Consider the following 288,358-nt stretch of genomic DNA (forward strand, 5'->3'; position numbering starts at 1 on the left):
AGCACCAGACGCAGAGCACCGGATCCGGTACCCTAGCAAGGAGACGGACTGTTGGAAGAACAGCCATTTCTCAGCCTTGACGTACTGGTTATGCTCCAACAGTCGACCAAGCACCCTGCGCACCAGGGACACATGCTCGGCGCGTGTAGCGGAGTATATCAGGATGTCATCAATATACGCCACTACACCCTGCCCGTGCAGGTCCCTGAAAATCTTGTCTACAAAGGACTGGAAGACTGATGGAGCATTCATCAACCCGTACGGCATGACGTGGTACTCATAGTGCCCTGAGGTGGTACTGAACGCCGTCTTCCACTCGTCTCCCTCCTGGATATGCACCAGGCTGTAAGCACTCCTGAGATCCAATTTGGTGAAGAAGCTCGCCCCGTGCATTGACTCAATCGCACTGGCTATGAGAGGTAGCGGGTAACTGTACCTAACAGTGATCTGGTTGATACCTCGATAGTCAATACACAGGCGCAGAACTCCATACTTCTTCTTCACAAAATAGAAACTTGAGGAGGCAGGTGAAGTGGAGGGCCGAATGTATCCCTGCCCCAGGGATTTGGAGACATATGTTTCTATAGCCGCCTTCTCCTCCTGCACATGACTCCTGGGAAGTGCTGCATCTACCAGGAGAATTATCGCACAATCCCCCCGTCGATGGGGTGGTAATTGAGTCGCCCTCTTCTTACAGAAGGCGAGAGCCAAATCGGCATATTCAGAGGGGATGCGCACGGTGGAGACCTGGTCTGAACTTTCCACCGTAGTCGCACCAACGGAAACCCCTAAACACCTCCCCGAGCACTTTCGTGACCACCCCGTGATAACCCTCTGTTGCCACGGAATAGTGGGGTGATGACAGGCCAACCAGGGTAGGCCCAGCACCACAGGAAACGCAGGAGAATCAATAAGGAACAGACTGATTCTCTCCTTGTGACCCTCCTGCGTCACCATTCCCAGTGGAGCGGTGGCCTCCCTAATTAGCCCTGACCCTAATGGTCGACTATCTAGGGTGTGAACTGGGAAGGGCAAATCCACTGGAACAATAGGGATCCCTAAACTATGGGCAAATGATCTGTCAATAAAGTTCCCCGCTGCGCCTGAATCTACGAGCGCCTTATGCTGGGAATGCGGGGAAAACTCAGGAAAATTAATATACAAAAACATGTGTGCAACAGAGGGCTCTGGGTGAGCCTGGTGCTGACTCACCTGGGGTGACACGAGAGTGCCCTGCCTGCTGCCTCGACTCCCAAAGGAACCTCCCCAGCACCGACCGGCAGTGTGCCCTCTGCTGCCTCGACTCCCAAAGGAACCTCCCCAGCACCGACCGGCAGTGTGCCCTAGGCGGCCACAGATGGTGCATGGACCGGCTCCTCCTCCGGTCTCCCTAAGTGCAGCACCTTCCAGCTCCATGGGCGTAGGAGCGGTGGTGCTGGGGGATGGAATCGACAGACCCCAATCTGGACGTCCGCTGGTAGCCAGCAGGTTATCCAACCAGATGGACAGGTCCACCAGCTGGTCAAAGGTAAGAGTGGTGTCCCTGCAGGCCAACTCCCGACGGACTTCCTCGCGCAAACTACAACGGTAGTGATCGATCAGCGCCCTGTCGTTCCATCCCGCGCCAGCGGCCAGGGTCCGAAAGTCCAAAGCGAACTCCTGTGCGCTCCTCGTCCCCTGCCTAAGGTGGACGAGACGTGAAATCCTTGAATTGGTCCAACACCGCTTCTCCTTCCTCCCATACGGCGTTGGCACACTCCAGGGCTTTCCCTGAGAGACAGGAGACAAGGGCTGACACGCTCTCACAGCCCGAAGGAGCCGGGTGGACGGTTGCCAGGTAGAGCTCCAGCTGGAGTAGGAACCCCTGACATCCCGCAGCCATCCCATCATACTCCCTCGGAAGAGCGAGCCGAATCCCACTGGGACCGGGTGAAGGAGGGGTGAGTAGTGGTGCCCTTGGTGGTGCTGGTGGAGGCACTGGAGGAACTCCTCTTCTCTCCCAGCGATCCATAGTCTGCCGTACGCGATCCATGGTGGTGCCGAGATGTTGTAGCATGGCCACATGCTGCCTGACGCGATCCTCGACCCCAAATATGTGGGTGTCTGCTCCTGCTGACTCCATATGGTCGGGTGCGTGATTCTGTCAGAAGGTCAGTGTAACTGGTGCATGAAGTCAGGCGCAGGAGAGTAGAATGAGTAAGCAACATACTTTACTCAAAATAAAGGCACAAGGTAACAATACACTTTACCAGCAATAAACAGTAATCAATTACGCACGGGTGAAAACAGCACCTGTCGAAATCCAGCCATAACGTCCCGAATGAACAAGAAACAATCACGCACAAAAACATGGGGGAAACAGAGGGTTAAATACATGAACATGTAATTGGGGAATGAAACCGGGTGTGTAGAAAACAAAGACAAAACAAATGGAAAATTAAAGGTGGATCAGCGATGGCTAGAAGACAGGTGATGTCGACCGCCGAACGCCGCCCGAACAAGGAGAGGGACCGACTTCGGAAGAAGTCGTGACACAAGGACATCCCGGCCGACCAAACCCTTCCCTAAGCCGGACGATGTTGGGCCAACAGTGCGCCGCCTCATGGGTCTCCCGGTCGCGGCCGCCTGTGACACAGCCTTATGTATGTCTGCTTGAATTAATTTCCCAGTTCGGAGTGATTATTTTCCCACGCATTGTATTTTGTTGTTTATTAATTTAATATTAATTTTAAAAAGTTGAAACCTTGACCCTTATATTTGCTGGCATGTTGTAATTTAGAGACAGGTTATTTTTACCACATATCTGTTCTTTGCTATGCTGTAGTTTTACTTTGCTGTGTCCTCAGACTCTTCATTGTGTGTCTAGGGATCTGTTCTATATACGCTATGGGCTGCTGTGCTATACACTGCCTTCACTCTGTAGCACTCAACCACATTCCGGTTTCTGTCTCTATAACATATGGGCTGGTTTCCCGACAAAGGTTAAGCCTGCTCCTGGACTAAAAAGCCCTTTCAAAGAAGATGCTCCACTGAGCATGTGTTTAGTCCAGGACTGGGCTTAATCTGTGTCCAAGAAACCGACCCTATATCTTCAAATGAACTTCATCTTGAAAACTGTGAATCTGACAGCACCCTAATAGCTGATACTGTATATTACTGTATATTAACCATGGCCAGGTTTGGTGCAGCACGACAGTCATGATTATGGTCATCCATTGCGTTTTTAGTTTACCTCCTGTGGTAATTAATTGTGCCTGAGGGAAAGTGACTGAGAAGAAGGAACACAACTTCTAAATATGGATTTACGTCCTAGATACAGGAGAGACCTAGATTCAGGAATCAAGCTGAGATGTTGCCCCAAATACTGTTACACTCTGGACAAACACATAATATCTCATTAATAACACATGAATAACTTTTCCATTATTGATTATATACACAGAAATGTGACATTTTGAATTAAAGACCCTTTATTCAAATCAAATTGTATTTGTCACATGCTTCGTAAACAATAGGTGTAGACTAACAGTGAAATGCTTAATTACGGGCCCTTCCCAAAAATGCAGAGAGAAAAATTGAGAAATAATAGAAAAATACGAACACGAAGAATAAATACACAATGAGTAATGATAACTAGGTTTATACACGGGGTACAAGGTAATTGAGGTAATTTTGTACAGGACATATAGATAGGGATAAAGTGACTAGGCAACAGGATAGATAATAAACAGTAGCAGCAGCATATGTGATGAGTCAAAAGAGTTAGTACAAAAAGGATCAATGCAGATAGACCGGGTAACTATTTGGTTAACTATTTCACTAACTATTTAGCAGTCTTATGGCTTGGAGGTAGAAGCTGTTCAGAATCCTGTTGGTCCCAAACTTGGTGCATCTGTACTGCTAACCGTGCGGTAGCAGAGAGAACGGTCTATGACTTGGGTGGCTGGAGTCTATGACCATTTTTAGGCCTTCCTCTTACACCGCCTGCTATAAAGGTCCTGGATGGCAGTGAGCTCGGCCCCAATGATGTACTGGGCCGTATGCACCATGCTCTATGGCGACTTGCGGTCCACTGCCAAGCAGTTGCCATGCTAAGGGTGATGCAGCCAGTCAAGATGTTCTCGATGGTGCAGCTTTTCGTAAAACGGCCACTATCCACAGCAGTGCCATCCCCACCACGAATTCAACCCGTTCTAATGCTTTTTCAATTCCCCTCTTTTCATCCGCTCTTTCTCAGGGATCAATTCTATTGACCTCTTCTGTTACAATGTTATAAAGAATTCTGATGAGCCAAACTGTTTATTGAATTGGGAAGCATGTGTAGTAGCTAGCACCAGATACTACTTTATGTTGTTTATTGAATTGCCACTGAAGGTCTGCGATACTGGTATCATCCCAGCCCTACTATTGACCAGGGCCCATAGGGAAGTGCACTATTTTGGGAATACGAAGCAGACACACTTTCTGTTATCTGGCTCTTCTTTCTCTTGTACTGCATGTTGTGCACCAACCAGTGGGCTTTAACTAAAACTGCTCTGTCGTTTGTTACGTACTTTAATCTGACACTGACATCACTGAAGTTGTTTGTGGTGACGAGGGACAAGAGAGGTGTTGTACAAAACAACGTCATCAGCGATTGGATAATCTCTAACCAATCAGATTATCAAAACCAATGACAAATTTTTGCTGCTTTACCCACGTGTGTTCTGGCTCTGGCCCAACCCATCGGTTTTTGGACCAATCACACGGCCCCGAATCTGTTCGCATTCGGAGAAGAGTCGTGGGAAGTACTCAGATCCAGAGAAGAAATTAATGTATGTGGGTGTGGCATAGCGTTTGGCCAGAGCAAGGAGTGTTTGTAGCCAGGCAACCATAATCAGAGGCGTAAATTACTTAAGTAAAAATTGTATTTTGGGGGGTATCTGTACTTTACTATTTATATTTTTGGCAACTTTTACTTTTACTTCACTACATTCCAAAATAAAAGAATGTACTTTGTACTCCATACATTTTCCCTGTGTAATGCTCCGGGTGTCGTGGGTGCGGAGTCAAATGCAGGAGACAGAGAGTTCAATGCTGTGCGTCTTTTAATGGCACCAACGCACCACAGGGTGCTCACAAAAGTTACGTTCCCAAACACAGGGAATCAAAATGTACAATGGGAAAAACACGACCAGGCAAAAACACGTACCTCGACAACAGAGCCGAAGGTTACATAGAAATACCCAAATTATAGAAAAACAAACATAGACTGCCCACCCAACTCACGCCCTGACCATACTAAATAAATACAAAACAAAGGAAATAAAGGTCAGAACGTGACAGTACCCCCCCCCAAAGGTGCGGACTCCGGCTGCAAAACCTTGACCTATACGGGAGGGTCTGGGTGGGCGTCTGTCCGCGGTGGCGGCTCTGGCGCGGGACGCGGACCCCACTTAACCATTGTCTTAGTCCGCCTCATTGTCCGCCTCCGTGGCTTTCTAACCATGGCCACCCCTCTCAATGACCCCACTGGACAGAGGAGCAGCTCGGGACAGAGGGGCAGCTCGGGACAGAGGGGCAGAAACTCTGGACAGAGGGGCAGAAGCTCTGGCGCCTCTGGGCTGAGGGGCTCTGGCGCCTCTGGGCTGAGGGGCTCTGGCGCCTCAGACTCCGGCAGCAGCGCCGGACAGGCGGGAGACTCCGGCAGCAGCGCCGGACAGGCGGGAGACTCCGGCAGCGGCGCCGGACAGGCGGGAGACTCCGGCAGCAGCGCCGGGCAGGCGGGACCACCTGCAGGGAGGAGACAGAGAGACAGCCTGGTGCGTGGGGCTGCCACAGGAACCACCAGGCTGGGGAGACCTTCAGGAGGCTTGGTGTTAGGAGGCACCTGAAGGACCGGGCTGTGGGGGAGCACTGGAGCTCTGGTGCGCAACCTTGGCACCACTTCCCCAGGCTGGACAACTACTCTAGCCCGGACCCTCCAGAGTGCAGGCACAGGTTGAACCGGGCTGTGGGTAAGCACGGGAGATCTAGTGCTTACTACACGCACCTCTCCCTTAGGCTCCACTCCCACATTTGCCCGGCACGAGCGGAGCGCAGGCAGAGGACGCACTGCACCCTCCCAGCGTCCCGGAGACACAGCACGCAGAGCCGGCGCAGGATAACCTGGACCAAAACTGCGTACCGGCGACCAGACCCGCTGAGCAGGCACCATACGCCCTGGCTCAATACCCACACTCGCATGGCACTTTCAGGGCGCTGCCCTATAGCGCACCGGGCTATGGGCACGCACTGGCGACACCGTGCACTTAACCGCATAACACGGTGCCTGACCAGTAATGCGCTGCTTATCATAAGCACGAGGAGTGAGCTCAGGTCTGCTACCTGGCTTAGTACCACACCTCGTCTGCCCCCCCAAAAAAAAATTTGGGGGCTGCCTCTCGTACCTGTCGCACTGCCGTGCTGGCTTCGCCAACCTCATTCTCCTGTAACCTTCCTTGCACTGCTCCATCGAATCCCAGGCGGGCTCCGGCACTCTCCCTGGGTCGACCGCCCACCTGTCTATCTCCTCCCAAGTTGTGTAGTCCTGTGATACTGGCCGCTGTTGTTGCTGCTGCTGTCGTCGCTGCTGTTTACCACGCCGCTTGGTCCGAGTTGGGTGGGCAGTCTATGTTTGTTTTTCTATAATTTGGGTATTTCTATGTTTCAGCCTAGTATGGTTCTCAATCATCCTTGACACCCTGGCACCCAAAAGTACTTGTTACATTTTGACAGGAAAATGGTCCAATTCACACACTTATCAAAAGAACATCCCTGGTCATCCCTACTGCATCTGATCTGGCAGACTCACTCAATACAAATGCTTTGTTTGTAAATTATGTCTGAGTGTGCCTCTGGCTATCCGTCAATAAAAAATATAAATAAATTGTACTGTCTGGTTTGCTTAATAAAAAGAATGTGAAATGATTTAGACTTTTACTTTTGATACTTATATACATTTCAGCAATTCCATTTACTTTTGATACTTAAGTATTTTTAAAACCAAATACTTTAGACTTTTACTCAAGTAGTATTTTACTGGGTGACTTTAACTTTTTCTTTAGTCATTTTCTATTAAGGTATCTTTACTTTTACTCAAGTATGACAATTTAGTAATTTTTCTACCACTGACCATAATATATTGAGATTTCAGTGTTTTGATATTCATAGAAAACATAACAATAAACCCCTCAACTGGTCCATGTGTCACTGTCCATGGTGCTGATTTCTATACACTCAGACCTAAAACACTCTGTCGGTCCTCAGTAGGAGAGAAGGACAGGTTGAGGAGAGAGGGTAAGGATGAGGAGAAAGGGAGATGGTGAGGAGAGGGGGATAGGATGTGGAGAGAGATTAAAACCCCCTATTCAATATTTCTGATAGATATTACCAATTCCCATCGACATCACCAATGTCTTTTCTTCGTTTTCTAGTTGTTCCTTCCATGTCGGTAACTGTGAGAGTGACTGCTGGGTAGCAATGTTGGTAAATTGTGCCATCTAGTGTACATTTTCCATAGCCTGAGCACCAGGCTGTATGTGCTATCATGCCAACTCCTTGTCACTCACATGCCAAACATTGGCTTGAGCAATGGAGTTGTCATGAACATCTACAGAGGGACCAGGCTATCTTTTTCACACTCTGAACTCATAGGTAATAGCTATTAGCCACCTCCAGTAGCAATATTTGACCAATGAAATAATTATATAATGAATTCTCTCATGAGTAATTGTCTGTTTTAATGTTAAATAGTGTTTCATACTTATAAAAAAAACAATGCCGATAACAATGAAACAACAATATATATTTTTTCTTCCACTGCATGTCTCTGAACATCAGTAAAACGGTCCTCTGGACATGAGATGCAGACACAAAGGTGGTAGGAATTTGGCACTTTTATCATTTTTTTCTTCCCCTTTTTATTTTATTTTTAGAAACAACAAATCAATACAAAAAGTACCTGGGGAAACAAGGATATATAAAGAATATACCAAGGACAATTGGGCTAGGGGCAGGGCTGGACTAGGGGCGGGGCTAGGGGGTACAATATCACATTACACAAGGACCTTAAGGGACATACAGACATTTATAATTCTAACATCTTTTTTGTTGGCAGAGTATTTAATTGTCTTAAAATACAGTTACATTTATTTTTGTAAGGTAATAAAATGTGGTGTGTTGTTTGTAAATGTACATTTGTGAATATGAAATTTGGCCAAAAGAATGATGAAATGAACATCATAAAATTGTTTCAACTTATTTCTATTGTAGGTAAAGAATCCAAGCAGCACATCTCTCCATAATAATGTAAAATCTTCATAAATGTGTTCAATTATATATCTACTGATGTCTTGCCACAGATTCCTTACACGAATACAAAGCTAAAAAAAAAGATGCAACACTGTTTCTGGGTGGTCATTACAAAAAGTACAATTTGAATTTATGTTTTTCTTTTACTTCTTCGTATAGTGGTTGGTAGGATAATATTTATGAATAATTTTAAAAGAAACGTCCTTAATTTTGTTAATAAGTGGAAATGTAGGTATATCCAAACTTTTTCCCAACACATATTATCAATAAAACCATTCCAATAAGGCATGACATAAGGTATAGATCCAACATCCTGTTGAAACAAGGCTTGTAGAGCCCTACTGTTGTTGCTAAAAGAAAAACAAATCTTTCCTACTGATGAGTCATAGTCGGTATGTCCTGAGGGTCTGGTCTTGACACGTTCCTGAATAATGAAGAAACACCTGAGGGACTGGCATCTAAAACAATTTGCAAAATCTTTAGGTGTTACAGGGACCTTGTAAAGTGATATGAATTCCTTAAAATTAACTAAAAGACCCTCTGAATTTACAAGTTGGCTCACCAATAGGATATATTCTAAAATCAAGGCAGTATTTTTATACAATATGGCCCGACTTTTCCATATATAATATCTGTGTGGAGAAAATTATGCTTATAAACTAAGGACCATGACAAGAAAACCTGGCTGAATTTGTCACTTTACTTATGGTATAACTGGTCCGTGGTACGCCAATGGTATACATATGCGATTTTGTGATACTTTTAATGATGAGCCACAGAGTTTCTAAACCCAGAGTTGCAACATTGCAAGACTTCCGGGAACGCGAAACAGACCAAACAGACTTGGCCATTGTTTGGGGTTTGAGAGAAAAGAAACATTCTTCCGTAGTTGTTTTCTCGAAACCTAAAGGCTCAATCTAGATTCGAAACAATGTCAAGTAGTTGAACATGTTATTACTCCAACCTCATAAAGGTGACCAACCAATTTTCGTCAAAAACAACTTTATATCGAAGGTGTGCCTTTGATTTAACGGCCAGCACATGCGCAGTTCGGCGCGAGACGACCGTTAGACCCGATGACGTGTTTGTACGCATGAGCCTACTTATCCAACGTCGCCATGACAGCGCCTATAAGTGTGATCGTGGATTTCAGTTTTAGCCTATCTTCATACTGTACTGTCTGTGAATGAGCGCTTGGTTTGTGACTTTGTCTAGTAAGCTCGGTGGATAACACAATTGACGAATGTTACTCTCTTATTCAGTGATTCATAATTTGTTTTCCAACATAGGTTTCCAAAAATACAGATTTATTTAGATTTGTACTTTACTGGCTCCAATGTGTAGCTTACATCCGTGTTGCTGCCTCTACCGCGCAGACTCGTCACTGCGGTTCACTGCGTTTCCGTGTTAGCTGGGCTGGCTAGCTGATAGTGGCTGTCGTCAGGAGAGCCTACGATCGACTCCGACTGGATATTGTATCGATGGATAAAACAAACATTTTCGACAATGCATTAATGTTCATAAACTGTGTATTTGTGAATGATGCTATGGAAAGTGCGGTGACTACACCGTCCGTAACATGCGATATTATCAAAACAAGATATTAGCCAAGTGTGCGTTTTAAGAGCAGTTTACGTTATCTAGGTAACTGTTACCGCTATATAACATTTATGGTGGCTTCGTTGATCCATTTTTTGTGTTTTGTCCTCGTCTGTATTGGTGGAAAATGAAGAAGTTCAATATCAGAAAAGTGCTGGACGGCTTGACTGCTTCTTCCTCTGGCACTGCATCTCCACAACCAGGAACTAATCAAAACGATGTGATCCAAGAGACGCTACAATCGGAGCATTTCCAGCTCTGCAAGGTGGGCTACGATCAACTAAGCCGGCGACGATTGTTTTGCTGGGAATCATTGAAGATAACAGCGCGTGATTTCTAAAACGTCGACGTCGGCTAGTCAGTTTTCTGTGTGGCAATAGTAGTTTGTATTTTTGTTATTTGTGTCTATGCTGATATTGCATTGGTGTGGGTCTTGTAGCTAGGGGGGTAGTCATCTAGTTACCTACTAGTGTTGCTAGTTGTCAAACCTGCAGAGGAATGTATTGCTAATCAACTGACTGCCTCCCACGGTCCCCGTTTCTGATATTGCCATAGCTTCATAGCTGCCTAACTAGTTAGCTAAATGACGCCAGGCTAGTGACTATTAGTGTCCACAACAGCCAGCCATAAATTAAATCTGAATAATCCAGTTTCTCTGGATTATAAATAGATAGCTAGGTCATCCAGACAGGCTAGCTAGCTAACAAACTACAGCAGCTGTCCAGTGATCTGACAGTTAAAGAACATAGCTACCTTACTAGAAATCTTTGGCTTTTTTGGTTCTGAGAAAAAGCGACACACTCCGCTAGATATTGATTTAAACTGAGCATAAATCGTTGGTATTTAGGTGAAGATTAATGCCTCTCAATGTTGGATAGTTTCCTGGTTATATAAAACATGAGATGACATAACCGTACTTAACTGTCTGTAAAATAGTGCATCTGGATGTAATCTAGCAGCTAGCTAATGCAGATTGTGTTCTTCTCTCCTCCAGACTGTGCGCCATGGCTTTCCCTACCAGCCCTCCTCCATGGCCTTTGACCCTGTGCAAAAAATTCTGGCCATCGGGACTCAGAGCGGAGCTGTGAGACTGTATCCTTTTTTCTTTTAATAGGAAGGAAACTAAACTACCAATATTGACAGTCCCAGTGCAGTGCCCGAAACAATACAGATGATTGCTTTAGGACCAATTTCCCAGACAATGGCGTAAGTCTTGGTTTAGTCCTTGACTTAAAAGCATGCTCATTGGAGATTCTATGTTGGTAGAGTTGATATGACCTTATATTGGCTTCTATGAAGATCATCATATACAGTTAATGGAGGAAACTGTGGTTATAGAGGATCACACACTATTACTATCTGTATGTCTGAGCAGCAGAGTTGGGTTGTGTCCCAAATGGCACCCTATTCCCTATATAGTGCATTACTTTTGACCAGAGCCGTGGTGAAGCAAGTTTATGTTAGCAAATACAAATATATAGCTCAGTTGTATAGCTATATATTAGCAGGTTGTATAGCTCATTTGGTAGGGCATGGCGCTTACAACACAAAGATTGTGGGTTATTTTCCCGGGGTCATTATACTAAAAATGCAGGCATGACTCTGTCGCTTTGGATAAAAGCAAATTGCATATTATTCTATTATACACAACATTAAGACCACCTGCTCTTTCCATGACATAGCTTTCACCTGGATTCACTTGTTCAGTCTATGATCCCTTATTGATGTCACTTGTTAAATCCTCTTCAATCAGTGTGGATGAAGGGGAGGAGACAGGTGAAAGAAGGATTTTTAAGCCTTGAGACATGGATTGTGTATGTGTGCCATTCAGAGGGTGAAAGGGGCAAGACAAAAGATTAAAGTGCCTTTGAATGGGGTATGGTAGTAGGTGCCAGACGCACCGGTATGATTGTGTCAAGAACTGCAACGCTGCTGAGTGTTTAATGCTCAACAGTTTCCTGTGTGTATCAATAATGGTCCACCACCCAAAGCACATCCAGCCAACTTGACACAACTGTGGGAAGCATTGGAGTCAACATTGGCCAGGATCCCTGTGGAACACTTTCAACACCTTGTAGAGTCCATGCCCTGACAAATTGAGGCTATTCTGAGGGCACAAGGGGGTGCAACTCAACATTTAGGAAGGTTTTCCAAATGTTTTGTACACAGTGTGTATGTAAGCTACATTTGAATCCTGGTAAGTTGACCAGCGCTGACCTTGTGTTTAGCCAAGCTTTAAGCTGGTAGTTAGCATAGCTTGAGGGCGATAGCTATCTGCAGCTGGTTAGCATAGGCTGCAGCTTGGGGGATAGCTATCTATCTAATAGCTAGCTGATATTTCTCTGTCAAATCACAGTTATGCCAAGGTAGCAAGAACCAGTGTCTGGAATGCGTTTAATGAGACACTTGTTTGACAACATCTTCCTACTTGTTTGAGGTATCAAATAATATAGCTTGCTAGCTAGTGTAACCAACTCACCGTCACCAACAGCACCAGGCACAGTCTCACGTTTGACAGCTCACAGAATTTGTAGGTAGTGTTGGATGTAATCAATATCCTGGCCATCTGATTGTTGAGCAACTTTACGGAAGGCCATTTTCACGAGAGTAGCTATTTAAGTTCCCGATCCATTTGAGCATTGCACATCAAGCTACTGCCAAAGACACCGTGTTGTCTGGGGATCGTTTTGCATTGCACAGTGCGCCGGGTGGACTGGGTTTGCACATCTTTGACCGTTCCATTGGTCCTCCTAAGGAAATGTCTCCGCCTGCTTGGGGCACCGAGACATGCAAAGCGAACTCGCCCAGAAAACACAGCGCCACCACGTGTTGATAGGCAAAAGGGGGCATGAATTGTGGAGGTAATTGTAATCCAGCCCTAAGGGGCAGTTGACCTTTAAACTCGGCTTGGGTAAACTTATGACTTTGAAGGTCATGCAAACGCATGGCACCAGTTTATATCGTTTCCAGAACAGAGAGTATTGTTTTTGCAGCATGTCGTTCTCTGTAATTGAGGTTTTTTTCATTGTTCCTTCTTGGTCTGGTGATTATTGTAAAATATGTCTCCAATTAACTTACCTACTTAAATAATATGATAATAATAATATCAGTGATCTATAGGGATGGGTGATCTACCATACAGCAGTGATCTATAGGGATGGGTGATCTACCATACAGCAGTGATCTATAGGGATGGATGATCTACCATCAATCTAAACACAAACCCCATAATGACAAAGCAAAAACTATTTTTTAGAAATGCTTGCAAATTTATTGCAAAAAAACCCTGATATCACATTTACATAAATATTCAGACCCTTTACTCAGTACTTTGTTGAAGCACCTTTGGCAGCGATTACAGCCTTGTCTTCTTGGGTATGACAGTCCAAGCTTGGCACACCTGTATTTGGGGAGTTTCTCCCATTCTTCTCTGCAGATCATCTCAAGCCCTGTCAGGTTGGATGGAGAGTGTTGCTGCACAGCTATTTTCAGGTCTCTCCAGAGATGTTCGGTCGGGTTCAAGTCCGGGCTCTGGCTGGGCCACTCAGGGACGTTCAGAGACTTGTTCCGAAGCCACTCCTGCGTGGTCTTTGCTGTGTGCATAGGGTTGTTGCCCTGTTGGAAGCTGAACCTTCGCCCCAGTCTGACGTCCTGAGTGCTCTGGAGCAGGTTTTCATCAAGGATCTCTCTCTCTACTTTGCTCCTTTCATCTTTCCCTTGATTCTGACTAGTCTCTCAGTCCCTGCCGCTGAAAAACATCTCCACAGCATGATGCTGCCACCACCATGCTTCACTGTAGGGATGGTGCCAGGTTTCCAATAGACGTGACACTTGGCATTCAGTCCAAAGGGTTCAATCTTGGTTTCATCAGACCAGAGAACTCCAAGCTGGCTTTCATGTGCCTTTTACTGAGGAGTGGCATCCGTCTGGCCACTCTACTATAGAGGCCTGATTGGTGGAGTGCTACAAGGATGGTTGTCCTGAAAGTTTCTCCCATCGCCACAGAGGAACTCTGGAGCTTTGTCAGAGTGACGATTGGGTTCTTGGTCACCTCCCTGACCAAGGCCCTTCTCACCCGATTGCTCAGTTTGTCCAGGGGGCTAGCTTTAGGAAGAGTCTTGGTGGTTCCAAACTACTTCCATTTAAGAATGATTGAGGCCACTGTGTTCTTGGGGACTTTCAATGCTTCAGAAATGTTTAGGTAATCTTCCAAAAAATTGGTTTTGCTCTGTTATTATGGGTTAATGTGTGTAGATACAGTGCATTCAGAAAGCATTTTTCAATCTATACTTATGGATTCTGCGTTCTGATTCCCAAACTTGGAAGTGTTAATTATCAGGTATCCTATTGAAATATTGAGTGCTATAGTCTAAGGTCTACACCAGAAGTTAATGGTTATCTGTAGAGGAATGTATATGGTGGAGGTAATTAAGCTTGGAATGTACCGAGTGAAGGAAAGATGATCACATGTTGGCAGGCACTGATCAGGGTGGAGAGATGTGGTTTAGTGAGGAAGCTGTATGACCCAATGGGTGAATAAACTTGGTTTAAGCTTCACTAATCATATCCTAGTCCTTTAAGGACGTTATTGTTTGGTTATAAGCCAACTCCTAAAGACGTTGACCTGCCGAAGATCCTTGCAGGATATAAACACTTTGTTTATTAATAAAGGCACATGGTGGAGCTTATGAGTGTGTGGGCTCTTTCTTTTATACTTCCTAAAGAACACCCACACACACACACTAATAATGGGGCGGCAGGTAGCCTAGTGGTTAGAGGTTGCTGGATCGACTCCCCAAGCTGACAAGGTAAAAATCTGTTGTTCAAGGCACTATTCCCTGGTAGGCTGTCATTGTAAATAAGAATTTGTTCTTAACTGACTTGCCTAGTTAAATAAAATAATGTCAGCTGTTTTTTTCACCCGCCCGCAATTGCTAATAACCCACCTGCAACTGCCTGACTATATGTGACAAAGTAAAAATCTAAGGCCTGCACCTGCAAATGAAGATGTGCTGCACAAGTGGCAGCACTCTGTTTTTTCCCCCCCAATTTCGTGGTATCCGATTGGTAGTTAGTCTTATCGCTGCAACTCCCGTACGGACTCGAGAGAGGCGAAGGTTGAGTGCCACGCGTCCACTGAAACACAACCCTAAGCCACACTGCTTCTTGACACAATTCCCACTTAACCCGGAAGCCAGCTTCACCAATGTGTCGGAGTAAACACGTACACCTGGCGACAGTGTCAGCGTGCACTGCGCCCAGCCAGCCACAGGAGTCGCTAGTGAGCAATGCGACAAGGACATCCTTGCCAGCCAAACCCTCCCCTAACCCGGACGACACTGGGCCTATTGTGCGCCGGTCTCCCGGTCGCGGCCGGCTGCGACAGAGCCTTGACTCAAACCCAGAATCTCTAGTGGCACAGCTAACACTGCGATGCAGTGCCTTAGACCGCTGTGCCACTCGGCAGGCCCAGCAAGCCTATGATTCTTCTATAATTTCAGACATTTTGGTAGGCTGTTTGTAGTCAACTTGTCTATCATTAGAAACATGCAGCTTCTCTTCTGTCATTACTTGTTGCCTAGAAGACTAAATAAACCCTAGCACACCAGAATGTCATAAATCAATAGAATGAATGCTTCAATCAATTCAATGACATTGGTAAAAATAAAAACAGGGAATGATTTTCTGTGCAAAATTTCCAGATTACATCAGTTTGACTGGTTTTAAGGACATTTTAAAGCTGTTAAAACGACCCATGTTTCTGATAAGATTTTTGTTCGGCTTGGATGCGTATTTTATGTGGTTGAAATACTATCAGCTTTTATTAAGCTGATAAAGATGGCACCTTTTCAGACGGTCCCTACCCACGCATTCATTCTCTCAAGATGCTGAAATAAATAAATCATATTTCTCCACTCCTGTTCCAAAGTCAAAACGTACATTTGGTGTAATATTTTACGGCAAGAACTGCTTAATTATTATTAAATTATGTGAGCGGTTATAAACCTACAGTCAGTTTCCAGATTTCAGTTCGGCTACTATTCCATTTAACCCATCTAAGCAGTAGGCCTAGCCTATAGTTCCTTTGACGTGCCATGTTGAGGTCCCCGTCTTGTGACTGTTGAATTTGTATAGCACCTCACAATCATCACAGATAATATAGACCGCACTGCTGCCACCCTCTTTTACCACTTCACCAAATCTTTCCTAAACTTTAGTCTACTGTTCTGGCCCTCCCTTCTGTTTATTTTCAACTCGCAACTTTCTCTTATTGAATTCAACTCTGACATTGTCCTTTTTGTCTCAGTAGATTGACTTGAACTTTTTCTGCCCAAGTTCACAAAAGCATTCGGTAATTGGCAAGCATACAGTTAGGCCCTAAAGCTTAGGCTTATGCTACGCACTAATGACATGGATTGTGTATGTGTGCCATTCAGAGGGTGAATAGGCAAGACAAAAGATTTAAGTGCCTTTGAACGGGGTATAGTAGTAGGTGCCAGGCCGCTGGCACACGCTTTGTGTCGAGAACGGCAACGTTGTTGGATTTTTCCACACTCAAGTTACCCGTGTGTATCAGGAATGGTCCACCACCCAAATGACATCCAGCCAACTTGACACAACTGAGGGAAGCATTGGAGTGAACATGGGCCAGCATCTCTGTGGAACGCTTTAGACTCCTTGTAGAGTCCATGCCCTGACGTATTGAGGCTGTTCTGAGAGCAAAAGAGTGGGTGCATCTCATTATTAGGAAGGCGTTCCTAATGTTTGGTATACTCGGTGTATATGAATTGCACAAGAATAATGTATTGTTTTTTTTCTTTTCTTTATTTCATGACTCTAAACCCTTGCCACGCAGATAAACCGTGGGGACTGCGGGTTATGAGTCAACCCGTGCATCACTAACACACACCTCCATGTCCTAATAATGGCCGACCTAATGGGGATACTGCCGTTGAAGGCAATTGGTCCATTTTTCATGAGAGCGGCAGTATCGATCCCCCTCAATGGCCCCAGAGTTGTGAAATGCAGCCACAGCTCACCAGATATAAACTTGTCTACAAACTATAAATGTCTACTTTTACAAGATCTGTCTCCACTACTACAGTGTTTTTATCTCTATTTCATGGATTTTTCCACTAATCTAATCCATGTATTCCTATGGCTCTTGGCCATTATAGGAACACTTTAGTAGTGGTTGACTAATACAGTCGTTTGGAGGAAGCTCATTTAACCTATTGTCTAACAAAATCTATAATTTTGTAGTACATTCTTTAAAATCAGTCTAATCACTGGTTTCTATCTGTTAATTGCTGTTTCTTATTTTTAAATCCCTGATCCTCTCCAGTACTCAATGCTAATAAGTACTTGGTGTTCAGGCCTATAACTGAGGTGATGGATTGAGTGAATATTCATTAGATATTCTTGCACAAATATCAAAAGGCAGAAGAGCGAGTTCTCTCTTGTGTTTATATTGTAAGCGGTCTGTTTTATATTGAAGCACATTATTGTTTGTCAACAGAACACATATTTGAGACATGTTCATATGATTGGGACAGAGGGTTTTAGTTAATGGAAGCCTCTCAAATGCAAATTCGGTTGAGTGTGGTGTACCTCAGGGTAGCCGGGTAGGGCCATTGTTTTCTGTTTTTACAAATGACCTTATACAGGCTATTCACTGCAGTCAGTTTTAGAATGGGTAACTAGCAATAGGCTGGTGCTAAATATCTCTAAACTAAAAGCAATATTTTTGGGACTAATCACTCACTCAATACTATACCTTGTTTAGATTTATTATTAAATAATGTGGTTATTGAGCAAGTTGAGGAGACTGAATTGCTGGGTGTAACTCTAGATAGCAAGCTTTCATGGTTAGAACATATAGACTCAATGGTTGCTAAAATGGGAAGAGGTCTGGCCACGATATGGCGTTGTTATGCCTTCTTGACATATGTCGAGCAGACAGACCTACAGGCCCTAGTTTTGTCACACCTGGACTAATGCCCAGCTGTGTGGCAAAGAAGGACATAGGTACATTTCAGTTGGTTCAGAACCAAGCAGCACGTAGATGTACACAGAGGGAAAGTGTCAGTAACATGCATGTCAGTCTCCTGGCTCAAAGTTGAGGAGAAATTGACTGCATCACTGTTGGTGTTTGCGAGGTATTGATGTGTTGAAGGTACCAAACTGTCCAAGCAGTTGGCACACAGCTCGGACACTTATCGGTGCAACCAGAGGTCTCTTCACAGTCCGCAGAACAGAGGCTGGGAACTGCACACTATTAAATATCGCCATGACTACATGGAACTCTCTGCCACCCCAGGTAACTCAAGCTAGCAATAAAACCAGTTTTAAAAAAAACAGATAAAAGGACACCTTACTGACAAAGGGGACTGTGAAGAGACATAGACATATGTTTTGTAATTTGCACTGCGTATGTATTAGACCTAGATAGTGTAGGCTACGTGTGATGTTTTACATGTAAGTATTTCAGTCCTTGACTAATGTTTTGTAGTATGCAGTGTCATGTTTCATGTGGACCCCAAGAAGAGTAGCTGATGCTTATTGCAGCTTCTAATGGGGATCCTAATAAATACCAAATTATGACTAATCTGATATGAACCCTCTTGCTGTTATGAAATGTTGCTGGGCCAACTGCTGTGGTTTACCGATGAGGAAGTGTCTATCAGTCAGCATCCTTCTCTCTCTCTGTAGTGCTGTTTCACTGAGCAGACCTGGGTTCAAATACTGGTTGAAATCTTTCAAAAACTTTTAGCGTTTGCTCTAGCCTGCCTGGAGTGCCAGATGTGTGGGGTTTACAGTTTTGGGACTATTCTATTCGTCCAATTAAGCCAGGCAAACTCAATCATTGCATATTTGAAATTTTATCAAATAGTATTTGAACCCAGGTCTGTCTACTAAGAGTAGTTAAGTGCCGCTGATGCTATCATGGGGACCAGGGTGCTACGTGTGACTCAGCATCCTGTGCCATGTCATGCTACAAGAATGTGTTTTGGGTTTCATGAGAAGTGGAGCACATGAACTAATTGGATAAGTTGATTGCGTGGTGATGAATAGTACATATTCTTGTCAGCAGCACAAGCAGCAGCTATGTTAGCTGGAGTCTTCATAAACAGGGTGTACACTACATGATTTTGGCTGCAATTTAGCCGTCCCAGACAAGTTTTTGATATCGGAGACACAATTCCCACGTCGTTGACTACTCGGGGCGCGCTGCCGTCACCGACGCTCGTTTAATGTGAGCGGGTCAAAGGCAGAATCTGAGGGTTACCGATCTCGTCTTTGAGCAGGCCCAATCGTCCCGAAATCCGGCACTCAATCTGCAATGCTCTTGTAGTGTGAAACGCACAACGACAAGTTTTGAGAAGGGTGATCAGCAATAGCCAATTAGAGCTTTTTTCTTTTAGCCAGAATCACCCAGAATGTATTGACTCGATGAAATACTAGTATGCGTTTGTACTTGCCTTTAACCGAAGGCAACATGTCATCGTTACAGCTATGAAGTTCACAAGCAATGTTATTGTAGTTTGTTGGCTAGGTATTTCAACTCTGTATGGCAAGCGTGAATGTCTGACTGAACCTTTTATGAGGCTGCTTTGAGCCACAGCTCGTAGCCACGTAACAATCTAATCACATCATGGTTTTCGCAAGACAGAATGGCAATGAGGATCCTCATGACCAGGTGAAGAATCTTGTAGTGTGTGTGACCATATTCTGTGCCACATCGTTTAGTGTGCGCACCACTACATTGGCAACGCACACACAAAAAAATGTCAGGAAAGATGGTGGTTCTAATGTGAGAGGCTCAATGATGTTAGGATTTTGAAAGTTGTGTAGTGGCCATCCAGCTTTAGTGTTTAGCCTACTAGGGCCTAGACAATCAACATGAAGTGCTTTTGGACTTGGAAGAATTAACACCACTCACTTGACGACAAGTATTGTGTGTAGAGAATAGAGATGACATCCCTTTATAACTGCATAAAATAGCAATGAGAAATTTCCACAGTTTTGTTTGTGGTGGTGTAAAGGACTTAAGTAAAAATACGTTAAAGTACTACTTAAGTAGTTTTTATCTGTACTTTACTATTCATATTTTTTAAATTACTTTTACTTCACTACATTCCTAAATAAAATGATGTACTTTTACTCCATGCATTGTCCCTGACACCCGAAAGTAATTTTCAATGCTTAGCAGCAAGGAATGTGGTCCAATTCACTCACTTGTCAAGAAAACATCCCTGGTCATCTCTACTGCCTCTGATATGGACTACTCATTAAACAAATGCTTTGTTTGTAAATTATGTCTGTGTGTGGTAGTGTGCCCCTGACTATCTGTAAATAAATAAATAAAACAATTGAAGAAAATTGTGTCGTCTGATCTTCTTATTATAAGCAATTTGAAATTATTTATACTTTACATTTTTATAATTTTATTTTGACCCCGTTTTCTCCCCAATTTCGTGGTATCCAATTGGTAGTTAGTCTTGTCTCATCGTTGCAACTTCCGTATGAACTCAGGAGAGGCGAAGTTCGAGAGCCGTGCATCCACCGAAACACAACCCAACCAAGCTGCACTGCTTCTTGACACAATGCCCACTTAACCCGGAAGCCAGCCACACCAATGTGTCGGTGTCAGCACCGCTACACCTGGCTACCGTGTCAGCGTGCACTGCGCCCGGCCCGCCACAGGAGTCACTAGTGCGCTATGAGACATGGACATCCCTGCCGGCCAAACCCTCCCCTAACGCGGAAGATGCTGGGCCTATTGTGCGCTGTCCCATGGGTCTTCCGGTCGCGGCCGGCTGCGATACCTTTCTATGAAGGTATCTTTTTAAATTTTTACTCAACTATGACAATTGGGTACCTTATCCTCCACTGGTCATCAGGGCGGCAGATAGCTTACTGGTTAGAGCTCTAATCCTGAGTCGATTAGGTGAAATCTGTTAATCTTCTCTTGAGCAAGGCACTTAACCCTAATAGACCCCACTCTCCGAGGGTGTCTCAGGGGGAGTGGGATATGCAAAAAAAAAACAACACATTTCCATTTCACACCACACACTTGAACAGGGACTTGTGTGAAACAGGACAAATATAAGCACGGCCAATTTGATGAAGTGACGTTATGGCCCTCTGATTAAACGATATTGTGATGCCCACACACAGTTGAGCCAGGTTAATGGAAGTATGTTGGGCTGTAATGTAACCCCACCCTAGTTTGTTCAAGGCATTCAGTGGTTGTTTGATAACAGCTTTGTTAATCCTGTTCAGACATACAGATTTTATTTCGGTGTGCCTGTCAGATCCAAGCTAACTGCATACTGTAGCACTAGCATGCATAGAAGGCCTCATCTCTGAGCGTGCCTGCCATCTGCTGCTTTCCATTTGCTTATCATATTCACTGCCAGGTACAGTAAGGCTGAGGCTGGCAGTCAGGGTGCTTTTGTGTTCCTACTGGTCTGCCTGTTGGGCCAGCTGTCATCTTTTTGACTGGCTCTCTGTCTGATTTTAATGATTTTTTTCTTTTTAGGTTGCCTTACTCTTTGTCCAACATCTCTTTGGGTGCAGTGAAACTCCATCTTGAAATAAGGTTGAGTTGTTTACACATTCAGAATAGACTAATTCAGAACTATAAAATAATTTGGCTCATTAGCTTTGATAAGTTAACAACCTTATAGACTAATACAGGATCAAAAACAGTTGACAGAAGAGTAGTCAAAGTGTTGTCCCGGGTCTTGTTCTTCTGTGTTCGTTGTATAGACATGTTATCCTCTGGTGACTCCAGAGTATTTAGGTTTACTTCCTGAAACAACTGTGTACGCAGGTAATGTTACTTCCACTCATTTCCTCATTCCGCTGTCCACTTCACACCTGTCACACGGCACCTGCTCCTCCTTTCATTGGAACGGTATCATTATTCTGTTCTGTGAAATCTGCTTTCTATCCATCTTTCTTTCTAGTGAAAAGGGGGCCATTTTGGATTCAGCCAGAGAAAGAGCGGTGACTCCACAGTAGCTCTGCTGCCTGCCTGCAAAAAGAGACCTTGGTAGAGCAGCACCCACCACCTTTATTAAATGATCCCATCTACAGAATGTCAAGAGGACGGAGGCATTCCTGGCTTCCTGCCTGGCTTCCTGCCTGCCTGGCTTCCTGCCTGCCTGGCTTCCATGCTGACTGGTGCATGGTTATGAATAAATAACAGTCATTGTCCACTGGTTTTTATTTATAACTCCCCAACTCAAACGTGCCAATTGTGGTGAAGGTCGACTGGACCGTAACCGGTTAAAGCCGACTGGACCGTAACCGGTTAAAGCCGACTGGACCGTAACCGGTTAAAGCCGACTGGACCGCAACTGTGGTGAAGGCCGACTGGACCGCAACTGTGGTGAAGGCCGACTGGACCGTATGAATAGATTTAGTTGTTGTGTGGAGCAGAGTCGGTCAGTGTTTTGAAATCTGAGGGCGGGAGACAAGTGAATGCCTTGTTTTGAATGCCTTTCGAAATTCTGTAGATGGGATCATTTGATAAGGTGGTGGGTGTGGCTCTACCAATGTCTCTCTTAAAGCTCTTTACTCATGGGCTCAGGGAAAAGAGATCATACAGACTCATTGCTGAAGTTAAAAGCAACATGGACAGTAAGCATAGGAGGATCCCTGCCCCATGTGCCAAGTCAGATACAGTCCTACCATGCCTCATGTCAATCACTGTATATCTGCATTGATCTCATGGTTTACTTGGGCCTCTGCCAGAAAGGATTGTATATTTGGAATATCTACATTATTGCTGGCCTGGTGCAATGCTGTATGTGTCTTGCTGGTGACAAATCAAATGTGCCCTTGTGTGATTGATACAGTTTAGCCTATTCAAATCAGTCTGCTGATGATAAATGTACACACTGTCCATCTCTGTAGCATGGTCTCTTCCTTGACTGAACTGTTTAGTTTTGGCCGTGCGGGTGTGGAGTGTTACTGTCAGCATGACAGTGGTGCAGCTGTAATCCAGCTTCAGTTTCTAGTCAACGAGGTGAGTCCCACTGGTAAAGTTGTGTTTGTTCACCCTATATCCAACTCTATGGTCCCCCTCCCCAGTAGCACTCCCCTGTGTCTCAACAGTCTTTACTTGATTCCTTGTGTCCTCTCTTTGTTCTCGCCTCCTTCTCAAAACGCATTCAAGAAGAACGTCAGAGGGGAGGATTCTTCTGCGTTTTGAGAAGTAATCGAGGAGAAAGCCAGACATTATGGAGTCGGAAATACTATTGAGAAAGTCCTGGATTGTATCATTGCCTTTTCGCTTCATCCTTAGTTGTCCATCCCTCAGCGAGGTTCCTCTCCGTATAGGTCTGTCTTATCGTCTCACTAGCATGCACTACAGTCAGACATTATGTTAACCATCTGTTTGAAATGTGCTTTTAGTGAACACATTGATTAAACACTAATGTAGGCTTTGTGGAAGCAAGACTCTCTGTATGTGGTTCTTTATTTTATGGACCTGATTATCTCTTAATCCACCCCATCTCTGACCTGTCCTGTTACCATGTTTACTGCTGTTTCTTATAGTATTACTTGTGTCGAGGTCTTATAACCCTATTATAACCCCCGTCAACAGGGGGCGCTGGTGAGTGCCTTAGCTGATGACAGCGTTCACCTGTGGAACCTGCGGCAGAAGCAACCAGCTATCCTGCACACTCTCAAATTCAATCGGGAGAGGTACGTAGGGATAATGTAAACAGTGGTGTTGTATTGTGGTGTTGAGATTGTGCCTCGTGCTTATTTTTATTCTATTCTTTTCATTTTTGTGAGAAAATGGTTGAACTTTGGTCACCATTGGGGAATGGGCTACTTGAGAGAAAAAAAGTCAATAAAATAAATAAATAATCATCATATCTGCATCCAAAATGGCACCCTATTCCCAATGTAGTGCACCACTTTTGACTAGAGCCTTATGGTCCCTGGTCAAAAGTAATGCACTATATACACAATAGGGTGTCGTTTGAGAGGCAACTCTTGATTGATTGATCTCCCTTTTTGCCCCTACAGGATCACGTTTTGTCACCTGCCCTTCCAGAGTAAATGGCTGTACATCGGCACAGAGAAAGGAAACATCCACATCGTCAACGTTGAGTCCTTCACACTGTCAGGCTACGTCATTATGTGGAACAAAGCCATCGAACTGTGAGTCTGCCTGTCTGCCTTATATCTGCTTGGGTTTCTACAGTATGTGTACATACCAAATAATACCCCATTACCATTCCTACTGTAAGTCTCTGGATTAGAGCGTCTGCTAAATGACTCACTACTGTAAGTCTCTGACTCACTACTGTAAGTGACTCTGGATTAGAGCGTCTGCTAAATGACTCACTACTTACTATAAGTCTCTCGATAAGAGCGTCTGCTAAATGACTCACTACTTACTATAAGTCTCTCGATAAGAGCGTCTGCTAAATCACTCACTACTTACTATAAGTCTCTTGATAAGAGCGTCTCCTAAATAACTAAAATGTACAATGTCTTAGTTAGAAGTCTGTCAAAGATGGTGTTTATTATTCTGCTGTGCTATGCCCTTGTGCTATGCCCTTGTGCTATGCCCTTGTGCTATGCCCTTGTGCTATGCCCTTGTGCTATGCCCTTGTGCTATGCCCTTGTGCTATGCCCTTGTGCTATGCCCTTGTGCTATGCCCTTGGGAAGTTGGTATAGAAACCAGGAAGAAGAAGTTAAGGACATAAGAATATTGCATTGTTTGATTCACACAGACGGTAGAAGTTAAGAGTGAGGCTGTTTCCTCCATCTCCCCGTTCCCCCTCAGGTCCTCCAAGTCACACCCTGGGCCTGTGGTCCACATCAGTGATAACCCCATGGATGAGGGAAAGGTAGGAACTTTCCAAAGAGCCATCAATCAATCAATTATTCATTAATTCCAGAGCTTCAGAACATTGCTGATTATTTACAACCTGCTTCTAAAAATCCAATTCTCAAAAAGGAAAATAATCATGTTGCTTGTTATTGTGGCAGATTTTGATTGGATTTGAATGTGGGACCGTGGTGTTGTGGGATCTGAAATGCAAAAAAGCTGACTACCGCTACAATCATGATGAGGTAAGGCATCTTTCTGTGGCTGTTGGTTCCTGTGGGGACTGACTGGGGAGAGGGGGACTTGCATTTAGAAATGAAATACACGGTGAACAATTATGTTCATGATTTGACATACGACTCTATCAATCTTCACTGCAAAACATTGCAATTCAGCATATACATTGGAAATGTATCAATGCATTTGTAAGCAATGGATATTATTGTGGATTCAGACTGATTTATGTAACACTCTGTTGGAAAAATAATGTGTTAAGAGATCTCCTTGTCTGAAAGTCTTCAGATCCACATCACAACTTGCTGTTATGAGTTTCCTGATCCACTATGAAGCAGCCACTCAGTACACACTGTTTCTTCTTCTCTCTGTGTATCTTTATCCTCCAGGCTATCCACTCAGTACACACTGTGTTTCTTCTTCTCTCTGTGTATCTTTATCCTCCAGGCTATCCACTCAGTACATACTGTGTTTCTTCTTCTCTCTGCTCTGTGTGTCTTTATCCTCCAGGCTATCCACTCAGTACATACTGTGTTTCTTCTTCTCTCTGTGTATCTTTATCCTCCAGGCTATCCACTCAGTACACACTGTGTTTCTTCATCTCTCTGTGTATCTTTATCCTCCAGGCTATCCACTCAGTACATACTGTGTTTCTTCTTCTCTCTGCTCTGTGTGTCTTTATCCTCCAGGCTATCCACTCAGTACACACTGTGTTTCTTCTTCTCTCTGTGTATCTTTATCCTCCAGGCTATCCACTCAGTACACACTGTGTTTCTTCTTCTCTCTGTGTATCTTTATCCTCCAGGCTATCCACTCAGTACACACTGTGTTTCTTCTTCTCTCTGTGTATCTTTATCCTCCAGGCTATCCACTCAGTACATACTGTGTTTCTTCTTCTCTCTGTGTATCTTTATCCTCCAGGCTATCCACTCAGTACACACTGTGTTTCTTCTTCTCTTTGTGTGTCTTTACCCTCCAGGCTATCCACTCAGTACATACTGTGTTTCTTCTTCTCTCTGTGTATCTTTATCCTCCAGGCTATCCACTCAGTACATACTGTGTTTCTTCTTCTCTCTGTGTATCTTTATCCTCCAGGCTATCCACTCAGTACATACTGTGTTTCTTCTTCTCTTTGCTCTGTGTATCTTTATCCTCCAGGCTATCCACTCAGTACACACTGTGTTTCTTCTTCTCTTTGTGTATCTTTACCCTCCAGGCTATCCACTCAGTACATACTGTGTTTCTTCTTCTCTCTGTGTATCTTTATCCTCCAGGCTATCCACTCAGTACATACTGTGTTTCTTCTTCTCTCTGTGTATCTTTATCCTCCAGGCTATCCACTCAGTACACACTGTGTTTCTTCTTCTCTCTGTGTATCTTTATCCTCCAGGCTATCCACTCAGTACATACTGTGTTTCTTCTTCTCTCTGCTCTGTGTGTCTTTATCCTCCAGGCTATCCACTCAGTACATACTGTGTTTCTTCTTCTCTCTGTGTATCTTTATCCTCCAGGCTATCCACTTACACACTGTGTTTCTTTCTCTCTGTGTATCTTTATCCTCCAGGCTATCCACTCAGTACATACTGTGTTTCTTATCTCTCTGTGTATCTTTATCCTCCAGGCTATCCACTCAGTACACACTGTGTTTTTCTTCTTCTGCTCTGTGTATCTTTATCCTCCAGGCTATCCACTCAGTACATACTGTGTTTCTTCTTCTCTCTGTGTATCTTTATCCTCCAGGCTATCCACTCAGTTACTGTGTTTCTTCTTCTCTCTGTGTATCTTTATCCTCCAGGCTATCCACTCAGTACATACTGTGTTTCTTCTTCTCTCTGTGTATCTTTATCCTCCAGGCTATCCACTCAGTACACACTGTGTTTCTTCTTCTCTTTGTGTGTCTTTACCCTCCAGGCTATCCACTCAGTACATACTGTGTTTCTTCTTCTCTCTGTGTATCTTTATCCTCCAGGCTATCCACTCAGTACACACTGTGTTTCTTCTTCTCTCTGTGTATCTTTATCCTCCAGGCTATCCACTCAGTACATACTGTGTTTCTTCTTCTCTCTGTGTATCTTTATCCTCCAGGCTATCTACTCAGTACACACTGTGTTTCTTCTTCTCTCTGTGTATCTTTATCCTCCAGGCTATCCACTCAGTACATACTGTGTTTCTTCTTCTCTCTGTGTATCTTTATCCTCCAGGCTATCTACTCAGTACACACTGTGTTTCTTCTTCTCTCTGTGTATCTTTATCCTCCAGGCTATCCACTCAGTACATACTGTGTTTCTTCTTCTCTTTGCTCTGTGTATCTTTATCCTCCAGGCTATCCACTCAGTACACACTGTGTTTCTTCTTCTCTTGTGTATCTTTATCCTCCAGGCTATCCACTCAGTACATACTGTGTTTCTTCTTCTCTCTGTGTATCTTTATCCTCCAGGCTATCCACTCAGTACATACTGTGTTTCTTCTTCTCTCTGTGTATCTTTATCCTCCAGGCTATCCACTCAGTACATACTGTGTTTCTTCTTCTCTCTGTGTATCTTTATCCTCCAGGCTATCCACTCAGTACATACTGTGTTTCTTCTTCTCTCTGTGTATCTTTATCCTCCAGGCTATCCACTCAGTACACATTGTGTTTCTTCTTCTCTCTGTGTATCTTTATCCTCCAGGCTATCCACTCAGTACACACTGTGTTTCTTCTTCTCTCTGTGTATCTTTATCCTCCAGGCTATCCACTCAGTACACACTGTGTTTCTTCTTCTCTCTGTGTATCTTTATCCTCCAGGCTATCCACTCAGTACATACTGTGTTTCTTCTTCTCTCTGTGTATCTTTATCCTCCAGGCTATCCACTCAGTACACACTGTGTTTCTTCTTCTCTCTGTGTATCTTTATCCTCCAGGCTATCCACTCAGTACACACTGTGTTTCTTCTTCTCTCTGTGTATCTTTATCCTCCAGGCTATCCACTCAGTACATACTGTGTTTCTTCTTCTCTCTGTGTATCTTTATCCTCCAGGCTATCCACTCAGTACACACTGTGTTTCTTCTTCTCTCTGTGTATCTTTATCCTCCAGGCTATCTACTCAGTACACACTGTGTTTTTTCTTCTCTCTGTGTATCTGCTAAAGGACTACAGGTTGACACGCGAATGAAAATTCAAATTGGTCTTGCCCTGTCAGCATTTTTCCCGTACTGTCCTGATCCCGCAACAGTTCTATAACCCTGGAACTTTCCTGTCCTGTCCCGATAAAAATCACTCCCCTCCTGTGCTGATTTTTACGTGCAGAAATAACTTATTCCGTTAGCTACTCGTCTGTCTGTCCCCCGCTCTGCATGTGAGTAACCATAGCAACTGCTCTGTTTGGCTGCTGCTCACTAATCACCAGACAGTAGCCTGCCCTGAACACACAGCTGATAACAACAACATTACTAGATTTTGGCAATGAAGGCAGGCCTCTTTTACTTACTCAGAGGCAGATGAACTCATGATATGGACATGTGTAATTGTGTACAGTACCAGTCAAATGTTTGGACACACCTACTCATTCAAGGGTTTTTCTTAATTTTTTACTATTTTCTAGATTTCTATAATAATAGAAGACAAAACTATGAAATAACACATGGAATCATGTAGAAAACCAAAACAGTGTTAAACAAATCAAAATATATTTGAGATTCTTCGAAGTAGCCACCCTGACTTGATGACAGCTTTGCACATGCTTGGTATTTTCTCAACTAGCTTCACCTGGAATGGTTTTCCAACCGCCTTGAAGGAGTTCCCAGATATGCTGAGTACTTGTTGGCTGCTTTTTCTTCGTTCTGCGGTCCTTCACTTTTCCTTCACTCTGAGGTTGGGTGATTGTGGAGTCCAGGTCATCTGATGCAGCACTCTATCACTCTCCTTGGTCAGATAACCCTTACACAGCCTGGATGTGGGTCATTGTCTTGTTGAAAAACAAATGCTAGTCCCACTAAGCGCAAACCAGATGGGATGGCGGATCGCTGCAGAATGCTGTGGTAGCCATTCTGGTTAAGTGTGCAGTGCCACCAGCAAAGCACCATCACACCTCCTCCTCCATGCTTCACGGTGGGAACCACACATGTGGAGATCATTCCTTCACCTACTCTGCGTCTCACAGGATAGCCTAGTGGTTAGAGCATTGGACTAGTAACCGGAAGGTTGCAAGTTCAAACCCCCAAGCTGACAAGGTACAAATCTGTCGTTCTGCCCCTGAACAGGCAGTTAACCCACTGTTCCTAGGCTGTCATTGAAAATAAGAATTTGTTCTTAACTGACTTGCCTAGTTAAATAAAGGTCAAATAAATCAAATAAACAAAGACACATTGGTTGGATCCAAAAATCTCAAATTTGGACTCATCAGACTAAAGAACAGATTTCCACCAGTCTGATGTCCATTGCTCATGTTTCTTGGCTCAAGCAAGTCGCTTTTGATGGTTTTTGAGACTGCACAAGTTTTCCAGATTGACTGACCTTCATGTCTTAAAGTAATGATGGACTGTCGTTTCTCTTTGCTAATCTGCACTTGAAGAAACTTTCAAAGTTCTTAGAATTTTCCGGATTGACTGAACTTCATGTCTTATAGTAATGATGGACTGTCATTTCTCTTGAGCTGTTCTTGCCATAATATGGACCTGGTCTTTTACCAAATAGGTCTATCTTCCGTATACCAACCCTACCTTGTCACAACACAACTGATTGGCCCAAATGCATTAAGAAGGAAAGAAATTCCACAAATTAACTTTTTAACAAGGCACACCTGTTAATTGAAATGCATTCCAGGTGACTACCTCATGAAGCTGGTTGAGAGAATGCCAAGAGTGTGCAAAGCTGTCATCAAGGCAAAGGGTGGCTACTTTGAAGAATCTAAATTCTAAAATATATTTTGATTTAACACTTTTTTTGGTTACTACTTGATTCCAAATGTGTTACTACTATTATTCTACAATGTAGAAAATAGTAAAAAATAAAGAAAAACCCCTGTTTGTAGGTGTGTTCAAACTTTTAACTGGTACTGTCTCCGAGTGCATTTTGAAGGAACATCTAGGCCTAAACAGTAACGTTGTTTGTTGTAGAACAGCTAGCTATGCCGCTTCAGGGCGCGTGTCCCTCTATCCGGTTGTTATTTGATTAAACCGCTGCCGCGTACCCAGTTCCTTCATGCCAAAGACAACTCTAATACATTTTGTTACATTGCTCTTTCTTTTTATTGGCTTTAATGTTATTGATGGGTCCTTGGCTGTAACAAGACGTTGCAATTCTTCTCGAAGGAATCATCATTCACTGACGTACGTTGGCATCTGTAAAGTAGTGACTGGCTACAACTGGAGCGAGAGTGAGCCAACGGAAGGGGAGAAATTACCATACTTTTTCAAATAGATTTTAATGAACTATAATAGGCCTACACACAGTGTATTTTATTTTGATGAAATCCTACACACATTACACATTTCTACCCCCCCCAAAAAAATACTCAGTTCAGAATTATTTGTGTACTGCTGCCCATTCCTGTGGACTGTCGATCCTGTCCCGTTCTGTTCTGCACTTGACTCTAGAACTTCACTCCCATTCCTGCCAGAAGACCCGTGTCAACCCTTAGTATCCTCCCCTCCTCCAGGCCATCCACTCAGTAGCCTGGCACCATGAGGGAAAACAGTTCACCTGCAGCCACTCAGATGGAACTCTGACCACATGGAACGTACGTGTCCCCGCCAAGCCTACAATCACCATCACACCACACGGTAGGTTCTGATGCACACACAGACAACAATGGCCTCAGGAAGACAAAGATGGATGTAAACAGCACCTCATACGAAAGCATGCCCAAATTAGTGAGATTATAGGCTATGGTACAATATGTTAACGTGTGCTTTTAATCGCATGTGCTTAGTACAGTTGTATTTATCTGTGTACAGAAAATTGAGGGGTTTTTTCTCTGCAAAATTCCCTCCCAGGTAAGCAGCCCAAGGATGGAAAGAAGCCAGAACCATGTAAACCTATCCTCAAAGTGGAGTATAAAACGACTAGAGCTGGGTGAGTGATTGTTTGTCCTAGTAAACAATCATCCATAAATGCTTGACCATGTGATCTGTCTAGGTCATTTATTGAATGAATGTCTTTATTTCATATCCAGGGACGCCTTCGTGGTCATGTCTGGAGGCCTGTCATATGACACAGGGTGCAGGAGGTCCTGTCTGACGGTGATGCATGGGAAGAGTACTGCTGTCCTGGAGATGGACTATCCCATCGTAGACTTCCTCACGCTCTGCGAAACACCATATCCTAATGGTAAGTTACAGTATTATAGCACTGTTACGGAAGCACCATATCCTAATGGTAAGTTACAGTATTATAGCACTGTTACGGAAGCACCATATCCTAATGGTAAGTTACAGTATTATAGCACTGTTACGGAAACACCATATCCTAATGGTAAGTTACAGTATTATAGCACTGTTACGGAAGCACCATATCCTAATGGTAAGTTACAGTATTATAGCACTGTTACGGAAACACCATATCCTAATGGTAAGTTACAGTATTATAGCACTGTTACGGAAGCACCATATCCTAATGGTAAGTTACAGTATTATAGCACTGTTACGGAATATCCTAATGGTAAGTTACCATATCCTAATGGTAAGTTACAGTATTATAGCACTGTTACGGAAGCACCATATCCTAATGGTAAGTTACAGTATTATAGCACTGTTACGGAAACACCATATCCTAATGGTAAGTTACAGTATTATAGCACTGTTACGGAAGCACCATATCCTAATGGTAAGTTACAGTATTATAGCACTGCACCATTACGGAACGGAAGCACCATATCCTAATGGTAAGTTACAGTATTATAGCACTGTTACGGAAGCACCATACCATACTGTTACGGAAGCACCATATCCTAATGGTAAGTTACAGTATTATAGCACTGTTACGGAAGCACCATATCCTAATGGTGAGTTACAGTATTATAGCACTGTTACGGAAGCACCATATCCTAATGGTGAGTTACAGTATTATAGCACTGTTACGGAAGCACCATATCCTAATGGTAAGTTACAGTATTATAGCACTGTTACGGAAACACCATATCCTAATGGTAAGTTAAGTTTGAAATACAAATTGGATAGTGATACATTTTGGCAGCTTATGCTTCCATATCTAACACTGTCATAAGGATTTATTTTTATCAAGACAGTTGAATGTTGTTGTTTTTGCTGCTTCATCACAGATTTCCAGGAGCCTTATGCTGTAGTTGTCCTCTTGGAAAAGGATTTAGTTGTCATCGACCTTGAACAAATTGGGTGAGTCTTGTAATGACAATATGCTACATTATGCTTACTAATGCTGGCACAATACATGGAACAATGTCCTGCTGTTAGCTAACTTCAGTAGTAGGGTAGAGGGGTTGGAATAAAAGCAGAAGACAACTTTCTATTGGACATCCGCGTACGTTAGACAATAAAGTCGTCTTCTGAATCTGGGTCTTACAACCACAGCTTTTTCCCCTTTTTGATTGACAGGTACCCAATATTTGAGAACCCGTACCCTCTGTCGATCCACGAGTCTCCAGTGACGTGCGTGGAGTACTTTGCTGACTGCCCTCCTGAACTCATACCTGCACTTTACTCTGTGGGCTCCCGGCAAAAGAGACAGGGTTACAGTAAGAAGGTAATGTGTCCCACTTTAAAAAAAACAAAAAAAACTGTTCTAGAGTAAGTAGTTCTATATTTTGGTTGTATCTATATGGTCACACGGTTATTGTTGTGTAGTAAAGGCATTTTTTTGTATTTCCAGGAATGGCCTATAAGTGGTGGTAACTGGGGCCAAGGCACACTGAGCTACCCTGAGATCATCGTCACTGGGTGAGTACCTACCGAACACCTGAGGGCTGAAACAACAACCATAGAGATTGTATAATGCACTTCTATACGTAAAAGTCTTTCGAGGTGTGCACAACATTTACCTAACAAACTGTATTACAATTATGTACAGTGCCTTCGGAAAGTATTCAGACCCCTTGACTTTTTCCAAATTTTGCTACGTTACAGCCTCATTCTAAAATGGATTAAACAAAAAAGAAATCCTCAGCAATCTACACACAATACCCCATAATGACAAAGCGAAAACAGGTTTTTAGAGATTTTAGCAAATCTATTAAAAATAAAGAACAGATACCTTATTTCCATAAGTAGACCCTTTGCTATGAGACTTAAAATTAGGCTCAGGTGCATCTTGTTTCCATTGATCATCCTACAACTTGATTGGAGCCCACCTGTGTTACATTCAATTGATTAGATAGGATTTGGAAAGCATGCCCCTGTCTATATAAGGTTGTTGACAGTTGACCGTGCATGTCAGAACAAAAACCAAGCCATGAGGTCGACGGAATTGTCCGTAGAGCTCCAAGACGGGATTGTGTCAAGGCACAGATCTGGGGAAGGGTACAAAAACATTTCTGCAACATTGAAGGCCCCCAAGAACACTGTGGCCTCCATCATTCTTAAATGGAAGAAGTTTGGAACCACCAATTATCTTCCTAGAACTGACTACCCTGGCAAACTGAGCAATCTGGGGAGAAGAGCCTTGGTCAGGGAGGTGACCAAGAACCTGATGGTCATTCTGACAGAGCTCTAGAGTTCCTCTATCCAAAGGACAACCATCTCTGCAGCACGCCACCAATCAGGCCTTTATTGGGGGCGGGGCGGCAGGGTAGCCTAGTGGTTAGAGCGTTGGACTAGTAACCAGAAGGTTGCAAGTTCAAACCCCCGAGCTGACAAGGTACAAATCTGTCATTCTGCCCCTGAACAGGCAGTTAACCCACTGTTCCTAGGCTGTCATTGAAAATAAGAATTTGTTCTTCACTGACTTGCCTGGTTAAATAAAGGTAAAATAAATTTTAAAAATTGTAAAGTCGCCAGATGGAAGCCAATCCTCTGCAAAAGGCACATGACAGCCCGCTTGGAGTTTGCCAAAAGGCACCTATAGACTCTCAGACCATGAGAAAAAAGATTCTCTGGTCTGATGAAACCAAGGTTGAATTATTTAGACTGAATGCCAAGCGTCACATCTGGAGGAAACCTGGCACCGTCCTTACGGTGAAGCAGCAGGGACTGGGAGACTGGTCAGGATCGAGGCAAAGGTGAATGGAGCAAAGTACAGAGAGATCCTTGATGAAAACCTGATCCAGAGTACTCAGGACCTCAGACTGGGGCAAAGGTCCACAACAGGACAACAACCCTAAGCCCAAGCCAAGACAACACAGGAGTGGCTAAATGTCCTTGAGTGGCCCAGCCATAGCCCGGACTTGAACCCGATCGAACATCTCTGGAGAGACCTGAAAGTAGCTGTGCAGCAACGCTGCCAATGGTTCCCGAAGGCACTGTATTTACCATAGGAGTTTACCAACACAGCTGATCCCATTTTCCTTCTTTGCAATGAACAGACATGCTGACGGATCAATCAAGTTTTGGGATGCTTCTGCAAGTGAGTATGCTTTTTAATTGGATTCCTTCGATATATATATAATTGGATGAAATAAGAATACCACAACGGTTCATCCCTTTTGTGAAGAAATGTAATTCATTTGTATACAGTATGTAGAGCCAATGATACCTGTAGATCAATGCTCATAGTTCATTATAATATATGTTAACATGACATTTTATTCATTTAGCAGATGCTCTTATCCAGAGCGACTTACAGGAACAATTAGGGTTAAGTGCCTTGCTCAAGGACACATGGACATATTTTTCACATAGTTGGCTCTGGGATTTGAAACAGCAACCCTTTCAGTTACTTGCCCAACGCTTTTAACCACACTAGACTAACTGACCCCCATTGTCTCCGTTCCTCTGTCCTAGTAATGCTCCAAGTACTGTACAAGCTGAAGACTGCCAAGGTGTTTGAGAAGGCTCTAAAGGGCGGTAAGGAGGAGAAGCCGAGCACAGAGATAGTGGATGAGGATCCCTTTGCCATCCAGACTTTGTCGTGGTGCCCAGAGAGCAGAATGCTGTGTGTGGCCGGAGTCTCCGCCCACGTCATCATCTATAGGTTCAGCAAACAGGAAATGACCACAGAGGTGGTGCAGGTAACCATAGCAACCAGTTTCAATATTCTGTTTATGTAGTGTTTTGTATAATATCTGTACAGTATTCTAATGAAAACAGTTTCTCAATATTATATCAATGCAGTGTTTTGAGTTTTTTTTACTGCACACCAGGATGTTTCCCGATGTTGTATCCATGCAGTGTTTTGACTATACACTGAGTGTACAAAACATTAAGAACACCTGCTCTTTCCATGAGAGAGCTTTCACCTGGTCAGTCTATGATCCCTTATTGATGTCACTTGTTAAATCCACTTCAATCAGTGTAGATGAACGGGAGGAGACAGGTTAAAGGACAATATTTAAGCCTTGAGACAATTGAGCCATGGATTGTGTATGTGCCTTTCAGAGGGTGAAGATAGTGTGCCTTTCAGAAGGGTATGGTAGTAAGTGCCAGGCGCACCGGTTTGTGTCAAGAACTGCAACGCTGCTGGGTTTTTCACGCTCAACAGTTTCCTGTGTGTATCAAGAAGGGTCCACCACCCAAAGGACATCCAGCCAACTTGACACAACTGTGGGAAGCATTGGAGTCAACATGGGCCAACATCCCTGTGGAACACTTTCAACACCTTGTAGAGACCATGTCCCAATTAATCGAGGCTGTTTTGAGGGCAAAGGGGGGTGGGGGGTGCGCAACTCAATATTAGCAAGGTGTTCCTGATGTTTTGTACACTCAGTGTATTGTATACCAGCAATGTGAGGCTGTATACTGTATCAGCGACGTGAGGGTGTATACCAGCGATGTGAGGCTGTATACTGTACCAGCGATGTGAGGCTGTATACCAGCGACGTGATGTGAGGTGTATACTGTACCAGTGATGTGAGGCTGTATACTGTACCAGTGATGTGAGGCTGTATACTGTACCACTGTGAGGCCAGTGATGTGAGGCTGTATACTGTACCACGATGTGAGGCACGTGAGGGTGTATACCAGCGATGTGAGGCTGTATACTGTACCAGCGATGTGAGGCTGTATACCAGCGACGTGAGGGTGTATACCAGCGATGTGAGGCTGTATACTGTATCAGCGACGTGAGGCTGTATACCAGCGACGTGAGGTGTATACCAGCGATGTGAGGCTGTATACTGTACCAGCGACGTGAGGCTGTATACCAGCGACGTGAGGCTGTATACCAGCGACGTGTGAGGCTGTATACCACTGTACCAGCGATGTGAGGCTGTATACCAGCGATGTGAGGCTGTATACTGTACCAGCGTGAGGCTGTATACCAGCGACGTGGCTGTATACCAGCAATGTGAGGCTGTATACTGTACCAGCGTGAGGCTGTGAGTGGTGTATACCAGCAATGTGAGGCTGTATACTGTAACAGCGACGTGAGGGTGTATACTGTACCAGCAATGTGAGGCTGTATACTGTACCAGCGACGTGAGGGTGTATACTGTACCAGCAATGTGAGGCTGTATACTGTGCGTGAGGGTGTATACTGTACCAGCGGCGTGAGGGTGTATACTGTACCAGCGACGCGTGAGGGTGTATACTGTACCAGCGACGCGAGGGTGTATACTGTACCAGCCAGGGTGTATACTGTACCAGCGACGCGAGGGTGTATACTGTACCAGCGAGGGTGTATACTGTACCAGCGACGCGAGGGTGTATACTGTACCAGAGGTGTATACTGTACCAGCGACGCGAGGGTGTATACTGTACCAGCGAGGGTGTATACTGTACCAGAGGGTGTATACTGTACCAGCGACGCGAGGGTGTATACTGTACCAGCGACGCGAGGGTGTATACTGTACCAGCGACGCGAGGGTGTATACTGTACCAGCGACGCGAGGGTGTATACTGTACCAGCGACGCGAGGCTGTATACCAGTAATGTGTTTTTTACCTGACTAATCAGGAATTCCTTATTTTCTGGCATTGATAAATAATTTAAAAAATAAATTCCTAATTTATTTGATATGCCTTTTATTATCGTTTTCCAGATGTTTCCCAGCTATTAGTGTTTCTGTTTCTAGGTATTATTACTCTCTCTCCTCAGCTGTTGGAGGTGCGTATGCAGGGGGAGCTGAACGATGTGGATTCTCCAGACCCAGCAGGAGACCATCCTCCCACCCCCTCTACCCCAGTACCCCCCTCCTCCTCCAGCCCTACCCAGGACGGAGAGCCCCCTGAGGCCCAGCCCTTCACCTCTGATGACCGGCCCAGGGACAACGTACCAGGCCTTAAGTATGGACCACCAGACAGTGCATGTTCTTCTCCTGCCAGGCATTGACATTTTCTATTGTAGACTTCAAAACTCCAGTATTCTGTTTTATTACAAGAAGTGTCATCCATGAAGAAAAGACAAGATCATGATAAGTAGGCTATTTGTATGTAAGATTAATGCACGTACAAATGCATTATAAACCGTGAACAATAGGTGATGGTGTAGCATTGAATCTAGGTGCAGTAAGGACTGTTCACTGCATGTTGTCTGGTGTGTCGTGTCTGCAGGGTCTGGAGCGCCCCTCTGAAGCAGTCTCCTGGTTACCAGGTGGAGCTGGTCATTCAACTGGTCTGGGTTAGTGGGGAGCCGCCGCAGCAGATCACCAGCCTGGCCGTCAGCTCGTCAGACGGACTGTAAGTCCGCCTGTCCGTCCATCTGTCAGCATGAACCTCTGCTCTCTTGATGGTCAAGGTGTACATGAGACACATCACCTACAGCTGTATTCATGCAGTGAGCAGAGATCACAGACAAATGGAATATACTGGAACTCAGGGCATATCATTTACCTTTTGGTCAATCAGGACAAAAAAATCTACCAGCCGCTCAGATGTTTTACCAGCCAAAATTACACCAACAAAACACACACAAAAGGATGAGCATGCTTTGTAATGTTTCTAAAACATTATATATATTTTTTCATTATTTTACCAGGTAAGTTGACTGAGAACACATTCTCATTTACAGCAACGACCTAAGAAATAGTTACAGGGGAGAGGAGGGGGATTCATGAGCCAATTGTAAACTGGGGATTATTAGGTGACCGTGATGGTTTGAGGGCCAGATTGGGAATTTAGCCAGGACACCGGGGTTAACACCCCTACTCTTACGATAAGTGCCGTGGGATCTTTAATGACCTCAGAGAGTCAGGACACCCGTTTAACGTCCCATCCGAAAGATGGCACCCTACACAGGGCAGTGTCCCCAATCACTGCCCTGGGGCATTGGGATATTTTTTTTTTAGACCAGAGGAAAGAGTGCCTCCTACTGGCCCTCCAACACCACTACCAGCAGCATCTGGTTTCCCATCCAGGGACTGACCAGGACCAACCCTGCTTAGCTTCAGAAGCAAGCCAGCAGTGGCTGGTATGCTGCTGGCGCAATACATGTATTACTAGTAAGAAGTAATGTGGTATATTGTTTAATTACATTTTTATTAACCAAAATTCATGTGAGACAAAAATGTTCACCTGCCCCTTTAAGGGCGTGAGTTTACCGCGGTAGCGTTGTCTTCTCTTCCCCTAGCAGTTGAAACTCAAACATAGAAATACGACCTAGCTTGTGACCAAAACAATGAAACTAGCCAAGAAACACCAGGACAAAGTCTCACTTCAGTAGACTTTGGTTTCAAGTCAATTAGACCAACTTTTATGCCTGCGCTAGCACTTCTAAATGAATCTTTCACTCAGCTCTTCACTTGCTGCTATGGAGCGAGATACCTGCCAAACGGTTGGGGATACCTGCCAAACGGTTGGGGATACCTGCCAAACGGTTGGGGATACCTGCCAAACGGGTGGGGATACCTGCCAAACGGGTGGGGATACCTGCCAAACGGGTGGGGATACCTGCCAAACGGGTGGGGATACCTGCCAAACGGGTGGGGTAGGATAGTAAGAAAATCCATACGGAAATTGTTAGGATCGTAAGAAAAGCCATGTGTGAAACGTAAACATGAAATTGAATCTGTGAACATACAAACACCATGTTACGATTACGGAAGAACATTTTAGACTTGAACAAATCTAGTGTTGCAATTCTGACGTACAATAATACCTTTCAGAGTTTTGGCAGTTTCATCTCACCAACAAAAAAAATGTACACAAACGGCCTGTGTAGAAGTAAGGGAAACCGGAAAGAGGCATCTTGCACGTTTTCAAGTTAAAAGTCTCCGTTCTCTCGTACTCTTCAGTTGAGTTTACTTCACATTTAGGTTGCTAATGTAATGGATTTGTTTACCAGGGCAAGTCTAGATAGCACTAGCTGTATTATGCCTACAGTTAAGTTTCAGTCTGCTAGTTGTATCTCTACAGCATGGACATATCTCTGGGTGACGTGGACATCCTCATGCACCTTATCAAAATATGACTCAGTATCGCACCATCCCATTCATAACCAGTAGAATCTAACAGGAATATTTCATCATAACCAGTAGAATCTAACAGGAATAATGAATCATAACCAGTAGTATCTAACAGGAATAATGAATCATAACCAGTAGTATCTAACAGGAATAATGAATCATAACCAGTAGTATCTAACAGGAATAATGAATCATAACCAGTAGTATCTAACAGGAATAATGAATCATAACCAGTAGTATCTAACAGGAATAATTCATCATAACCAGTAGTATCTAACAGGAATATTTCATCATAACCAGTAGTATCTAACAGGAATATTTCATCATAACCAGTAGTATCTAACAGGAATAATGAATCATAACCAGTAGTATCTAACAGGAATAATTAATCATAACCAGTAGTATCTAACAGGAATAATTAATCATAACCAGTAGTATCTAACAGGAATAATTAATCATAACCAGTAGTATCTAACAGGAATAATTAATCATAACCAGTAGTATCTAACAGGAATAATTAATCATAACCAGTAGTATCTAACAGGAATAATTAATCATAACCAGTAGTATCTAACAGGAATAATTAATCATAACCAGTAGTATCTAACAGGAGTATTTCATCATAACCAGTAGTATCTAACAGGAATATTTCATCATAACCAGTAGTATCTAACAGGAATAATGAATCATAACCAGTAGTATCTAACAGGAATAATGAATCATAACCAGTAGTATCTAACAGGAATAATGAATCATAACCAGTAGTATCTAACAGGAATAATGAATCATAACCAGTAGTATCTAACAGGAATAATTCATCATAACCAGTAGTATCTAACAGGAATATTTCATCATAACCAGTAGTATCTAACAGGAATATTTCATCATAACCAGTAGTATCTAACAGGAATATTTCATCATAACCAGTAGTATCTAACAGGAATATTTCATCATAACCAGTAGTATCTAACAGGAATAATGAATCATAACCAGTAGTATCTAACAGGAATAATTAATCATAACCAGTAGTATCTAACAGGAATATTTCATCATAACCAGTAGTATCTAACAGGAATAATGAATCATAACCAGTAGTATCTAACAGGAATAATGAATCATAACCAGTAGTATCTAACAGGAATAATGAATCATAACCAGTAGTATCTAACAGGAATATTTCATCATAACCAGTAGTATCTAACAGGAATATTTCATCATAACCAGTAGTATCTAACAGGAATATTTCATCACAACCAGTAGTATTTAACAGGAATATTTCATCATAACCAGTAGTATCTAACAGGAATATTTCATCATAACCTGTAGTATCTAACAGGAATAATGAATCATAGTAATAGCTGTTTGGTGAATCTGTTAATTATGTATCACCACTGGAGTCATCGCCACTCAACATATTTTTTATAGAATATTTTGATATTTATTTAATCACTCAATCTTTCAAATTCTGTAGGAGAGGTAAATATGAATGTAAAATAATTTGACATGATTTATATGAACAGGGTCATGAACATATGGACTTTGAAATGAACAAGAGGTTAAACATAGGCTAAGTCTAGCATAAGCTTCCTCCCACACTTTACACTTTACAATAACTCTGTTGCAGTGGTCTTAGTTAGTCTCCAGGCCTATTTGCCGACTAGCCAAATAAAGTGCCTAGCATGCATGATGCGTGCAACTCGTCATTCCAACATATTTGAACATTTCATTCAATCTTCAGTATGTCATCCATTCAGTCATTTGTCTGAGTTGCAATAAGAACTAAATCAAAGAGAACAGAACAGTCTTATTCTTTTGTTCATTGAAATCAGTGTGTGTATTCAAAATGTATCTAAATTCTCCAAAATTCTTTCATAATTCAATGTTTAATTTAGGCCTATCCAAATACAAAATAGGCCTTACATTTTTTTGGGTTAACTGCCTTGGGTTAACTGCCTTGTTCAGGGGCAAAACAACAGGTTTTTACCTTGTCAGCTCCGGGATTCGATCTTGCAACTTTTCGGTTTCTAGTCCAACGCTCTAACCACTAGTCTACCTGCCGCTCCTTGAATAGGCTATAGATCATCTTGACCATTGGGACCCCTTGGCTAGTTCACTCAGGACAGGTTACAGCCAAGACTGAACCAATATGTCGTTTTGTCTCATTTATTGATAAGGATATAGCCTCTACGTGATGGGGTTGTGCAACGTAAATGGCTATAACAAGCCTCCATGCAGAGTGGAATTTACAAATACAACAGTCAAAAGGCCTACATAAGGCCTACGGTCCGTGCTCCCAAATACTGGGAAAACGATGATTCATTAGGTTACATGATCACCACAGTAGCCGCACACGGCTATAAAAATTCATTCTGAGTCAGTTAAGAATAACACACAACAGCATGGTATATTTAGATAGTGGAATAGGCCCAGCGCAGGCAGTTATTCTAGACAAGGCTCTTCTGTGACTTTATCATTCTCACACAAGTCATTTGCTGAAGGCCCAAGCCTATACTACGCCATGTACTTGTATAACGTCGTTATTGAATGCAGTTCTAAAACGAGCTCTAGACTTTTATTTTGGAAATGAAACCTGAAGCTGCAAAGCAACACTAACGTCTGGGTTAGAGTTGCTCGATAGACTAGCAACGTTCGGTTTATGTCCGTTGCAGATGCCACATTACTGACAAAAGTTTGTACGTATAAAAAAGATCTGTAACCAAGTGAAGGGAGAAGTAAAGGGTGTTTACAAATCTAATTTAACGTTTAGTGTTTCACGCATGGCTTTTCTTACAATCCTAACAATTTACTTCTGGATTTTTTTAACGATCCTAACGAAGCGTACGTTCAACCTTTTGTCAGCGATCTCGCTCCATACACATCCCCCAGCCAGGCAGTGTTACAGGGAGAGATCTCGCTCCATACATACACATCCCCCAGCCAGGCAGTGTTGCAGGGAGAGATCTCGCTCCATACACATCCCCCAGCCAGGCAGTGTTACAGGGAGAGATCTCGCTCCACACATCCCCAGCCACACTTCCCCCAGCCAGGCAGTGTTGCAGGGAGAGATCTCGCTCCATACACTCCCCCAGCCAGGCAGTGTTGCAGGGAGAGATCTCGCTCCATACACATCCCCCAGCCAGGCAGTGTTGCAGGGAGAGATCTCGCTCCATACACATCCCCCAGCCAGACAGTGTTACAGGGAGAGATCTCGCTCCATACATAAACATCCCCCAGCCAGGCAGTGTTGCAGGAAGAGATCTCGCTCCATACACATCCCCCAGCCAGGCAGTGTTACAGGGAGATATCTCGCTCCATACACATCCCCCAGCCAGGCAGTGTTGCAGGGAGAGATCTCGCTCCCATACACTTCCCCCAGCCAGACAGTGTTACAGGGAGAGATCTCGCTCCATACATCCCCCAGCCAGGCAGTGTTGCAGGGAGAGATCTCGCTCCATACACTTCCCCCAGCCAGGCAGTGTTGCAGGGAGAGATCTCGCTCCAGTGTTACAGGGAGAGACATACACATCCCCCAGCCAGGCAGTGTTACAGGGAGAGATCTCGCTCCATACATACACATCCCCCAGCCAGGCAGTGTTACAGGGAGAGATCTCGCTCCATACACATCCCCCAGCCAGGCAGTGTTGCAGGGAGAGATCTCGCTCCATACACATCCCCCAGCCAGGCAGTGTTGCAGGGAGAGGTGGAATTAGGCTATATAGGATTTGTAGTTATTTGACTTAGTGCGATTAATTTACCAGCTATGAAACAAAACGGCAGAAATCATTTGAAAACAGCTACTGCAGCATTTATTTTACTATAAATGTGATCGTACTTGACTATTTTTTTATATTTTTTATTAACAAATGTGAGTGAAATGCTCGCACTGTGGAGCCCTGACCACAAGGCAACATGGTGCACTGTGGAGCCCTGACCACAAGGCAACATGGTGCACTGTGGAGCCCTGACCACAAGGCAACATGGCTGGTGAAATAGACATCTTACCCACAAATTGCCTAAAGCTACCTGCATTTGGCGGGTGTTAATTTTAGGCCCTGCTGTAACTGAATCAAAGGCTTTATTGGTTGCATGTTGGGCTTAAAACAGTTTGTGTTGTTTCTAAAACTGCAGGTGACCCGAGTTCAGTAAAAATTATGAACCTTTTCTTTTCCTCCCACAGTGTGGTGTTTGGCAACAGCAGCGGTCTGGCTGTCGTGGACTACCTTCAGAAGAGCCTCCTCCTGAACATGAGCACGTCAGAGCTGTACAGTCCCTCAGACCCCTACCAGAGACAGCCTCAGTCGCCTCGCAAGACACGCCAGCCATCTGGAGGTGAAGGGAGCATGCGTTCACATCTTAATGTTCAGTTGAGTAGGCTACGGCATGTAGCTATGTTCACAGAAATTAAAGGAAGTATGTTCACACAGAATGTTGTGTCAAAAAGACTACAATATCTTCCTTGTGTTGTTTTAAATGTCTCCCCCCCCCCCCCATACTTAAGTATGTTCTCTAGAACCCCTACCTGATAGTGTCATGAAAGTGATTAGTGTAGTAGTGTGTTGTCAAGTGAGTTGTAGTTTGGACTGAAAGGTATTGATAGTCCAGAGTATAGAATGAGAACACAACTACTGTATATAACGGAGATCTCTGTGGTCCAGTGTATGCCTGACCTATTAAAGCCAGTAAGCTAGCTAGAGGAGCAGGCCTCACACTAGGCTTGGGCAGTAACCAGATTTTCATTTCGTCATACAGTCCTTCTCTCATCCTGGGATTTACAATATTACCGACATAGCACACAAGGGGGTGATAAAAACGCAAGAAAAGCCCATTGGTCCTCTATTACCAGAATGCTGAAAAAATTAGCACAAACTAATAGAGAAATCGCATAAATGCTAACGAGTGAAAACAAGCAAACTAATTTTAAAGACAGGCAAATCCAGCTCATAAAGTTATACAAGTATAGCTAGTAGCACTACCAAATGTCATTTTCATTGACTGTTGACATTTACAAGCGAAAGTGAACGAGATAAACGGTGCAAATGAACGAAGAGGTTATGCATGCTTTGTTGAAGGAAGAGCAGCATGTGTACACAGAGCATAGGGGAGAAGAATAGAGAAGGAAGAGCAGCATGTGTACACAGAGCATAGGGGAGAAGATTAAAGAAAACAGAGCAGCATGTGTACACAGAGCATAGGGGAGAAGAATAGAGAAGGAAGAGCAGCATGTGTACACAGAGCATAGGGGAGAAGAATAGAGAAGGAAGAGCAGCATGTGTACACAGAGCATGGGGGAGAAGAATAGAGAAGGCAGAGCAGCATGTGTACACAGAGCATGGGGGAGAAGAATAGAGAAGGCAGAGCAGCATGTGTACACAGAGCATAGGGGAGAAGAATAGAGAAGGCAGAGCAGCATGTGTACACAGAGCATGGGGGAGAAGAATAGAGAAGGCAGAGCAGCATGTGTACACAGAGCATAGGGGAGAAGAATAGAGAAGGCAGAGCAGCATGTGTACACAGAGCATAGGGGAGAAGAATAGAGAAGGCAGAGCAGCATGTGTACACAGAGCATAGGGGAGAAGAATAGAGAAGGCAGAGCAGCATGTGTACACAGAGCATAGGGGAGAAGAATAGAGAAGGAAGAGCAGCATGTGTACACAGAGCATAGGGGAGAAGAATAGAGAAGGCAGAGCAGCATGTGTACACAGAGCATAGGGGAGAAGAATAGAGAAGGCAGAGCAGCATGTGTACACAGAGCATAGGGGAGAAGAATAGAGAAGGCAGAGCAGCATGTGTACACAGAGCATAGGGGAGAAGAATAGAGAAGGCAGAGCAGCATGTGTACACAGAGCATAGGGGAGAAGAATAGAGAAGGCAGAGCAGCATGTGTACACAGAGCATAGGGGAGAAGAATAGAGAAGGCAGAGCAGCATGTGTACACAGAGCATAGGGGAGAAGAATAGAGAAGGCAGAGCAGCATGTGTACACAGAGCATAGGGGAGAAGAATAGAGAAGGCAGAGCAGCATGTGTACACAGAGCATAGGGGAGAAGAATAGAGAATGCAGAGCAGCATGTGTACACAGAGCATAGGGGAGAAGAATAGAGAAGGCAGAGCAGCATGTGTACACAGAGCATAGGGGAGAAGAATAGAGAAGGCAGAGCAGCATGTGTACACAGAGCATAGGGGAGAAGAATAGAGAAGGCAGAGCAGCATGTGTACACAGAGCATAGGGGAGAAGAATAGAGAAGGTATAAAAGGGACAGTAGGAAGCACAGGGAAAAAATGGCAGCTGTACAGATCTCATTCAGAGCTCTTTGACTTCCAACGGTAAGCCATTATAACATATTTGATCGCAATCATTTAGTAGTGATTTGCATACAAGTGTAACTTCATGACCACACAACAGAGTCGCTCATAGATATAGAATGCTATGGACTCAGCAGCTTCTGCTTTCTCCATTGGGCAATTTATAAGCAAACACGTGACTGGCTCAACTGTTCTGGGGAACTACAGTAAACTTCATAATGCAAAATAATGTCCTAGGTGTAATGAAGAACACAATCTGCTTTATCTCCTAAGGTATTGCACAAGTTGACTGCCCGTATTAACTTAAAGTAGCTCCAAATATTCAAACTTATTGAAAAACTTTTTTTCAAAATTCCCCTGGTGTACTCTATATACAGTATACCACCCAAGCCTACCTCACACACTTGGCAGCCAGTTTGGCTTCACACCCCTGAGTGCGCCACCCCCTGCAGTAGCATTTGTCTCTCAACAGGAGGCATCCCTGGTGGACTGTCCATCTGTTCAGTGCCACTATAGAAGCCACAGAGAAACATGCTCATCATGACTGGGCTCTGTCTGTGCCGTGTTGGGAGTGCCCTGCCTTTTGCTTCCGCTGGTCGAAAGTAAATGTACATTTTGGAGCACTGTACACAAACACATGAGAGTAGGGCTTCACTCTTGTTGTTGCTTCTGACTGCCTTGTCATTTCTGTCACCAATACATGCTATCTCTCTCTGTCTTGCCATACTTCCTCTTATGCTCTTTCTTTCTCTTGCCGTCCTACCACTCATGTTTCTCATTGGTCATAGCATCCTTGGCTTAGTGAGCCTCCAGGGGCTCAGCAGGACTGGGTTCAGTAGTGCTCTTCAGTCATGCCTTGACTCAAATGTGGATAACTAAGCCTACAATTTCAATTCACTCACAAATTGAGTCATCTTGTCATCATTTGATTTACTGTAAAAATGTATGAGTTAATTTATATTTAATTAATTAGTCTCAAAAACGGTGGTATTGTTTTGAAACCCATACATACTGATCTGCAGTACTATTGGAGTGAATGCAGTTGCTAGCCTCTGTGAGTTAGCTGTTTTTCTGTTCTGATTCACTATCATTCTTTTGTCTCACCTATTTTCCTCTGTTGATCTCTCTCTATGGCCTTGTAAAGACAAAGACATTCCGCCTGTGACATCTTGCATGTCCCGCCTTTCTATATTTTATACGTCTATGAAAAAGACCTATCATTCTTCTAACTCCCGTAAGTCATCTCATGTTTATCACAATCTTTGTTGTCTTCTCTCTTTCTCTCTCCACCTCTCTCTTTCTCTTCAATCTGCCTTTTCTGTCAAGGCAGATTCCTCTCACTGTTTATTTTGTGCCTGTTCTCCACAGCTCTGTGATAATATCACATTGGTCTAAGACATGTCTGTTCTCCACAGCTCTGTGATAATATCACATTGGTCTAAGACATGTCTGTTCTCCACAGCTCTGTGATAATATCACATTGGTCTAAGACATGTCTGTTCTCCACAGCTCTGTGATAATATCACATTGGTCTAAGACATGTCTGTTCTCCACAGCTCTGTGATAATATCACATTGGTCTAAGACATGTCTGTTCTCCACAGCTCTGTGATAATATCACATTGGTCTAAGACATGTCTGTTCTCCACAGCTCTGTGATAATATCACATTGGTCTAAGACATGTCTGTTCTCCACAGCTCTGTGATAATATCACATTGGTCTAAGACATGTCTGTTCTCCACAGCTCTGTGATAATATCACATTGGTCTAAGACATGTCTGTTCTCCACAGCTCTGTGATAATATCACATTGGTCTAAGACATGTCTGTTCTCCACAGCTCTGTGATAATATCACATTGGTCTAAGACATGTCTGTTCTCCACACCTCTGTGATAATATCACATTGGTCTAAGACATGTCTGTTCTCCACACCTCTGTGATAATATCACATTGGTCTAAGACATGTCTGTTCTCCACAGCTCTCAGTGATAACAGCGATGGAAACAACATTTCAGAGGAGAAAAGCAGCAAATCACCAACGTCAGGTAACATTTAATTCTCCATTACTGCATAATACAAAACGCAATCTACCTTTTTCTTGAGAAAGTACGAAAAGGACATGTTTGATATACGTGTTTATCCATTTAGCTGCTTTTCAGTATCAAGGAGTGTTGAATGAGTTGATGTCCACTGAAGTGTTCTTGTTACCAGGCTCTACGACACCCACCAATTCAGACGATGAACACAAACAGAAAAGGTTTATAGAAATGGGTACTGTATAACACTGATAAATCAACAACATCTACAGAGCTTCATTCTTCCCAAACGTTCTGGCTGTCGGAAATGCAATGCAATTTTACATTTGCCTTTGTCTTTTTAAAACACATTTGCAGTGAAGTCCAAAAGCAGGCGCTTTTCCAAGACGGTTGCCAATGACTTTGGTAGTGTATGATCCCTGTGTTATAAACTCTACTGCTTTCTTTCTCTCACCGACCTCACTGGGCTTCAAACCAAGGCTATGCCCTAATCCAACATGGCCGACCTCACTGGGCTTCTAACCAAGGCTATGCCCTAATCCAACATGGCCGACCTCACTGGGTTTCTAAACAAGAGGTTGTGCCCCAATCCAACATGGCCGCCTATGCATCATGTGCTAATGAAGGTGATGGAGAAGAAACGTACTCAATCTGTGGGTTGTTTTTGTCAATCACAAGGTTGCTGATGACTATTAAAGTGATCCTCTGCACTTTGTCAAATGCATGATTGATAGAGGGGTATCCACTTTTATCTCTTAGGACCAAATGTATTATGCTGTTTTGCACTAATTATGCTTTTTTGCATTGTTGTACCTGTTCTCTCTAGAGGGAATATAATGGGAATATAATGTCAAATAAAGACACTAAAAACATTTTTATTTTATCACTCAAAAAAAAGTTGTGTGTGTTTTTTCACTGGTTCAAATGTATACTAACTCTGACCATTAATCTCTTAACTAATTTCTAACAAATTGAGGTATTGGGAATGTTCATCAGTAGAATAACTCAAGATTCGGTTTGACCAACTAAAAAAAAACATATTTGTATTACAGAGCTTTGATCCTTGATTATTCACTTTAATGATTTTCCCTCCCATTCCTCCCTAGTCATTTTTTGAAAAAAATAACCAATAATCAATGTCTTTTTCTTGTCTACCTCTTGCTTTGTGCGTGCGTGATGCACTCAATGACCGGCTGCCTCTGAGTCTCAATGCTAATTCTACATTCTAATGCTAATTCTACAGTCTAATGCTAATTCTACATTCTAATGCTAATTCTGCAGTCTAATTCTACAGTCTCCTCAAACTTTTTGCCAATGAATGATGGATGACACAAATTGCTGAAAGTGATCAAAACAAGTAGTGTTTTAATGGAGATCATTGTATTTGACATTGATTCCAAAGTATTAATTTGTAAAGAGGGCATGTTTTATTTAATTTATTTATTTGTATTTATTTTCCTTGCAGCCAAGATGTCAAAGAAAATTAGCTCACCTACAGAGCAAAAGACAGGCCTGGGTAAGCCCTTATAACCTTGTGTTGATTACATTCCATAGTAGTCCTTTTACCTTTCAGGTGCTGTTCCCACTTCCTAATTAAACCAAACTTTCCTTACAGTTTCAATGTTTGTGAGAGTGTAGCCCAAGCCTGGTGGTACCAGCCTAATAGCTGCGTTCTCCATTGTGCATCAGAATTGTGTGCTATCTCACGATCAGGCTGGTTCCACCTGTAAGAAAGACATGTCACTGAATGTGTAAAATTCAAATTCTGTTATCTTGTAAACTGAGACACATGTACTCTCTGTTTGGCCTCGTCCTCTCTATAAGCAGAGGAGAGGGTGCGACAGCAGCGCTCTCTCCCATATAAGAGGTGCTTTTGTTGTATGAAGGACGGCAAGGAGTCCAGAACTTTGACCTTTGACTTTTGACACTAACTCCCTGACTGACAGACTTGTTGGTTCCAGCCTCTGCACCTCTCTGTTTCAGAGGGGTTGGGTTAAATGCGGAAGACACATTTCAGTTGAATGCATTCAGTTGTACAACTGACTAGATATCTCCCTTTCCCTTGTTTTGTTTGCCATGCTATTCAAACTGCTAAACATGTGGTAAAGTATTGCCCCCTCCTGTCTCCTTAAGTTAAATACTGCATAAGGAAGGTATGGCTTTTTCTTGATGTTTCCCAGTGAGAACACACCTTCATCTTTGGCCAAATGCCCATGATCCTACTGTAGGTGAATTAGGTGCTAAACTTATTTGTCGTTTTGAAAACTAAATTAACACCAGATCTCATGTGATCTCTCAATGATGAAACACCATGTGGTTCTTCTGGAATGACCTTTTATTTGGTGCTACTGTAGTTCTTAAGATGGGTGTTTCATGTGCTGCTCCTTGTGTGCGTTGTGAAGAAATGTGATGCTTTTTTTCTCTAGCTTGGATATACCTTTGCATAACTAACTTGCTCATGAGACAATGCAGGACTTCTCCTGAATTTCAGTGTCTACATGAAAGTACACAGGTCTAACCTTCCGTTGGGTTATTAACCAATCCTATTTTCCTTTCCTATTCCAACTATATCAAAGCATCCACTTTCATATTATCCCTCACTTCTCCTCTCTCTGTATTTGTCCTCTCTCCATTACCATCCAGATGCCAAGGACAGTTTGTTCAGCCGCTCCAGGAGTTCCAGTGTGACCAGTATAGAGCGGGAGTCCCGCGAAGCCATCTCCTCCTTCCACTTCAGTGAGAGTTTCCCCAGGAAGACGGACAGCAGCCCCAGCCCCAGCCTGTGGTTGGGTACTACCCAGGGCACTGTCCTGGTCCTCTCCCTCAGCCTGCCACCTACAGGGGACCAGAGGCTGCAGCAACCTGTCGGAGTCTCTTCCTGTGGTTAGTGTGATTGCTGATATGAGTTAGGTTTGCGTCCCAAATTGAACCCTATTCCCTATGTAGTGTACTACTTTTGACCAGGGCCCGTAGGGCAGCCATGGTAACCTTAATAACAATAAATGACACAGTGGAGCCCATTCAATATTTCAGGTCTCAGACAAGGTTAGCCGGTTCACTGACCCATCTCTGTGACAGCAGAAGCATTACCACCACCTTGACTGTGGTGGCTGAATCTGGATGGAACTGGAAGAAATAGTTTGCGGCGACATATACTCTCACAAATGTTCCAAATATGTATTAGTTTCTTTGCATTAAAGCAGTGGTTCCCAAACTGTGGTTCGGGTAGCACTAGTCATCTGCATGTTTACTAAAGGTTGTCAGCAAACCTATATATTATTGAGAGAGAGAGATCCAGTATAAGGCCTTATACATGTGTTTATAATGAATCAAGAGGTCTAACATGTCTCTTTCTATGTCCTCCAGGTACTCTGGTCAGACTAAAAGGAGGTATCCTGACTATGGCCTTCCTGGACTCCCTTGGGGCGGTCCTACCCCCTTCCTACGAGCCGTGGTCCGAGCCCAACGCTCCAGACGAGGAGAAGACGAGGAGGCGCAGGCCGGCTTCCCCACCCCCCACCCAGGAGGGTCAGGACCGCCAGTACGCTGTGGTGTGCTCAGAGAAACAGGCCAAGGTGGTGGGTCTGCCCTCCCAGTCCTGCTTCTTCAAACACAACATCACAGAGAGCTCCTTCGTGCTGAGAGCTGACGTGGTGCAGATGGCCGCTGGACTCTGCCTCGCCTGCTTCTGTGCTAATGGACACATCATGACTCTGAGGTACTCTGAAAGGCCCAGTCTGTGGTACTGTAGTTACTCTGAGATACTCTGAAAGGCCCAGTCTGAAATACTACACAGTGCCTACTTCATTCATACTGTTTGTGTCTCTCTCCCCTCTCCCAGTCTACCCAGTCTCAGACCACTCCTGGATGTGAACTACCTTCCCCTGACAGACATGAGGATAGCCCGGACCTTCTGCTTCTCCAACCTGGGCCAGGCCATGTACCTCACCTCCCCCACCGAGATACAGAGGATCACATACAGCCAGGAGACCTGCGACAATCTGCAGGTGTGCGCATGTGTCTCTGTGTTAGGGCTGGACGGTATACTGTATTTTACTATATACCACTTAGTTTTTTAAACTTGAACTTCTATAACAGTGTTTCAATGTATGGTTTGTTACATGTGATACGCCACTCCGCCACGTGTAACATCTATTTTTATAGTTTACTCTGTTTACTACTTGCTAGTCATTTTCCTCCCTCCGCCTCCGGAGTCACGAACACTTGCTGTTCACTCTGTCTGCATGGTCAGAAACAACAAGATGTTGGTGACAACGATGCCACTTTGCTTCTTAATATAAATCCACAAGCGTTCTATAGTTACAATATTAGTTTGTGTATCTTACAGTAGCTGTTTGCTGACCGTGTCTTAGCAAGTTGTGGCTAAAATAAAACATGTTAATGATAATCGCGAAATGCTTGTGCTTCTAGTTCCGATCATGCAGTAATATCTAACAAGTAATCTAACAATTTCACAACAACTACCTTATACACACAAGTGTAAAGGAATGAATGAGAATATGTACATAAAGATATATGGATGAGCGATGGCCGAACAGCATAGGCAAGATGGAGTAGATGGTATAGAGTACCGTATATACATATGAGATGAGTAATGTAGGGTATGTAAACATTATATAAAGTGGCATTGTTTAAAGTGGCTAGTGATACATTTATTACATCCAATATTGAATTATTAAAGAGGCTAGAGATTTGAGTCAGTATGTAGGCAGCAGCCACTCAATGTTAGTGATGGCTGTTTTAACAGTCTGATGGCCTTGAGATAGAAGCTGTTTTTCAGTCTCTCAGTCCCTGCTTTGATGCACCTGTACAGACCTCGCCTTCTGGATGATAGCAGGGTGAACAGGCAGTGGCTCGGGTGGTTGTTGTCGTCCTTGATGATCTTTATGGCCTTCCTGTGACATCGGGTGGTGTAGGTGTCCTGAAGGGCAGGTAGTTTGCCCCCGGTGATGCGTTGTGCAGACCCCACTACCCTCTGGAGAGCCTTGCGGTTGAGGGCGGTGCAGTTGCCGTACCAGGTGGTGATACAGCTCAACAGAATGCTCTCAATTGTGCACCTGTAAAAGTTTGTGAGTGTTTTTGGTGACAAGCCGATTTTCTTAAGCCTCCTGAGGTTGAAGAGGCGCTGCTGCGCCTTCTTCACCACGCTGTCTGTGTGGGGGGACTCTTACTGACAGTTGTGGCTGCTTTGCGTGATGTATTGTTGTCTCTACCTTCTTGCACTTTATGCTGTTGTCTGTGCCCAATAATGTTTGTACCATGTTTTGTGCTGCTACCATGTTATGTTGCTGTCATGTTGTGTTGCTACCATGGAGCGTTGTCATGTGTTGCTGCCTTGCTATGTTGTTATCTTAGGTCTCTCTTGTCGTGATGTGTGTTTTGTGCTATAGTTTATAAATTTTTATTTTGAATCCCCCGTCCTCGCAGGGATTTCATCTGTGAACATAGAGCTCATGCCAAAAAACTCCAGTTTTGACTCATCTGTCCAAAGGACATTCCCCAGAAATATTGTGTCTTGTCAATATGCATTTTAGCAAATTCCAGTCTGGCTTTTTTATGTTTTCAAAAGTGAAGTCCTGAGTTCTCTTCCGCTCAAAAAGCGATGGATGGTGCGATCAGAAACTGACGTTACCTTCACCTTGGAGTTCAGCTTGTATCCTGTGTTCTTTTTCTACCATTCACACTATCCTTCTGTTCAATCTGGGGTTGATTTTCCTGTTGCGGCTGCGCCCAGGGAGGTTGGCTACAGTTCCATGGACCTTAAACTTCTTAATAATATTTGCAACTGTTGTCATAGGAACATCGAGCTGCTTGGAGGTGGTCTTGTAGCCTTTACCTTTACCATGCTTGTCTGTTATTTTCTTTCTGATCTCCTTAGACAAATCTCTCCTTTGATTTCTCTGGTCCATGTTCAGTGTGGTGCACACAATGATACCAAACAGCTCAGTGACTACTTTTCTCCATTTAAATAGGCTGAATGACTAATTACAAGATTGGAGACATGTGATACTAATTAAATAAACTATTAGTTTGAAATATCAATATAATCCAAGTATTTATTATATTTTCTAAGGGGTACCAACAAATGTTTCCAGGCCATTTTAGAATATCTTTGTAGAATAAGCAATAATTCATCTATTTTCACAGCTTCTTTGCTTTATTCTCTGACAAACCAAAGGCATGCAAGTATACATGATAAAATAGCTTTTAATGTAATCTCTTTTCAGGAAGTGTACCAACACATTTCAGCATGTCTGTATTTCCATTGATTCCAAGTGTTTTGGTCTAAATCTCAAGCCCAATCGCAATATTTGGTCAAAAAGAAATCGCAATTGAGCCTAGATTTTTTGTTGTTGTTGTCCATAATCATGCTGCCCTATGTAGCACAGTGTACAAAGGATAACAAATGAGTACAGCAATTGATGAAAATGCAGAAAATGATTTTGGGTTGAAGTTGAATTGAACAGTATAAAAAACAATCAAAATAGAGAAAGACCCATTGAAATCACTTCAAATGTATGTTGCCACCTTAGAGTCATACACTATTCATAAAGATTATTCAGAACTTGTATTATTAAAAATCATCAAATACAGTCAAATACAGTAATGTTACTGTAAAAAAAATAAAAAAGGAACAAATATTGTGATATGATATCTTGGCCATATCGCCCAGGCCATATCGCCCAGCCCGTGTATGTGTGCGCCTGTGTGAGAGAGAGAGATATCACATTTTGTGTTTGTGGGTATGATAAATACTGAAGTTATTTTTGACATATAGTGCTACATCTGAATCTTTAGGAGATGATGGGAGAGCTGTTTACACCGTTAGAGACACCTGAAGCTCCTAATCGAGGTTTCTTCAAGGGCCTGTTTGGGGGAGGAGCTCAGTCGCTGGATAGAGAAGATCTGTGTGAGTATCATTCCCACAATACACCTCTCCTTCAGTAGCTATAGAACCGTGTTCTATTTAACTGTGACTGACATTCTAGAGCATTTTGAGGACACATCTGATTTGGACATAGATAATGCCGTACAATATGCTTGGCATATGATTACTAATGACGCAGTGTTATTGGACACAGCGATAATGGCGTTGCAGTTATAAAGCCTGTTTATGTGGCACATCTTGGTTTCTCTCCCTCTGTCCTCTACAGTTGGTGAGACAGCGGCGGGTAAGGCATCTCGTAGCCTGGCGCAGCACATCCCCGGGCCCCAGGGCATGGAGGGTATGAAGGGAGCAGCCTCTGGGGTGGTGGGGGACCTGGCCCGTGCCAGGATAGCCCTGGATGAGAGGGGGCAGAAACTGGGCGAGCTGGAGGACAGAACCGCAGCCATGATGGCCAGCGCTGACTCCTTCTCTAAACACGCTCATGATGTAAGGCCAATGCTCTACCAGGTCATCTGTGAGGTGCAAACCTGGGTTCAATTAGTATTCGTTTCCCCAAATACTTTCATTGTTTGATTGAGCCTGCCTCGTGTGCATGATGGACAGGGTTTGCACTTTTGGGCTAAATCGAGCACGACTCAAGTATTTGAAAGAAAATGAATACTACCTGAACCCAGGTGTTGTCTATGAGTCGTGTACTGTCTCATCCTCTTCTCTCACTTCCTTCCCTTTCTCAGATGATGCTGAAGTACAAAGATAAGAAGTGGTACCAGCTCTGATGGCAGCGAGGGGAGACAGTGGGACGCAGTTGTTTTGTTGCACCACTTCATTATCTACAGGAGATGCAGCTCCTCCTCCTCCTCTTCTCCTTCATCTCTCTGCAGGAGGAAGAGGTGTTGTATGACAGACTGAGAGGCTTTCTTCCGAGCAGCACAATACAACACTGCATTACCTCAGTCACCTGGTTACAGCAGACTGACTGACTGAAGCAGACTGACTGACTGAAGCAGACTGACTGACTGAAGCAGACTGACTGAAGCTGACTGAAGCTGACTGAAGCTGACTGAAGCAGACTGAAGCAGACTGAAGCAGACTGAAGCAGACTGAAGCAGACTGAAGCAGACTGACTGAAGCTGACTGACTGAAGCTGACTGACTGACTGAAGCTGACTGACTGACTGAAGCTGACTGACTGACTGAAGCTGACTGAAGCAGACTGAAGCTGACTGAAGCAGACTGACTGACTGAAGCAGACTGACTGACTAAAGCTGACTGAAGCTGACTGAAGCAGACTGACTGAAACTGACTGACTGAAGCTGACTGACTGACTGACACAGACCTACTGACTGATTGACACAGACCTACTGACTGATTGACACAGACCTACTGACTGATTGACACAGACCTACTGACTGATTGACACAGACCTACTGACTGATTGACACAGACCTACTGACTGACTGACACAGACCTACTGACTGACTGACACAGACCTACTGACTGACTGACACAGACCTACTGACTGACTGACACAGACCTACTGACTGACTGACACAGACCTACTGACTGACTGACACAGACCTACTGACTGACTGACACAGACCTACTGACTGACTGACACAGACCTACTGACTGACTGACACAGACCTACTGACTGACTGACACAGACCTACTGACTGACTGACACAGACCTACTGACTGACTGACACAGACCTACTGACTGACTGACTGGCGGACACTGACTGACTGGCGGACACTGACTGACTGGCGGACACTGACTGACTGGCGGACACTGACTGACTGGCGGACACTGACTGACTGGCGGACACTGACAGATTGACTGACACAGACAGGCCGACTCGGACGGAGGAGGAGGAAGAGTTATTCTGGATCTTTCTTTCTATGTCATCTGAGGAGATGATGCTCATTCCCTTAGTCCCTCTCCTCTGGGTTAAGGGGACTGATCCTGTGTTTCATCAGTCATTCTCTTATCTGTTCAGCTGTTTGGTTCTTCAAGAGGTAAGATAACTATACACAATGAGTACTGTTGGTGGTTACCTGTGAGGTTACCTGTGCAGGGGCCAGGTGAGGTGTTGTCTGCTCTTCAGTGTCAACCAATCACAATGGACCTCTAAGGGGAGTCTCCTGTGTGTGGAGGAAAACTCCATGTAAACCAGCCAGTGGAACCATCTCTGCTCCTGAAGTCCTAATATCTATAGCAATGGTTATAATGTATCAATGATGGATTCATCCCCTCTGTGTTTTATCTCTGGTTTCACCATTTCTTTCTATCTTATGTTGGATTTACATCTATATTTGTCATCTTTATTTGCTGTTTTTTGTTTTTCAAGAAATTCCATCCAAGCACTTAATTAATTAAACATAAGTTTATTGATGAGTCATATTGATGGTGTGATGAATAACTTTTTTCCATATTTTTTACTACTGCTACAGTAGGCCTGGCTATACACTATTATCACATATTCATACGGTCAGTTTGAACAGTAGGCCTGGCTAGACACTATTATCACTTATCATTCATACGGTCAGTTTGAACAGTAGGCCTGGCTATACACTATTATCACATATTCATACGGTCAGTTTGAACAGTAGGCCTGGCTATACACTATTATCACATATCATTCATACGGTCAGTTTGAACAGTAGGCCTGGCTAGACACTATTATCACTTATCATTCATACGGTCAGTTTGAACAGTAGGCCTGGCTAGACACTATTATCACATATCATTCATACGGTCAGTTTGAACAGTAGGCCTGGCTATACACTATTATCACATATCATTTATACGGTCAGTTTGAACAGTAGGCCTGGCTATACACTATTATCACATATCATTCATACGGTCAGTTTGAACAGTAGGCCTGGCTAGACACATCACTTATCATTCATACGGTCAGTTTGAACAGTAGGCCTGGCTAGACACATCACTTATCATTCATACGGTCAGTTTGAACAGTAGGCCTGGCTATACACATCACTTATCATTCATACGGTCAGTTTGAACAGTAGGCCTGGCTAGACACATCACTTATCATTCATACGGTCAGTTTGAACAGTAGGCCTGGCTAGACACATCACTTATCATTCATACGGTCAGTTTGAACAGTAGGCCTGGCTAGACACATCACTTATCATTCATACGGTCAGTTTGAACAGTAGGCCTGGCTATACACATCACTTATCATTCATACGGTCAGTTTGAACAGTAGGCCTGGCTAGACACATCACTTATCATTCATACGGTCAGTTTGAACAGTAGGCCTGGCTAGACACATCACTTATCATTCATATGGTCAGTTTGCACAGTAGGCCTGGCTATACACATCACTTATCATTCATATGGTCAGTTTGCACAGTAGGCCTGGCTATACACATCACTTATCATTCATATGGTCAGTTTGAACAGTAGGCCTGGCTATACACATCACTTATCATTCATACGGTCAGTTTGAACAGTAGGCCTGGCTAGACACATCACTTATCATTCATACGGTCAGTTTGAACAGTAGGCCTGGCTAGACACCACTTATCATTCATACGGTCAGTTTGAACAGTAGGCCTGGCTAGACACATCACTTATCATTCATATGGTCAGTTTGAACAGTAGGCCTGGCTAGACACCACTTATCATTCATACGGTCAGTTTGAACAGTAGGCCTGGCTAGACACCACTTATCATTCATACGGTCAGTTTGAACAGTAGGCCTGGCTATACACATCACTTATCATTCATACGGTCAGTTTGAACAGTAGGCCTGGCTATACACATCACTTATCATTCATACGGTCAGTTTGAACAGTAGGCCTGGCTAGACACATCACTTATCATTCATACGGTCAGTTTGAACAGTAGGCCTGGCTAGACACCACTTATCATTCATACGGTCAGTTTGAACAGTAGGCCTGGCTAGACACATCACTTATCATTCATATGGTCAGTTTGAACAGTAGGCCTGGCTATACACATCACTTATCATTCATACGGTCAGTTTGAACAGTAGGCCTGGCTAGACACCACTTATCATTCATATGGTCAGTTTGAACAGTAGGCCTGGCTATACACCACTTATCATTCATATGGTCAGTTTGCACATCATATTTGTTTTGAAGCAAGAAGTCAAATAGAACACAGTTCCCTTGTTTGTTTACTGAAAGTTCTTCCTTTTTTTGTTGTATTGTTTATCATGGAACTTCAGTTGTGTGTTGTCAGTGTGTACATTACGGGCTCTTACTACAGTATCCGCTAAACTGAACCCACTTGACAGGCATGTGCAGGAAATGTTTAGCCAAAAATAAGTCTATAAACATGGATATAATCAAAACCTGAAGGGTTGTTGGTATGTTGGAAACACTGTGCAGCTTAAATATAGTTCTCTCTTACGAGGTTATAGAGTGATGGTCATAGATGACGTCAGGGCCAGTTTTCTATTTTGTTCTCAGCTCTGATTGGCTGAGACATAGCGTTGAGGTTAATCTTCTGGGTTATGATTGGCTCAGAGATAGAGTTGAGAGTTATGTACAACAGACTAAGGGGAAGATACCCCTGGACACTCATCTTGGTTCAGTTTTGCATTGTCCTCACTAATGGTTAAGGTTAGGATTGGGGGAGGGGATTATAGCTGATCCTAGATCTGTACCTAGGGGAAACGTGAAGGCATTCAAATCTTTACCTCCACCTACCGAACAATGTGGTAATATTGCGTTACAGGTTAGGTTACTCTCTTAGTCTTCTCACAATCCTTCCATAGTGATTCTAATACAATTTTCTCATGGCTTATTCATTTAAAATGGTTTTGAATGTTTAGAGAAGAAAGCATGTCTCTTATAGCACAAGCAAACATATACAGCTGTGTTTGTATTCGTAGTGTCAGCAGAAGAAGTGACCAAGTGCCATGTAATGTTCAGTAAAACATTAATTGGTCATTATTTTCTGAATCAACCACTATCTTAACAGACAACTCTCTTCTGCCTTTGCTTATCATGCATATATGCTAACCTCTACCTATTTATGTGTGTATCTGTGTTTGTCAACATCCATATATTCAGGAATATGTGTATGGGCACATATATTTATACTTGCAGCCATAGATGCAGTATATTTCAAAAGATGTGTAGAGATTTTTTTATTTTCTTCCTTAATGGTGTTTTTCAGTGTGACTTTGATTTAATGTTGTTTTTTTCGACGTGCAAGGAGATGCTGCCATTTGTGTTGAGGTAGAGTAATTTATCTTTTGTTCTTTTTTTTCCAAATGATTTTTCATTTGGTAACTGAAGGTTATGTTTTCACTCCAGGTGGCTGCCAACAGCTGTATATAAACAAGTAGTGGGACAAGACAACTGGAGGCAAATCTGATAGTGCTGGGTTTGGCAAAGTGACGCAGGATGTATCCCAAATTACACCTTTTTCAAAAGTAGTGCACTACATACTCTAGGGAATAGGGTGCCATTTGGGATCCTTCATTTTAAACTGTCATCTTGATTGACCAATCTCCGACCGTCTGTCTGGATGTGATAACTACATAACTCCATAACTCCAGTGTGAGAAATGACCGTCTGTCTGGATGTGATGATAACTACATAACTCCATAACTCCAGTGTGAGAAATGACCGTCTGTCTGGATGTGATGATAACTACATAACTCCATAACTCCAGTGTGAGAAATGACCGTCTGTCTGGATGTGATAACTACATAACTCCATAACTCCAGTGTGAGAAATGACCGTCTGTCTGGATGTGATGATAACTACATAACTCCATAACTCCAGTGTGAAAAATGACCGTCTGTCTGGATGTGATGATAACTACATAACTCCATAACTCCAGTGTGAGAAATGACCGTCTGTCTGGATGTGATGATAACTACATAACTCCATAACTCCAGTGTGAAAAATGACCGTCTGTCTGGATGTGATGATAACTACATAACTCTGGAGGCCTGATCATGCAGTGTGAGAAATGGTGGAAAAGCTTCTCCATGCTTGTCACTGCTTTATCCAGAAGACCTAGGACAATTGGATTTTCAGTTGAGCGGGTTTGACCTTACTCATACTACTGACTTGTTAGCTGTTTTTGCACTATTTTTCCTTCCTTGAATCACTTTTGTCAGTTTAAGTTTGTTGTTTATATTTTTTCCTTTTACTTGTTTATTTCTCTGAAGTACAAAAACATGTTGGACATGTTAACTGTGTGATACGCCAGTAATATACTGACTGGCTTCATTTTCAGATTTGTTTTCATTGCGCATTAATGATATTCTATTTATATATTTCAGAAGAAAGTATATTAATTTAAATTTAAATTTATTGCAAATAAATACTTTTAATGTATAATTTAAGAAGAATAGAATTGTGCATTTTAAGATGTCTCCAAAACAATGCTTGTACATAATGCCCATTATACAAACATGAAAATAAACATTTCTGGTGGTATATTTAATGTGTGCATCTCAGATTCAGCTATATATATATATATATCATATTTTTGGAGATTGTCTGTTGAATGAGCTCCCGGTATATTTGAATTCACTAGAAGCCATTCAGTCAGGTTGCAACATATACCCCATAATGACAAAGCAAAAACAGGTTTGTAGACAATTTTGCAAATGTATTAAAAGTCAAAAACTGATACCTTATTTACATTAGTATTTAGAACCTTTGCTATGAGACTCAATTGAGCTCCGGTGCATCCTGTTTCCATTGATCATCCTTGAGATGTTTCTACAAAGTAATTGTGGAGTCCACCTGCGGTAAATTACATTGATTGGACATGATTTGGAAAGGCACACACCTGTCTATATAAGGCCATGAGGTCGAAGGAACCGTCCGTAGAGCTCCGAGACAGGATTGTGTCGAGGCACAGATCTGGGGAAGGGTACCAAAACATTTCTGCATCATTGAAGTTCCCCAAGAACACTGTGTCCTCCATAATTCTTAAATGGAAGTTTGGAACCACCAAGACTCTTCCTAGAGCTGACCGCCTGGCCAAACAGCAATTTGGGGAGAAGGGCCTTGGTCAGGGGGGTTGTTGTCTGTAATAAAGCCCTTTTGTGGAGAAAAACTCATTCTGATTGACAGGGTCTGGCTACCCAGTGGGTGGACCTGGCTCCCAAGTGGGTGAGCATTTGGCCTCCCAGACCCACCCATGGCTGCACCCCGGCTCATTCATGTCAAATCCATAGATTAGGGCCTAATGAATGTATTTCAATGGACGGATTTCCTTCTATGAACTGTAACTCACTAAAATCTTTGGAATTGATGCATCTTGCGTTTTATTTTTCTGTTCCGTTATATATATATATATATATACACACACTGCTCAAAAAAAAGAAAAGGAACACTAAAATAACACATCCTAGATATGAATGAATGAAATATTCTTATTAAATACTTTTTTTCTTTACATAGTTGAATGTGCTGACAACAAAATCACACAAAAATGATCAATGGAAATCAAATTTATCAACCCATGGAGGTCTGGATTTGGAGTCACACTCAAAATTAAAGTGGAAAACCACACTATAGGCTGATCCAACTTTGATGTAATGTCCTTAAAACAAGTCAAAATGAGGCTCAGTAGTGTGTGTGACCTCCATGTGCCTGTATGACCTCCCTGCAACGCATGGGCATGCTCCTGATGAGGTGGCGGATGGTCTCCTGAGGGATCTCCTCCCAGACCTGGACTAAAGCATCCGCCAACTCCTGGTCAGTCTGTGGTGCAACGTGGCGTTGGTGGATGGAGCGAGACATGATGTCCCAGATGTGCTCAATTGGATTCAGGTCTGGGGAACGGGCGGGCCAGTCCATAGCATCAATGCCTTCCTCTTGCAGGAACTGCTGACACACTCCAGCCACATGAGGTCTAGCATTGTCTTGCATTAGGAGGAACCCAGGGCCAACCGCACCAGCATATGGTCTCACAAGGGGTCTGAGGATCTCATCTCGGTACCTAATGGCAGTCCGGCTACCTCTGACGAGGACATGGAGGGCTGTGCGGCCCCCCAAAGAAATGCCACCCCACACTATGACTGACCCACTGCCAAACCGGTCATGCTGGAGGATGTTGCAGGCAGCAGAACGTTCTCCACGGCGTCTCCAGACTGTCACGTCTGTCACATGTGCTCAGTGTGAACCTGCTTTCATCTGTGAAGAGCACAGGGCGCCAGTGGCGAATTTGCCAATCTTGGTGTTCTCTGGCAAATGCCAAACGCCCTGCACGGTGTTGGGCTGTAAGCACAACCCCCACCTGTGGACGTCGGGGCCTCATACCACCCTCATGGAGTCTGTTTCTGACCGTTTGAGCAAACACATGCACACTTGTGGCCTGCTGGAGGTCATTTTGCAGGGCTCTGGCAGTGCACCTCCTGTTCCTCCTTGCACAAAGGCGGAGGTAGCGGTCCTGCTGCTGGGTTGTTGCCCTCCTACGGCCTTCTCCACGTCTCCTGATGTACTGGCCTGTCTCCTGGTAGCGCCTCCATGCTCTGGACACTACGCTGACAGACACAGCAAACCTTCTTGCCACAGCTCGCATTGATGTGCCATCCTGGATGAGCTGCACTACCTGAGCCACTTGTGTGGGTTGTAGACTACATCTCATGCTACCACTAGAGTGAAAGCACCACCAGCATTCAAAAGTGACCAAAACATCAGCCAGGAAGCATAGGAACTGAGAAATGGTCTGTCACCACCTGCAGAACCACTCCTTTATTGGGAGTGTCTTGCTAATTGCCTATAATTTCCACCTGTTGTCTATTCCATTTGCACAGCAGCATGTGAAATTTATTGTCAATCAGTGTTGCTTCCTAAGTGGACAGTTTGATTTCACAGAAGTGTGATTGACTTGGAGTTACATTGTGTTGTTTAAGTGTTCTCTTTATTTTTTTGAGCAGTGTATATATTAGTTGTGCAATGGAAATAAAATCTATGTAAAACAAATTGTTTGTCTTTTTTTCAAAATGTCCATTCCATGTTTTAAGGGTTGATAAAACACACAATTCATCACCACAGGGGTCCAACAATCCTCCTGGAGAAAGCTACAGGTCCAACAGTCCTCCGGGAGAGAGTTACTGGTCCAACAGTCCTCCTGGAGAGAGCTACAGTACTGGTCCAACAGTCCTCCTGGAGAGAGTTACTGGTCCAACAGTCCTCCTGGAGAGAGTTACTGGTCCAACTGTCCTCCTGGAGAAAGCTACTGGTCCAACTGTCCTCCTGGAGAGAGCTACTGGTCCATCTGTCCTCCTGGAGAGAGCTACTGGTCCAACTGTCCTCCTGGAGAGAGTTACTGGTCCAACAGTCCTCCTGGAGAGAGCTACTTGTCCAACTGTCCTCCTGGAGAGAGTTACTGGTCCAACAGTCCTCCTGGAGAAAGCTACAGTACTGGTCCAACAGTCCTCCTGGAGAGAGCTACAGGTCCAACAGTCCTCCTGGAGAGAGTTACTGGTCCAACAGTCCTCCTGGAGAGAGTTACTGGTCCAACTGTCCTCCCCGAGAGAGCTACAGTACTGGTCCAACAGTCCTCCTGGAGATAGTTACTGGTCCAACAGTCCTCCTGGAGAGAGTTACTGATCCAACTATCCTCCTGGAGAGAGTTACTGGTCCAACAGTCCTCCTGGAGAGAGCTACAGTACTGGTCCAACAGTCTTCCTGGAGAGAGTTACTGGTCCAACAGTCCTCCTGGAGAGTTACTGGTCCAACTGTCCTCCCCGAGAGAGCTACAGTACTGGTCCAACAGTCCTCCTGGAGAGAGCTACCGTACTGGTCCGAGAGAGCTACTGGAATCGATTTACTTCAGTGGCTGACAATTACAGCGTTGATTGATCTGACATGTACTCAATCAGTCAAATGTTGATATACGTCGAACAGAGGGCGCCAGAGTACAGATAATGCTCAATTGCCTTCTTTTTTTTAACAAACCCGAAGCAGAATTCGCTTGGATGGAATGGCACTCTGGACCAACTCTAGACCAGAGAGACAAAGTTAATTCCGGGGAGAGAGAGGGTGCTTTGCACCATGTGCTAACAAGTGTATTCGGACCTAGGCATACAGATAAGAAGCAGCGAAAAGCGTTTCATCTCGCATTTACCGCCACTCTGAAGTTTGCAGTACTGAGTGATTAAAAACAACGATATTTGGACGTTGCCGCGCCAGGAGTGCCCTTTTCGAAACAGCAGCAATAAAACAAACAAAAGCGGTGAGGAACAAAGAATGTTTGAAATTCAGCTCGTGGACACCTCCAAAACCTCCAGTTTTGTTTATCTCATGTATATGTTGTGTTTCTTTGGTTGGATATCATGCCTTCTCTTTCTCTCACCTGCTTGGATTAATTGATGACCAGACCACACCTACTAGGTTGCATTTTTGGACGCCATGGTCTATTCATAATAAAATATTTGCATTGTTTGTTATCCAGAATTTTGGGAACATCAATATTGCAGCGTTTAACATTACCTTTATTTTATTGTAACAGTAGTAGACTCTGCTCTTTTTAGATTTCGTTTTGTATTCTTCATCAGTTTAATAACCTCTGCATGCGTTTGTAATTTTGGATCCAATAAGAATGACCGAGACCGCGGCGGGTGTAAAAATGTGTCAAAGATACCGGCGCTCCTGAGGTTTACATTTTGGAGATAACGGAACCATTTCTAACACAGCCTATGCATGGAAAACATTGCTCATCGTATGTCAAAATGATGCGCACCGGCCCCGGCCTTGTCTATGAGTGGCTACAGAATCTTAAACTGCCTCAATACTTGGAAGGATTTGTGGACAATGGATACGATGATCTCGAAGTTTGTAAACAAATTGGTGACCCCGATCTGGACGCCATAGGGGTCCACGTCCAGCACCACCGACAAAAATTGCTCGACGCAGTGAAGAGGTTGAGAGAGCAGGAGAAGGAAAAATCTCGGGGTCTTTACTTCACCCTCGAGCCCCTGAACCCCCTGTACCCCTCTTCCTGTAGACCATCGTTGGGCACCAACATAATGCACATCACAGAGTGCGAGAATGACCTCCAGGGGTCAAGTTCATGGACAGAATCCAACCAGGAGGAAGTTGAAATTGGGGCTCACCAAAGATTTCACCAAGAGTCATCATGTCCTAAAAACAACAATTTGAGTTTCACTGATTGTAAAGAGGTGGTGACTTACCCAAAACTGAAACTGAAGCTCTTGATCAGGGATAAACTTGTGAAAGATGGAATCGACCTCAGTGAGCCGCCATACACCCACAAGGTAGGCTCCTATGTCATTTATTGATGTTGATAATTAGAATGCTTGTTCATAGACTGTCACATTCAATTACACTCTTCCCTCTGTCCGCTGTGATGAATAGTATGGTCAATTTCTTTGATGTTGCTGTATACCAGCAATTGTGCTCTGACACTTTCAGAGTCAGGATGACTACTGCTCGAGGCCTTATGGGCAGTCATGGACTTTAATACACACACATTTAGAAATGTATCTACTCAGAAGTGATTTTGGGTCTATAGGTCTGACCGACACACCTGCTGAAGCAATGCTCTGTTGTGAGAGTCCATTTAATTTATAATTCCTATGGGACACATTATTGACCTGGCTGGGTTAATGAGCTCATATCTTTCAGACTTTCTGAGCTAACCGCTATATCATTGTTACTTAACTGTATCTTACTGTTGGTTAATCTGATAGCTTCCATTGTCTGTCACTGTAGCGTTGGAGACATAGTGTGTGTTCCAATTGGCACCCTATTCCCTACATAGTACACTCATTTTTACCAGAACCCTATGGGTCCTGGTCAAAAGTAGTGCACTAAATGGGGATTAGTTTCCATTTGATTGCCATTTGGAACGGACACAGAGTATTCAGACAGTGTATCTATGTCTACCTCTCATTCCATCCCTCTGCTCTGACAGTTGTTTTACGGAGTATGGCGTCACTTTACTGTTGTGACGCAAAATGCATAGCACATAGAATAAAGGTTTTATCAGATATTATTCATCCTGATCAGATAGGTGTTTTACATGGATGATACATTGGAGATAATGTATGACAATTACTTGAAACAATAGAACACGATGAAACGCCAAAGAAACCAGGTCTGATGACATCACATACGGTACAGATGCTCTGTGGACATCCCCTCAGATGAATGCTTATTCACGGTCAGAGAGCTAGGCAGGGTCTGCAGTTGCAGACTGTAGTATTGGCTTTAACCTTCATTGTGGTGTAACATATAGGTCTATTTAGTAATTGGAATCAGCACCACATTGCAGCAAAGGCCAACTCCTATTCTCCAGTATGGGGTTGAGCAGATTTTTGATTTGGGTTGCTGTCTCATGGTGTTCTAAAATTGGTTCTGTGTTAGTGGATAGTGGTTAGACCTATACTGTATAAACAATGAATGAATTTGATTTCCTGACTCTGTGAGCCAGACATGGCTGTCAAAAATGGCTCTGCCTTTCCACGAAGTCTTATTGGAGCTGAGATGTTACAACAGATGAAGAATACCTGCTTAGGCTGTGTGTTTAGGCTACAGTCTCGGGCTGTGTGTTTAGGCTACAGTCTCGGGCTGTGTTTAGGCTACAGTCTCGGGCTGTGTGTTTAGGCTACAATCTCGGGCTGTGTGTTTAGGCTCAGTCTCGGGCTGTGTGTTTAGGCTACAGTCTCGGGCTGTGTGTTTAGGCTACAGTCTCGGGCTGTGTGTTTAGGCTACAGTCTTGGGCTACAGTCTCGGGCTACAGTCTCGGGCCACAGTCTCGGGCTGCGTGTTTAGGCTACAGTCTCGGGCTGTGTGTTTAGGCTACAGTCTCGGGCTGTGTGTTTAGGCTACAGTCTCGGGCTGCGTGTTTAGGCTACAGTCTCGGGCTGCGTGTTTAGGCTACAGTCTCGGGCTGCGTGTTTAGGCTACAGTCTCGGGCTGCGTGTTTAGGCTACAGTCTCGGGCTGCGTGTTTAGGCTACAGTCTCGGGCTGCGTGTTTAGGCTACAGTCTCGGGCTGCGTGTTTAGGCTACAGTCTCGGGCTGCGTGTTTAGGCTACAGTCTCGGGCTGCGTGTTTAGGCTACAGTCTCGGGCTGCGTGTTTAGGCTACAGTCTCGGGCTGCGTGTTTAGGCTACAGTCTCGGGCTGCGTGTTTAGGCTACAGTCTCGGGCTGCGTGTTTAGGCTACAGTCTCGGGCTGCGTGTTTAGGCTACAGTCTCGGGCTGTGTGTTTAGGCTACAGTCTTGGGCTACAGGCTACAGTCTCGGGCCACAGTCTCGGGCTGCGTGTTTAGGCTACAGTCTCGGGCTGTGTGTTTAGGCTACAGTCTCGGGCTGTGTGTTTAGGCTACAGTCTCGGGCTGTGTGTTTAGGCTACAGTCTCGGGCTGTGTGTTTAGGCTACAGTCTCGGGCTGTGTGTTTAGGCTACAGTCTCGGGCTGTGTGTTTAGGCTACAGTCTCGGGCTGTGTGTTTAGGCTACAGTCTCGGGCTGTGTGTTTAGGCTACAGTCTCGGGCTGTGTGTTTAGGCTACAGTCTCGGGCTGTGTGTTTAGGCTACAGTCTCGGGCTGTGTGTTTAGGCTACAGTCTCGGGCTGTGTGTTTAGGCTACAGTCTCGGGCTGTGTGTTTAGGCTACAGTCTCGGGCTGTGTGTTTAGGCTACAGTCTCGGGCTGTGTGTTTTACAGTCTCGGGCTGTGTGTTTAGGCTACAGTCTCGGGCTACAGTCTCGGGCCACAGTCTCGGGATGCGTGTTTAGGCTACGGGATGCGTGTTTGGTCTCGGGATGCGTGTTTGGGTGTTTCGGGATGCGTGTTTGGGCTACGGTCTCGGGATGCGTGTTTGGGCTACGGTCTCGGGATGCGTGTTTAGGCTACGGTCTCGGGATGCGTGTTTAGGCTACGGTCTCGGGATGCGTGTTTAGGCTACGGTCTCGGGATGCGTGTTTAGGCTACAGTCACACACTGTTTTTCCCTCCACTTTCACCAAATACATTCATAATGTCACCAGCGCTGGTGCGGTCATCCTCAGTGGCAAAATGTTCAAAGTGGCTCGAGAGGATGCAGTAATGAGAACCCTATGCTACGGAATATTACGACAGGCTATTCATCCTTGGCTAGGAAATGCAAAACTGGCACATGTTGTCGTTCCTCGCACATGCTGACCATCATGATGGATTTATTTAAAGAGATGAAGTCCAGAAAGGCTTATTTTGGGAAACTATCTGAATGGACATAGCTAATTCTTTAACTCGTACACACCCACCCAAGAGGACCCACTGAACCAAAGCAGCCTGCTGCGCATCTCACTCAGACGCATAAACAACAAATCACATTTCTCCTTTCCCAAAAATGTATTAAAAACCTTGCCACAGATTCAAATCCATTCTGTAGGAAATCAAAATGTATTCTAATGATCAGCCGCTGATCCATTTTAGTGAGACAATAGGTGGTTATGTTGACACTAATTTCAGTGCTGTATCAAAATCTGTGCAACCACTGGAATCCCCTTTCACAAAACTCCTGGCAAAATGCATCGGTCATAGAATGAGAGGTTTATCAGATATTTATTATTCATCCTGATCATTTTTATTTTATTTTTTATTTATTTTTTTACATGGATGAAACATTGGAGATAATATTACTTGGAACAAATAGAACACTATGAAACACCAAAGAAACCAGACCTGGTCTTCATAGCAGATTTTTGTTTAGTTATGACTAGAATTTTTATATAAATCCCTGGACTATTTTAATTTGGGAGAATCTCTTATTCAACGGGTTAGATACAGTATGAATAGTAACCCCAAGTGTAAGATATTAAATAAAGGTTAGTTCAAGTATTGAACTGTCAAGAGGAGTTAAACTAGGTTGTCAATGTATGCCGATGACTCAAGACTTCCCAAAGTCCGCCATCTTGATCACTGCACAGTGGAGGGTCTAGATCATTTATCTAGCCTCTCTGAACTCTAACCTAATTATGAAAAGTGTACCACATTATGTATTGGATCATTTAGAAGACAACATTTACATTACCCTATAGTTGACCAATTAAGTGGTCAAATCAAATTTTATTTGTCACGTACACATGGTTAGCAGATGTTATTGTGAGTGTAGCGAAATGCTTGTGCTACTAGTTTGGACAGTGCAGTATATCTAACAAGTAATTTAACAATTCCCAACAACTACCTAATTCACACAAATCTAAGGGGTTGAGTGAGAATATGTATATGGATGAGCGATGGCCGAGCGGCATAGGCAAGGTGCAATAGATGGTATAAAATACAGTATATACATGGGATACGAGAAATGTAAGATATGTTAACATGATTAATATTAAAGTGGCATAATTTAGAGTGCATTGTATAAAGTGACAAGTGATCCATTTTTAATAAAGTGTCAAGTGATTGGGTCTCAATGTAGGCAGCAGCCTCTCTGAGTTAGTCATTGCTGTTTAGCAGTCCGATGTCCCTGAGAGAGAAGCTGTTTTCAGTCTCTCAGTCCCTGCTTTGATGCACCTGTACTGACCTCGCCTTCTGGATGGTAGCGGTGTGAACAGGCAGTGGCTTCGGTGGTTGATGTCCTTGATGATATTTTTTTCCTTCATGTGACATCGGGTGTTGTATGTCATGGAGGGCAGCCCGACAGGATGATCTTGATTGTGCGTCTGTTAAAAGTTTGTCAGGGTTTTGGGTGACAAGGCACATTTTCTTCAGCCTCCTGAGGTTGAAGAGGTGCTGTTGCCCCTTCACCACACTGTCTGAGTGGACCATTTCAGTTTGTCTGTGATGAGTATGCTGAGGAACTTAAAACTTTCCAACTTCTCCACTGCTATCCCTTCGATGTGGATAGGAGGGTGCTCCCTCTGCTGTTTCCTGAAGTCCACGATCATCTCCTTTTGTTTTGTTGATGTTGAGTGAAAGGTTATTTTCTTGGCACCACAATCCCAGGGCCCTTACCTCTTCACTGTAGGCTGTCTTGTCATTGTTGGTAATCAGGCCTACTGTTGCAAACTTGATGATCAAGTTGGAGGTGTGCATGGCCACGCAGTCATGGGTGAACAGGGAGTACAGGAGGGGGCTGAGCACGCACCTTTGTGGGGCCCCAGTGTTGACAGTCAGTGAAGTGGAGATGTTGTTTCCACCTTCACCACTTGGGGGCGGCCTGTCAGGAAGCCCCGGACCCAATTTCATAGGGCTGGGTTGAGACCCAGGGCCTCCAGCTTGATGATGAGCTTGGAGGGTGCTATGGTGTTGAATGCTGAGCTGTTGTCAATGAACAGCATTCTTACATAGGTATTCCTTTTCAGGTGGGATAAGGCAGTGTGATAGCCGATCTGCGTATGGACCTTAAAACTATAGGTTCTGAACTAATATTCATACCAATCTATGAACCTCAGCTGTCATAGTTGTTGTATCAACTTCAAGTCTGAATGGCATTAATGAAGCCTAATGATTGAGTAGAATATAATAACTGTATTGTGCGAATTATGCAAGCCCTAAATACATGTACTGTAGTTATTACCATGCATGAGGTCCCCACATTGTAGTCTGTACATTGAGTATATTCACTGATCATGTACTCTTCCTTGGCAAATAAAGGTGCGGTTCAGGTATGAATCTCTGTGACATTATTGTTTAGTCATATCCAAGAACAGGTGTATCAAACTCCATTCTTTGAATGATGCTATGTCTGCATGTATGTATTACGATTATATACTTCAACAGTGTTTACCTCTCCTTCTCCTGGGACATCAATGATTACACATTGTAACTATGCAATAGACTAGAAACATGATTCAAGTAAAGGTTGATTTGTAATTTATATATACAGAGGAAGAAGAAAAAATATGCATATCTAACTCCCTTCATCTACATTAATAATACATGTGTAACAGTATAACTTTAGACCGTTCCCTCGCCCATACCCGGGCGTGAACCAGGGACCCTCTGCACACATCAACAACAGTCACCCACAAAGCATCGTTACCCATCGCTCCACAAAAGCCGCGGCCCTTGCAGTGCAAGGGGAACTACTACTTCAAGGTCTCAGAGCAATTGACGTCACTGATTGAAACGCTATTTAGCGCGCACCGCTAACTAAGCTAGCCGTTTCACATCTGTTACACATGCATTATGATAATTGTAATATTATAAGTACAAGTTCAATCTATACTTCAATGCATTATAAGATGAGGTGGGCAGAGCGGTGTAGAAGACAAAGGGAAAGAGGTGAGAACAGAGGCAGACAGCATATGATTAATGAATTACAGTGCTACCTTCATATTCTCTGTTCATCACAATTACAGTGTCTCTAGCGGGGTCTCCTAACCAGCCTTGGGCTCCCAGTTGGCCCGAAGGTTATCTTAAGAGCGGGTGAGGTGGCGATGACGGGACTGGCTTCCTATCCCACTTCAAAACATACCTGCAGACGAGCGATAGAGGGAGAGCATGATTAAGCCTAAGTGTCTACAGAGTACTTTATGCTGAAAAACATGCACACGAGGACAAACAATAGCAGATAATGTCAATAGAATATACTGTATGTGGTGCAGACAACTATCGGAGTGTACCTGAAACGTTTAAATATAGAGGGCTATGTGTCTCACCACTTTATTGCAAGGCTAACCCCCAGGGAAATCATGACTTGGCAGCAACAGAGAGTCCCGTGAAAATGGCGGAGTGTTTATTTGGTGTAAATCTGAAAATTAGCAGCTGACCTCTTCAGTTAAAAAAAAAAAATGAATGCATGTGAGACAGGTTCAGGTTGTACAACAAGACAGACAGCGAGGAAGAGAGGAAAATAACACAACTGTTTAATTGCCACTGGTTATGGACACTTTTGCCAGCAATAAAGCTTCCACGGCCTGTTCCTCGGACAGTGAACCTCTGGAAATATCTACATTTTCCACCCCTTGATCAGCTCGCACTCTGAAGTAAAGAAAATAGCTTATTTTTTGTAGATGTGAAAACTATAACTGAGATATGATTAATTACTGAGAGAAGAATCCGCATCAGCCCCTCGAAAGTGAGGCAGCTTGCATTTCTGAATGCAAATCTCTCATAAAAGCAAAATATGGTCAGCATTGCGGTGTGCTGCTGGCTATAACATGGCAATAAAGAAGAGCGCGAAAAAAGGGACCAGTTTAATGTTTTAAGTGGGATGCTGCATTTTTGCACATAATGTATTTGTCTTTGATATGGTGCAATATTCTATTTTACTGTTCAGAATGTATTAGTTTTGAATGGTTACATTTATATGCCCTTTGTTTATGTACATTTTAAAAGTAATACTTTAAATGCAAATGTATAACAAACCAATGCATTTTTAAATAAATTGTGGTTAACCTCTCTGGGATATGTGGGACGGTAGCGTCCCACCTCGCCAACAGCCAGTGAAATTGCAGGGCACCATATTCAAAACAGAAATCCCATAAATTTAAATTCCTCAAACATACAAGTATTTTACACCATTTTAAAGATAAACTTGTAAATCCAGCCACAGTGTCTGATTTCAAAAAGACGAAAGCACACCAACGATTATGTTAGGTCAGTACCTTGTCACAGAAAAACACAGCCATTTTTCCAGCCAAAGACAGGAGTCACAAAAAGCAGAAATAGAGAGAAAATTAATCGCTAACCTTTGATCTTCATCAGATGACACTCATAGAACTTCATGTTACACAATACATGTATGTTTTGTTCGATAAAGTTCATATTTATATCCAAAAATCATTGGCGCGTTACGTTCAGTAATGTTTTGCTACCAAAACATGCAGTGATTTTGCAGAGAGCCACATCAATTTACAGAAATACTCATCATAAATGTTGATGAAAATACAAGTGTTATGCATGGAATTTTTATATCCACTTCTCCTTAATGCATACGCTTTGTCTGATTTCAAAATAGCTTTACAGAAAAAGCACATCATGCAATAATCTGAGTACAGCGTTCAGACAACAAAACAAGCCATACCGATATCCGCCAACAGAAGTCAGAAATAGCATTATAAATATTCAGTTACCTTACTTTTCACTTACCTTACCTCAGAATGCACTCCCAGGAATCCCAGTTCCACAATAAATGTTCGATAATGTCCATTTATGTCCAAATACCTCCCTTTTCTTTGCAAGTTTAGTACACAATCCAAACTCACGAGGCGGGGACAGGTCCAGGCAAAAAGTTATATTACAATTCGTAGAAACATGTCAAACGATGTATAGAATCAATATTGAGGATGTTTTTAACATAAACCTTCAATAATGTTCCAACCGGAGAATTCCTTTGTCTGTAGAAATGCGATGGAACGCAGGTAACTCTCACGTGAGCGCGTGTGATCAGCTCATGGCACTCTGCCATACCCCTGACTCAATCAGCTCTCATTTCCCCTCCACAGTAGAAGCCACAAACAAGGTTCTAAAGATGGTTGACATCTAGTGGAAACCTTATAGGAAGTGCAATATGACCCCATAGACACTGTATATTCGATAGCCAATGACTTGAAAAACTACAAACCTCAGATTTCCCACTTCCTGGTTGGATTTTTTTCTCAGGCTTTTGCCTGACATATGAGTTTCGTTATACTCACAGACATCATGCCAAGATAATCCATCCACAAGACAGTGTGCCTTATCAATAAGATAAGGGTCTTGACCTGACTGCAGTTCAGTGGGCAAATGCTCACCTTCCATGGCCACTGGCACGCTGGAGAAGTGTGCTCTTCATGGATGAATCCTGGTTTCAACTGTACCATGCAGATGACAAACAGCAAGCATGACGTTGTGTGGGCGAGTGGTTTGTTGATGTCAACATTGTGAACACAGTGCCCCACGGTGGGGTTACAACGAACACAATTGCATTTTATCGATGGCAAATTGAATGAACCCCGTGTCGCAAGGATTTGTACACAATTCCTGGAAGCTGAAAATGTTTCAGTTCATCCATAGCCTGCATACTCACCAGACATGTCACCCATTGAGCATGTTTGGGATGCTCTAGATCAACGTGTAAGACAGAGTGTTCCAGTTCCTGCCAATAACCAGCAACTTCGCACAGCCATTGAAGAAGAGTGGGACACTATTTCACAATCAACAGCCGTATCCCCTCTATGCGAAGGATATGTGTCATGCTACATGATGCATATGGTGGTCACACCCGATACAGACTGGTTTCCTGATCCACAACCCTTCGGCGATGTCATTTACAAAATGGCCTCCAACACTCAGCAAATTGGATGCGGTCGTTCACAGTGCCATCTGTTTTGTCCCATAGCCCCATATACTACCCACCACTGCGACCTGTATACTCTTGTTGGCTGGCCCTCACTAAATATTCATCGCCAAACCCACTGGCTCCAGGTCATCTATAAGTCTATGCTAGGTAAAGCTCCTTATTTCAGCTCACTGGTCACCATAGCAACACCCACCCGTAGCACGCGCTCCAGAAGGTATATTTCACTGATCACCCCCAAAGCCAACTCTTACTTTGGCCGCCTTTCCTTCCAGTTCTCTGCTGCCAATGGCTGGAACGAATTGCAAAAATCACTGAAGCTGGAGACTCATATCTCCCTCTCTAACTTTAAGCGTCAGCTATCAGAGCAGCTTACCGATGGCTGTGTACAGGTCCAGTGAATCTGTAAATAGAACACCCAACTACCTCATCCCCATATTGTTACTTATCCTCTTGCTCTTTTGTGCAAGTAGAGATACTGGGGTACATCTATCACTCTAGTGTTAATGCTAAATTGTAATTATTTAGCCTCTGGCCTATTTATTGCCTTACCTCCCTACTCATATACATTTACATACAGTGTACATAGATTTTTCTATTATGTTATTGACTACGTATGTTTAACTCTGTTGTTTTTGTCGCACTGCTTTGCTTCGTCTTGGCCAGGTCGCAGCTGTAAATGAGAACTTGTTCTCAACTGGCCTACCTTGTTAAATAAAGGTGAAATACTTTTGTAAATAAATAAATAATTAAAGTGCCTCAAATTACCTGGCGGCATCCCCCTTGCGTGGCCATAATGCACCCTAAAAGAAATCCATGCCTTTTGCAGCCGTTCTCCCTAGATGTTCCCCGCTCCGAAGCACCTCTCATCTCACTTACACAGCTCTCCATCAGGTGATCAGGTCATTCTCACAGGCTACAAGTGAAGACCGATACATCGGGACGCAACTGTGCCTTATGAAATTCTGTGGTGCATTGTGAAGATATTCAAAGTGCTGTCCACATTTACGTCAACCAACAAGATGAGTAGGCCTAACGAACAGCAAAATGCACTAGCCTATGTTAATCTACTATCCCCCCATAGTACAAAACTTGAACTATTCTGTGCAAGAGAGAGATAAATATTCCAAACATCGTCTGGGACAGTTGTGGGATGTGATAGATCCCAAGTTGGTGCAACCACTAACATAAAAAGAAACTGACGCAACAGATCAGAATGTTTAGCTTAAAATGTTGATAAACTATTAGGCTTTTTCTTCACATTATAAGCTCAGAAATGTGCACACGGCAGTAAGCTTTATGCGGGAATGTTCCATTAGCGAAAAACACCATTATCAAAAGTGACCACAAATGCAATTATCCATGTAATTCTTTATTATTAAGGTGCATTTTATGGTGAAAATGATCTTCCCCAAACTTAAAACTCTCACGCTGCATACAGTATGCCAGTTAGGCTCTACACCCCTTGTAAAGCGGATTAATGTGCCTCATTTTAAGAAGTTATTTGGCCACTTTAGTTGTGATGCAAATCTTATCAAAACATAAATGCTTATGTGCTAGGCTACATGAGTTGTGTGACTATGATTTGAATAAGAAACAAAGGCATTGTTTTTTTAAGCTGAGCATCATTCACAAGTGATGGGCTAATATTGACACCCATCAGAATATTCTTGATTTAATCTTGTCTTTACGTATACTAAATGTGTGAAATTTGTTTTTTTATTTAGAATGGACAATTTTCATGCACCTGTCTCGAAGCAGGGGAAGAAATGCATGTAATCTCTGCACTTAAATAGTGAATGGAGGACGCTTTTCCTGTGGTTCATTTTCATACCAGCCAGGTAGTCACCGCAACAGCCCTATTTACACTCCTGGACTTTTTCCACATTTTGTTTTTACAGCCTGAATTTAAAATGGATTCAATTGAGATATGTTGTTACTGGCCTACAAACACTACCCCATAATGTCAAAGTGAAAATATGTTTAATTTGAAATTAAATGTTTAAATGTCCCCTTTGTTATGGCAAAGGTGCTTAACAAGTCACATAATAAGTTGCAAGGACTGTGCAATAATAATGACTACCTTCTCTGTACCCAACATACAATTATCTGTAAGGTCACTCAAACGAGCAGTGAATTTCAAACACAGATTCAACCACACAAACCAGGGAGGTTTTCCAATGCCTCGCAAAGAAGGGCACCCTTTGCAAAATAAAAAAGCAGACATTCAATATCCCCTTTTGAGCATGGTGTTACACTTTGGATGGTGTATCAATACACCCAGTCACTACAAAGATACAGGCGTCCTTCCTAACTCAGTTGCCGAAGAGGAACGAAATTGCTCAGGGATTTCACCATGAGGCCAATGGTGACTTAATGTCTGTGAAAGGAGAACTGAGGATGGATCAACAACATTGTAGTTACTCCACAATACTCACCTAATTGACAGAGAGATAGAAAGAAGCCTGTACAGAATAAAATATTTCAAAACATGCATCTTGTTTGAAATAAGGCACTAAACTAATACTGAAGAAAAATTGGCAAAGCAATGAACCTTTTATCCTGAATACAAAGTGTTATGTTTGGGGCAAATCCAGCACAACACATTACAGAGTAGAACTCTCCGTATTTTCATGCATAGTGGTAGCTGCATCATGTTATCATGAGTACACTTGTAATCGTTGACAGGAGTGTTTTAAGGATTAAAAAGAAACTGAATGTAGCTAAGCACAGGCAAAATCCTAGAGGAAAACCAGGTCTACTTTACATCAGACATTGGGAGTTTCATTCCTGAGTGGTCGAGGTACACTTTTGACTTAAATCTGCTTAAATCTATGGCAAGACTTGAAAATGGCTGTCTAGCAATGATCAACAATCAACTTGACAGAGCTTGAAGAATCTTAAAAAGAATGGACAAATATTGTACAATCCACGTTTGCAAAGCTCTTAGACTTTTCCAAAAAGACTGCCGAATGTGCTTCTATAAATTGACTCGGGTGTGTGAATATTTAAACTACCATTTAAAAGTTTGGGGTCACTTAGAAATGTCCTTGTTTTTGAAAGAACACTTTCTTTGTCCATTTCAAAAAATAACATCTTATTGATCAGAAATACAGTGTAGAGATTTACAACATTAACAATGACTTGTAGCTGCAAGCGGCTGATTTTATTTTTATGGAATATCTACATAGGCGTACAGAGGCCCATTATCAGCAACCATCACTCCTGTGTTCCAATGGCACATTGTGTTTGCTAATCCAAGTTTATAAATTTAAAAGGCTAATTGATGATTAGAAAACCCTTTTGCAATTATGTTAACACAGCTGAAACTGTTGTCCTGATTAAAGAAGCATTAAAACCGGCCTTCTTTAGACTAGTTGAGTATCTGGAGCATAAGCAATTGTGGGTTCGATTACAGGCTCAGAATGGCAAGAAACAAATATCTTTCTTCAGAAACTCGTCAGTCTATTCTTGTTCTGAGAAATGAAGGCTGTTCCATGCGAGAAATTGCCAAGAATCTGAAGATCTTGTACAACGCTGTGTACTGCTCCCTTCACAGAACAGCGCAAACTGTCTCTAACCAGAATAGAAAGAGGAGTGGGAGGCCCAGGTGCACAACTGTGCAAGAGGACAAGTACATTAGAGTGTCTAGTTTGAGATACAAATGCCTCAAGTCCTCAACTGGCAGCTTCATTAAATAGAACCAGCAAAACACCAGTCTCAATGTCAACAGTGAAGAGGCGACTCTGGGGTGCTGGCCTTCCAGGCAGTGTTCCTCTGTCCAGTGTCTGTGTGTTCTTTTGCCCATTTGAATCTTTTCTTTTTATTGGCCTGTCTGAGATATGGCTTTTTCTTTGCAGCCCTGTCTAGAAGGCCAGCATCTTTGAGTCGCCTCTTCACTAGACACTCTAATGTACTTGTCCTCTTGCTCAGTTGTGCACCGTCCCATTCCTCTTTCTATTCTGGTTGTTCTGTGAAGGGAGTAGTAGGTGTAACATTCAGGTGTAACACCACAAAAAAATGAAAGGGCTGTGAACAGTTTCTGAAGACACTGCACATAATGTTAATGAAAGTTTGAGGCTACACACGGCTTACTGCAGAGGGTCACTCTGACTCACTACTGACATTTCTATATGTATGGAAGCACATACAAACTGATTTAGAGTTATCTGACAGTGTTATTTTTTTTGTCCTTTAAGTTTGGGTAATTTCCATTCCAGCGTAGCCAGAAAATATTTTTGGCATCTCAGATTGTGTTGGCAACAAACTTAATTGGGATGAAGGAGTTTGAGAAAATCATCACAATTTGAGACATTTTGAGAAAATCATGATGGCCATTTTAGGCCGTTTTAGACTTCTACATGCCTCCTGTAACACCCTATGATCTGTGAACCGTACTTGATACAGACAACATCTTGGTTCATAATACTCCTTATAGTGTACTCTTTAATATGGAGTATGTCTAGATTCTGAAGTAGTTTTTCATATCTCAAAAGTACCCTTTTTTTTTTGGTTTGACTTATTTTTAGACATTGGTTGTAACAATATACTCTTCAAACAGAGTGGTGCTCTCTGGTACTTTTAATGATATGGCACATTTTATACAACAAAATTGACATTTTATATATCACTAACCAATCACAGCCCTGTTTTAGGATTGCAAATGTGATGTACTTGTAGACTATTGTTCCAAACAATGTCTTAAAATGAACAAATTCAAAAAGGGTTATTTTGAGAGATTCATATAAATGTGAACATTTGTGTTTCAGAATCTAGATATATTCCATATGTTTGAGCTATACACTATGTAGTATAATTACACCAAGATGCCGTCTATCATGGATGGTTCATAGATCATATGCTCTTGCAGGAGGTTTGTATAGGTCTACAAAGCGCATAAAATGGCCACTTTCATCATGTTTTTCAAATAAATGGTTTGTGATACAAATAATGTCAAACATCTTTGCAATGAAATTTCTATTTGAGAATGTATGAGCTACGCTGGCGTGGAGTTGCTGCACGAATGGTTTAGTCAGCCCGATCATTGGCAGAGATCATAGATTCCATAGAGAGTTTTAAAACGAGACGTAAAATAGAAGAGCAAAACAGAAAAATAGGGACCAGAGGTTATGTCAAAAAGAATTACACCATTTGTGGTTTACTCGGTAGGCCTAATTTGATGCTACCCTAACTTATTTGATATGGTCTCTGGTAACCTTTATTCTTAGGAATCTGGAATTGTTTGCTCTTTCGTATCTGCCTGCTGATATCAGACGGCTAACTGGTACTTGGAAAAGGACACAGCCACAGAGAGAGCGATCCATGTTCTGATTACAGCATTTTGGAACCGAGTCAGCAGTTTAATTTGGGGATTCCTCGGGAAACCAGGACAAAAGACCAGGGTATTCCATTAAGTTAGTTGATGCAATTATAGGCTACAGGCCAGTTTCCACAACCAGAGAAAGGACCACCAAATTAAAATGCTGTGAATCGTAGAATTACATGAATTCTATGGAAGGGGGTAATGGGATCAATCAGAACTGTTTAGTTCAAATAATAATACATGTTGTTAGACTTCAGCATGGTAACAGCTAGTGTTTGTGCAAAAATAATCTGCATTGTTATTGCATAGGCTTGTAATTTTTATTTTAGCTTTATTTAACTAGTCAAGTCAGTTAAGAACAAATTCTTATTTTCAATGACGGCCTAGGAACAGTGGGTTAACTGCCTGTTCAGGGGCAGAACGACAGATTTGTAACTTGTCAGCTCGGGGATATGAACCTTTCGGTTACTAGTCCAACGCTCTAACCACTAGGCTACCCTGCCGCCCTAAGATTCATTACTATCTGACAGCATTATAAAGTCCATGCTGCTGTTTTTGATGTCCTAATTGGATCAATGAAAAATGGATGTGTGCTGTAATTCCTAACCGTTGGCTTGTTCCGATGTGTTCAATAGCAGCATAGTACAATCAATCCTGACTGAGCCCTGTACTTTGGTGCCTGTCTACTCTCCAAATGGCACCCTATTCTCTATATAGTGCACTAATTTTGATCAGAGCCCTGTGGGTTCACATGTCCAGGCAGCCAACCTATTATTTACTGTTGGAGGGAAAACAATTAATACCATTAAATACCCTTGTAAATGACCTAACTACTGCCCGGTGTCTGGAATGGACAATGTGTCTTACAGAAAATGACGAACATTAAAGAGGCTATTCAAATATAGCTGTAATCTCGGTCAAAATTATACGACCGCAGCCTCTGGTTCCACTTTCTCACAGTGCAGTTAATCTGTGTAGAAATACTTTTGTTTAGGTTTTTATCGTTCTTTTGACAAAGACAAGACTTTGAGAACTAAGAGCTCATGTAAATATAGCCCGTGCAGTTTGTTTTAGTTGAACATGCAGGCAGGCATGGTAGAGAACCTGGGGTTTTGTGAGGACTTAACAGTGTATATAATGAGATTTCTCAGATTTAATTGACATGGAAATATATGCTGTTTGTCATTCCATTGTGAGGCTGCATATGGGAAGTTGTTTGTCCCACCAGACCTCTAGCCCAGAACCTGGACTGGTACTCTGGCACATTCTTAGAACATAATGGCTAACAACAGTTCTACCATAGAATTGGAATGAGTTGTTTAAATTCTAAAGCCTTCCTCCAGAAGGGGTAGGGCTGTTTTGGCCTTGAGGCTCTCGAGCACAAACAAAACCAGCAGGCTCTTTTTAGACATTTTGGCCCAAGATAGTCTGGCTGAATAGGACCTCACAAACACACAACGCTATAGAAACCGACAGACGGATGTCTTTGTTACAAAACAAATACAGGATTACATTTTTTTTTGTTGGTCTTGTTTAAAATGCATGTGTTTCTTAAAACAGGTGTTGGCTACTGGGTTATACTGTGCTCTTTGTGAGAGCCTTTGCAGCAATGGGGATATCCATTGTCAGATACAAATGTAAAGAGTTGTGCATGTTTAAATGAAGTCATCTGACCAAATGTGAACTTGCTTCCATAACTTCTCATGGGAATCTCATAGAACTTGCGCATCTGTCAAATTGTGTGTGTCAAACAGTTATTTCCACATTTTCCCACTGCTTCTAACACAAGTTTGGCTTGGAATGACAATGGAGTGTCTGTGTACAACTCTGCTCTCACACTCATGTCCCTCAGGCCAGACCTGGCTGAACTCAAACTAACAGAACTGCTCTAAGTGTTTAGTCTAAATATACACTACTGTATAACTGCCAATTCACTCAGTAGTTCTGTCTCTAGCCTATAGCCTGCCAGACATTTATAATATACACTACCTCTGTACCTCCCTGCCAGTAGGCCTATAGCCTGCCAAACATAATGTAGCCTACCTCTGTACCTCCCTACCAGTAGGCCTATAGCCTGCCATACATAATGTAGCCTACCTCTGTACCTCCCTACCAGTAGGCCTATAGCCTGCCATACATAATGTAGCCTACCTCTGTACCTCCCTACCAGTAGGCCTATAGCCTGCCATACATAATGTAGCCTACCTCTGTACCTCCTTACCAGTAGGCCTATAGCCTGCCATACATAATGTAGCCTACCTCTGTACCTCCCTACCAGTAGGCCTATAGCCTGCCATACATAATGTAGCCTACCTCTGTACCTCCTTACCAGTAGGCCTATAGCCTGCCATACATAATGTAGCCTACCTCTGTACCTCCCTACCAGTAGGCCTATAGCCTGCCATACATAATGTAGCCTACCTCTGTACCTCCCTACCAGTAGGCCTATAGCCTGCCATACATAATGTAGCCTACCTCTGTACCTCCCTACCAGTAGGCCTATAGCCTGCCATACATAATGTAGCCTACCTCTGTACCTCCCTACCAGTAGGCCTATAGCCTGCCAGACATAATGTAGCCTACCTCTGTACCTCCCTACCAGTAGGCCTATAGCCTGCCAGACATAATGTAGCCTACCTCTGTACCTCCCTACCAGTAGGCCTATAGCCTGCCATACATAATTTAGCCTACCTCTGTACCTCCCTACCAGTAGGCCTATAGCCTGCCAGACATAATGTAGCCTAACTCTGTTGATTGTCTGAAGTGTTTTAGGTATGGAAGGACCCATAGCTGAATAGCAGCCTTTAGACTTTTTGCCAGACCAACCAATGCACCTGCTCTGATCGAGCTGCTCGTGACAGGAAGCCATTCCTGTGTCTCTCATGTTGCGCTACGTGTACATAACATGTAACCATGGCAACACAGAGTATGTGCACGTGTGTCCTGTGTATAGCCAGAAGGCTACATCCCATCACAGTGCATTAGTCAGTCTGTATACAAGTCATACCTGGCCTTGTGCTTTTATGGTTTTGGGCCTGTTTTTTGATGATTATTCGTCATGCCACCAATCACATCTTGTTCAGGTACAGGCCCTCCTGCGGGGATAACGCCCCCCCCCATTCCTTTCCAGGTTTTTTTTTTTTTTTGAGGTGAATCAGTGCATTTTATATGTCACTTATTGGTACAGTCCCACTAGATTGTATGGTACTCACTGGGCCCCTAAAGATGTCGTCTGGTACAGTCTCACATGATACACAAACTGCACTATCAACTGAGCAGATGTAGAACAAGGGATTGCAATCACAGAGTAGATAGAGGAATTATATTCACTGCTTAGTAGTGCTGAGCGATTTAGTGCTTTTGTGAGGTCGGTCTGGTTAGATTACAAATGCATTATGTAGGTTGAATGCTGTAACAACACAGAATAAAACAATACCAGTCAATACAAGATAGTAGTGACTGCCTATTAATGCTTATCACTTAACCATCATTTATTCCCTTTTACTTTAATAAAATATACAAGTTGTGTAGTGGGCAGTAATATTTTATGTGAATTTACAGTATATTATATATACATCACATGAGACTTGTAATAAGAAAAAAGGTAATTCATTTCATGGGCTAATTGCTTAATCTGACTCCATAAAATAAATAGCAATATGTAAGAACACTATGGTTGAGTTACAGTAATAGAACACTATGGTTGAGTTACAGTAATAGAACACTATGGTTGAGTTACAGTAATAGAACACTATGGTTGAATTACAGTAATAGAACACTATGGTTGAGTTACAGTAATAGAACACTATGGTTGAGTTACAGTAATAGAACACTATGGTTGAGTTACAGTAATAGAACACTGGTTGAGTTACAGTAATAGAACACTATGGTTGAGTTACAGTAATAGAACACTATGGTTGAGTTACAGTAATAGAACACTATGGTTGAGTTACAGTAATAGAACACTGGTTGAGTTACAGTAATAGAACACTATGGTTGAGTTACAGTAATAGAACACTATGGTTGAGTTACAGTAATAGAACACTATGGTTGAGTTACAGTAATAGAACACTATGGTTGAGTTACAGTAATAGAACACTATGGTTGAGTTACAGTAATAGAACACTATGGTTGAGTTACAGTAATAGAACACTATGGTTGAGTTACAGTAATAGAACACTGGTTGAGTTACAGTAATAGAACACTATGGTTGAGTTACAGTAATAGAACACTATGGTTGAGTTACAGTAATAGAACACTATGGTTGAGTTACAGTAATAGAACACTATGGTTGAGTTACAGTAATAGAACACTGGTTGAGTTACAGTAATAGAACACTGGTTGAGTTACAGTAATAGAACACTATGGTTGAGTTACAGTAATAGAACACTATGGTTGAGTTACATGAATAGAACACTATGGTTGAGTTACAGTAAAGAACACTATGGTTACAGTAATAGAACACTGGTTGAGTTACAGTAATAGAACACTATGGTTACAGTCATAGAGCACTATGGTTACAGTCATAGAGCACTATGGTTACAGTCATAGAGCACTATGGTTACAGTAATAGAACACTATGGTTGAGTTACAGTAATAGAGCACTATGGTTACAGTAATAGAGCACTATGGTTACAGTAATAGAGCACTATGGTTACAGTAATAGAACACTATGGTTGAGTTAGTAATAGAACACTATGGTTACAGTAATAGAGCACTATGGTTACAGTCATAGAGCACTATGGTTACAGTCATAGAGCACTATGGTTACAGTCATAGAGCACTATGGTTACAGTCATAGAGCACTATGGTTGAGTTACAGTAATAGAACACTATGGTTACAGTCATAGAGCACTATGGTTACAGTAATAGAACACTATGGTTACAGTAATAGAACACTGGCTACAATAATAGAACACTGGTTGAGTTAGTCATAGAGCACTGGTTGAGTTACAGTAATAGAACACTGGTTGAGTTACAGCAATATAACACTATGGTTACAGTAATAGAGCACTATGGTTACAGTAATAGAGCACTATGGTTACAGTAATAGAACACTATGGTTGAGTTAGTAATAGAGCACTATGGTTACAGTAATAGAGCACTATGGTTACAGTAATAGAGCACTATGGTTACAGTAATAGAGCACTATGGTTACAGTAATAGAGCACTATGGTTACAGTAATAGAGCACTATGGTTACAGTAATAGAGCACTATGGTTACAGTAATAGAGCACTATGGTTGAGTTAGTAATAGAACACTATGGTTACAGTAATAGAGCACTATGGTTACAGTAATAGAGCACTATGGTTACAGTAATAGAGCACTATGGTTACAGTAATAGAGCACTATGGTTACAGTAATAGAGCACTATGGTTACAGTCATAGAGCACTATGGTTACAGTCATAGAGCACTATGGTTGAGTTACAGTAATAGAACACTATGGTTACAGTCATAGAGCACTATGGTTACAGTAATAGAACACTATGGTTACAGTAATAGAACACTGGCTACAATAATAGAACACTGGTTGAGTTAGTCATAGAGCACTGGTTGAGTTACAGTAATAGAACACTGGTTGAGTTACAGCAATATAACACTATAGTTACAGTAATAGAGCACTATGGTTACAGTAATAGAGCACTATGGTTACAGTAATAGAACACTATGGTTGAGTTAGTAATAGAGCACTATGGTTACAGTAATAGAGCACTATGGTTACAGTAATAGAGCACTATGGTTACAGTAATAGAGCACTATGGTTACAGTAATAGAGCACTATGGTTACAGTAATAGAGCACTATGGTTACAGTAAGTAATAGAGCACTATGGTTACAGTAATAGAGCACTATGGTTACAGTAATAGAGCACTATGGTTACAGTAATAGAGCACTATGGTTACAGTAATAGAGCACTATGGTTACAGTAATAGAGCACTATGGTTACAGTAATAGAGCACTATGGTTACAGTAATAGAGCACTATGGTTGAGTTAGTAATAGAGCACTATGGTTACAGTAATAGAGCACTATGGTTACAGTAATAGAGCACTATGGTTACAGTAATAGAACACTATGGTTACAGTCATAGAGCACTGGTTGAGTTACAGTCATAGAACACTGGTTGAGTTACAGCAATGGAACACTATGGTTTAGTTACAGTAATAGAACACTATGGTTTAGTTACAGTAATAGAACACTATGGTTGAGTTACAGTAATAGAGCACTATGGTTACAGTAATAGAACACTATGGTTACAGTCATAGAGCACTGGTTGAGTTACAGTCATAGAACACTGGTTGAGTTACAGCAATGGAACACTATGGTTTAGTTACAGTAATAGAACACTATGGTTTAGTTACAGTAATAGAACACTATGGTTGAGTTACAGTAATAGAGCACTATGGTTACAGTAATAGAGCACTATGGTTACAGTAATAGAGCACTATGGTTACAGTAATAGAGCACTATGGTTACAGTAATAGAGCACTATGGTTACAGTAATAGAGCACTATGGTTACAGTAATAGAACACTATGGTTACAGTCATAGAGCACTGGTTGAGTTACAGTCATAGAACACTGGTTGAGTTACAGCAATGGAACACTATGGTTTAGTTACAGTAATAGAACACTATGGTTTAGTTACAGTAATAGAACACTATGGTTGAGTTACAGTAATAGAGCACTATGGTTACAGTAATAGAGCACTATGGTTACAGTAATAGAGCACTATGGTTACAGTAATAGAGCACTATGGTTACAGTAATAGAGCACTATGGTTACAGTAATAGAGCACTATGGTTACAGTAATAGAGCACTATGGTTGAGTTAGTAATAGAACACTATGTTTAAGTAATAGAACACTATGGTTACAGTAATAGAGCACTATAGTTACAGTAATAGAGCACTATGGTTACAGTAATAGAGCACTATGGTTACAGTAATAGAGCACTATGGTTACAGTAATAGAGCACTATGGTTACAGTAATAGAGCACTATGGTTACAGTAATAGAGCACTATGGTTACAGTAATAGAGCACTATGGTTACAGTAATAGAGCACTATGGTTACAGTAATAGAGCACTATGGTTACAGTAATAGAGCACTATGGTTACAGTAATAGAGCACTATGGTTACAGTAATAGAGCACTATGGTTGAGTTAGTAATAGAACACTGGTTACAGTAATAGAACACTATGGTTACAGTAATAGAACACTGGTTGAGTTACAGTAATAGAGCACTATGGCTACAGTAATAGAACACGATGGTTACAGTAATAGAACACTGGTTGAGTTAGTCATAGAGCACTGGTTGAGTTAGTCATAGAGCACTGGTTGAGTTAGTCATAGAGCACTGGTTGAGTTAGTCATAGAGCACTGGTTGAGTTAGTCATAGAGCACTGGTTGAGTTACAGTCATAGAGCACTGGTTGAGTTACAGTCATAGAGCACTGGTTGAGTTACAGTCATAGAGCACTGGTTGAGTTACAGTCATAGAGCACTGGTTGAGTTACAGTCATAGAGCACTGGTTGAGTTACAGTCATAGAACACTGGTTGAGTTACAGTCATAGAACACTGGTTGAGTTACAGTCATAGAACACTGGTTGAGTTACAGTCATAGAACACTGGTTGAGTTACAGTCATAGAACACTGGTTGAGTTACAGTCATAGAACACTGGTTGAGTTACAGTCATAGAACACTGGTTGAGTTAGTCATAGAACACTGGTTGAGTTACAGTCATAGAACACTGGTTGAGTTACAGTCATAGAACACTGGTTGAGTTACAGTCATAGAACACTATGGTTGAGTTAGTCATAGAACACTATGGTTGAGTTAGTCATAGAACACTATGGTTGAGTTACAGTCATAGAACACTATGGTTGAGTTACAGTAATAGAACACTATGGTTACAGTAATAGAACACTATGGTTACAGTAATAGAACACTATGGTTACAGTAATAGAACACTATGGTTGAGTTAGTAATAGAACACTATGGTTGAGTTACAGTAATAGAACACTATGGTTGAGTTACAGTAATAGAACACTGGTTGAGTTACAGTAATAGAACACTATGGTTGAGTTACAGTAATAGAACACTATGGTTGAGTTACATGAATAGAACACTATGGTTGAGTTACAGTAAAGAACACTATGGTTACAGTAATAGAACACTGGTTGAGTTACAGTAATAGAACACTATGGTTAGTCATAGAGCACTATGGTTACAGTCATAGAGCACTATGGTTACAGTCATAGAGCACTATGGTTACAGTAATAGAACACTATGGTTGAGTTACAGTAATAGAGCACTATGGTTACAGTAATAGAGCACTATGGTTACAGTAATAGAGCACTATGGTTACAGTAATAGAGCACTATGGTTACAGTAATAGAACACTATGGTTGAGTTAGTAATAGAACACTATGGTTACAGTAATAGAGCACTATGGTTACAGTCATAGAGCACTATGGTTACAGTCATAGAGCACTATGGTTACAGTCATAGAGCACTATGGTTACAGTCATAGAGCACTATGGTTGAGTTACAGTAATAGAACACTATGGTTACAGTCATAGAGCACTATGGTTACAGTAATAGAACACTATGGTTACAGTAATAGAACACTGGCTACAATAATAGAACACTGGTTGAGTTAGTCATAGAGCACTGGTTGAGTTACAGTAATAGAACACTGGTTGAGTTACAGCAATATAACACTATAGTTACAGTAATAGAGCACTATGGTTACAGTAATAGAGCACTATGGTTACAGTAATAGAACACTATGGTTGAGTTAGTAATAGAGCACTATGGTTACAGTAATAGAGCACTATGGTTACAGTAATAGAGCACTATGGTTACAGTAATAGAGCACTATGGTTACAGTAATAGAGCACTATGGTTACAGTAATAGAGCACTATGGTTGAGTTAGTAATAGAACACTATGGTTACAGTAATAGAGCACTATGGTTACAGTAATAGAGCACTATGGTTACAGTAATAGAGCACTATGGTTACAGTAATAGAGCACTATGGTTACAGTAATAGAGCACTATGGTTACAGTAATAGAGCACTATGGTTACAGTAATAGAGCACTATGGTTGAGTTAGTAATAGAACACTATGGTTACAGTAATAGAGCACTATGGTTACAGTAATAGAGCACTATGGTTACAGTAATAGAACACTATGGTTACAGTCATAGAGCACTGGTTGAGTTACAGTCATAGAACACTGGTTGAGTTACAGCAATGGAACACTATGGTTTAGTTACAGTAATAGAACACTATGGTTTAGTTACAGTAATAGAACACTATGGTTGAGTTACAGTAATAGAGCACTATGGTTACAGTAATAGAGCACTATGGTTACAGTAATAGAGCACAATGGTTACAGTAATAGAGCACAATGGTTACAGTAATAGAGCACTATGGTTACAGTAATAGAGCACTATGGTTACAGTAATAGAGCACTATGGTTACAGTAATAGAGCACTATGGTTACAGTAATAGAGCACTATGGTTACAGTAATAGAGCACTATGGTTACAGTAATAGAGCACTATGGTTACAGTAATAGAGCACTATGGTTACAGTAATAGAGCACTATGGTTACAGTAATAGAGCACTATGGTTACAGTAATAGAACACTATGGTTACAGTCATAGAGCACTGGTTGAGTTACAGTCATAGAACACTGGTTGAGTTACAGCAATGGAACACTATGGTTTAGTTACAGTAATAGAACACTATGGTTTAGTTACAGTAATAGAACACTATGGTTGAGTTACAGTAATAGAGCACTATGGTTACAGTAATAGAGCACTATGGTTACAGTAATAGAGCACTATGGTTACAGTAATAGAGCACTATGGTTACAGTAATAGAGCACTATGGTTACAGTAATAGAGCACTATGGTTACAGTAATAGAGCACTATGGTTACAGTAATAGAGCACTGGTTACAGTAATAGAGCACTATGGTTACAGTAATGGAGCACTATGGTTACAGTAATGGAGCACTATGGTTACAGTAATAGAGCACTATGGTTACAGTAATAGAGCACTATGGTTACAGTAATAGAGCACTATGGTTACAGTAATAGAGCACTATGGTTGAGTTAGTAATAGAACACTATGGTTACAGTAATAGAACACTATGGTTACAGTAATAGAGCACTATGGTTACAGTAATAGAGCACTATGGTTACAGTAATAGAGCACTATGGTTACAGTAATAGAGCACTATGGTTACAGTAATAGAGCACTATGGTTACAGTAATAGAGCACTATGGTTACAGTAATAGAGCACTATGGTTACAGTAATAGAGCACTATGGTTACAGTAATAGAGCACTATGGTTACAGTAATAGAGCACTATGGTTACAGTAATAGAGCACTATGGTTACAGTAATAGAGCACTATGGTTACAGTAATAGAGCACTATGGTTACAGTAATAGAGCACTATGGTTACAGTAATAGAGCACTATGGTTACAGTAATAGAGCACTATGGTTACAGTAATAGAGCACTATGGTTACAGTAATAGAGCACTATGGTTGAGTTAGTAATAGAACACTGGTTACAGTAATAGAACACTATGGTTACAGTAATAGAACACTGGTTGAGTTACAGTAATAGAGCACTATGGCTACAGTAATAGAACACGATGGTTACAGTAATAGAACACTGGTTGAGTTAGTCATAGAGCACTGGTTGAGTTAGTCATAGAGCACTGGTTGAGTTAGTCATAGAGCACTGGTTGAGTTAGTCATAGAGCACTGGTTGAGTTACAGTCATAGAGCACTGGTTGAGTTAGTCATAGAGCACTGGTTGAGTTACAGTCATAGAGCACTGGTTGAGTTACAGTCATAGAGCACTGGTTGAGTTACAGTCATAGAGCACTGGTTGAGTTACAGTCATAGAGCACTGGTTGAGTTACAGTCATAGAACACTGGTTGAGTTACAGTCATAGAACACTGGTTGAGTTACAGTCATAGAACACTGGTTGAGTTACAGTCATAGAACACTGGTTGAGTTACAGTCATAGAACACTGGTTGAGTTACAGTCATAGAACACTGGTTGAGTTACAGTCATAGAACACTGGTTGAGTTACAGTCATAGAACACAGGTTGAGTTACAGTCATAGAACACTATGGTTGAGTTAGTCATAGAACACTATGGTTGAGTTAGTCATAGAACACTATGGTTGAGTTACAGTCATAGAACACTATGGTTGAGTTACAGTCATAGAACACTATGGTTGAGTTACAGTCATAGAACACTATGGTTGAGTTACAGTAATAGAACACTATGGTTGAGTTACAGTAATAGAACACTATGGTTACAGTAATAGAACACTATGGTTACAGTAATAGAACACTATGGTTGAGTTAGTAATAGAACACTATGGTTACAGTAATAGAACACTATGGTTGAGTTAGTAATAGAACACTATGGTTGAGTTAGTAATAGAACACTATGGTTACAGTAATAGAACACTATGGTTACAGTAATAGAGCACTATAGTTACAGTAATAGAGCACTATGGTTACAGTAATAGAGCACTATGGTTACAGTAATAGAGCACTATGGTTACAGTAATAGAGCACTATGGTTACAGTAATAGAGCACTATGGTTACAGTAATAGAGCACTATGGTTACAGTAATAGAGCACTATGGTTACAGTAATAGAGCACTATGGTTACAGTAATAGAGCACTATGGTTGAGTTAGTAATAGAACACTATGGTTACAGTAATAGAGCACTATGGTTACAGTAATAGAGCACTATGGTTACAGTAATAGAGCACTATGGTTGAGTTAGTAATAGAACACTATGGTTACAGTAATAGAACACTATGGTTACAGTAATAGAACACTGGTTGAGTTACAGTAATAGAGCACTATGGCTACAGTAATAGAACACGATGGTTACAGTAATAGAACACTGGTTGAGTTAGTCATAGAGCACTGGTTGAGTTAGTCATAGAGCACTGGTTGAGTTACAGTCATAGAGCACTGGTTGAGTTACAGTCATAGAGCACTGGTTGAGTTACAGTCATAGAGCACTGGTTGAGTTACAGTCATAGAGCACTGGTTGAGTTACAGTCATAGAGCACTGGTTGAGTTACAGTCATAGAGCACTGGTTGAGTTACAGTCATAGAGCACTGGTTGAGTTACAGTCATAGAACACTGGTTGAGTTACAGTCATAGAACACTGGTTGAGTTACAGTCATAGAACACTGGTTGAGTTAGTCATAGAACACTGGTTGAGTTACAGTCATAGAACACTGGTTGAGTTACAGTCATAGAACACTGGTTGAGTTACAGTCATAGAACACTGGTTGAGTTACAGTCATAGAACACTGGTTGAGTTACAGTCATAGAACACTGGTTGAGTTACAGTCATAGAACACTGGTTGAGTTACAGTCATAGAACACTGGTTGAGTTACAGTCATAGAACACTATGGTTGAGTTACAGTCATAGAACACTATGGTTGAGTTAGTCATAGAACACTGGTTGAGTTACAGTCATAGAACACTATGGTTGAGTTAGTCATAGAACACTATGGTTGAGTTACAGTCACTATGGTTACAGTAATAGAGCACTATGGTTACAGTAATAGAGCACTATGGTTACAGTAATAGAGCACTATGGTTACAGTAATAGAGCACTATGGTTACAGTAATAGAACACTATGGTTGAGTTACAGTCATAGAACACTATGGTTGAGTTACAGTCATAGAACACTATGGTTACAGTCATAGAACACTATGGTTACAGTAATAGAACACTATGGTTACAGTAATAGAACACTATGGTTGAGTTAGTAATAGAACACTATGGTTGAGTTAGTAATAGAACACTATGGTTACAGTAATAGAACACTATGGTTACAGTAATAGAACACTATGGTTACAGTAATAGAACACTATGGTTACAGTAATAGAGCACTATGGTTACAGTAATAGAGCACTATGGTTACAGTAATAGAACACTGGTTGAGTTACAGTCATAGAACACTATGGTTGAGTTAGTCATAGAACACTATGGTTGAGTTAGTCATAGAACACTGGTTACAGTCATAGAACACTATAGTTGAGTTACAGTAATGGAACACTATGGTTGAGTTAGTCATAGAACACTATGGTTGAGTTACAGTCATAGAACACTATGGTTGAGTTACAGTCATAGAACACTATGGTTGAGTTACAGTCATAGAACACTATGGTTGAGTTACAGTCATAGAACACTATGGTTGAGTTACAGTCATAGAACACTATGGTTGAGTTACAGTCATAGAACACTATGGTTGAGTTACAGTCATAGAACACTATGGTTGAGTTACAGTCATAGAACACTATGGTTACAGTCATAGAACACTATGGTTACAGTCATAGAACACTATGGTTACAGTCATAGAACACTATGGTTACAGTCATAGAACACTATGGTTACAGTCATAGAACACTATGGTTACAGTAATAGAACAATATGGTTACAGTCATAGAACACTGGTTGAGTTACAGTCATAGAACACTATGGTTGAGTTACAGTCATAGAACACTGGTTGAGTTACAGTCATAGAACACTATGGTTGAGTTAATCATAGAACACTATGGTTACAGTAATAGAACACTATGGTTGAGTTAATAATAGAACACTATGGTTACAGTAATAGAACACTATGGTTACAGTAATAGAACACTGGTTGAGTTAGTAATAGAACACTATGGTTGAGTTAGTAATAGAACACTATGGTTGAGTTAGTAATAGAACACTATGGTTGAGTTAGTAATAGAACACTATGGTTACAGTAATAGAACACTATGGTTGAGTTAGTAATAGAACACTATGGTTACAGTAATAGAACAATATGGTTACAGTAATAGAACACTGGTTGAGTTACAGTCATAGAACACTATGGTTGAGTTAGTCATAGAACACTATGGTTGAGTTAGTCATAGAACACTATGGTTGAGTTACAGTCATAGAACACTGGTTGAGTTAGTAATAGAACACTATGGTTGGTTTACAGTAATAGAACACTATGGTTACAGTCATAGAACACTGGTTACAGTCATAGAACACTATGGTTGAGTTAGTAATAGAACACTATGGTTACAGTCATAGAACACTATGGTTGAGTTACAGTAATGGAACACTGGACAAGTAGGTGAGCAATGGATCATTTTATTTGCAGTTAATTACCATGTTTTCTGCACTAAACTATGAATAATATTATCCTGTTGGAAACTACAATTCTACTACATCGTACAGCTTGGGCTTTATCTAATTTATCTGTAGAGAAACTGCATTGAGCTCACAGAAAAATACAGAACCAAATGGATATTCAAATCATTTTAACCGAAGTCGGTCAATTAGTTGTCAAAAAAACAAATGTAGTTTAATGGCTGAGCACTAGTCTTCTATTGAACAACATCAACCTAAGGGCAAAAGTAGTGCACTAAGTAGAAAATAGGTTGCCATTTGGGTCGCAGCCTAGGTGCTTGACCCAAAGGAAGCGTAACCACATTTACCAAATGTCACAAGCCTCTTCTTCATACAGCAAAGAATATTAACATCCCATTCAGCAAAATCTGCAGGTAGGAGACTGTTTCCTCCTAATCCCTGGTGATATTTAAAATATACACCCTGAGTCTCTACATCTAGAGGCACCCCTAAAACAGCATTCAGAAGAATTCCATCTCCCATTAAAGACCAACCTCTTAGTGCACTTCTCCTCCTTTCTCAATTCCATGTCTTATGAGTGAATGGCAGTAGTCTAGCTTTTCTTCTGCCCTGATTGTTGTGTGTTTTGGGGAAGCTTGTTCTAAAGGCCTGGTTAGCATTGTTGCACCATGAAGAAACACCCACAGACAGGGAACAGGCTAGAAAGTGTATCACATTAGATTAAATACAATTATCATTTGAAAAGTTGTATTTTCTTGGCTCTCTTAAACAGCAAATATATTTATGTGTGTGTGTATATATTATGTGTTTTTACATCGGATGGTACAGAACAAAATCATTTCAATCCCAAATTACAGAAATTGAGTTATATAAAATCTTTAACAATTTTCATAATTATATCTAAAACCCCACGTGTAACTGATGTGAAGTGGCTAGCTAGTTAGCGGTGGTGCACACTAATAGCGTTTCAAGCGATGACGTCACTCGCTCTCAGGCCTTGAAGTAGGCCTGAAGCGCCGCGGCTTTTGTGGCGCGATGGGTAACGATGCTTCGTGGGAGGCAGTTGTTGATGTGTGCAGAGGGTCCCTGGTTCGAGGCGAGGAGAGGGACGGAAGCTATACTGTTACACATGCACATTCTGTAGTCTGAGTGCTTTAGAAAGTATTCACACCCCTTGACTATATCTACATGTTGTTACAAAGTGGGATTAACATGGATTAAATTGACATTTTTTTTGTCAACTAATAACACTAAATATTCTGTCAAAGTGGAAAACTAATTCTAACATTTGTATAAAAAATTATAATAATAAAAACAACTCTTGAATATGTAAATATTCAACCCCCTGAGTCAATACATGCTAGAATCACCTCTGGCAGTGATTGTTGATCATTGCTAGACAATCATTTTCAAGCTGATTTAAAAAAAATAAACAATAAAAAATAGAATAATTATAATAAATTTAAGTCTCTCAACCTTAACTAGGCGACTCGTGAAATGTCAATGTCATCTTGGTAAGAAAATCCAGTGTATATTTGGCCTTGTGTTTTAGGTCATTGTCCTGCTGACAGGTGATTTTGTCTCCGTGTCTGTTGGAAAGCAGACTGAACCAGGTTTTCCTCTTGGATTTTACCTGTGCTTGGCTCTCTTCCATTTTTTTACCCTATAAAGCTTCCTAGTCCTTGCCGACAAACGTACTCCTTCTCAGTGACGTGTTGGATTTGCCCCAAATGTAACACTTTGTATTCAGGACATGAAGTTAATTTCTTTCCACATGTTTTGCAGTGTTACTTAATTGCCTTATTGCAAACAGGATGCATGTTTTGGAATATTTTTATTCTGTACAGGCCTTTTCACTCTGTCATTTTAGATTAGCATTGTGGAGTAACTACAATCCATCCAGTTTTCTCCTATCAGCCATTAAACTCTGGAACTGTTTTAAAATCCCCATTGGCCTCGTGGTGAAATCCCAGAGCAGTTCCCTTCCTCTCAGCAACTGAGTTTGATAGGACACCTGTGTATTGTGGAGTGACTGGGTGTATTCATACACCATCCAAATTACTTCACTATGCTCAAAGGGATATTGAATATCTGCTTTTTTGTGGGGGGAGGGGGGTTAAGGATTGTGAATCCTTTCTGAATATACCTTCATAGTCTGTTCAATGCACAGATATAGATCAATGACTTTGATTCTTAGTCTTGCTTAATGTAAGTAGAATTCTGTCAGCATCTAGACATATGCCCAGTCCTTGGGCATCTCTGAAAGCAGCTGTGTAGTAATGTAGCATTAAGCAATATGCTCCGACACAATGGCTTGGAAGGACTACCTCTGCTGGTTCTTTGGTTCCTTTTCCTTACTGTATCTCTTGGCATGTGGTCAGGATTTTTGAGCCCACGTCCGCTGCAGTAACAGTAAATGTGCTCTCCGCAAACGTCCTGACAAATTGTCTTTAAAATTGTCTGGGAAAATATATCTCTCTGTGTGCGGGTCATTAATCTGCATTGGATTGAATCCCAAACTATCATAAACCCTTGACGTGGGTGTTTGGGTCTGCAGCGCAGTAAGTTTCCTGCCGGGTCTCTGATGCAGCAGTCCTCCATAGGAATGAAGGGAATTCTACAATAGTTTTGGACAAAAATGACATGTTTTTAAGTATTTTTTTGGTTGTTGTTGACGTATCAGTGACAGTAACATAACATTCCAAGAGATACAGTAAGGGAAAATAACCAAAGAACCAGCAGAGGTAGTCCTTCCAAGACAATACTTTCAGGAAACTGTTTTTATATTTATTTTTATATTCAGCTCACATAATATTTAAAAGTATGCATTAAGGTGTCTGTAATAGAACAAACATGTAGAAAACGAATAATGACATTAATACATATTTTACAATGGAAGTGTAACCAGATAGCTGTGCAGTGGTTTCAATACAGCGCCCCCTGTCAGTCACCCGACACCATCAGTGCAATAGTTTTGTTTTAATTACTCTCCCTGTACATTAACAACTATAAGTAGACCTAGTATATAATATTGGACAGACACATGTTAATGCATATTTCTGTCTAACGAGTACACTGGAGGTCAGGTTTTTAAGTCAACTACACATTATGAATATAATTCCTCGGCCTCTTGACTGTAATCCCCTTTCTGCATCTGCTCAGCTGATAGAGTAGTTTGTGTATTGTGAGACTGTACCCATCTGGCAAACAGACAAGTCTTGATACATTAATTTAACAGCAAATATAGTGCACAATGTAGGTGATGGGGTGCAACCTTGCCATGCAGCCTCTATGTGATGGTGTCTGTGGCCTGCTACAATTACCTTCTGCCTGATGGTGTCTGAGGCCTGCTACAATGACCTTCTGTCTGATGGTGTCTGAAGCCTGCTACAATGACCTTCTGCCTGATGGTGTCTGAGGCCTGCTACAATGACCTTGGTCAAGTTACAACTACTCACTAATAATGGAGTCTCTCTTCCCCTCTCTTCTCTTTCTCTCTCCTACTTCCCCCCAGAGATATATTTATTAGGTTTGAGATGGGCCGTTTTAGCAGGGTTAGAGAGTGGATATAGTAGAGTGTTTTCAGTCAGTGGAGCAGAAAGCAGCCTCTAATACAGCCAGGGGCCATACTGCAGATCAAGCACCATTACTGGAATCCAGACTGCACTCATCCGTTTCCACACATTCGTTTTGTTTTCATTTATTTATACTATGTATATTTCATAAGGTATTGAATTATTGGGGGGAGTTGAATCTTGGCGTGTATTTGTTTTATACTGAATAAGCAAAATGGATGCCGGTATGTAAGCATCATGGTTTAAGTGGATAGATGAGTCATGTTTTTTTACATGAACTAACATGACACTGCAACTCTTCTATCTTGTCCAGTAGTCAATTCCACGGTATCAGAGTGATGCAGAGGCTGATTTTTCATGTTAAAATGTAGGCCTATGTCAAAGCAAAACCAATGATTATCCATAACTCTATACACAAGGACAACTTTTAACAATTTCCCACTGAACCTTTCACAAAAACACATTTACTTGAACAGTGCAGATGCAAATTGTGGTTACAGAATGATTTGTGATTATGCCTTTTATTTTTAATTTTTTTATATATATATTTTTTTATATATATATTTTTTTAAACCAATACAATACAAATGGCTCGTCTGGTCAGTGGGTACACCAGTCAGTGGGTGCACCCGCCCTGAGAGGCCGGCATGAAACTACCCATAACTACCAGGGGCAGCACACACCGCTCACAGCATGAAACTACCCATAACTACCAGGGGCAGCACACACCGCTCACAGCATGAAACTACCCATAACTACCAGGGGCAGCACACACCGATCACAGCATGAAACTACCCATAACTACCAGGGGCAGCACACACCGATCACAGCATGAAACTACCCATAACTACCAGGAGCAGCACACACACCGCTCACAGCATGAAACTACCCATAACTACCAGGAGCAGCACACAACGATCACAGCATGAAACTACCCATAACTACCAGGGGCAGCACACACACCGCTCACAGCATGAATCCAAACCACAAAACATAAATGGTGAAACACAAAACATGCAATAATCCCATCCCCACCCTCACCCCTGATTGGAGGACCACAAAAATGATTTTTTTTTTGCATTTGTGTATATAATTATTCCAACACTCCTCAATTTCACCCTTCAGACAGCCACAGATCAATCCGTCTTTCCAAATAAATCATCATTCCACCATTTTTTCTTTCTCACAATACATCCCTCCATTCTCCCATGTCTCACTAGGGACTTGAACCTCCCCATCTGCAACATTTTTGCCCAAATGTCCCCAAAAATAAACCGCCTATTCAAGAGCACAATGATGTTTTCTTTTAAAATGAATGTGGTTCTTCAAGTCCCCCAGCAATACAGTTTTTACATGTCCAACCTCACCCTAATATTATGGCATAACAACCACACTTGGACCTGACTCCAAAAACAAGCCAACGATGGAGTGTGCCTAAAGAGATGCTCTATTGATTCTGGTTCTGCAAGACTGTCTGCACCGGTCTGACTGTTGTTGACTATCCCAAATACTGAGCATTCTTTTTGTAGCTAGAATTTTACATAAAAGTTTAAATTGAAAATAACATCTATGCATCAATTGTTTTGTGTTTCAGTTCATAATCCTGATGCCATGGTATTTATTGGGACATCGCAATCTGTTTAATTTTATGTGAAATAGTTGTCAACACTCTTGATCGTAAGTGAAATTGACACGTTTTACTATTGATATTAGTAATTTATGATTTGTATTTGGTGGCTGACAAACTAATTCATTCCTTTCTCTGAATTAAGTAATTGCCTTTTCCATTTTTGTGGCAGCGCTGCAATGAGTTGGTTATAATTTTGTATTGAGCATACATCTCCACACACCTGAATTAATTGGTTGTGTGACAATTTTACTGTTGTTGTTTACAATGTAATTCATAAACGTGAAACCTTATACATTCTCCAAGAAAATTGGTTTATCCTCTATCAGTACATTGGAGTTTAGTCACCAGTGCTTTTTTTGGATGCCTGTACTGTTTAAATTTAAGTTGCAGGAGATCCACAATACTTTTAAGCTAATATTCATAAGAGGAACAGGAGCTCAAGCAGGAGAAAATGTGAGGTGCCAGTACTCGGCTCTAGTGAGATCCTGCCCAAGTCGAGCACTGGCTGGTATCCTCTGATGATGACGACAGTGTTTTGTAGGAAGCACATGAGGATGTCATGGCAAATGTAAATTCTGAGTGGAGCTAGGCTATATTTACAGATGTGTTCAGGGGCTAGCACAAAGTATTAGCCTCAAACTACTACTGTGCAATGAAGGCTCTTTTAGTAATTGTTTTTCTTCCAAAAAAATAACAATTTTTAATATATACTCCCCAGTTCAACAACAAACAACAAATCATCACCGATTCTGAGGTGAATCCCAATTAAATAACTGTATTTTCCTTTTGGCTTGGATTTGCCTAGGAGATTTGTCCACTTTGATTTGTGATGTAGATTTATGAACTATAATGTCTGTTTTGTATAGTGCCTTTTGTTTGTCTGTTCTGAAAAATAGGTCACGTTGGGTTTATAGACAATACATTAAATATCACAGGAGGCTGCTGAGGGGATGAAGGCTCATAATAATGTCTGGAATGGACTGGTATCAAACACATGGAAACCATGCGTTTTGAGTTTGATTACAGCTCCATTCAGTCCTGTCCAGCCATCACTATGAAGCCGTCTTATGAATATAAAATGTACCAGGAGATATTTCTAGTGGCGTTGTGACTCGAACACAATGGAAGATAATCTCTGTCTTCTCTGATGCGTTGCCCCAGGCACAGTTTACATTGACATTGGAAAGTACGACAGACATGGTAAAGTAATATGGCCTAAACATGAATCGACGGATCTGTCAAATGTTGTATGGTATAGCGCTAATAACCCTGTTTTGTAATTCGGTGCTTTCGCTTTAGCTTTCCTGAGGCACTGGGTGGGAGAAGTTAGCATATTTTAGACAACCCCATTGGTCCTAATGTGTAAGCTCTGCCAAGGGCACTGGGCAAGCGGAAACTACTCTCTACCCAAGCTAGAGCGACTGTGGGAAGATAATATTGTCATTAGATTGGGGGCTATTTCACCATAGCCCCTTTCTTGATACACTGCTAAGCAGCCTCCAATCCTTTGTGCATTTTGGGCAAGTAAAAGAGCGCAGCAAGACATGGATACTGTATGTGTAAATATAGTGCCGGATTTGGCTGTGAGCTAGTGAATGGATAAGAGAGACATGTTGAGTGAAGATGTCATAAAGCCAAACAGATGCTTCAGAATGTTACTTACTGTATAGGAGATTATCTCTGTGTTGCTAATCCCATCTGTGTGATATGCTGGCACTTTTAGTCTGTTCCACTGCAGGGCATACAGTATGGATTAAATCTCTATGCCACTGTGTTAATCTTTGATTCTCTGAACTTTAAACTTTGCACATTGACTGTCCATTTTATTTAACCAATGGCAGTTTACACTGACATTAGTTAAATACAGAGTACTGTATGTTTGCCTGACTTGCCTAGTTAAATAAAGGTACAAAAAAAATGTTTGAGTTGAATAATATCTTCTCCAGCTAATTCCATCAGTCCCAATGTGCTGTCAGAGGCTCCCCCACGCACAGAGCCATAGTCTCTTGGATAGAGCAGATCTGAAGAGGTCGTTGAGACCAGAGGGTCGTTGGATGGATCTTAAAACGGGCACTCGGTCATAATTGTGTAGTTGGTCTTGCCTACTTAAATGGACTGAGAGGGTCTGTCAACATGACTGGAGGTGCTTCCAAGACCAGCTTTTATGCTGTAATAACATCACTCCCACAGCCTCAGGCACCACATGGCCAATTACACAAGCTGAAAGCTAAAAGGTCAGAGATCCATTGTGCATAAAATGCATCATATTATTGTGACCTACTTTAACGTTTTTCGGAAGCTGCGTCTGAAATGGCTTCCTATTCCCTATATAGTGCACTACTTTTGACCAGAGTCCTATGGGCCTTCGTCAAAAGTAGTGCGCTATATAGGGAATATGGTACTGTTTTGGACACACCCCTTCAGTCTTTTAGTCTACACATCCTTCTCCACACAGCTGGAACACTCTGGCGCTTCTTCCATGTTTTTAAATTTACCATGACAAGTTGTATGACACTTCTTGGATACAGCAGTGTAGATCCACGTGTAATGAACTGTAAACTGAGGCTAGGCTGTAGGCTGCGCCTTACAATGCGTGTGTTTATCTATTGGGTTCATTCTGACATGAGCACTAAGCAATATGTAGGCTATTCATAGTTGCAAAATTAAATAGAAATACTCGAATGTCCCGGGGTTCTTCCGATGGCATTGAGGAGTACACCACATCAGTCACTGGCTTTATCAATAAGTGCATTGAGGACGTCGTCCCCACAGAGACTGTACGTACATACCCCAACCAAAAGCCATGGATTACAGGCAACATTCGCACTGAGCTAAAGGGTAGAGCTGCCACTTTCAAGGTGCGGGACAAGAAATCCTGCTATGCCCTGCGATGAACCATCAAACAGGCAAAGCGCCAATACAGGGCTAAGATTGAATCACACTACACCGGCTCCGACGCTCGTCTTATGTGGCAGGGCTTGCAAACTATTACAGACTACAAAGGGAAGCACAGCTACTTGCTTCCCAGTGACAAGAGCCTACCCAACGAGCTAATTCACTTCTATGCTCGCTTCGAGGCAAGCAACACTGAGGCATGCATGAGAGCATCAGCTGTTCCGGACGACTGTGTGATCACGTTCTACGTAGCCGGCGTGAGTAAGACCTTTAAACAGGTCAACATACACAAGGCTGCGGGACCAGACTGATTACCAGGGCGTGTGCTCCGGGAATGTGCTGACCAACTGGCAGGTGTCTTCACTGACATTTTCAACATGTCCCTGATTGAGTCTGTAAGACCAACATGTTTCAAGCAGACCTGCAGGTAGTATGTATATGAATGTATAGTTAAAGTGACCATGCATATATGATAAACAAAGAGTAGCAGCAGTGTAAAAAGAGGGGTTGAGGGGGAGGGCACACAATGCAAATAGTCTGGGTAGCCATTTGATTAGCTGTTCAGGAGTCTTATGACTTGGGTAGAAGCTGTTAAGTAGCCTTTTGGGCCTAGACTTGGCGCTCCGGTACCGCTTGCCGTGCGGTAGTAGAGAGAACAGTCTGACTAGCGTGACTGGAGTCTTTGACAATTTTTTGGGGCCTTCCTCTGACACCGCCTTGTATAGAGGTCCTGGATGGAAGGAAGCTTGGCCTCAGTGATGTACTGGGCCGTACACACTACCCTCTGTAGTGCCTTGTAGTCGGAGGCTGAGCAGTTGCCATACCAGGCAGTGATGCAAGCCATCAGGATGCTCTCGATGTTGCAGCTGTAGAATCTTTTGAGGATCTGAGTACCCATGCCAAATCTTTTCTGTCTCCTGAGGGGGAATAGGTTTTGTTGTGCCTTCTTCACGACTTTCTTGGTGTGCTTGGACCATGTTAGTTTGTTGATGTGGATGCCAAGGAACTTGAAGCTGTCAACCTACATCACTACAGCCCTGCCGATGAATGGGGGTGTGCTCGGTCCTCCTTTTCCTGTAGTCACGTTGATCACGTTGAGGGAGAGGTTGTCCCTGCACCACACAGGCTCAGTATAATGTGTATGTGGTGTGTGTTTGTGGGGGGGACGGGCTCAGTGTAGTGTGTGTGTGTGTGTGTGTGTGGGGACAGCCTCAGTGTTATGTGTGTGTGTGTGGGAACGGCCTCAGTGTAACCTGTGTTTGTGGGGGACGGCCCGTGTGTGTGTGTGTGTGTGTGGGTGTGTGTGTGTGTGTGTGTGTGTGTGTGTGTGTGTGTGTGTGTGTGTGTGTGTGTGTGTGTGTGTGTGTGTGTGTGTGTGTGTGTGTGTGTGTGTGTGTGTGGGAACGGCCTCAGTGTGTGTGTGGGAACGGCCTCAGTGTAACGTGTGTGGGAACGGCCTCAGTGTAACGTGTGTGGGAACGGCCTCAGTGTAACGTGTGTGGGAACGGCCTCAGTGTTAACGTGTGTGTGTGTGGGAATGGGCTCAGTGTGACGTTTGTGTCAGATAGCATAATGACACATCATAAGCCATGCCAAAATGTGTAGAATTGCAAGAAATTAGCTGTTAAAATGACAAAATCTCGCCTGTGCAGCCTCAAACAGTGCCATTGGCTATGCCCACTACACCCCCGCTACTGTTGCTGATAAAAATCTTAAGGGGAAACACTGGTCATCTTAGAAAACCATGTTATTTGGCGTCTCTCCGTCTCTTGGCAAGTCATTCAACCTTATCCAAGATAGTATGAGCATTTCCTTCACTGCTCCCTCTAGCCATCCCATTTCGCTTTTGGGATCTCTCCACACTCACTCTGGTGTCCATCTATTGGTCATTCCCCAGATACAAAAGTACAGTACTGTAGTAGAGGAGGGGAAGTCCCAGCACCGGTGGAAAAACTCTGTAATATAGCGGTTATAAACACCCAACATAATGTCTGTTGACGGTAAGTGGAGTGGGATGAAACCTATGGGTGCGTCCTAAATTGCTCCCTATTCCCTATATAGTGAAATAATCCCGAGTGGCGTAGCAGTCGAAGGCACTGCATTTTAGTGCAAGAGGTGTCACTACAGACCCTGGTTTGATTCCAGGCTGTATCACAAAGGGCGGTGATTGGGAGTCCCATAGGGCAGAGCACAATTGGCCCAGCGTTGTCCGGGTTTGGCCGGTGTAGGCCGTCATTGTAAATAAGAATTTGTTCTTATCTGACTTGCCCAGTTAAATAAGTAAAAATACTTCTCTCCAGAACCCTATGGGCCCCGGTCAAAGTAGTGGTCTTTTAAGGATTAAGGACCAATTTGGGATGCTGTATATATTGAGATGTATAGTGCTGGAACCACTTGACCTCTCCTACTGGTGGTCATGGCTCGTTGTTCTAATCAGTCTATTCCAACGCTGTCCCGCTGTGGAGTCATACCGTACAGTAGACCTATAGGCTTAGTCAATATATCTCTTCCAGATTGAAAATATACTTTTTCCCCCATCAGTTTTAATTCCTTTTTAAGTCAGTTTAATTCCTCCTCCTATAGGAACATGTTTGTGGACTAAATCATCACTTTTGCCAGAGAATCTAATACACTAAATCTAAAATATAAACAAATATTTCAAAAATGTTATGATGAACCATAGGACCAAATAGGCCCATGGTAGATGTCTTAACTTTGAGAAAAGATAAGGGATTGAAAAGATGGCAGAGTTATTGACACATCTGTTTTTGCATGTCCATTTTAAACCACTGTAAATCCACTCCACAGTGAGTGCTTGCTTTGTTATCCAACTGATCCTGTCCTTTCTGTCATCCTTTGAACCCAACGACTGTATAAATCAATGAACAAAAGCCATTGGTCATGTGACACCGTTCATTCCTAGGTCAAATAGGAGTTGCTTATATTTCTCCTGTTTCATTTAATGTACAAGTGGCTAACCTGTACGAGTGTGAGGTGTGAAATGGAAATGTATTTTTTTTGTTGCATATCCCAACTTAAGATGGCGTCTCATGGAGATGTAAACATGCGGTTTGAGCTACTCAAAGTTTTAATGTCAGGTGCACAGTGAAATGTGAAATGCCGTGAACAGTGAAATGCCTTTCTTACAAGCTCCAAACCCAACAATGCAGTAATCAATGTAATACTCAAAGTAACATAAGGTAGAACAAAAACACACAAATAAGAAAACGAGAACGTAAGAAGCTCTATACAGGCTCAGTTCAAAGACCATATTTACAATGTGCAGGGAGTGACGGATACTGGAGTGATATGGGTAGATACAGTACTGTGTGTAGTGAGAGGTAAGGTGACTAGGCATCAGGATATATGATAAAATGAGTAGCAGCAGCGTAAATAGTGTGTGTGTGTGTGTGTAGAGTCCTGTGAGTACATAGACAGTGCAAAAATAAAATACAAGGGTCAACCCGGTGCATGTTGCCATTCTGTTAGCTATCTAGCATTATTATGGCTTGAGGATAGAAGCTGTTCAGGAGCCTGTTGGTGTGAGATTTGCTGCACTGGTACCACTTGCTGTGCTGAAGCCGAGAGAACAGTCGATGGTTTGGGTGGCTGGAGTATTTAACGATTTTTGGGGCCACCGCCTGATATAGAGGTCTTGGATGGCAGGGAGCTCGGCCCCACCACCCTCTGTTAGGGCTGGAAAATATGACGATATATATATATATATTGTGTGACGATAGAAAAACATGCCGTGTGGAAGAAAATTTGCAACACAAGCAAACATGGAGGAGAGTGAACATGACACAGAGACACTGAGTTCGTGCCTAAAAGAGGGGCTACTTCAGTCGCATGGACGTGGTTTGGGTATGAAATGTGTTGGACATACGCACCACCAACACAGGCTCTCCTCAGGGATGTGTTTTGTCCCCATTCCTGTACTGGTTTCCATCCTGACAGACACCTCGTTAATTTAGCTAATGACACTGCCTTAATAAGCCTGTTGCATGATGACAAGGAATGTCATGGCCCGGGCCTAAAGGACTTTGTAGAGTGGTGTGACGAATCACACTTAGTCGTCAATACCAACCAGATCAAAGAGATGTGTATAGACTTCAGGAAGCGTACAACACCTACCGTTGAAGTCAGAAGCTTACATACACTTAGGTTAGTGTAATTTAAAACTCGTTTTTCAACCACTCCACAAATGTCTTGTTAACAAACTATAGTTTTAGCAAGTCTGTTAGGACATCTACTTTGTGCATGACACAAGTAATTTTTCCAACAATTGTTTAGACAGATTATTTCACTTCTAATTCACTGTATCACAATTCCAGTGGGTCAGAAGTTTACATACACTAAGTTGATTGTGCCTTTAAATAGCTTGGAAATTTCCAGAAAAGGATTTCATGGCTTTAGAAGCTTCTGATAGGCTAATTGACATCATTTGAGTCTCTTTGCTTGACATCATGGGAAATCAAAAGAAATCAGCCAAGACTTCAGAAAAACATTTGTAGACCTCCACAAGTCTAGTTCATCCTTGGGAGCAATTTCCAAATGCCTGAAGGTACCACGTTCATCTGTACAAACAATAGTACGCCAGTATAAACACCATGGGACCACCCAATCGTCATACCGCTCAGGAAGGAGACACGTTCAGTCTCCTAGAGATGAAAGTACTTTGGTGTGAAAAGTGCAAATCAATCCCAGAACAACAGCAAAGGACCTTGTGAAGATGCTGGAGGAAACGGGTACAAAATTATATCTACAGTAAAACAAGTCCTATATTGACATAACCTGAAAGGCCGCTCAGCAATGAAGAAGCCACTGCTCCAAAACTGCCATAAAGCCAGACTACGGTTTGCAACTGCACATGGGGACAAAGATCGTACAAAGATCGTAAATGTCCTCTGGTCTGATGAAACGAAAATAGAACTGTTTGGCCATAATGACGATCATTGTGTTTGGAGGAAAAAGGGGGAGGCTTGCAAGCCAAAGAACACCATCCCAAACGTGAAGCACGGGGATGGCAGCATCATGTTGTGGGGGTGCTTTGCTGCAGGAGGGTCTGAATACTTTCCAAATCCACCGTATCCTGCCTCTTGGTGATTTCATTCTGAAACACAATTTCAATTTTCACAGCTCTGCAGACACATTGCTGTACATTTCGATGAAACATTGTAGCCCCAAAATTGCCTACCCTGGAAGACTGTTTCAGACATAAGAAGGTGGATGGCGGCCAATGTTTAACTTTTAAAACTCAAACCAAACAGAGATGCTAGTTCTAGATGTCTATGTAAGGTCCCACAGTTGACAGTGCATGTCAGAGCAAAAACCAAGCAATGAGGTCTAAGGAATTGTCCATAGAGCTCCAAGACAGGATTGTGTTGAGGCACAGATCTGGGGAAGGGTATCAAAACATGTCTGCAGCATTGAAGGCCCCAAGAACACAGTGGCCTCCATCATTCTTAAATGGAAGAAGTTTGGAACCACCAAAACTCTTCCTAGAGCTGGTCGCCCAGCCAAACTGAGCAATTGGGGGAGAAGGGCCTTGGTCAGGGAGATGACCAAGAACCCGATGGTCACTCAGACAGAGCTCTAGAGTTCCTATGTGGAGATGGGAAGAATTTCCAGAAGGACAACTGTCTCTGCAGCACTCTACCAATCAGGCCTTTATGGTAGTGGCCAGAGAGAAGCCACTCCTCAGTAAAAGGCACATGACAGCCCCTTGAAGTTTGCCAAAAGGTAACTAAAGACTCTCAGATCATGAGAAACAAGATTCTCTGGTCTGATGAAACCAAAATTGAACTCTTTGGCCTGAATGCCAAGCGTCACATCTGGCGCAAACCAGGCACCGCTCATCACCTGGCCAATACTATCCCAACGGTAAAGCATGGTGGTGGCAGCAGCTCCCCATGCAACCTGAAAGAGTTTGAGGATCTGCAGAGAATGGGAAAACTCCGCAAATACAGGTGTGCCAAGCTTGAAGCGTTATACCCAATACAAAATAAACCATTTTAGAATCTTAAAATATAGTTTGATTTGTTTAACACTTTCTGGTTACTACATGATTCCATATGTTATTTCATGGTTTTGATGTCTTCACTATGATTCTACAATGTAGAAAATAGTTAAAAAAATAAAGTATAACACTTGACTGAGTAGGTGTTCTAAAACTTTTTACCGGTAATGTTTGTGTGTTCAAGGACAAACAGTCCAGAAGTATTCACACACCTTGACTTTTTCAACATTTTGTTACAGCCTGAATTTAAAATGGATTAAATTGAGATGTTGTCACTGGTGTACACGCACTACCCCCATAATGTCAAAGCGGAATTATGTTAATTATTTTTACAAATTAAAAGATGAAATGTCTTTATCAATCCAATTATCTAAAGTCCCTGTTCGAGCATTGAATTTCAAACACAGGTTCAACTACAAAGACCAGGGAGGTTTTCCAATGCCTTGCAAAGAAGGGCACCTATTGGTAGAAGGGTAAACAAAAAAGCTGATATTGAATAGCCCTTCTACCATGGTAACGTTATAAATTACAATTTGGATGCTGTATCAATACACCCAGTCACTACACAGATGCAGGCCTCCTTCCTAACTCCATTTCCGGAGAGGAAGGAAACCACTCAGGCATTTCACAATTAGGCCAATGTTGACTTTAAAAAGTTTGTTTATTGGCTGTGACAGGAGAACTGAGGATGGATCAACAACATTGTAGTTCATCCACAATATTAACTTATGACAGAGTGGAAGAAAGGAAGCATAAACATAATACAAATATTTCCAAAATCCTGTTTGCAAAAAGGCACCTAAAGTAAAACTGCTACAAATGTGGCAAAGAAATGTCCTGAAAACAAAGTGTTATTTCGGGAAAACACATCACTGAGTACCAGTCTAAATATTTTCAAGCATGGTGGTGGTTGCATCATGTTATGCATATGCTTGTCATTGGCAAGGACTTGTAAGATTTGGGGGATAAAAAGAAACAATTCTCCAAGGGAAAATCCTAAAGGAAAACCTGGTTCAGTCTGCTTTCCAACAGACACTGGGAGACAAACTCACCTTTCACCAGGACAGTAACCTAATACATTGGAGTTACTTACCAAGACGACATTGAATGTTCCTATTTACAATAGTTACTTAAATCGACAGCAAGACTTGAATGGCTGTCTAAAAATGATCAACCAGCTTGAATAATTTTTAAAAGAATTATCTGCAAATATTGTATAATCCAGGTGTGCAAAGCTCTTAGACTTACCCATGAAAGACTCACAGCAGTAATGGCTGCAAAAGGTGATTTCTAACATGTATTGGCTATGGGGTGGGAACACTTACGTAAATTGGATTTTTTTTCTTCTTAATTTTCAATACATTTGCAAGCATGTCTGAACATGTTTCCAATTTGTCATTATGGGGTATTCTGTGTAGATGGTGAGTACATTTTAATCAGTATAATAGATTTTGAATTCAGAATAACAAAAATGTGGAATAAGTCGAGGGGTATGAATACTTTATGAAGGCACTGTATGTCCTTGAACATATATACATTTTAAATCTTCTGTGTTAGAAGCAATTAATGGTACCATGATTGTTAAAATATATATATATATATATATATATATATATATTTCCATTCACTGTAAGGGGGATCCTGTTTTCTGCTAACAAGCCCTGCAGTACCGCAGTGGCTTCAATAAGAGGGGACAGTTGTTGTCCCCTATGTGAACCCCGTTCATTGCTGCTCGCAGCTATATTTATTGATGTTATTTAGGGCTTTGACGGTCATGGAAGTTTGGATGACTGTAATTTGCCAGCCAAATGACCGTGGTCTCCGTAATAACTGTTTGAATAGACACATTTTTGTCCTCTTGTTCTCCTGACTGCATGTGCTGCCATAGATTTATTTTTCTGTGTGCAGTTGCACCTTGCTTGCACCTTTTCTTTGCTTGTATGCTACAACACCTTGCTTTTTTCAGCAAGGAGAAACAAAGTTTCATCACTTTAAGAGTCCGGTACCACAGAAACTGACTCAACCACACGAATGCCTGACTGTCCTGTCTTTAGTCAGCTGTATATTAAAACGTGTTTATATGTTAGAATTTGTGTATATATATATATATGAAACTTTGTTTCTCCTTGCTGAAACAAGCAAGGTGTTGTGTGTGTGTGTATATATATATATATTTATTGTATTGTGCCAGCCCTAATGTTATTACACCTCTGCTAATGGGATGGACCACTATTTATATTATTCATGGTGTAATGGACAGCCCCCACCTTTTTACCCATCCCCTTTCCCCCATGTTCAATAGACGATTACATCCGTATGACATCATTCATCAACTACCTCCGATAGCGACATAATAGAAAAGCAAGCTAACAACAGTTTTGGGTACTTCTGAATCTCATCAGTAAAGATGGTCAATCGAAATCTGTAGGCCTAAATGTTACTAGTAATAGTGATGGCCTTTTTAAAGAAGGGACTTTTGTTCTTTACCAGTCTCTCTGGTAGTATTCTGAACACTACACTGCTCCTCTGGTGTTTTCATTGGTGCATTGTGGGTAGTCATTAGCTCAGTGACACAGCAGGAAGGTGGTGTGTGTTTGAGCAGCCAGACTGGTGGGCCCCGGGCTCTGGGCCCCATGCTGTGTCCTTTCACTCCCCTGTCGCCAGAAGCAGCTCTGTGCCACCAGACGGACACTGGCCTCAGTGAACTATGCTGCTTGGCTGCCTACTGGGCTGAGGGGCTGAGACGTGAGGGGCTGAGATGTCAAGGACTTGTCTGGCCTGGACCTGACAGCTGCTGCCTGCCTGGCTAAACCCTGCCTGGGGCTCACCTCTGCACCAGCAGGTTAAAGGGTTGGTACACCCCATACTGTACAGTAATTAGTCTAGATGTCCTTATGGCACAATTAGGCCGACGTGGCGTAGTCACCCACATGGTGCCTCCAAATAAACTCAGCAAAAAAAGAAACGTCCTCTCTCTGTCAACTGCGTTTTATTTTCAACAAACTTAACGTGTAAATATTTGTATGAACATAAGATTCAACAATAGACATAAACTGAACAAGTTCCACAGGCATGTGACTAACATAAATGGAATAATGTGTCCCTGAACAAAGGGAGGGTCAAAATCAAAAGTAACAGTCAGTATCTGGTGTGGCCACCAGCTGGATTAAGTACTGCAGTGCATCTCCTCATGGACTGCACCAGATTTGCCAGTTCTTGCTGTGAGCTGTTATCCCACTCTTCGACCAAGGCACCTGCAAGTCCCAGACGTGCTCAATGGGATTGAGATCTGGTCTCTTCGCTGGCCATGGCAGAACACTGACATTCCTTTCTAGCAGGAAATCACGCACAGAACGAGCAGTATGGCTGGTGGCATTGTCATGCTGGAGGGTCATGTCAGGACTGTGAGATGCCGAAGACAGCGCTACAGGGAGACAGCTGATCGTCCTCGCAGTGGCAGATCACGTGTAACAACACCTGCACAGGATCAGTACATCTGAACATCACACCTGCGGGACATGATGGCAACAACTGTACCTGTTACACGAGGAACGCACAATCTCTCCATCAGTGCTCAGACTGTCCGCAATAGGCTGAGAGAGGCTGGACTGAGGGCTTGTAGGCCTGTTGTCTGTTGAGGACCTGCCTTACATCACCGGCAACAACGTTGCCTATGGGTTCAAACCCACCGTCGCAGGACCAGACAGGACAGGCAAAAAGTGCTCTTCACTGACGAGTCACGGTTTTGTCTCACCATGGGTGATGGTCGGATTCGCGTTTATCGTCGAAGGAATGAGCGTTACACCGAGGCCTGTACTTTGGAGCGGGATTGAGGTGGAGGGTCCGTCATGGTCTGGGGCGGAGTGTCACAGCATCATCGGACTGAGCTTGTTGTCATTGCAGGCAATCTCAACGTTGTGCGTTACAGTGAAGACATCCTCCTCCCTCGTGGTACTCTTCCTGCAGGCTCATCCTGACATGACCCTCCAGCATGATTTTTTTTTGTCCATTTAAAATATCAAATTGATCAGAAATACAGTGTAGACATTGTTAATGTTGTAAATGACTATTGTAGCTGGAAACAGCTTTTTTTTCTTAAGGTTTCCATCGCATTTTCAACTCTACTAATGGTTTTCTCAGCTTTCTGTAGTGAGTGCGCCCACTCCTTCATTAGTTTTTTTTAGGACAAAAGAGCGAGATATACAGTATATCACAAAAGTGAGTCCACCCCTCACATTTTTTTTTGTATATCTTTTCATGTGGCAACACTGAAGAAATGACACTTTGCTACAATGTAAAGTAGTGTGTACAGCTTGTATAACAGTGTAAGTTTGCTGTCCCCTCAAAATAACTCAACACACAGCCATTAATGTCTAAACCGCTGGCAACAAAAGTGAGTATACCCCTAAGTGAAAATGTCCAAATTGGGCCCAAAGTGTCAATATTTTGTGTGGCCACCATCATTTTCCAGCACTGCCTTTAAACCACTTGGGCATGGAGTTCACCAGAGCTTCACAGGTTGCTACTGGAGTCCTCTTCCACTCCTCCATGATGACATCACGGAGCTGGTGGATGTTAGAGACCTTGCACTCCTTCACCTTCCGTTTGAGGATGCTCAATAGGGTTTAGGTCTGGAGACATGCTTGGCCAGTCCATCACCTTTACCCTCCGCTTCTTTAGCAAGGCAGTGGTCGTCTTGGAGGTGTGTTTGGGGTCGTTATCATGTTGGAATACTGCCCTGCGGCCCAGTCTCCGAAGGGAGGGGATCATGTTCTGTTTCAGTATGTCACAGTACATGTAGGTATTAATGGTTCCCTCAATGAACTGTAGCTCCCCAGTGCCGGCAGCACTCATGCAGCCCCAGACCATGACACTCCCACCACCATGCTTGACTGTAGGCAAGACACACTTGTTCTGAGTGGAACCTGTCCAGTTAAACCGCTGTATGGTCTTGGCTACCGTGCTGCAGCTCAGTTTCAGGGTCTTGGCAATCTTCTTATAGCCCAGGCCATCTTTATGTAGAGCAACAATTTATTTTTTTCAGATCCTCAGAGTTCTTTGCCATGAGGTGCCATGTTGAACTTCCAGTGACCAGTAAATATGAGGGAGTGTGAGAGCGATGACACCAAATTTAACACACCTGCTCCCCATTCACACCTGAGACCTTGTAACACTAACGAGTCACATGATACCGGGGAGGGAAAATGGCTAATTGGGCCCAATTTGGACATTTTCACTTAGGGGTGTACTCACTTTTGTTGCCAGCGGTTTAGACATTAATGGCTGTGTGTTGAGTTATTTTGAGGGGACAGCAAATTTACACTGTTATACAAGCTGTACACACTACTTTACATTGTAGCAAAGTGTCATTTCTTCAGTGTTGTCACATGAAAAGACATACTCAAATATTTACAAAAATGTGAGGGGTGGACTCACTTTTGTGATATACTGTATATATATTTTTTTCAAACGGCAGCCAAACATTATCATGTAACCAGAATAAGACCCTAGATATTTATTGGAAAGGAGCATCAAGCTCATCAGTGGCATGTACATCTTGGTGGGGATGCATGCCAGCAAAGCCATTACACAATAGATTAACAATAACGGTGACAAACAGTGCCCACAGTCTGTTAGGGCCAACACAAAGCTGTCCCGACAGCAGAGCTTTCTTTTCAGCACCATGACGGTAATCGTTTCCACCACTACACCTGGCTGTTAACGGAGCAGTGAAAGTTAATTCAGCCTCATTTACTGCTTTTTAATTTAAAAAAACATAGCTGATATGGTTGATTTGCTTTAACAAATGTGGTTTCTAATGACAATTGATGTACAAACTATGGCATAAGGGGACGACGAGCTGATACGAGGCAATTCGTAATTTTGAAAAAGGCATTAATAAGCGAGCTAGGACAGACGTAGTCAATAACTATTGTTTAGCACTTCTGAATTGTACAGATGCTGCAAGCTTGGCACACCTGTATTTGGGTAGTTTATCCCATTCTTCTCTGCAGATCCTCTCAAGCTCTGTCAGGTTGGATGAGGAGCGTCGCTGCACAGCTATTTTCAAGTCTCTCCAGAGATGTTTTATTGGGTTCAAGTCTGGCCAGTGGCCCCATTCAAGGGCATTCAGAGACTTGTTCCGACGCCACTCCCGTGGTGTCTTGGCTGTGTGCTTAGGGTCGCTGTCCTGTTGGAACCTGTGAACCTGAGTGCTCTAGAGCAGGTTCTTTCTGTACTTTGCTCCGTTTTGAACGCGGCAGATGTCATGCTGGATTGACAACATGGCCAATCAAATCAAATCAAATTTATTTATATAGCCCTTCGTACATCAGCTGATATCTCAAAGTGCTGTACAGAAACCCAGCCTAAAACCCCAAACAGCAAGCAATGCAGGTGTAGAAGCACGGTGGCTAGGAAAAACTCCCTAGAAAGGCCAAAACCTAGGAAGAAACCTAGAGAGGAACCAGGCTATGTGGGGTGGCCAGTCCTCTTCTGGCTGTGCCGGGTGGAGATTATAACAGAACATGGCCAAGATGTTGAAATGTTCATAAATGACCAGCATGGTCGAATAATAATAAGGCAGAACAGTTGAAACTGGAGCAGCAGCACAGTCAGGTGGAAGTTGAAACTGGAGCAGCAGCATGGCCAGGTGGACTGGGGACAGCAAGGAGTCATCATGTCAGGTAGTCCTGGGGCATGGTCCTAGGGCTCAGGTCAGTTGAAACTGGAACAGCAGCATGGCCAGGTGGACTGGGGACAGCAAGGAGTCATCATGTCAGGTAGTCCTGGAGCTCAGGTCCTAGGGCTCGGGTCCTCCGAGAGAGAGAAAGAAAGAGAGAAGGAGAGAATTAGAGAACGCACACTTAGATTCACACAGGACACCGAATAGGACAGGAGAAGTACTCCAGATATAACAAACTGACCCCAGCCCCCGACACATAAACTACTGCAGCATAAATACTGGAGGCTGAGACAGGAGGGGTCAGGAGACACTGTGGCCCCATCCGAGGTCACCCCGGACAGGGCCAAACAGGAAGGATATAACCCCACCCACTTTGCCAAAGCACAGCCCCCACACCACTAGAGGGATATCTTCAACCACCAACTTACCATCCTGAGACAAGGCTGAGTATAGCCCACAAAGATCTCCGCCACGGCACAACCCAAGGGGGGCGCCAACCCAGACAGGATGACCACAACAGTGAATCAACCCACTCAGGTGACGCACCCCCTCCAGGGACGGCATGAGAGAGCCCCAGTAAGCCAGTGACCCAGCCCCTGTAATAGGGTTAGAGGCAGAGAATCCCAGTGGAAAGAGGGGAACCGGCCAGGCAGAGACAGCAAGGGCGGTTCGTTGCTCCAGAGCCTTTCCGTTCACCTTCCCACTCCTGGGCCAGACTACACTCAATCATATGACCCACTGAAGAGATGAGTCTTCAGTAAAGACTTAAAGGTTGAGACCGAGTTTGCGTCTCTGACATGGGTAGGCAGACCGTTCCATAAAAATGGAGCTCTATAGGAGAAAGCCCTGACTCCAGCTGTTTGCTTAGAAATTCTAGGGACAATTAGGAGGCCTGCGTCTTGTGACCGTAGCGTACGTGTAGGTATGTACGGCAGGACCAAATCAGAGAGATAGGTAGGAGCAAGCCCATGTAATGCTTTGTAGGTTAGCAGTAAAACCTTGAAATCAGCCCTTGCTTTGACAGGAAGCCAGTGTAGAGAGGCTAGCACTGGAGTAATATGATCAAATTTTTTGGTTCTAGTCAGGATTCTAGCAGCCGTATTTAGCACTAACTGAAGTTTATTTAGTGCTTTATCCGGTAGCCGGAAAATAGAGCATTGCAGTAGTCTAACCTAGAAGTGACAAAAGCATGGATTAATTTTTCTGCATCATTTTTGGACAGAAAGTTTCTGATTTTTGCAATGTTACGTAGATGGAAAAAAGATGTCCTTGAAATGGTCTTGATATGTTCTTCAAAAGAGAGATCAGGGTCCAGAGTAACGCCGAGGTCCTTCACAGTTTTATTTGAGACGACTGTACAACCATTAAGATTAATTGTCAGATTCAACAGAAGATCTCTTTGTTTCTTGGGACCTAGAACAAGCATCTCTGTTTTGTCCGAGTTTAATAGTAGAAAGTTTGCAGCCATCCACTTCCTTATGTCTGAAACACATGCTTCTAGCGAGGGCAATTTTGGGGCTTCACCATGTTTCATTGAAATGTACAGCTGTGTGTCATCCGCATAGCAGTGAAAGTTTACATTATGTTTTCGAATAACATCCCCAAGAGGTAAAATATATAGTGAGAACAATAGTGGTCCTAAAACGGAACCTTGAGGAACACCGAAATTTACAGTTGATTTGTCAGAGGACAAACCATTCACAGAGACAAACTGATATCTTTCCGACAGATAAGATCTAAACCAGGCCAGAACTTGTCCGTGTAGACCAATTTGGGTTTCCAATCTCTCCAAAAGAATGTGGTGATCGATGGCCAATGTATTCAACCTTTTCTGGTGTTGAATGTTTATCCTTTTAAGCTTTGAAAAGAGACCCTTAAATCTAGACTTGGACCACACACCCACTCTACTGATTAGTAGGCTTGTGATTGGTTTACTACAATGCTTGCAGTTAGCCACTTCCAAATCACTCAAAAAAGAGACCATGTTTGTATGGAGGCTTTATTAACTCAATGATTATTATTTTTTACATTGTTTCCAAACTGTGACACACATTAATGCCAAAATAACCTGAAAGATGGGTCGCCACTGAGTGCACGTTCACCACCCTGTGAAGTTCATAACTTATTTCACCTGTGCCCTAATAAACTGCATGTTTTCCCAACGAGTCGTTGTGGGAGGACCACACGTCATCACATGACTCCACGTTTACTTCGATATGATGGTTATATCAATAATGAAAGGTAAAAGCATTTCCACCAACTTTTCTTGCATAACTAGTTTTACGGACACAAAGATCCCACCTAGTCTAGCGTATTTAGTTTTGGCAACATTTGAAATGTTTACCTAAAAATGTCATGTTTCCATCAGGCCTGTCATTGCGGGTCTTTTTCTTATTCAACGTGTACTTTAGGCACAAAGGTTTGATGGAAACCTGGTTATTGATAAACATCCACATTGAAATGGATTGCTCTCTAACATCAGTGTGAGAGCAGTGATACCTTGAACTGCAGATGTTTGCTGGAGCGTTGTCATCATACCCAATGATGCCCATGTATGAATGACTCTCTCGCGCTATTCTCTCTCCTTCTTGCCCTCTTTTTAGCATTTTGTCATCATGCCCATGTATGAGTGCGTCTGTTTCTCTCGCTATCCCTCTCTCCTTCTCGCTCTCCTTTTAGTGTTGTTTGACATCATGCCCATGTATGAGTGCGTCTGTTTCTCTCGCTATCCCTCTCTCCTTTCGCTCTCCTTTTAGTGTTGTTTGTCATCATGCCCATGTATGAGTGCGTCTGTTTCTCTCGCTATCCCTCTCTCCTTCTCGCTCTCCTTTTAGTGTTGTTTGTCATCATGCCCATGTATGAGTGCGTCTGTTTCTCTCGCTATCCCTCTCTCCTTCTCGCTCTCCTTTTAGTGTTGTTTGACATCATGCCCATGTATGAGTGCGTCTGTTTCTCTCGCTATCCCTCTCTCCTTCTCGCTCTCCTTTTAGTGTTGTTTGACATCATGCCCATGTATGAGTGCGTCTGTTTCTCTCGCTATCCCTCTCTCCTTCTCGCTCTCCTTTTAGTGTTGTTTGACATCATGCCCATGTATGAGTGCGTCTGTTTCTCTCGCTATCCCTCTCTCCTTCTCGCTCTCCTTTTAGTGTTGTTTGACATCATGCCCATGTATGAATGACTCTCTCGCTGATGAAAGTGACCGGTATAATCCTGTGAAATTCTTTACATTACATTTTTCTGTTGACACATTTTGACATTTGTGCGCAAAAAGATTTATTATGACCAAGTTGACTTGAAAAATATGAAAGGGTTGTCTTGATGCACTATACCTCAGGTCAGGAAGAGATTCAGAAAAGTTATAGAACATTCTTCTTCCACACAAAATCTATTTACCGTGAATAAAGGGAGAGCCCAGAGGAGCAGAACAGAGAGAGAAGTGATGTCTATAACTCGTTGACATTTAGCTGGTAGCTTTTTTACAGATTCGTCCGTCTCGCTAGATTCAGCCTAGCAGAAACATTGATTCAAAGGAGAAAAAACTGTTACAGGGTAGACAACAAAATCGATTCAAACATGAGTTTGAGAGATTTCTTCACTGGCTTTGCTACAGTGCCAATGTTCATGCATTCTGAGCAGTTGAGCATACTTCTTTCAAAAACACTCTACAATAAAGATTGCTTGCTTCATGAGATGATCAATCATTTTTGATGGAGATGCGTGTCAATAGTGAGGTTAGTATATTTCCTGTAGGTCAATATCTGTGGTCTAGCTTAATATATTGTTAGTACAAGTCAATGTATGTAGTCTAGGCCTGTCTATCTCTAGGTCAATATACAGTACCAGTCAAAGTTACACCTACAGTACTCATTCCAGGGTTTTTAGTTATTTTTACTAATTTCTACATTTGAAGACATCAAAACTAAGTAACACCTGGAATCATGTAGTAACCAAAAAAGTGTTAAACAAATCCAAATATATTTTATATTTGAGATTCTTCAAATAGCCACCCTTTGCCTTGATTACAGCTTTGCACACTCTTGGCATTCTCTCAACCAGCTTCATGAGGAAGTCACCTGGAATGCATTTCAATTAACAGGTGTGCCTTGTTAAAAGTTAATTTGTGGAATTTCTTTCGTTAATGCGTTTGAGCCAATCCGATGTGTTATTTAATTAAAAACTTTTTTTTATTTTTTATTTTACCTTTTATTTAACCAGGCAAATCAGTTAAGGACACATTCTTATTTTCAATGACGGCCTGCTTCATGAGGAATGCATTTTCAAGTGGGTTAACTGCCTGTTCAGGGGCAGAACGACAGATTTGTACCTTGTCAGCTCGGGGGTTTGAACTCGCAACCTTCCGGTTACTAGTCCAACGCTCTAACCACTAGAGCGTTGGACAAGATAGGGGTGGTATACAGAAGACTGCCCTATTTGGTAAAAGACCAAGTCGATATTATGGCAAGAACAGCTCAAATAAGCAAAGAGAAACGACAGTCCAACATTCCTTTTAAGACATGAAGGTCAGTCAAGGCCGGAAAACTAAGAACTTTGAATGTTTCTTTAAGTGCAGTTGCAAAAGCCATCAAGTGCTATGATGAAACTGGCTCTCACGAGGACCACCACAGGAAAGGAAGATCCAGAGTTACCTCTGCTGCAGAGTATAAGTTTATTAGAGTTCCAGTCTCAGAAATGGAAGCCCAAATAAATGCTTCAGAGTTCAAGTAAAGGAAGCATCTCAACAGCAACTGTTCAGAGGAGACTGTGTGAATCAGGCCTTCATGGTCAAATTGCTGCAAAGAAAGCACTACTAAAGGACACCAATAATAAGAAGACTTGCTTGGGCCAAGAAACACAACCAATGGACATTAGACCGGTGGAAATCTGTCCTTTGGTCTGATGAGTCCAAATTTGAAATTTTTGGTTCCAACCACCGTGTCTTTGTGAGAAGCAGAGTAGGTAAACAGATGACCTCTGCATGTGTGGTTCCCACTATGAAGCATGGAGGAGGTGTGGGGGTGTTTTGCTGGTGAGTCTGATTTATTTAGAGTTCAAGGCACACTTAACCAGCATGGCTACCACAGCATTCTGCAGCGATACGTCATCCCATCTGGTTTGCGCTTAGTCCCACTATCATTTGTTTTTCAACAGGACAATGACCCCAAACACACCACCAGGCTGTGTAAGGGCTATTTGACCAAGGAGAGTGATGAAGGGCTGCATCAGATGACCTGGCCTCCACAATTACCCGACCTCAACCCAATTGAGATGGTTTGGGATGAGTTGGACTGCAGAATGCAGCCACCAATTACTCAGCATATGTGGGAACCTCAAGACTTGAAAAAGCATTCCTCATGAAGCTGGTTGAGAGAATGCCAAGTGTGTGCAAAGCTGTAATCAAGGCAAAGGGTGGCTATTTTGAAGAGTCTCAAATATAAAATATATTTTGATTTGTTTAACACATTTTATTGGTTACTATATGATTTCATAGTTTTGAAGTCTCCACTATTATTCTACAATGTAGAAAATAGTAAAACATGTACAACAAAAAAAACTTGAATGAGTCGGTGTCCAAACTTTTAGGACTGTATGTATAGCATAATGTCCAATATCTCCAGGTCAATATATCTGTGGGCTGCCGTATGTTCAGTCCTGGAAAGCAACAAGAACAGTGGCCCTGAATATATGTATATTGGAGTAATAGGGCTGTTTCTAGGTATAGGACATAGTAAAGCTCAAGTGCTATCAAGACTAATCTGGGTCTCCCTGTCATCTCCCCCTGAAGTAATACCATCACAGCCTGGAGAGGAGCACTTAACGAGTGACACACATACACACCACCCAAAAGACAGCAGAACAATTAACATTCAAGGTCAAACGACTCCCCTGTGGATTATAAAGTGTTGGATGGGCATGTTGGGGTGGATGGTGGTAGTGTGTGTTTATTACACCGTGGGCCTCTATCGAGGTACTACTGCAGTGGAGATTTATGTTTTCAGTGGAGGAGATTCTTGCAAATTAATAACACTGTTAAAGTTTCTGCGAGCGTGTGTACTACATTCATCTTATCCTGAGGTGATCCTGTGAATGTACACTATAATACAGCACAAGCAAATCTACCAGCTCTTGCAGTTTTAATCTAATAGTACCATAATAAAGTAGAAGAGGCTCAACAACTGCGGTTGTGGCTCTTTTACCGAAAGTGGTATGCGGTAGGATAAGTAATCTCTTTTGGCATTTCGGTATGTCTGGGTTAAGTCGTCTAGCGTTTCTGGGTTAAGTCGTCTAGCGTTTCTGGTCTGGGTGGGTTAAGTCGTCGAGGCGTTTCTGGTTTCGGTATGTCTGGGTTAAGTACTCAGGCTATTGTTTTATTTTCCGAGAACAGTCTTTATGCTTTCGTGTGGATAGATGGATGCACTTGGGTGGTTTGGCCATCTATTGCCAGACACTAATCTTCCTGCACTGTTAATCAGTTTTATTTATTTTATTTCACCTTTATTTAACCAGGTAGGCCAGTTGAGAACAAGTTCTCATTTACAACTGCGACCTGGCCAATATAAAGCAAAGCATTGCGACAAAAACAACAGAGTTACACATGGGATAAACAAACGTACAGTCAATAACACAATAAAAAATTATATTTACAGTGTGTGCAAATGTAGTAAGATTAGGATGGTAAGGCAATAAATAGGCCATAGTGGCAAAATAATTACAATTTAGCATTAACACTGGAGCGATAGATGTGCAGATGATGATGTGCAAGTAGAGATACTGGGGTGCAAAAAAAGAATAAGAAAAAATAACTATGGGGATGAGGTAGTTGGATGGGCCATATCAGAGTGATGCTTGATGTTTGTTGGAAAGCTACTATTAATCATTTAGGGGTGGGGGGGATTCCATGTAGCAGACGCTTTTACCCAAAGTCACTTAGTCAGGGATCGAACCCAATATCCTGGCGTTGCAAGCGCCCTGCTTTACCAACTGAGCTACAGAAGATCATACACAGAATAGACAGAATCTGCTATTGCTTTGATGGCTTTTGGTCAGTGAGTGAGAGATGACTTCCCATAGCCGTTCTACGATACATGTCCTCCATGGGAGCAGTGGAGCACCACTGTGTCCTTGTCTGGCTCATTCACAAGTATCTACTACTATTGAGCTCTACTACACTGGTTAACAAACACTGTAAATTGGTCTTAGAGATGCTCTTTACTTTGGCCTCAGTAGTTTGTCTAATGAAGAGCAGCATAAGGACTCTTTCTGTCTACCTTTTGTCTTGATCCTCTTATTCTTACCATTGTTTTTATTTCTTATATATTTATTAGGACTGTAAACCCACAATCAAACCAGAAATGCATCTTCTACGTCATGTGCACTGGTGTCCCAGCCAGTCAGCATATAAACAGGAAGGGTGGGTGGGTGTCCATAATGATAGCTCAGATAGGGGAAATGCAGGATGTGCAGAATGTTTTATGAGGAATGAGAGGAAACGGGTGGACAGGTACAGTGTTAACCTGTCCCTCCCTGCAGGATGAGACACTGCTAATAAATCCTCCACTTCCTCCTTTAATCTGATTTGCTTTAAAGCTACAGTATGTAATTTGTTTTTCAGAGAAACTGCATCCCTGCTGTAAAAGTGAGGGATATTGCAGATTGCACCTTTTAAGGCTAGGGCCCAGGGATTTCCCCTATCTGCTCCTCTCCTGAATGTATTTAATTTTACAGGATGGGGTACAGCAAATAAATCCTCTGTTTCCTCTTTTTATAATCTGGTGCTTTTTTTTTAAACTGAGGGGGGTTTCTACCTCTTTGGTTCAGTTAGTAAGAGCATGGCTCTAGCCATTCGAAGGTTGTGGGTTTAATTCCCGCAGGGATAACCTACACATACTGAGAATGTGTGCACTGTACTATACGTGACCTCTCTCGCTGACTGACATGCTTCTAGCCACAGTGCTGAAACATCTGTGACTGACATGCTTCTAGCCACAGTGCTGAAACATCTGTGACTGAGTCACAACCTCCATTTAAGGCCATTAGTCTACATTAGTATTTATTCATGCATCCCATTTCTTATTTTTACTTCACTTGCTGTGTTTTCTGATGTAAAGGACCTATTTTGTCTATTCTTGGAAACAGTTGGGGAGATGCCTGACAGGGATAAAGAAATATTCCAGAGGAGAGAGAGATCCAGAGATGATGGGGGAAAAGTTAGCCGGAAGAAAGGGAAGCAAGAGACAGTGAGTGGGGATGTTAAGAGACAGGGTAGCACATGAAGACAAACAGGTGATGGAGATATCAATCAGGACAGAGATACTAACTGTGGCCTATTTGATTTTATTTGCCAGTTTAAAAAAACAAACAAAAAAACATACTCACAGTGAATGTTATCAACGTGACTGGGATATCACCAAAAGAATATCTACAGTATTTCCTTTGTGGTCCCTAAATTCCATTGAAGCTATACAATGGCGCCTTCCAAAATGGCGCCCTATTCCCTTACCTACTTTTTACCTGGGCCCATAGGGCTCTGGTCAAAGTAGTGCAATAATATAGGGAATAGGGTGGCATTGGTGACACACAGGTGTGCTGAGAACTAGAGAGAGGGGCCATTTGAGAGGTTTGTTGCACCAGAGACGAAATGACTTGTTTCAACAGAGCCCTCATCACTAAAAGCCTATTGTCTAAGTAGAGCATTAACTGACTGAAGTAAATGTAAAGCGCTCAGTGCTTTTGGCTGTGGTGTGAAGGAGAAAGAGAGCGTGGCGCTCATAGTGATTGAAAAGGAGCTGTTCTAAGTGTTCTTTTATTTTTGTTCTAAGGGTTCTTAACTGTGGTAGTGTTCTGAGTGTTCCTGTGAGAGTGTTCTGAGTGATGGCCTGTCTCTGCCCTATGGGAGATAATCTTTTCAAGAGACTGAATCTAACAAACTGCTCATGTACTTCAAATGTTCCTCTCTAACCTCTACCAACTACTCCACCCTCTCTACACTATCTCTCCAGTAATTACACTCGACTCCACTTGACAACCAAAAGCTCCCACAGACATCACTACAGCGCTGAGAACATTTGTCTTCTGTCTGACTTCATTTAGTTCTTCAGTGTACTTTGACTCAAACTCCCCATCTCCTCCGTCTGTCCCTCCTTCCAAGGACATCCTTAGCTACATGATCCAATACTGATTCCACTGTGGAGGGGAGTCATTAAAGCAATTAGCCAAGCTAGCAGCATTCTCTTACTTCCATCAGAAGAATTGCATGAGAATCCAGAGTGACTTTGAACACTGGTTATGGTTTCACAATAAATCACAGAGGACAAGGTGTTATGTTTTATACTGTATCTGTATTGTACCTAGTCTGCCACTCTGTCAGGTGAGAGTCTGATCGGCTACTATTGACCTTTTACATTACAGTATGGAGCATTGAACCTGTCTGATCCTTCTCCCACTAACGGCAGCTCACAGGCCCGCTAATAGAGCCTCCTAGGGCAGTTGGGCTCTGTACTCATGCCCATTGAAACCGGCTTAAAAATCATTCTGAGCACATTGGCAAAGGGCAGAACATCATGCAGAAGAAATAAGAGAACAGAATACTGTTGTAGCGATTTCAATATGCACCGTGAATCCCATTGATTCTTTCAGTCAATATCTAGCCTTACTCTCTGTGTGGGCAACTCACACATGGAGTGGTTTTAACGCCCTCATGACCACGTTTCTCAGCCCTGTCAATTTGTGTTCAGCCACCTGAATGCACCAACGCCACACCGGTCTCCTGCTATGTGTCCAGTTAGTGTTGGTTGAGATTGAGGCTCAAAGGAGGATTCAGTGAGATGCATTCCATTTCATATTTCCATGATCAAATCCAATTTAAATGTTATTTATGTGGCACATTTCATAGAGTGAAACGCTGTGCAGACGGTGCTTCACATACATAAATGAGGAACATAATGTTTCCAAACGAGCTGGATAAGATATAACTCAGTGATCAGGTTATGAAAAAATTATCTTAACCTGAATAATGCAGAATGGTTAAACCAAAAGGATTTAAGCAGAAATACTCTGAAAATGTAATAATTAGTCATGAATTATAAGTCATATTCCGCCAAGTATGGCACAGCATGTATCAAACACACATTTAATGGCTCTAAAATGTAAGTAAAGTTTTGATGAGGAACAGTCAGTTATTTCAACATTTGAGGATTTATGAGCAATATCTTGAGTCTGTTAGCTAAGAAACTAGAAAATAAAACACAATTGTATTGTACACAGTTGCCATATACACTGCAATATTTAAGGGAGCCTCACATCTTTCAGAGGGGTGGTGTCATGGAGCGCATGTCCGTGACTTCTAGACCGTGATCCTGAAACCAATGATTGGTTGGAGAAACTCTTTGTTTCTATTCAAGGTATAGTCAAGAATCCTGAAACAAAAGAGAATGTTGGATAGGGTTGCGCATTCCATTTGCCAACCATACATTGACATAAGGTGCCAAAGTCAATTGTTAGTTGTGCACGCCAGTTACTAAAACAATGTAACTTGTTAACCATGTTTCTACTGTGTATAAAGCTGGCCATTTTAAACATACATGCTCTAGCAATGTGAAATATATTATTAGAATAACGATTAAAGTGTTGGCAGATATTGGTAATAATCATTTAATTGAACCTACCTGATGCATTATTGCGCAATTTATTGAAGTGTGTGTTTATGTAAAACTGTTGTTTTATGGTACATGTCCATGGGAAATTACGCATTTATGGTAGATATGTGTTTTGGGGCTATCATGATGGGACATTCATAGCGGCCGAGAGTTCCTGGATAGAGTATTTAGGTGGTCAGTTGGCCTTTGCCTGGGCGAGAGCAGGCTGGGCAGGTAACAAGTTGGCTAGAGTAGAGTTACACCTGTGTTTGGCTATAGACGGTTGTTACCGGAATAGTTTATACTGAGAATATCTTTGATTTATTCAAGTACTTGTCAAAGTCCTGTTTGTTATTTTCTGTATTAAGTTTATTGGCCAATTGGTCCTGCATCTGTCTCATCCAGTACCAGAAGATCCTGTCTGTCTCCTCACTGTCCAATCCACTGCTTCTGCTTCACAGGTGGTTTGTGACAAAACTGAATAGTAATCAGACATTATTTTTTACAACCGAGAAGAAGCAAATGTCTAATATGTTGTATGTTTAAAGCACAATAATTTATTAATTCAATGCAGGTGTCATTGAATCTTTATGAAAATGTTTTTCCATTTTCTCCCACCCCATTCAGCAGTCCTAAAATCTATCATGTTGTTCCATGATTGACGTCTTCACTGGTCAAACGTAGTGCCCAACATGGGGATGAGTGTGTCATGTGGAGACGCCATGTGGGTTAATTACCAATGCATGAAGCTTGATGTAATTATTTCAGAATCTCTGAATTAAACATGCTTCAGGGGCCAGGAACAATCGACAGACAGGCTCCCCAACCATAGAGGGAAAACGACCCCCTCTCCTGTCACTCTCTTGCTCTCTCCATCTTTAAAAAAAGTGATCATCTCCCTCGGTCTCTTTCATCACTCCCTCTTGGTTGCTATCTCTCACTGTCTGTCTCTCCCCATCTCCCCCTAGCTCTTTGCTGTTGAATTGTAAAGGGGATCTCTTCTTGCCTGGAGATTTTTGGGGGGGACGTTTGTCAGCCTGCTATGAAAGTCCCTGCTAATGGATTTAAGGTCAATGTCCCAATCCCCTGGGCTAGGGCAGTTAGCCTTACTGATAAAGAGAATTTGCTCGGCGTTCGTTCTGATTATTCCCATCCTCTTTTAAAGTGTCATTCAGATCCTTTACAACGCCGTTACGTTTCATCCGTGAATCTTAGAAATAAATTATATTACATAATAAATGTCTGAGCAGACACCCGCTCTGCGGCGTTCTGATGTGGTCGATCGGTTTAGTTTAGCCTCTTCCACTTCCTTATAGCAACAGTCTCTATGCGGGGAAGCTCATGCAGGAGAGAGCATCAGTGGCACACGTCTCAACATTAGAAGGTCTAGTTTACTGGTTTCTTCTGTGTGGTAATGATGGTTTATTGTCGGTAAATAAATAGAGGGAAGGAAGGGGAGATGGAAAGGGAGATAGGAGGGTGGGAGCCAAGGTTATTATAGTAAACTAAATCAAAACGAATCATGAAGAAGCTATTTTGTAAACGGAAATAAAATAATTAACAAACCTGTCAGATCTTACGTCTGAGCAGAGGAACGGCCCATTTGAGATGAGTTTGATGCAAGACTTTGCACAGTCAGTGTCTGCACATGTGCGCTTCATACTGCTACAACATGGTAGCTAATGGGACCTTAACAGTGGGGAAGTTTAGCCTCGCGCTTCAACCCTCCTAGTTGTTGCGGAAATTGTTACTGTTTTACTTCGTAAATATAAAAACGAAATAGAAATGTTTGCTTGTTGCTAAAATTATAATAGTTCGCCTAATTTCAGTATGTGACAAAACAAACAAGTATATTGTAGAGAATCATTGTACCATCTTAACCGGTGTGAAATGTATTTTCCATAACCAAAAATATTGCATTTTCAGCTCTTCTGAAACTGTTGTACAAAACCGAAAGTAAAAGACGCAAAAACTAAAATTTAAGAACGAGAAGCATAAAAATAGCACACACAGAACAGATCTACCACTTTGAAAGCAAGTCTATGAGAATGAATGTGGTTTGACCACCCAAAAAGTTGCATATTGCAGCTTTAATTTAAAGCCACAATTATAATCATCTTGGGAGGAGAGGGATGCCGTTTTTAATGTGATTCCAAACAAGGTCAGATTGAACAAGTACTCCGTGTGTGTGTGTAGCTGTCTGTTATGATCATATTCAGGAGGAACTGGCAGACCCAGACAGACAGCACACCTCCTCCTCCTGTCCATCCCCCCCCCCCCAGGGGGTGCAGCACATACCTACCTCACTCATCCATCTGCCCCTGCACTAGAAGCACTACCACTGATCTAATGATAGTGTTCCTGGCTGCCCTGCCATAGCTCTGTACACTGGAGACAATGAGGTTAATATTAGGAGACAGACACAGGATTTAACCACCCTAATCTCATACTAGGACGAGTGGGTTTATATTGGGGCCAGTCAAAGGTCAGACTAAGAGCTGCATTTTTGTTCTGTTAAAACATTTTGAATTTAGTCCATGGGGGGGGGCATTATTGTTAATTTCCAGAGTCATAGGACTGTGTTTACATGTAGACGTTCATTTGATTAGGATTGTTTTAGGAGGATTGGGAGTTTCTTACCAGAGGCTGTTCAGATGGCTACCCTTTGTAAATATTGACCATGAGTAGATTGTCCAAGATCTTATGAAGACACAGGACGCCTTGTCATCATGGATAGTATGTTTTTGTTAGAATACCTAATATAAATGAACTTTTTAGGATTCCCTCAGTCTCCTTCACCCTCTGTGAACCAAGAAGGGGAGAACGTATGGATGGGCTAGTTCACTTGCCTTTTGCTGCCCTCTGCTGGTAGTCAGTGAGACGTTGGGCTGAATGATCATCACTAAACCTTGCTCCTTCTGTGTCTAAGTTGATTTAGCCCCATACTCATTGAGCGTCACCTATTTGTGGTATCATTAGTCATGCTTGAACAAACATTTTCTTGGTTCAAACTTGTGAAACGGCGTGTTACACACACACACACACACACACACACACACCCTAACACTCAGCAGAGAGTGGTTTATGTTATCTAGTGAATGAACAGTTAGTCAGTGTGTGTGGTAGTGAGCAGAAAGACCCAGCTGGTAACACACAGCCCTACCCTCACAGCAGCCCTGGCTATATTTCTGTTTGCTGGACACTCCTCCTCCTTTGAGTTGAAGTTACATTGTTCTCCACTGAGTGTTCTGAGGAGTAAGTCAGTCAAGTTTGAAAAGACAACGAGGAACCGGACTGTCGTTCCTTCTTCCTGTCAAGCGGGGGGGAACAGGCTGCCAGGCTGCCATAAGAAACAGGCTGCCAACTTGTGGTGAGAATTGTAAAAGATCTTTACTTTTCCCGTTACCCTCATGCTCAACTGGAGGACCTGGTGAACTAATGCCTGTTAGTTTAGTGTTGGTTTGCTGATGTTAGCCTTCTTTCATAGGATCAACAACGTTGTTCTGTAATAATAGACCTCTTTCGTGGCTGTGGAGAAGTTTTATCATCATAATTGATCTGCTGTTATTTGCTGTGTCTCTGGTTCCTTCCCTTTAGTGTCGTCCTGTTTTCACCAAGCCGTGTGTGTGTGTGTGTGTGTGTGTGCACAGTAGGACCCTGATTGTTGTGATGGACATGATAGCTATGATGTATGATATGACCCATTCCCCTGTTGTTAGACTGTGCTGATACATGACAAAGGGATATGTACTGTAGCAGGCCTGTTGCACATAATGGGTGTCTGCTGAATGGTTGATAGTTGTCCGAATGAAGGAGTGAATGCGAAGGCCTATGTGTTTGCTAACTCTTATTAGGCTAAGATGATTGACACAGAAGTAGGAATTGATATAGAGGAGCGATCTGAGGAGATAAGAGATGTGCGGATTTGTATCTCTATAATGGCGACAGGTAGCCTAGTGGTTAGCGTTGGGCCAGTATCTGAAAGGTTGCTTGTTCGATCCCTGCTCTTGAGCAAGGCACTTAACCCTAATGGCTCCAGGGTCTCCATTAATAATGGTTGATCCCTGGCCATGACCACACTTTCTGAGGGTGTCTCAGGGGGAGGGATATGCAAAAAAACAAAATGTCCATTTCACCATAATTGTACAGATTAAGAGGTTGTACATGGGTGAAACAGGACAAATATAAGTGCCCCCTATTTGACTAGCTTTTTGCGGTAAACCGAGATATTTGGAAATAGCCACGGGATGATTTTTCAATACTGTCAATACCGTTGAAACTATTTCTTTAAAGTTGTTAAATAAATGTGAATATTTGTAGCAATTTAAGTAAATATCTGCAGTCAACTTGTGCAATACGTTAGGAGATAAAGCATATCGTGTTAATTTCACCTGTCACATTACTTTGCATAATGATGCCGACGAGCCAGTCACGTGTGTTTTGTTTGTTAAATAGCACAACGGGAGAAAGCAGGAGCAGGTGAGTCCAGCAGGTGAGTCCAGTGTATTTACAGGGGTCGTGTTTTATATTGAAAGTCAAGTGTTTTTTTTTTTTGCTTCGGTAGAGTGATCAGGGACGTGCAACTGTAGTTTTCCTTCACAGCAAATACATAGTGCAACACACCTGGCAGAAAATACAGAGTGCAACACACCTGGCAGAAAATACAGAGTGCAACATACCTGGCAGAAAATACAGAGTGCAACACACCTGGCAGAAAATACAGAGTGCAACACACCTGGCAGAAAATACAGAGTGCAACACACCTGGCAGAAAATACAGAGTGCAACACACCTGGCAGAAAATACAGAGTGCAACACACCTGGCAGAAAATACAGAGTGCAACACACCTGGCAGAAAATAGCAACACACCTTCATTTTCACCTCAGATGACAACAAAGAAAATAGCTTCATTTTCATCAGATTTCGTTTTTTTTTTTTTTTTGTGTTTTTTTTTATTACGGTGCATGGCCATGTTTATCATTGGAAGATTGTAGCCAGCTACATTTCAATTTTTTTTGCTTAAAGTTAATCTTGCATTTTAACAAAGAATTAGGCTGGCTACACCGCGATAAGAAGCTACCCGTCAGTCAGAGCGCTGTCTGCTGTTAGAATGCCCCTTTGTGAATTCTCATCCGAGTGAAGAAGTACAACTGAAGCATAAAATTTGTCTGTTGCCGAGCAGAAATTACAATAAGCATTTTAGAGCTGTGTTTACAAAACAATATTTCTGAATTTTATATATTTTTCCTGTGTGAAAATCACAGAACGGGACCCCTAAGTTTAACTTGCTAGTGACAGTGCATTTGGAAAGTATTCAGACCCCTTGACTTTTTCCACATTGTTACCTTACAGCCTTATTCTAAAATTGATGCAAATTATATATATATTTTTATCCATCTACATACAATACCCCATAAAGACAAAGCAACATTTTTGCAGATGTATAAAAAAACTGAAATATCACATTCAGACCCTTTTGAAGCACCTTTGGCAGCAATTACAGTATTGTTTTCTTGGGTATGACGCTACAAGCTTGGCACACCTGTATTTGGGGAGTTTAACCCATTCTTCTCTGCAGATCATCTCATGCTCTTTTAGGTTTGATAGCGAGCATTGCTGCACAGCTATTTTCAAGTTTCTCTATAGATTTTCGATCGGGTTCAAGTCCCAGTCCTGGCTGGGACACTTAAGGACATTTAGAGGCTCCTGCGTTGTCTTGGCTGTGTGCTTAGGGTTCTTGTCCTGTTAGAAGGTGAACCTTCTCCCCCAGTCTGAGGTCCTGAGCGCTCTGGCGCAGGTTTTCATCAAGGATCTCTCTGTTCTGATTCTGCCACCACCATACTTCACCGTAGGGATGGTGCCAGGTTTCCTCCAGACATGAGGCTTGACATTCAGGTCAAAGAGTTCAATCTTGGTTTCATCAGACCAGAGAATCTTGTTTCTCATGGTCTGAGAGTCCTTTAGGTGCCTTTTGGCAAACTCCAAGCGGGCTGATGTGCCTTTTACTGAGGAGTGGCTTCTGTCTGGCCACTCTACCATAAAGGCCTGATTGGTGGAGCGCTGCAGAGATGGTTGTCCTTTTGCAATGTTCTCCCATCTCCACAGAGGAACTCTGGAGCTCTGTCAGAGTGACCATTAGGTTCTTCGTCACCTGACCAAGGCTCTTCTCCCCCGATTGCTCAGTTTGGCCGGGCGGCCAGCTCTAGGAAGAGTCTTGGTGGTTCCAAACTTCTTCCATTTAAGAATGATGGAGGCCACTGTGTTCTTGGGGATCTTCAATGCTGCAGACATTTTTTGGTACCCTTCCCCATATCTGTCTTGACACAATCCTGTCTCGGAGCTCTACAGACAACTCCTTCGACCTCATGGCTTGGTTTTTGCTCTGACATGCACTGTCAATTGTGTGCCTTTCCAAATCATGTTCAATCAATTGAATTTACCACAGGTGAACTCCAATCAAGTTGTAGAGACATCTCAAGGATGGTCAATGGAAACAGGATGAACCTGAGCTCATTTTCAAATCTCATAGCAAAGGGTCTGAATACTTATGTAAAGGTATTCATTTTTATTTTGAATACATTTGCAAACATGTCTAAAACTGTTTTCACTTTGTCATTATGGGGTATTGTGTGTAGATTGATGAGGAAAAACAATTTAATCAATTTTAGATAAGGCTGTAAATTAACAATGTGGAAATAGTCAAGGGGTCTGAATACTTTCCTGAATGCACTGCATCGAAGTGGCTGAATTAATAACTAGACGGGGCATCATATTGTTAGCTTTGCCGTGTCAAAGACAAAGCCCTTTCGATGAGCTCTTCGTACAGCTGCCACTGCGATCTTGACATTCAGTAGCTCCTACATATGGTTGTGGATGTAAATTCTATATAACTTGTGGAATTTTTGTTAGCATTCTGGTAATAGACACGCAATGGGCTTTTCTGTGGTTTTTGTGTACTTTTCTGCCCCCTTGTGTACCAAACCGGGTAATGGCATAAATCCAAGGATGAGAGGATGGTATGACAATATAAAAATGTGGATACCGCTCAAGCCTATATTTGACCGTTATATTCAATGCTTCATCTGAAGTGTGTGTGTTAGTGAGAGCATCCCCAGATGGCTCCAGCTCCACCATAAGCAGTCAGGTGAATTATCCACTGTAGCGTTGTTTCTGAAAGGAGCACCATAAGACAGATCTCTTATCACCAGACATACAGCGGCCTCAGGACACGAGACGAGGAAGATGTTTTGTCTCCAGATACCTTCCGGACCAATTGTCAACTGGTAATGTGACTGTCCTTTACTCCTCTGATCTGGTGAGACCTGTTACAGGGGACTGCCTCAGTTACTGCTTAGAGAGGGAGAGAAGCACTGATGCTATGGTTCAGTAGTTTCAATGGAGATTCCCCCTGTCAGGACGTGCACAGGGCATCTGCAACCCATCTGTTCCATTTGTCTGGGGGTCATACTGTAACAAAGGTGCCTGGTTGTGGCTTTCCCTCTACTCTGACTGACGAGCATCAGATGGTTGTATACAAAGTGAAGTATTAAGCAGGATCTTGGATGGGGAGTGTAACTCTGGCCATTACATTCACGAGCATAATAATGTAAGAAGGTATTTTTCATAGAAGTGAAGACATCAAGACAGCTGTTTTTCATAGCAGCTTACAATGACGTAGGACGTGTTGTGTTGAACATACCATGCAAAATAAGCGCTGGGAGGCATGAGATATCATGTGGTCACCCCACAATGGACTGTTTTATAAGAAGCACGCAGTGGCGATCTGTCTGTGGTCTGACAGTGCTATGCCTCTCAATTGACAACAGTCTAGATCATTTGTTCATTCATTTCTCAACTCGACGGGTGAAATGAAAAGGTCTGCGTCCCAAATTGCACCCTGTTCCCTATATATGGCACTACTGGTCAAAGGGCCCTGGTGAAAAGTAATACACTTCATAAGGAATGGGGTACCATTTGGGATGCATGCAGCCAAGCATCTAGATTTGACTGTTTCTGACCTCCGGAGCATCATGTAATTTAACCGAATGAATGATTATTTTTTTCTGGACACTTGAGCCAGTCAGTCACAGCATCATACCACGAGGGTTAGGGTTAGTATCATACCACAAGGAGGAGACCAATGAGCCTTCAGTTACTGGTCACAGCATCATACCACGAGGGTTAGGGTTAGTATCATACCACAAGGAGGAGACCAATGAGCCTTCAGTTACTGGTCACAGCATCATACCACGAGGGTTAGGGTTAGTATCATACCACAAGGAAGGAGACCAATGAGCCTTCAGTTACTGGTCACAACTCAAGATTGTTTGGAGAAAAGACACTAGAATACATACCCTTTTAAAATTCATTATAACATAATGTGTTCAACATTTCTGATTTAGTTTAGAGAGATAAGGTTAGGCAGAGTACAGACATTTTAAATCCACTCAAAGGACTAGTGTGAGGGATGCATACTCTTTTTAAATGATTCATAATAACAGATGTAATATTTTCAGCTTTAGTTATGTTGTCTGCATGCTTTGTGGTTGTAGGTTTGGGGTAAAGAGGCAGTTGGAGTATAGCATGTATGGGAGATTTACACTACCGGTCAAAGTTTTAGAACATCTACTCATTCAAAGGTTTTATTTTATTTGTACTATTTTCTACATTGTAGAATAATAGTGAAGACATTAAAACTATGAAATAACACATATGGAATCATGTAGTAACCAAAAAAGTTAAAAGAATCAATATATTTTATATTTGAGATTCTTCAAATAGCCAAACTTTGCCTTGATGACAGCTCTGCACCCTCTGGGCATTCTCTCAACCAGCTTCACCTGGAATGCTTTTCCAACAGTTTTGGATTCCCACACGCTGAGCACCTGTTGCCTGCTTTTCCTTCACTCTGCGGTCTGACTCATCCCAAACCATCTCAATTTGGCTGAGGTCTGGGATTGTGGAGGGCAGGTCATCTGATGCAGCACTCCATCGCTCTCCTTCTTGGTAAAATAGCCCTTACACAGCCTGGAGGTGTATTGGGTCATTGTCGTGTTGAAAAACAAATGATAGTCTCACTAAATCCAATCCAGATGGGATGGTGTATCGCTGCAGAATGCTGTGGTAGCCATGCCGGTTAAGTGTGCCTTGAATTCTAAATAAATCAGACATTGTCACCAGTAAAGCAACCCCACACCATAACACCTCCTCCTCCATGTATTACGGTGGGAAATACACATGCAGAGATCATCCATTCACCCACACCGCGTCTCACAAAGACACGGCGGTTGGAACCAAAAATCTCCAATTTGGACTCCAGACCAAAGGACAAATTTCCACCGGTCTAATGTCTATTGCTCATGTTTGTTGGCTCAAGCAAGTCTCTTCTTATTATTGGTGGTCTTTAGTAGTGGTTTCTTTGCAGCAATTTGACCATGAAGGCATGATTCACACAGACTCTTCTGAACAGTTGATGTTGAGATGTGTCTGTTGGACTCTGAAGCATTTATTTGGGCTGCAATTTATGAGGCTGGTAACTCTAATGAACTCGTCCTCTGCAGCAGAGGTAACTCTGGGTCTTCCATTCCTATGGCGGTCTTCGTGAGAGCCAGTTTCATCGTAATGCTTGTTTTTGCGACTGCACTTGAAGAAACGTTCAACGTTCTTGAAATTTTCCGTGTTGACTGACCTTCATGTCTGAAAGCAATGGACTGTTTCTCTTTGCTCATTTGGGCTGTTCTTGCCATATTCTACAGTCGTGGCCAAAAGTTTTGAGAATGACACAAATATTAATTTTCACAAAGTCTGCTGCCTCAGTTTGTATTAGAGGTCGACTGATTAATCGGAATGGCCGATTTTAATTAGGGCCGATTTCAAGTTTTCATAACAATCGGAAATCTGTATTTTTGGGCGCCGATTAGACAAAAATATATATTTGTATTTTTTATACCTTTATTTAACTAGGCAAGTCAGTTAAGAACACATTCTTATTTTCAATGACGGCCTAGGAACGGTGGGTTAATTGCCTTGTTCAGGGGCAGAACGACAGATTTTCACCTTGTCAGCTCAGGGGATCCAATCTTGCAACCCTACAGTTAACTTGTCCAACTCAATAACAACCTGCCTCTCTCTCATTGCACTCCACAAGGAGACTGCCTGTTACGCGAATGCAGTAAGCCAAGGTAAGTTGCTAGCTAGCATTAAACTTATCTTATAAAAAACAAACAATCAATCATAATCACTAGTTAACTACACATGGTTGATGATATTACTAGATATTATCTAGCTTGTCCTGCATTGCATATAATCTGACTGAGCATACAAGCACACAAGTATCTAACTGAGCAGTGGTAGGCAGAAGCAGGCGTGTAAACATTCATTCAAACAGCACTTTGTTGCGTTTTGCCAGCAGCTCTTCGTTGTGCATCAAGCATTGCGCTGTTTATGACTTCAAGCCTATCAACTCCCGAGATGAGGCTAGTGTAACCGAAGTGAAATGGCTAGCTAGTTAGCGCGCGCTAACTAGAGAGACAGAAGCTATACTGTTTCACTGGCAATACTAAAGTGCCTATAAGAACATCCAATAGTCAAAGGTTAATGAAATACAAATGGTATAGAGGGAAATAGTCCTAGAATTCCTAGAATAACTACAACCTAAAACTTCTTACCTGGGAATATCGAAGACTCATGTTAAAAGGAACCACCAGCTTTCATATGTTCTCATGTTCTGAGCAAGGAACTGAAACGTTAGCTTTCTTACATAGCACATATTGCACTTTTACTTTCTTCTCCAACACTTTGTTTTTGCATTATTTAAACCAAATTGAACATTTCATTATTTACTTGAGGCTAAATTGATTTTATTGATGTATTATATTAAGTTAATATAAGTGTTCATTCAGCATTGTTGTAATTGTCATTATTACAAATAAAAAAAATATTTAAAAGAAATCAGCCGATTTGATCGGTATCGGCTTTTTTGTTCCTCCAACAATCGGTAACGGCGTTGAAAAATCATAATCGGTCGACCTCTAGTTTGTATGATGGCAATTTGCATATAATCCAGAATGTGAGAGTGATCAGATGAATTGCAAAGTACCTCTTTGCCATGCAAATTAACTGAATCCCCCAAAAACATTTCCACTGCATTTCAGCCCTGCCACAAAAGGACCAGCTGACATTATGTCAGTGAATCTCTCGTTAACATAGGTGTGAGTGTTGACGAGGACAAGGCTGGAGATCACTCTGTCATGCTGATTGAGTTCAAATAACAGACTGGAAGCTTCAAAAGGAGGGTGGTGCTTGGAATCATTGTTCTTCCTCTGTCAACCATGATTTCCTGCAAGGAAACACGTGCCGTCATCATTGCTTTGTACAAAAAGGGCTTCACAGGCAAGGATATTGCTGCCAGTAAGATTGCACCTAAATCAACCATTTATCGGATCATCAAGAACTTCAAGGAGAGCGGTTCAATTGTTGTGAAGAAGGCTTCAGGGCACCCAAGAAAGTCCAGCAAGCGCCAGGACGTCTCCTAAAGTTGATTCAGCTGCGGGATCGGGGCACCACCAGTACAGATCTTGCTCAGGAATGGTAGCAGGCAGGTGTGAGTGCATCTGCATGCACAGTGAGGCGAAGACTTTGAGGATGGCCTGGTGTCAAGAAGGGCAGCAAAGAAGCTACTTCTCTCCAGGAAAAACATCAGGGACAGACTGATATTCTGCAAAAGGTACAGGGATTGGACTGTGGTAAATTCCTTTTCTCTGAATCCCCTTTCCGATTGTTTGGGGCATCTGGGGAAAAAGCTTGTCCGGAGAAGACAATGTGAGCACTACCATCAGTCCTGTGTCATGCCAACAGTAAAGCATCCTGAGACCATTCATGTGTGGGGTTGCTTCTCAGCCAAGGGAGTGGGCTCACTCACAATTTTGACTAAGAACACAGCCATAAATAAAGAATGGTACCAACACATCCTCCAAGAGCAATTTCTCCCACCATCCAGGAACAGTTTGATGACAAACAATGCCTTTTCCAGCATGATGGAGCACCTTGCCATAAGGCAAAAGTGATAACTTAGTGGCTCGGGGAACAAACATTGATATTTTGGGTCCATGGCCAGGAAACTCCCCAGACCTTAATCCCATTGAGAACTTGTGGTCAATCCTCAAGCGGTGGGTGGACAAACAAAAACCCACAAATTCTGACAAACTCCAAGCATTGATTATGCAAGAATGGGCTGCCATCAGTCAGGATGTGGCCCAGAAGTTAATTGACAGCATGCCAGGGCGGATTGCAGAGGTCTTGAAAAAGAAGGGTCAACACTGCAAATATTGACTCTTTGCATCAACTTCATGTAATTGGCAATAAAAGCCTTTGACACTTATGAAATGCTCATAATTATACTTCAGTATTCCATAGTAACATCTGACAAAAATATCTAAAGACACTGAGGCAGCAGACTTTAATATTTGAAAATGTAATATTTGTGTAATTCTCAACTTTTTGCCACGACTGTAGACTTGATATTTTACCAAATAGGGCTATCTTCTGGCTATGGCTGTTGTTTTATTGGCTCTTAAAACTTCTTATGGCAGGGGGCAGTATTGAGTAGCTTGGATGAATAAGGTGCCCAGAGTAAACTGCCTGCTCCTCAGTCCCAGTTGCTAATATATGCATATTATTTGGATAGAAAACACTGAAGTTTCTAAAACTCTTTGAATGATGTCTGTGGAGTATAACAGAACTCATATGGGAGGCAAATACCTGAGAAAAAGTGGGAAATCTGAGGTTGGTTGATTTTTCAACTCATTCCCTATTGAAGATACAGTGGGATATTGGTCCTCCTAAGGCTTCCACTAGATTTTTTGAGGCTTCTACTGCAAAGGAGGGGCTCATAAGGGCTCTTTGAGGCAGTGGTCTGGCAGAGTGCCACGAGCTGGTCACGCGCATTCACATGAGAGGTAGCTCGCGCTCCATTGCTTTTCTACAGACAAAGGAATTCTCCGATTGGAACATTATTGAAGTGTTATGTTAAACATCCTAAAGATTGATTCTACACATCGTTTAACATGTTGCTACGGACTGTAACGGAACTTTTTGACATTTCGTCTGCTCCTAGTGAATGCGCTTCGTGACTTTGGATTTGTTTACAAAACGCGCTAACAAACGTAGCTATTTGGACATAAATGATGGACATTATCGAACAAATCAAACATTTATTGTGGAACTGGGATTCCTGGGAGTGCATTCTGATGATCATCAAAAGTGAGTGAATATTTATAATGTTATTTCTGACTTCTGTTGACTGCACCATATGGCGGACATCTTTTTGGCTTGTTGGGTCTCTGAGTGCAGTACTCAGATTATTGCATGGTTTGCTTTTTCTGTAAATCTTTTTTTGAAATCTGACACACTTCTCCTTAATGCAACCGCTCTATCTAAAGTTCCATGCATATCACTTTATAATGAGTGTCTGTAAATTGATGTGGCTCTCTGCAAAATCACTGGATGTTTTGGAACTACTGAACATAACGCGGCAATGTATACTGAGAATTTTTGATATAAATATGAACTTTATCGAACAAAACATACATGTATTGTGTAACATGAAGTCCTATGAGTGTCATCTGATGAAGATCATCAACGGTTAGTGATAGAATTAATCTCTTTCTGATTTTTGTGACTCCACTCTTTGGCTGGAAAAATGGCTGTGTTTTTCTGTGACTTGGCTCTGACCTAACAATCGTTTGTGGTGCTTTCGCTGTAAAGCCTATTTGAAATCGGACACTGTGGTGGGATTAACAACGAGATTACCTTTTAAAAATGATATAAGATACTTGTATGCTTGAGGAATTGTAATTATGAGATTTCTGTTTTGAATTTGGCGCCCTGCACTTTCACTGACTGTTGTCATATCGATCCCGTTAACGCGATCTCAGCCCTAAGAAGTTTTTAACCAACTGTGCTATTTTGTTAGTTTTTTTGCATCGTAGCATTTCACTGTAAGGTCTGCCCCTGTTGTATTCGGCGCATGTGACAAATAAAAATAAATATTCTGTTCTGGCTGATGACATTAACAGCCCCATTTAGATGTTACATGTCATGTAATGTAAGACTTTGTGATACTAAAGAGGACATATTGTACATACAGTACAGTTAGGAACTTCCGCTAACTGCATGAAATATTACTTTGAAGTCTAACATTAAACTATAGTACTACATTATCCTTTTAAATTAAAAAAAGATATATACTGAACAAAAATATTAATGCAACATGTAGAGTGTTGGTCCCATGTTTCATGAGCTGAAATGAAAGATCCCTTAAGTGTTCCATATTCACAAAAAGCTTCATTCTCTCCGATTTGATGCACAAATTTGTTTACATCCCTGTTAATGAGCATTTCTCCTTTGCAAAGATAATCCATCCACCTGACAGGTGTGGCATATCAAGAAGCTGATAAAACTACATGATCATTACACAAGTGCACCTTGTGCTGGGGACAATAAAAGGCCACTCCTAAAATGTATGGTCTTCTCACAAAACACAATGCCACAAATGTGAAGTTTTGAGGGAGCATGCAATTGGCATGCTGACTGACTGCAGGAATGTCCACCAGAGCTGTTGTCAGAGAATTTAATGTTGATTTCTCTACCATAAGTCGACTCAAATGTCGTTTTAGAAAATGTGTTTGTACATCAAAAAGTCCTCTATCGGACTTGTTTTACTGTGGATATAGATACTTTCGTACCTGTTTCATCCAGCATCTGCACAAGGTCCTTAGCTGTTGTTCTGGGATTGATTTGCACTTTTCGCACCAAGGTACGTTCATCTCCAGGAGACAGAACGCGTCTCCTTCCTGAGCAGTATGATGGCTGCGTGGTCCCATGGTGTTTATACTTGCGTACTATTGTTTGTACAGATGAACGTGGTACCTTCAGACGGTTGGAAATTGCTCCCAAGGATGAACCAGACTTGTGGAGGTCTACAATTCTTTTTCTGAGGTCTTGGCTGATTTCTTTAGATTTTCCCATGATGTCAAGCAAAGAGGCACTGAGTTTGAAGGTAGGCCTTGAAATACATCCACAGGTACACCTCCAATTTAGTCAAATGATGTCAATTAGCCTATCAGAAGCTTCTAAAGCCATGACATTATTTTCTGGAATTTTCCAAGCTGTTTAAATGCACAGTCATCTTAGTGTATGTAAACTTCTGATCCACTGGAATTGTAATACAGTGAATTATGTGAAATAATTATAATACAGTGAATTAAGTGAATAATCTGTCTGTAAACATTTGTTGGAAAAATGACTTGTCATGCACAAAGTAGATGTCCTAAATGACTTGCCAAAACTACAGTTTGTTAACAAGACATGCGTGGAGCGGTTGAAAAACGAGTTTTAATGACTACACCCTAAGTGTATGTAAACTTCTGACTTCAACTGTAACAGCAGCTGCTTGTCAGCTTTGCATTCCTCAGAATTTTTGCAGAGCTGGGGACCATGTTTAATCACTGTTTTTCTTCCAAAGAGAAAATAATGATATGAAATATTGAAGAATGTCTGAGTCAGTGACATTAAACACCAGGGATGCATCTCAAATGGTACCCTATTTCACTATATAGGGTACACCTTTTGATCAGAACCCTATAGGCCCTGGTCAAAAGTAGTGCACTATAAAGGGAATAAGGTGTAATTTGGGATACACCCTGGTGTTTAATTTCACTGACTCAGACATTCTTCTTCAGCACAAACTGCTTATCAGTGAGAAGCTCAAGGTTACAGCTGATCTGGCCAATGTTTCATATAATTATTTTCTCTTTGGAAGAAAAACAGTGACTAAGCATGTTCTCCAGGCAGCTCTGCGAAAACTCATGAGTATCCCCATAACAGTACTGATATGGGGATATCAACATGTGATATCACCTAGTCCCTGTCATGTAAACACAAAGGAAGAGTACAATGTCATATCAGATTACAGAGAGGAACAGGGTTGTAGAGTAAATGGTATCAGCCTGGCTCTGTAGGACAGGACAGATATCACTATATTATTTATTTTGTATTTCCAGTTTGGGAGAGGAAAATCACCAGCAATACTTTGAAGACATTTGCAGGAGATGAGTCTGCAAAAGTCCTGAACCTTTTCCTATCTTTTTAATTTTCTTCAGCCCACACAACAAAGGGCACTAAAGAACACAATAGTAGGATGCCTCTGCAGTGTTCTGGAGATCCTGGGTTTCAATTGAGGAAAAGCCATCTCACTAGTATTTCTGGTTATTTCTGGTACAATGAGCTGTGTACTTGTACCAAAACTTCTCAAGTTGATACTGTTGACAGTGGTCAGGTCAAAGACTACTGTACATACGATGCTTCTGGGGTCACTCCTGAGAAGGTCTGGAGAGTGTGTAGGCATTGTATTACTGGTGGAGAGGGAGAGCCAGTAGCTCAGACACACACACACACTAGTCTTTCTGGCCCCTGGTCTCCCACAGTCCCCCGGTTCTCTACCACGGCACTTTACGACATCTGATGTTGATGTCGTAAAACAATGGTCAGTGTACTTGTCTACTGTTTTCCTGTTGTACTATGCACCGGATGCGGGTCTGTGATGTGATAGCGTGTGCCAGCCCTCTATTGCTCTGTGATATGTTGATCCTTACTATGTGATGAGGTAGGTCTTCATCTCTGTTCATACAGACCATGTCTTCTCCTCTAGGATGGCTCATTGGGAACATTTGAGGACTTGGCTCAGGAGTACTCTGACTATTACAGTGCCTCTCTCAGTGATGTCCAAGACAGAATGGAGGAGATTAGGAAACGTAAGGTTGTACAAGATGCACAATCAGCGATGGTAAATAATATTCTACTTATTAGGTTTAACGGTTGCAATTTTACAATCAGATGTTGTCCATCATTATTTAACATCAGTACAGTGTGACGTTGTCCTTCATCAGTAACAGTGTGACGTTGTCCTTCATCAGTACAGTGTGACGTTGTCCTTCATCATTAATTAACATCAGTACAGTGTGACGTTGTCCTTCATCATTAATTAACATCAGTACAGTGTGACGTTGTCCTTCATCATTAATTAACATCAGTACAATGTGATGTTGTCCTTCATCATTATTTAACATCAGTACAGTTTGATGTTGTCCTTCATCAGTAACAGTGTGACGTTGTCCTTCATCACTATTTAACATCAGTAACAGGGTGACGTTGTCCTTCATCAGTAACAGTGTGACGTTGTCCTTCATCAGTAACAGTGACGTGTCCTTCATCGTAACAGTGTCCTTCATCAGTAACAGTGTGACGTTGTCCTTCATCAGTAACAGTGTGACGTTGTCCTTCATCAGTAACAGTGTGACGTTGTCCTTCATCATTAATTAACATCAGTAACAGTGTGACGTTGTCCTTCATCATTAATTAACATCAGTACAATGTGATGTTGTTCTTCATCATTATTTAACATCAGTACAGTTTGATGTTGTCCTTCATCAGTAACAGTGTGACGTTGTCCTTCATCACTATTTAACATCAGTAACAGTGTGACGTTGTCCTTCATCAGTAACAGTGTGACGTTGTCCTTCATCAGTAACAGTGTGACGTTGTCCTTCATCAGTAACAGTGTGACGTTGTCCTTCATCAGTAACAGTGTGACGTTGTCCTTCATCAGTAACAGTGTGACGTTGTCCTTCATCAGTAACAGTGTGACGTTGTCCTTTTAACATCAGTAACAGTGTGACGCGTTGTCTTTAACATCAGTAACAGTGTGACGTTGTCTTTAACATCAGTAACAGTGTGACGCTGTCCTTCATCAGTAACAGTGTGACGCTGTCCTTCATCAGTAACAGTGTGACGCTGTCCTTCATCAGTAACAGTGTGACGCTGTCCTTCATCAGTAACAGTGTGACGCTGTCCTTCATCAGTAACAGTGTGACGCTGTCCTTCATCAGTAACAGTGTGACGCTGTCCTTCATCAGTAACAGTGTGACGCTGTCCTTCATCAGTAACAGTGTGACGCTGTCCTTCATCAGTAACAGTGTGACGCTGTCCTTCATCAGTAACAGTGTGACGCTGTCCTTCATCAGTAACAGTGTGACGTTGTCCTTCATCAGTAACAGTGTGACGCTGTCCTTCATCACTATTTAACATCAGTACAGTGTGATGGTTCTGGATATAGTTATATTTCTTAATGCTTCACTTGTGCCTTCTGGGCTTTCAGGAAAAGGTGGACTTAGTCCCGACATCACTGCACCTTCGCTCTCAGATCCAGGTGAGTGAATGTACGCCCCTCCCCTATTGTATGTTTACTCTCTGGGAGGACTGATTCCCCCAGCTCAGATCCAGGTGAGTGGATGTTCCCGCACACAGACGTACGCCCCTCCCCTATTGTATGTTTACTCTCTGGGAGGACTGATTCCCTCTGCATCACAGACATCATAGAGCAGCTGTGAGTCAGAACACTGCTCTGTTATTGGGGTCTCAAGGAGAGCTGTTTTAATGCTACAAAGTCACGTTTCACTGTCTATAGTGGAGACTGTGGCCTTGTGATTTTGTAATACATGGTGTTATAATGTGTGTCCTGGAAAAATGGTTTGAAAAAATTTGACTGAGGAATGTCTACTGTAGCCTTTTGTGGTCAATGAGATGCACATTAGGAGTTCCAAACCAACTTGCCTGTCTGTGCGCTAGAATGTAGTTCTCCAAGTGTGTTTGTCAGATTCCATTGCCTGCCTGTCTGATTCCAGTGTTCTGTTCTCTACAGGAGTCGCTAGGGCTGAGTTGCAGTAACGCAGCGTCCACTCCCGAGACTGAGAGAAGGTAAGACCATAGAGATGCTGTATATAACACTTAAACTGTTGTTATTCTAGATCTGTCACCGGCATCATCTCCCCTTTTTGTGGAGTGTATTGTGGACTATATTGTAATGTGATGTTCTTATATGTAGTTCAATTGGTGGAAGTAGGACAGTCATAGCAGTTCCATACATTGTTTTCCTGTCCTAGTGAAAGTTATCTTATTATAAACAGGGTGGTTTGAGCCCTGAATGCTGATTGGGTATGACAAAACAATAAAACATTTATTACGTGGGTAAGCAGTTTATAATAGCAATAAGGCACCTCGGGGGTTTGTGGTATATTGCCAATATACAACGGCTAAGCACTGTATCCAGGCACTCTGCGTTGTGTCGTGCCTAAGAACAACCCTTAGCCGTGGTATACTGGCCATTTACCACACACCCTCGTGCCTTATTGCGTAACTATAAATTGTTGAACTCCTGGGGTTAGGTAGGACAGTGAGTGGGACAGTCATAGCACTTCCATACATCTTCTTCAAGTGTGCGTGTCAAATGGCACCCTATTAAATAGCACCCTATTCCCTATTTAGTGCACTACTTTTGACCAGGTACACTTCGTCTACTAGTCTACCAATGGAATACTTCGTCTACTAGTCTACCAATGGAACACTTCGTCTACTAGTCTACCAACGGAACACGTCCTCTACTAGTAAACCAATTTAACACTTCCTCTCCTTCCCCCTATTGTGAGTTTGGAAGGATGAATGGTCATATTGTAAACAAAGGAGAATAAGGGAGGAATCTTGGTCATGAGTAAACATGGTACTATTCACTTAGTCAGCGGGGTGTCGGCACCACAAGATTTAGGTTTGTTTACACCTTAGCTTTGTCATTGTCCAGTCTAAAACAATGGGAGGAGTAGGACCTCCTGTTAGTGTGCTCTAAAAATCAAGCCCAAGTCACCTCAGTCACATGACTTCATACAATATGCTGGTCTTGGGTAGCCACCTCTGAGAGTTGGTTCCTTTCAGAAGAACACAAGCCTCGATTACAACCTTTCCGTCAGCATGGTTAGTAGTAGAATACTGGGCTGGCAGTGACTAGGCAGGGTGCCCCCTTGTGGCCACGTGTAGAAATGTGTCAGTGGGGGATGATAGTCGCTAGCATCAGCAACAACTATCAGCTGATGTCAGAGGAGAGAGACAAGGGAAAATGAGAGGGAGTGGGGAGAGAAACAAAGGCCACGTGAGGAGCGACGATGTTGCAGTGAGTGCAGTCAGGGTGTGAAAAGCCCCTATTGTTGTTAAGATAGCCACTGTGGTCTGACCTCTGTCCAGCAGCATGTTTTACCATCTGGACTGACTGACTACTGGGAACGGTCCCCACTAACACTATACTGGCCTGGTGGTAAGGGGGACAGTGCACGTTTGGTTTGTTGGGGACCGTGCATGTTTGTGAGGGGGACAGTACACGTCAGTAATTCTTGGAGAGAGAACTCAGGGTGGATAAAGTGGTATTTTGTCAAAGATGGTACAGTAGGATAGCAGCAGTACAATGAAGAGAATTGCATCAGAAAACAGGTGAGATTTGTCTGTTGTCTTACCAGACTCTGCATCTTCTATTTCTTGGGTTGTTTTTTTGTTTTTGATTCTTGGTTGATTTGTAGGTTGGCCATGCATAAATCATCTGATGATGGATCAGGGGGTAAGTAAAAAATAAAATAATCATCAGTTCTGTAATTTGATTGGTCTAAATATTACGAGGTATAGTGTCACATCTATACACTGAACAAAAATATAATCCATCGACCTGACAGGTGTGGCATATCCAAGAAGCTGATTAAACAGCATGATCATTACACAGGTGCACCTTGTGCTGGGGACAATAAAAGGCCACTCTAAAATGTGCGATTGTGTCACAACACAATGCCACAGGTTTTGAGGGAGCGTGCAATTATCATGCTGACTGCAGGAATACATGTGGTCTGCGGTCGTTTTAGATAATTTGGCAGTACGTCCAACCGACAAAGCTGTTGCCAGATAATTTTATGTTAATTTCTCTACTATAAGCCACCACAACGTCGTTTTAGAGACTTTGGCAGTAGGTCCAACCGGCCTCACAACCGCAGACCACGTGTATCCACGCCAGCCCAGGAACCTCCATCTGGCTTCGTAACCTGCGGGATTGTCTCACACCAGCCACCCGGACAGCTGATGAAACTGAGGAGTATTTCTGTCTATAATAAAGCCCTTTTGTGGGGGAAAACTCATACTGATTGGCTGGGCCTGGCTCGGAAATGTATGTGTAACTACATACACAGTAACGGTTGTTATTGTGTTATTACAAATTAACTAGTACCTCATTTGAAGATTTGAATTTAGCCAGTTTTGTTCTTATCACAATTGAGTTACAATTTGATGTTATATTGGATGTCATGTTTCATTCAGCCCTACTGTATGTGCTTGTTTAGGAAAATGGGATGAAAAGAGACATAAAAACAAGTCTTTCTGGCAGAATTTTCGGAAGTCGCAGAAAGGTGTCATGCGTCAGAACTCAAAAGGTATGTTTTTGTTTTGTAAATATTCTCTCTCTACCCAACATATTTCTGATCGCACAAATCAGGAAAGCATCTGAAATCCCAGTCCCACTCTACTGAAACTGTGTCCTAGTCACACAGCATCTGAAATCCCAGTCCCACTCCACTGAAACAGTCTTAGTCTCAATGTATCTTTAGTATTTTCCATGTGCTCATTCAAAGGAAGACGGATAGAACGATAATGTATAGACGAGAGGTGGAAGTGGGATTCGATCCCACACAGGCATGATGCCCTGTGTGGGCATCAGCTTTCTATCTTATCTGTCCCGCTATCTAACCCTCCGCTGCTATGATACTGCTGTTCCCCAGGCGGCGAGGACATAGGCTTTGTGGCCAGTGACATCACTATGAGTGATGAAGAGCGTATCCAGCTGATGATGATGGTGAAAGAGAAGATGATCAGCGTGGAGGAGGCCCTCGCAAGGGTATGTCACTTCCTGTCTTCCTACAGTTTGTGTTTTCTTCCACATACTCGGTCCCACTTCAAACAAAGTACAACTTATAAAGGCGTCATTGGAGCATATAAAAAGGCGTCATTGGAGCATCCAAAAAGGCGTCATTGGAGCATCCAAAAAGGCGTCATTGGAGCATCCAAAAGGCGTCATTGGAGCATCCAAAAAGGCGTCATTGGAGCATCCAAAAGGCGTCATTGGAGCATCCAAAAGGCGTCATTGGAGCATCCAAAAGGCGTCATTGGAGCATCCAAAAAGGCGTCATTGGAGCATCCAAAAAGGCGTCATTGGAGCATCCATATAAAGGCGTCATTGGAGCATCCATATAAAGGCGTCATTGGAGCATCCATATAAAGGCGTCATGGAACATCCATCACGGTGTCACAAATCATTGATAACCGTATGTCATACTCTATACTATATAGCAGGGGTTCTCAAAGTAGTACTGCAGGGGGTTAAACGAGGTAGTGGGAGTGGGGAGAGAAACAAAGGCCACGAGGCCTTAAACGAGGTACTGCAGGGGGTTAAACGAGGTACAGCAGGGGTTTAAATGAGGTACCGCGCCCCCCAAAAAATATAACTCTCCCCTTTCTCCTTTCCTCTTCTTTCTCTTCCTCTCTCCTCCTCTCTCCTTTCCTTTCCTCCTCTCTCCTTTCCTCCTCTCTCCTTTCCTCCTCTCTCCTTTCCTCTCCCCTCTCCTGCTCTCTCCTTTCCTCTCCTCCTCACAGCTGAAGGAGTTTGAGACCCAGAGCAGACAGACCTGCAGCACTGATCTTACAGAATGGTCTGATGCTCCCAGTCCGACCTTGAATGAGTCCTCCACCAGCAATGTAAGTGTTGATACAAGTGTCGCTCTCTATTCTTTGGTTTATGATATGTATAGTATGAGAATCTCCGTCCTCCGTCCCTCCCTCTCACCCTCCGTCCCTCCCTCTCACCCCCCGCCCACCCTCCTTCCCTCTCACCCTCCGTCCCTCCCTCTCACCCCCCACCCACCCTCCCTCCCTCTCACCCTCCCACCCCTCCCCCCCTCGCTCCCTCCCTCTCACCCTCCTTCCCTCCCTCTCACCCTCCTTCTCCCCTCTCTCACCCGCCTTCTCCCCTCTCTCCCTCTCACTCTCTCCATGAACCGGGCCCCTGTAACCTACTCCCCCTCTCCAGACCCTCTCCCAACAGGCATGCCATCCAGGCAGACCGCTATTCATCCCAGTCAAAGCGCCTGCTAACCCCTATTGTGCTGCATTATGCCGGCCACAGCTCTTTTCTGCATGGTTGCGATTAGGGGGTTGCAGTGATTAGGGGGTTCCGGTCCAGCCAACATATTTCAGATGTAGTCTGGATGGCCTCATTCGGTTTCTCTCTCATCATTTCTCCAGTCGTTCTATCCATCCTCCCACTGTTACCCTTCTTTTTGACCACATGCTCTCCAAAAAACAGTGTTTAGGAGCTATGAATTGATATTTTGAAATTGATGCAGATGTTCCTGACGGCATCAGTTATTTTCCTGCTAGTTCTTGGCTCCGTGTATCTGCGGCTTCTAACGTCAACATAATCTTCCAGTGATTACTTAAGACTATATTGTGCGCAATTCCCTTTCTTTGCACACACTCAAGAACAACAGCACTACACAACTATAGTGCTGTAAATAATTACTCTCATAATCATTAGAATCTTAACTCTCGTTTCTTTTTACCAAGACGAAACCTGCATGCTCAAGACGTTGCTGTACCTCTTATGCAGAATAGGCATCATATTTAATGGTTCAAGATGCTATGCATACTATGATGTAGCCAGTATAAAACCAGTGAATGAGGTGGACATTAAGTGCTCACAGCTCACCAAGACCCAGAGTCTCGCTCTGCTGTGACAAGATTACAAGATGAGTGCTCGTGGTCAGATGTCTGCTTGGCTATATTTTAAGAAATCATAGCTATGGTTTCTATTTCTCCTCTGGTTCACTATTGTAGCTTTCACATATGGTTTATTTCTCAATAACTATGGCTAGCTTTAGCTTTTACATATGGTTTATTTCTCTGTAACTATGGCTAGCTTTAGCACATGTCATCATGAGCATGTAAAAAGACAGATGTGGAAAAGCTTCTGATCTTATAGCTGTGGTGTAGTACATAAACTGTTGATCCACTGTGAGCAAATGTGTTTTTTTCTGACCAATGCTACAGACCCTAAATATGAGACCAAATAAGTTCTGTCTGCTGTGGCCTACTCTGACATCTATTCATTTAATGGGAAATTCCAGTTTGCAAACCTTTCGTTTTCTGGCGCACAACTGTTAGTCAGTGCCTGACCCGTGCCTTTACATCGACTGACCCGTGCCTGAACCGTGCCTTTACATCGACTGACCCGTGCCTTTACATCGACTGACCCGTGCCTTTACATCGACTGACCCGTGCCTTTACATCGACTGACCCGTACCTGACCAGTGCCTTTACATCGACTGACCCGTGCCTGACCCGTGCCTTTACATCAACTGACCCGTACCTGACCCATGCCTTTACATCGACTAACCCGTGCCTGACCCGTACCTGACCAGTGCCTTTACATCGACTGACCCGTGCCTTTTCATAGACTGACCCGTGCCTGACCCATACCTGACCCGTGCCTTTACATCGACTGACCCGTGCCTGACCCGTGCCTTTACATCGACTGACCCGTACCTGACCCATGCCTTTACATCGACTAACCCGTGCCTGACCCGTACCTGACCAGTGCCTTTACATCGACTGACCCGTGCCTTTTCATAGACTGACCCGTGCCTGACCCATACCTGACCCGTGCCTTTACATCGACTGACCCGTGCCTCACCCGTGCCTTTACATCGACGACCCGTGCCTGACCCGTGCCTGACCCATACCTGACCCGTGCCTTTACATTGACTGACCCGTGCCTGACCCGTACCTTTACATCGACTGACCCGTGCCTGACCCGTACCTGACCCATGCCTTTACATCGACTGACCCGTGCCTTTACATCGACTGACCCCCGTGCCTGACCCATACCTGACCCGTGCCTTTACATCGACTGACCCGTGCCTGACCCATACCTGACCAGTGCCTTTACATCGACTGACCCGTGCCTTTTCATAGACTGACCCGTGCCTGACCCACCTGACCTGACCCATGCCTTTTCATAGACTGACCCGTGCCTGACCCATACCTGACCCGTGCCTTTACATCGACTGACCCGTGCCTGACCCATACCTGACCAGTGCCTTTACATCGACTGACCCGTGCCTTTTCATAGACTGACCCGTGCCTGACCCATACCCTGCCTGACCCACCCGTGCCTTTACATCGACTGACCCGTGCCTGACCCGTGCCTTTACGACTGACCCGTGCCTGACCCATACCTGACCCGTGCCTTTACAGACTGCTGACCCATGCCTTTACATACATCCTGACCGTGCCTTTACATCGACTGACTGACCCGTGCCTTTTCATAGACTGACCCCCTTTACATGCCTGACCCATACCTGACCCGTGCCTGACCCGTACCTGACCCATGCATTTACATTGACTGACCCGTGCCTGACCCATGCCTTTACATCGACTGACCCGTGCCTTTACATCGACTGACCCGTGCCTGACCCGTGCCTTTACATCGACTGACCCGTGCCTTTACATCGACTGACCCGTGCCTTTTAATCGACTGAACCGTACCTGACCCGTGCCTTTACATCGACTGACCCGTGCCTGACCCCGTGCCTTTACATCTGACTGACCCGTGCCTTTACATCGACTGACCCGTACCTTTACATCGACTGACCCCCGTCCTTTACATCGACTGACCCGTGCTTTTACATCGACTGACCCGTGCCTTTACATCGACTGACCCGTGCCTGACCCGTGCCTTTACATCGACTGACCCGTGCCTTTACATCGACTGACCCGTGCCTTTAAATCGACTGACCCGTGCCTGACCCGTGCCTGACCCGTGCCTTTACATCGACTGACCCGTGCCTTTACATCGACTGACCCGTGCCTTTGACCCGTGCCTTTACATCGACTGACCCGTGCCTTTACATCGACTGACCCGTGCCTTTACATCGACTGACCCGTGCCCATCGACTGACCCGTGCCTGACCAGTGCCTTTACATCGACTGACCCGTGCCTGACCCGTGCCTTTACATCGACTGACCCGTGCCTGACCAGTGCCTTTACATCGCCTGACCCGTACCTGACCAGTGCCTTTACATCGACTGACCCGTGCCTGATCCGTACCTGACCTGTGCCTTTACATCGACTGCAAGTCTACACTCCGGTTTGACCCATCAGTACTTATATTGAGCTCATATGCTACATGTGGTCTCTACCTCAACAATAATAGTAAGGGTAGGTTTGCCTAGTGGTTAGAGCATTGGGCCAGTAACCAAAAGGTTGCTAGATCGAATCCCTGAGCTGACAAGGTCGTTCTGCCCCTGAACAAGGCAGTTAACCCCCCTGTTCCTAGGCCGTCATTGTAATTAAGAATGTGTTCTTAACTGACTTGCCTAGTTAAATAAAACATTTTATTGTGCATTTCCCAGAAAGGGTGAAATATTGTACTTATACAAACTTTATAAGCAAGCCAAATAAACATTATTTTCACAGAATTCAAGGCTTGAGAACTACTGACTACTATTATCATTCGCCCCCTCCACCTCTAACTGGGTCCCCGCCCCCTCTACCTCTAACTGGGTCTCCTCTCCTTCCCCACTGCTGGCCTTCTAACCTGGTTCGTCTCTCTTCTTCAGCAGTTGTGTGAGCAGTCAGATGGTGAACAGGAGGAGTCTGGGACATTCAGACGGCTCCATAAGCTGGTCACCTCCAGTCGCAGGGTGCGCAAGAAACTCATCAGGATCGACGAGTCCAAGAACCCTGGGTCTGAGGGTGAGACTGGTCACTGCAGTAGTGTTTCATTTATTAAACTACAGTGCTATTTATTACATAAAGAATCTCAAATTAGATGGGACAAGTCCCATTAGGGCGTAGATGTGATGCCTTTACATTGTTTGGTATAAACTACAGACTGTTTTGTTAGTCACTTGGTGAGAAAAATAAAATACCTACTTCTAATACAAGTTGAGTTGTCATCCATTACACATCGCATTGTCTTGACATTCCCTGACTCTGCCACAAACCTGTCCTTACTACTCCTGCCACCCCCCCTGTCTCTCCCAGAATCTCTGAGCATGGACGGGCCTATCCTGGGTGATACCATGTCCTCTCTGCCCCTGTACTCTGGGGTTCAGAAGAAACAGCCTATGTCTGGGGGGTGTCACCACGTTGACTCCCTGGCCTCCTCCCTGCACAACCAGCTGACCTATGACCTTCAAGACTCCGACAACCTGACCACCTCCCCATCCTCCTCCTCCTCCTTGGACGCTTGCAGCAGTGCCACACACACCCACAGTCTGGATACAGTCTCCATCACCAGCCAGCAGCTCTTCAGGGCCTTCAGTAAGACAGGTGAAGAAGCAAGTCACACAATTTTTCTTCAGGAAAATGATTGTTTTTCTTCAGACGTGGTGTTGCTATGAGATTATTAAAACTAAGCTTTTAATTGCTACTTATATCCCAGTGCTGGATGTTTTTTTCATTTTCTTTTTTGATGTGATCTATTTTTAGCACACTACATTTGTATAAGCAAGATGATAAGAGTTGTGCATGTTCTCTCCCTGTACCCGGTATAGGAGGATCCAGCCCCAGGAGCTCCAGCCCGGCCTGTAGCCCAGGGAGCCACCCGGACACGGTGAGGGGAGAGGGGAGAGCGACGGGGGCCGGCGGTACTGGTTCCTCCATGTCAGAGATAGAGGTTGGTGGTAGAGGGGATGGACCTAGGATGGCCCGGTCGGTCACGGATGGTGAGATCAGGAGAGTACTCAGCCCACTCAGCTACCATGGCGTGAGTAGTCTTTGGCTGCTTTGGAAATGGCGACCGGCAATAGTAGTGCACGATATAGGGAATAGGGTGCCATTTGGGACGCAAGCCTTTGTGTGTGGACTGTGTAGTCTATAGCTTTAGTCATGGCCAGTCTAGCCTGGGTACTAGTCTAGTTCTGCTCCCTTGCCAACTCCTTATTGATATTAATGTTTGGCTCAACAATGACAGCAATTGAGTTAGCATCTGGGACCAGGCTAGGAGCGGTTGGATGTTCCCTCAGTCCAAAACTGTCTTCACACAGAACCACAAAGTCCTATATGTTATTATTGATGAACCTGTCAATATGTCTATCATTTGAAAGTGACATTTATAAGGTGATTTTATTGATTTCATCCTTTGTTTCACAGAGAACCTGTAGCTTTGGAGGATTTGATCTGACCAACCGGTCCCTGCACATGGTCAACAGTGACCCTGACCTCACTGTAAGTAGGTTAATATTCATTTGATTCATTGAATTGGTATTTTTTTTGTTTTTCAGTACCTTCGTTTCATGGAGCTTTTCTGTCTCCCCACACTGCATACTAACTTTAGATTAAAGATGGGGATGCCAGTGTGAAAGATGTAGTCAAGTCTCCACCGACAAACCCTCAAATCTCTTTGGGCAAGAAAGTGAAGTCGGTAAAAGAGACCATGAGAAAGCACATCTCCAAGAGATACCACTGCTCTCTCCCGGAGCAGGTATGTCAGACTCCATGCAATTCAATTATCTATGTATGCTAAATGCTCCAGTGGTCAAACCGTACCTACTCTCTAGCTAGTGTCCCTGGTGGCAATTCATTGGACTTGGTTCATGATGATAATCAAGAGATTAAGCTGGACTAAATATTTTGTAAACATGTAATAACCATGTCTCTGTACCCCCTCCAGTCAAGCCCAGATGCTATTTCCAGAGGGCCCCAGTCCCCCCACAGCCTCACAGACAGCGACTCTCTGGAGAAACCCAAGCTGAAGGCTGGAGGGTCAGTGGAGAGCCTGAGGAGCTCCCTCAGTGGACAGAGCTCCATAAGTAAGTACTGTGTGTGTGTGTGTGTGTGTGGGGGGGGTCTGTGTTGTCCACATTTGTCTTATATTCCAAAGTGAAACTGTTATTTACAGTGACCAGCAGGCAGAACAGAAAACTCTAGCCCCCTACCAACCGCATGTTCATTTACTATAGATCTCAATGTGGTTTAGAGATCATTTGAATGGCTCCTCTCATTTCTTATTGTTTACAGGTGGTCATACGGTGGGCACCACCGACTCCTCTAACAGCAACAGAGGGAGTGTGAAGTCTGAGGATGGAGAGGAGGATGAGCCTCCCTACAGAGGACCCTTCTGTGGTCAAGCCATGGTGCACACAGACTCCACCCCCAGCCCCTACGACACTGACTCTCTCAAACTGAAGGTAAAATGCACGTACGCATGCACGTACACACACATTATCCAAACGAATGAATCACAGTGACTGTTCCTGATTTGCAGAGAGGTGATGTCATTGACATCATCAGCAAGCCTCCAATGGGGACGTGGATGGGCCTGCTGAACAATAAGGTGGGGACGTTTAAGTTCATCTACGTGGACGTTCTGGCTGAGGAGGAAGACCAACCTAAACACCCCCGACGTAGGAGGAAGGGAGGGCAGCCCAAACCCACCTCTGTAGAGGAACTCCTGGCGCGCATCAACCTCAAAGTAATGGCTTTACTTCTACTAGACTAACTCATAGTCATGACTAGAACTAGACTAACTCATAGTCATGACTAGAACTAGTCAATGCCGTCGGGGGGATGCCAAATAAAAATGTAATTCACTCTTCATTTTTATAAATAATATATAGCCTCGTTTCACTGCTGAAAAAAAATAAAATTAAACCATCTAGTGTTCAGCTAAATTACAACACAATGTCAAAACAGGTAGCCTAGTCAAATAATTAACATCCAATCACATCAACCGTTACTCTCTCATGGGAATTCCACTAACGGTCTGCATGTAGCCAAACGTAGCTGCTGCTCATGTTGGTATCTATACTGATGGCGCAAAAGCCATGACAGGGAGACATAGTGGAGTGGTAATGTGCATGCAAGCAGTTGCTCCCGACGCCACTTGGGTCACTGCAGCATCCACCGAGAGGCTCTTGCTGCCAAGGGAATGCCTGACAGTTTGAAAGACTTTTGACACTACAGTGAAAATGGTTAACTTTGTTAAAGCAAGGCCCCTGAACTCTCGTGTATTTTCTGCACTATGTAATGATATGGGCAGCGACATGTAATGCTTTCACAACATACAGAAGTGTGCAGGTTATCATTGGCAAAGTATTGACACTTTTTTTTTTAAATTGAGAGACGAGTTTAAAGTTTTTCCTTTACTGACCATAATTTTCACTTCTCTGACCGCTTGCATGATGACGAGTTTCTAACACAACTGGCCTGTCTGGGTGATGTTTTTTACTTGTCTGACCTCTTGCATGATGACGAGTTTCTAACACAACTGGCCTGTCTGGGTGATGTTTTTTACTTGTCTGACCTCTTGCATGATGACGAGTTTCTAACACAACTGGCCTGTCTGGGTGATGTTTTTCACTTCTCTGACCTCTTGCATGATGACGAGTTTCTAACACAACTGGCCTGTCTAGGTAATGTTTTTTCTCGCCTGAATGATCTGAATCTAGGATTACAGGGACTCTCCAACTATATTCAATGTGCGGGACAAAATTGAGGCTATGATTAAGAAGTTGGAGCTCTTTTCTGTCTGCATTAACAAGGACAACACACAGGTCTTTCCATCATTTATATGATTTATTTGTGTGCAAATGAACTCAAGCTTACGGACAATGTCAAATGTGATATAGCCAAGCACCTGAGTGAGTTGGGTACACAATTACGCAGGTACTTTCCTGAAACGGATGACACAAACCACTGGATTCGTTATCCCTTTCATGCCCTGCCTCCAGTCCACTTACCGATATCTGAACAAGAGAGCCTCATAAAAATTGCAACAAGCGGTTCTGTGAAAATGTAATTTAATCAGAAGCCACTGCCAGATCTCTGGATTGGGCTGCGCTCAGAGTATCCTGCCTTGGCAAATCGCGCTGTTAACACACTGATGCCCTTCGCAACCACATACCTATGTGAGAGTGGATTCTCAGCCCTCACTAGCATGAAACTAAATACAGGCACAGACTAGGTACGGAAAATTAATTGAGACTCTCCAATACAACCCAACATTGCAGCGTTATGTGCATCCTTTCAAGCACACCCTTCTCATTAACCTGTGGTAAGTTATTCACAGTTTTTGATAAAAGATGGTTAAATAAAGAGCAAAATTATTGATTGTTATCATTTGTGCCCTGGTCCTATAAGAGTTCTTTGTCACAACCCGGCTCGTGGGAAGTGACAAACTCACTCTCATTCTTATGTTTAATAAATGTTTCGTATAGTGTGTGTGTGTGGCGGGCTTACAATGATGGCAAAAAAACAACATTTGAGAGTGCGCTGACCCTGGTGCTAGAGGGGGTACGCAGCTAGAGGTTGAATGTTTGAAGAGGTACGGGACTATAAAAAGTTTGGGAACCACTGGTCTAGACTAACTCACAGTGACGACTTGCACTAGACTATGTGTATACAGACGTTCACACTTGAATGCTGTTAAGATCCTCCTCCTTTTGATGTTTATTTTAAGTTTTTAAGTTGGCTACGTGACCAAAGCCTACCCTGTCACCCCTCTGTCCTTCTCACCACTCCCCCAGGAGCACCTGCCTACCTTCCTGTTTAACGGCTATGAGGACCTGGACACCTTGAAGCTTCTAGAAGAGGAAGATCTAGATGAGCTCAACATCAGAGACCCTCAACACAGAGCTGTGCTGCTCACCGCTGTGGAGCTAATTCAGGAGTACGATGGTTAGTACACACACCCCCACACATGCCCCCACACACCCCCACAAACACAATTTGTTGTATGACGGATGTCCCTCTGCTGGGGGTGTTGTATCCTACAGGTAGCAGCGACCAGGGTTCTCAGGAGAAGCTGTTACTGGACCGTAGCGGCCTACTGGGGGACTTCCCACGAGACTCTGGCTGTTATGAGAGCAATGAGAACCTGGAGAATGGTAACGGCAGCCTGACTCGACTCTGACTCTCCTCTTTCCCATCTTCATCCACTTCTTGCTGCCATGAGTCTTCTCCAGCCTCTTCATCCTCTAAGGGCTGCCATGAGTCTTCTACAACCTCTTCATCCTCTAAGGGATGCCATGGGCTCCATTCTTCACGCATAGCTTGAGCATTCCAAACTGAGTTCTAAGGCCCCTGAGAGAGACTTGGCTATAGCTCATTTTTTTCCAATGTGACTTTCTTTTGTTTCTCTGCACCGTGGGAGTAAAGGACTCTCTTATCATCAGACAGTGCTCTTCTCATCAACTCTATACTCTACTGCCCTCCATCTGCCGGCATCTTTAGTCATCTGGGCCTGTATTCAGTGTCTCTGGGTAGGACTGCTGATATTGGATCAGTTTTGACATTTAGATCCGATTTAATACACAGCAGGGAGGACCAGATCCTAGATCAGCACTTCTATTCTGAGACTATTTTTTAATACGGGCCCTGTTCTTCTGGCTCTTTTTTCATTCAACCAGAACAGAGTAGAACTGATGAGGGTATCGATCTAGCTCTGCCTGTGTAGAAGGGAGAGGAGAGCTAACTCTCATGCTCCTACACTCACTCACTCCACTATCTCCAGAGACCTGTACAATGTGTTCTGTAGAGCTGCTTCTGGACCTACACAGGAATAGATCTGTCTTTGCATTGGCTGAAAATGATGACTGCTGTAGTAAAAAAAAAAAAGACTTCAGTACTACTTATATATATTTACTATGGAAGCTTTATTTGATAACTGTACCTTTTCTTATTGTGGTTATTTGCTTTGGTTTTAGTCTTTAAAATTACAGTGATGATATATGAAGGCTGTTGTGGATGTCATCAGCCCTGGTGGAGGGTTTATGACGAGGACTTTCCACACCTGTATATTTCTCAAGATGTGCTGCTTTTGTGTGTATATTTTTCTAGTTCAGAATCATGTAATGTAGAACAATATGATGTGCATAAAGACAGACATGCTTAATGCAAGATTCAGAGTTAGTAAATGGTTCAATTAAAGATCCCGGGCTGTGTCGCAGCTGGCCGCGACTCCTGTGGGCGCATGCACGCTGACACGGTCGCCAGTTGGACAGTGTTTCCTCCGACACATTGGTGCAGCTGGCTTCCGGGTTAAGCGAGCAGTGCGACTTGGCAGGGTCGTGTTTCGGAGGACACAAGGCTTTCAACCTTTGCCTCTCCCGAGTCTGTACGGGAAGTTACAACGATGGGACAAGACTAACTACCAATTGCATATCACGAAATTGGGGAGACAAAGGGGTAAAAAAAATAAAAAATATTTACTGGTTAAAATGGTGCCGCAACATTTTTGTACAATAATTGTGGGCACATCAAAATACATAGTTGTGACTGGGGAAAAAAAGACTAATGTTTATAAGATAAGCTGTGTGTTATAGCTGACGATACCTTAAAATCAGTGTTACATACAGCTCAGGGCGATCTTCCCATAGCTCTTCTGATGCTAGGAGTTATACTGGTATATCTGTCTGTCCCAAATGGAACCCTATTCCATATGTAGTACACTGCTTTTAATCAAGACCAATAGTGCACTACATGGTGCGATTACTACATTGGGGAATGGGGCGCCATTTGGGACATAACCGGTCTTTGAACAGTTCTAAAGTGTGCCACTGGCATAGTGAGAGCCCGAGAATGGAATAAACTACTCTGTGGTTTACTAGACCGGTCTGCCTGTTTATTTCCCTCTACTGGACATTATGCTTCATATTCCTGTCAGCTTTCACAATACAAGAAATGTTTTTTTTTTTTTTACAGTTCTGTTTCCATCCATGTATTTCAGCTCCTCTGAAAAGGCCGGCATATTAATCCATTAACAATGCCTGTTTGTTTCAGGAGGGAGGGGCAAGAAGACATCTTCCGTGAGCAGGTCCTCGTCAGGTTGTGAGTCCAGTCACCTCCCTTCACCAGAGAACCCCAGCCTCCCCTTCAACCTCCCCCTGACTCACCCCAGCAAAATCACCCTACAGACCAGATCAGAGAACCAGGCCTCTACCTTACCATCTCTAATAGTCCCCATGACCAGCTACAACCTGAGACCAGAGCGGGGCCAGAGCCATCACAGAGACACCCATATAGCCACGCTGCTGCTGAGGAGCTGGAGCTGTGAGGAGCTGTGGCTGGGAGGTAGGCCTAGTCCCACAGCCCTGGGGCTGCTGCGGCCTTGCCTCTCCCTGGGGGAGCTCCACTCAGACCTGAGCCTCCACACCACTGAACACACCCTGGAAGACCTAGAGCCAGCTCCTACCACCATGTCCAAGGCCGGGGTGCAGGGAGAACCTACACAAGAGGCTCTCTCTCGACACTCAGAAGGACCCTACCCACCCTCACAACCACTGCTCAACACACCTTGTAGTGTTCTGTCTTGTATGTTAGTTGAACATAGAAGTTCCCAGGTTAACACACCTTAATATCCCCTCCATCGCGGGGATGTAGGCCCAAGCATTGTTTTGCCAAGCCTTCCCTGTCAAACCCAAACCCATGTGTATCATCACCCCCCAGCAATGACAAGTGACTAGGATCGTGCCTCTGAACACTAGTCTTTAGACAGCACCTCTTTGGAGAATGTATATCGTTATGACACAAGCAGCAACCCAGCCCTGCACCTCAGACTGACCGTGCAGACACTCCTCCTTAGTCTGAAGCCGACAGGACTCAGTCTGCTGTGGGAAGGAAAACTACACCTGTCAGGTCGGGATCCATCCTGGAGGAAAGACTGGAGATATCTGACAAGATAAATGGGCTCTCACCACATACACAGTACTATGGTAGTACTAAGAAGTACCAGATGTGTTGACGACCACAGCTGGAGGTTCACAGACTGATGACTGACAAAAATAGATCTTACTGAGGCTTACTGGGTTTCCTATCATATTTCACCTTTAACCCTGTTTGATTCTAAACTAGTATGAACATTGCCAACAGTAAGTTATGTTAATACTGTATATGAAATACTGTGACTGAGGACGACAGAATTTGTTTTATTAAGATTTGAGTGTCATTAAAGCAATACAAAAAAACAAGGTCTTTGATTTTTATTTTTCTGTAAAGTTAGAATTGATTAAATCTGAACATAAGACAATATTTAGTGAAATGTCAAGTCCCTGTAACTTTAACTATTCTACCTCAGCCATTAACAATTTCTTGTCTGGAATATCCTTCTCTCGGGGGTTTTGCCACTTTTTCTAAAACGGAAAAGTCAATGTCATTCATCTTGGTATCTTCCATAACATTCAGATGACAATTCAAATAACTTTTCACTGTGGAGATTTCATGAAATTATTTGCATCATATCAAGTGAGCAAAATCGCATTGCTTTCTTTAATTTCATTACTGTGCAATGGCAGCAGGTATCACTAATTGTGTGAAAAAACAGTGCAGATCAAGTAATTATATCAAAGTTATTCAGAAATTATTTCTATGGCAGAGTATCTGCGTAGTGTTCACAGCCTGGCCCTGGGGGGCCTCTCATGGAGACACTTCCTGACCAGCCCCAGTGCTTCCAGGGCTGTACCCCAGCTCAGACTGACCCCCCAGCCCCCATGGCCGTAGTTATGCACCACCGGTACCTGTCGGCTCCCCAGGAGGACCATCTCTCTCTCCACCCGGACGTTCTTCCTACTGGGTCTCAGCCCCACAGACTCCCCCAGGACCCTGGCCCTGCTCAGGGACGGCTCCAGGCTGCTACAGCGCTCCAGGATGTCCTGGCTGTCCTCTGGGTCAACCTCCAGGCGCCAGTCGTCCACCTGCCTACAGAGCCAATCAGCCGCACAAAAAGATAAGTCTCTCTTCTACAGAGCATACAGACTGAACTTGTAGTGAACATGTGATGTTTTGTGGTAATTTGTGCATCCCACTTTCTACATTATCATTATGTAATGTGTTTTTCCAGAGTATTCCTCAGGTAAAGAGCATCTTATTTCATGACGCAATTCTGTTTTCTAATAAACTTGACTTGCCTGGTGCCGCCCACTGTCACGCTGTGCATCCCTGGGTAGATATATGACTGCCCTTCCCCATCCCGGATGAAGTGTTGGAGCCAAGGGGCCTGGACCTTCAAATCATATGGATGTTTATGGTCATATACAGCACAATGAAATGCTTATTTACAAGCTGTGTGTGTGTGTATACACACTTTGAGGACCTGCCCCCTGACAGGGTAGACCTGAGAGTCCCCTACTAGAGACTTGGCGCCCAGACCGGAGCAGTTGACGATGACGTCGTATCCCTGGCTGCTTAGTTCCTGGAGGTCGTTAACTTTCTGCTTCACAACCTGGCCTCCTGCTTTTCTAAACCTAAAACAACACTTTTTAAAGTCAGTCATAAAAGATTTGAAACAGAAAAAAAGCAAAAGCCATCTATATTTTAATTCAGGAAGTACATAGAGTAGCTGTTAATGTTTCTGATACAGTAAAACCGTTAATAGATTAACACATGACTAGTATAGAAGTAAAAACAAGCATTGACCTCTTCTCCATCCATGGCAGGTAGTTGGAACATTCACATTTCACTGTGGTGAACGCCTGGCCAAACTTGTGATCAGGAAACCGTTTCAGTTCACGGTCTGTCATGATTCGGAAACCCAGCACAAATGCAGACCAGAATGGCACCTTATCCACAGGGAGCTCCTTGTGTATTTGCCATCTAAAAAATATATTATCAATACCAGTTATAACCAAACCCCTTCACAGTGGTGAGCATTTTCAACCAGTAGAACTTATGAATAAATGTCAGAGAACTATTGAACTGGCTGTAACTTGTGTTTCATATGGCACCCTATTCCCTATAGTGCACTTCTCTTCTGGCTCCGGTCAAAAATAGTGCACTATACAGCATCCATTCCTTTATGGTTGAGGATCCTTACCCTGAGCTGAGCAACACCCCAGCCTCTGATGCCTGTTCTGATTGGGCAATAGCCAGCAGGTGATCGATCGTCTCCTTGAACCACCTCTGCTGCTGTTCCAGAGGGATATCTGGGGGGAAAGTGGGATGTAGGGCAGGAGAGGGGAATGTAAGGGGGGGGAGAGGGGAATGTAAGGGGGAGGGAGAGGGGAATGTAAGGGGGGGGAGGGAGAGGGGAATGTAAGGGGGGGGAGGGAGAGGGGAATGTAAGGGGGGGGAGGGGAATGTAAGGGGGGAGGGAGAGGGGAATGTAAGGGGGGAGGGAGAGGGGAATGTAAGGGGGAGGGAGAGGGGAATGGGGGGGAGGGAGAGGGGAATGTAAGGGGGGAGGGAGAGGGGAATGTAAGGGGGGGGAGGGAGAGGGGAATGTAAGGGGGGAGGGGAGGGGAATGTAAGGGGGGAGGGAGAGGGGAATGTAAGGGGGAGGGAGAGGGGAATGTAAGGGGGGAGGGAGAGGGGAATGGGGGGGGGAGAGGGAATGTAAGGGGGGAGGGAGAGGGGAATGTAAGGGGGAGGGAGAGGGGAATGTAAGGGGGGAGAGGGAATGTAAGGGGGGGAGGGGAATGTAAGGGGGGAGGGAGAGGGGAATGTAAGGGGGAGGGAGAGGGGAATGTGGGGGAGGGAGAGGGGAATGGGGGGGCGAGAGGAATGGGGGGGCGAGAGGAATGGGGAAGCGGGGGGGAGCGAGAGGGAGGGGCGGGTCCGAGAAGAAGAATGGGGGCGAGAGGAATGGAGGGAGAGCGGGGAGGAACGGATGGAGGGTGAGGAATGGAAGGGGAGGAATGGAGGGAAGGAGAGGAATGGAGGGAAGGAGAGGAATGGAGGGAAGGTGAGGAATGGAGGGAGGGTGAGGAATGGAGGGAGGGTGAGGAATGGGAGGGTGAGGAATGGGAGGGTGAGGAATGGGAGGGTGAGGAATGGGAGGGTGAGGAATGGAAGGGGAGGAATGGAAGGAGAGGAATGGATGGAGGGAGAGGAATGGAGGGAAGGAGAGGCATGGATGGAGGGAGGGAAGGAGAGGAATGGATGGAGGGAGGGAAGGAGAGGAATGGATGGAGGGAGGGAAGGAGAGGAATGGATGGAGGGAGGGAAGGAGAGGAATGGATGGAGGGAGAGGAATGGATGGAGGGAGAGGAATGGATGGAGGGTGAGGAATGGAGGGAAGGAGAGGAATGGAGGGAAGGAGAGGAATGGATGGAGGGAGAGGAATGGATGGAGGGAGAGGAATGGAGGGAAGGAGAGGAATGGATGGAGGGAGAGGCATGGATGGAGGGGAGGGAGGGAGAGGCATGGATGGAGGGGGAGGGAGGGAGAGGAATGGATGGAGGGAGAGGGGAATGGATGGAGGGAGAGGGGAATGGATGGATGGAGGGGAATTGGAGGGAGGAATGGAGGGAGAGGAATTAATGGAGGAAGGGAGAAAGGGAGGGAGGGAGGGAGGGAGAGGGAGGGAGGAATGGAGGGAGAGGAAGGGAGAGAGAAAGGGGGGGAGAGGGACGGAGGGAGGAAGGGAAAAAAATTATGACTGTTAATGAACGTAATTCACTGGATAAAGAGATGCCCATGCCTCACCTGGGAACGGTGAGCAAATCAGGATCCCAGCAGCCACGTCGCTGGTGGTGTCTGGGGTAAACCTGTCAGCTATGAGGGTCACAGAGCAGTAGGGGAGGGCCTCAGCAATGCACACAGCTGTGGAGAAGCCAACCACACCTCCACCCACCACCACGACTGTCATACTCTTCATCATAGGATGATTCTGCTGGGAGAAAAACGTCATAAGGGAAAGTTGTAATACTTGTACTGCGTTATACTGTGTATACAGTGCCTTTGGAAAGTATTCAGACCCCTTGACTTTTTATACATTTTGTTATGTTACAGCTTTATTCTAAAATGGATTAAACAAAATAATTTCCTCAGCAATCTACTCACAATAACTCATAAGTATTCAGACCCTTTGCTATGAGACTTGAAATTGAGCTCAGGTGCATCCTGTTTCCATTGATCCTCCTTGAGATGTTTCTAGAACTTGATTGGACATGATTTGGAAAGGCACACACCTGTCTATATAAAAGGTCCCACAAGTGCATGTCAGAGAAAAAAACAAGTCAAGGGAATAGTCAGTAGAGCTCCGAGACAGGATTGTGTCGAGGCACAGAACTGGGAAAGGGTACCAAAACATTTCTGCAGCATTGAAGGTCCCAAAAACACAGTGGCCTCTATCATTCTTTGGAAGAAGTTTTGAACCACCAAGACTCTTCCTAGACCTGGCCACCCAGCCAAACTAAGCAATTGGGGGAGAAGGGCCTTGGTCAGGGAGGTAACCAAGAACCCGATGGTCACTCTGACAGAGCTCTGGAGTTCCTATGTGGAGATGGGAGAAGGCAGCACTCCACCAATCAGGCCTTTATGGTAGACTGGCCAGACAGAAGCCACTCTTCAGGAAAAGGCACATGACAGCCCGCTTGGAATTAGCCAGAAAGGCACCTAAAGACTCTGACCATGAGTAACAAGATTATCTGATTTGATGAAACCAAGATTGAACTCATTGGCCTCAATTTAATCCATTTTAGAACAAGGTTGTAACCTAACAAAATGTGGAAAGTCAAGGGGTCTGACTAGTTTACGAAGGCACTGTTTACCTTGTTAAAGCACATGTAGGTGATACAGGAAGGGGAGTATGATTAAATGCAAAATCCATATCAAAATAGCAGTGCAAGTGTCGCAGCGCGACCGGGAGACCCATGAGGTGGCTCACAATTGGTCCAGCGTCGTCCGGGACAGGGGAGGGTGCGGGGGGAGAACTGAAACAGCATTGCAGTGTTCCAGTCCTACGTGTTTATTTTTGATCCCAGCCACGTCGCTGCATCAGGCCTTTTGCCTCTTGGTAGACCATCATTGTAAATAAGAATTTGTTCTTTATTGACTTGCCTAGTTAAAAGGTTACATTTATATATATATATATATATAACATGGGGCTAAAGTTTAAGGATACGTTGATTGGTTAATGTCAATTAAATGACAATGGGTTATTTGTACATACACTAACCACTCCACTTGACTCAAGTGTTAAACATTCAACCTTTTTTAATCAACATTTTGATTTATCTGGATTAAATGTATCCAACACTGCTTGGGATTTTGAAGTGAAATAGAGCAAGTTGAAAAATATTATCACCCCTTTGAAGCTTCAGTAACCTGTCGCCTGTGGTATTTGGGATGCAGTAATTGCAGGATACTGCAGTTATACCGCATTCTGACTGCAATATTTTTTCTTAAGGGCATTTACATAGAATATGGGCAAATAGCAGTGTTTTATTATGATTGCCTAACAGAACTTCTCCAACGAATGTTTTTACTCTGCGGGGTTAAAGTCCTGAAAGGTTTGAAATAAATCCTGTGTGCCTTTATGAGTTTGCATCCAGCCAACTACTGATGCGCTATGAAGCGGTGAAGTCTTTTTTTATTCACCTGTTAATCTAATAACCATAGTTTTCATAGTGTACTGTAGGAGAACTACAAACACAGTTATGACATAGAAAATGGCTACTAACCGACTGCATGTCTGTTGTAAAAGGTTGTCCAACATTCTTCAAGTTGACCTTAGAGAGCAGACGTCATATCGCATATAATACAAATATTCGCCTACAATTAAACAAGAACCTCAACTAAATTTCAAACAATTACGTGACAGTGGACTACAAAAACAGTTGTTTGCTAGACAACAACAAAGGCTGGTGGGAAATTGGTACAATTTTCCTATCAGAGCGTATTACGATCAGTGGCTCACTGCTGCGCATGCCTGATATTTTAAGCACACTCATACATAGTCCACAGACGCGATAGCCCGGCGTCCCATTGCCACATACTGCGTTGAAATACCAGTCGGAACTAGGAGACTGACATTTCTGACTTGCTAACTGGTTGTAGTTATGCACAACCAGTTAGCAATTCGAACTCTGAGACCACAATCCGCAGGGCACTCACTACTTTATTTAACTAGGCAAGTCAGTTAAGAACAATTTATTATTTTCATTGTCGGTCTAGGAACAGTGGGTTAACTGCCTGTTCAGGGGCAGAACGACAGATTTGTACTTTGTCAGCTCGGGGATATGAATTTGCAACCTTCCGGTTACTAGTCCAACGCTCTAACCACTAGGCTACCCTGCCGCCGCAGGGAGCCCACTGCCTACTACTGCCCGAACACGCACCTCCCCACAATTCCCAACCAACGCGTCTCGGGTACACGTCCAATGTTCATTTGAAGGTGTTGACAGTTGGAGAAATTGCTTGAGCTGCGCTGAGAATTCGACAAGTATAAAAGCCAATGGTCCAATATCCAAGAACACTGCTGTTGGTGTGCGTATACTTGTTGGTCTATGATAAACCCAGCTCCGCATGCTGGTCGTCACTAGTTACTACAGCCACAAAATCACAAACCCCGCCCATTTCTACCGTTTTATCATTTTAGAATCTGATATAAAACCTAACCTTAACCACACTGCTATCCTTATGCCTAACCTTCAATTAAGACCATAAAACAATTATTTTTCGTGAATTATTACAATTTTGCTCATTTTGACTTTGACAGTAGTAACTACTAGAAACATGTTTCCCATTTGACACATTTGGGGATAGTTTGTGTGTGTTGTAATGAAAACACGCGTGCTCTTACGGCAGTTGATATCCGCGTTTATAAACCCAGGGTCGTTGCACTTCTCCCTCTTTTCAAAGAGCGCGCTAATTTGGGACGACGTTTTACAGGAACGCGCACACCTGTCAAGCACACGCATGGATGCAAGTGTAACAGTATAACTTTAGACCGTCCCCTCGCCCATACCCGGGCGCGAACCAGGGACCCTCTGCACACATCAACAACAAAGCATCGTTACCCATCGCTCCACAAAAGCCGCGGCCCTTGCAGAGCAAGGGGAAGTACTCCTTCAAGGGCTCAGAGCAAGTGACGTCACCGATTGAAACACTATTTAGCGCGCACCACCGCTAACTAAGCTAGCGTTTCACATCCGTTACACAAGGTCCGATCACTTCTGACACTAATGTAATGAAACAGGCAGGGAGCAGGTCTCGAACCCTCGACCTTCTAGCCCGAAGTCCAACTGGGAACTAGGAAAAAATGTTTTTCCAAGTCGGAGCTAGTTTTTTTCCGAGTTCCCAGTTCTATTGAACACAAGGAAATCGGAGATTGAGTTCCCAGTTGTTTTGAACGCACCATTCGGCAAGGTTTTCTTTCTGCTGTTCATGCACACCACAATTTTTCGGCGTTTGTGTTTGTCATTCAACGAGAGACGAATCGTTTTCATTCCATGTTTTTTCGATTGAGAAATACTGCACCAAACGTCTTAGATGTAAAATTGTGCGACTAAAGATAACCTGGACAAAAACGTCAATGAATGACAGATGTTTTTTGTTTTCTTTGATTAATTCTGACTATTTTTGAGAAAATATTTACTAGTTACGGCGTCTCAACATGGACAAACAGTTTGCCGCTTCTCGTTTTTCAAGGGAATTACTTTTAAAGGAGTAAACCCGCACATGCGGAGGATTTTAACCAAAGTTTTTTTAAACTGACCCAAGACAGACCAGAACCTGTCGTTTCCAATGGGAACAAATTAATCATAGTGGACAGAATATCCAAGAATATAGGCAGAGCCAAGCACGGGCTAGTGAGGTCCTATTGGCTTGTTTTAACATTTATTCGATCATTTCGTTAGGGAACACCTAACCCTTGCGCTCCTTCCAAACAACACGATTTTCTTTCTTTTTTTTACTTTGGAAAAGTGGTAAAGTCTACAAAACGCAGTCCAGTCTGTTTGTTACAGATAATAGTTTTGGAAACAGAACTGTATGAAGATCAAATGTTCCATCAATGACAAAAATAGCATAATGTTGGACAAAAGCCACCTCGCTTCTTATTTCCCTCTGCCGGCCAATGGGCTTCCCCTCATCACCATATTTGATAGTAGAAACGCCAACCGGATGCTTCACATTTATACATCCGGTGAAATATCTGTCCCATTGTTCAAGGGATGTAAAAGCAACAGAACAATCTCCGTCTCGCGATAGTCTGAACGAAGGCGAGAGAAGGGTCGTTAACACAGCTACAAAATCGTAAACGCCCGCATACGCGACCAATCCGATGAGGGAGTGTGATGGCATTGAATGTACACTAGATTACGGTAAATTGCCATTTAGGCCGCCCGTTATAACTTGCTTGTGGGCGTGCTGGCAGCAAATTCGATCGTGCGTCAAGAATTCAGCATAGCAAGTTTGTATGAAGGTCTGATTATTAAATTGATACATAAGTTCAATAGTAATATCCTCTAAAACGCTCTGGTTGAGAAACTTTGCTGCCCTGTTTCCAATTGTCCACATGTCTGGAAAAATCTATCCAAGTAAGTAAAAAGAACGATGTATTATTAGCTAACTAGCTACAGGGCAGACTAATTTAAATTAGCTAGCTATCTATCTTCACATACTGTATAGATGGCTAAGTGAATGAAATATCACCGTCGGTCTAACACCAAGGTAAAGACCGTTTCAAGTTCGATATTCGACGGATATTCGCGCTTTCAAACCACTTGAGCCACAGACTCCAAATAAGTGTCATGATGTTGGAAAAATTGCGCACAACATTGCACAGGTATTATTTTCACGATTTAGACACGAATTTGCTTTCCAAAGCTAATAAACATGTGGAAATGTGAGCAGCGTTTTGTATTCCTAGTTGAATTAGTTAGGGAGCGTGAACAAAGTACAAACTTTCTTTACATTCAAATTTCAATAGCTCCTTGGTCATGTGACCTAGAGACTTCAAACAAGGTTCAGAATGTCCACTCGGTGGCCCTATACATTGCACACCCTTTAGTTTGTCCATTTTCATCTCACTTGGTTTTCCATGAATTTTTCAAAATTTCGAATTTCAATAGCTCCTTGGTCATGTGACCTAATGTCCACTGACTACCCTTCCATATTGCACACTCTTGTTTGTGTACTGTAAAATTACGCAGTGTAACGTACATTTTTCATAGTTTCACATTTGCAATAGCTCCTTGGTCATGTCAATTACACACCTAAGAAGCATGCAGTGGATTTACACCCATATTGCCTAACCTCTGGTCATGTATCTTCTATATTGTTGGACATTATTATTAGTTTGACAATTAGGGGGTTCAGTCCATCATTGTGTTTACCCTTTTCACTAATATTTATCTACAATAATTGGTAGTTCTAAGTACTTATTTCCCTATTTTTTTTCCCACAGTATTTAACAGTGGTACACAATAGGAGAGAGAGAGGGAGAGAGAGTATCTCATTTCGTCATTAATATCAACCATAAAGGATAAGGGCAAAGTACGAGAGTCATGCTTTTAATTGTCTAAAGCAGAGAGAGAGCGAGTGAGGTAGGCTGCAGTGTGTTTGCTGGTCAATACATATACTGAACATGTAACCACAGTAATGGTGGCCAGTAAATCAATGAATAAAAATAGAATATTGACAAATTAAACAAATTGTAGACCTTTCATCTTTCCAACATAGACACTTCAATTAATTATGAAACATTTCACAGTGCTAACTTTCTCTTTATCCCTGGTTGATGTACATGTCAGAGCCTCTTCAGTGTGTATGGGGTATAGCATACATTTTCAACAACAAAGACTGCACATCCAGTTTGTGTTCTTTACTCTGTTGAACTCTTGTCTTCACTCCTAGGCACAGCACATGGATCCTCAGTTGGCATGCAAAACATTCAATCAAAACCAAACGCGTTATAAATAATATCAACGCAGTATGACGAATTAGCCATCCATTGTGTTATACATTTTCTTACATGCTGTCACTGTTGTCAAAAGATTATAAACATATTAAATAAAGTTACTAACCCAGTCTGTTTTTGGGCTACATCCAGGTTCTTTATCAGTGGCACAAATGAAGCAGTTGTTGACTTTGTTGAACTCTGAAATCATAGGCGTGAACTGAACATATGGCTGTCCCACACAACTACATATTTATAAAGAATTGACATTGATTCTGAATTAAATGTAATTACATACCAGACATTTTTAGTATCCTCAGCCTTTTCTTTTCACAGTTGCTCCATGTGTTTTTGAAGGTTCCATATCAATTTGGGAGCAGATGTTGGAAGTTCTGTGCAACTTTCCTTGGCCATCTACACCAACAAATAAGATTTTTTTTATTTTTTTTAACATAATTGTCACAACAGCTAACCATTCATTATTGAAAATATATCTATCAAACCTGCATTACAAAGACCCAGCAGCTGAAGGTGTCCTGCTGCATGGTGTGGGTTATTTCCCCTCCTTTCCACTGTATGTCCACCCAGTCTTTTCCATGGCAGGATCTTCTCATTTTGAAGTATTCTCCTTTTTAATGTAAAAATAAAGGAATTATGATTAGTCATAGGCAAATGAATACACAAGCCACATTTGTATGCTGTTTTCCTTATTGCTATATTCTAGTAGTAATTTATTAGTAGAGGTAATTTTCTTTATGCCCCATTCTACACACAGCCTAAATTATAGGCACTGAACCATGTACAGGACAATAAAAGTAGCATATAGGATCCAACCTAATCACAGAGTGAATAAATGTACAGTCGTGGCCAAAAGTTTTGAGAATGACACAAATATAAATTTTCAGTCTGCTGCCTCAGTTTGTTTGGTGGCAATTTGCATGAATTGCAAAGTCCCTTTTTGCCATGCAAACGAACTAAATCCCTCAAACATTTCCACTGCATTTCAGCCCTGCCACAAAAGGACCAGCTGACATGTCAGTGATTCTCTCGTTAACACAGGTGTGAGTGTTGACGAGGACAAGGCTGGAGATCACTCTGTCATGCTGATTGAGTTTGAATAACAGACTGGAAGCTTCAAAAGGAGGGTGGTGCTTGGAATCATTGTTCTTCCTCTGTCAATCATGGTTACCTGCAAGGAAACATGTGCCATCATCATTGCTTTGCACAAAAAGGGCTTCACAGGCAAGGATATTGCTGCCAGTAAGATTGCACCTAAATCAACCATTTATCGGATCATCAAGAACTTCAAGGAGAGCGGTTCAATTGTTGTGAAGAAGGCTTCAGGGCGCCCAAGAAAGTCCAGCATGCGCCAGGACCGTCTCCTAAAGTTGATTCAGCTGCGGGATCGGGGCACCACCAGTACAGAGCTTGCTCAGGAATGGAGGCAGGCAGGTGTGAGTGCATCTGCATGCACAGTGAGGCAAAGAGTTTTGGAGGATGGCCTGGTGTCAAGAAGGGCAGCAAAGAAGCTACTTCTCTCCAGGAAAAACATCAGGGACAGACTGATATTCTGCAAAAGGTACAGGGATTGGACTGCTGAGGACCGGGGTACTGTCATTTTCTCTGAGGAATTTAAGTGACCGAGATAGGCCTACAGATTTTCAACAAAATACAATAAATATTTGCTGACTTCACATATTACTTTTTTAGTCACAAAAGAATTGTTATGAATTGTCCCGATTGTTTGGGTCATCTGGAAAAAAGCTTGTCCGGAGAAGACAAGGTGAGCGCTACCATCAGTCCTGTGTCATGCCAACAGTAAAGCATCCTGAGACCATTCATGTGTGGGGTTGCTTCTCAGCCAAGGGAGTGGGCTCACTCACAATTTTGCCTAAGAACACAGCCATGAAGAGAGAATGGTACCAACACATCCTCCGAGAGCAACTTCTCCCAACCATCCAGGAACAGTTTGGTGACAAACAATGCTTTTCCAGCATGATGGAGCACCTTGCCATAAGGTGGGAATGCACCTAGGGAGTGCTTCGGCAAGAGGCCCGCGGGCATACATATACCTGTAGTATATTCACTGTCTAGGCACACTAGGTAAGACCTGGGCGGACCACCCCCTGTATTTTGGTTAGGGCACCAGGTGGTGCTAAGATAAATAGTGGGTAGGCAGGTTAGATAGGAGAGGGGGATTTGAGATGTACTTTCTTTGCTTTGGTTACGTCCAACCCCTTTTCCCCAATATACCGTGTGACGGAATAAATTCATTGTAAACGGTACCACTCTCTCTGCCTTTTGTCATCCTTACTCACACCTACAGTCCCATACCTCTTTCACGGAGAGTTGAGTTGTAGCAGGGTGTTGCGTTTCCTCTTCATAGAGGCATGCGTAACAGTAGGCTATATTTAAGTTGTGATATTGTCAGGAAATATTTAGGCCTACTGTGTGAAGGCAACTTTGGTTTATTTGAAAATAATTACATTTAGTTAACATACTGTTAAGGTGTATTACTCCAGTGGTCATAACACCACCCTGAGTTTCTCTCACAACTCTATCTTTTCCAGGTACCAGCCCTTACCTCCATCATCAACCCCACTGACATAAAAAATTTGACGGGTATCCTTTCTTTTCTGTCTTCCATTAACATTATATGTCTAATCAAACATTTAAATAACTATTTTGACATATCTGATCAACCTGTAACCTGTGTTTGCTTGTTTACATCTGTCTCCTACCTTGTTCCCTTTACTCTGCTCTTGTTCTCCAGGATCTAGGGATTCTGCCGAACACCCAGACATGGATCCACCTGATGTCCTGCATTACCAACCACTCTCCAACTTTTCATTACATCAGCTACTGTTATTGTCATGTTGTCCATATCTGCTAAGACAAGCCCGTGTATGAATCAAATGTTTTGGCATATGAATGAAGTGGAAATTAGATGACTTTGTGATCTGTAAGGTAAGTAACATTAATGTAGCCTAGTGGTTAGAGCGTTTGGCCAGTAACCGAAAGGTTCCTATATTGAATCCCCGAGCTGACAAGGTATAAATCTGTTGTTCATCCCCTGAACAAGGCAGATAACCCACTGTTCCTAGGCCGTCATTGTAAATAAGAATTTGTTCTTAACTGACTTGCTTAGTTAAATTGTAAAAGTGTGGGGGGCAATTGAAATTGTTTTACTCCTATGCCTGTTTATTCATAAAAAGCAGAACATGGTAAATAACATTAATCGCAATGGTTAGCCTATGCAAATTAATAGTTAAACAAAAGCTCATTAATAGGAATACATTTAGCCTAATTGGTAACAAATATTGTGGTTAGAGCGTTGGCCCAGCAACCGAGAGTTTGCTGGATTGAGTCCCCGAGCTGACAAGGTAAAAAATCTTGTGCTGCCCCTCAACAAGGCAGTTAACCCACTCTTCCTAGGCCGTCATTGTAAATAAGAATGTGTTCTTAACTGACTTGCCTAGTTAAATAAAAAAATGGGGAAACGTCAGGATCCTAGTCAGGCTATTGTTTGTCCAATTCAGATTAAATATAGGTCTTAATGTGTATCACATCTGTAGGCGATTGTGCGCTAAAATGACAAACAGCTGAAATGTTCAGGCTTTCATCATGATCTGTGATCAAAACAGGCTGGGGTGTTTTGGGTCTTTTGTGGTAAGCATAGCCTACCACTAATATTCTAAATTGTTAAGCATTTAATGAACCCAACCACATTTTTCTGTTATGGTGAGGCTGAGCAAGACCTTTTGATAGGCTAGTAGACCATGTGGAAATAATTGTGGAGTTAATCATTGTTATAGCCTAGATCACTTTATGTAATCTGGGCTGTTTTTTCTAAGGCTAAGCAAACAAGGGGTAGCATATGCTGTTTTCCCATCTATAACAAGGGTTAGGCCTATATCCTCATATACCCCTCAATTCAAGTCCTGCATTTAACCATAAGACATCTCCACAGAAGTGTATAGCCTAAGGATTGCATGGTGACGTGGGGCGAGGTCAAGTAATGAAATCAGGGATTTTTCAGGTCAGAAAGATGCCAGAGTTTCTGAATTGTAATTCCGAGTTGAATGACCGTTAAAAAAAAAGAAATTTCAGTCTGAGCTCGTTTTTTCCTTACTTCCCAGTTGTCTTGAACGCGCTGGAGTTGGAAGTAAGATTGCCGAGTTCCCGAATGCGCCACTAGAGACCTAGGCTGCCTCCAACAAAGAAGCACTTGTCTGTATTGATGTGAGAAATAGGCATATATCAACACAGTAGTGGCTGGCTGTGATATCAACTAGCCTAATAATTTTTGTATTGAGCTGATGTGCCTATTTTAGCTGAATCGACCAATTAAATTGATTAGATTACTCTGATTTTTTTTACAAAATCATGTACAGACGTTTAAGGTTCATGGTAAGGTCTTTAATAATAAACTAAACAGACACAAATTAACATGTGACGGTAACATATAGACGTTTAAGGCGTTCATGGTAAGATCTTTCACAATAAACTTACAAGCAAACTGACACGTGACGCGTCGGGCAGTTTGATGCCTTAGAGAGAAAAAACGTGTCTCCATTGATTGTCCATGTTAACTCATGGCGGTATTTTATTGCTAGGAAGAAGTTAGGTAACTTGGTGAGAGGTATTGTAGAGAAATGCTATTTCTTATACAGGTGACCAAACTATTGTTAATACAGGGCTACGACTCAAAGTAAAGCCTGTGGGGTCCCCTACAGGATAGCTCCCGCATTACACTAATTGCCAAAACCAGCGCACACACACATAATCTCCTTTGTAGCTGAACATTGTGTGCCCGAAGAGGATTCTACGATGACGGACAGACAACTGAGCCAATGGCGGAAGACTACAGACTACACCCCAGCTGAACCAATCCAAAGATCCGATCTTCCAGAATCAACCTAATTTCTGTTCTATATATAAGTGGTGTACTGATTGTAACGGTTTCTTTGCCTGCAGTTCCGTACGAACCAGCGGAGGAGCCGTAATTACGCTGTTCTAGATATCTTCACTCTGAATAAACTGTCGCTTGTCATACAATTTACCACCTTGTCTGAATCGATCCTTGACCGACTCGCCCGTCTACATATCTAATTTCTAACAGTATCATCAGCTTAATTCTGACACTTATCACCCCCCATATTTGTGTTTCTTGAGAGAGTACTACGGCTATTGACAGAGTCACGTAAGCGAGAGGCACACCTTTTTTACCAGATGTAGGTAGGCGATTTAGATCCATTATGGAGACACCTTTTTCCATAAAACATATTAATACGCTAGAACTGATGCACATCAAGAAAAACTTTAACACAGGCGAATTGGGTGTTGCGTAACTTTGTTAATTAAATAAAATATGTATATATTTTTTTCGTTATTTGTAAACTCAGGTTCCCTTTATCTAATATAACGTTCAGTGTCAAAAATAGAGAAAATCGGAAAGAGGGCAAATATTATTTCAAGGCACTATATATCGGCTACACGTGTGCACTGCTGAGGGCTTCGGAGGCTTGACCACTTTGGCCAATCTGAGCATTGAAAAAAAATCCTAATTTACCATGCGTCTGCCTTCACGTTCATAAAACTCCACGGACCCCGCTCTACTCTTGCGCTGTGAAACCCAGAACAATATGTGACCACTTAGTTATGGCAACACCGTTCTGCCGAGGACACCCAAATCAGTGACCACCGCAAAGCCCAAGAGCCAGACACTCTCTGGAAGTTGCTTTAGCCCTGCTTGGGATATTTAGCCTACATTGGCTTAATGACATTAATAAGCGAGCTAGGACAGACGTAGTCAATGTAACTACTTGTTTAGCACTTTTGAAATGTACAGCAACATAATTCAGAACATGGGCCATTCTTACAGTATTCTCCCTGTACACCAAGTCAGAACCATAGGATGAATAAAGGAGGCATATAAGCAGACATTGAAAGCTCTTACAATATTCAATGATTACATTTCTTTAAAACAGGCTATAGGCTACATGTGCACCACCAAGTCAGAACAGTAGGCTAAGTTATGAAAAGGGACAAATTGTTAGGGTGAGTACATGGGCTAGTAACAGAACCACCACATGGGCTACTAACAGCGTAGTCAGAACAGTAGGTTATGAAAGTTATGAAGGGACCAAATTATTAGGTTGAGGCACGTGTGCTACTAACAGCTCACTACACAACATACACTTAGTATTACTTTCTTAGCTACAGTATACATATCTCCCTGGAATATTACATAATTTATGCAGCGGCATACAATACTATTTTTAGACTACATTTTTTTGTTCTGTGCTCACTTGACAGGAAGATGGCGCGGCGGTCCTTCTTGTGGGCAATTTTTGTCATAAGTCTGGCCTTCTCTGGATTTATGGTGCTTTCAAGACAACTGGGAATTAACAAAAACAAGTTTGAATCATGACGTCAGTGATCTTCAGGTCGGAGTTCTAGAAAGAGGCCCAAGTTCCCAACTTCTCAAAATTTGCCCACAAGTGTAACGGATGTGAAATGGCTAGCTAGTTAGCGGTGTTCACGCTAAATAGCGTTTCAATCGGTGACGTCACTTGCTCTGAGACCTTGAAGTAGTAGTTCCCTTGCTCTGCAAGGGTCGTGGCTTTTGTGGAGCAATGGGTAACGATGCTTCATGGGTGACTGTTGTTGATGTGTGCAGAGGGTTCCTGGTTCGCGCCCGGGTATGGGCGAGGGGACGGTCTAAAATTATACTGTTACACAAGCAGGACTCACCTTTCAAGTGAGCACAGCACAAAAAGTTCAGCATACGGTCGGCATACGAGTCATCACACTCCATCTGACTGGTCTTTTCCCGCAAGCCGCCATACACGTCATCACAATCCCTCATCTGATTGATCGATTAGGCGCTTACTATGATTTTTACTGTGGTAACTAGTTACGACCTGAGAGAAGGGACGGTAAGGTCCTGAAACCTTGATATATTGTTTAAAAAAGCAATGCAGTGTGGTCATGGCTCGATGGGAGTTTGTCAAATTGTCACACCCTGACCTTTTACCAACCTTATCCTAATTCTCCTAACCTGCAACGTTAAATCTCCTAACCTGCAGAGTAAATTTTCCTAACCTGCTACGAGAAGGTTAGGATTGAGGGAGGGGAGCTGATCCTAGACCTCATGATGAACTGTATACCTCATGATAAGCTGTATACCATATTATTTACTAAGAGAGTTTTAATCTATATTTTTCATAGTTGTCTATTTACCACCACAAACCGATGCTGGCACTAAGACCGCACTCAACAAGCTGTATGGGGCCATAAGCAAACAAGAAAATGCTCATCCGGCGGCTGCGCTCCTAGTGGCCGGGGATTTTAATGCAGGGAAACTGAAATCCGTCATACCTCATTTCTGCTAGCATGTCACCTGTGCAACTAAGGGCGGAAAAAAACTCTAGATTATCTTTACGTCACACACAGAGAACATACAAAGATCTCCATCGTTCTCCATTTAGCAAATCTGACCATAACTCCATCCTCCTGATTTCTGCTTATAAGCAAAAATGTAAACAGGAAGTACCAGCTCAATATGGAAGTGGTCAAATGAAGCAGTTGCTAAGCTACAGGACTGTTTTGCTAGCACAGACTGGTATATGTTCCGGGGACTCATCCGATAGCATTGAGGTGTTTACCACATCAGTCACCGGTTTCATTAATAAGTGCATCGACAAAGTAATCCACACAGTGATCGTACATACATATCCTAACCAGAGGCCATGGATTACAGGCAACAACCGCACTGAGCTAAATGTTAGAGCTGCCATGTTCAAGGAGCGGGCCACTAAGAAGAAATCGCCCTCCGACAAACCATCAAACAGCCAAAGCATCAATAAAGGAGAAAGATCTGTCACACCCTGATCTGTTTCACCTGTCTTTGTGCTTGTCTCCACTCCACCCTGATCTGTTTCACCTGTCTATGTGCTCGTCTCCACTCCACCCTGATCTGTTTCACCTGTCTTTGTGCTTGTCTCCACTCCACCCTGATCTGTTTCACCTGTCTTTGTGCTTGTCTCCACTCCACCCTGATCAGTTTCACCTGTCTTTGTGCTTGTCTCCACTCCACCCTGATCTGTTTCACCTGTCTTTGTGCTTGACTCCACTCCACCCTGATCTGTTTCACCTGTCTTTGTGCTTGTCTCCACTCCACCCTGATCTGTTTCACCTGTCTTTGTGCTTGTCTCCACTCCACCCTGATCTGTTTCACCTGTCTTTGTGCTTGACTCCACTCCACCCTGATCTGTTTCACCTGTCTTTGTGCTTGACTCCACTCCACCCTGATCTGTTTCACCTGTCTTTGTGCTTGTCTCCACTCCACCCTGATCTGTTTCACCTGTCTTTGTGCTTGTCTCCACTCCACCCTGATCTGTTTCACCTGTCTTTGTGCTTGTCTCCACTCCACCCTGATCTGTTTCACCTGTCTTTGTGCTTGTCCCCAACCCCCTCCAGGTGTCGCCCATCTTCCCCATTTTCCCCCGAGTATTTATACATGTGTTCTCTCTGTCTGTTCCCAGTTTGTCTTGTCAAGCCTACCAGCGTGTTTTTCTGTGCTCCTGTTTTTCCTAGTCTGTTTTCTAGCCCTCCTGGTTCCGAGCTGTTCTGCTTGCCCTGACACTGAGCCCACCTGCCTGCCCATTCTGCCTGACCATTCAGCCTGCTTTGACCTCGAGCCTGCCTGCCCCCCTGTACCTTTCGGACTCTGACCTGGTTAATGTATTTGGCGCATGTGACAAAGTTTAATTTGGATTTGATGAACTGGATTTGATGACTGTAGAACCATTTCTGGCACAACATAACTGACTTTGCCTTAGTTCAAATTCATGTTGGCAGGACAATGAATGTAAAAGGCATTTCTCACAATGGTTAAGTTATGCAGTAAAAGCAGGATGTTGATGTTAAAATGTCACTGTCTGAGGTAGAGAAAATATGATTCCAACTAGAATGTTATTCTGTGTAACACTGACATCTTCTGGCTCACACGATGTCAATAAATTAAAGCTCACTGACCTATTATTTCAGGCTACAATAAAATAGTTAAATCAAATTATTTTATCTGTCACATACAAATGGATAGCAGATGTTATTGCAAGTGTAGCAAAATGTTTATGCTTCTAAAACCGACAGTGCAGCAGTATCTAACAGGTAATATCTAACCAATTCCACAACAAAACCTAATGCACACAATCTAGTAAAGGAATGGGATGAGAATATATAAGTATAAAATATATGGATGAGCAGTGACAGAGTTGCTAAGATGCAATAGATAGTAAAGAATAGATAGTGATGGATACAGTATATACATATGAGATGAGTAATGCAGATATGTAAACGTTCTTAAAGTGGCATTATTAAAGTGACTAGTGTTCCATTTATTAAAGTGGCCAATGACATTCTGTGCTAGTGGTGGTTGTTTAACAATCTGATGGCCTTGAGATAGAAGCTGTTTTAAAAAAAATCTCTGTTCCAGCTTTGATGCACCTGTACTGGCCTCGCCGGGGTGAACAGGTAGTGGCTCAGGTGGTTATTGTCACTGATTATCTTTTTTTGCCTTCATGTGACATCGGGGGTTGTAGGTGTCCTGGAGTAGTTTGCCCCCCGGTGATGCGTTGTGCAGACCGCACCACCCTCGGGAGAGTTGCAGTACCAGGCAGTGATACAGCCCGACAGGATGCTCTCAAATGTGAACCTGTAAAAGTTAGTGAGGGTTTTTGGTGACAAGCCACTTTTTTTTTCAGTCTCCTGAGGTTGAAGAAGCGCTGTTGCGCCTTCTTCACCACACTCCCTGTGTGCATGGACCATGTCAGTTATTTAGAAGATATAAGGTATTCACATCTCTAGTCAAGTCATCCAATAATATATTCTGGGGTCTAATAAATGCATTGCTCAGCTTTGTTTTTTAACTGTACCACCTAATACAATTGAAACTCAATACCTCTTACATCAGCGCACATGAATGAGAATAATAGTATGGTACTTTTGTTTGTTGTTAGCGGGTTTTTTTCAGTCGAGGGGCGTGGCTTGATCTACTGTCCGGCCGTGTCATCGAAAACGCTGTAGCTTTCAGGTTGTTGATACATTTTCCGCACATTAAGTAGTAAGTCTTAGTTCGTGTGAACGTTGACAATCATCATCTTGACATCAGTAAGCTGAACTATTTCATAAAAATGTTATGCACTATACCAGGAGTGGGGTTCGAACCCACGCGGACATATGTCCATTGGATCTTAAGTCCAACGCCTTAACCACTCGGCCATCCTGGTTGGCGTAGTGTGATGTCAAAATAACACCTTATATATATTATATTGCAAAATGTTATTGTTTGGTTTTATGTTCTATTATCCGCAACAATGTAACAATCCGTCGTAACAACAACAATCGAATGATATCACGTCTACGCTGCGGCTACCACTGTGATCATCAAAGCAGATAGCTCCTCTGAGGTCCTCTGAGGTTCATTATTGTAACAATGTTGCAAGTCAACTGTCAATTTGATTGACCATAATGGTAGCTTACTTTGTAGCCTGACATTTATGTTAACAAAAATGATTGACAGTCGCAAATAAAACGTTTGACAATGTGTTCTATCAAACTAATACAGTCAATTATACAGTCATTTGAATGATGCAGTTTGTCTTATTTTCACTTGATCTAAAGTCAACATATAGGAAATGATTTCATTGGTGAGAACTTTGTGACTAGCCTACCAAGGAGGGAGGTAGCCTACCCGTAGCCTAGCCCTAGCCTATTTAAACGGGTTCTACACAGAGTATATCTATCCAAAAAACACAGGTTTCAGCAACATTGTATGCATTGCTTCAGTTCACGTTCTAAAACATCCGGCACACATTGCATTGTGGAATTGAATTTAGTGCTATATATTATATACTGTAGCCCCTATAATGATATACTGTAGCCACAGACTAGTGTAATTATTACTATACAGTTTACACATACAATCCTTGTACGTCGACACAGGGCCGTTACATATCTATGGGGAAGGGGCAGTGGTTGATTTAGAGTTGGGTGATTGCCACAGAGATAGGCCTGCCCCACTTGCTGGTGGGGTTATGGAACACAGATGTTAAAAATTGTCACTGCATTCTGCGGAGGACTCTATTACTCTGTTTTTAACTCATTCTGGACACTGTAAAAATAGCAATGGCCTCTTGGATAACATACAGTGCCTTCAGAAGTATTCATATCCCTTGACTTATTCCATATTTGGTTGTGTTAAGGCCTGAATTCAAATTAGATTAACATTTTTTTAATCTCGTCCATCTACACACAATATAAGTGAAAACATTTTTGTAGATATGTTTGCTAATTTATTGAAAAGGAAATACAGAAATATCTCATTTACATACCTTTGCTGACACTCCAAACTGAGCTCACTACAACTTGATTGGACCTGCGGCCATTTGGACATGTTTTAGAAAGAAACACACCTGTCTATATAAGGTCCTACAGTTGACAGTGCATGTCAGAGCAGAAACTATATAATGAAGTCCAAGGACCCGTCTGTAGATCTCTGAGATAGAATGGTGATGAGGCATATATCTGGGGGAGGGTAGAAAACTATTTCTAGTGTTGAAAGTTTCCAAGAACACATTGGTCTCCATCACTGGGAAATTGAGAAAATATGGAACTACCCAGACTCTACCATAGCTGGCCGTCCGATCAAACTGGGCAAGAAGGCCACTCATGAGAACAAAAAAGCACCTGGAGTTTGCAAAAAGTCACGTGAAAGACAGATTTTAAGGATAAATATTGTGGTCTGATGAGACACATTTTACTCTTTGCCCTGAATGCAAAGTGCTATGTCTGGAGACAACCAGGCACAGCTCATCACCCGTCTAACACCATCCCTACTGTGAAGCATGGTGGTGGCAGCATCATGCTATAGGAATGATTTTCAGCAGCAGGGACTGGGAGACTGGTAAGGATAGAGGGAACAATGAATACAGCCAAATACAAATCCTTGATGAGAACCTGCCTCAGAGTGCAAATGACCTTAGACTGGTGGAAAGATTTACATTCCAACAGTACAATAACCCTAAGCAACACTGGAATGGCATCAGATCAAAAATGTGAGTCCTTGAGTGGCCCAGCCAAAACCCAGACTTGAATCCCATTAAACATCTTTGGAAAGACTTGCTGGTCACCACCGATCCCCCTCTAACTAAAAAGGATACTACAGGATTTTGGCAGGGAGGCCCTTTATCTACTTCCCCATAGTCAGATGAACTTGTGCATACCATTTGTGTCCAGTATGAAGGAAGTTAGTAGTTTTGCAAGCCAATGCTAACCTAGCATTAACACAGTGAGTAAGTCTATGGGTATCTGCTAGCACGCTAGGAAGAAAAATCCTCAAATCCAGATGTGCAAGACAACTCAAAGCTGTAGTCGCTGTCAAAGGTGCTTCTACAAAGTATTGACTCAAGGGTGTGAAGACTTATGTTAATGAGATATTTCTGCATTCTATTTAATACATTTGCACAAATCTCTAAAAACATGTTCTGACTTTGTCCTAAATGGGGCAGGGTGTAGATGGATGAGAAAATATATCAATTTAATTCATTTTGAATTCAGGCTGTAACAACAAAATGTGGAATAAGTCAAGGGGTATGAATACTTTCTGAAGGCCCTGTACAGGACAATATAATACATTAAGAGGCATATTCTTGGTTTCTCAATGTAAAATACAGTTGAGTCATTGAGGTTGCAGTCAGTTGTCTCAAATTCTAAAGAAAGGAACTGAAATGTAACAATAAAACAACTGTAAGGGCCATTATACAGAATTTATTATTTATTTAAAAAAATTATATATATATATATCCTCTCATAAAACATAAATAACTTGTAAAATCCTAAATTCAACACAGCTAAAAGTTACAGGGCATCTAAGTGGGAGCAACAAGCATTGGAACTGCACGCTATTATTTTAACTGAAAGCCTGTAGCATCAGATAGCTTTTTCCAACAGACATTGAACACCCAATCACACTATTCATTTGCATGTTAGCGTCTGCGGTATGACATCAAGATATCAAGTCTTTTCTCCTAACATCAGCTAGGCAAGGGCGTTAATATCAACAGTGTCTTCTACAGTGAGAGGAAGTAAAGGCTGCATGACATACAACATGTCACATTCAAAAACGGTATAAATATATATTTTTTTAAATGCACACTGAGTAGAACATAAAACATTAGGAACACCAGCCTAATATTTAGTTGCACCCCTTTTGCCCGAAGAACTGCCTTCAAGTCAATCGGGGCATGGACTCTACAAGGTGTCGAAAGCATTCCACAGGGATGCTGGCCCATGTTGACTCCAATGCTGCCCACAGTTGTGTCAAGTTGGCTAGAAAGGGTTCATGACCTTTGGGTGGTTGACCATTGTTGATACACGTGTGGAAAAACACAGCAACGTTGCAGTTCTTGGCACACAAACCAGTGTACCTGGCACCTACTACCATACCCCGTTCAAAGGCACTTAAATCTTTTGTCTTGCCCTTTCACCCTCTGAATTGCACACATACACAATCCATGTATCAAGGCTTCTAACCTGCCTATTCCCATTCATCTACACTGATTGAAGTGGATAACAAGTGACATCAATAATGTTTTGTACAATCAGTGTATGAAACAAACATATTGTACATCTGAAAATCTTCAGCATCAAGAACATGCGTGTGCGCTTGTGTAAACAAGTACATTTTCATGGCCATGAAAACACTTGATAGGAAAAGGCAGCCTACACTTAGGAAGAAAAACAAGTGCCATCTAGAACCTAAAAGCGGTCTTCGGCTGTACCCATGGGAGAACCCTTTGAAGAAACCTTTTTCTAAGAGGGACTTGAAATACAACAACACTGATGTCTCTGTCAGTCTCACTTGTTGCAGCAAGGGAAACAACAACAGAACATTCTCCTACAGAGGCTCTTCTTCTGGTACGTCACACACCTCTTGATCTGAACCTGGGCCTTGCCCACGAAGTCTGTAGTGGCGGCCACGTTGGCCTCTATGTTGTCCACCATGGCCCCCTGTTCCTCCACCAGCAGAGCCATCTGGAAGAACAGCTCATGGATATCCTTGATTCGACTCTCCAGCTCCAACAGTTCCTTGTGCCGCTTCTCAATCTCTGTGAGCGCCGAGCGTGCCGTCCGCCCGTCCGTCAGGAGGTTGTCAGAGAACACATTCCACTTCCCCGTCTCGACCATCTCCTCGATCTGTTCGCCGGTCACCTCCTTGCCCATGATCTCTGCCTGGCGCTGGATCCGGGTCTTGCAGTTCTCCCTCTGGCTCATCTCTGCCTGGTTGTACTCAGACATGGCCTCGTGGAAGGCCCCGGTGAGGGAAACATACTGAGAACGCACCATGCGGACCAGGGTAGAATTGGCCCCGTTCTCTTCTTCCAGCTGTTTGTGCTGCATACTGATCTTCTCCAGCCGTCTGTAGATTCCCTCCCCCCGGGTCTTGATGCCCCTGGCCAGGGTGTTGGAGTCTCGTTTGATGGAGCTGATCCGCCGGACAGAGGTGAGGAATCGGCTGTTTTGCTTGCCCAGGCGCTTCACTTCCATCCGGAGCAGAGCAATCTCCTTCCTCATGGACTGGGCTTCTGTGAAGATGCTGTCCATCCGATCTTCGTTTTCAAACACCACTGACTGCTGCTCCAGCTCTCCCTCATCATCGCTACCCTGACCCCTTTCATCTGTGTCTGGAGGAATGGGGGCCACCCCCTGCAGGTCAACTAGTCTGTCTCTCATACTACCTGGAATGGGAGGAAAAGGTTTGAGGTTTACTGCAGTAAGTCATCTCAAAATCACCATCCTATTTATATTGTTGTGCAAAATCACCATCCTATTTATATTGTTGTGCAAAATCACCATCCTATTTATATTGTTGTGCAAAATCACCATCCTATTTATATTGTTGTGCAAAATCCTACACAAGCAATAAAGTTAATTCTTCATGGTTATACAAGAAACTTTAAGTTGATATTTTGTTTCCTCAAAAAGCTAGCTACATAAACTACGTGTAGTATATTTCTGATTTAAAACAGAGAAAACAAGGACGCAATTAACATCATCCTACAAGAGGAAATGAAGTGGCACCTATTGAGGATCTCATCCCTAAACCAATAGAACAATGTGAACATACACTGGGCGGAGGTGACTTCCTAGTACACACACATATACATCAGTTCGTATTAGATTACAGGCCAATGACTCACAGGATATTTATAACAAAACAAGTGACGATTTTCACAATAATTTGATCACTGAAAGACATGGATGAGCAAATGTGTGGCGTTTATTTACCTCCCTTTAACCCTTTACAGACATTTAATTATAGGCGTAGGTTATGACTAATCAGCTCTCTATAATATATTTAATGTTGCTACATGTGTTTTACTGTTACAGTACAACAGAGAACGCAAAATTACTGTCAGCAGTTTCTTTAAAAATTTAAAGTTTGTTTGTGCCTAAACAGAACTTGGCAAAATTGTCTGGCCAAAGCACATGTGAAGGTAACCTAGACACGAATATTGGCGACAGTATTTATTGCAACCGAGAGCAACACATTACATTTAAGGAATAATTAACATTCAAATTAAATAATGCAATTTCACTTGCTCACAACAACCAAAACTCAACTCATCACAAACGTTCGTACTTCTATGATAACATTACAACAGGACTGAATCATTGTAAAACTTAATCAGAAAAAAACGTTACCTGATATCTCCTCCGTAGACTTCCCTATAAGAACAAAAGCATTCAAACAGAACAGACAAAAAGTCGGAGAATCATTTCCCCTTTATGCTTTGTGTTGTCATCTAGCTGCGTCTGCCAGGAACCAGCCCACTACCTAATTTATTGGGTATATTCATTAGGGCAAACTGTAGAAACCCGTGGCAAAACGTTTCTTATTGGACATATTCAGGTAGCTCCCTCCCCGTTTGGTTCCGTTTGAGTCCTAGTAAATGCATCCCTGGGAGGGAGTTCCCCACGGCTGTTTATTCATGGCAACAGTAGCAGGTGTAACAAGCAGAAGAATATGATCACGTTTTCATATTGAAAACTCTCGAAACTTTATTGACATTAGTCACTTCACCTTGCGGTTGTTTTATGTCACCGGAAATAGCTATTTAATTGTTGTTTTTGTACTTTATACCGCTCATATATTTAAATGATATTGGTGGAACAAACTCTGCGCTACAGGTAGTGCGTGGACAAGTTGCGCATTTTCAATGAAGGTAGGTCACTATTGCTACGCACCACGGTGTGATTTCCAGAGCCACTTCCAGTCTCTGAATTATTTCTGTTTGTTTCCAATAAATGCTTGTTCTATGGGTAGATATCTTGAGACGGATCACGAGTTGATATTTGATGCTTCGGAATGGCTCTGCATGTTGTTTATGTGTACCTGGCCTAATTTGTAGACCTATAGTACCTCCCTGTCCCATTGCAGACAGTGCAAAGCTGTTTTTAAGTGTTCTTTCTCAAATAAATGTATAATTTACGTTCAAATCAAGATACTCAATGTATCAGATATACAATCATTTGTAACATGGAAAGCAGCCACAGAACAGTTTATTTATGGGATTGTTCTTGTCATATCTCTTGGCTTTGTCCATTTGAACCCTGACATCCTCGATACTTGCCTCTGTCTTTTGTACGTTGCTCTCCATGTTGTTGGTCTCCCTGTTCCTCTGTCAGAATAGGCACATTCAGAAAAAACTCCTAAACCCCCTGGATCCTTTTTTTCCAGGTCCAACAGCTCTGTGTGTCGACTAGCGATCTGCGTCAGCACCGACTGGGCCGTCTTCCCATCAGCCAGGGCATTGAAGATAGTCAATATTCATCTGTCTCTGGATCGGTCTCTTACAGTTCTCTCTGCGCACCAGCTCCATCTCGTTGTAGCTGAACATCACCTCCCTGAAGGTGGTGCTCCGGTTGGTGTACTGTTCCTGGGCAATGTGTACCACGAGAGAGAGAAATAGAGAGTGAGGTGGGAGAGAGAAATAGAGAGTGAGGTGGGAGAGAAAAATAGAGAGTGAGGTGGGAGAGAAAAATAGAGAGTGAGGTGGGAGAGAAAAATAGAGAGTGAGGTGGGAGAGAAAAATAGAGAGTGAGGTGGGAGAGAAAAATAGAGAGTGAGGTGGGAGAGAAAAATAGAGAGTGAGGTGGGAGACAGAGAGTGAGGTGGGAGAGAGAGAAATAGAGAGTGAGGTGGGAGAGAGAGAAATAGAGAGAGTGAGGTGGGAGACAGAGAGTGTGGTGGGAGAGAGAGAAATAGAGAGTGTGGTGGGAGAGAGAGAAATAGAGAGTGAGGTGAGAGAGAGAAATAGAGAGTGAGGTGGGAGAGAGAAATAGAGAGTGAGGTGGGAGACAGAGAGTGAGGTGGGAGAGAGAGAAATAGAGAGTGAGGTGGGAGAGAGAGAAATAGAGAGTGAGGTGAGAGAGAGAAATAGAGAGTGAGGTGGGAGACAGAGAGTGTGGTGGGAGAGAGAGAAATAGAGAGTGAGGTGGGAGAGAGAGAAATAGAGAGTGAGGTGGGAGAGAGAAATAGAGAGAGTGAGGTGGGAGACAGAGAGTGAGGTGGGAGAGAGAGAAATAGAGAGTGAGGTGGGAGACAGATAGAAAGATAGAGAGGGTGAGATGGGAGACAGAGGGTGGAGATGCTACCTGGTCAATGCTACCTCGCTGAACCTCCAGCTCCCTGTTCATCCTGTGTAGCCTCTAAGAAGGCCTCTCCTCTGGGCTTGATGTCTGCTGCGATGCCGTTGGCGTCCCGGATCACATCACTGGTGGCGTCCGACAATGTGTTGTTCGAAACGTGGTAGTTCTGGTCCGGGAGCTGGGCACGGTCTTCCTGGATCTATTGGATCTCCTGTCAGACATGCTGGGTCTCCAGGAGAATGCTTTTCAGGTCGAGGTCAGGGGTCGCTGCTGCCTGATCACTGCCCGTATGGGCAGACAGGTCATCCAGGTCCACAGTGTTGAAGGTCTCGTTGGTATGGCATCCTCCTCCAGGCTCATCTAACGCATCCTGCAGTTTCAGAATCTGTCCTTCATCTGGAGAGAGAGAGAAATAGAGAGTGAGATGGGAGACAGAGGGAGGTGGGAGACAGAGGGAGAGCGTGAGGTAGGAGACAGAGAGTGAGGTGGGAGAGAGAGAAATAGAGAGTGAGGTGGGAGAGAGAGAGAAATAGAGAGTGAGGTGGGAGAGAGAGAGAAATAGAGAGTGAGGTGGGAGAGAGAGAGAAATAGAGAGTGAGGTGGGAGAGAGAGAGAAATAGAGAGTGAGGTGGGAGGGAGAGAGAAATAGAGAGTGAGGTGGGAGCGAGAGAGAAATAGAGAGTGAGGTGGGAGAGAGAGAGAAATAGAGAGTGAGGTGGGAGAGAGAGAGAAATAGAGAGTGAGGTGGGAGAGAGAGAGAAATAGAGAGTGAGGGGGGAGAGAGAGAAATAGAGAGTGAGGTGGGAGAGAGAGAGAAATAGAGAGTGAGGTGGGAGAGAGAGAAATAGAGAGTGAGGTGGGAGAGAGAGAAATAGAGAGTGAGGTGGGAGAGAGAGAAATAGAGAGTGAGGTGGGAGAGAGAGAAATAGAGAGTGAGGTGGGAGAGAGAGAAATAGAGAGTGTGGTGGGAGAGAGAGAAATAGAGAGTGTTGTGGGAGAGAGAGAAATAGAGAGTGAGGCGAGAGAGAGAAATAGAGAGTGAGGTGGGAGAGAGAGAAATAGAGAGAGTGAGGTGGGAGAGAGAGAAATAGAGAGAGTGTGGTGGGAGAGAGGGAAATAGAGAGTGTGGTGGGAGAGCGAGAGAAATAGAGAGTGAGGTGAGAGAGAGAAATAGAGAGTGAGGTGAGAGAGAAATAGAGAGTGAGGTGAGAGAGAAATAGAGAGTGAGGTGAGAGAGAGAAATAGAGAGTGAGGTGAGAGAGAGAAATAGAGAGTGAGGTGAGAGAGAGAAATAGAGAGTGAGGTGAGAGAGAGAAATAGAGAGTGAGGTGGGAGAGAGAGAAATAGAGAGAGGTGGAGAGAGAGAAATAGAGAGTGAGGTGGGAGAGAGAAATAGAGAGTGAGGTGGGAGAGAGAGAAATAGAGAGAGTGAGGTGGGAGAGAGAGAAATAGAGAGAGTGTGGTGGGAGAGAGAGAAATAGAGAGTGTGGTGGGAGAGCGAGAGAAATAGAGAGTGAGGTGAGAGAGAGAAATAGAGAGTGAGGTGAGAGAGAAATAGAGAGTGAGGTGAGAGAGAAATAGAGAGTGAGGTGAGAGAGAGAAATAGAGAGTGAGGTGAGAGAGAAATAGAGAGTGAGGTGAGAGAGAGAAATAGAGAGTGAGGTGGAGAGAGAAATAGAGAGTGAGGTGAGAGAGAGAAATAGAGAGTGAGGTGGGAGAGAGAGAAATAGAGAGTGAGGTGGGAGAGAGAGAAATAGAGAGTGAGGTGGGAGAGAGAAATAGAGAGTGAGGTGGGAGAGAAAAATAGAGAGTGAGGTGGGAGAGAAAAATAGAGAGTGAGGTGGGAGAGAAAAATAGAGAGTGGGGTGGGAGAGAGAAATAGAGAGTGAGGTGGGAGAGAGAAAAATAGAGAGTGAGGTGGGAGAGAAAAATAGAGAGTGAGGTGGGAGAGAAAAATAGAGAGTGAGGTGGGAGAGAGAAATAGAGAGTGAGGTGGGAGAGAGAGAAATAGAGAGAGTGAGGTGGGAGAGAGAGAAATAGAGAGAGTGAGGTGGGAGAGAGAGAAATAGAGAGTGTGGTGGGAGAGAGAGAAATAGAGAGTGTGGTGGGAGAGAGAGAAATAGAGAGTGAGGTGAGAGAGAGAAATAGAGAGTGAGGTGGGAGAGAAAAATAGAGAGTGAGGTGGGAGAGAAAAATAGAGAGTGAGGTGGGAGAGAAAAATAGAGAGTGAGGTGGGAGAGAAAAATAGAGAGTGAGGTGGGAGAGAAAAATAGAGAGTGAGGTGGGAGAGAAAAATAGAGAGTGAGGTGGGAGAGAAAAATAGAGAGTGAGGTGGGAGAGAGAAATAGGAGTGAGGTGGGAGAGAAAAATAGAGAGTGAGGTGGGAGAGAAAAATAGAGAAGGTGGGAGAGAAAAATAGAGAGTGGGGTGGGAGAGAGAAATAGAGAGTGAGGTGGGAGAGAGAGAAATAGAGAGTGAGGTGGGAGAGAGAAATAGAGAGTGAGGTGGGAGAGAGAAATAGAGAGTGAGGTGGGAGAGAGAAATAGAGAGTGAGGTGGGAGAGAAAAATAGAGAGTGAGGTGGGAGAGAAAAATAGAGAGTGAGGTGGGAGAGAAAAATAGAGAGTGAGGTGGGAGAGAAAAATAGAGAGTGAGGTGGGAGACAGAGAGTGAGGTGGGGAGAGAGAAATAGAGAGTGAGGTGGGAGAGAGAGAAATAGAGAGAGTGAGGTGGGAGACAGAGAGTGTGGTGGGAGAGAGAGAAATAGAGAGTGAGGTGAGAGAGAGAAATAGAGAGTGAGGTGGGAGAGAGAAATAGAGAGTGAGGTGGGAGACAGAGAGTGAGGTGGGAGAGAGAGAAATAGAGAGTGAGGTGGGAGAGAGAGAAATAGAGAGTGAGGTGGGAGAGAGAAATAGAGAGTGAGGTGGGAGACAGAGAGTGTGGTGGGAGAGAGAGAAATAGAGAGAGTGAGGTGGGAGAGAGAAATAGAGAGTGAGGTGGGAGAGAGAGAAATAGAGAGTGAGGTGGGAGAGAGAAATAGAGAGAGTGAGGTGGGAGACAGAGAGTGAGGTGGGAGAGAGAGAAATAGAGAGTGAGGTGGGAGACAGATAGAAAGATAGAGAGGGTGAGATGGGAGACAGAGGGTGGAGATAGAGAAAAATAGAGAGTGAGGTGGGAGAGAAAAATAGAGAGTGAGGTGGGAGAGAAAAATAGAGAGTGAGGTGGGAGAGAAAAATAGAGAGTGAGGTGGGAGAGAAAAATAGAGAGTGAGGTGGGAGAGAAAAATAGAGAGTGAGGTGGGAGAGAGAAATAGAGAGTGAGGTGGGAGAGAGAAATAGAGAGTGAGGTGGGAGAGAGAAATAGAGAGTGAGGTGGAGAGAGAGAAATAGAGAGTGAGGTGGGAGAGAGAAATAGAGAGTGAGGTGGGAGAGAGAAATAGAGAGTGAGGTGGGAGAGAGAAATAGAGAGTGAGGTGGGAGAGAAAAATAGAGAGTGAGGTGGGAGAGAAATAGAGAGTGAGGTGGGAGAGAGAGAAATAGAGAGAGTGAGGTGGGAGACAGAGAGTGTGGTGGGAGAGAGAGAAATAGAGAGTGTGGTGGGAGAGAGAGAAATAGAGAGTGAGGTGAGAGAGAGAAATAGAGAGTGAGGTGGGAGAGAGAAATAGAGAGTGAGGTGGGAGACAGAGAGTGAGGTGGGAGAGAGAGAAATAGAGAGTGAGGTGGGAGAGAGAGAAATAGAGAGTGAGGTGGGAGAGAGAAATAGAGAGTGAGGTGGGAGACAGAGAGTGTGGTGGGAGGAGAGAAAGAGAGAGTGAGGTGGGAGAGAGAAATAGAGAGTGAGGTGGGAGAGAGAAACAGATAGAAAGAAATAGAGAGAGTGAGGTGGGAGACAGAGAGTGAGGTGGGAGAGAGAAAAAGAGAGTGAGGTGGGAGACAGATAGAAAGAAAAGGGTGAGATGGGAGACAGAGGTGGAGAGAGAAAAATAGAGAGTGAGGTGGGAGAGAAAAATAGAGAGTGAGGTGGGAGAGAAAAATAGAGAGTGAGGTGGGAGAGAAAAATAGAGAGTGAGGTGGGGAGAGAAAAATAGAGAGTGAGGTGGGAGAGAGAAATAGAGAGTGAGGTGGGAGAGAGAAATAGAGAGTGAGGTGGGAGAGAGAAATAGAGAGTGAGGTGGGAGAGAGAAATAGAGAGTGAGGTGGGAGAGAGAAATAGAGAGTGAAGTGGGAGAGAAAAATAGAGAGTGAGAGAAAAATAGAGAGTGAGGTGGGAGAGAAAAATAGAGAGTGAGGTGGGAGAGAGAAATAGAGAGTGAGGTGGGAGAGAGAAAAATAGAGAGTGAGGTGGGAGAGAGAGAAATAGAGAGTGAGGTGGGAGAGAGAGAAATAGAGAGTGAGGTGGGAGAGAGAGAAATAGAGAGTGAGGTGGGAGAGAGAGAAATAGAGAGTGAGGTGGGAGACAGGGAGAGAGAGGAGTTAGTGAGGGGGGAGACGGGGCAAAATAGAGAGTGAGGTGGGAGACGGAGAGAGAGAAACAGTAGACATTTTTTGCCAATTTTAACCGCACACTTGTTTGTGTACATGGATTCATTATGTCATATGTTTTTCCCCAAACACCACTTTTCATCAATTTGTATAGCAGACCCTCATGCCAAATTGAGTCAAAAGCTTTTTTGAAATCAACAAAGTATGAGAAGACTTTCCCTTTGTTTTGGTTTGTTTGTTTGTCAATTAGGGTGTGCAGGGGTGAATACGTGGTCTGTCGTACGGTAATTAGGTAAAAAGACAATTTGACATTTGCTCAGTACATTGTTTTCACTGAGGAAATATACGAGTTTGCTGTTAATGATAAAGCAAAGGAATTTCCCAAGGTTGCTGTTGACTCATATCCCACTGTAGTTATTGGGGTCAAATTTGTCTCCACTTTTGTGGATTGGAGTGATCAGACCTTGGTTCCAAATATTGGGGAAGATGCCAGAGCTGAGGATGATGTTAAAGAGTTTAAGTATAGCCAATTGGAATTTGTGGTCTGTATATTTTATCATTTAATTTGGGAAACCATCAACCCCACTGGCCTTTTTGGTTTGGAGGGTTTGTATTTCGTCCTGTAGTTCATTCAATGTAATTGGATAATCCAGTGGGTTCTGGTAGTCTTTAATAGTTGATTCTAGGATTTGTATTTGATCACGGACTCCCGAGTTGCACTGCATCTCAATGCTAGAGCCTAACCCAGACGACGCTGGGCCAATTGTGCGCCTCCCTATGGGACTCCCAATCATGGCCGGTTGTGATACAGCCTGGAATCAAACCAGGGTCTGTCACTACAGTCGTCCGGGTTAGGCTGTCATTGTAAATAAGAATTTGTTCTTAACTGACTTGCCTAGTTAAATACAGATTAAATACAACAAATAAAAAGTAAAAAATGATTCGTTCACCTACTCTGTGTCTCACAAGGACATGGCTGTTGGGACCAAAAATCTCAAATTTGGACTCATCAGACCAAAGGACAGATTTCCACTGGTCTATTGTCCATTGCTCAAGTCTCTTATTGTTGGTGTCCTTTAGTAGTGGTTTCTTTGCAGCAATTCAACCATGAAGGCCTGAGTCACACAGTCACCTCTGAACAGTTGATGTTGAGATGTGTCTGTTACTTGATCTCGGTGAAGCATTTATTTGGGCTTGTGGCGGTCCACATGAGAGCCAGTTTCATCATAGCGCTTGATGGTTTTTGAGACGGCACTTGAAGAAACTTTCAAAGTTCTTGAAATGTTCCAGATTGACTGACCTTCATGTCTTAAAGTAATGATGGACTGTTGTTTCTCTTTGCTTATTTGAGCTGTTCTTGCCATAATATGGACTTGGTCTTTGAGCCAATCAGTTGTGTTGTGTCAAGGTAGGGGTGGTGTACAGAAGGTTGCCCTATTTGGTAAAACGCATTATGAAAGAAAGAAATTACACAAATTAACTTTTAACAAGGTACCTGTTCATTGAAATGCGTTCCAGTTGACTACCGCATGAAGCTGGTTGTGAGAAAGCTTTGCACAATCTTGGCAATCATCAAGGCAAAGGGTGGCATCTTTGAAGAATCTGAAATATAAAATATATTTTGATTTGTTTAAAACAAAAATGGTTACTACATGATTCCATATGTGTTATTTCATAGTTTTGATGTCTTCACTATTATTCTCCAATGTAGAAAAACCCTGGAATGAATACATGTGTCTAAACTGTTGACTGGTACTGTCAGGGCTCTACAGTGCGACCATTTTTACTTGCATATGCGCCTGAATATTTTGCTGTGCAACCTTGAATTTTAATGTGGGAGCATAAAATAAAATCACCCAGATGATATTGTTGCAATGATTACTGCACTATACCGCAGCCCCCCAAGTGCTGTGGAAAATACACTGAGCTCAGAATCATGACCGCCATGCTTGCACCATTACTACAAAGAACCTGGCTTGTTACCTCAAATATTTTTAATTGTGCTCCTAAATTTATTTTTGTCCTCCTACATTTTTCAACTTAGGCGCACACAAGCTCCTTGTAAAAAAGGTCAGCGTAGAGCCCTGGGTACTGTATATGTTTTTTCTGTTTGTTATTTGTTATAGAGCCAAAAAGGTTGGAGAAGTGGTTTATCCATCCATCTCCGTTTTAGATAGATAACTCTTCGTGTTGTTGTTTTTCTTAGAATTTTCAGATTTTCCCAGAAGTGGTTAGATTCTATGGATTCTTCAATTACATTGAGCTGATTTCTGACGTGCTGTTCCTTCTTTTGCCATAGTGTATTTCTGTATTGTTTTAGTGATTCACCATAGTGAAGGCGTAGACTCAGGTTTTCTAGGTCTCTATGTTTTTGGTTGGACAGGTTTCTCAATTTCTTTCTTAGGTTTTTGCATTCTTCATTAAACCATTTGTCATTGTTGTTTTTTTACAAAAAAAATTCTAATCTTTACAGGAAAATGCCACAGGCACTATCTGATGTGTGGAGACATTTCACTACAGCTAATGTAAAAGCTGTGTACATTTGCAAATACTGTGCCAAATCATATGTGAAGAATGCAACAAAAATGCAGAATCATCTGGCCAAGTTCATAAAGTTCCCTCAGTGCTCACAAGCAACCTCTGACAAAAGTCCCTCTACTTCTATTCAAGGTGAAAATTATAAATCAGACACCTTATCGATAGCAACAGCTCATGGTCTTCTTGGAATCAGAAGTTTTTTTGACTCAGTTGATAGTTAAATTCACACAGGACACTGGATAAGACAGGAGAAGTACTCCAGATATAACAAACTGACCCTAGCCCCCCGACACAAACTACTGCAGCATAAATAATGGAGGCTGAGACAGGAGGGGTCAGGAGACACTGTGGCCCCATCCGATGATACCCCCGGACAGGGCCAAACAGGAAGGATATAACCCCAGATGAGGCCTCAGAGTCTGATATTCAAGAGCTGGACATTGAGCAGGTCCAGAGAGAAGACATGGAAGCCTGAGAGGAAGACAACCAAAGCTTTAGTTTCTAGACTATCATTTTACAGATGTATGTTGAAAACATTTTTGAAAAATGTGATGGATCATTCAATATTCCCTTTATTTTGTTGTTCAGTGAAATCATTCCATGTGAACAGTCAACTCATTTAATTAAAGTTAAATTTGTAACTAACTTTTTTTTTTCAATTGGAAGGATTTAATTATTTGCAATTCTGTCTACTTATAAGAAGGTAAAGGTTTATGTTTCTGTCTCCGTATAATATGTTAAATATATCCAATGCAAAAAACATCTACATTGAAATTGTATTAATATTAATTTGCATATATTTCTGTTAATTCCCCTTTATTCCCGTTAATTCCCATATATTCAGGGTTAATTCGCACAGAAAGTTTCCACTTCTGAATATTCCCCAAAATGTGCAACCCTATTCATGATTGAGCAAAGCTCTGTTCAAGTAGAATCTGATTTTGCTGTGATCTGATAGAGGTGTCAGTGGACTGACTGTGAACGATCTAAGAGACAATGGGTTGAGGTTAGTGATAAAGTAGTTTACAGTACTACTGCCAAGAGATGAGCTATATGTGTACCCACCATATGGGTCCCCTTGAAGCCTACCATTGACTATGTACATACCCAGGATCCGACTTAGCTGCAGGAATTGTGACCCGTTTTTGTTGGTTATGTTGTTGTAATTGTGTCTAGGGGGGTATATGGGGGAGGGAATGCTGTCACCTCCAGGTAGGTGTTTGTCCCTCTGTGTGCTGAGGGTTTCGGGTTCTTGTCCAGTTCTGGCATTTAGATCGCCACAGACTACTGCATGTCCCTGGGCCTGGAAAAGGTTGATCTCCCCCTCTAGGATGGAGAAGCTGTCATCATTAAAGTATGGGGATTCTACTGGGAGGATATAGGTAGCGCACAGGAGGACATTTTTCTCTGTTAAGATCATTTCCTTATTAATTTCTAGCCAGATGTAACATGTTCCTGTTTTGACTAATTTAAAAGAGTGGGTTAGGTCTGCTCTATATTAAATTAGCATACCCCCTGAGTCTCTTCCCTGTTTCACACATGTTAGTTTGGTGGATGGGACTACCAGCTCGCTGTAACCTAGAGGGAAACCAGTGGGTCCGTCTCCTCTATACCATGTTTCTTGTAGGATAACAATGTCTGTATTTCTAATTTCTTCGATGAAGTTCCTGCTCTTTAGGCCAAAGGCAGATGACCTCACCAAACAAGTTTGTAGTAAATGCAAAGATGTGATCATAACGAGAATTTTCAAAAGCGTACTTGAGCTTGTCTTACTTATTACTACAGGAAAAATTGTTGCTTTAATGCAAATTAACCACAAAATGAACACATATTTACACTATTTAACACACTTAGTTCTTTAACGCACTTAGTTCTTTAACACACATTATGAGCATGCAAATTACTATAAACAAGACGTGAGAAGTTATTTGTCAAAAATTATTATCATATACCTTTTCACACAGTAGCCTAATATGGAGAGGAAGGAAAGGGATCACAAGTAATCATTGAATGAAAGCAATGACTGTGCTCATGTAACTCTAGGACTCAACATTTGACCTGCTTTGAATAGTCAAAATAATATTCCAAATCAACATATTTCAATCAGAATGAGTTCAGTTTGGTTATCTTTTCAATATGATGAAGGATGGTGGCCAAATATGTTTGGTTGCTTTCCTTCTCTTTCACTGTAAACTGTCCTCAAGAATGCATAATACTCTATCTGCCAACACAGCTAAAGTCACTGTGTGAAATATGTCCCGTGATGAAAGTGGAAGAAACAGGTGAGTTATTCTGATTGGCCAGGTTAAATTCCATTCTATACTCAACATTCCAGTCATGTCACTGTCTCACATCACATGGTTCCATGGAATGAGGGTGGGTTTCAGGCAAAGCCTACATGCTTTCTGAAAGCTATTGTTTTTAAAGACGTCTATTACATTATGTTTAGTGCCTTTTGTACATTTCACTGTTAACCTCCGACCTTTTAGATTGATTCCAGTCTGCCCATATCACCCTGATTTCAACCAGGTCTTAATAAACAAATGATTTGTGTCCAAAACACGGCTTTATATACCTGTTCCAGTGGAACCCCTTCCTCAGGTCAAGAGCACTAATAAGTCTTCCTGTAATACCACCGTGACAGCTTTCATACTGTTTTCACTCATGTGTTGTGGCAGGTAGACCTCATAGGGATGATTACCAAAACAATTAAGTCCTATTAAGAATCAAGAGACAGAGTGAGTCATTACTTTATGGATTACTGTATGGGACATTATAGGTTATCCTAGAGCACAGGAGGTTAGTGGCACCTTAATTGGGAAGACCGGGCTCGTGGAATGGTATCCAGTAAATCAAACACATGGTTTCCATGGTTTCCAGGTGTTTGATGCCATTCCATTTGCTCCATTCCAGACATTATTATGAGCCTCTCGCCCCTCAGCAGCCTCCTGTGTTCTAGAGGTTGGATAGGTTAAGTCCAAGTAGCTTTAATCTTGGTGAAGGCTCATCATCAGTAGCATTACACCATCTGAACTATCTTTGTATGTTGTGTGTTTGAAAAGGGATACACACCTTAAAGTGAGAGGAGAAATAAATGGTATGTAGGAGTAGTCATATGTAACGCAAGAGAAAAACAAAACATCACAGACTCACAAGTAACTTGTTTTAATTTACATTGTAATATGCAGTATTTGGACGAGAATGATTCTTCATTATAAAAACTGATACTAACGCTAATAGTCTCTATCGCAAATATCAACACTAATTAAGGCACATTTATGTGCTTGCTCAAGACTGATTTCCTTGTTACCTAAACTCATTCAGACTTGATGGGAGAGATGATAAGTGGAGCTGAGTTATCACCAGAAGGATCACAGGCTGTAGAGAAGAGTGGATAGTCTCTCAGTGAAGTTGCAGCCAGTGAAAGAGTAGATATGGGACCTCACCCTCCTCATAATCCACAAACACCCCCACCCTCTGGGGCTTCTCTCTCAGGGAGAGGGGGACTCCAGACTCTGTGCGAGCTCCATTTCATTTCGACAGCCCCACAGTCAAGTATCCATTTACAGGACTCAGTGGATTATCTCTCTTCCTGTTGATGGACTCTCCAGCCACTTCTAAAGCCCAAACAGTCTTCCCTTTCACCTGCATCTCATAGTAGAGTCACATCCATTGCACCCTGCTGCATCCCCTTCCACTTGCTTTCAGAAAACTTCTCCATCTCTTTATTCAGTGTCTCCTCCAGCTGAGACACAGCTCTCCTTTTTATTTAATTTATTTAACCAGGCAAGTCAGTTAAGAACAAATTCTTATTTTCAATGACGGCCTAGGAACAGTGGGTTAACTGCCTGTTCAGGGGCAGAACGACAGATTTGTACCTTGTCAGCTCGGGGGTTTGAACTCGCAACCTTCCGGTTACTAGTCCTTCCGGTTACTAGTCCAACGCTCTAACCACTAGGCTACATTGCCTAGTGGTTCCCCCGCATCCAGACCTGTGTGAAAAATGATCTCAGACCAGTTCTTGGTAGGTGGAACAGTGTTACAGAGGGATGGAGAGCTCTGGAGGTGGTGGTGGTCCTCAATATCTAAGAGCTGCTCCAGCTCAGTGCTTCTTTTCTGTAACTTCGTGATTTCATGCTCCAGCTCTTCAATGAGCCCTTCAGCCTGTTTCTCAGCTGCTTTCTGCTTCTCTTCAACCACCCCAATAAGCTCAGCCTGGCTTCTCTCAATGGAACGCAGAAGAGCAGTGAAGACCTGCACACAGTCTGCTACCACTCTCTCTGTATGTCTCTTGTTGAGCTCTACTGCCTGTTTGATCTCCTTAAACTTCTTTAGTCTCTCCTGGATCATCTTATGAACTGTACCGCTAGTCTTCCCCATCTGAGCCTTCCTCTCTCCAATCTCTTCCTCTATGGGGACAGTATTGTGAGTATTGTGGTCTGTCTCATTGCAGAACTGACACACACACATCTCTCCTACTGAACAGCTCTAGGGGTCTATCATGCTGACACCCTGTCTTCCAGATTCTCCACAGGGTCAATCAGCTTGTATTTCTTGAAAGAAGCCACTCTCTGATGAGGCTCCAGGTGAGTAAGAGGCCAGACACACAAGTCAGGACTTCAAGGCCATGTGCTCCCTCTTAGTACAGATGTCACATGGCACTGCTCCAGGTTTGGAGAGGGTTTGGGTTTGTCCCGGGGTGATAGGTGTGGCTTCAACTGGAGCTAACTTCTTGAGCTGAGCAGCCATTTCAGAAATGAAAGTATTGACAAAGAAATCTGGACTCTTATCAAAGATATTTTTACACAGTGGACACTGGCGCAGGTCAGTGCTATCCCAGTATCCTCTGATACAGGACTTGCAGTAATTGTATCCACATGGGGTGGAGACGGGTTCAGTGAACACATCCAGACAGATAGAGCAGTGGAAGTGCTCTTCAGCGGGACAATGCTGGAGGAAGCCATAGCTGGGAATAGAACAAAGAAGAAAACATATATCATGGTCCTTCTACCTTACTGAATATGTGTTCATGTATTATTTCAAAATGCTTTTTTATCAAGCTTTTAGGTTTAGGAAAAAAGTGATCACCCTTCCAACTTGTTACTCTAGGTCAGGGCTCTCCAACCCTGTTCCTGGAGAGCTACAGTCCTAGCTAACCCAATTCAGTTGATCAACCAGCTAATTATTAGTAGAATCACGTGTGTAATCTAGGTGTGCTAGATTTGGGTTGGCGTTAAAACCAGTGCTATTGGTTTTCACTCCAATCCTCCTTATCCAGCACACCTAGATTACACACATGATTCTACTAATAATTAGCTGGTTGATCAACTGGACAGTGGTGGGAAAAGTACCCAACTGTCATACTTGAGTAAAAGTAAAAATAACTTAATAGAAAATGACTCAAGTAAAAGTGAAAGTTACCAAGTAAAATATTACTTGAGTAAAAGTAAAAATAACTTAATAGAAAATGACTCAAGTAAAAGTGAAAGTTACCCAGTAAAATACTACTTGAGTAAAAGTATAAAAGTATCTGGTTTTAAATGTACTTGGTCAAAAAAAGACTAAATTGTCATACTTAAGTAAAAGTAAACGCTGTACATCAAATAACTTATATTAAGAAAAATAGACGGCACTATTTTCATATAATTTTTTAATTACAGACAGAAAGGGGCACACTCCAAAACTCAGACATAATTTACAAACACAGTAGCTGTGTTCTGTGTTTTGTGAGTCCGCCAGATCAGATGCAGTAGGGATGACAAAGTGTTATATTGATCAGTGCCATAATTCTGTCCTTGCTTGAACATTCTAAATGTAACGAGTACTTTTGTGTGTCATGGAAAATGTATGTAGTAAAAAGTACATTATTTTCTTTAGGAATGTAGTGGAGTAAAATCAAAAGTTGTCAAAAATATATATAGTAATATACAGATACCCCAAAAAACTACTTAAGTAGTACTTAAAAGTATTTTTACACCACTGAAACTGATTCGGGTAAGATACAACTGGGATTGGAGTGAAAATCTACAGGAGGGTAGCTCTCCAGGAACAGGGACCAGGATTGTGTTCAGTTGGACTAGGATTGTGTTCAGTTGGACTAGGATTGTGTTCAGTTGGACTAGGATTGTGTTCAGTTGGACTAGGATTGTGTTCAGTTGGACTAGGATTGTGTTCAGTTGGACTAGGATTGTGTTCAGTTGGACCAGGATTGTGTTCAGTTGGACCAGGATTGTGTTCAGTTGGACCAGGATTGTGTTCAGTTGGACCAGGATTGTGTTCAGTTGGACTAGGATTGTGTTCAAGAGGACCAAATAGCAACAATGTTTTATTCACTGGGAGCTGTTTTCAGTGGAGGCTGCTGGAGGGAGGCCAGCTCATAATAATGGCTGGAATGGAGCGAATGGAATGGAAACCATGTGATCAATGTATTTGCTACCATTACTCTAATTCCGCTCCAACCATTACCATGAGCCCGTCCTCCCACTGTCCTTTAAATACGTCACTCGTTGCTTCAAGCCACACTTTGCCACATCCAACAAATGGGAGAAAAGGTCTGTTCAAGAAAGTACCAGAACGTTTTGGGGAAACGTGACGTTCAGTACAAACCGTTCGGCAACGTAGCAAATGTTCAAGTGAACTGAATGCACCTCAGGTGACCTAACTTGTGGCCCACAATGACTTTAGTGAATAAATTACCGTATTTGTTTTGGGAAGATACATTACCATCGCAACAGTATTTTGTCTATGTAATTATTGGCCTACCAAAAGAGACTGTTCTTAAAGATGCGATATGCAGAAATCGCTCCACCATTTCCTGGTTGAACACTTTGTAATAGTTTGCCTAATTTCAGTTTATGTTACAAAACAAGCAATGTAGAGTGTAGAGAATAATTATAAATTATAACAACGCAACAATTGGCAATTAAAACAACGCATAGCTGAACACCGCAGCTCAATCAGCTGTTAGAACATTGATTATTCAGTAGCAGCTCACTTTGTTGAAGCTAACCATCCCATCTCCTCCCTCCAATACACAGGCATTGAGCATGTTGCTCTACCAAGAAGAGGAGGTAAATTGAGATCCTACTACTACAAAAGGGAGGCTTACTGGATAACCTATATAAAAACAGTGACCCCTCGTGGTCTGAATATTGACCTTGCTCTCAGGCCCTTCTCAAATAAAATAAAATGTTGTCACATGCACATGGTTAGCAGATGTTAATGTGAGTGTAGTGAAATGCTTGTGCTTCTAGTTCCGACCGTGCAGTAATAACCAACGAGTAATCTAACAATTCCCCAACACCTACCTAATACACACAAATCTAAAGGGGTGAATGGGAATATGTACATGTAGGTATAGAGATGAGCGGCATGGGCAAGGTGCAATAGATGGTATAAAATACATTATATACACGTGATATGAGTAATGTAAGATGTGTAAACATTATTAATATTAAAGTGGTATTATTTAGAGTGGCATTGTATGAAGTGACTAGTGATCCATTTATTAAAGTGGGCAGTGATTGGGTCTCAATGTAGGCAGCAGTTAGTCAGTTAGTCATTGCTGTTTAACAGTCTGATGGCCTTGAGATAGAAGCTGTTTTTCATTCTCTCAGTCCCTGCTTTGATGCACCTGTACTGACCTCGCCTTCTGGATGATAGCGGGGTGAACAGGCAGTGGCTCGGGTGGTTGGTGCCCTTGATGATCTTTTTGGCCTTCCTGTGACATCGGGTGGTGTAGGTGTCCTGGAGGGCAGGTAGTTTGCCCCCCGGTGATGCGTTGTGCAGACCTCACTACCCGCTGGAGAGCCTTGCGGTTGAAGGCGGTGCAGTTGCCGTACCAGGCGGTGATACAGCCCGACAGGATGCTCTCGATTGTGCATCTGTGAAAGTTTGTCAGGATTTTGGGTGACAAGCCAAATTTCTTCAGCTTCCTGAGGTTGAAGAGGCGCTGTTGCGCCTTCTTCACCACACTGTCTGTGTGGGTGGACCATTGTAGTTTGTCTGTGATGTGTACGCCGAGGAATTTAAAACATGATCAATTCTTTCTTTTATGAACAAGTCTTATAAATGGATATATTCTTTGTACAGCTTATCAGCGAACAGCCACTATGATCCGCCTGTTGATGATGCTTATTATGCATTATGGTTGAACCAAAAGATTGCATGTAACCCAAAAATGTATAAAATAGGAAACTAAATATATATGTGAAATATGATCTACAATATTTAATAATGTTTCCATATGATAACAATAGCCTAATATATTCCATATGCTGTAAACTATTGGTTTTTTAACAGTTTCACTAAATTCATTCTAATTAACTTAACAATTATGACACACCCCTCATTATTGTCATTGGTTGCACTAATTGCACTGTTTGTCTACATAACTGCACAGGGGTGGCATTCATAACTTTTTCCCCAAGCTAAAATACATTTTCAACTGTAATTTCAAAACAAAGTTAATGTTGATGTATTTTTCAGGACTAACTTCTCATTGCTGACAATTGATATCAGCAGGCTTGACTGAAACATTTCTAGACCCATGTATGTAATCACAGCCCACTGGGCAAAACTGATTGAATCAGTGTTGTCTCCACATAATTTCAACCCCCAAAATCAATGTGATGACGTGGAATCAACTTGAAAAAAGTTTGGGAAAAATTCATCAATGTAAGGGCATTTCGTCAAAGTTTTTACCCAATTTTTTACAAAGATCCATTTACATGACGATTTTTTAGTTGTTGAGTTCACATTGAATTCACGTTAGTTGACAACTCAACCAAATGTAAATCAAAACTAGATGTTGAATTAGTCTGAGTGCCAGTCTGGTTGTGCTATCAAGCAACTCATTGTCACTCATTTGTCATGCCAATGAGCAATGGAGTTGGGAAGAGCACAAAGAGATCCTCTCCTCTCCACCCTCCCACCTCTCCTCTCCTCCCTCTCACCCCTCCCTCCCTCCTCTCCTCCCTCTCCCCTCCCCCTCCTCTCTTCTCCTCTCTCCCCTTTCCCCCTCCCTCCTCTCCTCTCCTCTCCCTCTCTTCTCCTCTCCTCTCCTCTCCTCTCCTCTCCTCTCCTCTCCTCTCCTCTCCTCTCCTCTCCTCTCCTCTCCTCTCCTCTCCTCTCCTCTCCTCTCCCTCCTCTCCTCTCCTCTCCCCTCCCTCCCCCTCCCTCCTCTCCCCTATCCCCCTCCCTCCCTTCTCTCCTCTCCCCCTCCCTCTCCTCCCCTCCCTCTCCCTCCCTCCTCTCCTCTCCTCTCCTCTCCTCTCCTCTCCTCTCCTCTCCTCTCCTCTCCTCTCCTCTCCTCTCCCTCCTCTCCTCCCTCTCCCTCCTCTACCCCTCCCTCCTCTCCTCCCCTCCCTCCCTCTCCTCTCCCTCCTCTCCTCTCCTCTCCTCTCCTCTCCTCTCCTCTCCTCTCCTCTCCTCTCCTCTCCTCTCCTCTCCTCTCCTCTCCTCTACCCCTCCCTCCTCTCCTCCCCTCCCTCCCTCTCCTCTCCCTCCTCTCCTCTCCCCTCCCCCTCCCTCCTCTCCTCCCCTTCCTCCCTCTCCTTTCCCTCCTCTCCTCTCCCCTCCCTCCTCTCCTCCCCTCCCTCTCCTCCCCTCCCTCTCCTCTCCCCCTCCCTCCTCTCCCCTTCCCTCCTCTCCTCTCCTCTCCTCTCCTCTCCTCCTCCTCCTCTCCTCTCCTCCTCTCCTCTCCTCTCCTCTCCTCTCCTCTCCACTCCCCCTCCCTCCCTCCCTCCCTCCCCCTCCCTCCTCTCCTCCCCTCCCTCCCTCTCCTCTCCCTCCTATCCTCTCCCCTCCCTCCTCCCCCTCCTCTCCTCCCCTCCCTCCCTCCCTCTCCTTTCCCTCCTCTCCCCCTCCCTCCTCTCCTCCCTCTCCCCTCCCCCTCCTCTCTTCTCCTCTCTCCCCTTTCCCCCTCCCTCCTCTCCTCTCCCTCCTCTCCTCTCCTCTCCTCCCTCTCCCCTCTCCCCCTCCCTCCTCTTCCTCCCTCTCCCCTCTCCCTCCTCTCCCCTATCCCCCTCCCTCCCTCCCTTCTCTCCTCTCCCCCTCCCTCCTCTCCTCCCCTCCCTCCCTCTCCTCCTCTCCTCTCCTCTCCTCTCCTCTCCTCTCCTCTCCTCTCCTCTCCTCTCCTCTCCTCTCCTCTCCTCTCCTCTCCTCTCCTCTCCTCTACCCCTCCCTCCTCTCCCCCTCCTTCCTCTCCTCCCCTCCCTCCCTCTCCTCTCCCTCCTCTCCTCTCCCCTCCCCCTCCCCCTCCCTCCTCTCCTTCCTCCCTCTCCTTTCCCTCCTCTCCTCTCCCCCTCCCTCCTCCCCTCCCTCTCCTCTCCCCTCCCTCCTCTCCCCTTCCCTTCCCTCCTCTCCTCTCCTCTCCTCTCCTCTCCTCTCCTCTCCTCTCCTCTCCTCTCCTCTCTCCTCTCCTCTCCTCTCCTCTCCTCCTCTCCTCTCCTCTCCTCTCCTCCCCTCCCTCCCTCTCCCCTCCCTCCCTCCTCTCCCCTCCCTCCCTCCCCTCTCCCTCCCTCCTCTCCCTCTCCTCTCCTCTCCCTCCTCTCCTCTCCTCTCCCTCCCTCCCTCTCTCCCCTCCCTCCTCTCCCCCTCCCTCCTCTCCTCCCCTCCCTCCCTCTCCCTCTCCCTCCTCTCCTCTCCCTCCTCTCCTCTCCTCTCCTCTCCCTCCTCTCCTCTCCCCCTCCCTCCCTCTCCTCCCCTCCCTCCCTCTCCTCTCCCTCCTCTCCTCTCCTCTCCCTCCTCTCCTCTCTCCTCTCCTCTCCCTCCTCTCCTCTCCTCTCCCCCTCTCCCCCTCCCTCCTCTCCCCCCCTCCCTCTCCCTCCCTCCTCTCCTCTCCCTCCTCTCCTCTACCCCTCCCTCCTCCCCCCCCTCCCTCCTCTCCCCCCCCTCCCTCCCTCCTCTCCTCTCCCTCCTCTCCTCTCCCTCCTCTCCTCTCCCCCTCTCCCTCCTCTCCTCTCCCCCTCCCTCCCTCCCTCCTCTCCTCTACCCCTCCCTCTCCTCTCCCTCCTCTCCTCTCCCTCCTCTCCTCTCTCTCCTCTCCTCTCCCTCCTCTCCTCTCCCCCTCCCTCCCTTCTCTCCTCTCCCCCTCCCTCCCTCTCCTCCCCTCTCCCTCCCTCTCCTCTCCTCTACCCTCTCCCCCTCCTCTCCCTCCTCTCCTCTCCTCTCCTCTCCTCTCCTCTCCTCTCCTCTCCTCTCCCCTCCCTCCTCCTCCTCTCCTCTCCTCTCCTCTCCTCTACCCCTCCCTCCTCTCCCCCTCCTTCCTCCTCCTCTCCCCTCCCTCTCCCTCCCTCCTCTCCTCTCCCCTCCCTCCCCCCCCCCCCTCCCTCTCCTCCTTCCTCCCTCTCCTTTCCCTCCTCTCCTCTCCCCCCCTCCCTCCTCCCCTCCCTCTCCCCCCTCCCTCCTCTCCCCTTCCCTCCTCTCCTCTCCTCTCCTCTCCTCTCCTCTCCTCTCCTCTCCTCTCCTCTCCTCTCCTCTCCTCTCCCTCCTCCCTCTCTCTCTCCCCTCCTCCCTCCCTCTCCTCCCCTCCTCTCCCTCTCCTCTCCCTCCTCTCCTCTCCCTCCTCTCCTCTCTCCCTCCCTCCCCCCCCTCCCTCCTCTCCCCTCTCCTCTCCTCTCCTCCCCTCCCTCCCTCTCCTCTCCCTCCTCTCCTCTCCCTCCTCTCCTCTCCTCTCCTCTCCTCTCCTCTCCTCTCCTCTCCTCTCCTCTCCTCCCCCTCTCCCTCTCCTCTCCTCTCCCCTCCCTCCTCTCCCCCTCTCCTCTCCTCCCCTCCCTCCCTCCTCCCCCTCTCCCTCCCCCTCCTCTCCTCTCCTCTCCTCTCCTCTCCTCCCCTCCTCTCCCTCCCTCCTCTCCCTACCCCTCCCTCCCCCCCCTCCCTCCCTCCCCCCCTCCTCTCCTCTCCCTCCTCTCCTCTCCCCCCTCCCTCCTCTCCCCCTCCCTCTCCTCCCCTCCCTCCCTCTCCTCTCCCTCCTCTCCTCTCCCCCTCCCTCCTCCTCCTCCCCCTCCCTCCCCCCTCTCCCTCCCTCCTCCTCTCCCTCCTCTCCTCTACCCCTCCCTCCTCCCCCTCCCTCTCCTCCCCTCCCTCCCTCTCCTCTCCCTCCCTCCTCTCCCTCCCTCCTCTCCTCTCCCTCCTCTCCTCTCCCCCTCCCTCCTCTCCCCCTCCCTTTCCTCTCCTCTGCACTTTCACAACTTCTAATATCTCAAGGAGCATAAATTAATCTAATTGCATTAACTGACATGCACTCTGGTGGTTTAATCCAAATCAGATGAGTTATTTTCAGTCAGATGATTCTGATGATGTTATTGATTGATGGAAACGGTGTTCCTGAGTCCTGCATCACGAGTGTTAGATATCCAATTCCTTTCCCCTGGGATATCAGCCTTTCTGCTATGATCATGTGAACTCTGTTACCTGCTGTGTTTCTAAGTGACACTTTTACCCCAACCCTCTCCTACAATAAGAAGGTTATTTGGGCATTAATGTTTACTGAGCAGTCCCATGGGCTTGTTTACCATTTTATCATGCGAAAGTACTTTACACATGTGTGCTTTTCCATTCAAATAAGGTTGTCTATATGAGAGATGACTTTACTACGGTACTGAGTACCACTGAACACAAAACGAACATCATTGGCCTGCTGTGCAGTGGTACATACTATGTTGTATTACAGTTTAAATAGTTACATTGTTTCAGCAATTGAATGTGTCATATTGTGCCCACAGCCATGATGTGTGGAACTGTGTCTCAGCTGTTGATTGTCTAGTTGGTGGGAATTTTGATCTCTTCTCTGGGTGAATCTCAATTGTATTTTATTGATTCCTTTGTGTCCTCTCTCCTCACATCCTTCTCAAAATCCAAGATTCCTCCCCTCTGACCTTCTCCTTCAATGCCTTTTCAGAAAAAGGGCAAGGAGAGAGGACACAAAGGAATCAACGAAACACAATTCCAAATCAAATCAAATCAAAGTTTATTTGTCACGTGCGCTGAATACAACAGGTGAACAACCTTACAGTGAAATGCTTACTTACAGGCTCTAACCAATAGTGCAAAAAAAGGTATTAGGTGAACAATAGGTAGGTAAAGAAATAAAAACAACAGTAAAAAGACAGGCTATATACAGTAGCGAGGCTATAACAGTAGCGAGGCTACATACAGACACCAGTTAGTCAGGCTGATTGAGGTAGTATGTACATGTAGATATGGTTAAAGTGACTATGCATATATGATGAACAGAGAGTAGCAGTAGCGTAAAAGAGGGGTTGGCGGGTAGTGGGTGGGACACAATGCAGATAGCCCGGTTAGCGGCTGTGCGGGAGCACTGGTTGGTCGGCCCAATTGAGGTAGTGTGTACATGAATGTATAGTTAGAGTGACTATGCATATATGATAAACAGAGAGTAGCAGCAGCATAAAAAGAGGGGTGGGGGCACACAATGCAAATAGTCCGGGTATCCATTTGATTACCTGTTCAGGAGTCTTATGGCTTGGGGGTAGAAGCTGTTGAGAAGCCTTTTTGTCCTAGACGTGGCACTCCGGTACTGCTTGCAATGCGGTAGTGGAGCTCCCGTGTTGAAGATCAGCGTGGCAGATGTGTTGCTACCTACCCTCGCCACCTGGGGGCGGCCCGTCAGGAAGTCCATGATCCAGTTACAGAGGGAGGTGTGATTCACCCTCTGTATCAGAGGCCACCATCATCCCTCCTCACGAGAGGTCAATAGTTCAGGCTGTAGTTGTACTGCTTGAGCGGATTTATCTTCCTACATTCCATTTTCATAGATTCCGCTGACCATTATCTGACCTTGAGTCATTTCACCCTTGTGATTACAAAATGCAATTTATAGTAAAAACAATTAATTTGGTTTACTTTCAGGAAACTTATATAATTATAGATTATAGAATATATCACTGGTCCTGAGATGATTTAATCTATTATTTGCTTACTCTTGTAATTTAATTTCCTTGTCTGTTGTATGGTCACGAGAGTGGTGCAGTGGTCCAAGGCACTGCATCTCAGTGCTAGAGTCGTCACTACAGACCCTGGTTCGATTACAGGCTGTATCACAACCGGCAGTGATTGGATGTCCCATACGGCGGCGCACAACGTCGTCCAGGTTAGGGTTTGGACGGGGTAGGTTGTCCAGGTTAGGGTTTGGACGGGGTAGGTTGTCCAGGTTAGGGTTTGGACGGGGTAGGTTGTCCAGGTTAGGGTTTGGACGGGGTAGGTCGTCCAGGTTAGGGTTTGGACGGGGTAGGTCGTCCAGGTTAGGGTTTTGACGGGGTAGGTTGTCCAGGTTAGGGTTTGGACGGGGTAGGTCGTCCAGGTTAGGGTTTGGACGGAGTAGGTCGTCCAGGTTAGGGTTTGGACGGGGTAGGTTGTCCAGGTTAGGGTTTGGACGGGGTAGGCCGTCATTTGTTCTTAACTGTCTTTCCTAGTTAAATAAAGGTTCAATAAAAAATGTACGTCTGTCTGGAACAGAAGTTTGTTGTGATCAGAAGAGACAATAATCGTATTGAGATCATCTAAACATTCACAAGTGTTTTAGGATAATAATAATATATATCTTTGAAGAGTAGCTGACAGAGAATAGGCCCTCTTTGGACCAGGAGCGAAGGCCCATAACTTGTTCACACAGTACAAACCCTCTACATGTTGATACAGTACCAACCCTCTACATGTACAAACCCTCTACATGTTGATACAGTCCCAACCCTCTCCATGTTGATACAGTCCCAACCCTCTCCATGTTGATACAGTACCAACCCTCTACATGTTGATAGAGTACCAACCCTCTACATGTTGATACAGTACCAACCCTCTACATGTTGATACAGTACCAACCCTCTACATGTTGATACAGTACCAACCCTCTCCATGTTGATACAGTACCAACCCTCTCCATGTTGATACAGTACCAACCCTCTACATGTTGATACAGTACCAACCCTCTACATGTTGATACAGTACCAACCCTCTACATGTTGATACAGTACCAACCCTCTCCATGTTGATACAGTACCAACCCTCTCCATGTTGATACAGTACCAACCCTCTCCATGTTGATACAGTACCAACCCTCTCCATGTTGATACAGTACCAACCCTCTACATGTTGATACAGTACCAACCCTCTACATGTTGATACAGTACCAACCCTCTACATGTTGATACAGTACCAACCCTCTACATGTTGATACAGTACCAACCCTCTACATGTTGATACAGTCCCAACCCTCTCCATGTTGATACAGTCCCAACCCTCTCCATGTTGATACAGTACCAACCCTCTACATGTTGATACAGTCCCAACCCTCTCCATGTTGATACAGTACCAACCCTCTACATGTTGATACAGTACCAACCCTCTCCATGTTGATACAGTACCAACCCTCTCCATGTTGATACAGTACCAACCCTCTCCATGTTGATACAGTACCAACCCTCTCCATGTTGATACAGTACCAACCCTCTCCATGTTGATACAGTACCAACCCTCTACATGTTGATACAGTACCAACCCTCTACATGTTGATACAGTACCAACCCTCTACATGTTGATACAGTACCAACCCTCTACATGTTGATACAGTACCAACCCTCTACATGTTGATACAGTACCAACCCTCTACATGTTGATACAGTACCAAACCTCTCCATGTTGATACAGTACCAACCCTCTACATGTTGATACAGTACCAACCCTCTCCATGTTGATACAGTACCAACCCTCTACATGTTGATAGAGTACCAACCCTCTACATGTTGATACAGTACCAACCCTCTACATGTTGATACAGTACCAACCCTCTACATGTTGATACAGTACCAACCCTCTACATGTTGATACAGTACCAACCCTCTACATGTTGATACAGTACCAACCCTCTACATGTTGATACAGTACCAACCCTCTACATGTTGATACAGTACCAACCCTCTACATGTACAAACCCTCTCCATGTTGATACAGTACAAACCCTCTACATGTTGATACAGTACCAACCCTCTACATGTTGATACAGTACCAACCCTCTACATGTTGATACAGTACCAACCCTCTACATGTTGATACAGTACCAACCCTCTACATGTTGATACAGTACCAACCCTCTACATGTACCAACCCTCTACATGTTTATACATTTTCTCCAGCATACTGAGTCCTACATAGCACCTCTACATACTAGCCCATTTTCTTCTATTGGTAAACACGTTCAGTCCTGTTATCCCACAGAAATGTTCGGTGTCCCAAATGGCACCCTATTCCTTATATAGTGCACTATGTAGGGAATAGGGTTGCCATTTGGAACACATAGCCCATGACTGAAAACAGCTTTAAAGAATTTGGCAGATTTACTTCATGTAGAAAGCAGAAGAGGACATTCAGATTAATTGGATTACAGCAACCGGTTAGTTAGTACAATTACTTGTGGGAATGAACCACAGCTGGTCCGTCCGTCCAGTAAGAATTTATGGATGACTCAGTTATAGATTATCATGTTCTGATCATGGGTTTTTATGGATGATGTTACAAAACAAAATATTCAAGCTAAGTAAACTGTATGGCCTATAGGCTCTGCCTCCTCTATGGGAATTTCTCAAAGACATAAATATATTAAGCCAATCACAAATGCTTTTACTAGCTACCACAGTAAAGCAATGAAGCCTTATCAGCATCCACTGATGTTGTGAAAGTATGTGACACCATAATCTTATTCCAAATATCCAACGGATAGATAGACGTGTTTAGGTACTATATATTGAGGGCTGATTCAATGCGGCCGGCGGGTTGTTTGAGTAATAAAACAAATTCAATCTACATTTAAAAGACTAAAACCAAATTGAAACTGACAGGCAGCATAGAAAATTCCAAAAACAATGGAAAGAGGGTTTATTTTTTGTACATTTTGATGGTGATAAAATATAACAAATGTTCAGTATGGCCCTCTGAGTTTGACACCCTAAAGGTAAGGTAGTTATAACGCTGTAATCAGTGGGGAAAACATCAGCTGTTTTCAGTTAGCTTGGAGCTAGCTATAAGCTAATTAACTCATCCCATTAGCTTAGCATGCGGATCTACAGCACAGCAACACCAGTGTGTTTCAGGGACCTTCTATTGAATTAACGTTTAGGTTTGTCATATGTTCAGAGAAATCTCTGCGCTCCACTACTTTCCAAAGGCTTCTGTTCTGCATTATAAAAGTGTATTTGTTGCTTTTCTCAATGAAGCTTCCCATAGTTAGTCAGTGTAATAACGCTAAATGGCTCAAGATGAGATGACTACTGCTTTTATGCTGCATTCAACACATGGCTATTGGTTATAACTTTGTTTCATGGTTATTACATGATTATTACTTCCTTGATTAGCAACTGTCTAAAAATGGTTTTAGGTTATTGTCCTGCTGAAAGGTGAGTTTGTCTCCCAGTGTCTGTTGGATAGCAAACTGAACCAGGATTTCCTCTAGGATTTTGCCTGTGCTTAGCTCTATTCCATTTATTTTTATCCTATAAAACTCCCTAATCCTTGCCGATAACAAGCACACCCATAACATGATGCAGCCACCACCATGCTTGAAAATATGAAGAGTGGTACTCGGTGATGTGTTGTGTTGGATATACCCCAAACATAACGGTTTGTACCCAGGACATAAAGTTATTGTCTTTGCCACATTTTTTACAGTCTTACTTTAGAGCCTTATTGTAAACAGGATGCATGCTTTGAAATATCTTTATTTTGTAGTAGTGATAACTACTTTATTGAGGAAAAATATACTTACTATGACTGTGATACTGTATGTGGTTGTCCCATCTAGCTATCTGAAGAGCGTCTGCTAAATAGCTAAAATGTCATGTAAAATGTAAATGTTGTTGATCCTTCCTTAGTTTTCTCCTGTCAGATCCATTAAACTCTGTAACTGTTTTAAAGTCACCATTAGCCTCATGGTGAGATCCCTGAGTGGTTTCCTTCCTCTCTGGCAACTGAGTTAGGAGGGATGCCTGTATCTTTGTAGTGACTGGGTGTATTGATACACCATCCAAAGTGTAATAAATAATTTCACCATTCTCCAAGAGATATTCAATGTCTGCTTCTTTTTTTTACCCATACACCAATAGGTGCCCTTCTTTGCGAGACATTGGAAAACCTCCCTGGTCTTTGTGGTTGAATCTGTGTTTGAAATTCACTGCTTGGGAAGTTAGACTCATGAACATTGAATTATCTGAGAAGTCCTTGGAAGGCAGGCGAAATGAGAGAGTCGTTTCAAACTTGTTCTACTGTGTGGTTGGGTTGTTTACCCTGCATGCTCGTGGTGCTCCATTCACATGCCCGTTTAATCCTAAAATCTCATTATGAAGTTTGTTCCTCCGTCTCCAGAATAACACTTGACCAGTCAGTTGATTTGGATTACGTCTTTTTTTTCAGAGGAGCAAAGTTCTTACTATTTTTATGGCTGTGGCTAAATGGCACCCTTTATTCCATGTAGTGCATCCATAGGGCTCTGGTCAAAAGTAGTGGCCTATAAAGTGGATAAGTTCCCATTGGGATACAAACCCATTTCTTTACACATGGTTATTTTGTCGTTGAAGTTTTTTTCCAAGTGCATTATCATGGCTGTGTTAGCTAATGAGCAGAGATGATTTAAATATGTTAGTTTGGGATGAAACTAAGAGGAGAGAATAATCCTAGAACTGTCAGCTTCCCTCGACATTGAAGATAAACCATCCATTAAGAAGGACTGTCCGGGATGGGACCAGAGTCTTTCTACTGAATGTGTCGACCCTTGCAATTCTTCCCATTTGGCTTTTCAACCAGACAACTCAATTAGAATTGCTCTCTTAAGTAACTTGGACCAATGACATTAATATTCACAATGCCATCCTACAATTTTGTTACAAAATTACAATCATTTCACATTAAAATGTAATGGTTTGTTGTCAATTACAGTACCATATAAATATCACACTTTCCATTTCTAAGGACAAGCTAGTTTTTCTAGTTTATGTTCAAGAAAAAAACAACACACACGGGTTATTTTCTTCAAAACGTAAATTCTCAATGGTGACTGCAGTTTCCAAATTCTGCCAAAACCAGAATTTGGAAAAAATGTTACCAAAACAGACAGTCCATGTTCATGTTGTGTTAAATGTTGGGTGGGGTATGATCATTGTGCCTCCATAACTGTCTCACTCATTATTCACGATTCATTCATGATTATCTGCAATCTTGGTAGCATCACCATTAATGTATAAGTGTTCAGAAACATATTATATTCTTATTTACAATAAAAGTGACTCCAAAGTGACACAAAACATTATTGCCCATTCATTTCCATTGGGCACAACGTCATCTGAAACACAACCAAAACAAACTGCAATGCATCCAACAAGTTTGTAGAGTCAAAAGCTTCATGTCGCCATTGCGTGCTAGTATAGGACCAAATACGAAACGTTTGACTACTTTAATAAATATACAAGTGTCGAAAATACTAATGACACCTTTAAATGGGGAGTGTATATAGGCCTAGTTTATAATGATGAGGTACGTGTATGAATCAGATTCAGATATTCACCTTTAAATGGAGCTCTTGATTGAATTTATTTTAGTATTAGAGCCCATCTTAAATGGAAGATAGCTGCGTGCGACTGGCCCTCTCTGCCAGTGCCCGATATGCTTGTTGCAATAGTCATCCCAGGACAGATTCTCAGTCTGTCTGCACTCATAAGACTTGATGCAGCAAGGCAAGGCGTGCCGTACTGAGTCGTAGGCTACATGTGTTAACGGGGAGGGTGTTTTTCTAAAATAGTTTACAAGAGGGCCGGACTGCACCATTTGAAAGCCACAGCGTCAGAGCTATCATACCCAACAGCTTTTGCTGCTGTTTTCATTTTTGGCTATATTCTGTGTCATTGACGTCGGCATCAACTCACACAGGACAGGAGCGAGATCCGCTATAGTTTTGATCATGGGTGCGACTGAATCTACGCGGCCGGAGGGTAGCAGCAAGAGCGAGGACGGGGAAACTGTGGCGAATGAGGAAAGTGCGAACAATGTCCAGGATGGCGAGAGTATTGATGCGAAGGTAAAAAATAAATTATAGCAGACTGATGTATTAATAACTAACCAACGGGAAACATATGTATTTATCTACAGCATCATCAATTTGTAGCCTTTATATCCCTAAATAGCAACAGTGGAATTTTTGGAGTGTTTTAAAGGAATGGACAGGGGATTGCATAAATAATCAACACACTGTTACATTCATTTAATGATAAATGTATCTTATTATTTATTCTTATCAAATGGTCGGTCATTATTAGCCTATTTGAATCAGATAATGTATTTATGTCTCCTGGTATTTAGTGAAAGGCTTCTATCGATAATGAAACCCACAACAATAATGAGGGGATGCTTCTCAACTGTCTGTGAAGTGTTATTCTGGTCGGGCTGCAGTGATAAGGCTTGTCATTCAGTTGATTGAAGTGAGTGAGCCCCAGTGCCAAATACTTAGTTTAACAAAAACACAACCAGTTGCAGTTGATACAGTATTGGTTTTATCTGCTAAGTATTCCACTGCATTCCAAATGATTTGAATGAATTAAAGTACTGTATTTTGGACACAGAAATAGGCCTATATAAAATGCAAAGGTTTAAATGGTTCACGATTGGAAACTATCCAACTATTATGTTTCCAGGATACATATTGGCCATATCCATGACTAAAAAGAGAAGACGTTTTACAATCTGAGATTATACAATATACACTATATAGACAAAAGTATGTGGACTCCCCTTCAAATTAGTGGATTCGGCTATTTCAGCCACACCCGTTGCTAACAGGTGTATAAAATCGAAGTGCACAGCCATGTAATCTCCATAGACAAACATTGGCAGTAGAATGGCCTTACTGAAGAGCTCAGTGACTTTCAACGTGGCACCGTCATGCTAGAGCTGCCCCGGTCAACTCTGTGTTGTTATTGTTATTGTGAAGTGGAAACATCTAGGAGCAACAACGGCTCTGCCGCGAAGTGGTAGGCCACACAAGCACACTGGAGTGATGAATCACGCTTCACCATCTGGCTATCCGACGGACGAATCTGGGTTTGGCGGATGCCAGAAGAACACTACCTGCCTCACTGCATAGTGCAACCAGTAAAGTTTGATGGAGGTGGAATAATGGTCTGGGGCTGTTTTTCATGGTTCAGGCCCCTTAGTTCCAGTGAAGGGAAATCTTTATGCTACAGCATACAATTACATTCTAGACGATTCTGCGCTTCCAACGTTGTGGCAACAGTTTGGGGAAGGCCCTTTTCTCTTTCAGAATTACAATGCTCCCATGCAAAAAAGTGAGGTCCATACAGAAATGGTTTGTCGAGATTGGTGTGGAAGAACTGTACTGGCTTGCACAGAGCCCTGACCTCAACCTTATCGAACACCTTTGGCATGAATTGGAGCGCAGACTGCGAGCCAGGCCTAATCGCCCGACCTCACTAATGCTCTTGTGGCTGATTGGAAGCAAGTCCCCGCAGCAATTTTCCAACATCTAGTGCAAAGCCTTCCCAGAAGAGTGGAGGCTGTTGTAGCAGCAAAGGGTGGACCAACTCCATATTAATGCCCATGATTTTGGAATGAGATGTTTGACGATCAGGTGTCCACAAACTTTGATTCATGTAGTGTATCGCCATTGTAAAATGTGTTCTATTTTTGGTTCTAGATATGACTAGATACAGTACACGTAGGCTATTATTTTGTTTATTTCTATAGACTTTCTTAATTCCTAGGCTACCTCCAATAACATGGAGTCAATATAATGCTCACAATACATAGGCTATCATAACCATAGAGATCCTATTAAATAGTATTTGACCCAGTGTGTGGTTGTGGATTGACTGCACTGTTTGAATGGAATGTTGGCATATTGGCAATGAATTGGAAACATTTATGGAATCATTCCTCTAAAGCTGTAGGGCTAGCTGTTATTTTACACAATATCTTATCACAGCACTGGCAAACCATGGTTGACCAACTCCCTGACCACAATGGCTGATCTTTATACCATCATAAGAAGGTTCATGTCCATTCTAATAGTCCAATTCCTAATTCTATGACCATAGCTTATTTTTATTGATCTTATTAGGCTACATATGACTTCAAGTCAATAGGCCTGGTCAAAGACAGGGGAATACATTACACCTCTGTAAGGGACCTGACTGTTCACATTCAAATCAAATCAAATTGTATTAGTCACGGTGCGACGAATACAACAACCTTACGGTGAAATGCTTACTTACAAGCCCCTTAACCAACAATGCACTTTCAAATTACAAATATGAAAACAATTACGAATATGAATAAGAAATAAAAGGAACAAGTAATTCAATCACACATTGTGTCACTGCCCTTTTTGCCACTTCTCTGCAAGTTAATGTTTGGCTTTTGATTGTGTGTTGATATTATTACGTTGCCTCTTAGCCAGGTCTTCCCTGGGATAAATATGTCATCCTCAGTGGGACTAACCTGGTAAAGAGATAGACCATCTTCTGTGTCATTGGAAAGTACATTTTTTGCATTATCATGGGCCAGTTTTTTAACTTTCTACCATATTGTTTCAGTTGTTGGAGACCATATAATAGAATTCCAGTGGAAAACGCTACTAGTGGAACGATGACCTTTCATTCTTAGATGTATCTAAGTTAAGCTTGGGTCCCTGAAGGGAGAGATATAGAATTTGACCTTATCTGCACTCTGTGTAGAGCTACATTGATTATCTACGTACTGTAACAAGACATGATGAACTCTGCTGTGGATGTGCAGGAAGTCTGTTAGCTGTGCCTTTGGGGACTCAAATTCATAAATAAATACTTTTGTTTACACCTTGTAACTTTCGTGACTAAGCCGTTATAAATCCCTCTGAATGTGCATGTGTAAATGAGCATGTGTAAATGAGCATGTGTAAATGAGCATGTGTAAATGTGCATGTGTAAATGAGCATGTGTAAATGTGCATGTGTAAATGAGCATGTGTAAATGTGCATGTGTAAATGTGCATGTGTAAATGTGCATGTGTAAATGAGCATGCTTATAAATGCTTAACAAACGTTGATAAATAAAATAATTCAATACTTGTTTTTTTTGGTTGGTATGTGAACACTGATAAATAGTTAATCAATGCATATTCACGATAAGTTATTACCGAACATGATCACTTCTACTCTCTTTTGTTTTGATTTGATGACCAATTTCGATATTCTTTAAGGAATTAAATGTAAACAACAGCAATGGCTTTGTTGCTGACAGCAGGTTTTGTCCTAAGAGCATTTTAGTGGGTTTCTCTCTCTTTCTCTCTGTGTGTGAGTGAGTATATGCTGTTTTAGAAGATCACTCCACAGCAGGGATGGATAAAATCATGAGTCAGCAGCAGCTATGATTCAGCCAACTGAGCCAAATTTCTCTATAAATAGACAATGTATGCATCCCAAATGGCACCCTATTCCCTATTTAGTGCACTAATTTTGACCAGGGCCCATAGGGCTCTGGTCAAAAGTAATACACTAAATAAGGAATAGGAGGGTGCCATTTAGGACAGAACCTGAAGAGGTACTTAGTCTGTAGAAGGCTTCACTTTGCTTTACTCAGTGAAGACTGACGGCAAACCAGGGAAAGTAGCTGTGGGTTGTTCAGTCTGTCAGTAAAAGTCACGCGATTATGTCACAATGTAAAAGCAATGTCATGAAATGAAGAACCAATGTGGAATGTTTATTTTGCACCTTGTCTCATGCATATTAGTCCAAAAACAGTGTAGCAAGCATCACACATGACCATATTATAGAAATAAATGAAGGAAGACGTGTACTTTACTGTGTGTTTGGCAGCATCATTTTTTGTCCTGGAATGTTATATTTTCTCATTACAATGTTATTATAATGTTATAGGTCAGCAGGACAACAAGGTCAAAACAATGCATGAATTGAGTGACTGGATCCCCAAACAGTGATGCAACATGGCGACTGAAACATTTCATTGTTTAATTTAATTTGACACCCCCATGCACATTTGCTTAGTTCATCGTTGTCTAGCTGTCATAGAATGGCGAGCATCATACTGTAGGTGTCTCCTCAAAATTCATTTCAACACAGCACAAAGTTACTGTTAATTATCTGTGCCCGTGGTTCCCGTTAGTAACCCACATTTTACAATATCACTTGTCTGAGGAGGTAAATTATCAGATTTCTAGAATGCAAAATGATCCTAACTTCATGGAGGACATCCTGGTTCCTGAGTTAAAAGCAATACATCATTTTACAAGATAACATGCTGTCCCCCCTTTCTCCCAAGGGGAAATATGACTGAGGAAAGTGACTTCTCATACATTTAAGCTATGTTGTGTATAAGGTTGTCGTGTCTTTACTATCATTAAATGAAGACTTTTAGTTTTTATCAAAGATTCTCTGTAATTAGTATTACGTGATTAAATTGATTAATCATGTAACTGTAATTAACTAGGAAGTCGGGGGACCAAGGAAAATATTCAGATTACAAAGTTATAATTTTCCTAATATAACTTTCCAGATATTTTCATATCTGATCAATAGTCTTCTGAGTTAATTATTTATTTATTTTACCTCACGTTAGTCTCATTCCAAACGTCATAAATTGTTGGTTATCTGCATGAACCCAGTCTTCACTATGAGTCATCCATACATCAATTGTCTTAAATCATTTATTTATTAACTAACTAAACAAACACAGAAGTGCACACACAAACAAACAAAGTAAATATGGTTACAGAAATGATAGGGGAATGTGCCCTAGTGGGCTAAACCGGCATGGCGGCTTGGTGTACAAAAGGGAAGTGGGGGTCGACTGAGATAAGACAACACACTGTTGATAATTATAACAATTGAAATACTAATCCTTTGCACATGAACGCTCACTCATTCGGGAACAATGGCAATCAATCAATATATATATTTACGCTCAGTGTGGTCGGGGTCTCTGTTGAAAAGTTTGTTTCTGTTGGAGAGTTTGTCCTCCCTCTCTCTCGTGGTTAGAATGGATAGTTCAGAGTGACATTCATTCATGTTATTATGGATAGATGTTTCGGCGGTTGTCGGTCTTCGCGTTCAATGATACCGAATTCCTAGCTGCAGACTAGTAATTAATATCGAACGTCGCTGCACAGCTATTTTCAGGCCTCACCAGAGATGTACGATCCGGTTCAAGTCCAGATTCTGGCTGGGCAACTCAAGGACATTCAGAGACTTGTCCCGAAGCCACTCCTGCATTGTCTTGGCTGTGTGCTTAGGGTCATTGTCCTGTTGGAAGGTGAACCTTCACCCCAGTCTGAGGTCCTGAGCGCGCTGAAGCAAGTTTTCATCAAGGATCTCTCTGTACTCTGCTCCGTTAATCTTTCATCTGGCCCCTCTACCATAAAGACATGATTGGTGGAGTGCTGCAGAGATGGTTGTTCTTCTGGAAGGTTTTCTCATCTCCACAGAGGAACTCTGCAGCTCTGTCAGAGTGACCACCGGGTTCTTGACCAAGGCCCGTCTCCCCCGATTGCTCAGTTTAGGAAGAGTCTTGGTGGTTCTAAACTTCTTCCATTTAGAATGATGGAGGCCACTGTGTTCTTGGGGACCTTCAATGCTGCAGACATGTTTTGGTACAGACATTTTTTTGTACCCCTCCCCAGATCTGTGCCTCGACACAATCCTGTCTCGGAGCTCTACGGACAATTCCTTTGGACTCATGGCTTGGTTTTTGCTCTGACATGCATTGTCAACTGTGGGACCTTATACAGACAGGTGTGCCTTTCCAAATCATGTCCAATCAATTGAATTTATCACAGGTGGACTGCATCTGTTTTTTATTTATTTTTTATTTTACAAAAATTCTAAAATCCTGTTTTCACCTCTGACAATATGGGGTATTGTGTGTAGATTGAGGATGTAATGTAAAGCTCTTACAAAGGTTGTGAGGTCGATACGTAAGCTTATTAAAGAGCAGTGATACTATCAAGAGCAGTGTGTGGGATTCTTATTTTTTTCTCAGAATAAGGCTGTAACGTAACAAAATGTGGAAAAGGGGAAGGGGTCTGAATTAGAGGCCGACTGACTAATCGGAATGGCCGATTAATTAGGGCCGATTTCAAGTTTTCATAACAATCGGTAATCTGCATTTTTGGATACCGATTATGGCTGATTGCATTGCACTCCACAAGGAGACTGCGTGGCAGGCTGACTATCTGTTATGTGAGTGCAGCAAGGAGCCAAGGTAAGGTGCTAGCTAGCATTAAACTTATCTTATATAAAACAATCAATCTTAACATAATCACTAGTTAACTACACATGGTTGATGATACTACTAGTTTATCTAGCTTGTCCTGCGTTGCATATAATCGATGCGGTGCCTGTTATTTTGTCATTGAATCACAGCCTACTTCGCCAAACGGGTGATTTAACAAGCGCATTCGCGGAAAAAGCACTGTCGTTGCACCAATGTGTACCCAACCATAAACATCAATGCCTTTTTAAAAATCAATATACAAGTATATATTTTTAAACCTGCATATTTAGTTAATATTGCCTGCTAACATTAATTTATTTTAATTAACTAGGGAAATTGTGTTACTTTTCTTGTGTTCTGTACAAGCAGAGTCAGGGTATATGCAGCAGTTTGGGCTGCCGGGCTCGTTGCGAACTGTGTGAAGACCATTTCTTCCTAACAAAGACCGTAAATAATTTGCCAGAATTTTACATAATTATGACATAATATTGAAGGTTGTGCAATGTAGCAGCAATATTTAGACTTATGGACGCCACCCGTTAGATCAAATACGTAACGGTTCCGTATTTCACTGAAATAATAAACGTTTCGTTTTCGAAATGATAGTTTCCGGATATGACCATATTAATGAACTAAGGTTCGTATTTCTGTGTGTTATTATAATTAAGTCTATGATTTGATAGAGCAGTCTGACTGAGCAGTGGTAGGCAGCAGCAGGCTAGTAAGCATTCATTCAAACTGCACTTTCGTGCATTTGCTAGCAGCTCTTCGCTGTGCTTCAAGCATTGCGCTGTTTATGACTTCAAGCCTATCAACTCCCGAGATTAGGCTGGCAATACTAAAGTACCTATTAGAACATCCAATAGTCAATGGTGTATGAAATACAAATGGTATACAGAGAAATAGTCCTATAATAACTACAACCTAAAACTTCTTACCTGGGAATATTGAAGACTCATGTTAAAAGGAACCACCAGCTTTCATATGTTCTCATGTTCTGAGCAAGGAACTTAAACGCTAGCTTTTTTACATGACACATATTGTACTTTTACTTTCTTCTCCAACACTTTGTTTTTGCATGATTTAAACCAAATTGAACATGTTTCATTATTTATTTGAGATAAAAGTGATTTTATTTATATTAAGTTAAAATAAGTTAAAATAAGTGTTCATTCAGTATTGTTGTAATTGTCATTATTACAAATATATATATAAAAATTGTCCGATTAATCGGTATCTGCTTTTTTTGGCCCTCCAATAATCGGTATCGGCATTGAAAAATTATAATCGGTCGACCTCTAGTCTGAATACTTTCTGAATGCACTGGTATATCTAAAATATTCCCTTCTCCATTTTAGTTACTCCAAAAGAATGGACAGATCTCAGGACTGAGTGAAAAAGCAGAGGACAAGACTGAGGAAGTCAATGTCCTGTGTGACGACGGAGTCGTTGCAGAGGGTGAGTCATCACAGTTTGGAAGAGCGTTAGTTTGTGTGTGTCTGTATGAGAAAGGATTTGCTTTTGGTTTCTTGATAAAGAGTTCAATTGTTTCCTCAAGTTTTTACAATGTAATGATATTGGTTAACACTTCACATTAAGCTTTATAGGGGGCTGTAAAGTTTATAATTATTAGCTATTCTTATGAATCAGGCAATTAGCCCGCAATTGAACAGTTTTGAGTAATGCATATTTGTTTCTCATTACAGTTGGTGAGGCAAATTCATCTATCGTTTCTCAGAAAGAGGACATTCCGGAGATGATAGAGACTCTCACAGAGGAGGTACCTCCTCTGGAAAACACAGGCAGTGATGGCAAGGAATCACCGGATGTAGACGACGAAGCATCAACAAATGAGACTGAAACAGAAGTTAAATTGAATGAAGTCAATGATAGTTTTAAAAAGTTCTTCAGTTCAATTGGTTTAAAATTCACATTGAAAAAAGACTCTGACACAATACCAGAAGTGAGCCCTAAGAAAGAAGAGGGCGAAGCACGTACTCCCGAAGACAGCAAGGATACAGAGGAGACCACTATAGATAATGCTGAGGAGAGTACTGGGCAGAGCACACCTGAGGATCTGACTGATGATACGATAAAAGAATGTGTTGGCCATACACCAGAGCTTGTAGATGATACAATAGAAGCAAATATTGACGAAGCACCGAATAACGTTGTTGCTGATTCACCAGTGGAACCGGCTGATGATTCTACCTCTCACCCTATGATGACAGACCTCACATTTGAAGAGTTCCATAATGAAACCACCAAGGAACAGACCACTGAAATGATAGAATCAAAGGAGGAAATCACATCTGAAGATGTGGCACAGGCAGAGGGAGAGGCCCCACCCACACCCATTCCTATAGTTGAGGAAATGTCTCCATTTAAACGTTTTTTCCTGACAGGAAAAATACACAAGCAGGTCAAGCAACCCATGAAACAACCCAAGGAGGAACCTAAGGAGGAAGTCATGGAAGAAGTCAAGGAAGAACCCAAGACAGAACCCAAGGAAGAAGTCAATGAGGAACCCAAGGACGAAGTCAAGGAGGAAGTCATCCCTACTGAAGAGACAGACACACCAGCACCAACCATTCCGGATGTTGAAGAAGAAATGATATCCCCGATTAAGAAGTTTTTCACCACGGGAATCTTCGCTGGTTTAAAGAAAAAGAAAACATATTTAGGAGAGGAAACGCCCAAAGATGAAACTGTTGAGAAAGAACACGAACTGCAAAGCATTGACAAACAGGAGTATGTAAACACACCAGAGGAAGCTGGTCTTGAGCAAGAACAAACAAAAGACGAGATCAGTCCAGATGTTGAGACAATACCGATCATTGAGGGGATACAAAATGAGAATGAAGTTCAAGAGACCGGAACAGATTCCCTGATGGCTGAGACATCCAATGTCCCTGAACTGATGATGAGTAATGTCCCTAAAACTAGTGACAACAGAGAGGATGTCCTTGAAGAGCAGCCAGCTACTGAGGAATTACAGACAATTATCTCAAATAGAGCTGAACTTCTTAGCTTTCAAGAGGAAGCTAAAAGTCAAGGAAGTTCAGTCCAGGATATTCTTGAAGAGCAATCTCCTTCTTTGGGATTTGTAACAGTTTTAACAAATGAAGCTGAAACAAATGAAGACAAACTTAGCTCTCAAGAGAAAGCTAAAAGCCAGGAAAGTCTTGAAGGACAGTTTCATTCATGGGGATTCGTCACAGTCACAGAACATGTTCCTGAAGAGGAGCCAGCTCCTGAGGTATTACTGACAGTTACCTCAAATGAAGCTGAAACAAATGAAGCCAAACATCTTGACTCGCAAGAGAAAGCTAAAAGCCAAGGAAGTCCAGTCCAAGAAGAGCAGTCTCCTTCTTTGGGATTCCACACAGTTATCTCAAATGAAGCTGAACTTCTTAGCTCACAAGAGAAAGCGAAAAACCAAGGAAGTCCACTCAGGAAGCTCTTATATGGGGCTGGTTTGAAGAAGCTTTCTAGGAAGCGGAGAGGCAAGAAATCAGATGAGTTGACCAGGTCTGGTGAGCATGTTACTGAGGATTTACTGTCATCCACAGAGTCAGAGGAGTACCAGAGAGGAGAACAACATCCTGCCTCTTCAACAGAAGAATTAGCAGCAGAGCAGGTCAAAATGTCTGCTCTGTTAGGGTCAAGCCACGAATCAGATAGTGATGTAACCTCTGACGGTGAAAGGAAAAAGGATGGCACCTGGACTTCTTTCAAAAAGCTAATGACGCCCACAAGATGTCCCAAAAGATCTTCTGAGAGTGAGGATGAGTTAGCACATGAGGAGCCAAAACAAAGTGAAGGAGAGCAGGTACTAGAACGTTTCACAGAAGAGACCAAAAAGAAAGTAGAAATATCTGTTTCTTGGGAGGCCCTCCTATGTGGATCTGCAAAGAGGAGGGGAAGAAAAACATCTGACTCAGAGGAGGAAGCACCCATGAATGAAGGTGAAACACTAAGTGAACCTGGAAACACCGCAGAGTCTCCACTGGACAGTTCTCAGGAGGGAGGTTATGAACATTTAACCTCTTCCCCTGAAGAGGCTGTAAGTCCCTTAGGGAGTGAAGGGGGGTCAACATGGAAATCCCTTAAAAAGCTGGTCACCTCAAATAGGAAGGCAAAAACCGAGGAGGCCAGCAAAGTTAGCTCACCAGAGCAGGTGGCATCTGACAGCGAAATCACCAAAGAGGAGTCTTCATTTTCTCTAAAGAAACTCATCCCTGGACGCAAAAAGCAAAAGCATGGAGGAAAGCAGGAACCAATATCTTCTGACGAGGCAGATAAAGGTGTTGGATCGGATGATGAGGAGGACTCTGAAACACCAGCAGTGGTCCCCATGTCCGAGTTTGATGCAGAAGACCTAGGAGAGAAACACATAATATTAACTGAGGCTGTTATAGAAACTCCATTACACATTACAGAAGAAATAACCCAGCCAGATGTCTCTAGGCTGGTCACCGAATCAGCCATACCCAAAGACACCCTGCCCACTGAAGCAGAGAAGGCTCAAGCCAAAGATACTGTGGAGCAGTTGGCCCCATCAACATCCCCCACTGCTACAAAAGACTTTGAGGACCTTACGGAATTCATAAGTAAACATCAGCAACTCAGTGATATACCTGAGGAAGGCGTAATAGAGGAGACTATTGCCACACAAGTGTCCACTGCTGAAGAAGCCACTCGAGATGATACCATAGCCGAGGACCTAATCGAGTTGACATCTGAAGCAGTCACTGCCCCAGAACCTCTAGATGATGAATCAACAGAAATGGTTTCAGCAGTGTCACAGCTGACAGAGGAGTCTCCCAAAACATCAGGCAACACAACACCTGTGCCTGCAGAATACGAGTTGAAAGACACAGAGGTACTTCTGCATGAGGCTGTTGAAACCATTAACAGAACCCCAACTCTCTCATCGGTAATTACAAAAGACCCGCACTTGGAAGCAGTTACCGTTTCAGTTTCTCCACAAATATTACAGACACCAAAAGAGACAGAAGCAACAGTTTTGACAGCTCATGAAAAATCAGACGCAGTTACAATCTGCACAGGTGAAGAATCGCAACAAATAGATGCTGTTGATGAAAGCCCAGTGACTCATGTGGTAGAGTGTCCATTAGAAGTCAGAAAGGTAGTACCCACAGAGTTGGCACCTGAGGAAACTGAAGAGTCTGGTGCTGCAAGAATCACTACAGATGAGGTACACAAAACTGAAGATGAATCAATTCCAATCATGCATATAGAAATTGAAAAGGACCAACAAACAGAATTGGTAAACGAGTTAGAAGAGGTAAGACCAGTACTTGTAGCCACTGTTAATTCAGAAGAGGGTGTAGCTCAAGTTGAAGGAAAGGCCATAGCAGAAGACACTCCACAGCCTGATACAGAGCGCCTGGAAGTGTCGGTTACAGACAAACTTGTTTTCACACAGGCTCTCATGGAGGTCACTCTTAAAGAAGAAAAAGAGGAATTCATGGATGTTTCGGAGGATTCTGCAGACATGGAGAATGCACCAGTTGCAGAAACAATCACATGTGATGTTCAAGATGTCGCTACTGCAATGCCTGACGTTCTGAAGTTAGAATCATCAAATGTTTGGGAATCTTTGATTGGCATAGTGGCACCTGAAGTAGAATCCCCAGAGAAAATGGATCGTGTGGGTGCTCTAAGCCCACTTGTAGACTCTTGTATGGTTCAGACACTAAAGAAAGGGGACATGGTTGTGAGGAAGAATGTGCCATCAGCACAGTTTGTTGATGGTCTTGAGATCCGAGTACAAGTGACGGATGCAGAGATAAAGTCAGCTGAAGAAACTATTGAAACAGTGCTTGAAGTTAGCTCAACTGATGTCAACGATCACGAGACTCTAGTACAACAGGTGAACGCTGAGATTGAATCAGCTGAAGCAAATGTTGATGCAGTTTTTGAGGTAGTCTCAACTGATGTCAATGATCATGAGACTCTAGTACAACAGGTGAACACCGAGATTGAATCAGCTGAAGCACATATTGAGACAACCCTTGAGTTGGGCTCAACTGATGATCACGAGATCACAGTACAAGTGGCGGATGCAGAGATAAAGTCTGCTCAAGTAATTATTGAGAATGTGCTTGAAGTTGGCTTAACTGATGTCATTGATCATGAGATCAAAGTACAAGAGATGGATGTAGTGATTGAATCATGCGAAGCAATTGTTGATGCAGTTTTTGTGGTCTTAACTGATGTCAAGGGTCATGAGATCCAAGTGCAAGTGACGGATGCAAATGCTGAGATTGGGACAGCTGAAGCGATTCTGGAGACAGCACTTAAGGTGGTTTCTTCAATCGATGTTATGGAAGTCATAGACATTTGTGACAAAATGGAGGACAAAGGAGAGGGTGAGAATGCCATTGAGAATATTAGAGAGGCCATGTTTGAAGAGGAAAGCAGTATTATAACTCAAGAAATACTCCAACATGTACAGCAGAACTTCTCAGAAGCTGACTCCAATGTTGTACCACAATCAAGTGAAAAGGCTGAAATTGAATTAACGAGTGAAGCCGAAGTTTCTAAATCACCAGAGGGTATACCAGTGGTGGCAGTTACAGATGCTCAAGGATGTACAGGTGTAGCTGCACAGGTGCAAAATAACATTCACTTATTTGAAAACTACGTAGAAATTAATACTCAGGGAAATGCGCACAAACCTTCAGACAAAGAAACTGAGCCTTCAATTTCTCTCAAAGTTGATACAGTATGTGAGGATAGAACAACTCCTGAGACATTTGCAGAGTCTACTTTCGAGGTTGACAAAGTACCAGATGACATAGTTCCCGAGACATTTGCAGAGTCTACTTTCGAGGTTGACAAAGTACCAGATGACATAGTTCCCAATACATTTGTAGAGTCCTGTTTGCAGTCAAATATGCAAGAAGTTTATGCAACGGAGGCTGAATTTATTATTGCGTCCGAAGTAGATTCAGACTGTACCAGTGGGCATGAGAAAGAACTGGTTGGAATGGTAGTACAATCAGCAAAGGAATCAGTTGAATCATTTGAAAAGAGACTATCTATTGAATCCCATGTCCATATCCATCTTCACATTGAACCCAGAGACGCTGGAGTGGTGTCTGCGGGATTGGATTCACCACCACTTGCTATTTGGCCACCTCCAAGTACTAGTGCAGTGAACATGGATAGCTGTCTGAAAGAATCAATAGAAATTGCAAGTACTACTGCAAAAAGTGCTGTGAATACTGACTGTGTTCCAACAGAATCAATGGAAAGTACTCAACTTTGTGAAGTCAGTCAAATTGAGCAAAGAGATGACACTGCACCTCCTGTGCCACTGCATACCCCTCCAGTGCCACTGCATACGACTCCAGCATCACTGCATACGACTCCAGCACCACTGCATATCCCTCCAGCACCACTGCTTGCGACTCCAGCACCACTGCATACCCGAACTGAACTACTGGTGTGCACCCCAAACCCTGAAGCAGAACAGGTAATGATGAATGCAGAAGAGTCTATCCTACACACAGAGGACGAGAATGACCAAGAAGTGTGGCTGGATGCTGAGGAAGATTTTGGCACAGTAAAATCCCATGTCTTAGAAGTTCTGAGCAACACAATAGGTGGAGGAGTAGAGGAGATGCTGCAGGTCAGTGAAGAGGTCTTTGATATTGCACTTGAGCCTCAAAGCTTTCAATCTATAAGTGAAAACAAATAAGACTTCAGCCATTCCAACAAACAGATGTTTTTATGAACTGGTAAGTCAGTCCTTTTATTTCTCATTATATTACTTTTGGTTTTAAGTACTTGAAGGAGTATACTGAAATAATGTCCTCCTGAATTGTTTCTGTCCTTTTTCATTCAACAAGCTAAAAGAGTGCTGGACTACCAAGGAACCCCTGAAAGAGAAGGTAGAAGTCCATAATACGCAAATGATGACCCACCACAACGGAGGTAAAGCTGCATCCATCCTGACTTCCATTACCAAGCACACTTTTGCATCTAGAGACCTTCTTCAGCTCTTTGAATACATTCACTTTAGTTGCAATGCTATTATATCAGTATGTCTGTTAAGTACTTGTACCTCTTTGAATACAATTCTTGTTCCTTTTTATGTCACATTATCGGAAGTTGGAGGTACGATAATGTATATATTATTTGTTTGAATTAAGACAATTTGTCCTTCCCTTTGCATCAGATAAGTTTATTTTACACAGAATATCTGAGTTTAATTTTCTTTACTCAAATTGTAATTTGTGGATTGAACAGTAGTCTAACATTTATTTGTATCAACATATAATACCCTCACATTACATTCAACACAGGACATATTTACCCACTGCTCACCAAAAGAATGCAAAGACAAACTGTGATTAGATATACAGGTATGTAGATTTGTTCGGGATCTTTCTGTGTTTTATCAGTCTTCTGTCAGACAATAAATGTTTGCTCAAATCAGCACATGCCGGTAATATAACATTTGCTCAGAGATGTGTAGTGACTAGAATTTTTATCACATTGCATTTGCATGAATGAGATCATTCCTTTAAACATTGCCATTGATCTTCATCATCTTATGGAATGATATAGTTGAATTACTATATGCAAAGTTTGCAAACTATGCACTGTAATGGTTAGTTGACACAGACCAAAATACTGATACAAAACGCATATTTTATCACTAGTTGCATCTGAAAGACAAAACTATATTTGTGTATTCATTTCTTTGCCTGTGAACATATATATAAAGCTATTTTGTTAACAAGTCACATATACTGGCTTTGTTTGTCTATAACTACAAATATATTTGGTAAGTTTAATTTCAGATTTTAAAACTATTGCAGAACATAGCCTTATTGAATGCTTATGCAATGTCATGATGGCAGCTTGTTTTTACCCTTGCAATAGTTTCAATGTGTGTATGTGTATTGTTTTTCTTTTGACATCTTGTAACAAATGATGTAAACCTGATAACCTTTGTAGAAATGATATATTCCAGTTAATGTGATATTAACTAATATCTAAATGCAAAACATAAGAGTTGCATGAACATTTTTATATTTCAAAGCTGTTAATGAAATAAAATGCTAATCTTTTTATTACGATGTTAAACATTTGCACAACTGTTTTGTCATATACAGTTAAAGTCAGAAGTTTACATACACCTTAGCCAAATACATTTAAACTAAGTTTTTCACAATTCCTGACATTTAAACCTAGTAAAAATTCCCTGTCTTAGGTCAGTTAGGATCACCATCTTACTTTAAGAATGTGAAATGTCAGAATAATAGTAGAGAGAATTATTTATTTCAGCTTTTGTTTCTTTCATCACATTCCCAGTGGGTCAGAAGTTTACATACACTCAATTAGTATTTGGTAGCATTGCCTTTAAATTGTTTAACTTGGGTCAAACGTTTCGGGTAGCCTTCCACAAGCTTCCCACAATATGTTGGGTGAATTTTGGCCCATTCCTCTTGACAGAGCTTGTGTAACCGAGTCAGGTTGTAGGCCTCCTTGCTCACACACGCTTTTTGAGTTCTGCCCACACATTTTCTATAGAATTGAGGTCAGGGCTTTGTGATGGCCACTCCAATCCCTTGACTTTGTTGTCCTTAAGCCATTTCGCCACAACTTTGGAAGTATGCTTGGGGTCATTGTCCATTTGGAAGACCCATTTGCAACCAAGCTTTAACAAGACTGATGTCTTGAGATGTTGGTTCAATATATCCACATAATTGTCCGGCCTCATGCCATCTATTTTGTGACGTGCATCCGTCCCTCCTACAGCAAAGCACCTCCACAACGTGATGCTGCCACCCCCGTGCTTCAAGGTTGGGATGGTGTTCTTTGGCTTGCAAGCCTCCTCTTTTTCCTCCAAACATAATGATTGTCATTATGCCCAAACAGTTCTGTTTTTGTTTCATCAGACCAGAGGACATTTCTCCAAAAAGTACAATCTTTGTCCCCATGTGCAGTTCCAAACCGTAGTCTGGCTTTTTATGGCAGTTTTGGAGCAGTGGCTTCTTCCTTGCAGGTTATGTCGATATAGGACTCGTTTTTACTGGGGACATAGATACTTTTGTACCTGTTTTCTCCAGCATCTTCACAAGGTTCTTTGCTGTTGTTCTGGGATTGATTTGCACTTTTCGCACCAAAGTACGTCCATCTCTAGGAGACAGAACACGTCTCCTTCCTGAGCGGTATGATGTCTGAGTGGTCCCATGGGGTTTATACTTGCATACTATTTTTTGTACAGATGAACGTGGTACCTTCAGGCGTTTGGAAATTGCTCCCAAGGTTGAAGCAGACTTGTGGTCTATCCCCCCCCCCCCATGATCTCAAGCAAAGAGGCACTGAGTTTGAAGGTAGGCCTTGAAATACATTCACAGGTACACCTCCAATTGACTCAAATTATGTCAATTAGCCAATCAGAAGCTTCTAAAGCCATGCATTTTCCAAGATGTTTAAAGGCAGTCAACTTAGTGTATGTAAACTTCTGACCTACTGGAATTGTGATATAATTCATTGTAAGTGAAATAATCTGTAAACAATTGTTGGAAAAATGACTTGTGTCATGCACAAAGTAGATGTCCTAACCGACTTGCCAAAACTATAGCTTGTTAACAAGAAATTTGTGGAGTGGTTGAAAAACAAGTTAATGACTCCAACCTAAGTGTATGTAAACTTCCGACTTCAACTGTAGATATTGGCTGGACCCCGAGCAGTCCTCCGAGCCAGATAAAGGGGTTTACATACAACTTGAAGGACCACTCCGAGCCTCTCAGGGCCTTTCTTACATACAAGTTATGGTTCTGTCACTATGGTTCTACCTATACTAAATAAAGCAAGACACGTACAGTACTTACAATATGGAATTAAGTTTACTCCACTTTATTTTAAAAATCAAAACACACAAAAGATTTCACACAGGAGATGACAGCTGTCACTACATTTAAGTGCTGCTGATCTTCATGGATCACATCGTGAACCTGAATAACATTTGACATGGTAAGACCATAGACAATTAGCATCTTCTGAATAACATTTGACATGGTAAGACCATTGACAATTAGCATCTTCTTATTGACCTGAAGCTCTAATAGGGCTCAGCTCCTTACAGACCAGTCACTGGGTTCATGAGACATTGGATTGGTTGTTTGAATTATACAGTTTGCTAGAATGAAGACAAACAGAAATGTATGTCTCCAAATAAATAAATAAATACAGTTAATCAATACACACAGGCAATGTTAACTTTAAATACAAACAAACTCAAGCATATAAAGCCCCAAACACCATTTATATATTAATGAGTACATTTGCATACATATTTTGAACAGAAATCCAACAGTTACAAAGTGAGCTAGTGAGACATTTCCTCCCTCGGTTGGCTATCAGTTACATTTTGTGGTGCAGACACTGGTGATTTGCTTAAATGTGAACTTCTTTTTAGCCTCGCTCCACCAACCAAAATACTGTCTTCTACAGTGATATTTCTCAATTTGTATCAAGGCTCTGTCCTTCCATTGAAAATGTGTTACTTCTTGCAACGCAACACCTCACCGCACGACTCCTTTCCCACGTGTGACCTACTTGTATGTATGTACTGACATGCATGTGTAACTGATAGATGACCACACACTACATGTTTTTACATGTATGTCAATTGTAAAGTATTTTTTGTTATGTGTAAGACCCCTGTAAGACCAGCTGTTGTTGGCTAATGTGGATCCTAATCAATCAAATCCCATTCCATCGTTGCAAGTGTTAACGAACAGTAAGTCTACCGTAGTTGTGCCATTTTCTTATGTTCAGTAAGTTACCTTCTTTGGGGTCAAAGCTTAGCCTTCTTTTCAATGTCTTGTTCATTATGATCATAATTTAATGTACTTACATAAATAGGTATCTGTTAGGCTTTTTCTTAACCTTAAATCTGTATTTTAGCATCGCTGATGAAGCTCTTCAGAAAATCATTCTGCCAACTTCAAACAACACCTGAAGAAACCAAACCAAAAGATTAGTGAGAGGATATAAAACATTTAATGATAAGGCTACATTTTGTTCTTTATAATGCTAGAAACAATATAATCTTAAATCATAACCATCATCATCACCAGAACATAAACCATGTAGTTAGAGGTTTGTGCGTGTTAGGGTTTCTGACCTCGATAGTGATGAGGATGACGATCATCCACTCCAGCCGCAAGCTGTGCTTCTCACTCAGGTGGTTCCTCATTAGGTCTGTCAGCTCAGTGCAGTGCTGTAGTTTCTCATTCACTACCTGAAAAACAATAGGACAACAGGCCCCACTGCTGCAAATGGATTTCAATGCCACTATGATTTCTTGCATAATGACAAGCATTTTTTAAGGTTTGCTGCCTATGACTAAAGTGACCTATATCACAGAAGAAACATATCTACATTTACAAGTAATACTGCATCTGCTTCCAAATCAAATATTAACAAATATGATCCATAAACTCATACGAACGATGAATAAGACACAGACCATATGTAAAATATATGCACCCATGACAGTAAATCGCTTTGGATAAAAGCATCTGGTAAATGACATATAATAATAATTATATTATAGCCCCCCTACCTTGACCCGGCGGTTGATGTTGAGGAACTGACACGTCTTGTCATAGAGCATCTCCAGGTTCTCTCTGTCCCAGTAGAAGTCTGGCGTGATCAGCAGGTCAGAGCTCAGGTTGATACAGTGTCTGGAACAACATAACAGCAGGTCAGAGCTCAGGTTGATACCGTGTCTGGAACAACATAACAGCAGGTCAGAGCTCAGGTTGATACAGTGTCTGGAACAACATAACAGCAGGTCAGAGCTCAGGTTGATACAGTGTCTGGAACAACATAACAGCAGGTCAGAGCTCAGGTTGATACAGTGCCTGGAACAACATAACAGCAGGTCAGAGCTCAGGTTGATGCAGTGTAAAATGTAATACAACTCAGTTTGTTCAAATGTTTTATAAAACAAGAGTAGGGCTGAACCAAAATATTCGACTGGTTGATAGGCTGTTGGACGACCAATATATATATTTTTTTAGTCGAGCAGTAGCAAAGAAATAAATAAATACACAGTTTGGACACACCTTTATTTTTACTATTTTCTACATTGTAGAATAATAGTGAAGACATCAAAACTATGAAATAACACATATGGAATCATGTAGTAACCAAAAAAAGTGTTTTATATTTTATATTCTTCAAAGTAGCCACCCTTTGCCTTGATAGCTTTGCACACTCTTGGCATTCTCTCAACCAGCTTCACAAGGAATGCTTTTCCAACAGTCTTGAAGGTGTTCCCACATTATGCTGAGCACTTGTTGGCTGCTTTTCCTTCACTCTGCAGTCCAACTCATCCCAAACCATCTCAATTGGGTTGAGATCAGGTGATTGTGGAGGCCAGGTCATCTGATGCAGCACTCCATTACTCTCCTTCATGGTCAAATAGCCCTTACACAGCCCGGAGGTGTGTTTTGGGTCATTGTCCTGTTGAAAAACAAATGATAGTCCCACTAAGCGCAATCCAGATGGGATGGCATATCGGTGTGGTAGCATGCTGGTTAAGTGTGCCTTGAATTCTAAATAAAATCACTGACAGTGTCACCAGCAACGCACTCCCACACCATCACACCTCCTCCATGCTTCACGGTGGGAACCACACATGCGGAGATCATCCTACTCTGCATCTCACAAAGACACGGCGGTTGGAACCAAAAATCTCAAATTTGGACTCATCAGACCAAAGGACAGATTTCCACCAGTCTAATGTCCATTGCTCGTGTTTCTTGGCCCAAGTAAGTCTCTTCTTATTATTGTTGTCCTTTAGTAGTGGTTTCTTTGCAGGAATTCGATCATGAAGGCCTGATTCATACAGTCTCCTCTGAACAGTTGATGTTGAGATGTGTCTGTTACTTGAACTCTGTGAAGCATTTATTTGGGCTGCAATCTGAGGCAGTTAATTGCTGACTTCTGAGGCTGGTAACTCTAACTTATCCTCTGCAGCAGAGGTAACTCTGGGTCTTCCTTTCCTGTGGTGGTCCTCATGAGAGCCAGTTTCATCATAGAGCTTGATGGTTTTTGAGACTGCACTTGAAGAAACATTCAAAGTTCTTGAAATGTTCCACATTGACTGACCTCCATGTCTTAAAGTAATGGTAGACTGTCATTTCTCTTTGCTTATTTGAGCTGCTCTTGCCATAATATGGACTTGATATTTTACCAAATTGGGCTCTTCTGTATACCACCCCTATCTTGCCACAACACAACTGATTGGCTGAAAACGCATTAAGGCACACCCGTTAATTGAAATGCATTCCAGGTGGCTACCTCATGATGCTGGTTGAGAGAATGCCAAGAGTGTGCAAAGCTGTCATCAAGGCAAAGGGTGGCTACTTTGAAGAATCTCAAATAAATGTTGATTTGTTTAACACTTTTTTTGGTTACTACATGATTCCATGTGTCATTTCATAGTTGATGTCTTCACTATTATTCTACAATATAGAAAATAGTAAAAATAAAGTAAAAACCTGGAATAAGTAGGTGTGTCCAAACTTTTGACTGGTACATTATCCATCTTTTTTTTAATGGCACATGAGACACCGGTCTTATTTGCATCCATTGCGGAGGCTGAGCCTAATCCATTGCGGAGGCTGAGCCTAATCCATCGCGGAGGCCGAGACTAATCCATCGCGGAGGCCGAGACTAATCCATCGCGGAGGCCGAGACTAATCCATCGAGGAGGCTGAGACTAATCCATCGAGGAGGCTGAGACTAATCCATTGCGGAGGCTGAGACTAATCCATTGCGGAGGATGAGACTAATCCATTGCGGAGGATGAGACTAATCCATTGCGGAGGCTGAGACTAATCCATTGCGGAGGCTGAGACTAATCCATTGAGGAGGCCGAGACTAATCCATTGCGGAGGCTGAGACTAATCCATTGCGGAGGATGAGACTAATCCATTGCGGAGGCTGAGACTAATCCATTGCGGAGGCTGAGACTAATCCATTGCGGAGGCTGAGACTAATCCATTGCGGAGGCTGAGACTAATCCATTGCGGAGGCTGAGACCAATCCATTGCGGAGGCTGAGACTAATCCATTGAGGAGGCTGCAAGAATGGCACAGTCCAAGAAAAAGGGGAGTGTGGCTGCAAGATGCACGTCTCTCTCCAAAATGCGCTCTCTCCTGCCAATTTGTGCACATTCATTGTTTCATAACTTCAATTGTGTGAATTGTTTGCGTTTGATTGTTAGTGTCTATCAATTCCCCATGATATATATCACCAGTAGTACATGTACTGTTATCTACAATATTTGTCTGCTTACGGTAATGTCTGTTAATACATGTTATTATTCCAGTCTTTTACCGTTCTCATTGTCGGAGTGAGTGGACACATAGGTTTGCAGAGCACACAACCTATGCTACACTTGTGAGAAACAAGTTTTGGTTCATTTTATTCCATTTAGGAGATTGTCAATTTAGTCATTGTCTTTTGTTTGGAGTGCTCCTGTCAATGTTGAGTAACCTGATTACGCATAAAAGTAGGCCTATAGGCTACCTGGCCTGCTCACAAATGTAGGCATATAAATGTGCCCATTTGGGTATCTCATAGTATTTCTGATTGGCTTAAAGCACCACCCCTAATGAGCTGCGGAGCTCCTCAAAGTCATGTTTTTTTCCACCTCAAACAGCAAGCTAACAAAGTCTGTTTTTACATTCACTGAGAATGACAATGCAATTTTTACATAGTTGGCAATGGCAATATAAGTTACTTTTAGGTTTGTATCATTTACACTGGGATAGAATTTTGATTAACCACATGACAATGATTTTGAGAAACAAAGACTTATTATAAATTAAATTAAACTGTTCCATGAAAATGTGCATATGAAAACCATAACTGGCATGCAGATCGGTAGAAATGGCAAGATAAATTGGCATTCCACATGAAAAAGTTTGCAGACTCCACGTGTAGACTATTACTGACATCTTCAGGAGAGTAGTGGCAGAATCTGCGAAAGCCAGTAGGAGCGGGAGGAGGATAGTCGGGACAGGTTAAGGTTTTTATCTTCTGGTCATCTTGATCTCTGGCTCCCTCTTGAGCAATTTCGGTCTTACTTCATTAAACAGTGAGCTTAAAGCATCAGACAAGCTCAATGTATACATAATTGATTTCATTAAAACACATAGAGTGTGTCTATATATGGAGGAAAAAAAACATGTTTTAAAATGTTTACCAATTGATTGGAACAGACGACTTTCGGTCGACCAAGATTTGTTTTAGTCCAGGACAGCCCTAAATAAGAGTCACAGCTTTAAATTGACTTTACCTCAGAGAAAAGAGTTCTCCGATCTTCTGCATAACCTCTGCTCTGGACAGCTTTATTTTATTCCCAGATTTCAGCATCTGAATGGGAAGTGCATATAATCTAGTCAGTTCGGAGGAACCTCTGGCAAATGATTTTTACAGCGACAAACAATTCGTAATGATCATTTTACGTGATTCTCTACTCAAGATTTGAGATGATTGTTTCTCAAGTGCGGAGATCCAAACTGTACACAGATTATTGTTAACCTACCTCTGGAATTGACTGAATCGACTCCACAAAGTCATCCAAAGCCACCTCCCATATGGCCAGTTTCACTGAAACAAAACCCAGACAGACGGGAGAGCAGTATCAGACTGTAAGGATAAATCACCACAGTAGTGTATATACACCTGGACCGTTTAACAGTAATGCTATGTTTCATACATTAACAAAAAACAGTAACATGAAAAAGGTTCCAGCTAACCTGACAAAGAAAGGGCATTTGAAAATGCAAATTTATCCAGCACGGCCTCGTCAGGATCTATTTCACTGTTCAGCAGGAAGTTACCACGTTGTAGCTTTGAGTTTCCCCTGGGTTGAACAAAAGTCACTGATCACTAAAGACAACAATTGACAACATATTGTGCCCTATCCCAGGCGAGTAATAAAATTGTTATCATCCAAATGAAAACTAAATAAACGATAAATGTTAAAGACATATCATATCAAGTAATTTATTTTTCAGAAATCTACAATTACATTTTACTGTAATCCATATAACATGATTGAAACTGCAATAATTGATCTGTAACGACCAACCATATCAGGTGACGTACTCTCCAATAGTGTAGTTGATCTCTTCATTTTCCCAGTGGACCAGAGCTACCTCGTAGGGATGAATCTCATGCCGCTCCAAGAGCCTCATCACTTTCTTCATCTGAAAAACAAAGCAGTTCAATAGCAAGAAATGTCATTATTGATCTGTAACTGACAATATCTGCAGCTCCCTCTACAAATCACCTGCTAACATGCTGACCACACCGCTGGCATTGCAAAATAAATGTACACATACATGTTATTCAATCATTGCGCCCACACTGCTCGCAAGCGTCTGCGCGGCCAGGCGCTTGGTTCTATTTGTGACGCTCAAAGCGCTCCAAGTCCTGCCTCTCCCATCTCCTCATTGGTTTTTATGAGCATATACCCATATGGGTGATTGAAAGGTGAACTGACGTCCGCACTCAGTTCATCTTTTGTGGTAATGCACCATAAAGTTGGTTGCCAACTATCAAATAAAGTCCAAAGAAGAAAAAGAAGCCTGAAGGAAGGAGGAGAGATGACGAGAAATTTAATTTGGTTTACCGTTTTATCTGTGGATTAATTGTCGGAGTAAAGGAGCTTGTGCATTTCAGCTAAAATAACAACCCAATGTGTTGGACAAATTAGCTAGCAACAGCAAGCTAGCTAACTAAATTGCCATAAATGTTTATTGCTTTTTGACCAAATTAAATTAATTGGTTCAGAGTTTGTTTTGATATTTCAACCTGTGTGTCCTGATCGTGTCTGGTGTGGGTGAACAAAATCAACTTTTGCCCATGCGGTTTGGTCAGCATGTTAGATTACCTGGTTCAAGAGAACCACAACTTCCCTTAGTGATTTTTAAGTGAGTGTAATGTGATTTTTTTTGTTATTATCAGAACTATAATTACTATTGTGACTTCTTATGTGCAATAGGATCAGAATTCTTCTTACGGTTTTCTCTTCAACATTCCAAAAGACCACTGATCCCTCCCTAGAAGTAAAAATGGCTTAATTAATTCACACTCAAGACATAACAATAAACTGTGTAAAAGACATAACAATAAGCTGTGTAAAAGACATAAAGACATAACAATAAGCTGTGTAAAAGACATAACAATAAGCTGTGTAAAAGACATAACAATAAGCTGTGTAAAAGACAAAACAATAAGCTGTGTAAAAGACAAAACAATAAGCTGTGTAAAAGACAAAACAATAAGCTGTGTAAAAGACATAATAATAAGCTGTGTAAAAGACATAATAAGCTGTGTAAAAGACATAATAAGCTGTGTAAAAGACATAACAAGCTGTGTAAAAGACATAACAATAAGCTGTGTAAAAGACATAACAATAAGCTGTGTAAAAGACATAACAATAAGCTGTGTAAAAGACAAAGACATAACAATAAGCTGTGTAAAAGACATAACAATAAGCTGTGTAAAAGACATAACAATAAGCTGTGTAAAAGACATAACAATAAGCTGTGTAAAAGACATAACAATAAGCTGTGTAAAAGACAAAGACATAACAATAAGCTGTGTAAAAGACATAAAGACATAACAATAAGCTGTGTAAAAGACATAAAGACAGAAAAAAAAGAGGACATACCTGAAGAAGAACATTGTTGCATTATCACTGGGTTTTTGGGCATTGTCAGTGCATATTACGAGTGCATTTGAGGCATCTGAAATTAAAATATATCATAATCAAAATGTGTCTTTTGTTACATTGCACAGCCATGAAAAGAGTAAGCAATTAGCCTACAGTATCCATGAAGTAAAGTAAAAAGGTGTTGGCCTACCTCTTGGTAAATCTACTTCGTAGAAGCCGTGGGCTATGAGGTCATGGCAGAGTGTTGGCAGATGGTACTGGTCTGCTGTTGCATAGGCAATGCACTGCATCATATCCTATGGGGTCAGATTGAACATTGATTCAAACATTGTTAATGACATTTTAACCCCACATTATCAAGAATCAGAATTGGGTGATATCAGATGTTAAGATAGGGCTCAAGTCTATATGCTCTGATGTGTGTGGGTCTGTACTGTCCCTGTATGTACCTCATACAATTTCCTCACTAGGCATCAATAAAATCTATTCCATTCACACGTCCATTCAGCCCACCATCCATTCATTCATTCGTTCATTTATTAAGCATCTCCCAGTCCCCTAATCTGATTGATGGACGGACGGCTTCACCTTGTCCTCCTTTGGGGTCGGCTGATTGGTTCTGGATGGTTGTTTGGTCCTGGGGCCTTTAGGAATTTTTTTCCCACTTCCAAGCACGGTCACTGGTTTCATCACTGATTTAACAGGGACTGTTGAATAAAACCTTCTCTGTATACTGAAATTCCAGTGTCTGGTGGAGGTGGGCTGACCAGGGACAGCTGATAGTGACTGAACACAGGTGTTAAAATGTTGTGCCGCATACAAAACATCTCGTCTGACAGTCCAGCCATGGTGTTGGACGTGTGTGCTTGAGTGACACGTCCTATGATGACCAGAGCCTGTGGTGGTCCAGGGAGCTGGTAGAGTTCTAGGTGGTACATGCGGCTTGATAGGGTCTGACAGATTGACAGAGGTGAACCTATAGGCACATGTCCTACTCCCCAAAGGCTTCTGGGTCCTCAGTCGGCACAACAGTGTCCAGAACATGTTATGGATTGGACTATACACAGGAATGCGAAGAGATGAGAAAACATAAGCATACTGTATTGACTAGCTAAATCATGGAACCAACATATCTATGAGGTTTATTCTACTCAAGAGGAACCAATTTTAATACTTTCACACAAAGAAATGCATCATGGACTGTACATTACTAACGTTTTAGCTATGTGCATGCATTTCTTGTATCAGGAAAATTGACCTTGGTTGAATGGAAATGCATGCAATAGCTAAGTGGCTAGCCAGATTACAATAAAGGTTCCGGATATTATGGTCATTGGTTACTAGAATGTAGCTGTTCCTGATGGTCACAATAAAGCACGAGGCATGTATGCAACATCAACCCGTCCATGAACAAAGGCTCGTGCACAAGCACTTGCAAGGTAGCTAGTTAGCTTCAAATCAATGAGAGTTATAGCTAGCTAGCTTAAAGAAAATAACTCACCAAATCAGGCTACTAAAACAAGAAGATGCTTGTCATGTTAAAATAACTACAGTATCTGCGTTGAGTCACATCTAACTCGGTGTGAAACATGTGCATTAGATGCTCATGACAGTTTGAATGCAGCCTTGTTGTGCATAAAGTTTAATTTGAACAGCTACTGCATTTCCTGGTTGCGGTGACGCAAATTTGCGTCATCCTCGACTAGAGGATTTTGAACAACAGCACCCACTGTGGTGAAAGGAGAGACAACGTTTTCTGTTGCCTGGAAACTCCTGGAAACCGCACTGTATCGCAAGCACTTGGTTGAAACCATCAACCAAGAACTCCCCCCTATACAGTTGAAGTCAGAGGTTTACATACATGTAGGTTGGAGTCATTAAAACTAGTTTTTCAACCACTCCACAAATGTCTTATTAACAAACTATAGTTTTGGCAAGTTGGTTAGGACATCTACTTTGTGCATGACACAAGTAATTTTTCCAACAATTGTTCACAGACAGATTATTTAACTGTATCAGAATTCCAGTGGGTCAGAAGTTTACATACACTAAGTTGACTGTGCCTTTAAACAGCTTGGAAAATTCCAGAAAATTATGTCATGATGTTTAGAAGCTTCGGATAGGCTAATTGACATAATTTGAGTCAATTGGAGGTGTACCTGTGGATGTATTTCAAGGACTACCTTCAAACTCAGTGCCTCTTTGCTTGACATCATGGGAAAATCAAAAGAAATCAGCCAAGACATCAGAAAAAATATTGTAGACCTCCACATGTCTGGTTCATCCTTGAGAGGAATTTCCAAATGCCTGAAGATACTATGTTCATCTGTATCAATCAATCAATCAATCAAATGTATGTCACAAAGTGCTGTACAGAAACCCAGCCTAAAACCCCAAACAGCAAGCAATGCAAGTGTGAAAAACTGCATAGAAAGGCCAGAACCTAGGAAGAAACCTAGAGAGGAACCAGGCTATGAGGGGTGGCCAGTCCTCTTCTGGCTGTGCTGGGTGGAGATTATAACAGAACATGGCCACATTTTTAAATGTTCATAGATGACCAGCAGGATCAAAAAATAATAATCACAGTGGTTGTCGAGGGTGCAGCAAGTCAGCACCTCAAGACTAAATGTCAGTTGGCTTTTCATAGCCGATCGTTCAGAGTATCTCTACCGCTCCTGCTGTCTCTAGAGAGTTGAAAACAGCAGGTCTGGGACAGGTAGCACGTCCGGTGAATAGGTCAGGGTTACATAGCCGCAGGCAGAACAGTTGAAACTGGAGCAGCAGCACGGCCAGGTGGACTGAGGAAAGCAAGGAGTCATCATGCCAGGTAGTCCTGAGGCATGGTTCTAGGGCTCAGGTCCTCCGAGCGAGAGAAAGAAAGAAAGAAAGAAAGAGAGAGAGAGAGAGAAAGAAAGTGAGAAAGAAAGAGAGAAAAAGAGTGAAAGAGAGAGAGAATTAGAAAGAGCACACTTAAATTCACACAGGACACCGGATAAGACAGGATAAATACAATAGTACGCAAGTATAAACACCACGGGACCACACAGCCGTCATACCGCTCAGGAAGGAGGTTCTGTCACCTAGAGATTAATGTACTTTGGTGCGAAAAGTGCAAATCAATCCCAGAACAACAACAAAGGACCTTGTGAAGATGCTGGAGGAAACAGGTACAAAATTATCTATATCCACAGTAAAACAAGTCCTACATAGACATAACCTGAAAGGCCGCCCAGCAAGGAAGAAGCAAGTGCTCCAAAACCTCCACAAAAAATATCATACTTTTTGGAGAAATGTCCTCTGGTCTGATGAAACAAAAATTGGACTGTTTGGCCATAATGACCATCGTTACGTTTGTAGTAAAAAGGGGAAGGCTTGCAAGCCGAAGAACACAATCCCAACCATTTTTTTGCTGTAGGAGGGACTGGTGCACTTCACAAAATAGATGGCAAAATAGATGGCTTCACGAGGATGGGAAATTATGTGGATATATTGAACCAACATCTCAAGACATCAGTCAGGAAGTTAAAGCTTGGTTGCAAATGGGTCTTCCAAATGGACAATGACCCCAAGCATACTTATAAAGTTGTGGCAAAATGGCTTAAGGACAACAAAGTCAAGCTGTTGGAGTGGCCATCACAAAGCCCTGACCTCAATGCTATAGAAAATTTGTGGGCAGAAGTGAAAAAGCATGTATGAGCAAGGAGGCCTACAAACCTGACTCAATTACACCAGGTCTGTCAGGAGCAATGGGCCATAATTCACCCAACTTATTGTGGGAAGCTTGTGGAAGGCTACCCAAAACGTTTGACCCAAGTTAAACAATTTAAAGGCAATGCTACCAAATACTAATTGAGTGTATGTAAACTTCTGACCCACTGGGAAGGTGATGAAAGAAATAAAAGCTGAAATAAATCATTCTCTCTACTATTATTCTCACATTTCACATTCTTAAAATAAAGTGGTATCCTAATTGACCTAAAACAGGGAATTTTTACTAGGATTAAATGTCAGGAATTGTGAAAAACTGAGTTTAAATGTATTTGGCTGAGGTGTATGTAAACTTCTGACTTCAAATGTAGATATTCTGTTCTATTCATAAGGCGACCTAACCCACAGAAAGATAATGTAAAGTATTGACACAGCAACAGAAGGCAGATAACTGGATAAGGTCAAATAGAATTGTCATGAATAGAACTGACTTTATTCTACATGTCATGGAAGCATGTTTGTTCCACTTAGGGACAGTTTGAAATTTACTGTGGTGTGGGATGGTTTTCCCCCAGATTTACATTAATAATTTTGCAGGTTTTACTATATAATGTCTTATATATAGCCATATTTCCTCATCTGTTTGCATGGCCTCTCCTATCAAGGTGTTTTGGTACCTCCCTTATGCACTTTACTTTTTGCATGCTTTCTATACAACAAGTCAATATCAGTCAACTGTCTATCCTGCCCTCTGTCCATAGTGACAATAGTGGTAGCGGGATCGTTTTGTCAAGATCAGTAAGGTTTTCCCCATTGTGTTACCTTACAGCCTTATTCTAAAATTGATTAAATACTTTTTTCCCATCTCATCAATCTACATACAATACAAAAACCAAAAACACTTTTTATACAATTTTGCAAATTTATTTAAAAAAAAAGAAGTATATACAGTACCAGTCAAAAGTTTGGACATACCTACTTATTTCAGGGTTTCTACATTGCCGAATAATAGTGAAGACATCAAAACTATGAAATAACACATATGGAATCATGTAGTAACCAATATATATATATAATATTTGAGATTCATCAAAGTAGCCACCCTTTGCCTTGATGACAGCTTTGCACGCTCTTGGCATTCTCTCAACCAGCTTCATGAGGTAGTCACCTGGAATGCATTTCAATTAACAGGTGCCCTGTTAAAAGTGAATTTGTGGAATTTCTTTCCTTCATAATGCGTTTGAGCCAATCAGTTGTGTTGTGACAGGGTACAGTAGGGGTGGTATACAGAAGATAGGTCAATTTGGTAAAAGATCAATTCCAAATTATGGCAAGAACAGCTCAAATAAACAACGACAAATTACAGTCCATTATTACTTTAAGACATGAAGGTCAGTCATTCCGGAAATTTTCAAGAACTTTGAACGTTTCTTCAAGTGCTGTCTTAAAAACCATCAAGCACCATGAGGAAACTGGCTCTCATGAGGACCGCCACAGGAAAGGAAGACCCAGAGTTACCTCTGCTGAAGAGGATAAGTTCATTAGAGTTACCAGCCTCAGAAATCGGCAATTAACTGCATCTCAGATTTCATCCCAAATAAATGCTTCACAGAGTTCAAGTAACAGACATCTCAACATCAACTGTTCAGAGGAGACTGCGTGAATCAGGCCTTCGTGGTCGAATTTCTGCAAAGAAACCACTACTAAAGGACACCAATAATAAGAAGAGACTTACTTGGACCAAGAAACACGAGCAATGGACATTAGACCGGTAGAAATCTGTCCTTTGGTCTGATGAGTCCAAATTTGAGATTTTTGGTTCCAACCACCGTGTCTTTTTGAGACGCAGAGTAGGTGAACGGACTGCATGTGTGGTTCCCACAGTGAAGCATGGAGGAGGAGGTATGATGGTGCTTTGCTGGGGACACTGTCAGTGATTTATTTATAATTCAAGGCACACTTAACCAGCATGGCTACCACAGCATTCTGCAGCGATATGCCATCCCATCTGGTTTGCGCTTAGTGGGACTATAACTTATTTTTCAACCGGACAATGACTCACAACACACCTCCAGGCTGTGTAAGGGCTATTTGAACAAGGAGAGTGATGAAGTGCTGCATCAGATGACCTGACCTCCACAATCACCCGACCTCAACCCAATTGAGATGGTGCTCTACAATGTAGAAAATGGTAATAGAAATATAGAAAAACCCTGGAATGAGTAGGTGAGTCCAAACATTTGACTGGTACTGCATGTTTCCAGACCCTTTTACGTAGTACGTTGTTGAAGCACCTTTGGCAGTGATTACAGCCTCTAGTCTTCTTGGATATGAAGCTACAAGCTACCCCCATTCTTCTCTGCAGATCCTCTCAAGCTCTGTCAGATGGGGAGTGTCACTGCACAGTAATTTTTAGGTCTCTCCAGAGAGAGGGTTAGAGTCCGGGCTCTGGCTGGGACACTCAAGGACATACAGAGACTTGCCCCAAAGCCACTCCTGCTTTGTGTTGGCTGTGTGCTTAGGGTACTTGTCCCGTTGGAAGTTGAACCTTCACCCCAGTGTAAGGTGCTGAGTGCTCTGGAGCATGTTGTCATCATGAATCTCTCTGCACTTTGCTCCATTCATCTTTCACTCGATCCTGACTAGTCTCCCAGTCCCTGCCGCTGAAAAACATCCCCACAGCATGATGTTGCCACCACCATGCTTCACTGTAGGGATGGTGCCAGGTTTCCTCCAAACATGTCACTTGGCATTCAGGGCAAAGAGTTCGATCTTGGTTTCATCAGATCAGAGAATCTTGTTTCTCATGGTCTGAAAGTCCTTTAGGTGCCTATTGGCAAACTCCAAGCGCACGGTCATGTGCCTTTTACTGAGGAGTAGCTTCCATCTGGCCTCTCTAACATACAGGCCTGATTGGTGGAGTGCTGCAGAGATGGTTGTCCTTCTGGAAGGTTCTCCACAGAGGAACTCTGAAGCTCTGTCAAAGTGACCATCGGGTTCTTGGTCACTTCCCTGACCAAGGCCCTTCTCGCCCGATTGTTTCGTTTGGCCAGGCCTCCAGCTCTAGGACGAGTCTTGGTGGTTAGAAACTTTTCCATTTCAGAATAATGGAGGCCACTGTGATCTTGGGGACCTTCAATTCTGCAGACTTTTTTTGGTACCCTTCCCCAGATCTGTGCCTCGACACAATCCAGTCTCTGAGCTCTATGGACAATTCCTTCGACCTCATGGCTTGGTTTTTGCTCTGACCTGCACTGTCAACTTTTGGACCTTATATAGACAGGTGTGTGCCTTTTGAAATCATGTCGAATCAATTGAATTTATCACAGGTGGACTCCAATAAAGTTGTAGAAACTTCTCAAGGATGATCCATGGAAACAGGATGCACCTGAGCTCAATTTCGAGTCACATAGCAAAGGGTCTGTATACTTATGTAAATAAGGTATTTCTGTAGAATTTTTTTAATACATTTGCAAACATTTCTAAAAACCTGTTTTCACTTTGTCACTATGGGGTATTGTGTTTAGATTGTCGAGGAAAAAATGTATTTAATTATTTTAGAACAAGGCTGTAACGTAACAAAGTGTTGAGAAAGTCAAATGGTCTGAATACTTTCCGAATGCACTGGAAAATCAATGAAATCTCCACCCATTGTCAATTTAAACCCACACGATAAAGGAATAGCTGACTTGTCCGTGGTGGTCGGCGAACCCTCAACTTTCTTGCCCATTAGCCCTGCGTGGCTTCGACTGTGCCGCAAAACCGTGCAGAAGTGGTGAAGTCAATATCCACATTTATAAACACAAGGTTGGTACAGTTATTGTTATTTATGGTGGTCATAATTATTTTTGCCATAACATAAGACAACATAACATAATATCCCTTTGATCACAAAAGACGTTGAAAATACTCTTCTTAAAAAAAAAAACCTCTGTGCTCAATAGGATGACACAACATAACACAACATATTTAACATGTTCCCCAACATTGTGCATGCCCTGCTTAACGTGCCCCCAGGTGGAGCCTTTACCTGAGAGGACCAGGCTGAGGATGAGGGTCTCTGTGTTGGAGGAGAGTGTGAGATCCTACGAGGTAGACGTGATGAGACTGGTGACAGAAGTGGAAGGGAGAGGAGGAACACTGCAAGCAGTACAGAGGCTCTGGATCTGATCCGATTGGTATAGGCATCCATATGTGCACCGTTTTAAAGGCCAAGTGCAGTCAAAAATGTGATTTTCTTGTGTTTTAGATATATTTCCACACTATGAGGTTGGAATAATACTGTGAAATTGTGAAAATTATGATAATGCCCTTTTAGTGTAAGAGCTGTTTGAAAAGACTGCCTGAAATGTCAGCATGTTGTGGTGGAATGGAGTTGTGGCCTGCCTGGTGACATCACCAGGTGTTAAATTAGTTCATAGACCAATAAGAAAGAGAGTTCATAACCTCTCTGCCAATAACATCTAGTTTTCAGTTTTTCCCTCCCCACTCAAATCACACCCAGAAAATCAGGCACACAGCCATGCAATCTCCATAGACAAACATTGACAGTAGAATGACCTTACTGAAGAGCTCAGTGACTTTCAACATGGCACCGTCATAGGATGCCACCTTTCCAACAAGTCAGTTCGTCAAATTTCTGCCCTGCTAGAGCTGCCCTGGTCAACTCTAAGTGCTGTTATTGTGAAGTGGAAACGTCTAGGAGCAACAATGGCTCAGCTTGCGACAAGGTAGGCCACACAAGCTCACAGAACGGAACCGCCAATGCTGAATCGCGTAGTGCGTAATAATTGTCTGTCCTTGGTTGCAACACTCACTACCGAGTTCCAAACTGCCTCTGGAAGCAACGTCAACACAAGAACTGTTAGTCTGGATCTTAACGCTAAGGCATACAATGACTTTCGAGACGATTCTGTGCATCCAACTTTGTGGCAACAGTTTTGGGAAGGCTCTTTTCAGCTGTCCACCAAGCGAGGTCCATACAGAAATGGTTTGCCGAGATCGGTCTGGAGGAACTGTACTGACCTACACAGAGCCCTGACCTCAACCCCATCGAACACCTTTGGGATGAATTTGAACACCGACTGCGAGGCCAGGCCTAATCTCCCAACATCAGTGCCCAACCTCCTTAACGCTCTTGTGGCTGAATGGAAGCAAGTCCCCGCAGCAATGTTCCAACATCTAGTGGAAAGCCTTTCCAGAAGAGTGGAGGCTGTTATAGCAGCAGAGGGACCAACTCCATGTTAATGATTTTGGAATGAGATGTTCGACAAGCAGGTGTCCACATACTTTTGGTCTTGTAGTGTATATTTTTTCCAGCGCAGTACGGCTTGGAATTGGCTTGGCTCAGTAGGGTACTACTGTCATCTGTGATCTGTGTTATGTGTATAAGAATCAATGAATGTTTTAAATCTTCACACATGCATTATGTACAGTAAATGGTTATCTACAGTATTTTGCTTTTTGCTTTTGGTTTTCCCATAAATCCTGTTGGAAAGAGACCAGAACACTTGGTTATTCCCTCCTGATGCCGAGAGTCCTCCAAACTGGGATTTCAATTTTGAGAACATTTCCTTAATTTTGTGAACCTATTTACAGGAGAGACTGCAGGCCCTCCTGGGGGAGATAGGGGCTCTTCTGCAGCCGGATCTCTCCATGCCCACTGATAAGAAAATACTACAGACACCCAGGGACCTTTGCACCACAGAGGAGAGCATGACAGCAGTAGAGTTCTATTCTCTGTGTTTTTTTCTGTTCTTATGCTACTACATTGTTAATACGTTGTGTGACAGTTTCAATCAGAAATAATGCTCTTTTGATAGATAATCCATCAGGATTTTTAATCGTGGAGGTACACTGTTTGAACGATGGCCTAAAATGGGATGCAGTTTTTGTACTAAACAGTGGATTCACATTACAATACGACACGATACACTTGATTGTCCAGTTACATGGAAATTAATTCTGTGACGTCAGCATACAAATACACAAACACAACACACTATAATAGATGCAGTACAGAAAACTGGAAAGTTAGTACAGAAGTCACACATTGTATATTCTTTATCGGGATGCTTTCAAGTTGTATCCGTCGATATTTTCTTTTGGCATTCTCTCAACCAGCTTCATGAGGTAGTCACCTGGAATGCATTTCAATTAACAGGTGTGCCTTGTTATATCCTGTCAGTGTGTCATGTAGAGTAGGCCAGATGGCTAAACTGGATAACCTAACCTCTATAAAAATAAAAAGATGGCGGAACCGCAAAAGTTCTTCTGTGCAAAGGTGTTTATTTACAAGTGATTCCGGAACAGAAAACAACAGTACTGCCATCAACGTCTACCTTATGGGACAGCTTAACAACAATGCTGCCCCATCCACAGCTCAATCCAAAAAATCCCCCTTAGAGACTGGAGAGAGGCTCCTTTTGTAGGGCTAGCCCCTCCCCTCAGAACAATTAACCCTAATTAATTAATCAATTAACAATACAAACCTACATTTTCCATAAACTAAACATACTAAAGGATATACATTGCAACACGGTTTTAAACAATATCACAACATAACATTTACAACATTACATCATTACTGACAATATCTTTCAATATGCCCATATGCATTAATGGGCCATTTGGGACAGGCACCATAAAGCCAACCCAATTCCCTTAGCTCGGGTCCTTTTCCAGCATACCCAGAAGCCACAGAGATGGAGAGAGAGGAACAGAACAAACAAACAATGCGCCCATCCACAACATCGATAAGTATAATAATTATTGTATCTCTCAAATATGAACATTGACAAGTGTGAAATGCATGCACCAAGACAGAAGTTAAATTGTGTGACCCACATTGTTAACTTATGGTATAATGGCGCAGGGAGGAGTGATGAATATGTGTGTGCGTTAAAGAACCAAATGCTGCCCGCGGCCAGTGACGGACTTCTACGTCACATTACCTTCCTCCTCTCCTGAAGCGACCATGTTCGGGAGCCTTGATAGGTAGTCCGCAGTAACGTTCTCTTTTCCTGCCTTGTGACGGACACAGAACCTGAAGGGCTGGAGCTCCAGATACCACCTGGTCACACGAGAATTCCGGTCCTTCATGGTCTGGATCCAGGTCAGTGCTCTGTGGTCCGTGTGCAGGTCAAATTCCCTCCCAAGAAGGTAGTAACGGAGGCTATCTAGGGCCCACTTTATAGCCAGGCACTCCTTTTCGATTGTAGAATACCTGGTTTCCCTGGGCAACAGCTTCCGACTCAGGTACAGCACAGGAAGCTCTTCTCTTGGCTCCCCTTGGGCCAGTACAGCTCCAATTCCTACAGCCGAAGCGTCCACCTGCACGAGAAATCTCTTCTTAAAATCAGGGGTCTGGAGAACAGGGAATGAGCACAGTCATTTTTCAGTGTCATGAAGGCTTCCTCACACTCCTCAGTCCACTTCACAGGGTTGCTGGCCCCCTTCGAAGTGAGGTTGGTCAGAGGGACAGCGATGGTCGAAAACTGTGGAATGAATCTCCGGTACCACCCTGCCAGACCTAGGAAGGACTTCACCTGTGTCTTGGTTCTGGGTTGAGGGCTATTCCTGATGGACTCCACTTTCTCCACCTGAGGCCGAACTTCACCCTTACCCAGCTGGTAACCCAGGTACTTTGTCTCCTGTTTCGCCCACTCACACTTCAGGAGGTTAAGCGTGAGGCCTGCTTCATGGATCTTCCCCAGGACGCTGCTAAGATGCTGTATGTGCTCCTCCCAGGAGTGGCTGTAGATCACCACGTCGTCCAAGTAAGCAGCACAGTAATCGTCACAGTCCTGGAGGACCTTGTCCATCAGCCTCTGGAAAGTCGCAGGGGCCCCATGAAGGCCAAACGGCATGACCTTGAACTGGAACAGGCCCATTGGTGTCCGGAATGCACTGTAGGCCTTGGATTGTTCATCCAGGGGCACCTGCCAGTACCCTTTGCAGAGATCCAATGTGGTGATGTAATGAGCTCTACCTATTCTCTCCAGTAAGTCGTCAATGCGGGGCATGGGATAGGCATCAAACTGGGAGATGGCATTCACCTTACGGAAGTCCATGCAGACGCGCAAAGAGCCATCCTTCTTTGGGACAATGACAATAGGGCTGCTCCATTCACTTGAAGATGGCTCGACAACATCCATCTCTATCATGGTGTGGACCTCTTCCTTGAGGGCTACCACCAGCCTCTCAGGCACACGGTAAGGATGCTGGCGGACAGGGTTCTGGCCAGGTTTCAAACGAATGACGTGTTCCAGGACTTTGGTTCTTCCTGGTCTCTGACCGAAGAGGGCCGGATACTTGCCAAACAGCTGCTTCAGCTCATCTTGCTTGTCTTCTTCCAGGTGAGCCAGTATGACTTCTGCTCGTTCTTTCCATGCCTCTGTGACCCCATCCGACTCATCCTCTTCTACTCTGCGGACCAGAAAGGACTTTCCTTTGGAGAGTTCCTCTTTCTCCTCCCAGGCCTTGAGAAGGTTCACATGGTAGGTTTGCTTCTTCTTACCCTTGTCCGGGTGCAGCACCTCGTAGGTCACTGGGCCCATCTTCCTCCCAATTAGGTACGGTCCTTGCCATTGCGCAAGGAGCTTGCTGGTAGACGAGGGAAGGAGGAGCAGGACTTTCTGTCCTGGCTCAAACTCTCTGTGGCGAGCGTGCTGGTCATAGCCTCTCTTCTGGGCCTTCTGGGCTTGCTGAAGGTTTGCTCTAGCTTCCTCTCGGTACCGTTCCAACCTGTCTCGCATCTGGAGGACATACTGGACAATCCCCTGTCCTGAGGTAGCTACTGGGGAACCTTCCCAGCACTTCTTCAGCAGGTCCAGTGGTCCTTGCACTGGCCATCCATAGAGGAGTTCGAATGGCGAGAAACCTGTCGATGCCTGAGGCACCTCCCTGTAAGCAAAAAGCAGAAAGGGTAACCACTTATCCCAGTCTTTACCAGTGTCAGCCACAAACTTCCTCAGCATGTTCTTGAGCGTTTGATTGAATCTCTCTACGAGCCCATCCGTTTGGGGATGGTAGGGAGTAGTCCTCAAGCCTTTAATGCCCAGCTGTCGGTGGAGTTGAACCATCAGTCGCGAGGTGAAGTTTGTCCCTTGGTCCGTCAGGATTTCATCTGGGATTCCTACACGAGAGAAGAGCTGAACAAGAGCACTGATTATCTTTGGAGTGGTTATGGAACGGAGTGGGAAGGCTTCTGGGAACCGGGTGGCATAGTCACAGATCACCAATATAGACTTGTAACCTGCACTACTCTTCTCCAAGGGTCCAACAATGTCCATTGCAATTCTCTTGAATGGGGTAGAGATAACTGGCAGTGAACATAGAGGAGCCCGTTCAGACCTACGGACAGCACTGGTTTTCTGGCACGTGGGGCATGATTTGCAGTATTTTTGTACATCAGTATACATGGAGGGCCAAAAGAAACGGGAGCCTAGCCTAAGATAGGTCTTATGTTGCCCTAGATGGCCTGCCCATGGAACTGTATGTGCAAGGTTGAGAACAAGTGGTCTACAGGTAGATGGCACCACCAACTTCCTGCTATCTGCCTCTGACCCAAGGTAGAGTATGTGGTTGTCTACTGTGTAAATCCCCCACATAAAGATTGACTGTCCCCAGCTAAGGCCTTGTCAAACAAACATTTCAAGGTTGCGTCAGACTTCTGCAGTGTAGCAAAATTTTGTGGAACATCCCATTGCACCTCTAACCCAGACACATCAGCAACAGGTACAGGGGTTCCCACATACTTCTCAAGACGCCGCTGGCGGCGTGACTTTCTGGGCCCTTTGGTTCCCCCCTCGCACAGACTATCACACAAGTCAGGCAGAGGTTGTAAACCAGCTTTGGCCTGGGCACGAGTGACAACTGAACATGCCATCTGAACATCAGACTGGCAAACTGACTGCTCATATAGCTGACCCCCCACACTTCCCAACAGATCAGAGAGTACAGGCACATCCCTCCCCAAAATCATCTCAAAAGGTAGCTTCTCCATTACCCCAACTTTGAGGAGGTATTTCTGACCCTGAATCTCAACTGTGAGCTCAGCTGTGGGCTGCTGTGACTGGTCACCATGGACACATTGGATCAGTGTCTGATGACCATAATCAATGTCATTAACAGGTACATTACCTTTTCTGATCAATGACAGGGAACTGCCAGTGTCAATCATTGCAGTAAGACTTTTACCATTCACTTTTACAGGTACCAAGCATGACCCTTCCCGAGTCTGTCTATTCTGAACACCATCCCCCTCTCTGGGTACATAACAGTAACCTGAGTTCTTGGATTTACGTAGCGGACACATTGAAGCTTTGTGTCCCTGCTGCCGGCAGTAAAAACAGGTCAGACCCCTCCCATCAGAGCGAACTGCATGATCCCTTACCTCCCTCCCAGACACATAACCCCCAGAGTTACCTCCACCATCTCTGGCGTTTCTGATGTCCCTTGTGTCTCTGAGACTCCTTGGAGCGGGTGCTGCAGGTTGTGGTGGGCCCCCTTTACGTGCATTAAGATACTGCTGTGCAAGCTTGGCCGCCATAAGCCCGTCCTTGGGCTCGTGCTCTCGGACCCAGGTTCGAATGTCGTGTGGTAGAACTTGTAGAAGTTGCTCGAGGATGATGACCTCCCGATTTCGTCCTGTGTCTTCTCCCCGGTCGAACCCATCGTCGGTAGAGACCCTTGAGGCGGTGGTACGTCTCTGTCGGCGACTCACCCGATGGCATTGATGCAGCTCTGAAGCGTTGACGGTAGGTTTCCGGTGAGATGTCAAACTTCACCAGCAGCGCTTCCTTCAAGCCCTTGTAGACATTGGCCAGCCCCTCATCCATTGCTGTGTAAGCCTCTAAGGCCTTGCCCGTGAGCAATGGGACAAGCCTGCAGGCCCACTCTACCTCAGGCCACTGCCACGTCTTAGCCATGCGCTCAAACCTCAGCAGGTAGTTTTCAATGTCCTCCCCTGCTGGTATGAGGGCATCTTTGGCTCCTTCCTCAGGAATGCTGGAAGATGGACGTTAACACTGCTGGACTGGTCTCCTGGTGCTGGCCTCATTACTGCTTGGGGTGCCTGCTGTGGAGTTGAAGTCCCTGCTGCATCGAGCCTTTGTCGTCCTGGTGTTGGAAGACCCAATCTTGGGCTCTCACTGACGAGTTCCGCCTGGTGGGGAGCAGTGAGGATAGATTGGCGTAGGCCACGTAACTCCTGCTTGAGGTCTTCGTCCCTCCTCTCAAGGCAGGTGAAAAGTTGCTGAAAAAGGGTTACCATGGTTGGGTGTGGTTCTGGTCCCCCAACTGCTCCTTCAGTCAGCAGCTCACCCAGTTCTGGTTGTCTTTGGCCCCGCGGTCGGGCTCCCAGTTTCTCATACTTGACCTCTTCTTCACCAGACGATTCCATGGTATTCCACCCCGGTTCAACTTCAGGTACCTTTTCTGACAGTTGATGCTGTTGCTGAGAACGCAATCCTGTACGCATTCCTTTACCTCTCTTGTTGGAATTCACTGATTTGCGGTACGCCATCCCACCACTGCCACCATATGTCACGTAGAGTAGGCCAGATGGCTAAACTGGATAACCTAACCTCTATAAAAATAAAAAGATGGCGGAACCGCAAAAGTTCTTCTGTGCAAAGGTGTTTATTTACAAGTGATTCCGGAACAGAAAACAACAGTACTGCCATCAACGTCTACCTTATGGGACAGCTTAACAACAATGCTGCCCCATCCACAGCTCAATCCAAAAAATCCCCCCTTAGAGACTGGAGAGAGGCTCCTTTTGTAGGGCTAGCCCCTCCCCTCAGAACAATTAACCCTAATTAATTAATCAATTAACAATACAAACCTACATTTTCCATAAACTAAACATACTAAAGGATATACATTGCAACACGGTTTTAAACAATATCACAACATAACATTTACAACATTACATCATTACTGACAATATCTTTCAATATGCCCATATGCATTAATGAGCCATTTGGGACAGGCACCATAAAGCCAACCCAATTCCCTTAGCTCGGGTCCTTTTCCAGCATACCCAGAAGCCACAGAGATGGAGAGAGAGGAACAGAACAAACAAACAATGCGCCCATCCACAACATCGATAAGTATAATAATTATTGTATCTCGCAAATATGAACATTGACAAGTGTGAAATGCATGCACCAAGACAGAAGTTAAATTGTGTGTCGACCCACATTGTTAACTTATGGTATAATGGCGCAGGGAGGAGTGATGAATATGTGTGTGCGTTAAAGAACCAAATGCTGCCCGCGGCCAGTGACGGACTTCTACGTCACACAGTGTTTAGATGTTCCTGGAATAGCAGATATTTATTTATGACAGTGTGTAGAAGGTGACATGCACATCCAATATTTCTCCACTGGTGCTGGACCAACAAAAAGGGAATCAAGAAAAGTCCACACACAGTTAATATGCTTCTCCACACCAGTTAACTGGTGCAGGAATGGTTAATGCTGCTCCCATGCTGGTACAGGAATAAAGAAAAGTCCACACACAGTTAATGCTGAATACAGGAATAAAGAAAAGTCCACACACAGTTAATGCTGCTCCTGTGCTGTATGCTGGTACAGGAATAAAGAAAAGTCCACACACAGCTAATGCTGCTCCTGTGCTGTATGTTGGTACAGGAATCAAGAAAAGTCCACACACAGTTAATGCTGCTCCTGTGCTGTATGCTGGTACAGGAATAAAGAAAAGTCCACACACAGTTAATGCTGCTCCTGTGCTGTATGTTGGTACAGGAATAAAGCAGGGGAGCAGTGTGCACGGTGTACAGGCTTTTCTTTTCTTAATACCAAATTGTCAAGGGACTCTGGTCCAGGCCCATTAGCATCCTCTTATTAAAGTGGCACAGGCACATTTACTGCAAATGCTTTTTGATGTTACTGGAATAGCAGAGATATTACTGCATGGGCCTGTATTCACAAAGTGTCCCAGAGTAGGACTGCTGAACTAGGATCAGCCCCCCGCGTATTTGTTATGAAAGGGAAAGGTGGATACTTAGTCAGTTGTGCATTCGTACTTAGTCAGATTGCATTCAACTGAAATGTGTCTTCCGCATTTAACCCAACCCCTCTGACCACCCGTACAGGAAATGCATGCACACATGACTGTTAGTCTCTTTTGATAAAAGCTTCTACTAAATGGCATATATTGTTTCAAAGGAAAAATTGATCCCAGATCAGCACTCGTACTCTGAGACACTTTGTAAATATGGGCCTCGTGTTTTCCCATGCAGTATGAGCAGTTCCTGGAACAACTGTCAGACCTGGCCTTCGACATGAGACTACAGCTCATTCTGTCTCGAGTAGAGCAACGGCTTTGGTGGAAAGCAAGACCCTGGCCCACCCACAACCTACAGCGAATGGTACACAAAATGTAGTTTATCGCTACTGTAACTAGCTACTACTTTAGAGCTGTAATATGTCTAGACAGTATTATTCTTTGTAATTATTGTTTCATTCATTTCTCACTTCCCCCTGCTGCTCCCCTATTAACATTCATACATCCTCCCAACGGGAGTACCCTGCCCCCACCCCCCAACGGACATGTACCCTGCCCCCACCCCCAACGGACATTTACCCTGCCCCCACCCCCAACGGACATGTACCCTGCCCCCCCACCCCCAACGGACATGTACCCTGCCCCTACCCCCAACGGACATGTACCCTGCCCCACCCCCCAACGGACATGTACCCTGCCCCCACCCCCACACGGACATGTACCCTGCCCCCACCCCCCAACGGACATGTACCCTGCCACCACCCCACACGGACATTTACCCTGCCCCCACCCCCAACGGAAATGTACCCTGCCCCCACCCCCACCCCCAATGGACATTTCCCCTGCCCCCGCCCCCAACGGACATGTACCCTGCCCCCACCCCCAATGGACATGTACCATCACTACAGTTGTAAATGTGTATATATTATTATTTTTGTATTATTGTCTCATTCACTTTTCTTTTTTTGACCTGCATTGTTGGATCTCGGAGCATAAGAATTTCACTGTACCCTGCGATGACTTCTGCAACCCTGTGCATGTGACTAATACATTTATCTAATCTAATCTACATGTCATTTGTTGAATGGTCAGAGAGTTGTTTGCACACCTTAAGTCGTTCTAGGCGCATATGCTGTAGGGGGAAAAAACTCAAGCACACTGGTGTTTTTGTATGCTCCCACATTCCACAATGGATTAAATGGATTTCACAGCAACATTTCTGTCAATCTAGTTCATATCATCACTGTTGATCTCCTAGTACTGTATCATTGTATGCTAAAAATGGATAAACACCGTTTACCATGTCGTCTGCAGTTAAAGGTTCAGAAAGAGAGGTCTGAGAGTAAGGAGTTCCACATAAAGCTGTTGAGGTGGAAAGTGTCTGAGCTAGTGGAGGATAAGAGGAGTTGCTCAGCCCTGGCCGTAGAGCGAGACGACACCCCTGTGACCACCAGGAAGCTGCAGGTAGCTTTGAGGTTAGAGAGCTGGGCTGATAGCCAGAAGGTTGCTGGTTTAAGCCCCGGGCTGATAGCCAGAAGGTTGCTGGTTTAAGCCCCGGGCTGATAGCCAGAAGGTTGCTGGTTTAAGCCCCGGGCTGAGCGCAAAAAGTGGGAACTGAATCAGCAACCGGAGGGCTGCTGGTCTGTGATCCCAGGTACCATCTCCTGCCATTGTGCCCTTGAGCAAGACACGTAACAGCTAAAAATGCTACCCATCCTTGGGTTGGGTAGGGATAGGCAGAAGACAAATTGTATTTTACTCACAAAATAGATGTGAAGTATCTATTGTATCTAAAGAATATACACTGCCCCAAAAAATAAAGGGAACACTTAAACAATGCAATGTAACTCCAAGTCAATCACACTTCTGTGAAATCAAACTGTCCACTTAGGAAGCAACACTGATTGACAATAAATTTCACATGCTGTTGTGCAAATGGAATAGACAACAGGTGGAAATTATAGGCAATTAGCAAGACACCCCCAATAAAGGAGTGGTTCTGCAGGTGGTGACCACAGACCACTTCTCAGTTCCTATGCTTCCTGGCTGATGTTTTGGTCACTTTTGAATGCTGGCGGTGCTTTCACTCTAGTGGTAGCATGAGACGGAGTCTACAACCCACACAAGTGGCGCAGGTAGTGCAGCTCATCCAGGATGGTACATCAATGCGAGCTGTGGCAAGAAGGTTTGTTGTGTCTGTCAGCGTAGTGTCCAGAGCATGGAGGCGCTACCAGGAGACAGGCCAGTACATCAGGAGACGTGGAGGAGGCCAACAACCCAGCAGCAGGACCACTACCTCCTCCTTTGTGCAAGGAGGAACAGGAGGAGCACTGCCAGAGCCCTGCAAAATGACCTCCAGCAGGCCACAAATCAAATCAAATGTTATTTGTCACATACACATGGTTAGCAGATGTTAATGCGAGTGTAGCGAAATGCTTGTGCTTCTAGTTCCGACAAATGTGCATGTGTCTGCTCAAACGGTCAGAAACAGACTCCATGAGGGTGGTATGAGGGCCCAAAGTCCACAGGTGGGGGTTGTGCTTACAGCCCAACACCGTGCAGGATGTTTGGCATTTGCCAGAGAACACCAAGATTGGCAAATTCGCCACTGGCACCCTGTGCTCTTCACAGATGAAAGCAGGTTCACACTGAGCACATGTGACAGACGTGACAGAGTCTGGAGACGCCGTGGAGAACGTTCTGCTGCCTGCAACATCCTCCAGCATGACCGGTTTGGCGGTGGGTCAGTCATGGTGTGGGGTGGCATTTCTTTGGGGGGCAGCACAGCCCTCCATGTGCTCGCCAGCGGTAGCCTAACTGCCATTAGGTACCGAGATGAGATCCTCAGACCCCTTGTGAGACCATATGCTGGTGCGGTTGGCCCTGGGTTCCTCCTAATGCAAGACAATGCTAGACCTCATATGGCTGGAGTGTGTCAGCAGATCCTGCAAGAGGAAGGCATTGATGCTATGGACTGGCCCGCCCGTTCCCCAGACCTGAATTCAATTGAGCACATCTGGGACATCATGTCTCGCTCCATCTACCAACGCCACGTTGAACCACAGACTGTCCAGGAATTGGCGGATGCTTTAGTCCAGGTCTGGGAGGAGATCCCTCAGGAGACCATCCGCCACCTCATCAGGAGCATGCCCAGGCATTGTAGGGAGGTCATACAGGCACATGGAGGCCACACACACTACTGAGCCTCATTTTGACTTGTTTTAAGGACATTAATTCAAAGTTGGATCAGCCTGTAGTGTGGTTTTCCACTTTAATTTTGAGTGTGACTCCAAATCCAGACCTCCATGGGTTGATAAATTTGATTTCCATTGATCATTTTTGTGTGATTTTGTTGTCAGCACATTCATCTATGTAAAGAAAAAAGTATTTAATAAGAATATTTCATTCATTCAGATCTAGGATGAGTTATTTTAGTGTTCCCTTTATTTTTTTGAGCAGTGTATTATATTCTATCTAATGTATCTGTTATATTTTATTATAGTCTACAGAAAAAGGTGGAGCGACTGCAGGGGGAACTGGGTTCCAGTATGGTCTCCATCACAGAGCTCAAGGCCCAGCTGTCACATACCAACAAGCTGAAGGTAGAGGGCAGGATGCTTACAGCCCACACATTCTCTAGAGTCATAGAACTTCACCTACCTACTCTTCTCTGTCTGATTCCTCTAACTGCCTGTGAAATACCTGTACAAGATTCCAAATGTAGTTTAAAAATGTTGGTTATTACCACTAATTAGCACTTTGTATTATATGTAAACTGTGATAATTGTTTACTGACAGTATAATTTCTACTTCTGCATAACATTGTTATAACATACCATTGGTCGCAATGTTATGTTTTTGTGAAGTAATACGATGAAACTTAAAGGGCATTCCGGTCAAATTTGGAATGCTGTATCTAAGCTCAAAGTCCCGGAACAAAGCCAGACCATTGGGGAGCAGAGTAAGAGTCTGGAGGAGCTGGAGAAGGGGAAGGCCCAGGTAGAGGAGAGGCTGACCACAGCCGGGACAGATCTACAGAGCCAGGAGCACCAGGCCAGGGAGGCTCAGCAGCAGCTTACCACCCTCAGACAGACTCTGGCCCAGCTCACACACAGTGAGAAAGAGGTGGTGAGATGGATGGATACATAGTCGTATTAACAGGCACAGGCATTCATGCACAAATGGATGCTCTCATAGAAAGACAGAAACACACATGCACACACACACACATACAAACAGAATGGCATTTGATTGAGGAGTACAGAAAATAACATCAGAAACCTGACTTGAGGTGTATCTGCTCTATTGTTTCAGTTGGTAGACTTCCCGAATGGTGGTCTCTCAGATGTTAGGTCTAGAAGTCACAGCCCTGGTGGTCTCTCAAATGTTAGGTCTGGAAGTCACAGCCCTGGTGGTCTCTCAGATGTTAGGTCTGGACGTCACAGCCCTGAACCTTCCAAACTACGACATGATCAAATCACTGGAGTGCCTGCTTCACCCCCACCGCCACCACCATGCCCTCCACCACCACCACCACTCCCTGGCCCTGTCCTACCCACCACCATGACCTCTACCAACCACCACCACTCCCTGGTCCTGTCCTACCCACCACCATGACCTCCACCACCACCACCACCACCACCATTCCCTGGTCCTGTCCTACCCACCACCATGACCTCCAACACCACCACTCCCTGGCCCTGTCCTACCCACCACCATGACCTCTACCAACCACCACCACTCCCTGGTCCTGTCCTACCCACCACCATGACCTCCACCACCACCACCACTACCTGGTCCTGTCCTACCCACCACCATGACCTCCACCACCACCACTCCCTGGTCCTGTCCTACCCACCACAATGACCTCCACCATCACTACTCCCTGGTCCTGTCCTACCCACCACCATGACCTCCACCACCACCACCACCACCACCACCACTCCCTGGCCCTGTCCTACCCACCACCATGACCTCTACCATTACCACCACCACTCCCTGGTCCTGTCCTACCCACCACCATGACCTCTACCCTCACCACCACCACCACCTGGTCCTGTCCTACCCACCACCATGACCTCCACCACCACCACCCCACCACCATTCCCTGGTCCTGTCCTACCCTCCACCATGACCTCCACCACCACCACTCCCTGGTCCTGTCCTACCCACCACCATGACCTCCACCACCACCACCACTACCTGGTCCTGTCCTACCCACCACCATGACCTCCACCACCACCACTCCCTGGTCCTGTCCTACCCACCACAATGACCTCCACCATCACTACTCCCTGGTCCTGTCCTACCCACCACCATGACCTCCACCACCACCACCACCACCACCACCACTCCCTGGCCCTGTCCTACCCACCAGCATGACCTCTACCATTACCACCACCACTCCCTGGTCCTGTCCTACCCACCACCATGACCTCTACCCTCACCACCACCACCACCTGGTCCTGTCCTACCCACCACCATGACCTCCACCACCACCACCCCACCACCATTCCCTGGTCCTGTCCTACCCACCACCATGACCTCCACCACCACCACTCCCTGGTCCTGTCCTACCCACCACCATGACCTCCACCACCACCACCACTACCTGGTCCTGTCCTACCCACCACCATGACCTCCACCACCACCACTCCCTGGTCCTGTCCTACCCACCACAATGACGTCCACCATCACTACTCCCTGGTCCTGTCCTACCCACCACCATGACCTCCACCACCACCACCACCACCACTCCCTGGCCCTGTCCTACCCACCACCATGACCTCTACCATTACCACCACCACTCCCTGATCCTGTCCTACCCACCACCATGACCTCTACCCTCACCACCACCACCACCTGGTCCTGTCCTACCCACCACCATGACCTCCACCACCACCACCCCACCACCATTCCCTGGTCCTGTCCTACCCACCACCATGACCTCCACCACCACCACTCCCTGGTCCTGTCCTACCCACCACCATGACCTCCACCACCACCACCACTACCTGGTCCTGTCCTACCCACCACCATGACCTCCACCACCACCACTCCCTGGTCCTGTCCTACCCACCACAATGACCTCCACCATCACTACTCCCTGGTCCTGTCCTACCCACCACCACCACCACCACTCCCTGGTCCTGTCCTACCCACCACCATGACCTCCAACACCACCACTCCCTGGCCCTGTCCTACCCACCACCATGACCTCCACCATCACTACTCCCTGGTCCTGTCCTACCCACCACCATGACCTCCACCACCACCACTCCCTGGTCCTGTCCTACCCACCACCATGACCTCCACCATCACCACTCCCTGGTCCTATCCTACCCACCACCATGACCTCCACCACCACCACTCCCTGGTCCTGTCCTACCCACCACCATGACCTCCACCATCACCACTCCCTGGTCCTATCCTACCCACCACCATGACCTCCACCACCACCACTCCCTGGTCCTGTCCTACCCACCACCATGACCTCCACCATCACCACTCCCTGGTCCTGTCCTACCCACCACCAGGACTCCCATCTCCCAGAGCTCCAGAACTAACATACCTCTGGGTCTATCGGATCCCTCTCAGCTGTCTCTCAGAGGTCCACTGACCCTGTGGCTCTCCCCGCGAATGAAGCGTACGGGCTAGATTCAATCCGTATCATGGAATTGAATGTCAATCGCACTGATCTATGCCTAAATCTCCTCAGAGGACTCCGCTCAAGACAGGCACCTGAATGAAATTTGAGAGGTATCATATGTTTTTTGGACCATTGAAATTGTGCTTTGAATTGAGTTTATGATGTATGGAAAGTAAGATCCAAAGACTGATTCAGCGTTATTGACTTGACAGAGTAGAAGAGTTAGAAATGTTGCTTCCCACAGAGAGAAATTATGTTAAATAAAAGACAGAATCAAAATGAGAATTTGGCATTCAATATTTGTAATTTAGGGTCAGATATAGATTATTGATATACATTTATATTATGTACAGAATATGTTAAGTAATCCTGGACTGTTGTACATTTAATACTAAACACACAGAGCCATAGAAAATATACAGTTTTATAATTCGTTACACTGTTGATTAATAGTTTGTTTGTAGAATCCATATTTTCAGCTAGAAAAATAAAAATGAGTGTTCAGTACATTATTTTCAATGTTTCTTATGCTTTTAAACAGTTTATAGCAAATAACTCTTCATTACGGCCTTTCTTTTACATACACATTCAATACACAATTCAGACTAAATAGATTCTTACGCCCAGGTATAATTCAGATTAAAAATCAAATATTCATCACGGACACACCCATAAGCAAAGATGATAACCGCATGCCAAAACACATGTAAAAAAAAAATATTGCAATATAAGTCATCTTAAAATGTTATTTCACAAGTGTTCAATTGTTACAACAGGCACATTCACAGAGTATATGCTCTGCATTGAACTAGAGGACAAATGGCATCACATGGCATCCAGGGGATATCCACTGACTGCCGTCACAAACATTTTTGGTTCTTACATTTGCTGCCCCTAAGACGTTTCTTCGTCTATACATACAACATAACGGAAAACTAAAAGAAGACACGAGTGAAAAGACAAGTTAAGAGTGCTGCTGTACTTCATCCATACAGAACAAAGAAGATATAACTAAGGTTTTGGCATCCTATGATGCTTGCTTATGCACGGCAACACAAGATGCAGAATGACGGAACGCCATATCTCTATTCTTCATGGAAGCTGCAAATGAAAAGAGAGAGACCCATAGAGTTGAAATCCCCAACAGTCAAGAAGTTCAAAAAGCCCAACTATCCTCCTCAGGTTCGTCTCCATACCAAGGGCCAGGCTGTAATCTCGCTCGGCACCCAGAACCAAATGGTCTGTCATGAAAGACTATACAGGAGGGGGCCCGTTGGTGTATTGTAGCATCGGGTGGAAGGAACGGGCAAAGTTATTGGACTGGCTGCAGTCGAAATCCCCCTCGCACACTGGCACCAGGCAGACCATGACCACCAGCAGCAAGAGGAACAGCAACTGGAGGGGCACCGCCACCCGTAGGACGCGGTACAGGAAACGTGACGATGACGATGATGATTTCCCCTCAGAAGGGGAGGAAGCGGACCCAACGACGGGATACCTGATAGGATACGACACGGAGAGCACACAACAACACAACAACAAGCAGACTTAGGTTATGACACCTACTGTACAGCTAAGGACATGCATCCAGACCAGAACATCCATCCAACTATCCATTTTGTCATTGGATTCAACAGAATCAAATATCTATTTCCTTTGTAGTTTACAAGACAGAAACTATGTTATTGCTCTACAAGTATAATGATGAACTGTGTATTGACACAGCCATGATCAAATTACCAAACTATATTTAATCAATAAGGCCCGAGGGTGTGGTATATGGCCAATATACCACGGCTAAGGGCTGTTCTTAGGCACGATGCAACGCAAACCCCCTAGGTGCCTTATTGCTATTATAAACTGGTTACCAACGTAATAAGATCAGTAAAAAAAATGTTGGGGTCATACCCGTGGTATACGGTCTGATATACCACGGCTGACAGCCAATCAGCATTCAGGGCTCAAACCACCCATTTTATATTGGTAAACAATACACCCACAGTCAGTTGAATGACACTTGACAAACACTGACAAACATTTTCAAGAAATTATTTTCAAACCCATGAAACAAATACAGGATGTTGAGCTGACATTCCTTTGTAAAAGGATGTAAGGTGTTAGGACGGGTGACAAAATGCATGCAGGAAGTAGCAGTTTAAATGTTTTAGATAGTCCTTCAAGACCTCTCTGTGAGGAGTTTAAATCCTGATAAATGCAAAGCATGCCAAGACAGGAGCATAGCAGCATAGAGAAGTCTGTTTTAAAGGGTGTAGCTAGGTGAAGCTTGATGTAGCATTAGTCAGCAGCAGAACCATCTTAATATAGCCTCATCTGACTGGGCTGCTGTCAAACTGAGAAGACAGACTAAATCTATTAACATGCTAAATAACATGCTTTGTACTATTCACTATTAACTCATATTTATCAGGTAAGTGATGAACACTACAGTAACACAATTATAGCGTTCTGATTAACAACACTTTACGACAATGTGGTACCTGCTGTTTCTCTGGCATAGCTGACAATGGGGCCTATTTGAATTAGCTTACACCAAAGGGAATCCTAAAATGATAAATCATGGTATGCATAGCTAGATAACAGTGATGTTCGTTTTACCCTCAGGTCTGTCTGTCTAGACTGTGATCATAGTGCCCCCTAACATTCCACAAATGGAGACATGATAGGGGCGACCCACAGATGGCTGATTGAGGGGAGTGAGGGGAGATGGTGGATTAGGTATGTGAAATAGAAGAAATAGATGAAATAGATGTCACACACAAGAGAAAGAAAGAAATAGAGAGATAGACTTGCTGCCATCATATTGTTCATTGCAGATGCTTGCTGGCTTGGCAATTCAAGAGAACAACTGCGTGTGCTCACTAGCAGTAGAGAAGGAGCGGTAGAGCTCAACAGTTACCAAGAGGTATTAGAGAAACTGTTGACAGTATGTTAAGCACTCAAGGTGCATTCTGGGTAGCGTAGTTAATCAAGCAGCCGAGGACATTGGCAACAAAGAGGCCTATATATTTAGTTATTGCAGAACTGTAGTGTAAAGGATGTGTGGGCTATAACCACATTTTCTGCTAAACCCTATAGCCTCTACATAGTGTCTAGAATGGTACAAGATGATGGAATTAATTTTTCATTGAACTTTGATGAACCTTTGGAAGTAAGTACAAATCAGCATTCAGGGTTTTCTATTTTTTCTTTTACAATACAGTTGTTGCAATGTACTGTATGTGTTGTCAGTGCAGTGCAGCACAACGGACTAAGGTTCCAGAACAGGTGTAACATGTTCCAGGAGTTCTATTGTCTTCTGGGTGTTCTACAAACCAGGAGAAAGGTACCTGTGTGATCTGTGTGGACTGCTCACAGAGGGTCCAGAGGTCTGCTGTGACATACTACATTTGCCCCGTTGCTGTTTGCAATGAACACGGGGGTAAAAGAAAGAGAGTATGTTTCAGTCCAGGCAAATAAAGAACAAAGCTACCGATGAAAAGAAAATACCCCAAATAAAAGAATAGAAGGTGATCTTAGAACAAATCAAATATGTGAAGGAAGGTGACAACTAGAGAAAATAAATGAACTAGCTTTTTCAAAGTGTACAGCTACTTTGAACAGCTACAGCTGGATGGTCATGCTGTTATTTGGAACAAAGGGAATTCATTCGCTGCTGAAGCACAACGTATGATATGATGCATAATTTGCTATGTGGAAGACAGATGTAACAAATTTAAGATATACATGTACTGTATCTTCAAATCACTGAGATCAACCATTGGGATTGAAGTGAAGACAAGACATAACTTCTATAGAATTGAATTGATAAAAACCAAGGTTTTTCATCAGTATTAAAGAGCCAATATTCCATGAGCACTAAACTACAGCACTCTAAAACTACAGGACTCTAAAACCACAGCAGTTTAAAACCACAGGACTAAAGAAAATAAGAAAAAGATGGGACACATTTGGTCAGGAGAAACCAGAAGTAGATGTTGAAGTTTAGGGGGAAAGTCAATCAATAAAATAAGATAATATTTATATATATTTTTTAAGAGAGGGGTATAATGATGTCTCAAGTGCTCTGGTCGGTTTGTCTCTGGGAGATGATATAACATGAAAGAATAAAGGTGTGGAAAAAGAGTTGTGTGTGGAATGTATATACATGTAGGAAGGTGTACAGAGAAGAGGTGAGAAAGAGAGGTCCTGGGAGGGTGGGAGGGAGTGACTTTGCATGGCCTTAAACTGGAGCAAACTGGGTGTTGCATTCAGGGGCACAAGTGACGCACTGTCAGTCTTAGGGAGGAAGTGCCAAACACCTTCCTTCTGGTAGGGCACCATGTAACCATTGTCAGAGGTATTACAATACGTTACCGATCGACGGCGACTTGGCGTGCTCCTGCCCGACACCGGGCTTATGGAACCAGAGGTGGAGTCTAGCTCATCAGCTGACGACCACGTAGACAGATCCTGAGATGAAAGAGAGGAGAAAGAGAGAGACAAGAGGGAGGGAGAAAGAGGATGAGAAGGGGGAGGGAGGGCGAGAGGGAGAGAGAGAGAGATACACACAGAGGGAGGGAGGGAGGCCAAGCATGAAACGGCGTTAGATACAGTAGAGACACGCTACAAACCTGTCTCCTGCACTATTTCTTATTGTGTAATGTGTCTACTGCACGCTCCCTAAAACACTTCTGCGAGCAGGCCTTTCTAATCGACCTGGCTCGGGTATCCTGGAAGGATATTGACCTCATCCCGTCAGTCGAGGATGCCTGGTCATTCTTTAGAAGTAATTTCCTCACCATCTTAGATAAGCATGCCCCGTTCAAAAAATGCAGAACTAAGAACAGATATAGCCCTTGGTTCACTCCAGACCTGACTGCCCTTGACCAGCACAAAAACATCCTGTGGCGGACTGCCATAGCATCGAATAGTCCCCAAGATATGCAACTGTTCAGGGAAGTCAGGAACCAATACACGCAGTCAGTCAGGAAAGCAAAGGCTAGCTTTTTCAAGCAGAAATTCGCATCCTGTAGCTCTAACTCCAAAAAGTTTTGGGACACTGTAAAGTCCATGGAGAACAAGAGCACCTCCTCCCAGCTGCCCACTGCACCGAGGCTAGGTAACACGGTCACCACTGATAAATCCATGATAATCGAACATTTCAATAAGCATTTCTCAATGGCTGGCCATGCCTTCCGCCTGGCTACTCCAACCCCGGGCAACAGCCCCCCTCAGCTACTCGCCCAATCCTCCCCAGATTCTCCTTCACCCATATCCAGACAGCAGATGTTCTGAAAGAGCTGCAAAACCTGGACCAGTACAAATCAGCTGGGCTAGAAAATCTGGACCCTCTCTTTCTAAAACTATCCGCCGCCATTGTTGCAACCCCTATTACCAACCTGTTCAACCTCTCTTTCACATCGTCCGAGATCCCTAAAGATTGGGTGACACCCTAGACCCAAACTGTTACAGACCTATATCCATGCTTCCCTGCCTATCTAAAGTCTTCGAAAGCCAAGTTAATAAACAGATCACTGACCATTTCGAATCCCACCGTACCTTCTCCGCTGTGCAATCCGGCTTCCGAGCCGGTCACTGGTGCACCTCAGCCATGCTCAAGGTACTAAACGATATCATAACCGCCATCGATAAAAGGCAGTACTGTGCAGCCATCTTCATCGACCTGGCCAAGGCTTTCGACTCTGTCAATCACAGTATTCTTATTGGCAGACTCAATAGCCTTGGTTTTTCTGAAGACTGCCTCGCCTGGTTCACTGGCGGTCTCTACGGGGGTACCGCAGGGTTAAATTTTCGGGCTGACTCTTTTCTCTGTATATATCAATGATGTCGCTCTTGCTGCAGGCGATTCCCTGATCCACCTCCACGCAGACGACACCATTCTGTATACTTCTGGCCCTTCCTTGGACACTGTGCTAGCTTCAATGGCATTCAACACTCCTTCCGTGGCCTCCAACTGCTCTTAAATGCTAGTAAAACCAAATGCATGCTTTTCAACCGTTCGCTGCCCGCGCCCGCCCGACTAGCATCACCACCCTGGACGGTGCCGACCTAGAATATGTGGACATCCTATAAGTACCTAGGTGTCTGTCTAGACTGTAAACTCTCCTTCCAGACTCATATTAAACATCTCCAATCCAAAATCAAATCTAGAATCGGCTTTCTATTTTGCAACAAAGCCTCCGTCACTCACGCCGCCAAACTTACCCTAGTAAAACTGACTATCCTACCGATCCTCGACTTCGGCGATGTCATCTACAAAATAGCTTCCAACACTCTACTCAGCAAACTGGATGCAGTCTATCACAGTGCCACCCGTTTTGTTCCCAAATCACCTTATACCACCCACCACTGCGACCTGTATGCTCTAGTCGGCTGGCCCTCACTACATACTCGTTGCCAGACCCACTGGCTCCAGGTCATCTATAAGTCTATGCTAGGTAAAGCTCCGCCTTATCTCAGTTCACTGGTCACGATAACAACACCCACCCAGCACACATTCCAGCAGGTATATCTCACTGGTCATCCCCAAAGCCAACACCTCATTTGGCCGCCTTTCCTTCCAGTTCTCTGCTGCCAGTGACTGGAACAAATGACAAAAATCGCTGAAGTCGGAGCCTTTTATTTCCCTCACCAACTTTAAACATCAACTAACTGAGCAGCTAACCGATCACTGCAGCTGTACATAGTCCATCGGTATATAGCCCACCCAATCTACCTACCTCATCCCCCATACTGTTTTTATTTTATTTACTTTTCTGCTCTTTTGCACACCAGTATCTCTACCTGCACATCATCATCTGCTCATTTATCACTCCAGTGTTAATCTGTTAAATTGTAATTATTCGCTCCTATGGCCTATTTATTGCCTACCTCCTCATGCCCTTTGCACACACTGTATATAGACCTTATAGACCTTTCTCTACTGCTACTGCGTCATTGACTTGTTTGTGTTATTGGCTTGTTTGTTTGCTCCATGTGTAACTCTGTGTTGTTGTCTGTGTCACACTGCTTTGCTTTATCTTGGCCAGGTCGCAGTTGCAAATGAGAACTTGTTCTCAACTAGCCTACCTGGTTAAATAAAGGTGAAATAAATAAATAAATGGAGATACATTCCATTGTTCTATTTAATTGTAAAAGTGCGTCTGTTCTGACCTGTTGGCTGCTGTTCATGTCCAGAATCTTCTCCAGCTCTTTGAGGTCTCTGGTCACCTCCTTGAAGAGCAGTTTGAGGCGGTTCCCGATGACGTGAACCTTCTCCTTGGCCTCCAGACAGTCACTGCCCTCGCTGTTGACCAGCAGCTGCAGGGACATGTCCTGCAGGGACAACACCTTCCTCTGGGTGTCTAGCAGCTCACAGCGGATTTTCTGTGGAGGGAGTGAGGGATATTGGTTGGTTCACAATTTTACTCACTGCAAGGTGTCAGTCACTCAAGGACATTTTCTAATTTGAGATCCCCACGCTTAATTTAAAAGTCCCCAGTTGACATCAATCAATAATTTATATGAAAGTCAGATTTGTGTGTGCTTATCTCAACTCCGAATCAGCCCTCACAGAATATGGTTTATGCCATCTGACTGTGGAATCCACTGTCTCATCAGCCCAGCCAAGCAATGTATAAACTTGATCTCCACTATAAAAAGCATCTAGACATTATCTCATATTTCCTTTAGACTAACATTTATTTTTTTAACAGTGGAGATTTGTATAAACATTACTGTCTGTCTCTCCGACATTTGCAACATTGTTTCAATATTCAATCGATCTCCATCTGTCCCATAGTAATGAATGTGTCGGGAGTCTGGACGAGACAGACAGACAGTTTCTCAGCCAGTCGAAATCATGAATCAGCTGGCATAATTTTTATGGATATAAACAAAGAAATGTCAATTGAAAAAAAGATAAAACGAAACGAAGTACAGCTAGTTTGCAGTTTTTCCAGCTTCAGTTTGAAGTGATTGTGTTAGCTGTGTTGTTGGCTAGCTCCTCTGAACAATAGTGTCCTGACGAGTGAGAACATTTTCTATGACAGGTGAAATCGTGCCTCATTAGCTCATTGTTATGGATGTATCTAAATAAATGTAAATAGTAAACAGCTTAAACAAACGCAAATGCTGCTACTTTGCTGTTATTCTGGCTACACTTTTTGACGTGACTAAGTTAGCCGTAGTTGGCTAGCTAGCAAGCAAGGGATAAGAACGTTGCCAGCCAGTATGGCAATGGAACATTTAGAACAAATGACTGGGTGGCGTCCATAGATACAGAACAAAAATTACTGAACGACTGGGTCGCTTCACTAGCAACCGAACCGATAAAAGGAACGACCAGCCGGCTTGGGTAGCAACCCAAGATTTGTGTCGGGACTATATCTTGCGAATGGATGACATAGTATGAATAAATTAATCAAAATAACGTTTTTTTTTAAATGATATGTCAATCATTATTTAAATATGTTGATAACCCGTTGTATAAAAGTGATAATGCCCAAGAAGCCGGTGTTTGGAGGATATATTGACTTTGTCTCGGGCCTAACAACAATATATCCTCCAAACACCGGCTTCTTGAGCATTATCACTTAAATATAACATTACTAAAACGCTTCTGTACCAGGAGTGTTTTGTGGTGCTCATGGAGGGTGTTGCTGTCCTGGATGGGGTCAATGGGAACAATCTCATTCCTCCTGCGGTCAATGTTCTCCAGCCACAGTAGCAGGCCGTGACTCATCTCATGGAAGTCCTACAGGAGAGGAGACATGAATACAAATGCATGCTAATCACCTTCTACCAAAAGTTATGACTTCTACCTAAAGTAACATATTTAACATGTCTAACTAATGATGAACCTTGATGTTTATATCCAGGTCATTAAAACACAATTTAATTGTATCCTGTCTCAGTTGTCCAACATGCAAACATGATTTGTCCTGGTTTGAATATTTTATTAAGTGACCAGTAAGTAGCCTGGTCCCAGAGCTGTTTGCGCTGTCTTGCCAACTCCTTAACGGCCATAGGAGTTGGCAAGACAGCACAGATCTGGGACCAGGCTAGGTGACTAGACAGTTGGACACCTACGTGACACTGCATAAGGGCCTTTTGTAGCGCTGCCCTCCACTCTCCCAGAGAGGTGCCAAATCTGTCCCAGCGGTTGTTCATCTCTTTCAGCCTAGCCTGCAGGTCCTGGGACTCTTCTGTGGCGGACTGGACAAACTCTGCACTGCACAGGTTGATGGACAGCACTGTGGCCTTACGCTTGTCAACAGCCTTCTGCAGCTCCTGTAGACAGACAATATGAAAAGAGATGATTTGAGAGGGTGTCATATCAGCACAGAGTATTTTTTAAATATCCATCTCTGGTTGCAAAGCTTTCCCAAAGAGTATCCCAGTTGGGGGATTCCAGGACCAGGTGGGAATAACCATGGAGAGAATCACCATGGAGGGAATCACCATGGAGAGAATCACCATGGAGGGAATCACCATGGCTATAACCATGGAGGGAATCACCATGGCTATAACCATGGAGGGAATCACCATGGAGGGAATCACCAATCACCATGGAGGGAATCACCATGGAGGGAATCACCATGGATATAACCATGGAGGGAATCACCATGGAGGGAATCACCATGGATATAACCATGGAGGGAATAACCATGGAGGGAATCACCATGGAGGGAATCACCATGGAGGGAATCACCATGGAGAGAATCACCATGGAGGGAATCACCATGGAGAGAATCACCATGGAGGGAATCATACAACTGGGATTCATCCAACCATGATTTCTGAAAAATCCCGGAACTTTGAGAAAGCCTTTACACACCTTGCAAGCTTTGTAATCCTAGTGAGTAATCAAAGTTCAAAGGTCACCTTCAGTTTTTTGATGCGCAGCTCGATGGTCTGGATGTCGGTGCTGAGGTCCAGCCTCCGTTGCTGCTCTAGCTCCTCCCCTGCCTGCTCCAGCCACGCCCACACAGCGTTGAGGTCAGAGTTGAACTGCTGCCACTGCTGAAGGTTCTGCTTCAGACGCATCTCTTTACTGAGGGCCTGGGCCTGCAGCAACTCCCAGCGCTGTATCACACCTACAGTACAGAGAGAGAGAGAGAGAGAGAGAGAGAGAGAGAGAGAGAGAGAGGAGAGACAGAGACAGAAACAGAGACAGAGAGACAGAGAGACAGAGAGACAGAGACAGAGACAGAAAGAGATGATTATATTATAGCTGTATTATATCTATTCATCTCTTTACTGAGGGCCTGCGGCAACTCCCAGCACTGTATCACACCTACAGTACAGGAGGGAAGAAAATAATGTATTATTTATTTGGTAATAAGACATCTATCTATATTTTTAGTGAGGGACCTGAGCCTGCAGTAACTATCACACCTACAGTACAGCAAGGTAAAGGAGGAAGAAAGGAAAGGGTGTCAAATTATTAATTTGGTAACGGTATGTATGGTATATATGGGGTATATATGGGATATATGGTAAATATGGGATCTGTAGAATATATGGTATCTATGGTATATATGGGGTATATATGGGATATATGGGGTATATATGGGATATTATGGTATATATGGGGATATATATGGGATATATGGTATATATGTGATCTATAGAATATATGGTATCTATGGTATGTATGGTATCTATGGGATATATGGAATATATGATATCTATATGGGATATATGGGATCTACATGGTATATATGGGATACATGTTATATATGGGATATATTGTATATATGGGATACATGGTATCTACATGTAATATATGAGATATACGGGATATATGATATATATGGGATCTACATGGTATATATGGTAAATATGGGATATATAGTATATGGTATATACAGTATAAATGGTATCTACATGGTATATATGGTATCTACATGGTATATATGGTATATATAGGATATGAAGTAATTGGTATATACAGTATAAATGGTATCTACATGGTATATATGGTATATATAGGATATGAAGTAATTGGTATATACAGTATAAATGGTATCTACATGGTATATATGGTATATATGGTATTTACATGGTATACAGGTTATATGGTATATATGGTGTCTAGATGGATATATGGTATATATGGTATCTACGTGGTATATATTGTATATATGGGATATATGGTATATGGTATATATGCTATCTACACGGTATATATGAGATATATGATATATATGGGATAGATGGTATATATGGGATATATAGTATATATAGTTTATACATGGTATATATGGTATATATGGTATATATAGTATATACATGGTATATATGGTATATATGGTATCTACATGGTATATATGGGATCTACATGGTATATATGGGATCTACATGGTATATATGGTTTATATGGTATATGGGATATATGGTATATATGGGATCTACATGGTATATATGGTGTCTACATGGTATATATGGTGTATATGGTATCTACATGGTTTATATGGTATATGGGATATATGGTATATATGGTACACATGGTATATATGGTACACATGGTATATAATGGATCTACATGGTATATATGGTATCTACATGGTATATATGGTATATATAGGATATATGTACAGTTTATCTATTATTTATGTCTACCACTGATTATACTGTATATACAGGCATTTGAGGTGACAAAGCTTACAGTCCATTACAGTACAGGCCCCTACAGGACCGTACAGTACAGTCCAGCCCAGTACAGCCCATTACAGTACAGGCTCGTACAGGTTTGTACAGTACAGTCCCATCCAGCCCTGTACAGCACAGTCCAGTACAGCCCGAAGAAATGTGTCTGCCTTAAAAGCTGCTGACTTTGTACATACTTCTCTGCTTGAGCACTCTGGAGCAAAAACAACCCAGAAAACATACAACCACCACACAATGGTGTCTCATCGTGGACTACAAGTTGTGGGCATTAATGTACCATTGCTACTTTACATCTTAAGACCTCTCCACCTCTGACTGTCTTAACACCTCTCCACCTCTGACTGTCTTAACACCTCTCTACCTCTTACTGTCTTAACACCTCTCCACCTCTGACTGTCTTAACACCTCTCCACCTCTGACTGTCTTAACATTAACACCTCTCTACCTCTGACTGTCTTAACACCTCTCCACCTCTGACTGTCTTAACACCTCTCCACCTCTGACTGTCTTAAGCCTGATTAATATCAACACCTGATGGCAAAACTTTACCTGTTGTTTGTGAATCATCATCAATGGGGTCAGCAAGTCCTGAGGCCTTTTCCCCCTCCCCCTTCAGTTCGTAGCCAACCCTCTTCACCGTGTCTATACTGCTACGACACTCTCCCAGTAGACGCATCTACACAACAGGACATAGCACAGGCAACAGACAGAAAGCATGTCACTGAGACGCTCACATCAAGTAATCACACCGTAGAAACTTCTTAGGTAAAGGCACAATGTTTCCTAAAGACCTTCCATTAAGACAGAATGGTCTCATATCAGACAGTACTCACATATCCCATGTATGATGCATCCAGCTCTGGCCCGGTGGGGGTTCTGCTACGGATGACGTTCTCTGTCTGTTGCAGGTGTAACTGACTGGGGTCCAGAACCCTGTCCAACTGAAGGATGTGGCTGTCCAGGGTACCTCCCTCTCCTGAGGATGGGAAGAGTGGATGGACACCCACATGGAATACGGTTAGATAAGGGCTTTGATTTTATGTTCACGGGCCAGTTTCTTAGACCTAGATTAAGCCTACTCCTGTGAGATTTAAAAGCACTTTCAATGTAGATTATTCGGGAGTTGAATCTGTGTCTGAAAGAACGGACATTAAAACATAGAAATCCATCCACTGCAAAACGTTGTGAGATCTCATTAATAGTTAGTGCTATCCATCCACGTTGTGAGATATCATTAATAGTTAGTGTTATCCATCCACGTTGTGAGATATCATTAATAGTTAGTGTTATCCATCCACGTTGTGAGATATCATTAATAGTTAGTGTTATCCATCCACGTTGTGAGATATCATTAATAGTTAGTGTTATCCATCCACGTTGTGAGATATCATTAATAGTTAGTGTTATCCATCCACGTTGTGAGATATCATTAATAGTTAGTGTTATCTATCCACATTGTGAGATATCATTAATAGTTAGTGTTATCCATCCACGTTGTGAGATATCATTAATAGTTAGTGTTATCCATCCACGTTGTGAGATATCATTAATAGTTAGTGTTATCTATCCACATTGTGAGATATCATTAATAGTTAGTGTTATCCATCCACGTTGTGAGATATCATTAATAGTTAGTGTTATCCATCCACGTTGTGAGATATCATTAATAGTTAGTGTTATAAATCCACGTTGTGAGATATCATTAATAGTTAGTGTTATCCATCCACGTTGTGAGATATCATTAATAGTTAGTGTTATAAATCCACGTTGTGAGATATCATTAATAGTTAGTGTTATCCATCCACGTTGTGAGATATCATTAATAGTTAATGTTATCCATCCACGTTGTGAGATATCATTAATAGTTAGTGTTATAAATCCACGTTGTGAGATATCATTAATAGTTAGTGTTATAAATCCACGTTGTGAGATATCATTAATAGTTAGTGTTATAAATCCAGTCGTAAATTAGAAGATGATGGACGAAGAACATTTTTAGCACAATAAAACAATAGACAAAAAACATCTCCCCAAAAGAAGCGCACAACAACATGCACCTTTAAAACACACAGGATGCCAACATAAAGAAATCAGCTTGAGGTCAGCTACAGTAGCCTACGTGCTGCACAAATCAAATGAGATGCAAAATGTTAGAAAGCGGTGCTGTTAGTTAACGGTGCCTGTTGTTATGCTTCAGTGTGCGTGTGAGAAAACCAAACCAAACTCGTAGCAGGCAGAAAGCAGGCTGTGAGAGGTATTTTTACACACCAAGGCATGTTGCCTAACATCAGATGACCTCAGACGACCTCTCTGAGATCAAGGCTATCCTATCCCCAGTACCTGCCAGTAAGTTGTGAGGGGTCTGGTATCATTAGTACCTGACAGTATTGGTGCAGGGATGAGGGATGTAAACTACACTGACCTGACAGAGCGGAAGCAGAAGCTGATCCCTGGTAGTTCCCCTTCTCTCCGTGCTCCTCGTGCTCAGAGGCCAGTCCCAGAGCCCCGCTGGCACTCTCCAGCCTCTTTCTCAGGTCGTAGTCATGGTCCCACTCCAGGGGGATGGAGTCCATGCTGGCTGGGGTGCCCATGCCCGAGCGCTCAGCCCCAGTACGGAGGGGGGCAGTCAGGGAGGGCAGAGGGGAGCTCAAGCAGTCTCCAAGACGTTCACTCCAGGGAATGCTGGACAGGTCTCCAGGTTCATCCAGTTCAATCTCCTTGTCCGAGAATGACACATCGTACTCTTCTCCTGTCAGCTGGAAGAGGAGGGATGGGAGGTTAAGGTATACCTACGAGACAGTCAAAAAAAGACCGTCAGCATGAAAATGAAAAGAACAAGGGCTCAGTAGACGTCATCCCCGGGCTCACCGGTAGTCGGATCAGCTTCTTATAGTAACGCTCCACGCGTCCAAACACCTCCTGGTAGTATCTCCGCAGCTCCTCCAGCTCCTCCTCTATAACAGCAGCGTCCAGAGGCTCACTCTTCTGCAGCAGCACCTCTCCCTGGTGGAAGATGTGCTCGACCTTCCCCGTGGTCAGAGAAATCTCCTGCTGGAACGCCTGGTAATCAAAAACAAGCGAGGCAGAGGCCAGACTGAATACAGTGTGTTTTAGGAACATGGTGGTTAGGATACAGTTGAGCCATGGTAGGAGTTTGTATAGTTTTGCTACCCGGTTCCATAGCAGTCAGAAATAGTGATTATGTGATTATTTCAATGATTAGTGATAGAATTCATAGTATAGTCGAGTTATTGAAGAGCGGAAAAATATGTAGGATTATGAGAGAACAATAATCACTTGTGTAAAGAGGCCATCCTTACCCGTAGCTGTTTGATCTTGGCTCGGATGTCACACTCTGAGAAGTGTTCTATGTTGGTGAGCTGCAGATCCATCTCGGTGAGCCACACCACGACGCTGTCTCTGGCCGTCTCAAACTCCTCACGCTGACTGACAAAGTGCTGGAGAAATCATAAAGAGATGCTTCAGCGTACACATCTCTTGCAGCAAAATTTTTTTTTTTTCTTTCATCTGGAACTTCGTGCAGACACTCTACCTGATTCTGCCGACTAGAACCAATGAAATTACTTCCTTGCTGGTATAGTTTCTTTCCAAGAGCAGTACCAACCCTCAGGAGTGTAGAATCCCACTGGGCACAAACATCAATTGAACGTCTATTCTACATTGGTTCAAAGTAATGTCATTGAAATGACGTGGAAACAACGTTGATTCAGCCAGTGTGTGCCAAGTGGGATTGGACTATATACACCATACTTTCTGTTGTGTTACAGTTGCTCAACGAGGCCCACTCTGGATGTGACTCTGTACCTTGAGCCTGCGGAGGATGGAGGCCACCCTCTTCTGCAGGTTATCCCAGCGCTGGTTCCCGTCGTGGGACATTTCCCCGAGGCGACAGGAGGAGTCTGTGCGGTTCTCCCTGGCCAGACGGCGGTACTGTTTATTGATCGTCTCCAGCTGGGTCAGGCTCTCATGGGACTGACACTGAAATGCCTGGAACACACACACAAATATAACCAACACATTTAGAATCAAAAAGAGACAAGTTGCTTGAAAATTTCATTGACCATTTAATTGATCAATTTATTACTCAGGGATGAGTTATGAGTTTTGCCCATGTAAAGTGCATTCTGAAAGTGTTCAGATCACTTGACTATTTCCACATTTTGTTATGTCACACCCTTATTCTGAAATGTATTACTAGTTTTCCTCCCTCATCAATCTACACACAATACCCCATAAAGACAAAAAAATAGGTTTTCAGAAATGTTTGCAAATGTACCTAAGTATTCAGACCCTTTACTCAGTACTTTGTTGAAGCACCTTTGGCAGCGATTACAGCCTCTAGTCTTCTTGGGTATGAAGCTACAAGCTTGCCACACCTGTATTTGGGGAGATTCTCCCATTTTTCTCTGCAGATCCTCTCAAGCTCTGCCAGGTTGGATGGGGAGTGTCGCTGCACAGTTATTTTCATGTCTCTCCAAAGATGTTCGATCAGGTTCAAGTCCGGGCTCTGGCTGGGCCACTCAAGGACATTCAGAGACTTGTCCCAAAGCCATTCCTGCATTGTCTTGGCTCTGTGCTTAGGGTAGTTGTCCTGTTGGAAGGTGAAACTTCACCCCAGTCTGAGGTTCTGACCGCTCTGGAGCAGGTTTTCTCTGTACTTTGCATCGTTCATCTTTCCCTCGACCCTGGCAGGTCTCCCAGTCCCTGCCACTGAAAAACATCCCCACAGCATGATGCTGTCACCACCATGATTCACCGTAGGGATGGTGCCAGGTTTCCTCCAGACGTGATGCTTAGCATTCAGACCAAAGAGTTCAATCTTGGTTTCATCAGACCAGATAATCTTGTTTCCCATGGTCTGAGAGTCCTTTAGGTGCCTTTTGCCAAACACCAAGCGGGATGGCCGGTGCCTTCTACTGAGGAGGGGTTTCCGTCTGGCCACTACCATAAAGGCCTGATTGGTGGAGTGCTGCAGAGATGGTTATCCGTCTGGAAGGTTCTCCAATCTCCACAGAGGAACTCTGGAGCTCTGTCAGAGTGACCATCGGGTTCTTGGTCACCTCCCTGACCAAGGCCTTCTACCCCGATTGTTCAGTTTTCCCGGGCGGCCAGCTCTAGCAAGAGTCCATCTGGTGGTTACAAACTTCTTTCATTTAAGAATGATGGAGGCCACTGTGTTCTTGGGGACCTTCAATGCTGCAGACATTTTTTGGTACCCTTCCCCAGATCTGTTCCTCGACACAATCCTGTCTCGGAGCATGACTAGGGACAATTCCTTCGACCTCAGGGCTTGGTTTTTGCTCTGCCATGCAGTCAACTGTGAGACCATATATAGACAGGTACAGTTGAAGTCTGAAGTTCACATACACCTTAATCAAATACATTTAAACTCAGTTTTTCACAATTCCTGACATTTAATCCTAGTAAAAATTCCCTGTCTTAGGTCAGTTAGGATCACCACTTTATTTTAGGAATGTGAAATGTCAGAATAATAGTAGAGAGAATGATTTATTTCAGCTTGTATTTCTTTCATCACATTCCCAGTGGGTCAGAAGTTTACATAAACTGAATTAGTATTTGGTAGCATTGCCTTTAAATTGTTTAACTTGGGTCAAACGTTTTGGGTAGCCTTCCACAAGCTTCCCACAATAAGTTGGGTGAATTATGGCTCATTCCTCCTGACAGAGCTGGTGTAACTGAGTCAGGATGGTAGGCCTCCTTGCTCACACACGCTTTTTCAGTTCTGCCCACCGAATTTCTATAGGATTGAGGTCAGGGCTTTGTGATGGCCACTCCAATACCTTGACTTTGTTGTCCTTATTAAGCCATTTTGCCACAACTTTGGAAGTATGCTTGGGGTCATTGTCCATTTAGAAGACCCATTTGCGACCAAGCTTTAACTTCCCGACTGATGTCTTGAGATGTTGCTTCAATATATCCACATCATTTTCCTTTCTCATGATGCCATATATTCTGTGAAGTGCACCAGTCCCTCCTGCAGCAAAGCACCCACACAACATGATGCTGCCACCCCCGTGCTTCACAGTTGGGATGGTGTTCTTCGGCTTGCAAGCCTCCCCCTTTTTCCTCCAAACATAACTATAGTCATTATGGCCAAACAGTTCTATTTTTGTTTCATCAGACCAGGGGACATTTCTTCAAAAAGTACGATCTTTGTCCCCATGTGTAGTTCCAAACAGTTGTCTGGCTTTTTTTATGGCGGTTTTGGTGCAGTGGCTTCTTCCTTGCTGAGCGGCCTTTCAGGTTATGTCGAAATAGGACTCGTAGGACTCCTACAGCATCTTCACAAAGTCTTTTGCTGTTATTCTGGGATCGGTTTGCACTTTTCGCACCAAAGTACGTTCATCTCTAGGAGACAGAACGCATCTCCTTCCTGAGCGGTATGACAGCTGCGTGGTCCCATGGTGTTTATACTTGCGTACTATTGTTTGTACAGATGAACGTGGTACCTTCAAGCGTTTGGAAATTGCTCCCAAGGATGAACCAGACTTGTGGAGGTCTACCATTGTTTTCTGAGATCTTGGCTGATTTCTTTTGATTTTCCCATGATGTCAAGCAAAGAGGCACTGAGTGTGAAGGTAGGCCTTGAAATACATCCACAGGTACACCTCCAATTGACTCAAATGATGTCAATTAGCCCATCAGAAGCTTCTAAAGCCATGCCATAATTTTCTGGAATTTTCCAAGCTGTTTAAAGGCACAGTCAACTTAGTGTATGTAAACTTATGACCCACTGGAATTGTGATACAGTGAATTATAAGTGAAATAATCTGTCTGTAAACAATTGTTGGAGAAATTACTTGTGTCATGCACAAAGTAGATGTCCTAACCGACTTGCCAAAACTATAGCTTGTTAACAAGAAATTTGTGGAGTGGTTGAAAAACTAGTTATAATGACTCCAACCTAAGTGTATGTAAACTTCCGACTTCATCTGTATGTGCCTTTTCCAAATCATGTCCAATCAAATGAATTTACCACAGGCGGACTCAAATCAAATCAAATTTTATTTGTCACATACACATGGTTAGCAGATGTTAATGCGAGTGTAGCGAAATGCTTGTGCTTCTAGTTCCGACAATGCAGTAATAACGAACAAGTAATCTAACTAACAATTCCAAAAAAACTACTGTCTTATACACAGTGTAAGGGGATAAAGAGTATGTACATAAGGATATATGAATGAGTGATGGTACAGAGCAGCATAGGCAAGATACAGTAGATGATATCGAGTACAGTATATACATATGAGATGAGTATGTAAACCAAGTGGCATAGTTAAAGTGGCTAGTGATACATGTATTACATAAGGATGCAGTCGATGATATAGAGTACAGTATCTACGTATGCATATGAGATGAATAATGTAGGGTAAGTGACATTATATAAGGTAGCATTGTTTAAAGTGGCTAGTGATATATTTACATCATTTCCCATCAATTCCCATGATTAAAGTGGCTGGAGTAGAGTCAGTGTCATTGACAGTGTGTTGGCAGTAGCCACTCAATGTTAGTGGTGGCTGTTTAACAGTCTCTCGGTCCCAGCTTTGATGCACCTGTACTGACCTCGCCTTCTGGATGACAGCGGGGTGAACAGGCAGTGGCTCGGGTGGTTGATGTCCTTGATGATCTTTATGGCCTTCCTGTAGCATCGGGTGGTGTAGGTGTCCTGGAGGGCAGGTAGTTTGCCCCCGGTGATGCGTTGTGCAGACCTCACTACCCTCTGGAGAGCCTTACTGTTGAGGGCGGTGCAGTTGCCATACCAGGCGGTGATACAGCCCGCCAGGATGCTCTCGATTGTGCATCTGTAGAAGTTTGTGAGTGCTTTTGGTGACAAGCCGAATTTCTTCAGCCTCCTGAGGTTGAAGAGGCGCTGCTGCGCCTTCCTCACGATGCTGTCTGTGTGAGTGGACCAATTCAGTTTGTCTGTGATGTGTATGCCGAGGAACTTAAAACTTGCTACCCTCTCCACTACTGTCCCATCGATGTGGATGGGGGGTGTTCCCTCTGCTGTTTCCTGAAGTCCACAATCATCTCCTTAGTTTTGTTGACGTTGAGTGTGAGGTTATTTTCCTGACACCACACTCCGAGGGCCCTCACCTCCTCCCTGTAGGCCGTCTCGTCGTTGTTGGTAATCAAGCCTACCACTGTTGTGTCGTCCGCAAACTTGATGATTGAGTTGGAGGCGTGCGTGGCCACGCAGTCGTGGGTGAACAGGGAGTACAGGAGAGGGCTCAGAACGCACCCTTGTGGGGCCCCAGTGTTGAGGATCAGCGGGGAGGAGATGTTGTTGCCTACCCTCACCACCTGGGGGCGGCCCGTCAGGAAGTCCAGTACCCAGTTGCACAGGGCGGGGTCGAGACCCAGGGTCTCGAGCTTGATAACGAGCTTGGAGGGTACTATGGTGTTGAATGCCGAGCTGTAGTCGATGAACAGCATTCTCACATAGGTATTCCTCTTGTCCAGATGGGTTAGGGCAGTGTGCAGTGTGGTTGAGATTGCATCGTCTGTGGACCTATTTGGGCGGTAAGCAAATTGGAGTGGGTCAAGGGTGTCAGGTAGGGTGGAGGTGATATGGTCCTTGACTAGTCTCTCAAAGCACTTCATGATGACGGATGTGAGTGCTACGGGCGGTAGTCGTTTAGCTCAGTTACCTTAGCTTTCTTGGGAACAGGAACAATGGTGGCCCTCTTGAAGCATGTGGGAACAGCAGACTGGTATAGGGATTGGTTGAATATGTCCGTAAACACACCGGCCAGCTGGTCTGCGCATGCTCTGAGGGCGCGGCTGGGGATGCTGTCTGGGCCTGCAGCCTTGCGAGGGTTAACACGTTTAAATGTCTTACTCACTTCGGCTGCAGTGAAGGAGAGACCGCATGTTTTCGTTGCAGGCCGTGTCAGTGGCACTGTATTGTCCTCAAAGCGGGCAAAAAGTTATTTAGTCTGCCTGGGAGCAAGACATCCTGGTCCGTGACTGGGCTGGGTTTCTTCCTGTAATCCATGATTGACTGTAGACCCTGCCACATGCCTCTTGTGTCTGAGCCGTTGAATTGAGATTCTACTTTGTCTCTGTACTGGCGCTTAGCTTGTTTGATAGCCTTGCGGAGGGAATAGCTGCACTGTTTGTATTCAGTCATGTTACCAGACACCTTGCCCTGATTAAAAGCAGTGGTTCGCGCCTTCAGTTCCACACGAATGCTGCCATCAATCCACGGTTTCTGGTTAGGGAATGTTTTAATCGTTGCTATGGGAACGACATCTTCAACGCACGTTCTAATGAACTCGCACACCGAATCAGCGTATTCGTCAATGTTGTTGTCTGACGCAATACGAAACATCTCCCAGTCCACGTGATGGAAGCAGTCTTGGAGTGTGGAGTCAGCTTGGTCGGACCAGCGTTGGACAGACCTCAGCGTGGGAGCTTCTTGTTTTAGTTTCTGTCTGTAGGCAGGGATCAACAAAATGGAGTCGTGGTCAGCTTTTCCGAAAGGGGGCGGGGCAGGGCCTTATATGCGTCGCGGAAGTTAGAGTAACAATGATCCAGGGTCTTTCCACCCCTGGTTGCGCAATCGATATGCTGATAAAATTTAGGGAGTCTTGTTTTCAGATTAGCCTTGTTAAAATCCCCAGCTACAATGAATGCAGCCTCCGGATAAATCGTTTCCAGTTTGCAGAGAGTTAAATAAAGTTCGTTCAGAGCCATCGATGTGTCTGCTTGGGGGATATATACGGCTGTGATTATAATCGAAGAGAATTCTCTTGGTAGATAATGCGGTCTACATTTGATTGTGAGGAATTCTAAATCAGGTGAACAGAAGGATTTGAGTTCCTGTATGTTTCTTTCATCACACCATGTCACGTTGGCCATAAGGCATACGCCCCCGCCCCTCTTCTTACCAGAAAGATGTTTGTTTCTGTCGGCGCGATGCGTGGAGAAACCCGCTGGCTGCACCGCTTCGGATTGCGTCTCTCCAGTTAGCCATGTTTCCGTGAAGCAAAGAACGTTACAGTCTCTGATGTCCCTCTGGAATGCTACCCTTGCTCGGATTTCATCAACCTTGTTGTCAAGAGACTGGACATTGGCAAGAAGAATGCTAGGGAGTGGTGCACAATGTGCCCGTCTCCGGAGTCTGACCAGAAGACCGCTTCGTTTCCCTCTTTTTCTGAGTCGTTTTTTGGGTCGCTGCATGTAATCCACTCCGTTACACTGGTTGTAAGGCAGAACACAGGATCCGCATCGCGAAAAACATATTCTTGGTCGTACTGATGGTGAGTTGACGCTGATCTTATATTCAGTAGTTCTTCTCGGCTGTATGTAATGAAATCTAAGATGACCTGGGGTACTAGTGTAAGAAATAACACGTAAAAAAACAAAAAACTGCATAGTTTCCTAGGAACGCGAAGCGAGGCGGCCATCTCTGTCGGTGCCGGAAGTAATCAAGTTGTAGAAATATCTCAAGGATGATCAATGGAAACAGGATTTCAATTTTGAGTCTCATAGCAAAGGGTCTGAATGCCTATGTAAATAAGGTGTTTCTGTTTTTATTTATTTATTTATAAATTTGCAAACATTTCTAAAAACCTGCATTCGCTTTGTCATTATAGGGTATTGTGTGTAGATTGATCAAATAAATGTAATCTATTTTAGAATAAGGCTGTAACGTAAACAAAATGAGGAAAAAGTCAATGGGTCTGAATACTTTCCCAAATGCACTTTATGTACTGATATGAAAGGAGAATATAGTGGTTATATCCAACTAGGACTAGGTGGTCTGTAGTAGCTTGTCTGTACCTCAAACTTCTTGAGTTCTTCCTTGGCCACTGTGTACAGTACTCCTGAAGAGTTGGGTAGAGCAGCGGTCTTCTCTGAGGTCACTAACCACTCCTCAAAACGCATAAAGTCTTCTATGATCTTCTGCCATAAACGCCATGTCTCTTCAATCCTTACACATTAAAATGATATGGACAGTTTAAGTTATGGTGAGAGCCTATATCACAAGTACATGTTTCCAAATTTACCAAACCTAGAATTACATTACTGCACTTGTTGATAGTCTTGAAAGTAAAAATTCTGACTACTTTAGAAACTATAGCGCCTAAATCCTAAATTTAGCGTGTCTCGTACTTGAGCCTCCTCTCCATGGACAGGGCACAGATTCTCCTCCAACGGCGGTCCAGGTTCCTGGTGGTCTGCTGGATGGAATCACACTCTGTGTCTGTGGCACAGACGTCACAGTCGTGTAACAACACCTCACACAGGTTCAACGCAGACGCCACACTTGTGCTGTGCTTCTCTATGTCACGCTGAAGCTCCTGGGTGGACGGAGAGAAAGATGGAAGGATGTTATCTTATATTATGGTACAGAAAGAGGATGTTGATCTTAATAATTTTTAGAATCAAGAAGCCTACTAAGACTTTTCAATAAGCCTACCTCTATTGTACTGTCTATAAGCCTGTCTGCTGGGAACTAAACAGGGATCAATAAAATATCAACATAAACAACTGTTATTGATTATGTAGCTGTATCAGTGGCGGCCCACTTTTTGGAAGCGAACCACTCGATTTCGCCCCTACGTTATATGGCCATCGAACATGTCACCCTCCCTAGGAGATGGGGTGACCTTGACAATTTATTGTTAAAATGAGATGCTGCCTGGATCTTTAATTTAAAAACCCTTGCTCCCTTCGGTCTCAACTTAGACTTTGATCTGAAGCCATTCTTGTGATTATTGTGATTTGCCTTTCGTTATAAATGTTTGTAGGCTTATGTAGCCAAATTGTATCTATTATGGTATGCTATCCATTCATGTTTTTGTATGTTCTTCTTCTTATATCTGAGAATTAACCAATGATATCTGGCCACACCCGGCCATGATTACAGACACCTGCGTGTGTTCTTTAACAATTTATAAACTATTCACCCCGCAGTGTTTGTCATTATACCCTGATGAATACAGCTTGTCTGTCAAAACTTTGGTTATTAGGTTATTAAATTATTGCATCTGAGCTCGTAGAGTGTGCGTCTCTTCCTTTTTTTTCAAGTATCAATAGCTATACCAGGGGGTGTACGTTACAATGTGTTTCAAAGTACCCACAGCCCACTGATGAGGTAGCCTGGTGGTCCCAGGTCTGTTTGTGCTGTCTTACCAACTGCTACAGATGTAGGATCTAATTTGATCACATTTTGTTGCCAAGAAAGTTCCTGCACAGCAGGAAATGAGAACTTGTAGTGTGTTCAAGGTTTAAAAAGGCTTCTAAAGTTCATAATTTACACTCTAAAATGTCAGACTTAATTTGTCCTAATGAAAAATGTATCAACCCTTTCAAAACATTTCATTAATAACAATCCACATAATAATTCACATTTGCTGTTGCTGCAGAATTATTTTCCTGCTATAGAAAACTGTCTCAAATTAAGATACTACATCTGTATGACCGTTGCAGTGACAATGACTATAGGAGTTGGTGAGACAACATAAACAGACCACCAGGCTACTGACACAGTATTTACCTGCTGCAGGTCCAGCTTCCGCTGTATCTCCTGGGAGTCACAGGTGTCGTATAGGATGGGTCTGGACAGCTCAGTCTCTATGTGGGTCAGCCAGGACCGCAGACTAATCATGTTCTTATCCAGCTGCTGCACTGCCACCAGAGTCTCCCTCAGCTTCTTCAACCTGCCAGTGGGATACACAATAGTTGTTTTAGAAAAACATACACAACGCAGTAGATTCCTGGTGATAAAGCACCTAAAGACAATTAACAAACAATTAACAACGTCATTAAATCGCTTCTTTCCACTCATTGTTTTTATTTAATTTAACCAAGAAGTCACATTGAGTACAGATTGTGCTAAGTACTGTACACTGAGAAAGCCAGAGTGTTTCTGACAGCCAAGGAAAAGGTTGCATCAAAGCAAACATTAATGCCAATGGCCCTTTGGGACACAAGTGTGTGTACAGTGTGTCCATGTACTTCCTTTCCCACACACACACAGCCGTAGTATCCTTAC

General features: G+C 43.2%; 7 protein-coding genes, 1 long non-coding RNA gene and 1 other non-coding gene across 31 annotated transcripts in view; 4 read left to right on the top strand and 5 right to left on the bottom strand.

Moving 5' to 3' along the window:
• Nucleotides 1–9,475: 9,475 nt before the first annotated feature.
• LOC112255799 (syntaxin-binding protein 5-like) lies at nt 9,476–55,784 on the top strand. 8 transcript variants are annotated; one of them, XM_042325222.1, is made up of 29 exons: nt 9,476–10,195; nt 10,925–11,022; nt 22,888–22,969; nt 23,552–23,652; nt 23,983–24,117; nt 24,750–24,813; nt 24,956–25,039; nt 30,666–30,789; nt 31,003–31,081; nt 31,182–31,336; nt 32,286–32,358; nt 32,578–32,725; nt 32,852–32,919; nt 34,500–34,540; nt 34,918–35,144; nt 37,168–37,355; nt 37,623–37,748; nt 43,650–43,801; nt 46,919–47,008; nt 47,754–47,819; nt 47,923–48,045; nt 48,168–48,215; nt 49,276–49,326; nt 50,454–50,693; nt 51,177–51,528; nt 51,652–51,817; nt 54,630–54,741; nt 54,986–55,206; nt 55,455–55,784. In XM_042325222.1, the coding sequence occupies exons 1-29, from the start codon at nt 10,058–10,060 to the stop codon at nt 55,494–55,496; spliced, it is 3,594 nt and encodes a 1,197-aa protein (XP_042181156.1). In that variant the 5' UTR covers nt 9,476–10,057; the 3' UTR covers nt 55,497–55,784. The 8 variants fall into 8 exon arrangements, with proteins under 8 accessions (XP_042181156.1, XP_042181157.1, XP_042181158.1 ...); XM_042325223.1 differs by having other exon boundaries at nt 9,477–10,195; nt 47,986–48,045; XM_042325224.1 differs by lacking the exon at nt 46,919–47,008 and having other exon boundaries at nt 9,477–10,195; nt 55,455–55,783.
• Nucleotides 55,785–64,634: 8,850 nt separating this feature from the next.
• Nucleotides 64,635–160,796, top strand: LOC112256916 (SAM and SH3 domain-containing protein 1). 8 transcript variants are annotated; one of them, XM_024430487.2, is made up of 19 exons: nt 64,635–65,968; nt 142,591–142,725; nt 144,097–144,147; nt 144,640–144,695; nt 146,339–146,376; nt 147,143–147,232; nt 147,578–147,693; nt 148,449–148,550; nt 152,472–152,607; nt 152,899–153,186; nt 153,411–153,622; nt 154,009–154,083; nt 154,193–154,339; nt 154,529–154,667; nt 154,876–155,045; nt 155,123–155,329; nt 157,383–157,533; nt 157,632–157,742; nt 159,637–160,764. In XM_024430487.2, the coding sequence occupies exons 1-19, from the start codon at nt 65,390–65,392 to the stop codon at nt 160,209–160,211; spliced, it is 3,378 nt and encodes a 1,125-aa protein (XP_024286255.1). In that variant the 5' UTR covers nt 64,635–65,389; the 3' UTR covers nt 160,212–160,764. The 8 variants fall into 8 exon arrangements, with proteins under 8 accessions (XP_024286255.1, XP_024286257.1, XP_024286259.1 ...); XM_024430489.2 differs by having other exon boundaries at nt 153,411–153,532; XM_024430491.2 differs by having other exon boundaries at nt 153,411–153,469.
• Nucleotides 160,797–160,820: 24 nt separating this feature from the next.
• ddo (D-aspartate oxidase) lies at nt 160,821–167,082 on the bottom strand. Of its 5 annotated transcripts, none has more exons than XM_024430496.2 (7): nt 166,911–167,082; nt 164,275–164,458; nt 162,665–162,773; nt 162,268–162,444; nt 161,936–162,095; nt 161,760–161,854; nt 160,821–161,550 (listed from the first exon to the last, which is right to left on the bottom strand). In XM_024430496.2, the coding sequence occupies exons 2-7, from the start codon at nt 164,447–164,449 to the stop codon at nt 161,244–161,246; spliced, it is 1,023 nt and encodes a 340-aa protein (XP_024286264.1). In that variant the 5' UTR covers nt 164,450–164,458; nt 166,911–167,082; the 3' UTR covers nt 160,821–161,243. The 5 variants fall into 5 exon arrangements, with proteins under 5 accessions (XP_024286264.1, XP_024286268.1, XP_024286269.1 ...); XM_024430500.2 differs by lacking the exon at nt 166,911–167,082 and adding an exon at nt 166,254–166,700 and having other exon boundaries at nt 164,275–164,461; XM_024430501.1 differs by lacking the exon at nt 166,911–167,082 and adding an exon at nt 166,254–166,699.
• Nucleotides 167,083–168,830: 1,748 nt separating this feature from the next.
• LOC112257185 lies at nt 168,831–173,593 on the top strand. Its single transcript, XR_002954534.2, has 3 exons — nt 168,831–169,112; nt 173,044–173,095; nt 173,247–173,593. It is a non-coding gene; the product is annotated as an uncharacterized LOC112257185 (long non-coding RNA).
• Nucleotides 173,594–180,685: 7,092 nt separating this feature from the next.
• Nucleotides 180,686–180,768, bottom strand: trnal-uaa. Its single transcript has one exon. It is a non-coding gene; the product is annotated as a tRNA-Leu (tRNA).
• A 2,533-nt stretch (nt 180,769–183,301) lies between these two features.
• On the bottom strand, nt 183,302–186,368 carry LOC112257184 (syntaxin-11). Its single transcript, XM_024430733.2, has 2 exons — nt 186,245–186,368; nt 183,302–185,277 (listed from the first exon to the last, which is right to left on the bottom strand). The coding sequence occupies exon 2, from the start codon at nt 185,270–185,272 to the stop codon at nt 184,397–184,399; it is 876 nt and encodes a 291-aa protein (XP_024286501.1). The 5' UTR covers nt 185,273–185,277; nt 186,245–186,368; the 3' UTR covers nt 183,302–184,396.
• A 28,597-nt stretch (nt 186,369–214,965) lies between these two features.
• LOC112256915 (A-kinase anchor protein 12-like) lies at nt 214,966–230,614 on the top strand. Its single transcript, XM_024430485.2, has 4 exons — nt 214,966–215,286; nt 222,847–222,946; nt 223,195–229,260; nt 229,372–230,614. Exons 1-3 carry the CDS (start codon nt 215,170–215,172, stop codon nt 229,218–229,220), a joined length of 6,243 nt encoding a protein of 2,080 aa, XP_024286253.1. The 5' UTR covers nt 214,966–215,169; the 3' UTR covers nt 229,221–229,260; nt 229,372–230,614.
• A 1,756-nt stretch (nt 230,615–232,370) lies between these two features.
• rmnd1 (required for meiotic nuclear division 1 homolog) lies at nt 232,371–241,932 on the bottom strand. Its single transcript, XM_024430484.2, has 12 exons — nt 241,747–241,932; nt 240,834–241,302; nt 240,436–240,541; nt 240,243–240,318; nt 239,589–239,628; nt 238,673–238,773; nt 238,321–238,427; nt 238,107–238,171; nt 237,858–237,934; nt 234,108–234,228; nt 233,667–233,783; nt 232,371–233,497 (listed from the first exon to the last, which is right to left on the bottom strand). The coding sequence occupies exons 2-12, from the start codon at nt 241,287–241,289 to the stop codon at nt 233,465–233,467; spliced, it is 1,299 nt and encodes a 432-aa protein (XP_024286252.1). The 5' UTR covers nt 241,290–241,302; nt 241,747–241,932; the 3' UTR covers nt 232,371–233,464.
• Nucleotides 241,933–263,916: 21,984 nt separating this feature from the next.
• LOC112255798 (nesprin-1) overlaps nt 263,917–288,358 on the bottom strand; it is a 171,557-nt gene continuing 147,115 nt past the window's right edge. For 4 of the 5 annotated variants that reach the window (XM_042325231.1, XM_042325233.1, XM_042325232.1 and 1 more), the window contains 16 exons: nt 287,861–288,023; nt 286,474–286,661; nt 286,141–286,291; nt 279,136–279,318; nt 278,631–278,768; nt 278,179–278,370; nt 277,733–278,066; nt 276,144–276,286; nt 275,860–275,986; nt 273,523–273,734; nt 272,728–272,928; nt 272,264–272,392; nt 270,811–271,023; nt 268,012–268,107; nt 266,985–267,055; nt 263,917–265,135 (listed from right to left, as the gene is read on the bottom strand). In XM_042325231.1, coding sequence (XP_042181165.1) covers nt 264,892–265,135; nt 266,985–267,055; nt 268,012–268,107; nt 270,811–271,023; nt 272,264–272,392; nt 272,728–272,928; nt 273,523–273,734; nt 275,860–275,986; nt 276,144–276,286; nt 277,733–278,066; nt 278,179–278,370; nt 278,631–278,768; nt 279,136–279,318; nt 286,141–286,291; nt 286,474–286,661; nt 287,861–288,023 — 2,785 coding nt within the window. In that variant the 3' untranslated portion in view covers nt 263,917–264,891. The remainder of the gene's footprint in view (nt 265,136–266,984; nt 267,056–268,011; nt 268,108–270,810; nt 271,024–272,263; nt 272,393–272,727; nt 272,929–273,522; nt 273,735–275,859; nt 275,987–276,143; nt 276,287–277,732; nt 278,067–278,178; nt 278,371–278,630; nt 278,769–279,135; nt 279,319–286,140; nt 286,292–286,473; nt 286,662–287,860; nt 288,024–288,358) is intronic. The other variant, XM_042325234.1, reaches the window with a different exon arrangement.

The sequence above is a fragment of the Oncorhynchus tshawytscha genome, linkage group LG08 (genome assembly GCF_018296145.1).
Source record: "Oncorhynchus tshawytscha isolate Ot180627B linkage group LG08, Otsh_v2.0, whole genome shotgun sequence".
NCBI classification, from domain to species: domain Eukaryota; kingdom Metazoa; phylum Chordata; class Actinopteri; order Salmoniformes; family Salmonidae; genus Oncorhynchus; species Oncorhynchus tshawytscha.

Coding starts and splice junctions, on each gene's coding strand:
- LOC112255799 (XM_042325222.1), top strand. CDS start 10,058: ATGAAGAAGTTCAATATCAGAAAAGTGCTGGACGGCTTGACTGCTTCT. Junction 23,653..23,982: donor CTCAAATTCAATCGGGAGAG/GTACGTAGGGAT, acceptor TTGCCCCTACAG/GATCACGTTTTGTCACCTGC. Junction 24,118..24,749: donor TGGAACAAAGCCATCGAACT/GTGAGTCTGCCT, acceptor GTTCCCCCTCAG/GTCCTCCAAGTCACACCCTG.
- LOC112256916 (XM_024430487.2), top strand. CDS start 65,390: ATGCATGGAAAACATTGCTCATCGTATGTCAAAATGATGCGCACCGGC. Junction 65,969..142,590: donor AGCCGCCATACACCCACAAG/GTAGGCTCCTAT, acceptor CTTCTCCTCTAG/GATGGCTCATTGGGAACATT. Junction 142,726..144,096: donor AAGATGCACAATCAGCGATG/GTAAATAATATT, acceptor CTGGGCTTTCAG/GAAAAGGTGGACTTAGTCCC.
- ddo (XM_024430498.2), bottom strand. Junction 162,445..162,664: donor GGGGTGTTGCTCAGCTCAGG/GTAAGGATCCTC, acceptor TATATTTTTTAG/ATGGCAAATACACAAGGAGC. Junction 161,855..161,935: donor TCAGGGGGCAGGTCCTCAAA/GTGTGTATACAC, acceptor TATGATTTGAAG/GTCCAGGCCCCTTGGCTCCA.
- LOC112257184 (XM_024430733.2), bottom strand. CDS start 185,272: ATGAGAGACAGACTAGTTGACCTGCAGGGGGTGGCCCCCATTCCTCCA.
- LOC112256915 (XM_024430485.2), top strand. CDS start 215,170: ATGGGTGCGACTGAATCTACGCGGCCGGAGGGTAGCAGCAAGAGCGAG. Junction 215,287..222,846: donor GCGAGAGTATTGATGCGAAG/GTAAAAAATAAA, acceptor TCTCCATTTTAG/TTACTCCAAAAGAATGGACA. Junction 222,947..223,194: donor CGACGGAGTCGTTGCAGAGG/GTGAGTCATCAC, acceptor TTCTCATTACAG/TTGGTGAGGCAAATTCATCT.
- rmnd1 (XM_024430484.2), bottom strand. CDS start 241,289: ATGTTCTGGACACTGTTGTGCCGACTGAGGACCCAGAAGCCTTTGGGG. Junction 237,935..238,106: donor CGATTCAGTCAATTCCAGAG/GTAGGTTAACAA, acceptor CTTCCCATTCAG/ATGCTGAAATCTGGGAATAA. Junction 233,784..234,107: donor ACATCAACCGCCGGGTCAAG/GTAGGGGGGCTA, acceptor ATTGTTTTTCAG/GTAGTGAATGAGAAACTACA.